The following is a 288358-nucleotide window of genomic DNA, read 5'->3' on the forward strand; positions in this document are numbered from 1 at the left end:
TTCGTCCCGGAGGACCGCGGTACTTACAGTGGCGACTTCACTGGGGAATGGTGGGCAAATGTCCACCCGAGGTCAAACTCTCTAAATAGGTGCTATCAATAAATGACAGAATGTTCTCTCTAAACTTTTATAAAAAGAAAAAAAAAATATGATAAAAAAAAATAAATGCAAAACAAAATACAAAAAAATAAATAAATGAATAAATAAATACCATAATATATTTGTCTGGCTAACCTTTGTGTGTACTAACCGCATCATGCATAGTGCTCGAAGTGAAATCAAACGGCGAGGGTACTCCCTGTCGTGCCTTTACCCCCGGGGAGGTGAGGCACGTCATACTAAGTACTCTGAGATCGGATGATAGCCGCTTCCTGTACCACTCTCTTGCACACATACACTGCATGGGAACTCCTCTTACCCTCGTAGTTAGTCGTTGGACCCCATGAGTAGTCATGGGTAATTCGCGGCGAAGCTACAGCCCTTGATATTTACTGTACGAGTTTAGAATCGCCAGCGAGGGTATTCACTAGTGTGCTGTGGAGTGCTCTGCCACTCAAAAAAGGCACTAGCTCGATTACTCTGAGTTTGTGTGACATATTCTCCAGGTATATCAAAAGAACCACGTGCCTACAATTCGCGACCACGAGCGATAGGTATATCGGTTCTGTCAAGGGTGGCCTTGTTCTGTCCTATGAAAGCCTACCCATTACATGCATCATGTAGGAAAATAGACCATATATGATTAGGGTACGACACAAACTAACCAAGACCGAGTTTAGGGTCATTTGACGATTAACCTGGTTTTGATATGAGATACCGCCAAAGATAAGGAATTCCATAGTCCCACGATGGTCCCTCAAAGAAAAATGGAACCTTACATGTCCCTCGAGAAAAAAAAAGAAGGCATCTCATCTTGACTCCAGACATAATCATCAATGACCCGGTAACTAGGATCTTTCTTTTGTTTGTTTTTTGTTGTGTTCGAAAATGCTTGGGCAATGACGGCATTCGAAGTCTGGTCTCAGAAGGAGTCTGCTGAAACTCTGATGACCACTCCGATTACTTGAGTCGAATAAAATAATAAAATGAAACAAATGTTATAAAATACGAAAAAAATCACAAACAAAAAAAAAAAGATAAATAAAATAAAATTCTTCTTTAGCCTTCTTAGGGTCTAAACTAGGTATTCTTCTCTCTTTTATAGAAGCACGATTCCGTCCTTATCCATCTGGGTCCGACGCGACGGAAGGTTGACTCGAGCCAACCCACCATTCTCCTCAAGATCCCTGATTCCTTCTCATTCTTCTAGTTCATCTTCTGAGATATCACTTGTGAGTAACATAAATCCTCCGGAGGATCATTTGTCTGAAAGTCACGTCGAAGATCTAGTGGATAGGCTGCAAGTAGACATGGCCAAAATGCGGCAACTCATGGCACGACTAGTTCAGTCGGTCAATGAACTATCTAGGGGCGGATCCATAGCTGGACCTGCAGAGCAAGAAGTTCGGAAAACTAACCCCGCAACCCTCAAGACTCCAATCATCATACCAGTGGAAGAAGGGGAAGATAGCCACCCTATGGACCCTCCTGAGACTGAAAGGGAGAAGAAAATGAGAGAAAAAGTAGCTGAGTTGGAAGTGGTTGTCAAGGGCAAAGTCAAAGAAAAAGATGAAGAAGACCTGGTGTTCTTTCCCGAAGGGAAAATCCCCGAAGATTTCAAATGGAAATTGGATAAGTTCGACGGATCGGGAGATCCTAGGGCTCATCTCAAGATTTTTGCCACCATTGCCAGATCATGGGGACTTTCTGAAAACCAAATGGGACAGGCGTTCTTATATTCTTTGGCCGGATCTGCTTTGAGATGGTTAACCCAGCTTGATCACACCCAAACCCAGTCATGGGCCTCTGTGGTTAAAGCCTTCACTAAGCAATATTCATACAACACTGAGATGGACATTACTCGAAGAGAATTGGAAACCTTGAGGCAAGAACCAAGTGAAGAGTTCTCAAACTACATCATGCGGTTCAGGGAGAAGGCCGCGAAAATTTGGAACCGCCCTACTGAGGAGGAGCAGGTCGAGATATTGTTAGAAAATCTATATGGGGAGTACCGTGAGAAGATATACTACCAGCACATCAAAACATTTGATGCTCTTATGATAATCGGGAAGAAGATTGAAGATAAGATCTTTAAAGAAAGACAGAATCAGGGTATGACCCGTGAAGCATCAGGAAGCTGTTCGGCAAGGAAAAGCCCAAGAGCCAAAGGAGGAAATCTTTGAGGGACAAGCAGCCAGCGGCGAAGTCCAGGTGGTAGCCACAGGATCCACCCCTCTCGTGATCCAAACTGAATATGAAGCACCCAGGAGGAATTTCAACTTTGAAGGAATGATGCCCTTGTTGTTATTCACCAAGCTCAAGAAACAGGGAATGATCAATTCCGTCCCTCCTAAGCCTGTGGATTTGAACAATCCACCTACCTGGTATAAGCCCAATCTGTACTATCATTACCACGACCAACAAGGCCATCATACGGATAGATGCCTAGCTCTTAAGCATGCGATCCAGGACTTGATTGACGAGGGTAAAATTGAACTTCAGAAGAAGCAGCCGCCAAATGTCACCACAAATCCTCTACCTAACCATGGAGTAAATATGCTTCAAGAGGGTGCCGAGCAAGCAGATCCTACTACCTTGATTCATCCAGTTGGGAAGAGGAAGCTAATGAAAGCACACGTCTAGATAGCAATGTTAACCAAGAAACTCAAGGAGGAAAAAGAACCACAGATTCGACAAGAGGTGTCTCAGGAAGTGGATCGGCCCGATTCCCCTTTCTATCATCCAAAGTCAGAAGGTGCCACATGGGTAGAATACCAGATACCTGCATGGAAAATCTCACAACCATTGGTGAAAGGGACCTATTCCCCAGAGTCGTCTACGGGATCAGTGAACATGCTGCAGGAAGAGACACCATTCCAAGATCCTACCACATCGATCCAGCCCATCCCGTGGTATTCAGGAAGAGACAAGCGGTCACGTCAAGCATGGGCAGAAAGGATGCAGATTTGCGTTTATTGCGCCCGAACCAACTGTGACGGGAACATCCGAACAGGCGGGCAACCATGTGACCAAGGTAGAGGTATAGCATCCATCAACCGGCTTCGAAAGTTGGATTTCTTGGAGTATGGATTAGAGGGTCTCGAGATGATGACACCATTGTGCAAGTATGGTTTCTCCTCATCCGAAATATCTCACCTGGTTCTTGAAGAAGAAGAAGGGACTAAAATCACCGAGTCACATCTCGGCTCCTTAAAGCGAGTCTCAGCATTAGCTATTGGACAAGCTCGACCAAAGAAGTCTCTCTTGCCCATATAAGGGGAGATATTGACAACAGCTCAGATGAGGAAGACGACCAAGATATCCACGAGGGATGGATAGAGTATGCCGAGCAAAGTCCGACGATGGAGGACGAAGGAGTAGAAGAGATGGATTGGGTAAATAACATCGGAAACGATGATGATAATGACCCTACCGACCTTATTCAACCTGTATCATCAGATGAGTATGAAAGCAGAGATGATGAGGAGATATCATCTCCAGAGGTTCCTAGAGGCGATTGGACGGTGTCCAGAGAAGATTTCGAGCGTTGGAACATGAGCGCCTTCTATCAGGTCGCAGATATACTCGAAGTTTCCACCCATACTCGAGAGATCCTGTATAAGGCTACTTCTCTATTTCCAGATCTGGTGTGTAGTAACTTTGCAGCACGTTGTGAGAGCTTGGTAATGCCAAATGAGAGCGATGAACTAGAAGAATATGACTTGGTTAGTCAATGCTTTGGCCTGTGATCTGTTCGAAACTCCTCCAGAAGACCTGGTCTTGTATTCAGATTCATTTCCTATCCCGATCCACCCCGAAGAAGTGAAACTTGGGACGCATGGATCAATGATATCAGCCTCGGGGAATTTCAGAATGACCCCACCAGAGGTATCTTTCCTATGGACATCGATGATGAAGGGGAAGAACCGTTGGAAGAAGAATAATCATCTGAAGAAGATGAAAGTGAGCAAGAATCCGCATCAGAGGAATCCAATGATGAAGTGTCCGAAGGGGAAGAAGAAACGGAGGATGAGGAACCTTGGCAACCAAGGACACGTCTGGAGAAGTATGAGAACACTTGTGGATCCGCACCATAGGAATTATCATTCCAGGTGAACAAGATCCACCGGGATGTAGATAAAATCCAGGAAACACTCATGAGGATGGTGGTCTTGGATGATAAGTACCAGGAGGAGCTTCAACAGCTGGAATCTGTTAGAGAACAGTGGGCGCTCCCTCAAGCAATTCGCCATTTGGAAAACTCTATAAAGTTAACTTTGGCCTTGACACAAGACCTGTGTGGGACTCCTCCCTCGTCTCCGTATCAGGGTAACAGAGAATACCGCGCATGGGCAAGAGCACATGATGATTTCTATATGTGTCATGTCAATGAGGGAGAAGCGGTAAATGACCCAACAGGGAATATCCACCTAGTTATGTCAACAAAGAGGTCCGAAATTTTAGTTTCTCAAGGAGAAAAGAAGGATCACAGCTTCTATAAGTCATTGGCGGAAGTAAGGAAGATGTACCAAGCGGCTTCGGAAGCCTTTCATGCCATTAGCCAATTGATACGAAGAACCCATACAGATCCAAGAGTTCTTTGAAAGCGAGAAACCCTCGCAGAATCCTAAATCAAGCCCGAAAGTCTATCGTGGCCTTGTCTAACGAAGGAGGTAAAACCGAATTTGTCCCAAGGGTCCTCTTATCATCACCGATAGTGACGAAGAAGATGGGGACTTTTGCCCGATCCGGTTGGTCACTAAAGAAAGAGAGTCGAGGTGGCGAGAAACCAGAGTGGCGAAACTTCAAGAATAAAGAGTTGCAGTGGAAAAATATCGGTCTAGCCAGTCCACGGCAGTTGTTGAGCCAAAAACCGAGTACTAGACCAATTGAAGAGAGCCCAAGCCAACATCTCAATCGGGTTTATTAATGGCGTCACCAACCCACCGAGAAGCGTTTCAAAGCTCTTACCAAGGTTCAAGTGCCCATAGAAATGGGGCCTGAAGAGTTATCTCACATAGTGGGAGCCACTTATGCCATTCGATCACTCTTTTTCTCGAAGAAGATTTACCCCAGGAGGAAAGAATCACAACCGGCACTTTACATTACGGTGGAATGTAACAAGAATCAGTCCCCAGTTCGATAGACAATGGGTCCACCCTCAATGTGATGCCCCTCAAAGCAGCGGATGCATGGGTTTATCTCTAGACAAAATGAAGTCGTCCAGTCAAACCATCAGGGCATACGACAATTCCAGAAGGGAGGTGATTGGGATTCTTACCACCAGTGTCAAGATTGGACCAGCCTGCTTTACCATAGACTTCCAAGTCATCGACATTCAAGCATCCTTCAATATGTTGCTTGGAAGACCATGGTTACATTCAACTGGAGCCCTAGCATCAAGTCTTCATCAAAAGCTGAAGTTCATATATGATCAGAAAGTGATTACCATTTTTGGAGACCCAGAAATGGTACACACTTTGGCCAACATTGAAGTAGGTGGTTCATCCTCGCAAGAAGTGTAGCTGGGTGGGTTTGAAATCGGCCACATTTGTACTACCTCTGCAAGAGAAGAAGACCAGAGTCTAGGGAAAATCCTGACAATGTGGAGCGAGGCCTCTGTAAAGATTATGAGAAAGATGAAATATTTCCCTGGATTGGGATTGGGTAAAAACCAACAAGGGGTACCGGCGTTCTCGGAGATACCAGCCAATGCCAACCGTTGTGGATTAGGGTTTAACCCGAAGAACCCAAGGAAGAAAACCACAAGACAGAAGAATAGTACGGCAAATGGTGAGCCATATTTCAAGACTCTGAACGGGTACTTCGTGAAAGAGGGAGAAGACTTCCCTTACTGTGGAAATCCAGAACCATGGTTCAATCAAGAACAGGGCGAACGTCTACCAGGACTTGAAATATTCTTTAAGAACGAAGTAGACTGGATAGCCATGGAATTGGATCAAGCCAGCAAGAAGGAAGTCACAGGGGATCAAGGGATCGGCAAACTGTTCGAAGTAGCAGTGATCATTGAAGAAGAAGAAGAAGGACCGGCACCGCATCTTCTCATACAACCTCTCCAAGGATCCATAGCGAATTGGGCCAGAATGATGGAAGATTTCCATATTAATGAATCTGAAGTTGTAACCAACTCTAGTATAGTCCTGTCTAAGTCTGTATCTGAGTCCGGTGGAAATGTCCAGTCCATTGGGCCTGTCTGTACTCTTCCCTTTATCATGAATGAAATTACTGATTCTGAGTATGTTTCTTCTTCTTCTTCCTATTCTTCTGATGATGATAATGTCTTAGAACATCGTAATCTGTTAGAACAATTGGAGCAAAGAAGAGCTCAACCCGTCCGAGAGGATACCCACCCCGTAAATATAGGGACCAATCAATGCCCTCGAATAATCAAAATTGGTGCTTCTCTCAACAATAACGAAACATCCCAAATGATCTCTCTCCTCAAGGAATTTGAGGAAGTCTTCGCCTGGTCCTACAAGGATATGCCTGGCATCGATCCAAAGATTGTGCAACACGAATTACCAACATATCCGGAGGCTCGCCCAGTCAAGCAGAAGTTAAGAAGGATGCGGCCGGAATGGAGTGAGAAGATCAGGGAAGAAGTAATCAAACAATGGAATGCAGGATTTCTTCAAGTAACTCAGTACCCTCAATGGTTGTCCAATATTGTCCTAGTCCCTAAGAAAGATGGGAAGGTCAGAATGTGTGTGGATTTTCGTGACCTAAACAGGGTCAGCCCGAAGGATGATTTTCCGTTACCCCACATTGACATTTTGGTAGACAACACTGCAGGCCATGCTCTACTGTCCTTCATGGATGGTTTCTCAGGATATAACCAAATTAGTATGTGCCCGGAGGACAGGGAGAAAACTGCCTTCACCACACCCTGGGGCACGTTTTGTTACAAAGTAATGCCTTTTGGGTTGAAAAATGCTGGGGCAACATATCAAAGAGCGGCCACGGCTATCCTACACGACATGATACACAAAGAAGTAGAGGTATATGTCGATGATATGATAGTCAAATCTATTGACCGACAAGGCCATGTTGCAGCTCTCAGAAAGTTCTTTGAAAGAATCAAAGAATACAAGCTGAGGCTGAACCCTCAGAAGTGTGTGTTTGGGGCCAAAGCAGGAAAATTACTGGGATTTCTTGTCAGCGAAAGAGGGATAGAAGTGGACCCTGACAAGATAAAAGCCATCACGGAAATGCCACCACCCCGGACAGAAAAAGAGGTACGAGGGTTTTTGGGCCGCATCCAGTACATCAGCAGATTCATATCTCGGTTGACATCCACTTGTGAACCTATCTTCAAACTCCTAAGGAAGAAAGAGCCGAAAGAATGGAACGAGAATTGTCAAGATGCCTTTATGAAAATCAAAGAGTATCTACTTTCTCCTCCTATACTTGTCCCTCCAGTGTTCGGTGAACCTTTGCTCCTATATTTGTCAGTAGGAGAAACAGCGGTTGGATCAATGATGGCCCAAGTTGGCAAGGCGGATGGAGAAGAGCATGCAATCTACTATGTGAGCAGGAAATTCATCAAGTATGAAACTCGATATGCCCCAGTAGAAAAGACATGTACATCTCTGGTTTGGGTAACTAAGCGCCTGAGGCACTATATGGTGTCACATCCCGTCAGGTTGATCTCTCGTATGGATCCCATTAAGTACCTCTTCGAGAAACCAGCATTGACAGGAAGGATGGCTAGGTGGTTGTTGCTATTATCAGAATTCGACATAACCTATGTCAGTCAAAAGTCTGTGAAAGGGCGAGCAATCTCTGACCATCTAGCAGCATTTCCCTCAGAGCATGATTCCCGAGCAACAGAGGACCTCTTCCCAGATGAAGATTTGTACTCCGTGGAAGCCGGACCAACTAAGGGGTGGCAACTGTACTTTGATGGAGCCGCCAATCAAAAAGGATTTGGCGCAGGGGTGTTATTGATAACCCCAGAAGACTTTTACTTGCCGATGGCCTTCAGATTGGAATTTAGTTGTACCAATAACATAGCAGAGTATGAAGCTTGTGCTATTGGGTTAGAAATGGCTCTGTCTGTAGGAGTTGACAAAATTAAAGTTTACGGGGATTCCTCTGTAGTGATCTGTCAAACACAAGGAAAGTGGAAGACTAAGGATGAGAAGTTGAAGCCCTACCAAGTCTATCTGGAACAACTGACGCAATGCTTCAAGGAAGTTTCTTTTGAGTATCTGCCCAGGGATAGCAATCGGTTCGCCGATGCTCTAGCCACTTTAGCGTCTATGGTAGAATGTGATACTCAAGACAAGGTCCAGCCCTTCCTAATAGAAAGAAGGACTTGCCCAGATATGGAGAACCAGTCAACACGCTCACCGAGGATGGAAGACCTTGGTATGCTCCAGGTGGTCGACTACATCGAGGAAAGGAGATATCTGAAGAGTTTTCGAGAAGAGAGAAGAGGCATTTATGAAAATATGCCACTCAGTTCATCCTCCAAGGAAACTTGTTGTATAAAAGGTCTTATGATGGTATCCAACTATTATGTGTGGATGAGGATCAGGCTCAAATCATCATGGAAGAAATCCATCAAGGAATATGTGGACCACACATGAATGCAAGGATGCTGGCCAAGAAAATTCTCAGGATGGGATACTATTGGGCCACTATGGAAGCTGAATGTGCTACCTTCGTAAGGCAATGTCATAAATGCCAGATATTTGCCAACATCATTCATATTCCTCCGACAGAGTTGCACTCATTAAATGCCCCTTGGCCATTTTCTACTTGGGGAATTGATGTGGTTGGAAAAATAACTCCAAAGGCTTCAAATGGACATCAATTCGTGTTAGTCGCCATCGACTATTTCACAAAATGGGTAGAGGCTCAATCTTATGCAGTCCTAACTTCTGCCAAGGTGGCAAAGTTCATAAAAGAGAATCTCATCTGCAGATACGGGGTGCCGCAACAATTGATTTCAGATCAAGGCCTGCATTTCAGGGGAAAAGTGGAAGAACTCTGCAACCAATTTGGCATTAAGAGGCATAAGTCTACTACTTACCGACCACAGACTAATGGAGCAGTAGAAGCAGCCAACAAGAATATGAAGGTCATATTGCAAAAGATGGCAGATACACACAATGACTGGGCAGAGAAACTTCCACTAGCTTTATGGGCATATCGGACATCTATCCGAACCTCTACCGGAGCTACCCCGTATTCTCTGGTATATGGGATGAAAGCCGTATTACCGGTGGAAATTCAGGTCCCTTCTCTTCGAGTCTTACTCGATAGTCAATTGCCAGAAGGAGAATGGGTAAGGGCCAGGTACGAAGAGCTCAATCTCCTGGATGAGAAAAGGATGAAGGCCATGGATAATCTCAAGAAATATCAGCAAAGAATGGCTAGGGCATTCAATAAAGGTGTCCGCACTCGAGCATTGAGGAAGGAGATTTGGTCCTTAGAGAGCAGCGAGCTCCGATCCACGACCCAAGAGGAAAATTCCGACCCAATTGGAGTGGACCCTACAAAGTCAAGACCATATTGCCAGGACAGGCGGTCCAACTCTCTGATCTTGACGGAGAAGATCTTCGGGGTCTGGTCAATATGGACCAACTAAAGAAGTATTTTGTCCGAGATATGTGAAGCAATTTGAACTACGTTAGACCTGATTCCTCCGAAGGGATACATAGGCAACTCGATGTATTCAGGTACGGTCTCAAAAAAAAAAAAAAAAAAAAAAAAAAAAAAAAGAAGGCATTGTATCGGTTTCCTCCCATAAATTCCGCCAGCCGGCGTCCCTTGCACATATGGGTAAATCTTGCCATTTGGCCTTCCATTCCTTGACCTAGCTTAGAAGTAAAAGTCATCTAGAGCTGGTTATTAACAAAGAATTTATTCATTTCGTGTCGCAAAATGCTAACCCCATCCTTGATACAGGTAGCATGAGAGGATCAAAGAAAGAAGGACTCGACGACGTTGCGTCGGTGGACTCTCCGGATGAATGTGGACGAGCCTACACTCCTAGAGGATCACCATCGATAGTATTGGGAAGGATCGGTTGTTTCAAGCTCCATCATGATTTACTAAGGGAAGTGTCGAAGTCTGGAACCCCCAATTGCATGCGTTTCACTTCGGAAAAGTCGGCTGGCTCCGACCATTGAAGAATTTTGGGCTTGCATGATGTCACCCCCTCGAGAAAAGTCGTTCCTCCCAACTATGAAGAAAGAGCAGCTCTTCAAAAATTTGGGAGATTTCTTTGCCATGAATAAGAAGGAGTTAAAGCAAGTTCTCAATTATGACAAGGTGGATGCGTTGAAAGTTGTGAAGATCTTCAACAACAATGGGTTTGAAGAAGAAAGACAGATCCGACGCAGAAAGTGGGCATACTTATTCTGTATGATTGGGAGGTACTTGTTAGCATCTCCAGGAAAAGGCATGCCATCAATAATTGCGAAGTGGTGAGGCAAATTGAAGAAGGATGCGACATCGCTCCTACCGTTTTAGCGAAACATTCAAAGGGTTTGATACCATGAGTCGAGTCCTCGGAAATACGGTCTGATTTCCTTCATGGATCTCCACGGTATTCCAAATGTGGTTGATGGAAAAACTAAAATTGGTCGCACCAATTCCGTGTCCTCATCTCCGGCCTATGCATTATCAAATACAAAGGGAAAAGTCAGAATTCCACAAGGTCCAAGACTGGAAGAAATATCTGGAGGAGAGAGATGTCCAAGAAATCCAGTGGAACTGCCCTTGGATGAAGGCCGAGAGAGAAAAATCAGAAACATCAGGGAACAATTATGTGAGATTCATGGGTTTAACTCACATCAATTTTTATATCACTTCCTTAGTATCTCCAAGGCAGGAACAACCTAAGATGGAAAATTTCAGAACCTCAGAGATGTGACACAAGAAGTGGTGATGCTATTATCCGAAAAATGTTACAAATAAGTGATATCAATTGGATGTTCCTATCTTTACTTGTCTGTCTTTCTTTTCTCAATTTCTCTGTCCTTGCTCATGTAATGGAACCATTTACCAATGGAATTTGTGCTTCTAAGGAAAGGGATGGAGTCTCATGTGCATTTCAAAGAAAGAAATATCCAATGAATTCATAGACAATTCGTTTGTGTACAAAAAAAAAAAAGAGAAGAAAAGTATACATAAAAATTACACCAGTATCCATACCAAAGTGTATAAACAAAAAAGAGAAGGGAAGGAAAATAAATGTACATAAGTGTAACAATATCTCCAAATAAAAAAATATAAAAGAAAAGTCATGACTCAGGGGAATAATCGTCAACGTCCAAGCCTCCCCCCTCTCCGCTTTGGGACGCTATCAAGGCATCCCTCTTGACCTCAGCCCGCGTAAGGTTGAACTGCAGCTGATCATTTGCAAGCCTGAGTCTCTCAATCTCTCTCCGACAATGGTCGAGCTCAACCCTCTAAAAAAGGAGAGAGAAAGAGAGAGAGAGGAAAATCAAAAGATAAGCAAGAAATAACAATAATAAAAATTGAAATAAAAAAAAAAAGAAAGAAAAAAAAAAAGAAAAGAAGAAAGGGGGGGAGAGACAAAGTATTACCATACTATGGCCTGCGTCCACACGCGAGATGATCATCTCATCCATGCTCGCCATCATGCGCCTCATATCGGCGTATCGGCTCGCATCCACCTAAACATGATAACCACCCAAGATATCAAGAGTTTGAAAAATAATGGATGAAGTTAGGAAAGTCGGATGTGCTTACCCCGTCATAAGGAAGAGGGAGGCCTAGGTCCGTATCCGCAGCCCGAGGGGGTGGTAAGATGACCTCAACCATCCCAGGCTCGTGGTGGCGAATGAACCACGAACGATACCCTGGAATGTGGTCGTCTGGACCAGCAATCCGCAGGGCTGGAACCTCTCTCCGAAGGCCCAACACCGACTCCACCTCCCTACTCGGGAGGCGCGAGAAGAACTCCCACCACCATAGACCCCCGGAATCATGGGGTGACACTCGAACTGTCAAGAGGAGAAAACACATCGGAATAAAAGATAGATTAACAATCGAGAAGAAGAGGGGAAAATGGAGAAGATCTTACCGAGGACCCTCGCGGGTGAGGGGGACGCAGATTGTCTCTCGAAGAAGGAAGTCGGTGTAGTCCGTCTCGGCTAGCACCAACCCAATCGCGGGCTCACCAACCCTCCAGTGCCTGATCTCATCTCGATCCATCAAGGCTGGCTGATGGACCCGAGCAGGAGGAGGGCAGGGCACCAAGCGAGCCTCAGACCACTGCAGGGACACTCGCTCTCCCAAGTAAAAAGCCAACCCCCATGGGCCCTCAAAAAGGACCCTGCGAGTGGAGAGAGCTGAGGCCCTGTCAAACATGTCCGGCTCTAAAATCACCTCCCCCAAATAAGGATGGAGAGAAGCCTGTCAAGAGAGACATCAGATCAATGCAAAAATAAAAAGGAAGAGGAGAAAAGAGAAAATAAGATAAACAATCACTTTAAATTTACCTCGGTCGGCTGCAGCTCGTTCAGGAGGCCGCGAATGGACCCAAGGTCCTTATGGCGACCGCTCCTGAGCAAGTGGGACTTACGCCATCGCGTAGTCTGAGGAAAGGTGGTCTCGGGGTCATCCCCAGGTCTGAAAGTAGGGACCCGAAACCGAAGGATCTCATAGCTCCACGTCTGCAATAGGCAATCATAAATGAGCTCAAAAAAGTAAGAATAAAATGAAAACAAAAAAAAAGAGAGGGAAAAGAGAAAAAGGCAAAGTTGAGAGAACTCACCCATAAGACATAGCAGCATCCGATCAGGTTCGGTGACCCCACAACCAGATAATCTAACATATCCAGGAAGTAGGCATACGCCGAGCCCCCCCAATCGTAGCCCGCGGCCACATCAAAATGCTCGAAGAAGCAAACATATGCGGCGTCGGCTGTCACCGTACCCGTCATATCGCTGAAGATCACCTCCGCCAGCAAGAATAGGAGGAAGCATCGAGCCTGCTGATCCTGAAGGACGGACGGCGACTGGTCTGTAACAACCCTCTCATCCCAGCTACCCCTCAGGACCGACGCGGGGATCTCTCTCCCTGTAACGGCAATCCCCAACTGCTGCCTGTAGTACTCCAGGCGCTCTGATGGCTCTACCGAGGCTATAATCCTCTCCTCCGGAGTCAGTGTCACGGGTAATCCACCAAAGGGGAGTCCCGTGATCATGTAGAAATCTAAGGGGGTGACCGTCGCCTCACCAAAGGGAAGGTGAAATGTATGGGTGCTCGGCCACCACCTCTCTATCAGAGCTCTCACAGTCGGACTGTCCAACTCGCGAGCCAGGGACGAGGCGATGTGCCCCAGCCCGGTCCGAACAACCCGCGACTGTACCGCTGGGCAAAGTGTGCGGTACCACTCTGAAACAGCCTCCAGCCCGTAATATTTCTTGGGCGAAGGAAGGGAGCTGCCCTGCAAAGAAAAATAAGGCAAATGGTTAGCCGAGATAGTGAGGACAACAATTAAACAATTAAATAAAAAAAAAAATAAAAAAAGAGAGAAAGAGGAGAGGCTGTAAAAGGTGGCGTCACCCAGATTTGCGTACCAAAGGACACTTAGGGTAGTGTCTGATGGCCTCGCTTTGATTTGTGTGCCACTAGGTGCCTAGGAGGGTATCTAGAGGCGTTATCTTGATTTGCATGCCAAAGGACACTTAAGGTGGTACTTGATGGCCTCGCTTTGATTTGCGTGCCACTAGGTGCCTAGGAGGGTATCTAGAGGCGTTACCTTGATTTGCATGCCAAAGGACACTTAAGGTAGTGTCTGATGACCTCGCTTTGATTTGCGTGCCACTAGGTGCCTAGGAGGATATCTAGAGGCGTTACCTAGATTTGCGTGCCAAAAGACACTTAGAATATTTGTCGATGGCCTCGCTTAAGTTTGTGTCTTTGCTAGGTGCCTAAGATGATATCTGGGGGCATTACCTACATTCGCGTGCCATTAGGAGCATTGGGGCAGAATCTAGGGGCATTACCTCTAATCTATGCGATGAAGTATGAAGCTAATATAAATAAATGCATAAATTGAAAGGAAAAGAGTAAGAATACTGACCTGGCCCCATATGGAGCGACAACCATGGTGGGCCGTGTCGACCAGGGTGACCCCTGAAAAATACCATGCAGCCCGTGCATCGCGATCAGTGGTACCGAGTAGTGGCTCCCGGTGAGGCTCGGCGTCCTCGTCGCGGAAAGACATGGTGTGAGCAAATAACGGGTTTGAAGTCGAAAATAAAAAAAGCAGAGAGCTTCACAGCAGAAATGGGAGTGAAGGAATGAGGGAGGGAACCCTCTATTTATAAATTCTCTATCGCGCCCACGCGCCGTGGAATTCTCCACGGTCCCGTGGAACAGCGGCACACGGCGCCGTGGAGGATTGCCCACGGAGCCGTGAAGTCTGGCACGGTGCCGTGCACACGGGGCCGTGGACCCAAAAAAACAAAAAAAAAACAAAATATATATATATATATATAAATAAAAAATAATAAAAAAAAAAAAAAAAAAAATATATATATATATATATATATATATATATATATATATATATATATATATAAAATATCCCTAGTGAAATCCCTCAATACTAACTTTCGATAAGTGGTGCCTTATCACCCTCCGGACTTGATGGTTTATCGAGTGGAACCTTATAACCATCCAAGTTTGACTTTTGGTCGAGTGGTGCCTTATCACCCTCAAATTGGATCTTCGGGCCGAGTGGTGCCTTATTTAGATCTTCGGTCGAGTGGTGCCTTATCACCCTCCGGACTTGATGGTTTCGACGAGTGGAACCTTATAACCATCCAAATTTGACTTTTGGTCGAGTGGTGCCTTATCACCCTCAAATTAGATCTTCGGGCCGAGTGGTGCCTTATCTAGATTTTCGGTCGAGTGGTGCCTTATCACCCTCCGGACTTGATGGTTTGGCCGAGTGGAACCTTATAACCATCCAAGTTTGACTTTTGGTCGAGTGGTACCTTATCACCCTCAAATTGGATCTTCGGGCGAGTGGTGCCTTATCTAGATTTTCGATCGAGTGGTGCCTTATCACCCTCCAGACTTGATGGTTTTGGTCGAGTGGAACCTTATAACCATCCAAGTTTGACTTTTGGTCGAGTGGTGCCTTATCACCCTCAAATTGGATCTTTGGGCGAGTGGTGCCTTATCTAGATCTTGGTCGAGTGGTGCCTTATCACCCTCAAATTGGATCTTCAGGCCGAGTGGTGCCTTATCTAGATCTTGGTCGAGTGGTGCCTTATCACCCTCAAATTGGATCTTCGGGCTGAGTGGTGCCTTATCTAGATTTTCGGTCAAGTGGTGCCTTATCACCCTCCGGACTTGATGGTTTCGGTAGAGTGGAACCTTATAACCATCCAAGTTTGACTTTTGGTCGAGTGGTGCCTTATCACCCTCAAATTGGATCTTCGGGCGAGTGGTGCCTTATCTAGATTTTCGATCGAGTGATGCCTTATCACCCTCCGGACTTGATGGTTTCGGTCGAGTGGAACCTTATAACCATCCAAGTCTGACTTTTGGTCGAGTGGTGCCTTATCTAGATCTTCGGTCGAGTGGTGCCTTATCACCCTCAAATTGGATCTTGGTCGAGTGGTGCCTTATTTAGATCGTCGGTTGAGTGGTGCCTTATCACCCTCAAAATTCTATCCCAGTGGAGTCCCTCATATTCGATTCGGTAGGACGAGTGGTGCCTTACCTAGGTCTTTGGTCGAGCGGTGCCTTATCACCCTCAAAAATTGTTTGATCAATAAAGATTTGGTTCTTCCGAGTTTTTCTTTTGAGGATTATCGAAAGATTTCATCGCGATTAACGCCTATTTTTAGCAACTCGCGCCTTTGAGCAAAGCGTCGTGATACATGCTCTTAGTGACAAAATTAGTTGGTCTTTTGTCTTTACCCTTCTTGTTGGCACAGGCCTCGGCCAAAGAGGGGCAAACTGTAGACACTGATTTTTGTCACCCCCTAATTGGCGATGATGACAACGGGACATGGACGATGGACGACGCACCCCCCCCTCTTTTCAGACCCAAAGATACCTGGCCCATAGGACCAAGAATCATGTTGAGCACAAAAGGACCCATTTTAGGCCCAAAAAAAAGGAAAAATGACACTGCGCGCCCACGGCGCCGTGGACGCCGTCCCACGGCACCGTGGGTACCTTCCCACGGCACTGTGGGGAGGTGTACTGGATTTCTATGGCGCCATGAGGGGGTGTGACATCAGCCTGCTGACGTCACCCACGGCGCCGTGGAGGACTTTTCGGCTAGGAGAGAGAAAAGGTCCCTCCCTATAAATAGGAGGGTCCCCTCCCACATTTCCCAAGGAATTTTGGGTAGAGAGACCCTCCCCAAGTGATTCCTTGCATCTTTTCCCCCTTTTCACCCTCATTTCTCCTCCTTCTCTCATGAGTGTGTGAGTATGTGAGGTTTCCCTGGGGTGGATAGATCCTTCGATTGTCCCTCTGAGTATAGAGTGCTTTGGCTCCTTAGCTTTGGTATCCCGTCTGTGCACGGATAACCATCAAAACTCCCTTGTTACAGACGTTATTCTGTCTGTTTACTCTTTTCCAAATCACTCGAAAGAGCCGTTACTCCGCCGAGAAAGAAGCAGCGTTAGTCCATTCGTCCATCTCCCCTGAGCCAGGGGCATACAACCATACAGGTATAATTATTGCATTTTGTCGATCCAATGTAGTCCTTTCATGTTTTACCGCTTTAATCTGCACTTTTTACATATATAATGTAGTTTATTGTACTTTAGTTTAATTCATAGCACCTGAATGTAGTTCATAATATCCCCCATCCCCGTAATAAGAGAGAAACAACATTCGTCCTTACTTAGCATCTAACACAGAGAGACGGCCGGCGGGAGGTGGGTGCCTAACACCTTCCCACACTCGTAACCTGACCCCTTACCCGAACCTTTGGTTGGACCATATGGAGTCACGTAGCCCGATTCCGCTCACCACGGGTAGGGCTACACTTAATGGGTCCTAGGCCCTAACCCTAGGTGGCGACTTCTCATTAGGTTAACATATTTTAATGCATGATCCCAATCCCCTATTTATCTTATATTGACAATGTTATCCACATCCATACACACACACATGTATCTCCCAAAATCCTATGTCACCAAGACACCAGAAAGAAGGGCTGAGGAAACCTTCGTCCCGGAGGACCGCGGTACTTACACAACCTCTCACAAAGCCAAACCTGTCGTAGAACAGAGTGAGGGTAACTCTAAGCACATGGCAAGGGAAAACAAAAAAAGAGAAAAAGGAAAGTACCTGCAACAAGTAAGGACTGCCGAAAAAATCCTCACTACGTGGAGAATGGCTCCCACTCAAGATATACAGTCTATAGACATTGAATTTTGTCACCACCCCCGGTGATGACGACAATTGGACACAGATGATTGATGACGTCCCCCCAAGGACTCTTGCCCCTGCACACAAGCCATATCACCCTCACATCTCTACAAATGATTTATAAGACCTTTTACCAAATGCTAAATGAGGTACTACTCACCGTCCCCGACCACGGCGGGCCGTGAAGGTTGTAGGGGGGCAGGCAACCCTCTTGCCAGGGGTAGGGGTGGAGCCCCTTAACAGAAAATTTTATGGAGTCAAAAGGGAAAAAACCCCAAAAAACGGAGATGTCGACTCGATAGGTCTATTTGGCACCACAGTGCCACGATAGGTCTATTTGGCATCACGAATGACCAGATTACCCTTATAAATAAGGGTGACCCCCACCATCATTTTTCATGCTAGAAAAGCCCCAAGGGTGGGTTCCACCTCCATTTTCTCCCATTCTTTGCTCCTTTTAAGCCCTCCAACATCCCTTTTAGTCCCCCTTCTGCTAGCTTCGATCATATTTCCCCATGGGTAGATCCTTCGATTACCCTACCTAAAGGTTGTTCTTATTCAAAATCTTGTTTTCCCTCAATTCTTGGCCCACATTTAACCCATATACAGTCGTTGCTCTGCTCGAGTCTAACTAGAGAAATCTCGTATACAGCCATTATTCTGTCCGAAGTTTGAGTAACGAAATCCCTTTTACATAGTCATTACTCTGTTCGACAAGAGAGAGGCAAGCCGATCATTCGTTTCCACCTAAGCTATGGGATATCGTATATTTCATATTTGGTACATTTTCCTTTATTTCTTTTGTTCCTTGACAGATATTTGTCTCTTTCTTTCTTATTATTTCTGGCACAATGTAGACCATTAAAGTGGTTAACTTTAATGTATATAGTATATGATTTTTTATGTTTGATATATCATAATATAGCCTTGCATGTTGGTATAAGTAGAGAGGCTACCACTTCATTTATAGTCTAACATTTTATTACAAACATGGAAGATAAATCTTAGCACAATCAACATGTGCAACATGTGCATAATGAACCTAGACACACTAGTGTATCTAGTTACATTACACAAGGAGAACCGGGTTGATGCAGGGCATCCACCAGCCAATAGGCCAGCACTCCTATTCTCCAAAAGTCACTTCCACAGACCCAAGCCCAAGTCCAAGACCAGAACCGCTGCCTAGCCTAGCTTGGTTCAGATCGAGCCATCCTCAGTCAAATCGTGGACTCCTAGAACAGTCAAATTCTGGGAGATTCTTTGTGCCTTTTCAAATTCCAAGGCAGTACAAAGTATCTCTTTGGTTCTCCTAGTTTCTAGTGCTTGACTTTTTGTATTCCAAGGCAAGTTTATGAGCCTTTTCTTATTCCTAGGACTATTTAGCCTTTTCAATTTCCTAAGTAGTAGTGCTTTAATGTTTTGCTCAGGTCATCTCAATTTGACTTGTTGGCAATTACCTTGTCTTGGAATCCCAAAAGTCCCTTTATTATATTTTTCTAGTTTCAAGAGGCATTTAGCCTCCATGCCTTGGGCTATATAAGAAAACCGTGGGAGCCTCTCTTGGGAACCATGAATTGAGAATCAAAAACTCTCTTTGAGAATTCTGCCTTGTTAACTCAAGTGGCCAAAAGTGAATCTCTTTTGGTGTGCCTAGGTGGGACTCCTACGGTGGGCAACTAGTGGGACTCTAGTTTGCCAAATTTATCTTTTGTTTTTATGATTAAAATACATCTTCTTTCTTCTTCCCTTCAAAGCTTCACCCCTCACCACCATTACCAACACCATCAACAGCCTTAAAGTCTTGTAACTTACCCTACTTTGGTCCTACACAACCTGATTTGAATCCAGAATTGATCCTGAAGTGCAGATCCCTTAGGATCCGCCACCACGGGTCAATTTCAAATTCTTCAACATGAACAACATAGATTGGACCATAAAGGGATCTTTGTCAAAGATTTGATTTTGTGCCTCAAACAGTAAATTTTTTTAGTGAAGCATTTGGCACTGAGTTCACAAGATGAATTTTCCTCTTAGTCCTCATACTTTATTTCTGTGAAGGATGTACATTTCCATTTTGTCAAGAGTTTTCTTAGCAGCCTAATATGGAATATCCAGGCAGCTATCTTGGGTTGTCCTTCACCAGTAATAAAATTGCTTTTAAAACACACACACAAAAAAAAAAAACTATTTCCACCCAGAAATTTCAACCCCTAGGAGACAAAACTTTACTCTTCCATAAATGCAAGATTTGAAGCTTGAAAACTTGGGGTTTCCTACCATGAGGGTAAATCCAGCACACCCATCTGATAATGTGTGTGATGCGACCACAGGGTTTGAAAACCTTAAATTTGGGTTGCAATGGGCCCACCCAAGTTTAACTAACCAAGGTTGAAAGATAATGACAAAACTGCAAATCAGCTGAAATTTTCAAAGGAGGGCGGCAATTTGGTAAACAAACGGAATCTTAAAGATAGCATGGTAGTTAAATAGGAGGGATATAAAGGTGAGTGAGTAATAATTAAGGACTAGGGATAAACTAGGAACTAAGGTATATAAAGGATAAGGGCTGAATTAGAAGTAAAAGGGATGGGCAATTATGGGATTAATGAAATAAGGAAATAAACATACCACGATATGTGGTTGTCTTTAATCTCTCGACAGCCACCACAAGACTGAACCAAGGTGAGTTCTATAGCTAGTACTTCCTCCACAAACCTCTGTGAAAATGCTGAAGTCCAACTTTTCCTAGAACTTACTGTGAAAGAGTCAGGATTTAACTTGCCGGTCCAAATCTTGTACATAATCTCTCTCTTGAGTGGAATTTCCATTTCTTCCTGAATATCAGAAAAGTCCATTTTTTTTTCTGAAAGTATCTTTGCTTCATTCCTACCAAGCACCATTCCCAGGTCTTCTTTCATTTTGCTACCAGTTTACTAGGGATAGTTTTCGAGTCGCCTATGGAGTAAGAGGGGGCTTGGGGCTTCGCAATCCAGAACTTCTCTTTCTCCTCGCTTGTCTGACCTAGCGACCCCTGTCCTCCTGTCTTTCTAAAATAGCAGAATCGTGGGACATCAAAAGTGGGAAGTTTCTTGTTGTGTTCCAAACCGGTGGTGAACTTGGTTCGTTCAATTCTTAGGAAGCGAAGAAAACCCCTAAACTGTAACCAGAGGCAGCGAAGCCAGCGAAGAAAGCTGGAGTGCCCTAGCACGCTCCTACTAGGTTCGGGGTTTTCTCGCTTGTTGCTCTAGTGCGCCCAACTGAAAAATTACAGCGCGCGCGTTAGCTCAACGGTGCTCTACGATCAGCTTTGCTCCACCCAAGTGCTTATTTTAAGGGCAAGCAAGTCGCCCTTAAAACAAGCACTTGGTCGCCTCGCCTTTACTCTAATAAGGGTGGTCTACGATCAGCAGCAAGATACGGCCAAAAAGCAAGCCGGGGGTGCTCAAGCAAACGGAGGGTGGTCTACGATCAGCTAGCTCATAGTTGCTTGGTTAATGCTATCTTCCTGCTGTGTTTAGCGGTGCTTTTATTCTGGTAGGTCAGTAACTCAAGTTGGTTAGGCTAGATTCGAACCCCCTCTTGGGTGTCTGACTTCTTTTCACTCTCTTTGTACTTGAATCGGGCAACCAAGTCTACCCTCAAAGTCCTTGCCCAAAGTCAGTCTCAGCATGAACCAGGAACGTTTTTATTATATATTAATTAGGTAGGGGGAAATGGCTCAAGCGGCAAAACCCTTCTTCGTCAAAACGGGGTTCTGCACTCTCATCCCCGAAAAGGAAGGTCAGTTGAGGAGCGTAGCTGTATCGATTCAACCAATGTTGCTTCTCCGAAGCCGAGATTAGGAATTGTCCCCCCCGAAGAGCAGTGGCTCAGTTGTGACACGCATGGTTCAAGATTTTGTGAAATTTCGGCGATATATCGGTTAATTTCGAAAATTTTGACATGTTTGAGATGAAATGGCTAGGCGAAATGAAAAAGTATACCCTACGTGACTCATTAAAGGCCCCCTATAAAAGCCACATTTCGCTGCTAACGGTCAAAATATTGACCAAGAGCTAGGCCGAGGCTCTTTTTGGGGGTTTTTTCTTGTTTTCCACTCTTCCAACTTGGATTCTAAGCATCTTCCAACTTATTCTTCCTCTTTTTCGACGGATCATCGCCGGAAACACGTCGGAAACACCTCCTAGCAAGATTGTGAAGGATTTTTCAATATCTTAGGATAGGTTACCTTCAGTATGTTGATGACTACATTTACATGGCAATTTTGGATGACTACACTCGTTTCTTCTCCGAAACTATACCGTGGTCCACGTATGTCCTTTAGACAGAGAGCAATGGATGTCGACTCCAGTGGAGCATGAGTGGGGTCGATCCAGGAAGGCATAGCAATTATTATTAAGATTTGTTTCATGACAGCTGTGAGTCTTGTGAGTTGTGAGTTATGACTTGTGAGTTTGTGAACTTGTGAGTTTGTGAACTTGTGACTTTGTGTATTGACTATTGAGTATTGAACTAAGGACTTTATGCACTTATGAATTTTTTAGTTTAAAGTTTAAACTAAAGGCTACATTTGACTTTATTTTTTATTCATTACTTTGTTTCAATTTGTTATTATGTCTTTGAGTACTTATACAATGGGGTATTTAACTATTTATACATCAGGGTCCGACCGTATACTGTCAATCAAGGGTGCAAACCCAAAACACCACTTTGAGTTTATTTTTTTGCAATATGAAGGTTTAAATGTGTTTATTTAGCTTAAATAAAGGTGTACATGAAGTATCAAGCCTTAATATGGCCAAAAACCCACCGAGATGGAGTGCCGAAATATGGCAGAAAAAATACCATATTTCGACGAAATTTCAGTATATTTCGGATGTCTCAACCAGCCTGAAATGGCGAGATATCGCAAGATTTTAAACTATGGACGCACGCCACCTGAGAGAGACTCCACAAGTATCAACACTCAATCGAAAGAAAGAGCAATCAATTAGATGCAACACACGTCCACGTATGGCTCCGTGAGAAGGGCGGTGGACGCTAACGTGCACCTTGTTGTACTTGTACCTCACTCCCGTCTTCAATGGGGTCTGCTCTTTCTTTTTTGGGAGAGTATGCCAATATGATCTAGTACTTCCTCCCTAGAGAAACAATCAGTTCGGAATTTTAGAATATTATTGATACAAACCTAAAAGGCTAGCACGCCAAGATTGATAACTGGTAGAGAATAGAGTTTTGATCTGAACTTGGTTTCATTAGGCTAGGGTTGATTAGGGTGGCTGGCCGCTGGTTCTAATGGAATATTAGTGACAAGTTCTTAAAATTAATCCTGGTTCTGTAATGATCAGATTAGGGAATGCTGCAGGGACTGGGAACGTGAACAGTTACAAAAAGGTGAAGTTGTAAGGGGTTGGATTGAAGCTAACCTGCAACAAAAAGTGCTGCTGTAACTTTGCTGATGGAAGCTTGAGGTTGAAAATGATGAAACAAAAAAAGATAAATTTAGCAAACTAGAGTCCCACTAGTTGCCCAGCCATAGGAGTCCCACCTGGGTTGCTGAATCTCACAGCTCTTGTTTCTCACAAGGGTTCTCACAAGAGGATTTTTGTTTACAAAATTCTGGGTTTGACTTTTGAGAGCAGCCAGGACTTGCATTATATAGAGATGAAAATCTTGATTACAGCACAATAACATTAAAGAGACTCTTAATTCCAAAACCCCTTTGGAATTCCCCATACATAGAAAACAAATCCTAGACATAGAAACTATAAGCAAGAAATAGAAAAATGTTCCCAAGACATAGGAACTACAAACAAAAATAATTGAAGAAAACATTTAAAACTGCCTAGGAACATGAAAAAGACACTTAACTAGAAACTAGTACAATTAAAAGACACTTTGTTGGAACTGAGGAGTCACTGCTGGGATAGAAAATTCACTAGACCATTGTTGGCTTGTGGTGCCAGACTTGGCAATCCCAAGGGTCCACGAATTTGCTGTGAGGGACAGAATTGAAATCAGTCCAGGTTGGACAGATCTGGGCTGGTCATTAACTCGGGCTGGGCCTTCTTTGATGGACCAGCTGCTAGTTTCATGAACTTGGGCTGGGCCTGGTAGGCTAGGCCTGGCGGGCTGGCTGAATGCCCTGCATCAATTATTCTCCACTGCAAACCCTCCCAAGAACAACAAATATCAAATGGAAAGGGAAAGCAACAAAGGAACTGGAGAGACCTCAGATCTGGCGATAAACTTCAGATAGATCTGAGCATGGTAAATCTCAGTTGAAACTGACCAAAATCTCCGAGTTGTTTCGGTTTCGGGCCTGGCCAAAACGAAACTCACGGTTGACACCCAAGTTTCAACACTGGGTTTCAACCCAGGGAGGCTCAGGATCGAAATCCAGTGTTGAAACCTCGAAACAAGAACCGGCAAATCTTGGTCTCGGGCCTGACTGAAACCAGGTCCAAAACAATATCTCGATCCTTGGATCTGAGTTTCACTTGGAACCTCACAACAGGTATGGTTATTGGGAGCGAGATTTTAGGGGTTTTGTCACACAAGAAAGGACTTCCTTCGAGCCAAAACCTAGGTTGAAAGGAAGAGGGAGGAGAGGAGAGGCATCGACAACCAACGTTACTGATCGTAGGTGTTGCTGGAACAGGGTAGGTTAACAAGAACAAAAAAGGAAGAAAAGGAGAATAAAGGAAGGAAACGAGAAGTAATGAAGGGATAAGGAGAAGAGAGGAACTGATCCATGAGAATGAATAATACCTGAGAGAAGTTATTTCAGAACGCAGTGGAGGGGGGAAGGGACGACAGCCAAGCTGCCCAAGCAACGTAGGCAACACTCAAATTAAAACTCAACTTTTTATTCTTCAATCTGTTTATTACATTGGGTTGCTTACATATATAAAGAAAAAAAATAAAGTTTCCTAACTAAACTCTAAAACTGAAATAGAAGTAAAATCAAATCTTATATCCTAGTTGTATTAACATATCTAACTTCCTACCAAAATAAAACAGAATAAAATAAAATAAAATATTACAATATCAACCTAATTTAATGCCTAAATATCCTACTGGACTCAAATCAGATTTGGACCCAGTTCTTGGTCTGGGCTTTCAAATGGGTTCAGCCTAGTCCACAGAAGCGATACTGCATCATTGAGGATTAGCAGCAAGTGTAGCACCCTCATCTACATCAAACCAGGTACCAACTTATACCAACAAATAACAACTTTAAAATTCTTTCAAAAAATTAGTTGAGGAAAAAATGAAAATGTGTGATCTTTTGCGAGGTGTGGTTGGATCTGGCCTCTATGTCATACACGTGTCTTAGGTCTTTCATGGTATCAAAAAATATGAGGTGAGAAATTGACCCCTTCTCCCATGTGGCAGAGGTCTATAGGAGTGAAATTTGGCACATTAAAAAAAGGTAAAACAAGGAAAAAAGAAAACAGGAGCCATCTTGAGCTTCCAACTCAGATGACATGTATAAAAATTGACTACATAATTCCAAGGCTGCTGTCCTTAAACAGGTGCCTAGAATTAGCATATCTTCCTAGATCATTTCAGCTACCCAATGATGCAAGTTTTAAAATTTCTGAATTCAAAATATTATCAAAAGGGAAGGTGGGGGGGGGGGGGGAATAATATAATTAACCCCACAGGCCTTAACACATTTTCTGCCACGTCAATGGCTGATTTGACAATTCTAATCAATGAACATGTAGGTTAGTCGTTGGATTGGCTTTGTATCAAATTTCATAGCACATATCAACATATGGCTCCCCATACAGTGAGCTTCCTCTTATATTTTCACCTATCCAATTGAAGTCAAAATTATGGACATTTTCCAGCTTCTCAAAGCTTTGTTCCTCCATGTGGCATTACCATTTGGACTAAACCTAAACCACGAGGCTACATATATGTGGACAAAACCAACACCCACTACTAGAGGCACTGAAATCTAAAATATGAGTATACACAGAGAAGACAAGAATGCCGAAATCACTCAGTGCCAATTGAGCTGCCTCATGGCACAAAAGCAAGACCCACTACTAGAGGCTATTTCCATGGCCATGGAAAGAATCCACTCACACAAAAATAACTTCATTTATTAAAAAAAGACAAAACTGCACTAAGGGTGGAAAATTTTCAAACAAAAAAAGTAAGGCCTTTTACCTGCATGAAAGATTTCAAAAATGGTGTAGCAATCCCAAAACTCGAGTTATCATCAAAATCAAGCTTTGGAGAGAGTTCTCCACTAGAAATTGTCTTCCAAGAGCTTCGAGAAGCAACATCAACAGAGGTCATTGGAAGAGATGATTTCGATGTCCCTCTTGAAGACAGTGCTGGTGCGCTGAACAACCATCATGAGGAAAACAGAGACAATTAGAAACCATTGAGCATCATGAAGATCTAAGGATTAGGAAGACATAAATATCAAAAGATAGCTCAGAATCTAGAAGACAAAGATGCCAAACTGATAAGCATTAAGTACCAGTCCAGCCAACATGGCTGAAAAAATAAGTATCAAATAACGGTAGCATCAGGAGATATCAAGAAATTAGAAAAGAAAATTATAATACCAAAAAATAGATGAAAGCAGGTGCAGAGTATCCATTGCCAAAAGCAAAGAAAAGATTATCCAGCAAATGATAGATTAGAAGGTCTAGGAAACAGAAAAGAAAGCAGCCAATATCTTTAAAATGTGAATAAGAAGCAGGAAGAGATATTGAGAAGAAAAAAGAACTCCTAGTGGAGGAGCAAAGAATCACCAATACTATCAAACAACTCTACCCTAGCGAAAACAGAAAACACGAATAGAGGGCAAAAACCAAGCATTGCACTTCAGGAGCTTGAGGGGTTCATTTGAACTCTTGCATGATTCAGCACAATGAGACAGAATTTTGGCACTCAATTAAAGGCAAAAAAGAGAGACAAAAAAAATAGGCAATGTTTGAAAGAGTAAATATGTAACAACAAATCCAATACCAAGTGCATCTGTATATCTCAATGAACAAAGACACTAACCTGATTGAAAGGTACTTGAAGCGTGGAACTGTAGAACATCTCATTATGTTTGACTCGGTGGAGGAAGACTTCTGCATTGTACCAGTATACACTCGATTAAGTTGTACAAAGAAAGGACAGCATGTCTCAGGTAAGACCGCTTCACATTCTCCCAAAGGTATGGCTCATACCTGCAGCATGTACAGTTCAGAAACTAAGGACGTACTAAATGAGATGAGATTAAAATTCACCAATGCAAAGGTTAGAACAATTATTAATAGAGACACAATGGGAATAGTTCCAGTCTTCCTACCCTCAAGCATACCCATTTGGAGGTGGCTCCACTGCTTGGTGGAAATTTTTTTTTTTTTTGGGGGTGAATAACTGCTTGGTGGATTATCACTAAATTAATCCGAAGCTATGATGAAAAGTACCCGTGAACAGTACTTTTAGAAGAAAATGAAGGGAGAGAGAAAGGAGAGGCACCAACTACCGCTTCAAAATAGAACTAAACCTTAACTCATTCCGTTATCAAATCAGCCCATTACATAGAATACCAAACCACTAATTTATAGATTAACAAACCACTCAAATTTCTATTCTTAACACAACTCATAAATTAAAAACATTCCTAAACTTCAGGCTCAAGGAATCTGAAATTATCAAGTTTTTAGAAATTTTGGAGTTTCTAAAATTAGATTTAGCAGTCCTTTAACAAAATAGAAACAATCCAAATAGTAACTCATTATGGACCCTATCTAACCTAAATCTTCTAGAAAATTGAAAATAGAAACTGTTCCAAAAAGGATGTTGCAAAAGGGAAACTGACTTCAACATTAAGAGACAAAATACTTAGCTAAAAAGGACTATTGCTAGACTAAATTAACATTACTTAATGGCACATGGGACCCACACAATCTTATTTATATACTTTATCCCGTGTAGGCGTGTACCCCCTTAAATCCTAACTTTTGGGCTTATAAAAGAGGCACATCAGATTAATAAACCCAAAAACAAAAGGTCCAATGCCCGTAGGACCCAACCATGGGCTAGAAAAAATCTCTCAAGGACCCATTGTGTCACACCCCGGCCCGGTGATAAGGGCCAAGTATGACTGGATGTGTCTCACATCCAACCAACCCACCAGGATCGCAAGTGCTGTAGTCTATTCGCAATCTCAAGCACAATAATCAGAATTAAATGCAGCGGAAGCAATATAATAAGACATAAGACAGTATTTAAGGGAAAACTAATGATAACAGTTTATATATTCATATATGAACATTTATGTACAGCAGGGTTACAATGCTGGTTCACAAAAGATGTAACACTAACTCAAAAAGATTATATATAATAGATACTACAAAAGTGATATAACAAAAAGGGGAGAAGAAGCCTGATCAGTCTGGGAGATCAGGAGAATGAGCAATCATCATAGGAGCACGAAGCATCGTGCTCCACCAGAACAGTAGTGTCAACTCCACAGTCAACAGGAGAACCCCGAACAGAAGGAGTCCCCACAGAAATACAAGCAGCAGCGACAGTAGCCTCATCTGTAAAATAAAGTGATCACGGGGGGTGAGCTCTCGACTGAGCCCAATAAGGGAATGCATGCAAAACAAACACATTACACATGATGCATGTTCTAGCCTAACATGCACCTATCATGGAAACTAAGTCTCATGAAGTTCAAGTACTACTGTGGTAAATGCTAACCTCGGTCCCGGAAACACATAACCAGACGTCGGTCACCCGAGCGAAACCATTCTACCACGGTGAGGACCCACCAGGAAAGCATATCACCAGGCAACTAACCCAACAGACCCCAATGACCAACGCTACTGTTTGTTCCCACAGCGGAACACACACGCTAACATGGGACAGTAAATGGCACCCCAGCATACCCTTCGGTTGTACCACGGGTTGTCCAACACCTTACCCCCTGTTGGTAAGGGACGTAGTACTGGGTTATGATATATCAGCCTAGCCCAGTGCAATCTATGCATGAAGAACATGTATGGATTGCAGAGTTGTAAGAATAAATAGTACTTCACTTTCATCAATTGAATAGTAACAATAATATCAATGCAAATGCAGCCTAATATCATATGCAGACTAGTGCAAAACAAAAGCAAGCTAACAAACTACATGCACAACTGTATTGTTTATGAAGTATGACATGGCACATAGAATAAATAACAATTAAATAATAAACACGCATAAAATAAGTCAAAATTCCCTTACCTATAGTGTTAGGCTAGCCTAGGCAATAAGATCCCAGCAGACTAGACAACAACAGAAGAAGAACAGCAAAAATAGTCCTAGAACAGAACGAAAACAGCAAGCATTAGGGTCTGGTATACGTCTAGGACAGTACCCTACCATTGGAGGGCAAAATGGGCATAAAAAAAAAATGAATCGGAAATAGGGGCAGAATTGGGGTTTTTGGCCCAGGTGCTCTGATCTTCACATACAGGTCACCAATTTCATGTTTCAGACCCAATTCAAGGTGGGTCAGTCCTCTTGTCTGTTGAAGTTCAAAATTACTTATTAAATTGGGGGTTTTGGTTATTTATTCCCAAATTAATGGGTTAGGGTTCATAAATCTGGTCTCTAGAACCAGATTTAGATGCAATTAAGTGGGCTGCCATGAAATTCAGGTGTAATTGAGTAAAAATTGATCCAAATCAGTCTCTAGGATGCTGAAATTCTATTATCACAGCTTGGTGTTAAGGTTTTAATGGCAACCATGGGGGTAGGGCTTGTTTAGGACAAAGAAATAGAGGAGAAATTACATTCCAATTTGGGGATTTTGGTTATTTAACCCAAATTGGAAAGTTAGGGTTCTATAATCTGGTTCATGGAATCAGATTTGGGGTCAATTTGGGAGTTTTGTCTAATTAACCCAAATTACCATCTTAAGGTCAATGAATTGTACAATTCAGCTGTGAATTGGAAGATAAAACAGAAGATCACAGGTTGTAGCAATACCTGAGTCATAAATTGGTCCAAATCAGGGTTTAAACTTAGGGTTTGGTCAATTAAACCTATCAATTCTATGGTTTAATGGCTGGAATGAGTTTAGGAACTATTTAGAGATAAGAGGATTGAGAGGAAGAATAAGAGAACAGCAGGATTCATGGCTTACCTATGTGTGCAGCAGTAAAGATGGAAGATGCAGCCTTAAATTCCTGCTCCAAGGTCTCTAATGGAGATTCCCAAATCAGCAAAACCAGGTGGAGAAGTAAAGCCCTAAGGTACGGCTCCTTCCCTTCTTCATCTCCTTCTCTTTTCTCCCTTCTTTTCTTCCTTCTATTTTTCTTCTCTAAGACAGATTCGTTGCTCTTAGCTTAGGAATGAATGAATAGTAAAGATGGGTTGTATATATATAACTTAAGCACTAAGGGGCATTTTGGTCTTTTGGGCATAAATTAGATTTAAAACTAATTTCTAAAACAGTTTATAACCTGAATTTTGTATTTATTGGTTTATTCTAACCATAAAGTGATGCCAGGCGACATTTGAGGTCATCCGAATACGGGTAATTACTGGGAATTGGATTCTCCTCTGGGGATGTGGGTCCCACAGGTGGAAATGACCATTCTGCCCTTATAAACTCTAATTGGTCGTACAATTGGCATATAAATACACATATAAATTCATACTTACAATGAGTTAGTTAAGGGAAAGGTTCTGCAAGCCCTCCAGGTAGCAGATCTGACACAGGTAGCTTAGATGCGAGACCCCGCTAGGGTCCTCTGACTCTAGAAGGGTTGGTTGAGAAGAAGACTCCCTGGAATCCTCCATAGGTGTGTCAGTGGTTTGATCTAATACCTCGACCGATGCAGCCCACAACATCGAAGCAAGCATCGACACAGAACTGGAACCTGAAATCACACAAATTTCAAAAATTTAAATTTATTGCGGATTTTACACTGGCTATCCATACTTGATATAGCCTAGCTTTCTTATAAGTTATAACAGCTCGGTTAATCACAGCATGGGTCATACTTTATTCGAGATCATACTGGAAATTCAACCTAAGTGGCCGAATGAGTGGTTCCCCTCCCTTCTCATGCAAGAGTTAGTATTGAGACTGACGAGTTTATCTGGCATATTACTGAGGTACACACTGATGTACACAGATGCATTGCTCTTAATAATGACACATATAAGGCTATGGCTAATTGTCATCATTGTTATGTTGAGTTCATAACCGGAGATATGGTAATGGTATAAATAACTCTGGAAAGGTTTGAAACTGGCGCCAACAAGAAGTTGGATCCTTGGAAGATGGTCCTTACAAAGTACTAAAGAAGATTGGCCCTCATGCTTATGTTCTAGAACTACCACCAGATAGGATCATCAGTAATGTCTTCAACATGGCATATTTGACTCTTTATGTGGTCACCATTCAGATGAGGGCGATATAGAGCATTCTATTCGGTTACCCCAATTTAATATTCCACTCAAGTACGAGATTGAAGATGTCGTCGATGATAGATACACTATGGTACGAAATGGCAGCAGCTTATGCTTTTCTCGTCAAATGGAAGGGGCTGCTGAGGACTGATTGCAGTTGGATCCATGCGGACAATTTCAAGAGACTCAACCGAGACCTCTACGAGCAGTACATGTCACTTTTACATTCGTTGAGGACGAATGCTTTCTAGCCGGGGAGAGTTGATGCCAAGGGAGTTCATAACATACTCCCGTAAGAACAATTAAATGGGCCTTAGTTGCCTTAGTGGCCTTAATTATGTTCTGCCAGCTTTGGGTCCACCAGCCCACATCGTAAGCTAGTTACTTTAGTTGTTTTTAGTTCTTTTTCTTATCTATTGTACTGGTAATTAGAAGACATTAGAACTCCCCCATGATGGAGAGTTCCCTTTTCCCATACTTTGGGGTATCAAGGACCACCCAAGAGGGTCCTTTGACCTGGCCTTGAGGCTGATCTGAGCCTCTGTTTTGCTGTGACAGAAATTCTCCTAAATTCTGGTTTTTCAAGTTTAGATTTTACTGTTTGGGTTGTTGTGTTCAATCTGACCATTGAATCATCGCAGTACTTTGGGGTTTTATTATCCTGACATCATTCCACCATTGACCAGAATCTGAGCCTTATCCATAAAGGTTGACTTTGACTTTATTAGTCCATCTAATTTCTGCTGTAGGGTTTTCTTGAGATCTTGTTACAGGGGCGTGTAATTCTGAACCTGGGGTTCATCCTATCTAGCTCCCCCACCAATTGGCTTATGTGGGTTCTATTAAATATAACCTTTTGGATCCTATTGAGTACATTGTCATTATCATTATCTTCTTCTTTCTCTTATATTATGCAGCAGAAGTACTCTCTTTTGAGATTTTATAGACAGAATTGTTACTTATCAAAGATGGGGGGGAGGAGGGGGGGGGGGGACTGTTACAAATAACATCAGGTAAGGAGAAAATTTAGTTTTGGGGAGTGGAACTGATGCAGTTAAGGGTGTCCTATCGGTTCAATGTGTAAAATCCGCAATAAATTTAAATTTTTGGAACTTGTGTGATGTCAGGTTCCAGTTCTGTGTCGATGCTTGCTTCGATGTTGTGGGCTGCATCGGTCGAGGTATTAGATCAAACCACTGACACACCTATGGAGGATTCCGGGGAGTCTTCTTCTCAACCAGCCCTTCTAGAGTCAGAGGACCCTAGCGGGGTCTCACATCTAAGCTACCTGTGTCAGATCTGCTACCTGGAGGGCTTGCAGAACCTTTCCCTTAACTAACTCATTGTAAGTATGAATTTATATGTGTATTTATATGCCGATTGTACGACCAATTAGAGTTTATAGGGGCAGAATGGTCATTTCCACCTGTGGGACCCACATCCCCAGAGGAGAATCCAATTCCTAGTAATTACCCGTGTTCGGATGACCTCAAATGTCGCCCAGTATCACTTTATGGTTAGAATAAACCAATAAATACAAAATTCAGGTTATAAACTATTTTAGAAATTAGTTTAAATCTAATTTATGCCCAAAAGACCAAAATGCCCCTTAGTGCTTAAGTTATATATATACAGCCCATCTTTACTATTCATTCATTCCTAAGCTAAGAGAAACGAATCTGCCTTAGAGAAGAAAAATAGAAGGAAGAAAAGAAGGGAGAAAAGAGAAGGAGAAGAAGAAGGGAAGGAGCCGTACCTTAGGCCTTTACTTCTCCACCTGGTTTTGCTAATTTGGGAATCTCCATTAGAGACCTTGGAGCAAGAATTTAAGGTTGCATCTTCCATCTTTACTGCTGCACACATAGGTAAGCCATGAATCCTGCTGTTCTCTTCTTCTTCCTCTCAATCCTCTTATCTCTAAATAGTTCCTAAACTCATTCCAGCCATTAAACCATAGAATTGATAGGTTTAATTGACCAAACCCTAAGTTTAAACCCTGATTTGGACCAATTTATGGTTCAGGTATTGCTACAACCTGTGATCTTCTGTTTTATCTTCCAATTCACAGGTGAATTGTACAATTCATTAACCTTAAGATGGTAATTTGGGTTAATTAGACAAAACTCCCAAATTGACCCCAAATCTGATTCCATGAACCAGATTATAGAACCCTAACTTTCCAATTTGGGTTAAATAACCAAAATCCCCAAATTGGAATGTAATTTCTCCTCTAGTTCTCAGTCCTAAACAAGCCCTACCCCCTTGGCTGCCATTAAAACCTTAACACCAAGCTGTGATAATAGAATTTCAGCATCCTAGGGATTGATTTGGATCAATTTTTACTCAATTACACCTGAATTTCATGGCAGCCCACTTAATTGCATCTAAATCTGGTTCTAGAGACCAGATTTATGAACCCTAACCCATTAATTTGGGAATAAATAACCAAAACCCCCAATTTAATAAGTAATTTTGAAATTCAATAGACAAGAGGACTGACCCACCTTGAATTGGGTCTGAAACATGAAATTGGTGGCCTGTATGTGAAGATCAGAGCACCTGGGCCAAAAACCCCAATTCTGCCCCTAAATCCGATTCTTTTTTTTTTATGCCCATTTTGCCCTCCAATGGTAGGGTACTGTCCTAGACCTATACCAGACCCTAATGCTTGCTGTTTTCCTTCTGTTCTAGGACCATCTCTGTTGTTCTTCTTCTGTTGTTGTTTAGTCTGCTGGGATCTTATTGCCTAGGCTAGCCTAACACTATAGGTAAGGAAATTTTGACTTATTTTATGCGTGTTTACTATTTAATTGTTATTTATTCTGTGTGCCATGTCATACTTCATAAACAATACAGTTGTGCATGTAGTTTGTTAGCTTGCTTTTGTTTTACACTAGTCTGCATATGATACTAGGCTGCATTTGCATTTGCATTGATATTATTGTTACTATTCAATTGATGAAAGTGAAGTACTATTTATTCTTACAACTCTGCAATCCATACATGTTCTTCATGCATAGATTGCACTGGGCAAGGCTAATATATCATAACCCAGTACTACGCCCCTTACCAACAGGGGGTAAGGTGTTGGACAACCCGTGGTACAGCCGAAGGGTATACCGGGGTGCCATTTACTGTCCCATGTTAGCGTGTGTGTTCCAGTAGGGTTGGTCGTTGGGGGTCTGTTGGGTTAGCTGCCTGGTGATATGCTTTCTTGGCGGGTCCTCACCGTGGTAGAATGGTTTCGCTCGGGTGACCGACGTCTGGTTATGTGTTTCCGGGACCGAGGTTAGCATCTACCACAGTAGTACTTGAACCTCATGAGACTTAGTTTCCATGATAGGTGTATGTTAGGCTAGAACATGCATCATGTGTAATGTGTTTGTTTTGCATGTATTCCCTTATTGGGCTCAGTCGAGAGCTCACTCCCCCGTGATCACTTTATTTTACAGATAAGGCTACTGTCGCTACTGCTTGTATTTCTGTGGAGACTCCTTCTGTTCAGGGTTCTCCTGTTGACCGTGGAGTTGACACTACTGTTCTGGTGGAGCACGATGCTTCGTGCTTGCTCATTCTCCTGATCTTCCAGACTGATCAGGCTTCTTCTCCCCTTTTTGTTATATCACTTTTGTAGTACCTATTGTATATAATCTTTTTGAGTTAGTGTTACATCTTTTGTGAACCAACATTGTAACCCTGCTGTACATAAATGTTCATATATGAATATATAAACTGTTATCACTAGTTTTCCCTTAAATACTATCTTATGTCTTATTATATTGCTTCCGCTGCATTTAATTCTAATTATTGTGATTGAGATTGCGAATAGACTACAGCACTTGCGAACTTGGTGGGTTGGTTGGATGTGAGACACATCCAGTCATACTTGGCCCTTATCACCGGGCTGGGGTGTGACAGCCAGGTCTTCTAATAATCCCTCATAAGACAGCTTAAGAGATTACCCGAGCTTCGGTTGACAACCTCTATCTGGCTGTCTATCTGTGGATGAGAGGCTGTAGAGAATTGCAACTTTGTATTTATCTTCAACCATAATGTCTTCCAGAAATAGCTCTTAAATTAAACATCTAAATCCAAAACGTTCGACTCTGGAAACCGTGTAAACGAACATCATCTTTGAAAAAGAGGGTTGTTATGTAACATCAAAGGTTCTCTGATAGGAATGAAGTGTGCCATCTTGGAAAACTTGTCAACTACCATGAATATAGAATTGTGATCTTCCCGAATAGTGGGTAGGCTAAGCACAAAATCCATGGTGTGTGAGGAACGAACAACGAAGAATATAAACCAGTATTCTGCTTCGTTCCTTTTATGAGTTGACCAACGTGACACTGGTTGATTACATGCTTAACATCCTTTTGAAGATGTGGTCAGTAGTAGTGGTCAGTCACCTAGAGGAGGGTTTTATCAAGTCCAAAAGGTACTCCCCAATCCTCCACGTGCAACTTCCGCATTACATGCCATCGTAAAGATGAAGGAGGGATGTACAATCAAGTACCCATGAAAGAAACCACCATGGAATGAATACCTAGGATCACTTTGCTGGGTTGTGCCTCCCTCTTTCACTTTCTTGCAATTTCCTTTGTTCATTTGTCATTTTTCATTTTCCATTTTTTCACCTTTATCCTCTTCTCACTCTTCTCAGTTGCAAATTTCAGTTGAAGTTTGGAAGAAAATATGGTCCTGTAATACTACTCCTAAAATTTGTAACTTCCTCTAGAGGGCCTGCACAAATAGTGTGGTAAGTGGAGAGGCACTGTTAAAGAGGAAGGCTCCTATTGACCCAACTTGTTTCAAATGTGGTTCTCACACAGAGTCCAGCCACCACATTCTTCTTGACTGTCCATTTGCCCGAGCAACTTGGTTCGGTTCTTCCCTCTCCTTCATTCCTCCTCCAAATCCCCATCTACCCTAGTTTATCCTTCATTGGAATCACATTCTTGCCTCTTTGAAAAAAGTGGGTCAAGAAGCTGTGGGCTTTGCAGCATTTATCTGTTGGAGTATTTGGAAAAGCAAAATGAGGCTCTATTCAATGGAAAAATCAAATCTCCAGAAGCAGTCATCAGAGAAGCTGAGAGATTAGCTGCTGAATTTCAGAAGTTGTAGCTCCCTCTAACATCTCTTGGTGCATCGGGTCCCCCAAAGTCTCCTTGCTGGTCTCCTGCTTCTACCCCAACAATGAAGCTGAACTAAGATGCCTCTCTGATTAATGGAAAAGGAGGGCTTGGTTTTATCATTAGGAACAGTCAGGGATTGTCAATCAAAGCTTGCTCAATTCCATCTTCCTTCAATTTGGCTTTGGAAGGTGAGGCCTTAGCTCTTCGGGAGGGTCTTCTTCACTGCATTGTTGAATGCATTGATGACTTAGTAGTAGAATCCGACTTTAAGGACCTTGTTTTCTTTCTCTCTAGTAATCCCACCTCACCTTCAATTGTTCTCATCAATGCTATCCAAGATATCAAACACTTGATGTCCTTCTTTAGGACATGTTCTGTCCTCCATGTCCCTAGGGAGATGAACAGTGTGGCTGACTCCCTGGCAAGGAATGCCACGTCTTTAGCGTAGACTACTTGACCACAATCCACTCCCTGGTTGCCTACTCTTTGTATCAAAGATAACTTGTGCTAGACATGCATCAATAAATAAGAATATTTCATAAAAAAAAACATATTCTTCATAAAGTTTGAAGCTTTAGAGATCCGTACTTTGAAGGACGCAACGCATGATCAGTATTCCTTGGATTTTCTTTTATTCTGTGTTGGTGCTGCTTCCGATTGCAGTAGCTCAATTGCATTAGCTACCAACTTTTCTCGTGGTCTCTCATCTCCGTTAAGGATTCTTCCATTCCAGAATCATTGGCTGCTGATGTACGAGATCCAAGTTTGTCAAATACATTGGTAAGTTTTTTCGTGGTTTGGGTAAGCTTCTTAATGATTTGTTGTTGTCCGTGTGAAGTGATCTCATGTAGCCTTCCAATTTCTCAACCCTTTGATCCATCTCTGGTTCTGATACCAATTTGTTACGTGCACGTAGGGAAGATGAGAGGAAATAAGAAAATAAAATAAAATTAGATGAAAATAGAAAAGATAGGAGATAAAATAGGGAAAAGGATAAAAAGCTTTATGGATCAAGCTTGGGGTCTTGGCTTATAAAGGAAGCCTACCTTAACTCAAAGGGTTTTGATTTGGTTCCAAGTCCCCTTCTTTATATTATCTTAAGGTATTTAAAGAAATACAAATTAGTTAAAATAACTTACCCTACTTAACACGTCTAACATAATTAACTTCATTTAGACTAATCTCACTCATCCATAGAATCCTACAGGATCCCATCATTCCCTTAATTCTCATGCAAAGATAACCCCATAATTAAATAACTAAGTAACTCCCTTAATACCACATCACCCATGCCATTGATAGAGTCAAAAATTTATTGGCTCCATGCCTACGTGGCATCTCTCCTTCGTCCATATATAACACTATGATAGTCAAACACGTCTTTATCATTATGAGAATTTTAAGAAATTAAAAATAGGTTATAACACTTTGGTAACCTAACTAAGGTGACAACCAACTCCCTCCTCATTGTTTATAGAATTCAATGACCTTCTGAATATCAACAGTACAAATTATTTTGTAACGCGTAAATTTGACTGCCAGCCAAAGCTTCGAACTCTTCAAATGTCCGCTATTTTTCTTGGTTTTGAGTTAACATTTTTCATGTCAATATCGAAGTCTAGGATAGAAGCTACATGAATCTCAAGCTCCATCAGAAGGATTGATTCGATTACTATCAAATTTTCATTATCGGGTAGAGCTTCAAAGTAATTTTTCAGAAGTCTCAAATAATGTTTGTCACTTCAATCATGAAGTATCCGCTACAAGTTTCTAACAAGAAAATCCATGGTAAATTAAAATTCTGCACAATTTTAGAGAATCTAGTTAATGTGAGCTAAATCTACATCTATAAATCAAAAGTGCAATGATCAATGAGTTGGCTCAATAGTTACCCAGTAATTCTAACTGCTAAATATTTTTTAAAGGGGAGCGTTCTCTGTGGGATAGCAAGGCCTCTGCATACACACAGGGCCAATGAGAGCTCATGCGGAAGCATCTTAGGGAGTGGGATTTTTGCCTTTCAAGGAGTTCTCTTAGAGTCATTTACCGGTTAAGTAGCTCTACAAGGAAAGTGGGATTTTGAGAAAGATACCAACGAGATGTGGACTGAGATGATGACTTGTATTAAGAAGGTTTCTAAAGAAGTCCTAGAGATTTTAAAAGGTAGGTGTCTGGCCCCTAGAGAGACTTCGTAGTGGGATGACGAGGTTGAAGCAACCATTAAGATTAAGAAAGCTCATTTTAAGACTTGGCAAAGGATTAATGAGACAGAGGATAAAGTGAGAAATTATGCGGCCATAAAAGAAGCTCAGAAGATTGTGGGGAAAGCAAGAGCGAAGAAATATGATGGCCTATATGAAAAACTTAATACAAAGGAAGGGAAAAATATAATTTATTGGATAGTCAAAATAAAAGAAAGGAATAGTAGAGATTTGGACCATGTTAGATGCATTAAGAGTGAGGATGGTAGAGTACTAATACGAGATGAGGAGATTATGGATAGATGTGGTGAATATTTCTACAACCTACTTAATGGAGCTATCTTGACTAATAGGATGGATTCGGAAGTGGAGAAGAATAGTCTTGCAGCCAATACACGTCACAGACATCCACAACGAGTTGGTGAGGCCGAAGTTAAAGAGGCCCTACGAAAGATGAAGGTAGGGAAATCACCAGGACCAGATGAGATCCCAATTGAAGTGTGGAAGAGCTTAGGAGCACGAGGGATATCTTGTCTAACCAAGCTGTTTAATAAAATTTTGAGTACAAAGAAAATGCCAGATGAGTGGAGGAGAAGCACTGTAGTCCCGATTTATAAGAATAAATGTGATATCTAGAATTGCAATAACTATAGAGGCATAAACTAATGAGTCATACCATGAAACTTTGGGAAAAAAAATCATTGAAGACCACTTAAGAAGAGAAACTGTTATGTCGGAGAACCAATTTGGTTTTATGCCAGGGAGATCCACCACAGAAGCTATTTACCTTTTAAGGAGACTAATGAAAATATTTAGAGCTTACAAAAGAAACCTCCATATGATCTTTATCGACCTAGAAAAGGCCTACGATAGAATCCCTAGAGAGCTCATTTGGCTTGTCCTAGAGAATAGAGGGAGCTCAAGTAACTATGTGGATATAATCAAGGACATGTATGAGGGCGTGGTGGCGAGTGTCAAAACTGCAGAGGACTAAAGTAGTGAATTCCCTATTACAATTGGATTACATCAAGGATCAGTTCTAAGCCCCTATTTGTTTGCACTCATAATGGATGATTTAACCAGACATATCTAAGATGAGGTCCCATGGTGTATGTATTTCGCTGATGATATTATTTTGATAGATGAGACAGTGGAAGAGATTAATGCAAAGTTGGAGTTATGGAGATCAAGCTTGGAATCACGAGATTTTAAGTTAAGCAGAACATAGACAGAGTATTTGATATGTAACTTCAGTCAAACCAGGAGAGGTGATGAAGTGGTGAAACTGAGGAGCGAGAGCTACCACAAAGTGAATGTTTTAGATACGTGGGGTCAACCATTAACAAAGAGGGTGATATAGAGGATTATATTTCGCACATAATTAAAGTAGGATGGATGAAGTGGAAAGGTGCATCGGGAGTGTTATGTGACAAACGCATGTTTGTTAAGCTTAAAGGGAAATTCTACAGGACAGTTATAAGACCAGTCATGACTTATGAAGCGGAATGTTGGACAGTTAAGAAGAGTAATATAGATAAGATGAGTGTAGCAGAGATGAGGATGTTGATGAGGATGTGTGGTAAGACTAGGAGAGATAGAGTAAGGAATGATTGTATTAGAATCGAATTGGGAATTGTACCAATCTAGGACAAGCTTCGTGAGAGCCGCTTGAGGTGGTATGGTCATATCCAACAAAGACCTATGGATGCACCGGTAAGGAAGAGTAACCAGATTCAATTTGACAAAGCTAAAAGAGGTAGGGGTAGACCTAAGATAACTATTGGAGAAGTGGTAAGAAAGGATATGCATGTGGTAGGGCTCGATCCTAGTATGACCGGAGATAGAGTTGTTTGGAGGACAAGGACCCGTGTAACCGATCCCTTGTAGGGGAATGTTCCTGGGATGCTGCTTTGACTTTTTTTCCCTTACTTATTTTCTATTCTTTTTCCTTTTACTTCTTGTACTTCTTTTTTACTTCTCTTCCTCTTCGGGCCCATGTAGCCAACCCCATTTAGTTGGGATAAGGTTATAGTTATTGTTATAGAGGGCGGGGCAGTTATTTTGCACCCCCCTCCCATGTGTCTAGGCATGGGCGGTCGAGAACTTTTCTCCATATTTTAAATCTTACAGTTTATAAGATGTCAAAGCTATGTTTGGTTATCTACAAATGAACAGTTTTTTAATGGAGAATGTGTTTGCGGCCCAAACCGCCTGGGTCTGGTTTGGTTGGGCTAGGCAAGGACCAAGAGCAGGCCATCAGCGTGGGGCCGAAGTCGTAAGAGAAGTGCAGAGACGTGGCTGAGCCCTGGCGCTTAGAGGGTGGCCCACGTGGCTGAGGTGCAGGCAGTGCCAGGCGCAGGTCTGCGTCTCACAGGGAACGAGGGTGATGGCAATATTGGTGGGGCCCGCCACTGCTGACAGTTGGAGTGAGAGCAGGGGTTAATGGCCTGCGTGGCAGCCTGTGATTGGAGCTCAAATGAGATGGGCTGAATGGAGTGGTTTTGGAGGGAACGGCTACGCAAGCTGATAACTTCCGAGGCTTATCTATATAAGGAGGAAGACTTATCCGTGCGAAGAACACACACAAACATCTAACAACCAGCACACTTCTTTATTTCGCTTACTCCATTTGTTTATTGCTTTGTTTGTTGCATTTCTTTATTGGTGCCTGTTATCGATTGAGATCAAAGAGATGTACGGTCACATACTAGGAGCCGCAAGAGTGAACTCGCGGAGCCCACACTTGTATCTGGTATGATTGATTGATATAATTTTCATTTTGTCTCATTATTGTTTGTGTCTCAAGTTACTTTTTGATTATTCTAAGATCTGTGGCATTTCGGGTTGTAGTCTGTAATCATTGGCTTAACCCAAAAGACCTTAGAGCTACTCAGGTAGGATGGAAACCTACTAGCCTGGTAAGGAGTTAGATTAGGTTGTTTTCGACCTCTTTTGAACCTGCACAAAGGTTCTGGCACGCCCGCATTATTCGCACTACGAGTGTAACCCCGCGTGTGAGTGCTTGGGAGTTTTATCACCAACAAAATGCTAGAAAAAAAAAAAAAGGGAATACTTTAGCTCCTTCATGGCAAAAGGTGGCTGGTTGGGCTACCCATCTTTTATCTTTTAATTATTATAAAAAAAAAAAAACCCCAAAATTGGTTCCAGAATTGATACCAGGTAGGTAGATTTCTGGCTGGTCCGATATTAGCGGATTTGTACGGATAAAAATAAAAAATGTTAAAAAAATTCTAAATTTTTTTAAGAAAACAGAGGTAAACCTGACCAATCCAAACCGAGACAGACCGATCTGAAATCGTTTCAGATCAGTATCAGTCGATACCGATTACTAAAACCCCTGTGATAGCTCTATAACATGTATACTGCAAAGTGATAATAAAACACGTGTTATATATAGGTGACGGATCCTCTAAGCATAGAATCCCATAGATCCCTTTTCAATGAGAACGAAAAGGGAAATAAGGGTTTTGCTATAGAGTAGCCGATCGTGAGCATTCAGTGCAGTGGACACACTAATGAACATTAAGGTTACACACAGTAAAAAGGTCATGGATTGTTTAGTTCCAAACCTTCCTTGAATATTTTTGTTATGGTTCCATTTAAAAAAAAAAACGAATTGCTATGTTTCCATTTGTTTCCAAGTAACAACCATTAATTTAGGTAACATAGTGATGTTTAATACAGGTTCCTAAAACTTTTTAGGGCAAGAGATCGCTGTATGTAATAGTAGGATCTTTCAATATCTGCGTCACCCGGACCTATAGACAATATTATCAGAAAATGGTCTACACAAAACTTCAGTTGAAATGAATACAGAAAATATATGAGCCTCTGAGGAATCTCATCATACTATACATATCTGCTAAATCAGTGTCGCCACACGAGTAAATCTTTCACCAGTTTTGGTAGTCAGGCAATCGGTGTTAACATGACACTGCACCTGCTTCTCGACATTCATGTGCTAACAACACCAATCACTGTATTCATCACAATCCTTCATAGCACCAAGCCAGTATAATAAATACATAGACAACTACATTCCACAGGAGGACAAGGGCAGGCGCAGGCTGAACTAGAAGGATGGATGAGATCCAGCAGCAACTGATAATCTTATTAGAAAATAATGGAACTTCATTGAATGCTCAAAAGAAAAACAGATTGATGGGTTATCAACATTTGGTAAACTAAACTAGAAGTTCACTTTGATGCTCCTTCAAACTGATCTCGTAGCTTTTCATATCTCTTAAGTTCAGCTGATGATAGGGAAGGAGACAGTTCACCCAAAACCTGTTGAAGACCAAAAAAGTAGTAATGTGATTTAAATTTTTTTTTTAATATCAAGACAATCATCCCAGGAACTAAACATGTTGCACTTGCTTTGAAAGAGTGTAAAAGTCTTGGCTAGGAATAGTATATTCCCAGTCAACTGAACAAGATGTGACCAAACTGGACTGATCAACCATCAATAATTGGACCCAAATGACCTGGTTCCAGGACAAGATTGTTTGTGGTCAAATAACCTTAATTGGGTACTGGACCGTCCATCTACTCTGACAATCAGACTATTCAAGACCATATGATCTGATCCAGCCTTTTGTTCTACAGTTTTGAATTTTGTATTTAATTGCCACAAAATGGTGTGGAGGGTTCACATTATTAGACCATCTAATCGACAAGCATAAAACGGTTCAATCTTGGGTCCGTTTTTTAGTGAACATTGACATAGAATTAAACACAAGTGCACATTATAATTTTATTATGAAATATTGAAAAAAAAAAAGAAAGAAAGAAAAAACAAGGGCTAACTTTACCAGCTCCAGATACCTAGAGCTATCAGCCATTTACTCAAGAAAAGTATGTTTTACTTGAGCTTCAATCAGTGTCACTTGAGCCCCGAGGTTTAAGACCCAAATATGACAATCTAATCCAATCATACATAAAAGAATTTAAAATTTGAAAATTATTATTCACATTTAAATTTTGAGTCTTATAAGAGAAACTCAGGAACAAAAAGAAAAAATAAATACTTACTCTGTCCCACAAGTGTCCCCTTTGAAAAGCCCAAAGTTTTAGTTAAAGCATTAACCCCTCCCCCTTTTACATTATTCAATACTGTCCTTCCATTATTTACCAAAACCCTATTCAAGTTGTGTAATAAACAAATATGCTAATCACTGCAAGAGAGAAAATAAAAATTTCTATACAACAAATTACTGAATTTGTGAGACGTTGAGATTTGGGAAGCATGGGAAGGAGTGTCTTTGCGGGACAAGAGTATAAGAAAGAGAAGAAAACAGAGAGCGACCAGAAAAACTACAAAGCATAGTATGAACCCGAACAAATACTACATCTCATGAGACCTGCTTAGCCAGCTCATTTTCCAGATAATTAGTCAATCATGGTCTGCAATGATTGAGCTCTTCACAAAGGGGTCAAGTGGAGGCCACGGCTAAGAAGATGACTGAACCCCCAAAGGCCACTATCCAGTTTCCATCCTACCAGCCACATTAGCCAAATAACCCTCCACCATCACATTATGGAAATCACAAGATAACACAAAACAGTTCTAAAACCGAAGACCTAGAACTGACTAGCAGAACCAGGATGACCAATATAGAGAAATAAAGGAGCTCAGGGAGAACAAAAAACTTGTAGCAGAGAGATCAGACAGGTCTGCAATTCTGGTCGAGTGGTCTTCTATAAGAGTAGAATCGGCCTTCAAAAGATTTCAGGAAACAGAGCTCTACACTGGGCTGCACAGACGAATCCTAGTTCCTAGGAAAACTAAGTGGCAGATTTAGAATTTGAATGTCAGCCAATAATTCTCAGAAATTAAAACCAGAATTCAAGAGATCAGATTATCAGAAACTAGTAGACCACATTTGAAGCAAAACTGACCAATATTCAAGAAGAAATAGAGTAGAAAGCATCCAGCGAACTTGAATGAAAAAAGGGACCCGGGGCTAATGTTTGGAGAAGAAATTTCTACCCTTTGTGTGATGGAATTAGAAGATAAAGAGGCCAGATATCCACCTGAAACCCCTTTGGAATCCACCACGTTGAACCTGCGAATCCACTCACAACAACAGAACTGAATCCACAGTAGTTGAAAAAACTGAAATCTCTTAATTCACAACATCATGGGATAGGCTGTCAGCCTTTACTTCTATTTATATGCTTTAGAATTAGAATAAGACTAACTCATGGACTGACTTGGACCCAAATTGTAGACCAATAATGTAAACAGAAACCAAAACTGGGACAACTGTCGACCAGCTAATGGAAACTCCTAATCCATCTGACTTTTACATATCTTTCAAACAACACAATTAACAAGAAAACACCAAAACAAGTGAAGCAACTCCAAACCAACCCCGCAACTAGGACTAGAGTGAATTCCTAAAGACCAAAGGAGTGAGCCATCATAAGGACCAAGCAGTGTTCCAAATGTCATCGAAATTACCGAAATATTTTGGTATCACAAGAATCCGAAATGGAAAAACTATCGAGATTTATATGCAAAATTTACCCAAAATTCACTGAAATATTTTGGTTTCAGAAGAGTAAGAAATGAGGGCAAAATCCAAAAGTTTGAACCTTAAGACCAAGTCAGGTCCTCCTAATTTTTTTCAAGACAGGGACAGTTGATGCAGTGCAAAAGAACAAGAAGGCCATCAATTGGGTCAAACTATGCCAAGAGTGGACCAATAAGCTTAATTTTGAGTGCCCAATGAGTTATATGGGTCATGGGCTTATTACTATTTTTGGGTTCACTGTGATGAAATCTTAGAAATTGGGAGAATAACTTGTGTCAGTGAGACACAGGCCAGCTTTATTTATAATGAAGAATAGAAAATTCTAGAATGAGTACAAGACCAAAATACCCCTATTGACAATTCTACCCTTGTACACGTATTACAACACTCCCTCTCAAGTTGGTGCATAGATATCAATCATGCCCAACTTGCTAACAATAGAACTAAACAACTTAGAACTTAGGCCTTTGGTAAGAACATCCACAAGCTGATCATCTGAAGGATGAAAGTAATGCACATTTGACCACTATCAAGTTTCTCTTTAATGAAATGACGGTCTATCTCCACGTGCTTTGTTCGATCATGATGAATAGGGTTGTGAGCAATGCTGATTACAGACTTACTGTCAGAGTACAAACGCATAGGCATATCAACCTCAATTCCAAGGTCTTGCAACAACACATGGAGCCAAAGAGCCTCACAAATACCTTGGGCCATAGCCCGAAACTCAGCCTCTACACTAGAACGAGTCACAACCGTTTGCTTCTTGCTCCTCCAAGTGACAAGATATCCTCCAACATAAGTACAGTAGCTAGAAGTGGAATGCCTATCATCAGGTGATCTAGCCCAATCTGCATCTGTATATGTTTCAACCTTCATGTGACCATAAGGAGAAACCGAAATTCCTTTCCCAGGGGAAGCTTTCAAATACCTCAAAATTCTATAGACTGCATCCAAATGTGTAGAATAGGGGGCATGCATATACTGGCTTACCAGACTCATTGCAAAGACAATATTTGGACGAGTATGGGACAAGTAAATCAGTCGTCCTACCAATATCTGGTACTGTTCTCTATTTACAGGTTTCCCCTGTTTTGACCGAAGGTGAAAATTAGGCTCTACAGGGGTGTCAGCTGGCTTACACCCCAATATACATGTCTCAGATAATAAATCCATGGTGTACTTTCTTTGAGATAAAGAGATTCCTTTGTTTGAATAGGCAACCTCAATACCTAAGAAGTACCTAAGCTTACCCAGATCTTTAATCTCAAACTCAGTACCCAGAAACTTTTCAGAGAATCAATCTCCTCCTGGCTACTCCTTGTGATGACTATGTCATCCATATACACTATCAACATTGTCACATATTTGGTAGTCCTTTTTATTAAAAGTGTGTGATCTGCATTGCTTTGCTTGAACCCAATGGAGACCACAGCTTTATGAAACCTATCAAACCACGCCCTAGGAGATAACTTCAACTCATACAGAGCTCGATTGAGCTTACATACCTTTCCCTGAGTCTTCTGAGAATCAAAACCTGGTAGAATATCCATGTAGACTTCTTCAGCCAATTCACCATGCAAGAACGCATTTTTTAGATCAAGCTGAAATAAGTTCTATCCCTGATTTACTGCATAAGACAGGAGAATTCTCACAGTGTTCATCTTAGCTACTGGAGCAAACGTCTCCTGGTAATCAATCCCATACGTATGGGTAAAGCCTCCAGCAACCAGCCTGGTTTTATATCTCTCAATACTTCCATCGGCCTTGTGTTTGACAGCAAAGACCCATTTACACCCTATAACTCTCTTTCCCGATGGAAGATGAACCAAATCCCATGTGTTATTTTTGCCAAGGCCTCTCATCTCTTCCTCCAGAGCTTCTATCCAATCCGAATGTGCCACTGCCTCCTGCCAGGAGTTGGAAAGCGAAACAGAGGACAAAGAAGTAAGAAAGGTCTGGAAACTAGGAGACAACGAGTCATATGAAAACACAATAGAAATTGGGTGATGGGCAACTATGTTTACCTTTCCTAACAGCAATAGGAAGATCTAAAGTAGGATCATAAGGAGGAACAGATGGAAGCTTACCAGAGGGCTCAGAGTTAGTAGAACTTGGAACCGTTTCAGTCAATTCTGTAGGAGAGATGGTAGTAGACCTGCTCTGGTCGTGCTTTCTCTTCCTGGCATATATCTGAAGTGACTTATCTCCCTGAACCATTTTTTTCCTTTCCTGGCTGAATGGTGGTTTCCATAGGCACAGGAGTCTCCCCCTGAACAGGAACTTCACTTTAGCTTTGCTCCTGTTCCTGACTAGTAACCCCATCCTCAAGAACATCCTCTTCTTACCACATGCAATCGTACTGCCGGTTTCCAAGTCCTGAAATACACAATGAGAAGGAAAGAAAGTCACTTTACAATTGAGCTCACGTGTAATACTACTAATGGATAACAGGTTAGTTGAAAAATTGGGGACATGAAGAACAGAAGATAAGGAAAGGGAAGGTGAATAATGGATAACACCCTTGCCAGATATAGGGGAAAAAGAACCATTAGCAACCCGGACTTTATGGTTACCAGCTAATGGAAAATACTGGGAAATTTTTTTAGGAGAACTCGTCATGCGATCAGTCTCTCCAGAGTCAATGATCCAAGAAAAAGATTTGATAGAGGAGCTATGACCACAAAACGAAATACCTGTGGTACCGTCAGAGGAAGGTGCAGTAGTGGCAAAGGCAATACTGGCATGGGCCGAAGGTGCTGAAGTAGAAGATTCCAGCCTAGACATCAAAATCCGCAGGTGAGTCATCTCATCGGTAGAGAGGGGTGTAGTAGAGGAAGCATCCTCAGTGATGGACTGGTGGGCAGCACTGCCTCCAGCCCTTGGCTGACCACGCCCACGAGGCTCAGGTGGACGACCATGGAGTTTCCAACAATGATCCTTGGTGTGACGTTCCTTCCCACAATAGTCACATTTCACAGGAGGGCGACCAGTTGGAGCAACAGGACCACAATTCTGGACCCCAAGTGAGCCAGCAGAGGAGGTCAGAGCCCCTTTGGAGGGAGCCGTATATAGGGCAGCACCCTCCATGGGTGGCACCGTAGCTTCACACCGGCTTTCTTCAGAGGCCACAATTGCATAGGCCTGTGGAAGGGAAGGAAAGGGATCCTTATTCAAGACATGGGAACGGATGGGATCATACTCCATATTCAGCCCCACCAAAAAATATACACCCGAAGCTTTTCCTCCCATTGGTGGTAGGCAATAGTGTCAGCCTGACATGCAGCAGTAAACTTCCCATAGAAATCAAAGGTTTGCCAAATACCCCGCATGGTATTATAATACTAGCTAAGAGTAAGATCCTTTTGTTCCATCTTATGAATCTTCTGACGGAGTTCGTAGCACTGGGCAGCATTACCAACCTTAGAATAGGTTTCTATAGCAACACTCCATACATCGGCAGCATTCTCCAACAGAAGATAACTCTGGGAAATAGTAGGATCAATCGAACTGCGAAGAAAAGACATCACAAGGCACTCATCGAGATCCCATTTATCTTGGGCCTTCCCTGCAGCAGTTGGACGAATAGAGGTACCCGTCAGATGGCCTTTCAAACCACGGGAACCAACAGCAAGTAAGACAGACCTCGACCACATGAGGTAATTATTGCTATCAAGTTTAACAGAGTTGGTCTGCAAGGTAGGGAAATCCTTCTCACGGTGCACAGAGGACCCTCCTTGACCAGAAGAGATGGCAGAATTTTCTTCGTCAGACATGGCCAAAGAGAAAGCTAAAAAAACACAAGGCTTCACTCAAAGAAACAGCACATAAAAAAAATCTCCAAGAGAAGCGAGAGATTTAGCACATAGTAGAAGGAAAGAGCCCTTGGTGGGATACACTCACCACCAAGGGAGGCCAAAAGAGAGAGGTAGGGAAGAGGAACCCTTGCGGCTGTGGCAGAGGTGGCGGAAAGATGGAAGGGAGGAGGGAAAAGGTGAAGGGAAAAAAAAAAAAAAAAAAAGTGGAAGGAAGGTGGGGCGGTAGGCTCGCGAGAAGAGAGAGAGAGAGAGAGAGGCGAGAAGGGAGAGAGGAGACGGAAGTGGTGGTGATGCTGCGATTTTGTGAGAGGCGGCTGCTATTGGTCTCTTATGCATGATACAAAACCCTAGGTTGATTGCTCTTGGCTCTGGATACCATGATGAATCTTAGAAATTGGGAGAATAACTTGTGTCAGTGAGACACAGGCCAGCTTTATTTATAATGAATAATAGAAAATTCTAGAATGAGTACAAGACCAAATACCCCTATTAACAATTCTACCCTTGTACCCATATTACAACGCACTGTCATAATGAACTATAAACCAAATATTAGGGATTTAAGACATATACAGGATTAAGTAGTTAGTTTCTATTTTGTAAAGGTTCTAGAATAGTTTCTGATGTAGATAAGCCACCTAGAGGGCTTATTTTATTGGAAATAAACCTTGGGTTGGGTAATGTAGGTGTTGGGCCTTTAATCCCATGGGTTTTCTTTGTATTGGGCCACTTTAATGGGGCCTAAAATATGGGTACAAAGTTGGAAAACGGGGATTTACTTTATTAGTTTAGTTAGAGTCATGGTTTTAATCAGTTTCTTTCATTACTTTAGTTTCCTAGCCAGTTTAAGTTACCTTATTAGTTAAGGATTGGATTAGGCTTTTCCTTTTACGTGTTTTGAGTCTTCTATATAAGTTTGCAAAGGACTACAGCCTTGTACACGAATTTGATTAATGAGATTGAGGATAGCTTTGTTCTTTGCTTTGTGAGAGAATATGGTGAGATGCCATTGGTGAGAGACCAAAATACGGTGAGAGGCTGTGGGTGAGAGACCTGAGTTTGAGAGAGACTATCTATCCTATCTTCTTCTTCTCTTCTTTGATTTCTTGTTTTTTGTTTTATTTTTTCTGAAATTTCCTGCAAATCTGAGATCCGGTCGAAGTATGAACTGTTGTTGGACTTGAAGTTTGCGATCCTATTGTGGACTAGTTATCACTTGTTACTGGCCTACATTAGTTTCTAATGTAAATCTAGATAGGAAAGGATCCAACTAGAAGCCAATAACCAGGATTTGCTATGAACTGGTAAGTTTGGCTAGGTCAAAAATAGGGTTGTTAGGTCAAATTAGGGTTAGGGTTTGATAGGACCTAGGGTTTGATGGTAGGGCATAGTTCAAAATCTCGCCGAGACCTCGGAAATCTCGGTAAACTCGAGATGAGATATGATACGAAACAACAAAATGTCAAATCTCGCAAAACTCGACCGAGATTTCGAATATTTCGAGAATCTTGGAGAAATCTCGGTGAAATCTCGAATATTTCGAGAATCTCGACCTCCTCAGTACTCATAGAGTCATAGTATTGTATTGTTGGGACCAAGGTTCGAGAACTCGGGTCTCGGTGGCATCTCGGCTAGGCCAGAAACCGAGTCGAGCCGAGATCTCGCCGAGATCTCGGCGAGTTGGTGCAATTGTTTTTTTTTGGACTCGGACCCCCAACTCGGTGGGTTGTACACATATTTTGGGTCTGAAACTTGGTATCCAGCCTATTTCAGGCCATTTAAACACAATGGCATGCCCAGATTTGCCAAAAAACAAGTCCAAATATGAGTTTCACTTTGGACCATAGGTTGGTAGGCGACGAGTCGTACTAAAAGTCTAAAACAACATAATCTATATATAATTTAGTAAAACATAGCAAATTAGCAATCAAAACATTCTAATTAGCACACATCAATCAAAACATTCAAATAAAATGTACATTACATCAATGTTCACTTAATTTGTTACATAAAATGAGATTGAACAAGAAATTCATCCCTATATCAATCCACATATAATTCCCATGTCATGGAATTGCTATAGTGTTGCAAATAGTGTGACACAGCTTCCATATAAGTCTTCTGATCAACATATACCAATCTCCCTATCTTAGGGTACATGGGAGGCTGTTGGTATGAGGTGTAAGATCCACTGCTACTGTCATATTGAGTTTGAGGCATGTATGACTGGTTTGGGACTAGGAATGTATGCCCACACGACTGACCTAGAGCTTTGATCGTCATACTCAGGCTGATCGCCCATCGACCATAGGCACTATAATCGAACCGGTGCTCTGCTGGCCATAGTCATAGCCATGATGATCTTGAGATGATTGCCATGCGATCGATGCTCACTAGTAGTATCTATACTCATGCTTCCGAAACTTGTAAGCATGGTGTTCATCTCTTGTTGTCCTCCTCTGAGCATATGACTGATGTGAGTGTTTGCGACCCTTCTTTCTATTGTATGTTTTAGGGTAGCCACCATGGTCTTGATCTTGAGTGGCATGCGTAAACTGAGACTCACCGGTGAAACGCACAGGGTCCTCCTGCGTTCCAACTTCTTGCTCGTACTGCTCGCGCATCCCCTCATGACGATCATCATAATAACCGCCACTCCGCATGCCACTAGCAGCAGCAGCTTCACCACCATCACCATCACCATCACCATCACCATCACCATCACTAGCATCACCAGTGTCATCACCACCACCATCATCATCATCAGCAGGACTTCCTACAGCAGGCTCAAAAGGTTTCGGTGACTCTGCATGTGCACGCCCCTCTTGCGTCGACATATATTCATCAACATCAGTGCCGGTTACAGACGCAATGGTGGGGTCGGGCCTACCCCCAGATTGATCCATATCAGGTGTACCACGATCCCTCACCCACTGGAATAGGGGATCCTCATCGTCATCAGAGTCCTCTTGAAAAATGTTGGACAGTTCAATGGGTTCTTTATCATTGGCCTCAATTCCTTCACGTATGTGCCTCATCCTTAATCTCATATTGTAGTGCACATACACAAGCTGCTCCAGTCGTTCGCTACCCAACCTATTCCGCCATATGTTGTACATAATTTTCCATAAGCAATAAGTATTTTTCCTTAATATTATATATATTTTTTTAATTTTTATAATATATTTATTAAATCTGAAAAATAAAATAATTTTTTTAATGGGTGAAAATAAAAAATTAATCCATGGGGCTGTAGAGCATCCCAAGTAGTTTAACATATATCAAAATCATTTTCAAACAATCACTATTCATCCTATTTTTTTCATTTTCTTTTTTCAAATAAATCATTTATTTTTCCAGAAATTATAATAAATAATTTATTAACTGAAAAAAAAATCCGACTCCATGAAGTGATAGATCGGGCAAAGATGTTCAACATATATTAAAACCACATGAATCTAACAAGGATTACAAAATTTTTTTTTGGAAAAAATAGATTTGGGGAAGAAATAGAAAACACCTTTGAAATCTTGCAAATAGGTGATGATGCTCCAAATTGGCACTTGAATCTTCACTTTGGCACTTCAATCTAACTCCAAACAGTGCATTCCATCCAACAATCGAAAGAAAGAAGAAGAAATTTGAAGGAGAGGTTTTTTCCCCTTGGTTTAGAGCCTAAGAACTTCGTTTCTGCTCTCTCTTATGTTGGAAATGGTTTTTGGGTGAAAATTGGGCTAAATACAACTAACTAGCATCTTTGGGCCCAACCGAGATCTCGCCGAGATCTCGCCGAGATCTCTGCGAGATATTGGTTTTTTTGTACTAAAAAACCATGATTTTCACCTTCGAGATATCACCGAGATCTCGGCGAGATCTCGAGATCTCGGCGAGATCTCGGTCGAGAAATTGTAGTTTTTGTACCGACTAGGAACTCGACTCGGTTTTGCCCAAAACCGAGAAACTCGGCGAGATCTCGGCGAGATCTCGCGAGTTCTCGAACCTTGGCTGGGACCGGGAGTTAAGACGTGGAAGACTAGGGTAGTAAGGTGTCTATGACTTATGTATCATTCATTGTACTTAGGTTGGGTGTTTATGGAATATGCATTGTGAACACTTCATTGTATCTTGTGGTTTGTAGTAGAAACTTTAAGTCTCACTATTTCTTAAAAAATTATTCAATATTATGTGAATAATTTACTTGTTTTACTTGCCAATTATGTCTCATATCATTCAAACAATGTGTAGAATAGGCAATATTACATTAAGGGTTTGGCCTTTACTGCCAACCAAGGGTGCAAATCCAAAACACCAAATTGGGTGTTTTTTTTTTTCTTCTCAATTTGAACCTTTAAATATGTTTATTAAGCCTAAAACAAGCTTACCTTAAAGTTTCGGAAACAACTATGGCCATATGCCCATCGAAACATAATTCTGAAACATTAAAAAAAATAAAAATACAGAGTCTTGGAAAACTCGACCTAGTCAAGACCATGGTCAAGACCGAGTTTTAGAACCTTGTGGTAGGGTTAGGTTATGTTGATGTAGGGGAGTCTATCAGTGAAGGTTACGTTAAGTTTTAATGTTGGAAAGTGTGCTGGAATTGAATTGGCAGTAAGTTAGGGTTAGGTTTCTGGGTTTTTGAAAAGAAGAAGATGAAGGAATCTAGGGTTTCTGAAGGTCAGAAAGGGCTGCTACTGCGTTGTTAAGGGAAGTAATCAGATTGATGGAAGGGGAGGGAAGAGAGATGAGATCAATCTTCTTGGGGGGAAGAAGAGAGAAGAAGAGAAGAGAAGAAATCAGGTTTGGGATGTCAATCCCGTATGCATTGCTCAACAGCACCAAAACTCTTGGAAAAAACTTATATTCTTTACTAAAATCATCTCTAATTGATGGGGGATGTATTACATATGTATAGACCCTTCTAAAATTCCTAATTTGACTCATACAAGGGCTCCTAATCATTCTAACACACTCAATAAAATAAATAGACTCAAAACAGAATTCTATCTTGCTATTAAGTATCCTAACCTAACTCAAACATTCAATTTAATTACTAATCCCGTGCACTAACATTACCCCCAATTTATGGGCATATATATTAGGCCCATTACATCAACAAACCCAAAAATAAGAAGCTTAAGGCCTATAGAACCCAACCATGGGCCAAAATAAAGTCTTTTGAGGCACAATTGATCCAATTGGACAATCTTAACTGCATCAGTTTCTATTTTAAAAAATACTTTCGTTGTAAGGGATTCTCCCTACCATACATATGGGTTTCCTATTTTCTTATTTCCATGAAGTTATAAATAAAGAGTAGGAGATCATACCCACAACCAATGATTTAACAATTTGTTAAGCTTATGCTTGCTGATTTCTGTGAGATTCAGAACTTTGTTGTTGTGAGATGAAGCCCTTGGTGGAAATGCCAAGTTGGACTGGTGAGATGCTAGTCAAGTTCCAGGTTGAAAGCCTAATTCATATCCTACATCTTCTTCTTCTCTTTTCGCTATTGATTCCTATCATTGATAGCAGTATTTGGCCATAGTTTGAATTTTGTGGCAACACCTGCCTTGTTTCTATTGGAAAAAAAAGGGGTACTGGGCAGCAGTAAAAGAAAAATGAAAGAAAAAGCCCCTTCGTTAGGAGTTAAAAAACCTGCTATTATGTTTGCACTACTTTCAATTCCTTTCTCTAGTTTCTATTTTGGTTCTAGTTGCAATTTGCAAATCTATGAGTTATTTACTGCTTCTCTCTAGTTTCTAATTCTGACTTGGAAGTTTCTATTTTGCTATATTCACTTTCCATGTTGGTTCTCTAGTTACTAAATCCATTCACTCACTTATTTTGGTTTCTCTTGCTATTCTACCTTCTAGTTGCAGTTACACTGATGTTTCTAAATCTGATTCCAAATTTTTAGCAAGTTTCTATTTTAGTAATCTCCTAATATGCTAAATCTGACCGTTGGTTCTAGTTCAAACTTTAGATTAATTAAATCCCAGTTGCTGGTTTTGGTTCATACTTCCTATGGTTCTTGATTTGCATGAGGTTTTTTAACCTTAATCCATCGGTGATTAAAATACCCCATTATTATGGATGCCCTTGCTTCAGTTTCCAAGATGATTAGATCCATCATATGACCAGAACCAACCATTTCTGAGATGATCTGGATACTGGTTTGGCTGAAGAACAACCCAGTTCTCGAAATTTAATCAACCAAATCTCCATATGATTGAAATGTCACTTTTAATCTCCATCCAACCTACTAAACCTCACTAATCCCCTCAGGCCTGAAAATTTTCCTCCTGAAGAACGTTGCCGGCACTCCTCTGTTGCTTACTTGAGTTCCTCACCCCAATAATGCCATGTTGGAGTGGGTAGAACATGGCTCAGGGTGGATGTGAGGTGGGAGAGGGCATGGGCCATGTCGTTGAGGTGGAAATGACCTAAGACTGGAGCTAAGGGGGTAATCGAAAAATCTCAGTGCAGAGTTTTCCATGAACAATGCCTTACTGGGTAGAGATGGTCTGACAGAGTATAGGGGACTGTGTGATGTCATTGCCCTGGATTCAGGTATGTTTTAGATACAAGTGCAGATGTGGATTCTCCAAACCAAAACTTAATCCAGAAGTGGATAAATGAACTATAAATAAACCACAAAGAGGCAAGGCCGTACCTTTATAAAATCATCGTATTCGACGACAACTAAATCAGCATGATCATCTTTATGTAAACAATCTGAATCTGTCCCCAAAACCTACAAAAAGAAAAATGATCAAAAAAGTAGAACTGAATTTCTATACTAAACAATAAACCAACTGAATCATTAGGAGCAGCATGCCATCTAAATTTCCTAAAGATTATGGGCCAGTTTACCAACCACTCCATTGAAGCCTGATTAGCTTCATGTTTAGGTGCATATATAAGAAATAGTTATTGCTGTTGAAAATTGAAATAGCTGAGAGAAGTGGCACAAATCAAGTGCCAAAAGTCTGTCTATGAAAAGAAAATAGAACAAATAGTTGTTGTGCAGCATCCCATTCTGTTTCCTGCCCATATAATCTGATGGTTTCCTTGGTTCTGATTCCAATATCTGGACCACAAACTTAAATTTCCTATAGAACCTGGTTTCTTTGTGGTATATTTCCACAGTCAATAAATTCAATGTCGGAATTTCTGTGTTCTATACCTGAGCTAGCATGTTAAATGCTATGTTACTAGGATGCAAGTGAGGGCATCATCGGCCACTGACAAAGCGTGTTAGACTCAGCAAATTTCAAAAAATAGGAAATGAAGACTGGGAATATATAATGTTATCGATATTTTAAAATACTACAAATGATTGGAAGGTTCAAATTTATATAGATCAGCCCAAATCGTAAAATATCTTATTACTTCCCCATTAGTAAGGAAAAATTTCTGGATTGGTTTGGGATGTGCTTTGGTTCCTGCTTCTGGATTGGGCGAAGCTGCTCCTACTTCTTTGAATGGAAATGGTAACCATCTCCTGTGGACTCTCTGCATGCTGCCAATACCCCCTCACTAGGTAAACGCTTTCAGCTTTTAGTGGATACCGCACATGATGACTCTTCTATCCCTGACCGAGACCCACCTCTTGACTCTATCCCTGATGGCTATGTAACCTCTTTGAACTCCAATATCCACTACTCCGTTCAGACTTTCCCCTCCAACCATTTACCTGTCATCCAATTTGGGAAATTGCCATCTGTTCTTAAACAGCCTTCTGTCCCAATTTCTATCTCCACATCTACTCCCTTTCTCAACCCACCTCAAACGCAACCCCAGCCCACGTCCCACCCTACATCAGCTCCTCATATTGGTCCCCACCCTTCTCTTGCCTTGCACCCTCCTCCCTTGAATAACATGACCTCTTCCATATCCTGGGTCCCACCAAGACTGCTGTGAGTGCTGTCCACCCATATGCCGAGTCACCTCACTCCTCCATTGTGACTGGGTTACTTGACCACTCAATTGTCCAGTCCCCTGGCCCCCCTTTTGCTGCTTCTAACCTTAAATCACACTCATCCTCCTTATGGCATGGGATCCTCTATGATTGATCACACGGGCCTCCACCCGCTGAGAACTGACCTCCCCTTGCTTTTCCCCCTGCCTTGTCCTCACCTTCGATTGATGCTACTGTTATTGGTCTTCAGATCCCATCTTCGGTTCGTGTTCGCTTGGCTGCTCTCGCTTCTACCAGTGGGGTTATTCCTCCTCCCCCTGTTCGGTGATCAACTAGATTCAAGTCCCCTCCCAAGATTCTTGATGGGACAGATTCCCCTCTCTTAAGTTTTGTTTTGCAGATGTCTGTCAATCTCCTTAATATTATTGTTTGGAATATTCGAGGGCTTAATCAGCCTTCAAAGCAAGCTTTTTTGAAACCTTATATTCAATCTTCTTTGTCTGGCATTTTCGTTCTTGTGGAGACTAAAGTAAGGGGGAGATCTTGCGGGGCCTATCTTCGATGCTATTGCTCCTGGGTGGTATTTGTTTAGCTCCAATGGCCGAATCTGGTTGTTCTGGAACAAAGCTATTGTTGATGTTTGAGTATTAGGGAGGAGGCTCAGCTTTTGCACACTGTCCTCAAGCACCAGTCTCTTCTTAATATATGCTTCTAATCTAGCTTCAGTTCATTGAGATCTCTGCACTTCTTCGGTTTCTATTTCTTCATTGGTTGGTGTTAGAACTGTTAGAACCGTAGGGGTATTTTGGACCCTCTTTCTGTTTCTTTTATTTTTTGTGTTATGTGGGCTTTAGTCCCACATTGCTTATTTGTATTTCTGTCCTCTGTTCTCAAGGATATAATTAAAGAGCTTGGGGTGATCATTAATCATCCAAGCCTTACTCTAATTCTAAATCTGTTAACATGGCATTAGAGCAGGTTTTGAATTAGGGTCCTCTACCTTCTATTTTCAGCTCCTTCTTTCTCTTCTCTCTCTCTCTCTCTCTCTCTCTCCTCTTCGCTTCTCTCTTTTCTTCTTTTGTTTTCTATTCTTCAATAGGGCAGCACTGATGAGGTGATCCATAGATCCAGCTGCTGCCCTTTCTCACCTCATTCCATGGTTAAATAAGTTTTTCGATATCAACAACACCTTGGCTGCGATATTTGAAGCTTCCCATATTTGATTGATTCCACCTCAACTGTAAGGAACCAACCTCCCTTATTGAAGATCAAGAACTGCAGCAGGTTCCTTTGTTGAAGTTTTTTTTCTATCTCAGATCTGGCTTGAAGACCCCTTAGATCGATTTCTCCAAAAACAGGGTTTTTTTCAAAACCCTGACAAATATCGATTTAGGGGCTGCTGTCCTCTGTTGGGGCTGATATTTGGAGGGGTGCTCAGTCTCTTCTAGACCCACACTCGAGCCAAGTTTCAGCTCAATCCAGTGTTTTTTTTGCAGGTTTCTCTCCCTACATCGATCTCAACAAAATCAGGGTTTTTTTTCAAAACCCTGAAAAAAACGATCTCAGGGTTTTGAGCCTTTGTTGGTGCTGCTTTTTTGAAGGCTGGTTCTCCACATGTAAAGACATATCTGCCCCAAATTTAAGCCTCAACAATTCAGTTTTTGGGCCTATTCTTCCCTATATCGATTTCAGCCTAACAGGGTTTTTTTTCAAAACCCTGAAAAAATCGATCTAGGGGCTACACTTGTCTGCTGCTTCTGATTTTTGGAGACACATCTTGTGACATTGAAAGGGGATTCTCCTCCAATTTTCAGCCTTTAATTTGTAGGATTTCTTGTGTTTCTTGTCACCACAGCCCTCCTTTGCGATTTGGTGTTTTTTGGCTGCATTATGGGTGACTCTAAAGTCTCTACTGGCACCTCTGCTGCCGATGGGCTTGGTAGGAATGACAACCGTGATCTCCTCCCTAATCCTATCAAACTGGATGGGAGCAATTTTTTGATCTGGTCCCGTTCGGCTTACTTTGCTATTGCTGGCCATGGGCTTACTAGCCATATTGATGGTACTATCACTATGCCAACTGCTCCTGGCACTCTCTTGACCAGATGGATCTCCAACAATGGTATACTTATGTCCTATTTGATTGGCTCAATGCAATCTAACCTTGCCAATGGTTTTCCTCTCCTTGATACAGCCCATCAGATTTGGTCTGCTTGCAAGGAGACATATGGCCAGCTTGGTAATGATGCATAGGTGTATGAACTTCGCAAGAAGTCCAAAAATACTACTCAGGGGGAGTTATCTGTCTCCACATACTATGCTACTTTGCGCAGTCTCTGGCAGCAACTGGACCATTTTTCTGATTACCAGGGTGTATGATTTTTTGGCTGGTATGAACACGGAGTATGACCATTCGTGTTCAAGTATTGGGTCATTCCCCTTTTCCCACACTTGAACAATCATATGCTTTGGTCTCCTCTAAAGAGAATCGTCGGGCTGCTATGCTTCATCCTTCTACTACTGACAGATCAGCCCTCCAGTCTGCTGCCCAGGCTACCCCTGCACTTGTCGGACATGTTTCTCTTGGTGATTCTACTACAAGGACTGTTACTTGTGAGCATTGTCACAAGCCTTATCACACTAAGAAGAAGTGTTGGAAGCTTCACGGGAAACCAACTGACTTTGAGGCTAAACGGGCTGCCAAGAAGAAGATAAAAAATAAGGCAAACCACTCTGAATCTGTTCCTACAGCCCCGACTACTAACACTAGTCTATCCCAGGATGATCTACAAGCTTTCCTACGAATGATAAGGTCTTCCGCTGCTGCTGCCTCTACTACATCAGCACCGACCACCTCTTCTGCTCCTTCAGGTTCACACTTTGCCCAGTCAGGTATTCCATTTGGTGGTCATTGTGCTTCTGTAGCTTCCCATCCCTGGATCATCGATTCTAGGGCTACCGATCACATGACCGGTTCCTCTAGCCTGTTCCATCGGTATTCTCCCACTTCTGGGAAAGACAAGGTTAAAGTAGCTGATGGTTCCCTTTCCTCCATATCTGGAAAAGGAATCATCAACTGCACTTCCTCCCTTACTTTGTCTTCGGTTTTGCATATTTCTAATTTACTACTAACCTTCTTTCCATTAGTAGTCTTACTTGTGATCTTAACTGTAAAGTGACTTTTTTTCCTTCCCACTGTGTGTTTCAAGATCTGGCCTCTGGGAAGACAATTGGATTGGGTAAAGTGCATGGTGACTTGTACCTGCTTGATGATGGTCGTCTTACTCCCCCCCCGTTACCATCTCCACATCATAACTCTTTAGTCTCTTCTGAAGTTTACCAGTGGCACTCTAGATTAGGTCATCCTCCATTAGGAATATTAGCATCTTTATTTCCTACTTTAGTCAAACCATGTGATAAGATCGGTTTTTTTTGTGAGGCTTGTGTTCTGGCCAAAGAGACACGTTCTACTTATTTGACTTCCAATAAAAGGAGTTCTTCACTTTATCACCTGGTGCATTCTGATGTTTAGGGCCCTAGTCGTAAAGCTTCCCTTTCTGGTCATCGTTGGTTTGTTTCTTTTATTGATTGTCATTTTAGGCATACATGAGTTTATCTTATGCACACAAAGAGTCTTGTTTTTTCCTGTTTTCAGCATTTCCATAAAATGATCCAAACTCCGTTCCAGGCTAATCTCAAGGCTTTGAGAAGTGATAATGGCACAGAGTATAAGGAAAACACTTTTCAGAAGTATTTGGCTGATAATGGGATTATTCACCAGACTAGTTGTGTCGATACCCCAGCCCAAAATGGTGTGGCTAAAAGGAAGAACCGACATTTGTTGGAAGTGACCAGGGCATTGATGTTCTCGTGCCACGAACCCTCCCAATGGGGGGATGCTATCCTCACTGCAACCTATCTCATTAATCGGTTGCCTTCTCGTGTTCTTGACTCCCGCAGTCCAGCCGAACTTTAACATGGGAACTCCACCTTTGTGGTTCCCCCAAGGTGTTTGGTTGTGTGTGCTATGCCAGAGACACGAAATCTCATGGTAAACTTGACCCTCGTGGGTTGCGGTGTATTTTCTTGGGTTACTCTCCAACCCAGAAAGGTTATAAGTGTTACCATGCCCCTTCCCGTCGTACTCTGGTCAGTATGGATGTCTTTTTTCATGAAAGTCTTTCCTACTATCCATCCCCAATCTTTAGGGGGAGAATTCTGGATCTAGTGAAGATGTGTTTGTGTTTCCTCCCCTTGAGGATCCTCCTCTCCCATCTACTTTGGAGCCTATTTTGGCTGGAGCCTATTTTGGCTGCTGTCCAGCCTACTTTTGTGAAACCCGCCTCTAATTTGAACTTTTTCGAACTTGTGTGACTACAGGTTCTGGGTCAGTGTCTATGCTTGCCTCTACGTTGTGGGCTGCATCGGTGGTGGATTTAGAGCAATCCTTTGACACACCTATGGAGGATTTCGATGAACCAGGACAGCTAGCTATCCTTGAGTCTGAAAATCCTGCCGGGTTCCAACATATCAGTTTCTTATGCTTGACTTGCTGGGTCGAGCATATGCGGAACCTCACCATATCCTAAGCTGGTAAATAGGTAAGAATCCAAATCTAAGTATATATGTATACTATTCCTGTTTAATTACTGTACTAGGGGAAGAATAGTAATTTTTACCTAATGGGACCCACATCCCTAGTGGGGAATCCTATTTCCAATAGTTACCCATACCCGGACTACCCCTGATGTCATATGACATCATTATATAATTAGAATAAGCTATTAGGTACGAAATTCTATTAAAAATCAGATTTAAGAACTAATTTCTAAAAACTTATTCTAGCTTTAATTAGGCAAACAGCCCTTCACTTAGGCACTATCTATATATAAGTTATTTCACTATTCATAAATCACAAATCTAAAGCTAAGAAATCAGAATCGATTCTAACTCTTAGAACCTTAGAGAAGAGAGAAGAAGAGAAGGAGAAAGGAGGAGAAGAAGAGGAAATTGGGAAATCTCATCTTAGGGCTTTGGTTCCATACCTGATCTTGGAGCTTCTAAGCCTCCTTTGGAGTCCTTGCTGCCCAAGGTTAAGCTGCCATCACTTCTTCTTGCTGCTGCATTCAGGTAGGTCATAAAAACCTGCTATATCCAACTTCAACTTCTCCATCTCTAATTGAGACTATAAAGAAATCTGCCATTAAACCTTATAGCTTATATAGGTTTAATTGACTAATGACCCATCTCTGACCTCTTAATTTGGGCCTAACTATGGTTCAGACCTGAACTTAGGCTGCTAATCCCTGCTGTTCCCATCTCTTCTATAATTTCACTCTAATCTCAGCCTAAAATATTGGCAGCCATTAAAGCTTACAAACCAAGCTTTGTTAATAAAAATTGTCATTTTAACCTTGAATTTATAGGTTTAAGAGACCAATTTCCATGCTTTAACCCCCAATTTCTGTAATTTATTGGTTCAGATGTGGCTGCAGCCTATATATTACATGCTACCTTCCATGTTACACCTGAACCATGTAATCTATTAAACCCTAAATGTGTAATTGAAATTAATTACCAAAAATCCCCAAATTGGAACCAAAATTCTGAAATTGATTCCCTAATTGGATGACCCACCTTAAATTAGACTCAAATTCTGAAATTGATTCACTAAATGGACATGACCCACCTTAGAATGGGTCTAAAACCTGAAATTGGCTGCTAATTTCTTGCTGTCCATCAAATTATAGCTGAACCCAATTAAATTAAGGAACCCTAAGTTAGAAATTCGGGGTTAATCTCTTTAAACCCTCAAATTAATTGTAATTTTTATAATTAAATCACAATCCCAGATTGACCCACCTTAGAACAGTGTGAAAATTGAAATTGGTGGCCTGCATGTGAAGATCAGAGCACCTGGGCCAAAAACCCCAATTCTGCCCTCTGAATCCGATCCAATATTTTTGGACAAAAATGCCCTTTGAACCTTGGTTGGACCTTAACCTGACTCCTGACCCTATTACTTGATGTTTGTCATTGTTTTAGGACTACTTTTGGTCTGTTCTTCACTATTCTTGCCTGGTTACTGGAGTTACACCACCCTAGGCTAGTCTGTCATTGCCAGGTAAGGGGATTTTGACTTAATTTCAGTGTGTTTGTTGTATTAATTTCTATTTGTTAATATTGCCATGTCATGCATCATAATAATACTTTGATCATATAGTTTTATAGTTTTTTCTTTCTTTGCATTAGATGATGCATGTTATTAGGACGCATTACATGATGCATATGCATGAAATTACTTATGTTCTTGAATTGATGTTGTTATTACTATTGCTGGACAGAATTACCTTACTATCTTATATTGATTCATATGCCATTATGCATATGGTTAAGATTATCATGAACCCAAATGCTACGACCCTTGCCAACAGGGGTAAAGGTGTTGGATAACCCGTGGCAAGTTTGAAGGGTTAATACTGAAATGTCATTCACTGTCCCTGGTCTGATGAGTACATACCGGAATGGGAACAACAGTAGGGTTATCACTGGGGGTTCGTCGGGGTCTGATGTGTATATCCCAAAACTGGCGGGTCCCCACCATAGTCGAGTGGTATTCTTGGGAAGACCGATGAGTTCATTTCGTGACTGGGAATATCATACCTACTACAGTAGCATTTATACTTTATGAGACCTAGACATTGATGTTAGTAGCATTCTTAGATGTAAGTTATGCATCATGGACTATGTGCTTGTGTTTGCATGTTTCCCTTGCTGGGCTCGGTGAAGCTCACCCCTGTGGTACCTCTTCTTTTTCAGATAGTGCTGCTGGTTTTGAGAAACCAGAAGATGTTGATATTATTAGTTCTGACTTTCACACCGAGGGAGACCGTGCGGTGCAGAAGTTTGAAGTTCATGAAGCCTTCTGTGGATGCAATGCATGCGCGTTCACTTGATCTGGCCTGATGGAGCAGGCTAATCTTTTGTGTTTATAAACTTTTTATTAAATATAATATGTAGTTACTGTTCTACTTTTGTACTTGTGGTGCCTTTTGAGAACTATACATTGTATCACAGGTTTCACTTAATATTAATACTCAATTATCATCTAACTCCTTTATTATTATTGTTATTATTACTGTTTATTCTCTTCCGCTGCAATGATTTACTGTGTTTATGAACTGTGATATGGAATACTGCACTAATTGATCCTGGGGGATCGATCGAATGCCAACTGGCATTCGGTAACTGGCATTCGATCACACCTTGCCCTTACTAACCGGACCGGGGTGTGACATTTTAGTGGTATCAGAGCAAACGGTGATCTACTCCTGTTTACAGCCTAAATCATAACACAGCAGCATCTTAGACTCATTAACCCGAAGGTGAGTCTACCTAATGTTGAATTAAAAGCTTCAAACTAAAAGAAACTTAATATGTTGAAGATACATAAATATTATGTTATGTAATTATATTTTGTGAAATATCATGTATTAAAGTTTGATTTTTATACTTATACAATTATAAAATGATAAATTGTTAATTTGTTATAACATTATGCCTTATATAAGGCACTGTAAATGTATGTCTTGTTTAACCTTAGTAGCTACTTTGTTGTTAATGCATATCAAACTATTATTGTAAATGCTAATAGTTTGATTCTTTCCTCAGCTGATCAACCATGGTTGGACAACATCCAAACACTTATCAGCGTGTGAATGCTTGAGGACGTGCTAATATGGCCTCTACTTCTAATCCCCCTAATGTTGACCAGTCCCAAAGGGAGGATATTCACAAAAATCCTCCAAATCTCACGGTCCGAGATGTTACTGCTATAGTAGATCATATGATGGATCGACAACAAGAACAAATGCAACAGTTTATGACTACTATGGCCACACAGATGCAAGATACTGTGAGGTCCATGCAGACCCCTCCTACTACTCCTACAACCCCTGCTACTTCTGCTGTTCCAGCTGCACAAAATGCTTCTGCAAATGATGCTACTGCCGCTTAATGGAGAGATTCTTAAAGATCCAGCCCCTTACTTTTGCTGGGATCTCTAAGGATTCCCTTCTACCAGTTAAGTGGATTAAAGAAATGGAGAAAGCCTTTGAGTTCTTAGGCTGCAATGAAGAACATAAAATTTTCTGTGCAAGACATAAACTATAGCAAGAAGCAGAAGCTTGGTGGCAGATCACTAAGCCTATTTTGGCTGCTGCCCACCCTGTTCTAACCTGGGAAATCTTCAAGGAAGCCTTCTTTGGCAACTATTTCCCTACTAGTGTGAGAAAGCAGAAGGAAGTTGAACTCATGGAGTTAGTTCAAGGCCCCAGATCAGTGTTAGAATATCAACAGAAGTTCGAAGAACTCTTTTTCTTCGCCCCTCCCCACTTGAACACTGATGAGGCTAAAGCACAAAAGTTTGAAGATGGATTGAGGCCATCTCTTGCCATAGTAATGATTACATATAAGGCTCAAGGTTACTCAGAAGTTGTACAAATGGCTAAGAGGATTGAAGACAAACAGAGAGACACCTATCTGACTAATATGGGGTCTGGCAAGTGATCAGTACCTTTTGCTGACAGGGAATACAGTAAATTTCCTAAGCCAGTTTACTACAGCTCAGCCTCTTATCAACTGCAAAAGGGAGCTATAGAGTCATCAGCTCCTAAGCCAGTGTATGCAAATCCCAACATCAAGGCTATAGAAGTTCCGACAAGTGTAGCCAGCCAGGAAGCCAAGTGCTATAATTGTGGTCAAACAGGCCACTATTCAAGGACCTGTACCAATCGAAGGCCTCCACTACCCCGTCGACAACAAGGCAACCAGCCTCAAGGTCGAGTTTATTCTGTCTCTGATGGGGAAGCTGAGGCAAGTCAGATTATAGTTACAGGTATAAACTCTACTTATATTTTTCTTATATTCATTGTTTGGTGACATACACATGCATTCATCAAATTTTGTCGAATAGGTACCATTTTTGTCTGTGCATCGCCAGCATATACACTGTTTGATACCGGAGCCACGCACTCCTTTATGTCTCTGTCTTTTGCGAAGAGGATGGGGATTACACCCAAGAGTCTAACAAGTGGTTTGGCGGTTAGCACACCCACAGGATTGACAATAGAGTTAGATACAGTGTATGAACCATGTCCTGCAAGGATTGCTGCCCGGGAAATGATAGCACATCTAATCCAACTTGATATGACTGACTTTGATGTCATATTGGGTATGGATTGGTTATCAGCATACAAAGCAAATGTGCTTTGTGCGGATAAAAAGATTGTTTTCCAGCCCAAGGGGGAACAAGGGTTTATATTTGTGGGAGACAAGAAGAAAAAGTCAGTGAAGACAGTGATTTCAGCACTTCAGATGAAGAAATTGCTTAGCAAAGGTTGCCAGGGATACCTTGTCTCAGTGATAGATACAAAGACTAAAGTTAGGCCTATGTCGGAAATTCCTATTGTGAGGGAGTTTCTTGATGTGTTCCCTGATGATTTGACAAGTCCACCTCCACCAAGGGAGACTGAGTTTATCGTTGATTTGCTTCCTGGAGCAGCACCAGTGTCCAAGGCACCGTATAGAATGGCGCCAAGTGAGTTGAAAGAATTGCAAGCTCAGCTGCAAGACTTACTAAAAAAGGGGTTTATCAGGCCAAGTGTCTCACCTTGGGGTGCACTGGTATTATTTGTGAAGAAGAAAGATGGGAGTATGCGCATGTGCATAGATTACCGGGAATTGAACAAGTTGACAATTAAGAATAGGTATCCTTTACCAAGGATTGATGACCTTTTTGATCAGCTACAAGGTGCAAGGGTGTTTTCGAAGATTGATCTCAGATCTGGATACCATCAACTTCGAGTCAGGGAAGGTGACATCAATAAAACAGCCTTTCGAACTCGATATGGGTATTATGAGTTCTTAGTGATGCCCTTTGGCCTTACCAATGTACCGGCAGCTTTTATGGAGCTAATGAATCGGGTTTTCCATGATGTCTTAGATAAATTTGTAATTGTATTCATAGATGACATCTTGGTTTACTCCAAGAATGAAGAAGAACATGCAGAACACTTGAGATTTGTAATGCAAAGGCTAAGGGAGAAACAATTGTATGCCAAATTCAGCAAATGTGAATTTTGGCAATCACAAGTTGGATTTCTGGGTCATATTGTTTCAGCAAAGGGAATTGAAGTAGATCCTGCTAAGATTGAAGCAATTGTGAAATGGGAGACTCCCAAGTCAGTGGCAGAAATAAAGAGTTTCTTGGGATTAGCTGGCTATTACAGAAAGTTCATAGAAAACTTTTCTAAGATAGCAGTGCCTATGACTCAGTTGACAAAAAAAGGTGCCAAGTATGAGTGGTCTGAGGCTTGTGAGAAAAGCTTTCAAGAACTGAAACAGAAGCTAATAACAACCCCTGTTCTGATTGTTCCAGATGGCACTGAAGGAATGGTTGTGTACACTGATGCTTCCAAAGTAGGACTTGGATGTGTATTGATGCAACATGGGAAAGTTGTTGCATATGCTTCTCGACAACTAAAGGAGTACGAGAAGAATTATCCTACACATGATCTAGAATTGGCCGCAGTGGTCTTTGCTTTGAAGATATGGAGGCATTACCTCTATGGAGAGAAGATAGAGATTTACACACATCATAAGAGTCTTAAAAATTTCTTCACTAGAAAAAATTGAACATGAGACAGAGAAGATGGCTAGAACTTGTAAAGGACTATGAATGTGAAATCCTTTAATACCCAGGCAAAGCCAATGTAGTGGTTGATGCTCTGAGCAGAAAGTTACCAGACTGGCCAACAGAAATGATACATTTGAACAAGCATCTAGTGAAAGAGTTCAAGGATCTGGACATGACCTTTGTGAGGGGAAATACCACTGAGGGTCTAGCTGCATTAACTATGGAGCCTTCACTTAGAGCACGGATCATTTCAGCCCAATCTTCCAATGAAGAATTTCAAAGAATAAGGGAAGAGATCAAGGAAGGTAGACAAAGGGACTTGGACTTCACCTTAACTCCAAGTGGTGTCCTCATGTTCAGAGGTAGGTTGTGTGTGCCTGCAGTTGATGACCTGAAAGACTTGGTGTTGAAAGAAGCACATCAATCTTTGGTGTCTATACATCCAGGGAGTACTAAAATGTACAAGGACCTGAAGCAATACTTGTGGTGGTATGGAATGAAGAATGATGTAGCAACTTTTGTGTCCAAGTGTTTGACCTGCCAACAAGTAAAGGCTATTAGACATCGACCTGGTAGATTGCTACAGCCATTGTCTATACCGGAATGGAAATGGGAATAGATTACAATGGACTTTGTCACAGGCCTCCCTCGCACTAGAAAGGGTATGGATACCATTTGGGTGGTTGTAGACAGACTAACAAAAACAGCCCATTTCATTCCTATGAAGATCACTTATTCCATGGATAAGTTGGCAAAACTGTATGTTGATAACATTGTTCGACTACATGGAGTGCCAGTGGATATTGTGTCAGACAGGGATTCCAGATTTACATCAAGATTTTGGAAGAGTCTGCAGAGTGTAATGGGTACCAAGTTGAACCATAGCTCATCACATCACCCTGAAACAGATGGCCAATCAGAAAGAAGAATTCAGACCTTGGAAGACATGCTTAGGGCATGTGCACTAGAGATGAGTGGCAGCTGGGATGAGCATCTATCCCTAGTTGAGTTTGCCTATAATAATAGCTACCAAGCATCTATTGAAATGACTCTTTTCAAGGCATTGTATGGAAGAACTTGTCGCACCCCATTGTATTGGGATGAAGTTGGTGAGCGACGCATTCTGGGTCCAGAATTGGTTCAATCTACTTGTGAGAAAGTTGATCTTATTAAAGATAAGATCAGGGCTACCCAGTCTCGACAGAAAAGCTATGCTGATAAGAGAAGACAACACATACAGTTTAATGTTGGAGAGAAGGCTTTCCAGAAAGTATCTCCAACTAAAGGAGTTGTACGCTTTGGTAAAAGAGGGAAGCTCAATCCAAGGTACATTGGTCCTTTCAAGATTCTAGCCAGAGTTGGAGCAGTGGCCTACAAGTTAGCACTACCTCCATTACTTGCAGGTGTGCATGATGTCTTCCATGTCTCTACGTTGAGGCAATATATACCGCATTCTACGCATCTCTTACCGTAGCAACCTGCTGAGGTAGTTGCTGATTTGACATATGAGGAGGTACCAGAAGAAATCCTTGATAGGAAAGAACATAATCTAAGGAACCATACCATCTCTTTTGTTAAAGTCAAATGGAGTAATCACTCTCCTGGTGAGGCATCTTGGAAGCGGGAAGACGTGATGCGACAAAGATATCCCTATCTTTTTGACTTACTAGGTACGTGAAATTTCGAGGACGAAATTTATTATAAGGTTGGGGGAGTGTGAAACCCGCCTCTAATTTGAACTTTTTCAAACTTGTGTGACTACAGGTTCTGGGTCTGTGTCTATGCTTGCCTCTACGTTGTGGGTTGCATCGGTGGTGGATTCAGAGCAATCCTTTGACACACCTATGGAGGATTATGAGGAGCCAGGACAGCTAGATATCCTTGAGTCTGAAAATCCCACCGGGTTTCAACATATCAGTTTCTTATGCCAGACTTGCTGGGACGAGCATATACGGAACCTCACCATATCCTAGGCTGGTAAATAGGTTAGAATCCAAATCAATGTATATATGTATACTATTCTTGTTTAATTACTGTACTAGGGGCAGAATAGTAATTTTTACCTAGTGGGACCCACATCCCCAGTGGGGAATCCTATTTCCAACAGTTACCCGTACCCGGACTACCCCTGATGTCATATGACATCATTATATAATTAGAATAAGCTATTAGGTACGAAATTCTATTAAAAATCAGATTTAAGAACTAATTTCTAAAAACTTATTCTAGCTTTAATTAGGCAAACAGCCCTTCACTTAGGCACTATCTATATATAAGTTATTTCACTATTCATAAATCACAAATCTAAAGCTAAGAAATCAGAATCGATTCTAACTCTTAGAACCTTAGAGAAGAGAGAAGAAGAGAAGGAGAAAGGAGGAGAAGCAGAGGAAATTGGGAAATCTCATCTTAGGACTTTGGTTCTATACCTGATCTTGGAGCTTCTAAGCCTCCTTTGGAGTCCTTGCTGCCCAAGGTTAAGCTGCCATCACTTCTTCTTTCTGCTGCATTCAGGTAGGTCATAAAAACCTGTTGTATCCAACTTCAACTTCTCCGATCTCCATCTCTAATTGAGACTATAAAGAAATCTGCCATTAAACCTTATAGCTTATATAGGTTTAATTGACTAATGACCCTTCTTTGACCTCTTAATTTGGGCCTAACTATGGTTCAGACCTGAACTTAGGCTGCTAATCCTTGCTGTTTCCATCTCTTTCTTCTCTAATTTCTCTCTAATCTCAGCCTAAAATATTGACAGCCATTAAAGCTTACAAACCAAGCTTTGTTAATAAAAATTCTGCCATTTTAACCTTGAATTTATAGGTTTAAGAGACCAATTTCCATGCTTTAACCCCCAATTTCTGTAATTTATTGGTTCAGATGTGGCTGCAGCCTATATATTACATGCTACCTTCCATGTTACACCTGAACCATGTAATCTATTAAACCCTAAATGTGTAATTGGAATTAATTAACAAAAATCCCCAAATTGGAACCAAAATTCTGAAATTGATTCCCTAATTGGATGACCCACCTTAAATTAGACTCAAATTCTGAAATTGATTCACTAAATGGACATGACCCACCTTAGAATGGGTCTAAAACCTGAAATTGGCTGCTAATTTCTTGCTGTCCATCAAATTATAGTTGAACCCAATTAAATTAAGGAACCCTAAGTTAGAAATTTGGGGTTAATCTCTTTAAACCCTCAAATTAATTGCAATTTTTATAATTAAATCACAATCCCAGATTGACCCACGTTAGAACAGTGTGAAAATTGAAATTGGTGGCCTGCATGTGAAGATCAGAGCACCTGGGCCAAAAACTCCAATTCTGCCCTGTGAATCCGATCCAATATTTTTGGACAAAAATGCCCCTTGAACCTTGGTTGGACCTTAACCTGACTCTATTACTTGATTTTTGTCATTGTTTTAGGACTATTTTTGGCCTGTTCTTGCCTGGTTACACCACCCTAGGCTAGTCTATCATCGCCAGGTAAGGGGATTTTGACTTAATTTCAGTGTGTTTGTTGTATTAATTTCTATTTGTTAATATTGCCATGTCATGCATCATAATAATACTTTGATCATATAGTTTTATAGCTTTTTCCTTCTTTGCATTAGATGATGCATGTTATTAGGACGCATTACATGATGCATATGCATGAAATTACTTATATTCTTGAATTGATGTTGTTGGACAGAATTACCTTACTATCTTATATTGATTCATATGCCATTATGCATATGGTTAGGATTATCATGAACCCAAATGCTACGACCCTTGCCAACAGGGGTAAAGGTGTTGGATAACCGGTGGCAGGTCTGAAGGGTTAATTCCGGGATGTCATTCACTGTCCCAGGTCTGATGAGTACATACCGAAATGGGAACAACAGTAGGGTTATCACTGGGGGTTCGTCGGGGTCTGATGTGTATATCCCGGAACTGGCGGGTCCCCACCTTAGTAGAGTGGTATTCTTGGGAAGACCGATGAGTTCATTCCGTGACTGGGAATATCATATCTACTACAGTAGCATTTATACCTCATGAGACCTAAACATTGATGTTAGTAGCATTCTTAGATGTAAGTCATGCATCATGGACTATGTGCTTGTATTTGCATGTTTCCCTTACTGGGCTCGGTGGAGCTCACCCCTATGGTACCTCTTCTTTTTCAGATAGTGCTGCTGGTTTTGAGAAACCAGATGATGTTGATATTACAACTTCTGACTTCCACACCAAGGGAGACCGTGCGGTGCAGAAGTTTGAAGTTCATGAAGCCTTCTGTGGATGCGATGCATGCGCGTTTACTTGATCTGGCCTGATGGAGTAGGCTAATCTTTTGTGTTTATAAACTTTTTGTTAAATATAATATGTAGTTACTGTTCTACTTTTGTACTTGTGGTGCCTTTTGAGAACTATACATTGTATCACAGGTTTCACTTAATATTAATACTCAGTTATCATCTAACTCCTTTATTACTATTGTTATTATTACTGTTTATTCTCTTTCGCTGCAATGATTTACTGTGTTTACGAACTGTGATATGGAATACTGCACTAATTGATCCTGGGGGATCGATCGAATGCCATTCGGCATTGTCACACCCCGACCCGATTAGTAAGGGCAAGGTGTGACCGAATGCCAACTAGCATTCGATCGATCCCCCAGGATCAATTAGTGCAGTACTCCATATCACAGTTCATAAACACAGTAAATCATTGCAGCGGAAGAGAATAAACAGTAATAATAACAATAGTAATAAAGGAGTGAGATGATAACTGAGTATTAATATTAAGTGAAACCTGTGATACAATGTATAGTTCTCAAAAGGCACCACAAGTACAAAAGTTGAACAGTAACTACATATTATATTTAACAAAAAGTTTATAAACACAAAAGATTAGCCTGCTCCATCAGGCCAGATCAAGTGAATGCGCATGCATCGCATCCACAGAAGGCTTCATGAACTTCATACTTCTGCACCGCACGGTCTCCATCGGTGTGGAAGTCAGAAGTTGTAATATCAACATCATCTGGTTTCTCAAAACCAGCAGCACTATTTGAAAAAGAAGAGGTACCACAGGGGTGAGCTCCACCGAGCCCAGCAAGGGAAACATGCAAACACAAGCACATAGTCAATGATGCATGACTTACATCTAAGAATGCGACTAACATCAATGTCTAGATCTCATGAGGTATAAATGCTACTGTAATAGGTATGATATTCCCAGTCACGGAATGAACTCATCGGTCTTCCCAAGAATACCACTCTACTACGGTGGGGACCCGCCAGTTCCGGGATATACACATCAAACCCTGACGAACCCCCAGTGATAACCCTATTGTTGTTCCCATTCCGGTATGTACTCATCAGACCTGAGACAGTGAATGATATTTCAGTATTAACCCTTCAGACCTGCCACGGGTTATCCAACACCTTTACCCCTGTTGGCAAGGGTCGTAGCATTTGGGTTCATGATAATCCTAACCATATGCATAATGGCATATAAATCAATATAAAATAGTAAGGTAATTCTGTCCAGCAATAGTAATAACAACATCAATTCAAGAACATAAGTAATTTCATGCATATGCAGCATGTAATGCGTCCTAATAATATGCATCATCTAATACAAAGAAGGAAAAAGCTATAAAACTATATGATCAAAGTATTATTATGATGCATGACATGGCAATATTAACAAATAGAAATTAATACAACAAACACACTGAAATTAAGTCAAAATCCCCTTACCTGAAGTTATAGACTAGACTAAGTCAGTTACCCTCCAAAGATCCCAGTAATACAGACAAGAACAGAGTACACAGCCCAAACACAGTCCTAAAACATTAGAAAAGATCAAGTGTTAGGGTTAGAAGGCAGTCTAAGGTCTAACCAAAGGTTCAGAGGCATTTCTGTCCCAAAATATTGGACCAGATTCAGAGGGCAGAATTGGGGTTTTGTTCCAATTGCATGGATCTTCACATGCAAGGACCCAATTTCAATTTTCACACTGTTCTAAGGTGGGTCAACCAATTAGGGAATCAATTTCAAAATTGTGATTCCAATTTGGGGATTTTTGTTAATTAATTCCATTCACACATTTAGGGTTTAATAGATTACATGGTTCAGGTGTAACATGGAAGGTAGCATGTAATATATAGGCTGAAGCTACATCTGAACCAATAAATTACAGAAATTGAGGGTTAAAGCATGGAAATTGCTCTCTTAAACCTATAAATTCAATGTTAAAATGGCAGAATTTCTATTAACAAAGCCTTGGTTTGTAAGCTTTAATGGCTGCCAATATTTTAGGCTGAGATTAGAGTGAAATTAGAGAAGAAAGAGATGGGAACAGCAGGGATTAGCAACCTAAGTTCAAGTCTGAACCATAGGCCCAAATTAAGAGGTCAGAGATGGGTCATTAGTCAATTAAACCTATATAAGCTAAGGTTCAATGGCAGATTTGGGGATTGGGCATGGTTAGGGCTTAGGATTAGAGAAAGAGAAGGTGGGTAGGGATGAAATTAGGGCTGGATAGGGCTTACCTGAATCCAGATCTGATTTCAGTTGCAGGCAGCTTGATGGAGGCAGCAAGGACTCCAAAGGAGGCTTAGAAGCTCCAAGATCGGGTATGGAACCAAAGCCCTAAGATGAGATTTCCCAATTTCCTCTTCTTCTCCTCTTTTCTCCTTCTAGCTTCTTCTCTTAAGGCTGAATCGTTTTTCTCAAGTCTTTAGATTAATGAATAGTGGGAAATAGCTTTTGTTTATATAGATAGTGCTTAAGTGAAGGGCTGTTTGCTTTGAAAAGTAAAAATCAGTTTCTAGAATTAATTCCTAAATCTCATTTTTATCGGAATTTCGTACCTAATAGCTTATTCTAATTATATAATGATGTCATATGACATCAGGGGTAGTCCGAGTACGGGTAACTGTTGGAAATAGGATTCTCCACTGGGGATGTGGGTCCCACTAGGTAAAAATTACTATTCTGCCCCTAGTACAGTAATTAAACAAGAATAGTATATATATATATATATATATATATACATAGATTGGGATTCTTACCTATATACCAGCCTAGGATATGGTGAGGTTCCGCATATGCTCGACCCAGCAAGTCAGGCATAAGAAACTGATATACTGGAACCCGGCAGGATTTTCAGACTCAAGGATAGCTAGTTGTCCTGGCTCCTCGGAATCCTCCATAGGTGTGACAAAGGATTGCTCTGAATCCACCACTAATGCAGCCCCATAACGTAGAGGCTAGCATAGACACAGACCCAGAACCTGGCATCACATAAGTTCGAAAAAGTTCAAATTAGAGGCGGGTTTCACAGGCATTCGGCCACACCTTGCCATTACAAACCGGGCCGGGGTGTGACAACTTTGGAGCCCACTTTGGCTGCTGCCCCTTCTTCTGTAGGGATCCCTTTACAAGGGGAGCATGTAGAAAATAATGATGGTCATATTCCTAGTAAGGGGGAGTTGACTCCAATCCAGAAGACCATCAGTGAATTTCAGAAGAGAATTGACAACTTGAATGTTATCACCTACCAAAAGAGGGCAGCATCAATCCACTCTGGCACCAATACCTATCCAATTGCCGGCTCAGGATCCAGATCCTCATCATCCTCCTCCTCTTGGTGAGACTTCTCCTTCCGAACTACCGATTGCTCATCGCAAAGGTACTAGGACTTGCACCTTACATCCCATTTCTCGCTTTGTTTCTTATAGTTCTCTTTCTCCGTCTTTTCGTGCATTTGTGTCTTCTCTTTCTTCTGTTTCTGTTCCTAAAAATTGGCAAGCTTATGCAGATGGAAAGTGGAAGACAGCTATGTTGGAAGAAATGAGAGCCTTGAAAAAAAATAATACTTGGGATCTTGTAGATCTTCCTCCAGGAAAAAACCAGTGGGATGTAAATGGGTGTTTGTGGTCAAACAGAAGGTTGATAGCACTGTGGATCGATATAAGGCACGTCTGGTTGCAAAAGGTTTTACTCAGATATATGGGATTGACTACCAGGAGACCTTTGCTCCTATTGCAAAGTTGAATATAGTTCGGGTTTTGCTATCTTGTGCAGTCAATCTTGGATGGGATCTACAACAGCTAGATGTGAAAAATGCCTTCCTAAATGGAGAACTTGGTGAGGAGGTGTACATGGATATTCCACCAGGGTTTTGTTGTGAAAGTAATCAAGGTAAAGTGTGCAAATTAAAGCGAGCACCTTATGAGCTGAAGCAGTCACCTAGAGCTTGGTTTGGTCGGTTGCACAAGGCTATGATTTCTGTGGGCTATAAGCTGAGCAATGCTGATCACACTCTCTTTATAAAGAGGGCTGAAAAAAACCACACTGTTCCTATAGTCTATGTGGATGACATTGTGGTTACTGGCAACAATGGTGATGAGGTCAACCGGTTGAAGAAGTTTCTTGGTCAGGAGTTTGAGATTAAAGATCTAGGGAAGCTACGGTACTTTCTAGGGATTGAGGTTGCCAGGTCTTCTAAATGCATCTTTCTCTCCCAAAAGAAGTATGTCCTAGACTTGTTGTCTGAAACTGGTTTATTAGGATGTCACCCTTTTGATACTCCTATGGAGGCTACTGTTCGTCTCAAAGAAAAGGAGGTGAACCTGTTGATAAAGGCCAGTACCAAAGACTAGTGGGGAAGCTGATTTATCTCTCACACACACGTCCAGATATTGCTGTTGCTGTGAGTACTGTGAGTCAGTTTATGCATGACCCCTATTCTTCTCATATGAAGGCTGTCCTTCGGATTCTTCACTACTTGAAGTCAGCTCCTGGAAAAGGCATTTTTCTGTCTCCTCATGGTCACCTACGAGTAGAGGCATATACCGATGCTGATTGGGCTGGTTCTGCAAATCGGAAATCTATCTCTGGGTATTGTTATTTTGTAGGGGGCAATCTTGTCACTTGGCGTAGCAAGAAGCAGAATGTGGTGGCTCGTTCTAGTACTGAAGCAGAGTTTCGTGCTATGGCACAAGGCATTTGTGAGTTACTTTGGCTGAAAGGCTTGCTATAAGACCTTGGTATTCCTATTCATCTTCCTATGATGTTGTACTGTGACAACAAAGCTGTAATCAGCATTGCTCACAATCCAATACAGTATGATCGCACCAAGCATGTTAAAGTGGACAGGCATTTTATCAAGGAGAAGTTGGAAGAAGGATTGATTTGTGTTCCTTTTGTGAAGTCTATTGATCAGGTTGCTGATATTTTCACCAAAGGATTGTCTGGGAAATTGTTCCATCCTAATCTAGTCAAGTTGGGCATGATTGACATATTTGCTCCTACTTGAGGGGGAGTATTAGAACTGTTAGAACCATAGGGGTATTTTGGACCCTCTTTTTGTTTCTTTTATTTTTTGTGTTATGTGGGCTTTAGTCCCACATTGCTTATTTTTATTTCTGTCCTCTATTCTCAAGGATATAAATAAAGAGCTTGGGGTGATCATTAATCATCCAAGCCTTACTCTAATTCTAAATCTGTTAACAGTTGGTAATCAACTTGGTGTGTTGGAGGAGATTTTAATTCCATTCTTTGTCATATGAGAAGATGGAAGGTATTCCTTCAAATAAATCTGGTATTCTGGTATGGGGGGTTTCAATGATTGTTTGGACTTGGCTGGCATCTCTGACCTCTCTTGGACAGGCTTCAAATACACCGTCAAATTGGCGAAGTCGGGTTAATAGGGTGCTCATTAATCCTGGATGGTTGTCTCGCTTTCCAGCTTCTTGTGTTAGTTTGGGCCAGCAGTGATGGTTATTCTGAGATTGTATGTCAAGCTTGGGGTGTGAATCCTACGGACCGTAGTCTCCCTCCTCTGGTTGCCTTTTCCCACAAGCTCAAGGTGGTTAAATGTTCCTTGAAGGATTGGGATAAGATTACTCTCAATTGTATTTCTTCCAAAGTAGAGGAATGTAAGAGGTTGCTTTCAGACATTCAGGCTAGGCCTCAGTTGGATGGTCACAATATCCAATTGGCTTTGGAAGAGAAAAGTGTTGCTGAATCTCTTCTGCAACAAGAAAGTTTTTATAAGAAGAAATCCAGGGTGAACTGGTTAACTCTTGGAGATTTAAATACCGCTTTCTTCCACCGTTCTATGAAGACTAGGCACAGTTTCAACTTTCAACTCCATCCTTAGGCTTGTAAATGAGTTGTGGGACATTCTAGATGAGCCTATGACTATTAAGAATGAAGTCCTTTCTTATTTCAGGAACCTCTATTGTCCTCCCTCCAGTAATCCAAATGTTAAAATTCCTTATTTTCTTCACTTTGGGGAGATTTCTCATGAGAGGAGTTGTTTGCTTGCCTCCATTCCTTCGGATGATGAGATTTTAGTTGCTTTCAGGCCCATAAAGTGCATAGGGTCCCCAGTTAGTTACTTTTCTCTTAATTTGGGTATTCGTCAGAGCTGCCCTCTTTCTCCTTTGCTATTTTCCTTGGTTATGGAGGGTCTCTCCAGTTGTCTTAGGTGGAAGTTAGAGCAGAAGTTATTAGTTCTTCTGCCTAAATGCAAAGCTCTTCAACTGACTCACTTGGCCTATGCGGATGATTTATTTATTTTCTCTAAAGCCTCTTCCATTTCCATTACTGCTGTTATAGATGTTTCAAGTTATTTTTGACATGTCCGGTCTTGCTATCAACCCCCTCAAATCTCTAATCTTCATCACTGGGGTCCCTGTTGATGTCAAAAAAGCTCTTAAGGATATTGTGGGTAGTTGGTACCTTGCCTATCTCCTATTTGGGTCTTCCTTTGGTCCCTTCTAGGCTCTTTGTGCATCATTGTTCCCCCATTTTGGACAGATTGAAGAAAAGGCTTCAGCTTTGGAAGAGTAGGATGCTTTCCTATGCTGGTAGGCTTGAGCTTATTAGGGCTGCAATGCAAGCATCTTATCTTTACTGGGCTGGATCTTTTGGGATTCTGGTGTCAGTCATCAACAGAATTGAATCTTTGATGAGTTCTTTTCTATGGAAGGGGAGTGACAAAAATAAATTTCTTCATACTGCTAGCTGGGCTTCTGTTTGCCTCCCAAAGAATGAAGGGGGTTTGGGTTTGAGAAGGGTGAAAGATGTGAAGAAGGTTGGCCTCCTGAAGCTCATATGGAAAATTGCTGACAGGAATGATAGCATTTGGGTCAAGTGGATTTATGCTAGATATCTTAAATCTGACTCCATGTGGACTGTCTCATGTTCTTCAGATGTTAGTTAGACTTGGAGGAAGCTTCTTAAGCTGAGACCTTTAGCTCTGGGACTCATCAAAATTAAGATTGATGATGGTTTATCTACAAAGTTATGGGTAGATAACTGGCACCCTTGTGGAGTTCTCATCTCTGTTTTTGGGGAAAGGATTAGATATGATGTAGGTTCAGACAGGTTGACCTTGGTGTCCTCCATTATTTCCAATGGTGTTTGGTCCCCAGGCCCTCCTCTCTCTTCAGATCTTGTGCTTGTTTGGGATCATTTGCAGGCTATTCCTTGAAGGCCTTTAAGTAGTGGTGATGCAGTCCAGTGGATCACTTCCTCCTCTTCGCGCTTTTCTGTTGCATCTGCTTGGGAGGCTAAACACTCTAGAGGCAGTACTGTTCCTTGGTGGAATGTAGTATGGTTCAAGCACAGTATTCCAAGGCATAGTTTTATCACTTGGCAAGCTATGAACCTTTCCCTCCCAACTCAAGATTTCCTTGCTCATAGGAATATCATCATCCCAAACTGTTGTGTTTGTTGGAATACGGTAGAAGATATTGACCATATTTTCTTCGGTTACCCTTTCTCCTTGCGTGTTTGGAAAGGTATTCTTCATAAATGTCGGCCTTCCCATTCCCCTCTTCCTTCTTTTGATGGTGAATGGAGATGGTTAAAAAATGAGCTCAAAGGTAATACAGCCTGTGACCTTGTTGTCAAGCTGGATTTATGTGCCACTATTTATCATCTTTAGTGGGAAAGGAACAAGCAGAGATGGACTAATACTTCGCGTAATTGGAGTCATAGTTCAAAAACTCGGTGAGATCTCGAATATCTCGAGAATCTCAAGCTTCTCGAGAAGAGATGACATACAAGACACAAAATCTGCACAGTTTTAAATAACTCGACCGAAATCTTGGATATTCCGAGAATCTCGACCTCCTTAGTACCCATAGTATTGTATTGTTGGGCCTTGGGAGTTGAGACATGGAAGACTAGCGTAGTAAGGTGTCTATGACTTATCTATTATTCATTGTACTTGGGTTGGGTGTCTATGTAATATGCATTGTGAACACTTCACTTATCTTGTAGATTGTAGTAGAAACTTTTAAGTCTTTTAACTATTTCTTAAATAATTATTCAATATTATGTGTCTTCATCCATTATTGCATAATTTACTTGTTTTACTTGCCAATTATGTGTCATATCATTCAAACAATGTGTAAAATAGGCAATATTACATTAAGGGTTCGGCCTTTACTGCCAACCAAGGGTGCAAATCCAAAACACCAAATTTGGTTTTTTTGTATTCAATTTGAAGATTTAAATATGTTTATTAAGCCTAAAACAAGCTTCCCTTAAAGTTTCGGAGCCAACTATGACCAACCAAGGATGCAAATCCAAAACACCAAATTTGGTGTTTTTATTTTTAATTTGAAGATTTAAATATGTTTATTAAGCCTAAAACAAGCTTCCCTTAAAGTTTCAAAGCCAACTATGACCAAATACCCACCGAAACATCATTCTGAAACCCAAAAAAAATGCATTGGTTGAGACGAGTTTTCGAAACACGATTGGAGCCAGATATGGAGTTCAATAAAATTTGATATCAAAACTAGATGTAAATATGTAATCACTTTCAGTTGACTGATTCTGACTGTGCTAAGAATCAGCATATTGTCTCTAGTTGGGGACTTCAGATTAGGCTTATCTAGGTAGCTTTTGCTCCCCTTTCGGGGTTTTGTTTTCCCTTTTTTCCCCCTCATTGGGTGTCTTTGTATATATTTTCCTCCTTTAATACATTTACATTCACCAAAAAAAAGGAAGAAGTTCTGACCCATAGGAAAAAAAAAAAGAATATTCTAAAACAGAGTTTCCTAATTGGGGCATATAGTTCTAGCTCTGGACCTTGGGTTCAATATTTTGTTTAAATCAAGTTTTCAGTAAGGGTCCATAACTTTAGTTGTAGATCCTAGGCCTTTTATATCACTAAGGTCCATGGGTGTTAATGGGGTCCCTAGAAGATGGCTTATTTCCTTCATGAGAGAGAGAGAGAGAGAGAATAGGGAGCAATTTGTGAAGCTCTGAGACGGAGAGGAAGTAGTGACAACCCAGGTACACCTCTACACCACACCTTCCTCAGTCATCATTATCATCATATTCTTCTTCTCCTCTCTTGCCACTCCAACTCATGTTTCCCTTTTTATTTAGTATGTTTTTAAAATATTCGAAATGAGGATTGTTATTTTCCCCATCAATTCAATTAACTTTTCACAACACAATAATAATATGAAAAAAATAAGAATCAGAAATTTTTTTCTTATCCAAATGGTTAACTTTGTCGATAAATCTTTTACATTCCAATTTGAGAAACTCTGTGGATTGGTTGTGAGTTTGTGACAAATGCAATATATTAAAAAAAAAAAAAAAAAACCTTTTATTCAGAATTACAATGACATAAGGCTCAAATAACCCAAACCATAGTCTAAGTATATACTCTAGGTTAATGTAGAAAGAAACAAAAACAAATTTAACATCCTAAAATTTTTTACCAAAATAAACTAAATAACAAGTAGCACCTATGCCCCCCACAAGTCCAAAGAAATGTTGATCACCATAGTACTAAATCTCGGTCGAAAAAGTATAGTCGAAATGAAAAAATACCAAATTTCGGCTGTTTGTAGCATCTCGCCAAAATTTCGCCGAGATGTTACAAAGCCCAAGTATAAAAAAGCAAGGTCTCGTGACTCGGTTGAAATTTCGACAAGAGCTCTCCAAAAAGACTCCCATTTTGACTTTTTAACCTGGTTTTTTTTGTTTTGTGCTTTCTTCTTCGAATTTTTGCCACATCAACACGGGAAACACATGGGAAAACATCATTGAAGCTTCCTAGTACATCATTGAAGGACTATACTCGTTTCTTCTCCGAGACTATGATGTGGGATTCATTTGTCCTACAATTAGAGGACAATTCATGTTGGCTCCATCAGACCATGAGTGGGATCAATCTTGGACGGCGCAATAATTATTATTAGTAGACACTTGTATTAGGCAAGTGTATTGACATCCAAATTATGTACTTAATTCTATGACTCATTGACTATATGTTTGTATGATTTACTTGTTTAACTTGCTTATTATATCTTCTAGTACTTAGACAATGTGTAAGTATACATTAGGATTCGACCGTATACTGTCAATCAAGCTTACAAATCCAAAACACCAATTTGGGTGACTATTTTAGCATTATGAACATTTACAGCCTAAAATAGGGTTTCCATGAAGTATCAGGCCTTAATTTGGCCTAAAACCCACCAAAATGGCCAACAAAAATATCGCGCGAAAAAGGCCAAGTTTTGGCAAAATTTCGCCGAAATCTCGATATCTCAGATATTTCGGTCAGGCCGAAATGGCCTACGGAAAAGAGAGTTTAAACTATGCTGATCACATAGGAACCTACCTCTGAACACAAGGGAAGTGCCTTCAGCAAAGTGAATCTAGCGACTAACATACAAGTACCACCCATTTAAACATAGACTCAAACTCTCTGTAATATATATATTTGAGAAAATATCATCCCTCTCCCCTCCAAGTATCCATAATATCAAACCCCTCCCCCAGATTTGAATAATGATAATGCCCTCCCTTACTTTTGAAAGATTCTATCAACCGTACCCTAATCATTAAAAAACGCCATTAAGTGGTGACATGGGCATTAACAAATTTTCTAAGACCCCATATTACCCTTAATATAATTTTATTTCAATTTTACCCTCTTCAACCCCAAAACCCCTTTTCCCTCTTCTTCCCCCAAAAACCCCTTTGCGAGACGTTCTTCTTCTTCTCTTCTGTGAAACCCCTCTGCGAGACGTTCTGCTTGCTTTAATTCAATCGTTCACCCAAAATAAAATAACTTTAAAGTTCAAAAAAAAATCTCATAATGACGGGAGAGTCCTGTCTTCAACTTCAAGAAAAAACGGAAACACCCGATGGTGCTCCAGTTTTTGAAAACCACGGCAAACAACAATGAAACTTCAGCAACCTTTATGCCGGTGTCCATTCACCGGAAAAACAACCAAAAAAATACCCTTTCTTCCTCATTCGGTTACCTAATCCACCTTGTGACTTGCAGATTTTTTATTTTTTTTTTAATCTACAGGTCACCGGAGAGGCCGGCGACCGCAACAAAACTGGTAAAGGGTAAGTCCGGTGGGGCTGGCCCATGAGAGCATCATGGTTATGGCAGCCTCGGCTGCCGATTGATGGCACCCCGTGACTTGCAGATTTTTTTTGTTTTAATCTAAATAGTTACAGGTTACTTGCAGATATATATATATATATATTTTTTTGAATCTGTAGGTCACCGGAGAGGCCGGCGACCGCAACAAAACTAGTAAAGGGGAAGGAAGTCTGGCTGGGGCTGGCTCATGAGAGCATCACGGTTATGGCAGATTGTGAAAGAGAAAGAGAGGCAGATCGTAAAAAAGAGCAAGAAAGAAAAGAAGAAGAGAAGGAAAAAAAAAATTAGAGGAAGGACAGCAGGAGAAAGAAGGGAAGGACTGCTACCCCTTCAAGTATGGTTTTCATCCAAGGGAGGGAGGTCTTCCACCTTTAAAGCACCTTCAAGTTTCATCCAAGGGAGGAGGTCTTCCACCATTAAAGCACCTTCAAGCTTTATCTTTAGAAATTCGAATTTCAGCAAACCAATGAATTAACATCTATTACTTTGTGCTTATTTTGTATTTAAAATATTCTCCTCTTGTTCTAAAATTTTGATTTTTCAAGCATGTGTTAAATGATTTATTTGAGAAAACTATGTTGAAAAATTCATTGATTTAAGTCCATAGTAGCATGAGATATAGTGAGAAGGATGTTATGATGATGTTCTTCATGATTTTGGAAGCATGGCAACTCCTTGCGTGGTTATGGATGTATGGATGTTTTTGATTATTTAATTGTGATTGAGAAGGTGAGCCCGTAGTACGGTATGGGGCATACTTCTTGTCCTCATCTTTGGTGAGTGAGCTGAACTTGTAATACGGTGCAAGGCAGGTGTTTGTGGTTTACATTGATGTGTATGCTCATGATTAAATTCGGATATCGTGATTATGCTTTTGGCCAGAAGCATGATGTTTGTACTTGATTATGAATATGTTATGTTGCTGTTTTTGTGAAATTTGCTATAAGGATGAATAACCCTAATTTTATGTATATATTTTTCCGACTCTGTTATGGTGTATTTTTTTTTAAAATATTCATATGAGATTTGGATGTTATCTCGCTAAGTTTCTTCCTGAAGCTTACCCCTATTATGTTTCAGATGAGGAGACCATAGATATTGATCAGACCTCTGTGGAGAATCAAGAGAACGGAGCTTATGGTTGTGACAGAGACATACATTAGGATTGAATCTTGAAGTTTATTTAAATTCTGCTTTAGACTTGAATTTAAAGGACATGTAACTTTGATTAATTTGAGTTTTGAGACAATGTAATAGTTGTTAAATTTTCAGTACTATTGGAAACTTGAATTTAATCATATTAATTGAATGGTAATGGATGGAGACTTCCGCTGCAATTATGTTTTGAGGTTACATGATGACTTATAGTCGAGTTCATTCCGGTTCATTTTCCCTAAGACGTATGATCTTGTGGACAGTTAATGACCAAACTCCTGGATGGATTTGGGGGTGTTACAGCCTTGGTTGCCCAGAATTTTATTTTTTTTATCTAAACAGTTACAGGTTAATGGAGAGTGAGTGACTTCACTCCGGCGACCAACTCTGTCGCTGCCCTTTAACCAGTCACCCTGCTGTCCGTTAATGGCAGCCTTGGCTGCCTCTGCAGGGTTGTTTTTTTTTTTAAGTGATCACAGGGTACGGCGAACTGCTGTTTTAAAGGGTAATATCGTCTTTTGAACTGCTGTTTTAACACCGTTAGCCACTTAGGGTACGGTTGATAGAATCTTTCAAAAGTAGGGGAGGGCATTATCATTATTCAAAACCTGGGGTAAGGGTTTGATATGGATACTTAGAGGGGAGGGGGATGATATTTATTCTATTTATTTTTATTTTAAATAAAAATTAAATAAAAAAAGCCAGTCCACTAAGTTTTCCTCATGTCTAACCATATCTAATGCTACTATGGTCCAGCCAAAGTGCCAAGCTAACTAAAAAAAGCAACCATCAAATTTTGAAGAGATTTGATAAATCTATAACTCACCTTACGCTGTGCGGCATGAAACCAAGCATCTGCACATAATGCATACATGTCTGCACCAGTGAAATTGGGGGGACATTTCTTTGCTATAGAGTACAGAGACACATTCTCATGCAGTTTAAACTTTCGTGTAAGTGCAGCCAAGACTCTACAAGAGAGAGAGAGAGAGAGGTGTGGAGGCATAAGAAAAAACTACAAAACTATGATGAAGTAAACTCAAACGAGAATTAAAAACAAACCTCTCCCTGTAGGATGCGTCAGAATTAACTCCAACATAGAGCAACTTGTCAAACCGACCAGGCCGCAGAAGTGCCGGATCAATGAGATCAGGTCTGTTGCTTGCACCTATTATAAACAAATCCTGGAAATCCAGACACATGACTCACAGTTCAATGATACAAAACACAAGGAAATGAGCAAGAGAAAAGAAAAAAAGAAAGAGGAACACATAAAATCATATAAAGCAGACCTGTGTGGAATCATTTAGGCCATCAATCTCTGCAAGCATCTAGAACCAGGAAAACAATTCACAACCAATCAACAGTGAAGCAAAAGGTAGAAATTAACAAACAGGTATCATCATAAAAGTATTGTCACCTGAGAGACCACTCTGTCCATTACACCACCAGAATCTCCAGAGGCTCCACGAGCTGGAGCAAGAGAATCAAGTTCATCAAAGAAAATAACACATGGACGTGCCAATCTTGCCTGTAAAGGATCAGAGTCACAATTATAAAAATCTGGAAGAGAAACTTGTGTTTTCAACTCCACTAGCTTTCCAATCACGCCAAAAAAAAGGGTCCAAGAACTTTCCCTGCTCTTCAAATAAAATTTATACCTTCTGAAAAATGTCTCGAATATTTTTTTCAGATTCTCCTATGTACATATTGATCAGCTCTGGGCCTTTTACACTGAGAAAATTCAAGGAGCACTCTGTTGCAACAGCCTTCGCTAATAGAGTCTGAAGAATCAGAACAACAACTACCAATCAGAATCATAAAGCAGATTCATAGTCAAAACTATAAAAAAGAAATGTCAGAGAAACATTTGTAGATACTCGCCCTGCAAGGGTCATGGAAACTACCTTCCCTGTCCCAGGAGGACCATAAAGGAGGACACCAGAGCGCTTACGCAATCCAGACGAAAATAAATCCTTGTGCAAAAGAGGTAACTGCAACCATCATAAACAGACATAAGTAACCAAACACAGATATTCAGTTTTTGATTATCATGTTCTATTAGGTCACATGCATTACTGAAATAGGCAAGCTAAACGAATATGATAATTCCTGGGAACAAGCTTAAAAGATGGAGACATTTTCAGTTCATTCATGGCATGGATGAGTGGCTGACAAGGATTTTCATTTCAAAGTTCATCTGAAGCTCCCCTATGCCAGAGAAAAATAATTTCCCTCAGTTGAAGACTAAACGTTTTCCAAACCTCTACATATTTTTCTTAATCTTTCGTTGCACCCAAGATATCCCTTTCTTTCTCATCTCATTTTCATTAGCTTACGAATGCAATCATTTATAGACATGCTACATCCTGATGCAATAAAAGAAAAGAAGATATTGGCCATATGCACCTCATGCACTAGAGGACCTCCAAAACCAATTGACCCACTATAAGTAGCAGTACCCATAAGTGAGCAAATGGACCATTATTTTGTTATCTACATTTGTCTCCATGGCGGCACTCCTGCGATTGTGCATATTCCAGAAGGGTTGTTTAGGAGTGAATTATGTTCTGAATTGTGTTTGTTCTGTAAATGGGATGAAAAAGTCATATTTCATAGAGAAGGCACCAGCCATCTGAAAACCTAAGGTTAAGTTTGGTTGCGTAAATCAACAGAATGCTATTCTATTGGATCGCAATTCTAAAAAAATTAAACTGTTTGGTTGCCTAATTCCATTGGATTACCAGAATTACATAATTCTGATTTTATAACTAAACACAATCCATATATGAGTTCACCTCTATAGGTAAACTCAGATATGGATGATGATTCAAAGCTTAAATATAAATAGTGTGATCCAACTTTGAACAGCCATATGGGCTTCCCTAATTCGAAAAACGCAAGAACACTCGAGTAATTTTCCAAAAATGCGAAGAACACTCGACAACAAAGAAGACCTACAAATCGGGAAGGAGGTGCTTGCGTCTTCTCTGTCTCTCTATCTCCCTCTCTATCTGATCTCTCTCCCTCTCTCTACATTAAGATGGTAGGGTTTTCTTCAAGATTTCAATTTTTGGATTTCAGGGCTGCCCTAATTCGAAATCGTGAGAAGAGATTTCTGGGAAAAACACTCGATCCTTCAGCCTTTGTCGCTCCTTGGAAACTTGCAAATCATTGAACAAGGTATGGCTTCTTCTCTGTCCCTCTATCTCTCTCGTCATCTGGTCTCTCTCCCTCTCTCTACAATTTAGGGTTTTTGGTTTTTAGGTTTTCAATTTTTGGATTGCAGGGTTTTTTGGAGCAGAGATTTGTGGGTTTAGGGCTTTGTTGATCAGGTCACAGGTATGCACGCTGGTGTCTCTCTCTGGCACTTCATTCTTCTCTTTTCTATTTCCTTTTTTTTTTTTTTTTTTTTTTTTTTTTTTTTTTGCTTCTCTGTTTCCATGTTGCTGTTCTCAGCACGCACTTAAATCAATTTGAGATTCTTCATCCTGAGTTATTGTATTAGATTAGAAATTAATGGTGTCTCTTTTTTATTTTTTTCCTTGTTCTTTCTATATCATGAACAACAATTGCCGAAGTTAGGGATGAGCATGATCACTTCACTGGCATGTGAGGCTCTAGTCTAACACAGAACTGTTAGGTGATATTGTGTAGGGCACCTGTAGAACCACCACCCATAACTGTTTTCTTTATTAGTTGGGTGTAGGTATTCTCCAAACAGTAAAAATTCAGAGAACTGCAGTGGGTCTGTGTCATTATCCATCTCTCTGCAAGCTATAAAACAGAGTTTATTTTATCCCCTCTTCAAGAGACTACTTGGACGCTACTGTCTCTTGTGAAACCAAAAGCTGAATGAAATTCACATCCACCTAAATTAGTGGATTTTAAACTCTAACGAAGTTCGTGAGTTATCAATATGGTTGGAATCTAAATTGACAACTAAGGCCAATGTTATCATTATTTAGCAAACATCTTAAGATTCAAATCTAGCCTTAGAGTAAATTACAAAACTAATTTGATGATCAGCATTGTCTCATGATCTTATGTATATTGGTATCAGCATGTGGGTAATGGTCACAATTAATGGGAAATAGAGAGAATAGAAGGAGAAAAAAGGATTTTGTAGGGACTAGGGAGAGGAAGAAGCCATCATAGTGAAGAGAGAAGAAATATGGCTGGTAAAAAATATAGGATCTCACATTTGATGTTGGATAAAGAAAGAGAAAAAAAAATAGGATCTCAGATTTTAATTCTAAAATTGATGTTGGATCTGTGGGTTGGCTTTAAATGTGTTTTTCGTTCTTCTTCAGTTGCTATATGTTTTTATGACATGGTTTATGTAGGTAGGTGAGTCTTTAGCTCAAAAGGAAGAGCACCTGGGTTTGTTCCCAGGAGATGATGGTTCGACTCCATCACGACTCTCATGTAGCAGTGGCTTCTTATTTAATTTCTTATCTTGAAGTGAACTGATTTACCCATCAGAATAGGGTGAGGCTTGGGGGAATCTGAACTTTTGTTTTACTTAAATGAAAGCTATTGAGTCATACTGAGTCATACCCTCTATGTTGTCATACCTTAGCACACACTCACCCCCCCCCCCCCCTTGCTACCCTTACACTTGAACACAACACTGACACAGTCACCCTCACCCCTTGCTGCCCCTACACCTGAGCATACACTCACCCCCACCCCTTGCTGCCTCCACACCTAAGCTCACACTCACACATAGCAATGGCATATTAATAATTTTAGGTTATATAAGGTTGGGTGGTAATTGGATTTAATTAATTATTTGAGAACATTAATATGGTAATCGTATTTTTTGTTGGTTAATGTGTCTTATACTTTTAAATGTAAGGTTTAGTAACTGACAGACTTAGGGTAACCAAACAGTTATTCAGGTAGATTCAGGGTAAATCCAACTGACAGACTCAGGGTAACCAAACAGTTTTTCAAATAGATTCAGGGTTAATCCAACTGACAGACTCAGGATAACCAAATAGTTTTTCAGGAAGAATCACGTCACAGAATCATGATAACCAAACAATTTATTTTATGGAATAACGATTCAGCAGATGGTAACTCAAGTGGATGACCATCCACAGTCAGACCACATCCAAAAGATTTACGCAACCAAACTCAACCTAAGGTTTCTAGTGTGAAAACCGCAACAAATTTAAACTTTTGGAACTTGTGTGATTTCAGGTTCCAACTCTGAGTCTATGGTGGCTTCGATGCTATGGGCTGCATCGGTCGAGGATACAGATGAATCGCTTGACACGCCTATGGAAGATTCCAGGGATTCTTCCCAACTTGCTCTTCTGGAGTCAGAGGACCCCGATGGAACCCCGCACCTGAGTTACCTGTGCCTGGTCTGCTGCCTGGATGCTATGCAGAACCTCTCCCTTAATTAAACTCATTGTAAGTATAATTTAAATATATTTTATAGTATTTTGTATGATCAATTAGAGTTATAGGGGTATTTTGATCAATTTACCTCTGTGGGACCCACGTCTCCAGTGGGGAATCCTATTTCCAACAATTACCCGTACTCGGATTACCCCTGATGTCACATGACATCATTCTATGGTTAGAATAAGATAATAAGTACAAAATTCTAATTGAAATCAGTTTTAGGAATTAGTTTTAGAAAACTGATTTTAGCCTCATTAAGACAAATAGCCCTTAGTAACCACTATATATATAGATCTCATTTTACTATTCCATATCTAAACCTAAGGGGAACGAAATCTGACTTGAGCTTGGAGAAAAAATAGAGAAAAGAGAAGGAGAGAAGGGAGAAGAAGGACCTACCTTGGGAATTCGACCTTGCCTTTGATTTGGAAGTTTGAAAACCTCCATTTGAGATCTTGGAACACATATCCAAGGCTGCATCTCCTATCTCTACTGCTGCAAATATTGGTAAGCCTCAAATCCTTGCTGCCCCATCTATTTCTTCCCTAGTCTCTTCTCTAAATTCTCTCTAATTGCAACCTAAGCTATTGGCTGCCATTAATGCTTGTAAACCAAGCTTTAATAATGAAAATTGACCCAATTAGTTACTGTTTTGAATCAGACTTGGGTTCAGACATGGTTGTAACATACAGGTAGCCCCTTAGAGACCCTAATTCCTAGCTGAATTATCCAAATTTAGAACCCTAAATTGCTGATTTGGGATTTAATGGAAAAATCCCTAAATTAAAGTTAAACTTTGAAATTAAACTACTAATTAGGCATGACCCACCTTAGATTAGGATTAATTTATGAAATTGGGGCCATGCATGCAAAGATCCAGGCCCTGGGAGTAAAACCCCCAATTCTGGAATTTAAATCGGATGCAGAACCAGCCCTTGAACCGGTAGACCGGTTCACCTGGGGCCTGAATTCGATTCACCCTTTTTGTGCCCAAAATGCCCTTCAATGGTTGGGTACTGACCTGAACCCGTTCCAGACACTAACACTTGCTGTTTCCTACTGTTCTAGGACTTTTTTTGCTGTTTTCTACTGTTCTTGTCTGGTCTGCCGGAGTCTTGTTACCTAGGCTAGCCCAAACACTGCAGGTAAGGGAATTTGACTTAATTTCTGTGTGTTTGTTATCTTAATTGTTATTTGTTAAGTATGCCATGTCATGCATCATTAATATTGTACATCTTATATAGTTTAATAGCTTTATATTCTTTGCATTAGACTGCATGTGATTTAGGTTGCATCGGCATACTGCATTGCAGTGATATTTATTTGATACTGTACAATTGATGATTATGAAGCACTGTTTACTTTACAATTGGTCTGAACTTACATGTGCCATCATGATTAGATTGCACTGGGCTAGGTTGTATATTTCATTACCCAGTACTACGTCCCTTACCAACAGGGGAAGAGGTGTTGGACAACCCGTGGTATAGCCGAAGGGTATGTCGGGATACCATTCACTGTCCTATGTTAGCGTGTGTACTCCGCTGTGGGAACAAACAGTAGGGTTGGTCATTGGGGGTCTGCTAGAGTCAGATGTATGATGCCTGAACTGGCGGGGACTCACCGTAATAGAATGGTTTCGCTCGGGTGACCGACGTCTGGTTATGTGTTTCCGGGACCGAGGTTAGCATCTACTACAGTAGTACTTATACCCCATATGACTTAGTTTCCATGATAAGAGCATGCTAGATTGGAACATTCATCATGGATTATTGTGTTGTGCTTGTATGCATTTCCTTACTGGGCTTGGTGGAGCTCACCCCCATGGATCCTCATATTTTTCAGATGAGACTACTCTCGGTGTTGCTGGTATTTCTGTGGGGACTCCTTCTGCTCCGGATCTTCCTACTGCTCATGGAGTTGATCCTCCTCTACTGGTGGAGCATGAAGCTTCGTGCTCATGTGACCACTGCGCCTTCGCCTGATCTTCCTGATTGATCAGGCTATCTCTACCCCTTTTTGATATAACACTTTTGTAAAGAGTATTGTATATAAGTCTTGTGGGTTTTTGGGTTACTTTTGAGAACTTACCTTGTAACCTCAAAGTTTCTTTTGAATATATATACATATCACTGTTTAGTTTAGATCTTCTTTATTACAGTCTTATTCTTATATTACATTGCTTCCGCTGCATTTAATTCTGTTATCTATGAATAAGACTTGCAAATATAGTATTGCACTTGCGATCCTGGTGGGTTGGTTGGATGTGAGATGCATCCAGTCACACTTGGCCCTTATAAACCGGGCCGGGGTGTGACATCTAGATATCCTTCTATCTTGTTCCACTTTTTCTTTTTCTCTTCTCCCTTTCTTTCAGTTATTATCTTCTCTTCTTCACTAACTTTTCTATCATATCTTTTTCTCTGTTCTAATTCTCTTATCACTGTTTATTATGTTTTCTATCAATTCTTCCTAATCTGATGGTATTTTCTTAGCTAAACCCTACTTTTAAGCTTTCCTCTTTCTGTTTCCAAACCATAAATCCAATTTGAACCCAAAACCAGAACCGCGTCCCATCTCTAGCTAGATGGCCAAGCACTTTTCTTCTCCCCTTCAAATTGCATCCTCTGGTTCTCCCCGTTCTTAATTCCTTTTGTCATCTCAATATTTCATCTTAGTTTTCCCACTTCTAACCCCCCCCCCAAAAGTTCACACTTTTAACGCCCAACTTCCTAACCATTTTCAGAAGCTGCAACTAAATTTCGCTTCAGCCCACTTGAATAGCATTTTAAACCCTAAATTTCTATAGAAAAATATGTTAGTTTACCATATATCATTCTTTAGCAGCCCTTAAACTAAATATGCTTTACAAGCTCTGTGCCTAAATATACTGTGGAGACCCCTCTGAAAAATGGAGAGAACCAAAAAGTGAAGCTTTACTCAACGATTAATTACAGATAGATAATAAACTTTGCACCACAAAATAAGAGAACCATAGAGAGGGTATATTCTGGATGAATAATGTAGAACCAGCTCCCAACTAGGAACCAGTCCACAATAGGATCACTAGTATTAGCCTGGAATTTTCAGAGCTTGAATTCTTGTTGCAGAAAACATCAACATGCAGTAGCCGCAGGGAATGATATTGAGTATTCAACCAGCACTTGATGTAATGAACATTCAGGAGGACAGTTTCTGTAGAATTCCGCGAATACTGGCTTGTCAAGGAGACAGTGGCCATGCCTTTATTTATAATCTTAGAATATTACAAAGATGGAAAACTTGTTTAACACTCAACTAGCACATTTAACATGTGCATACTGAACCTAGACACTATAGGTACAAGGACGATATTACCCCTGAACCCATATTACAAAACTCACCCTCAAGTTGGAGCATACATATCAAACATGCCCAACTTGCTAATTATAGGAAAAAATAACTTATTACTGATTCCTTTGGTAAGGATATCAGCCAATTGTTCACTAGACTGTATAAACGGAATACAAATTATTCCCTGTTCTAATTTCTCTTTGATAAAGTGCCGGTCAATCTCAACATGTTTGGTACGATCATGTTGGACCGGGTTGTGAGCAATGTTGATTGCTGACTTGCTGTTGCAATAGAGCCGCATTGGAAGATCAGCTTTTATCCCCAAATCTTGAAGAAATCCCTTGAGCCACAGTAGTTCACAAATACCTTGTGCCATAGCTCGGAATTCAGCTTCAGCACTAGACCGAGCCACAACAGCTTGCTTTTTGCTTCTCCAAGTAGTTAGGTTTCCTCCAACAAACGTGCAATACCCGGATGCAGACTTCCTATCATCAGGACTGCCAGCCCAATCTGCATCAATGTACGCTTCTACCCGGAGATGGTTGTGGAGAAAACAAGACTCCTTTTCCAGGAGATGACTTGAGGTAACGGAGTATTCAATATGCTGCTTCCAAGTGAGAAGAGTGAGGGTCATGCATGTATTGACTAACAAGACTCACAACAAATGTGATATCTGGCCGAGTGTGTGAGAGGTAGATCAATTGGCCAACTAACCTCTGATAACTGCTCTTGTCCACTGGGTCACCTTCCTTACTCTTCAAATGCGTGTTGGGCTCAAGAGGGGTATCTGCTGGTTTACACCCAAGCATCCCTGTTTCACTCAATAAATCCAAGGTAAATTTCCTTTGAGACAGAGATATGCCCTTAGCTGAATAGGCAACCTCAATCCCTAAGAAGTACCTTAATCTGTCCAAATCTTTGACTTGAAACTCGGTGCCCAAATAAGTCTTCAACTTCTGGATTTCCTGTGCATCACTGTCTGTGGATCACTATGTCATCTACATAGATAATTAACATTGTCACTTGCTGTCCCATCCTCTTAACAAACAGTATATGATCAGCATTGCTCTGCTTATATCCATAAGCAATCTTAACCTTATGGAATCGGCCAAACAAAGCCCTTGGTGACTGCTTCAGACCATATAGGGCCTTTTCAACTTACATACCTTTCCCTGAGTTTTTGAAGAAGTAAAACCAAGAGATATTTCCATGTAAACATCTTCTTCCAAGTCTCCATGCAAGAAGGCATTCTTCACAAGAAGCTGTTGGAGTTCCCATCCTTGATTCACAGCACAAGAAATAATAACCCGAACTGTATTCATCTTTGCTACAGGAGCAAAGGTCTCTTGATAGTCTATTCCTTGGATTTGAGTAAACCCTTTGGCAACTAGTCTCACTTTGTACCTTTCCACTGAGCCATTAGCCTTGTGCTTCACAACAAAGACCCATTAGCCTTGGCATCGAATTGTGTCTCGACCATTTTATGAAACAAAGTGAAATAGGTGAAGACGTCACTTTTATTATGCATAAAATACACCCAAGTCGTCCGGCTGAAATAGTCAATGAAAGTAACAAACCATCTAAACCCAGAGGTAGAGACACAACGGGCAGGGCCCCACACATCAGAATGTATCAAACCAAAAGGATGTAAGCTTCTATTATCAGAAATTGGAAAAATGCTTCTAGTTTGCTTCGCCAAAGTGCAAACATCACAAGAAAAATTATGTTTATTACACCTTTTTACTAAACTAGGAAATAAATCCGACAAAACACCAATCGGAGGATGGCCCAAACGACGATGCCAATTATTCAATTCAAAAAGTGCAGAATCAAAATCATAAGATGCAGGCTCAGATGTCAAAGCTGCCTGGGAACTGTCAAGCACGTATAGACCACCAACCACCTTACCACATGCAATCGTATTGTCCGTTGCCAAATCCTGAAATAAACAATGAGTGGGAAAAAATGTTACTTTGCAGTTTAGATCCTTAGTTATGCTACTAATGGAAATTCGTAGTGAACTTCGGAACATGTAACACAGATGAAAGGCTAAGAGAGGAAGAGCACTGCACAGATCCCTTTCTCGAGATATAAGAAAGAGCCCCATTAGCGACACGAACCTTACTATGACCAGATAGAGGAAAATATGTGGAATAAAAAGAAGAAGAACCGGTCATATAGTCGGTTTCCCCTGAGTCAATTACCCAAGAATCGCGCATGACCGAGGTGCAGTTCCCACCAAATGAAATACCTGCGGAAGAAGGTATATTGGGATTGGTAGGCAGAGAAAGAGCCGAAGCAGCCATGGAAGGAGATACAACTGCCGAAGAAGATGTGTCCAAGCGATTCACCATATCCCGTAAATTTTGCAAATCCGCCATAACTTGGGAAAGATCACGCTGATCCTCAGTAGTTGCCTGATGAGCACGGGTGCTATTGGGCCGATTGGAACCACCCCTCGCACGCCCCCGAGTATCGGCAGGGCGACCATGAAGCTTCCAACATCGATCCTTTGTATACCATTCTTTCCCACGGTGATCGCATTTAATGGGAGGGCGATCACTAGATGGTTGATCAATACTAGCAGAACGGGATGAGCCCCCACGGGAAGATTGCAAACCAGAAATAAGAGCCAAGTGCTCCTAAGTAACAGGATGAACCATGGTTGTACATCAACTGTCCTCAGCCAAAAGAATCGCATAGGCCTGTTCAAGAGTTGGGAGAGGATCCCGATTCAAAATATTAGCCTGAATATGATCAAAACTCAATATTCAGGCCGGCCAAAAAATCAAAGACGCGTAAATCTTGCGGTAGGCTGTAGCGTCAACATCAGTGGTTGCAGTGAAAGTGCCAAAAAAATCCAACTGCTGCCACATTGTACACATGGAATGTAATACTGAGAAAGGGTCAACTCCATTTGTTTGGTAGAATGGATTATTTGATGGAGTTCATAGCATTGGGCAGCATTCCCAACCTAAGAATAAGTATCCTTGGTTGTCTTCCATATCTTTGCAGCCGAATCAAGAAGAACATAACACCCAGCAATATCTTGGTCCATGGAATTAACCAGATACGACATGACCAAGAAATTAAAATTCATCCAGCGATCTTGCGCAGAACCAGCCTCAGTAGGCCTGACCGTAGTACCCCGTGATGTAGCCAGATAGCCCACGGGAACCAATAGCAAACAAACAGGAAAGAGACCACATAAGATAATTGTTACCATTTAACTTGATGGTGTTCACCGGAAATGGAACAAAGTCACGTTGCGACTCACCATCAGAACCAGAGGAAGCAAAGGTGATCTCCGAATTGTCAGGCATAGTGGCTGGTTAAAAAACAAAAGGGGAAATATCACCCCCCTCCCCTCTAAGTTTCCTTATTATCAATCCAATCCCCAAGTTTTGAAAAATGATAGTGCCCTCCCCTATTTTTTAAAGATTCTATCAACCGTACCCTAACCATTCAAAAATGCCATTAAGTGATGACGTGGGCATGTCCAATTTTTCTAAAACCCCAGATTACCCCTAATATAATTTAATTCCAATTTTACCCTCTTCAATCCCAAAACCGTTTTTCATCTTTTTTCCCCCAAAAACCCCCTTTTCATTTCTGCATTTTCTTCTTCTTCTTCCTCGCACGCCCCACACCTGCAACATCAAAAAGATCTCCTGGTCACTGGTCAATCTCCATTGATTCCGATTGGAATCAGTCGGCAAGAGCTCAAACTTTCTAGTGCTTCTTATTCTTCAAGAAGAAGTGAAGGTTCGAAACACAAAAAATTTTTGGCTCTGGTTTGCTTAGTTTTGTTGTTATGGCAAACTTAATCCCTCTGGTTTGCTTAGTAACACAGCCGAAACCCTTCTTTTGCTATCCTTTTTTCCCCACAAATCAAAAGAGAGATGAAAAGGAAATACAGAGCGATTCGGGGCTGTAAATCTTTCCCCAATCTCAATTTGGTGCAGCTGGAGATTATTCACCGCTTCAATATCCTTAGTGCTTGTCAGTAATGGTTAAGGGTTTCAGACTCGTCTCCCCCTTCAAACGCAGACCAACCTGTCCTTAGCGATACCATCAGCGTCGGCATCTAACAGCAAGTCACCGCTGTATGGGGCCGCACTCCACCTTGTGTCACAACTTCCAATCGAAGGCTTGGAGAAAAATCAAAGAGAGATTGAGAGGGTTAATTGGGGCAGAGGAGACAGAAGATGAGTCGGAGAGTTATATGGAGAAAAATCAGGAGAGAGATTGAGAGGGTTAATTAATTGGCAGAGTAGATAGAATATGAGTGAGAGTTATACGGTAAAGGAGAGAAGACCGCAGAAATCAGAGAGATTGAAAGGAAAAGAAAAGGGCTTCAATTTCTGTTCAAATTTTTGAAATTTTTGCTTTTGCTGAACAAATTACTACCCATCACAGCTGCAGATGCAACAACAGATGGGTATTAGCGGGGGAGGAGGTGGTGTTGGCGCCGGTGGCTTTGAACCCGCCACAAGGCTCTCTCGGTTCCGGTCAGCTCCTGCGGCTTGGTTCGACTTTGCGTTTCAAGATGACGAGCTTCTTCCACAGACCCAATGCCTCTCTCAAGCTCCTGTTGCTTATTCTCAATCTGGGCTGGATTTTGATGAATCTATGGCTTTTGTTGCTTATTCTGATGGGAGGGCGGCAGTGGTTATGGACATCGTGCAGGCGGTAGTGGTGAATACAGCCGTGGTGCCGGCAGTGGTGGTGGATACAGCCGTGGTGGTGACCGTGGCTACTGGAAGAAGAAAGAATTGAGGTTAGAGACGAGGGTAATATCATCTTTTCATATGCTGTTTTAACAAAGTTAGTCACTTAGGGTACGGTTGATAGAATCATTAAAAAGTAGGGGAGGGCATTATCATTTTTCAAAACTTGGGGATTGGGTTAATATTAAGGAAACTTAGAGGGGAGGGGGATGATATTTCCCCCAAAAAATTATGAAATAAAGCCCCCAAAAATTCAGAACATGTGGAAGATAAAAAAAACCCTCAGTGGGAGTCAACTCACTACCAAGGGTGGGTAAAAAGGAACAACAAGGAACGGAAAGCCCCTTGTGAGAGAAAAAAAGAAGGGCGAGAGGCCTGCGGACTGGGTAAAGTAGCCGAAGGGTGGTGGAGTGGCTGGCGGAAGCTGGCAGAGGTGGTGGAGGGGCTGGCGGAGCCTTGCAGGGTTGGTGGAAGGTGGTGGAGGGGCCGGGTAGACCTGGCGGAGGTTGCGGTAGGTGGTGGAGGGGCTGCGGTAGGTGGTGGAGGGGCTGTGGTGGTGGCTGCCTTAGGGCAGAATCACGATAGAGAAGAGAGAGAGAAAGAAAAAAGAAAAAAAAAAATTCAATTCCCATATCCCCGGAATATTTTTGGCTCTGATGCCATGTAGAATTCCGTGAATACTGGTTTGCTAATGAGACAGTGGCCATGCCTTTATTTATAATCTTAGGATATTACAAAGATGGAAAACTTGCTTAAAACTCAACTAGCACATTTAACCACGGTATAAAATCTCGCGAAATTTCGGCGATATATCGCCACATTTCGTATATCTCGACATGTCCGAGATACGAAACACATCCGAAACCAAAAAATACAATATCTCGTCGATATATCGTGAGATATCGACGAAATATCGTGGACCTCACGATATATCGCAAGATATTGAAAAAGTGACAAATAGTGTGACACTAGGGGCCATTTTATACCATATTTCGAAGCTCTTGGTCGATATTTCAACCGAGAGCTACTGAATCTCTATTTTTCTCTCTTCTTCCTTATTTTTTGCTCTTCTTCCTCCTTTCCAAGCCTCATCCAAGCATTGTTGAAGCTCCTTGTCACCGGGAAGACGTCGGAGGGTCATCTAAGCTCATCATCCAAGCCTATTTTCATTATTTAAGGTAAATTCTATTTCTCTAAAACTATTTTTTTAAAAATACTTTGTACAAATGTTGTTGGATGTTGATGATATTAATATATGTTAGACATCGGAGGCCGATCTACTGACCTCACGGTGTCAAAATTTTTTCCCATATGTATTTTTTATTTTTTTCTGGTTTTAAAATTCATTTTCCTACAACTAAAATAGGAAATAATTAGGGGTAATATGACTTAGATGGTAATGAATTAAATATATGTTAGACACCAATGGCCGATCTACGGCTTCACAGTGTCGGATTTATTTTTCTGCTCTTAACTAATTATTTTAATTTTCGGAAATTAACAAAAATATATAAAAAATTAAAAAAACAGAAATAAATAAGGAAAAATATGAGTTTTAACTTAAAAAAATAATGAAAAAATATGAAAGTTATTTCTATATGTTTTGAGATGCATTACATGTATATTATGTTTACTAATTTTTGTTTTGTTGTGTTAGGTCAATACTTATATTAACATTATATATAAAAATTGGTTTTAATTATGTGAAAAATATAAGGGTTAGGGGAAAAATATTAAATAACTATACAAGTATTTTAGTAATCGAAAAGTGTCAATTGAAGTGCATCTACATTAAGTTTTTTAATTATTTGTGTTACTTACATTGCAGTAAACAAGTATCATTATGGCGGATCGTGATAGACAACGTGCGAAGGGCTAGCAAAAGGTGGGGGAAAGTAGTCAACAAAGGGGGCGGAGGGAACAAGAGAGACCAGCCAGCCAGCCAGCATAGGGGTGACATTGCATGCTTACATGGTACTCCCATTGATGGGGATAAGAGAAAATCTATATGTAACTATTGTCACATGCAATTTATGGGAGGTGGGTCCAGAGACTTAAACAACATCGATTGGAGGATCTAAAGATGTTGTAGGTTGTCATATGGTCCCCTCGAAGTAGCCAGGAGATTGGTGATAGTTTGAGGGGAAGAAAGAAGAGGAAGGCCGACAAGCAAAGGATAAGAGAACAACTTCAGGATACAAGTGAGGAGTTCGATGGGAGGAGGAAGACGATACAATGATGATGATGATGATGATGATGATGATGATGATGATGATATTGCAGACCGATGACATACAAACAGCAGAGGAGGCTAGGGATTTTAGGCGGACTGTTTCAAGGAGTAGAGTAAGTTTTCAAGATGATCAGCAGAGACAGAGTAGGGGGCAGTGGAGGAGCTGGCAGTTCTGGAGGTCCTAGAACTTTGAATCCTTTTAAAAGATCACAAAGTGTGAGGGCAGCCCCAACACCTCTACCAGTACCAGTACCACCATCAACATCTGATCCTAAATTGCATAAGAAGAAAGGAAGCAGTCAACCCAGAATCAAAGGAGCATGGAAGGGGATGAAGGGATTGGTTAAAGAATCAATAGCTAAGTAGATGTTATACCATACCATCCCAGTAAACACTGCACAAGGCCCCCATTATGATACCATGACAGATACCATTGCAAAGGCTGGCCCAGGATTCAAGGGCCCCACCCCATATGAGGTAATGAATGTTTATCTACCTCAACAAAAGAGTGAGATTGATGAGTACATTAGTGAGATGAGGAATATGTGGGAGACATATGGGGTGACTATAATGGCAGATGGATGGACTGGGCCTACAAGAAAGTCCATCATCAATTTCTTGGTTTATTGTGATGGGAGGACAGTGTTCCTCAAATCTGTGGATGCATCCAAAGAGATAAAGGATGCAAAATATATTTACAGATTGTTAAGGAAGTAGTGGAAAAAGATGTGGGTATTGAGAATGTTGTCCAGATTGTAACGGACAATGGAAGTAACTTCAAGCTGGCCGGTGAGAAGATGATGAACAATAGTAAGTACCGGCTCTTCTGGACTCCTTGTGCAGCCCATTGCATTGACTTAATACTAAAAGATATGGGAAAGTTAAAGTTGGTGAAGACTGTGGTTGAAAGTGCAAGACAAGTCACCAACTTTGTATACAACCACTCCTATGTACTCAATCTATTGAGGGAAAAATGTGGGGGTGACTTGGTTAGGCCTGGCATCACAAGATTTGCCACCAACTACATTGCCCTCAAAAACATTGAGACAAAGAAGGCCTGGCTGAGAAGCATGTTTGCTTCTGAGGAGTGGTTTGAATGGAAGGGTTCCAAGATTGCAAATGGGAGGGAAGCACAAGCAACGATGTCATCCGAGGACTTCTAGACCAAACTAAGCAAAGTGGTGAAAGTTTTGGAGCCGGTAGTTAAAGTTCTACATTTTGCCGACTCCGCTCTGAAGGGCCCAACCATGCCGGTCCTATATGCCTGCAATAGACTTGATGAAAGATAGTGCCTATAGTGTGGCTCCTCGCAGTAGCAAACACTTCTTAGATATCATAAATGCTCATTGGGAGAATCAACTTATGCATCCACCGCATAAGGTCAAGGTGAGTAAATTTGTTTTATGTTTACTAATTCATAGTATTATTATTTATTAATTACCTATGCATTTGACAATACCTCTATTCTATATGTCATATTTCAGCATACTACTTGAACCCTAAGTATCAATATAACAATAGGCTTGGGTTGGAAACTCAATTTATTGATCTTTGTGAAACAAGTAGTGAAGAAGTTGGAGCGGATGGTGCGACTACAAGCAATTTGCAACAATGAGGTGAATTCATTTGGAAACTCAACTTATTGATGCTTTCAAATAAGTAGTGAAGAAGTACTTACTAATTTTCCACGTGGGTGTAGATCAAGGTATTTAGGGATGCATTGGGAAGTTTTGAACCGAGGCTCGCGTCTGGAGAGCACGTGGTGATCTTGGTAATTCTTTTAAGTTTTAAATTACATTTGTATTGAAATTTGAAAGTTGAAAGTTGAAACAACATTGACACATGTCTTTTTGTTGTAAACTTGTAATGCAATTGAATGGTGGGTGTTGTATGGGGAATCGGCTGAAAACTTAAGAAGAATAGCAATTAAAGTCCCGCCCAAACATGTTCGCATCCTGGTTGTGAGAGGCTGGAGTACCTTTGCACTCATCCACTCCAAGAGGCGCAACACATTGGGGTCTCAACGTTTATCCGACATGGTGTATATGCGCTCTACAACTCGAGGCTGAAACCGCAACACATATGCATGGGACATGAGGGACGAGGGGCACCATTGATCAGCGACATCTTTCAAGTTGACTCAGACGATGAGGACCCTATTGTGGATTGGGTGAGGATAGAGGTGAGCCATGTTGGATGAGGAGGGAGGTAGGCCCGACCCCATGATAGCTTCCGAGATTGGTGCGATGTGGAGGAGTATATGGGCGACGAGGGTCGATACATGCGAGGAAGCCTCACCCATACCATTCCAGCCCATTGGTGGCAATGTTCTTGATGATGAAGAAGGGTCTAAGTCCTCGAATGATGATGATGGTGATGATGATGATCTTGGTGGTGGTGATGGTGATCTTGGTGGTGGTAATCTTGGTGGTGGTGATGTTGGTGGTGGTGATCTTTGGTGAAGAATTTGACGGCATGCGAGAGCGTTATGTGGTAGGCCAGGAGGCCCAGGATACGGCACTTGTAGAGCCACTCCGATTCACTGGAGAGACAGTTTGATCATGCCACATAAGATACGGACCACGGAGCACGTGCCCCCGCACCCCCACCCTCAAGAGGCCCCCTACATACATACAACAGGAAGCGTAAGGGTCGACAAACATAGTTGCAACCTGATCACATGGACATTGATAACCTATCTAGCTCTATTGGTGGTTTGAGTATGGGTGATAGGGAGGGAGGACCGACTGGACATTGGCGTTCCCCATCTTTTGACGCACATACCACTCCATTGGCATCGGATTATGGTGCATCACAACCTTACGGTGGATATGGATATGGATCATCATCATATGGGCAGTTTAGTGGGGTAGGGGACTATGACTACCAATCCCAGTCCCAGGGACATACTGGATCATCTTTTGTAGATAACATCTTTGCATACCCTAGCGGACCTAGCTACCAACCTCACCAGCCATACATGCAGCCAATGCCATCGCCTCTTGCGCCGGCGCCAACATCATATCACAGTGGATCATCTTCTTCACGGACTGGATCGATTGGTAACCCTAGTTTATATCCTAGGATAGGTTACCTACAGTATGTTGATGATTCCATTTACGTGACACTTGTGGATGACTACACTCGTTTCTTATCCGATTCTATACCGTGGTCCACATATATCCTTCAAACAGAGAGCAATGGACGTCGACTCCAGCGAGGCATGAGTGGGATTGATCGTGGGAGGCACAACAACTACTATTAGCAGTTTAGCAGTTGTAATTTGTAACTTAAGTTGTGATTTCATTGATCTATGAACTTGTGAGTTGTGACTTGCGAGTTGCGAGTCTTGTGACTTACTAACTTTGACACTTAGTGTATTGCCTTTAAGGCTTTAAGCGAGTTATTGAATATTATGGAGTTTATGAGAATCATGGTACTCATCAATGTGTATTGGCTTTAACTTGATATGTGATGAAGTTAAATACTATTATTAAATATTAACTGCCTAATCTATGTGTATTTAACTATTTATACATTAGGGTCGGCGACCGTATGTCAATCAAGGGTGCAAGCCCAAAACACCAATTTGAATTCACATTTTTACAATTTTATGGTTTAAATGTGTTTATTAAGCTTAAATAAGGTTGTCCATGAAGTTTCAGGCCTAGATATGGCCAAATACCCCCCGAGATAGACCCCCGAAATATTGCAGAAAAAATACAATATTTCGGTCATATTTCGCGATATTTCGGGTATCTTGGATATCTCGGTAGGCCCGAGATACCGAGATATCGCGAAATATTAAACCTTGCATTTAACATGTGCATAATGAACCTAGACACTATAGGTACAAGGACAATATTACCCCTGAACCCATATTACAACAGTTTCTAATGACCAGCAGTTTCAATGAATTAGTAGAATAGTCCTTTAAATCCTCTCCTACATCAGGTATATCGCAGCACAATGAAAGTAGGAACAAAGGGGAAAAAGTAAGAAGAAGAAGTCTCACTCTTCCCTTTGGGCATCTCACCCACGAGGTCTCTCACCTCACTGTATCTCACAATATGGAAGGTGTTTCACCTCACGCTCACGGTTAACAACCAGCTTTCTCATTCATCAAATCGTTGGAGGTTGAATAAGCCCCTTCTTTAATTTATAACATTGCAAGTACAAGTTGATATAGAGGATGATGTTTCACAGATAATTAAAATAGGATAGATGAAGTGGAGGGGTGCGTCCGGAGTGTTGTGTTATCGGCATATTCTTTTAAAAATTAAAGGAAAAATTTATAGGAAGTCATACAACTGGTTATGATGTATGGTGTGGAATGTGGGCAGTTAAGAAGCATCATATAGATAAACTTAGTGTAGCGGAGATGAGGCTGTTGAAATGGATGAATGACAAAACTAGGAAGGATAAAGTAAGGAATGATCATATTAGAGCTGATTTGGGAGTAGTTCCGATATACAATAAGCTACGAGAAAGTCGTTTGAGGTGGCATGGCCATGTTCAAAGAAGGCCTTTGGATGCCCTCAGTATGGAGGAGTGAATTGATTCAGATTGAAGAAACTAAAAGAGTCAGGGGCAGACCTAAAATGACCTTAGGAGAAGTGGTGAGGAAAGACACGCATAGCTTAGGCCTTGTATCAAGTATGACCTTGAATAGAGGTGATTGAAGGGCAAGGATCCATGTAGCAAACCCCATTTAGTTGGGATAAGGCTGAGTTTTTGTTGTTGTTGTTGGAAGTACAAGGAATTACATGTGTAGACTAAAGAGGCCTGCTCAAATCGTGATTAGACTATTTTCCCTTCTGACTTAGTAACCCAATAAAATAAAACACTTCAGTTCTAGTTACAATTAAATAGGAAACTAAATATTTGCTTAACTAAATAAACTAAAACCGAAATCTACTTAATCTCCGTGCCAAGCTGTCCATGGGCTCCTATAATACCTCTCAAAGCCTTCTATGCAATATTTTAAAATATTGCATAGAAGGCTTAAAATCTAGGATTAAGCAGTCAATTCTCTTCCATATCCTCCTTCACACGAGGTAACCATGGGGCCCACAATCTGAGGAATATCTTCTCTTAGACAGCTGGCCGATAGCTATGGCCGATAACTAATGTTTCTCCCAAAATATGCTGACATAATGGGGGGGATGAACCTGGACAAGTTATGGTTGGTTGCTCTCAACCAAATCTCCAACAAATAAGGAAGATCATAGCTTTCCCTGGCTCCTATGATATCTGTTAAAATCCCCCTACAAATCAGCAACTTCAATGACCAATAACTTCACCAAATATGCTGCTCGATCTCATGTTGTAGGGGCAGAACTGGCTGACTGGATATGGGCTTGCATAGACCCAGAATATGGGCCAGATATTGGCCTGCTATACAGCCCATTCGATGTGCCACTACTACATCAATGAGTGTGTCAAATTTCATATTCAAATTCAATCAAATGCCCTCCTATGTATGTCCATCCATCCATCCTCATGTATATCCATACACGCAACACGCCTACAGTAATCCAACCACCAGTATGCACTCTCCCAGAGTCTTGGATTTTAAAGCTCTATTTTGGCAAACTCCTTTTGGGATGAAACTTGACATGTGAGCAGGGGACCTACAGATAAAATTGTCAACAAAATCTGGAGCACATCTGATTTGCCACATGGAAGATTTTTAAGGATGTTTAGGAAAACCTCCTAAACAGACTGTACGAAAACTGTCCATAAGTCCATAACAGTTTAATATTTATTTCTGGTTGCATGTACAAGTAATGTTTATGCACTGAAGCTACAAAATTCAGAACTAAAAAAAAAGGGATATAGGTTTGACAGAGGATACAGCTATAAACAAAGATTGAGAAGGAAAAAAACAGCATTTACAGAAGCATTACAAATGACATTAGAGTAATAAACTTAAAGGAAACTTTTTTTTTTGTGGTGAATATAATGTATTACCGAACCCCAGGAGGGGGCAGGGAAAAAAGGGGGGAAGGGAATATACAAAGAGGAAAGGGGGAGAGCGAGAGAGGGGGGGAGCCGAGAGCCAACCTACGCAGAGGTGGGGGCCTGCAAAATAGAAAGATCAAGACCCCAGGATACAACAATATTCCTGTTCTTTGGGGTATCAATAATGGATCTATGAGGGATAAAACTGATCTTGGATGAGACATCGAAAGAGATGGCTTTCCAAATCATATCAAAAGATCTAGAGTTGGAAGTCCATCTCCTAAGATTCCTTTCCATCCAAATTTGGTAGATAGCAGAGCCAAAAACAAGCTTTCAGACAGTGTCACATATAGTGTCTCCGGTAAAGGTCATATCCAACCAGAGCCATTCCCTATCAAAGGCGAGGGGTCTCCTGCTACACGTTCAAATGGATGTGAGGGCTTTTTTCCAGATGGTGGAGGTAAATGGGCAAGCAAAGAAGAGATGGGCTAAGTCCTCGGAGCCATTCCAACAAAAGATGTAGGAGGGGGAGACAGGGATGTGACGGTGGAGGAGGAATGCTTGGGTAAGGAGGCAAAGGCTAAGGGATATCCAAACAGTGAAGCTATGGCGAGGTATATGGCCTTTGAACCAGACTACCTTGTGCCAAGGGACAGGGGGACCAAGGTTCCTAAAAAAATTCCAAGCCAAGCCGGAGCTAAAGAGGCTGTTGGAGGAGGGAAGCCAAATAACCTTATCCGCATGAGCCGGGACGGAGGGGAAGAGGGGGGGGAGGGACGGCCAGATCTGAGAAAAGGATGGTGGGGAGAGAGGAGGGAGGGGGCCAAGAGCCTTGAGTAATAATGACTGAAAGAGGGGCAGATTTAGGAATGCCAGAGGGGTAGATCGACCTCGGCCCAAAAACGTTGAAAAGGACTCCGAGAGGGTGCCAAGGATCAAGCCAAAGGGAGGTAGAGGATCCGTTGACAATGGAGGTGGAGATGGCTCTAAGGGCGAGGGGGTGAAGGAGGAGAATCTCGCGCCAAATCCAAGACGAGTCAGAGGGGATGGGGACAATCCAGAAGGAGTCCTTTTTAGAAGATGGGAGTGAACCCAGTTAACCCAGATGGAGTCATGCTTGGAGGAAATTTTCCAAATGAGCTTAAGGATACCCGCGGTATTGGAGTCACGGATAAGGCGAATGCCCAAGCCTCCTTCAGCTTTATGAAGGCAAATGGATTTCCAACTGATTGGCTGGAGAAATTTAGAAGTTTCTTTTCCTTTCTAGGGGAAGGCACAAAGAAGGTGTTCCATAGCCTTGATGGTGGCTTTAGGGATACCATAGATACCACACCAGTAAATGTAAGAAGCTTGGAGGACAGATCTAGAGCACTCAAGTCTACCAGCATAGGATAGAAGTTTGCCTTTCCAGAGCTGGAGACGCTTACGGATGTTGTCGAGCATGGGAATGCAATGATGACTGGAAAGCCCAACAAGGATAAGAGGAAGGTCGAGGTATTTGACAGGGAGGGCTCCAATAGAGAAGCCAGTCAGACTCGGGGATACCAAAGAGAAAGATTTTGGATTTGAAGAGATTTATTCGGAGACCAGAGAGAGTCTTGAAGAGATGGAGCGAAGACATTATGGCAGAGATGGAGGAGTGAGAGGCCTTTGAGAAAATCATCAGATCGTCAGCGAAGGCAAGATGGGTGAGGTTGAGGAGTTTGCATTTGGGGATGGGGGAGATGAGGTGAAGGTCCGTTTTGGTTTGGAGACTCCTAGAGAGGACTTCCAAAGCCAAAGAGAAGAGAAAGGGGGAGAGAGGACATCCTTGACGAATGCCGACTTTGGAATTGAAGAAACCGGCGGGGGAGCCATTGACAAGAACCGAGAAGGAAGGAGAGGAGATACAGGCGTAAGTCCAGTGGACGAAAGCAGGGAGAAAGCCCATTTGGGAAAGAATTGTCACACCTAACATAGCAGGAGTTTGGCAAGTATGGAAGCATAATTCTTTTAAATGTGCCAACAAGTTCTTGTAACTCAAGATAAAAAACAAAAAATAAAAAAAAATCGATTTCAAGTGTACAAATAATCCTTATGAAATTAAAAATTTTGAAAAGAATAAAATCTATTGAATTGAACTATAGAAAATCATTCAAAAGGCTTAAGCTAATAGAACCAGCCTTTTCAAATTGACAAAGATATATAAACTCTCCAAGACTTTAAGAACATAAATATTTGAAAAGCTGGAATACAAGGGGAAAAACCAGCAAATGGTGAACGCTTCAGGGGGCAACAGATTTTATAAGCACCCAATCTGAAGGAGACCCTATCCAATGTTTTTAAAAGCGGACTAGACATGAAATCATTCGGGCTGAGCGGTTGGCAATACAATATCATTGCATAGCCTTTCCATAAAAAAAAAATATCATTGCACAGCCCAAAGGTCTGACCAGGAACAAAGAATTGGTAGTCAAGAGCATTGACCATTGGGCATTTTCAGTTGATGGTCCAAACAGTTGGACCCTGATCTGTCACCCAGTACAATGGTCCACTAAAACACTCCCTTGATCTATCCAATGCTCAGAATTGCCACATTATCCTTCCACGCAGTTCAAACAGGTGTCACCCACCAGAGTTAGGCAGGTGGATGAAAGAAATGCATTTGTAACTCTAGTCACACAATTATGGAGAAACTAATAGATCATGTAATTATGGAGAAACTAGTAGCCATACCTGAACCGTGTCCAGGATTGATTTCTTCACATCCTCAAGTCCACCAACATCTTCCCATTTTACATTAGGCACCTATCACAAATATTTTAGTGTCAAACATCCCCTATACAGGCTGCGGAAAAAATTTCTGCAGAAAATGAATTCAATGTCCACTCATAGAACTTAAAGTCCAACAGAGAGCATTAAAAAGATCCTTTAGAGCAAATTTACCCAAAATGCACCCCAGAATATCATTTGGTGAATTTTAATACTGTCACCAATAACAATAGCACATCAGGAAGTAAAACTGATTCTACACTAAATTTAACAACTTATATCACCTTTGGAGTACCCAATGCTGATGCATTCCTTTTCTTCGATCGTTCCAGAGCTTTAGTCAAGTCTTCTTTCCCCAGATCCTGAGTTGCATGTTCCCGAATCAGCTTAAACTGGGCGGAAATATTACCAGAATTGTCTCTGGGCTCAGCATTATCAATTATACCATTGAGTCTAGAAATTAGATTTGCACCAGCATCAGCAATTAAAGCACGAATATCCCTTGGCATGAAACCAGATGTCTGTCCAGCAATGTCCTTAATAAGGTCCTTTTTATCAGTCTGCAACGAACAATTGTATGACATGTCAAAGTCAATGGCAACTGGAGCCTAGAACTTTACTTGAAGAGATCTGGGCTCTCAACATTTCACGCAGTCTACTCCCAACAAGGAATTTATTATGACGCAAACTAACTTGGTAACATTATTAAGCACTCAACCAAAAAGGGGCATGAATGGTATGGAAAAGGTCTATAAAATGGTTCATCATAATCTTGCATCCAAAGAAATATCTGGTGTATCAATTTCCAAGGTCAGAACTCAGAACTACTTAAGAGTGTCATGTACATCAGAATTCATTCTGATTTATATTTGAAAGTAGTAAAGCTTAAATTTCATTAGTAGATTACAAAAACAGAAAGGGTAGGTTCTGTTTACATACATGAGGAAGGCGTTCCAAAAGACTTCGCATAGATTCGGAGAGCATTTCAACCCTCTGCTCCTCATTCAGAGGGCCCATGCTTACTTCATGGCTGAAGCAACGTCTAATACCTGGTGGTAAACCGTCACAACTATCAGCACCAACAATAAGCAGCACTTTGTGGCCAGTTGTCATTTGAGAATGCTCCACATGCTGATTCAGGAAGATGTCAGAGTAAGCACATTATCATCTCTAATAATCCTACAGCACAGAAGTTTTACTCGGGACTTTTCATAAAATACTTTTCACTTAGTTATCTTTTGAATTGAAAAAAAAAATCCAGGAGAAATAAGAAATGGACTAAGATCTAAAAGAATGTGCTAAAAAATTCTGTTGTATTATTCATAACCAGGGCATTTTTGCCAAGACTGTAGAAGTTTATTTCTAGCAACTTGCATGATGCATATCATCTAGAGACTGTTGCCAAGAAACAAGCAGGAATCAAATTCATGAGCCACTAAACTGGAAACTTGAGACAGATTTAAGTCATTTACTTTCCATGCAACCTATCAATCACTACCACAAACCCCTTGACATTTTTTTATTAGAAAGCTAAGCTACCAACTTAAGAAGCCAAGTTCTTATCTGTTAGACGCAATTTAAGCATAATAGGACAAAGTTAAGGGTTGATACAAGTCTGTGATAGCAATCTTCTTTTTTTTTTTTCTTTTTTTTTTTGGGGGGGGGGGGGAGGATTTTAGTGTTTAGTTGTTTTAATATACTTTTAGTTTGTTTTAGAGAGTTCTTTCTTAGGGTTTCCTGACTAATGCTAGACAACTGCTCAATCAATTAAGCAGCTGACAACCCTATAAGAAGTTCCCACTGATGAATTATGATGGGGAAACGAGACACCAATTAACCTTCTCTACTAATATGAAAAATAAAATGAACATGAAAAAGTGTTGTAATATGGGTATAAGGGTAGTCTTGTCCTTAAGGGCATTCCTTTACTTGTACTCATTCTATCCTATTATAAATAAGGAATGGCTTCTGTCACATTGACATAAGTCGTTATTCCCTACATTCCATCATGGTATCAAAGCGAGGATCCACCTTGGGATCCAAAACCTAGTACCATAGTGACACCGCTATCTCCTTAGCGCCTCTCTCTCTCTCTCTCTCTCTCTCTCTCTCTCTCTCGCCTCTTTTTTCCCATTATGCCACCTTACCACCACAGCTCTCAGTGGTGGCCTTGCCTCTGTTTGTGCTCTCTGGCCTTGAGGTATATGGCCTGAGAGAACTTGTTATCGTGGTGTTTGTTCATTGAGAAGATTCATCGCAGCACCTTTAACATCAGAGGCTTTTAGGACTTTGTCCAGTTTCTGCCCTTGTTGTAGCATGTGTTAGAGATATCTTCTTTCTCAGTTTGTTGTTAATCTTGGATCAGAAGAGATGTCGGACGTTACTACTGCATCAACTGGAATTAATGGAGTGAATCGTGGAACACATGGTGACTTTCCTCCGTTCCCTATTAGCTCTATCAAGTTGGATGGGAGCAATTATTTGATGTGGTCTTGATCATATTTCTTGTCTATCGATTTCCGTGGGTATTCCAGGTATCTTATAGGTGAATCTGAGAAACCTACCACTGCTGGTCCATCTCAGAAAAAATGGAGTTTCGATAACTCCCCGGTTATGTCATTTCTGATCAATCCCATGCAACCTAATATTGCACGGGGTTACCTTTTGTTGTATACTGCTGCAAAATCTGGAAGGCTGCTAAAGATATGTATTCTCAGGTTGGGAATGATGCTCAAGTCTCTGAGTTGCAAAAGAAAACTCATGAAACCAAACAGAAAGGGATGACGTTGTTCCAATATTATTCTGAGTTACGTGGTCTGTGGTAGGAGTTGGATTTTTATGAGGACTTTCAAACTACTTGTTCCACAGATGCCACGAACTTTAAGAAGCTTTAAGACAAGCTCCGGTGTATGATTTCTTGGCTGGTCTTAATGTTGAGTATGATCAGATCAGTACACATTTACTTAGCCGTGATCCCTTTTCCTCTCTAGAGCAATCTTATTTTCTGGTCCACTTAGAAGATAGTCGTCGTACCACGATGTTGCAACCCGTCCCCCAAGAGCAATCAGCCCTATACTCTGGGTCTGGTTCCCAGTCTCCAGGTGGTTTTACACACTCAAGTGATTGTTCCTCTTCTGAAACCTGTCAAGTGTGATTATTGTGGTAAAAAGCGCCATACGAAGGAACATTGCTGGAAACCTCATGGAAGTCCAACTACTTCATGTGGACGTGGTCACGGTCGATCCAACCAGGTTCATGCACACCACACTGAGGCATCTGATGTTGCACTCATGGGTGCCGCTTTATCAAAGCATGAATTGCTGATTCTCAGGCATCTAATGACAAAGTTAGAGCCTTCATCTTCCATTTCATTGACTACTGCCTCAGTCCCAGTCACATCAGATTCCAACTTTTCTCATTCAAGTATTTCTTTTGGTGGTTACTGTGCCTCAGTTGCATCCATTCTTTGGATAATCAACTCAGGTGCCACTGACCATATGACTGGGCCTCCAAGTCAATTTTTTAAGTATTCTCCATGTTTAGGTAAAGACAGGGTCCATGTCGCAGATGGTTCCCTCTCCATTGTATCTGGAAAGGGCTCTATTCAGTGTTCCCCATGGTTATCCTTATCCTCTGTGTTACATGTTCCCAATTTCTCTACTAATCTTCTCTCCATTAGTAGTCTTACTAAGGATTTGAACTGTGAAGTCACGAATATTTCCTTCCCATTGAGTCTTTCAGGACTTGGCGATGGGGAAAACGATTGAAAATGATAGAGTGCATGGTTGTTTATACCTAGAAGATGGTCTTCCTTCAGCATTAGCAATCACCTCTCAGGCACATCAAACGGATTCTACTCAATTCGCATTATCTGAGTTACATCAGTGGCATCGCCATTTGGGACACCCACCACTTGGAACTTTAGCTTAAGTTTTTCCTAGTTTATCTCAGCAGTATAATCTGAATAATTTTCTCTGTGATGCTTGTGTCTTTGCCAAGCAAACTCGTAGATTTATCCCAGCTCAGATAATAAAAGAACTGCTCCATTTATTTTGATACATTCTGATGTGTGGGGCCCTACCCACTGTGTCTCTGTTTCTGGTAATTGCTGGTTTGTCACCTTTATTGACTTTCATACACAGACTAGCTGGGTATATTTGCTGCACCATAAAAGTGAAGATTTCACTGTTTCAGATGTCTCACCGCATGGTTCAGACCCAATTTGATGCCAAAATTAAGATCCTTTGAAGTGACAATGAGAAAGAATACATGGAAGGACCCTTCCAATCATATCTTGCAGATCAGGGTATCCTACACCAAACGAGTTGTGTTGATACCCCTGCTAAAAATGGTGTGGCGGAACACAAGAATCGTCACCTATTAGAAGCAGCTCGTACCCTCACATTTGAGATGAATGTCTCTGCTCTGTATTGTAGTGAGGCCATCCTTATTGCTGCCTACCTCATCAACCAGATGCCTTCGTGGGTTTTAGATTTTCGTTCTCCCCTTGATGTGCTTCAAGGATCTTCTTCCTTCATAGCCCCTCCAAAAATCTTTGGTTGTGTTTGACTGTTTGCTTTGCCAAGAATCATCGTCTTCATCCCAGGGGTCTCAAGTGCATTTTTATTAGTTACTCCGCTACCCAAAAGGATATGCGTGTTACCATCCTCCCTCTCATCATGTGTAGGTAACCATGGACGTGGTTTTTCATGAGTCTGAGGCCTATTATTCACTGTCGGCACCTCTTCAGGGAGAGAGTGCTATACCTGGGGAAGATGTGTCGGTGGTCTTAGCTTTTGACAGTTCAGTGTTTTTGGAGGATCTTCCAGTTCAGGGGGAGACAAAACAAGTGCTAGACCACTATAGGTTTATGACTTTATGTTCGTTCTCGGAGACAACAAGTAGATACCACCACTGTGCCTACTCTACCCAGCCAACTGCCATCCTCTGATCCAGGATCCACTCCGTCTGGTAATTTTTTTCATCCTAGTGATATTAATCCTTCTCTTGATTTACCTATTGCAGTCTAAAAAGGAGAGAGGACTTGTACTCAACACCCTATTTTTCATTTTTCATACAATTCTCTCTCTCCTTCCTACCGTGTTTTTGTGTCTTCCTGGTCTTCTATTCCCATTCCTCTGAATTGGCAAGAGGCTATAATAGATTCACGATGGAAACATGCTACGATTGAAGAGATGAAGGCACTTGGGATAAATGACTCATGGGAATTGGAATCTCTTCCTTTAAACAAGAAACTTGTGGGTTGTAAATGGGTTTTCACACTTAAACAGAAAATGGATGGAACGGTGGATAGATATAAAGCCAAGCTTGTTTCCAAAGGATACACATAGACCTATAGGATTGATTACCAAGAGACCTTTGCTCCAGTTCCGAAAATGAATACTGTTCGGGTTATCCTTTCGTGTAGAGTTAACTTGGGATGGGAAATGCAACAACTTGATGTCAAGAACGACTTCCTTCATGGCAAACTTGAGGACGAGGTATATATGGAGATTCCCCCTAGTTTTTCCAATAAGGAAACTCAAAGGGAAGTTTGCAAACTGAAATGAGCACGATATGGGCTGAAGCAATCAACCCGAGCGAGCTATAAACAGATTAATGTTGATCACACATTGTTCACCAAGTGGTCAGGTGATCATATTACAATTCTTATAGAATATGTTGATGACATTGTTGTCACTGGAAGTGATTCAGCTGAAATATCTCAACTAAAAGCCTATATGGAAATGAGTTTGAGATTAAGAATCTGGGAAAGCTACGATACTTCCTTGGCATTGAAGTTGCTCGTTCAACACAAGACATTTTCCTCTCTCAAAGGAAGTATAACTTTAATCTCTCATCTGAGACTGAGATGCTAGGATGCAAACCTATAGATAGACCTATCGAGGCTAATGCTCAGCCCAAGAGCAAGGATGGTAAACGGATTGTTAGAGGTAGATATCAGAGGTTGGTTGGGAGATTGATTAATCTCTCGCATACTCGGCCAGACATAGCCTATGTTGCGAGCCTGCGAGTCTGGTTAGTCAGTACATGCATGATCCCTATTCCACACACTTAGAAGCTGTGTTTCATATCTTGTGGCACTTAAAGTCTGCTCCAAGAAAATGTGTACTTTTCTCTCCTTATGATCACATGCGTATTGAGGATTTTACTGATGCGGATTGGGCAGGTAGACCTTGAAGATAGGAGGTCCACAACTGATTATTGTACCTTCGTTGGTGGCAATCTAGTCACTTGGTGAAGCAAGAAACAAGTTGTGGTTGCTCAGTCTAGTGCAAAAGCAGAGTTCCGTGCTATGGCCATGGTAGTTGTGAATTATTGTGGCTTCCAAGTCTTCTACAGGACCTCAATGTTCCCATCCAGCTACCAATGATGCTATACTGCGACTAAAAATCAGCCATTAGCATTGCTCATAATTAGGGATGTAAACGGATCGGATACGGATCGGAGCCGGATATTCCCTGGTCGAATACGGATACCTCTAAACGGATTCGGATGCGGATCAGATTCGGATTTTCGACCATCCGTTTACATCTCTGCCTTGTGTAACCCGGACCTTCCTCCCCCTAGCGGATACAATTCACTCTCAATCCATATCTCTTAGATCATGATTCTCTTTTCATCATATTCTAGAACCTGTTGAATCTTCAAAAACCCTCAAAATCATTATTTACTTAATTTTTTATTATTAAAGTATTCGGATATTTTTTACGGATTTTAATCGGAGTATTCGGATTATTTTCCAGATATCTCTAAACGAATACAAATGTCCCTAAACGGATACGGATGCGGATTCGGATTTCGGTTATCCATTTACATCCCTAGTCATAATCAGGTTTAGCATGATAGAAGTGGAAATTGATTGTCACTTCATCAAGGAGAAGTTGGATCAAGGTGTTATTTGTGTTCCCTTAGTTAAGTTTGGCGACCAGTTAGCCAATGTTTTCACTAAGGGTCTTAGTAGTAAGGTATTTCATCCTATTGTGTGCAAGTTAGGCATGTGTGATATCTATGCACCAACTTGAGGGGGAGTGTTGTAATATGTGTATAAGGGTAGTCTTGTCCTTGAGGGCATTCCTATACTTGTACTCATTCTATTCTATTATAAATAAAGCATGGTTGTTGTCACATTGACATAAGCCATTATTCCATAAATTCCATTAAAACAAATAAAAAGATTATGTCCACACCCCACATTATCACCAATTTTTTCGTATTGTATACTAGGGCATTTTCACCTTTTCACGTGTATTAGGGCTTCCATTTATGAATGTATAAATAGGAGGCATGTGGATCTATTCCGGCCTAATCACGACTCTCCCTTTCTCTCAATCTCTTGCAATCTCTCTTCTCTCTTTTCTTAAAGGTTTGAGAGTCTCTCTGTCTCGTTCTTTCATCATAGCCAACCCTCCTTATTAGCCCATAAAAAGAGGGGCTGAAGCACTAATGCAAGCCCAACAACCAAACCATAGAACTGTCTTGGGAGTCCAGGATCTGCAAAGTAAAACTCCAGGGACAACAGAATAGGAGTATGGAAGTAACCATAGTTGTCAAAGCGTCACCTAGGTGCTGCTTATGCGTCCAGGATGAAAATCTGGGTCAAAGCAAGCTGTCACCTTATTGTCCAAGGCGCTTTGGTGTCGGCAGCACATACTCACCCTTGCAACTCAATTCCCCCCACCCCCGATAAGGAGGAAACAACATTAGAAACACTGCTGCTGCGTAATAAGTAGAAGAAGATGAAGATGGAAGGAGTGGGCGGAGGAAGAATAAGAAAATTGAAGAAGCAGTAGCAGAGGCAGCCACAACAATTGTCTACCGATGAAGAGAAGTTACAGGCTTACAGCGGCTACCGCCACAATATCAATGCTACCATAAAAGGAAAAAAAGAGAGAGGAGGGAGCATACCTGTTTGAGTTCCAGAGCCGCTGCCACTCCCTTCAATGTTCTCGCAGCCTCATCGAGAACAAACAGCCACAGAGTTGCGATTCTTTCAACGTTGTGCACAGAGCAGTTTCTAGGAGAACGAGTAGTTTTTGCTCCGCTATTCCCCGCTTCTAGAATTCATCAACATGGAGAATGCCCTCAACTCCCCCTTCTTTAATAAGAAATTTATTTACCTTATTTTATATATTAATTCCCTCAACCCACCTCCTTCTTTAATTACTATTCGAGCCAGAATCCATCAAGAATGCCCTCAACCCCCTTTCTTTAATAAGATATTTGTTTATCTTATTTTAACATAATATTCTATTTTATTATAACCAAAAGAAACAGGAGTAACAAATTAATGTATAATTAAGGATTCCAAAGTCTTTCTGAACATTTTAAGATTGACCAAGGCGACCAAGGAGCCTGAACGCCTAGGTGACGCCTTGATAACTACGATCTTACGAGAATACATAAATAAATTCTAAAAGAGAAGCCTAGGCAAGCACCATGTCGCAAAGCACTTAGCTGGCCCTCGAATGCCTGGGATCGCCCATCGCTTTGACAACTATGGAAATAACAATAACAATAATATGAAAGTTAAGGACAGATAAGATAATGAACCTCTAGAACAGTAGGACAGCATTATATGCAGGTAAATAAATTGAAAACAAAAAAATAGAAGGATAACCAACAAGGGCAGCACATGGGAATGTTAGGAGATCCATCAGCTCCCAAACCATAAGTATGATTCACACCAAACTCACATATCTCTAGGGAAATGATGGCTGAGATTGGGTTGTTATGGTTGAACTTTGAAGACAGGGAAGAGGTAATGGATTAGCTAATATGGAAGGATAAATTAGGGACTAAAAGCAGAATATAAGAGGCATCAATCAGAAACTAACACATAAAATTTGAAGTTAAGACTAAGCAATATTCTAACAGATATGAGATTTAAAAATGGACAACAACCAACTGGAAAACAGGAATACCTCTTACGTGAATAATTGGACAGAAGAACTGGCCTCATTATAAAAAGAATGAAACTGAAATCAAAGAAATAGAGGAATAAGAGAGGGAGAAGTCCACCTAGGAAGCCTTGAGATTCCAGCAAGTTAACCACTGAATGTAGTTCGAAATTTCAACTGAAATGTCAAAATTTCGACAGCATAGATCGATTTCGACACTTGTCAAAATGAAATGGCATGCGAATCGAGGGGTCTTCAATGTTTCAGTTTTTTCACCAAAATGGACCCTCTTTTGGGTGCCATTTAGGTGCCTTATTTTGGTGTCTTCTCGGCCATTTAGGTGCATTATTTCGGTTTCGACCAGGGTCAAAATTCCAGTCAATACCGAAATCTTGAACCTTACTACTAAATCCACGGCAGCTAAAGAAAAACTTGAATACTTTATTACATAAAATTGGGAGGGGGACTTGAGGCCTTTACATAGATGGCTGGACAGACTCAATAAAACTCCTAATTTATTTTGGAAATTGAATGTACAAAGGAAAAAAAATTAAAAAATACATACCCTAGAAGAAAACTGAACTACTTAGCAATTGGACAAGATTACAAAAGTTGATCATTCAAACTTTCATTTGTACAATTCCGTAAATCAAGCATAAAAGTTAAGCCAAAATTAGGAATTGTCTTCCCTGACAATACATGCATGCAGTGGTGAAAGTCCTCAAGAAGTTAAAGGAGGGAACGATACCGAATCAAAACTTTTCCAATCCGATACAAAGGATCGGTCCTCACGCAATAATAGAGTATTCAAAACAAACGATACAATACGGGTTTAGGGTCACCTCTTGATTGCCGCAAGCAAAGCACCTCTAATGGTTCACAACACTTGAACACCGAACCCGCAAAGGTAAGAATCGATCTCCACCAAACGCTTTGATGGAGAAGAAAGCAGCGGAATCCATCCTCTAACAATGGCATCACCAACGCTTGGAGACATAGAGAGAAGAAGAAGAGAGAGAGAGTGAAAGTTTTTCTGAGAAACTCTCTCAAAAATTTATGAACTAATGAATTGTACAACTTATCTCTTCTTTAAGGCTATATTTATAGTCAAACCCTGATTCCTTTCCTTATTAGGATTAGTAGAAAACATTATGTGTAGGTCCCTCCACTTTACAACATCTCACAATGAACCTCAGGGCATGAAATTAAATTACTGTCACTACCTATGTCCATTGAACAACTAGTATAAAGCATCCAATCACTGATTGGACAACAAAACAACACGATTAAACATTTATAAAATATTAATAAATACTCATAATTTACAAATTCTATTGTAAACACTTTACAAATAAAACACCAAGTCGGATTTCCGTCCAGACTTCCAATCAAGTTCAGGATTCTCTCACAAGATATTCTCCCAACATGGGAAGTGGATTCCTTATTAAGTGTCACTTTTGTCCACAGCCAAACGCAGTGGACCCAGCATAGTGACGTATAGCGAGTTGTATGTAGACATCAACGTTATGTTCACTAACAACACAATGCCAATCTGCAACAATAAAGACCTCTCAGGTCAGGGACTTAGGGGACCACACAACTATCACAAGAACCCATGTGCACTAAACATCCGACAGTAGACCATGTCGGGTTCTCAAATGATCGCGTCTGATACATACACTAAAGTGTACCCACATCTGTGTCTGGAATCTCCATTCCCAAGAACACACAATGCAACAACCATGTAAACAGAGAGCCCAATTCCATCCCGAGTTGCGAACACTCTAAGGTCCATAGTACTAAATCTTGTCTCGAAAAGACATTTTGGGCAGACCAAAATCTCCGAGATATCGAAATTTCGAAATTTCACCGAAACATTGTATTTTTTCTATGGGTTTTGCTTAACCATTTTGGGGTGCAAAATGCCGAAATGAGTGAAATACCGAAACAAAATGAACGAAATTTCAACGAAACGATGCATTTTTTAGACCGCAATTTCCGAAACGAGATGACCGAAATTTCCGAAATATTGCATTTTTTCATTTCAACCTATCATCTCGTCTCAGACCCACTGAAATTTCGGCAAAATTTCAATGAGATTTTGAACTATGCTGAGGTCATACCTCATGACACACAATCACTACTATAAAAGTAAATGTGAATTAATTAAAATAAACCATTTATTTGGATTTTTTGGGGTGAATAAAGAATTCAATACCAAAGAGAAGAGGACTACATTTATTTGGATTTGATGGACACTATATCCAACAATTAAAGGAGCGTAATGGGTTGTAAGCGAAGTTAAGGCCATTAGAAAAAACAAAAAAAAAAAGGATAGATGGTAGGTAACATGCATCCAGTCAATCTGGAATTCGTTGTTCGTGAAGGAGTTGAGCAAAAAGTGGTCAAATTTTACTCAATTTACAGAATCCCAAGGAAGTTTTTCAAACTGAACTATAACTCCTATGTCGCATACCAAATTTTCAGAAAATCTAAAAGAAAGTAATAAAACATTCAGGTAAAATATTTGTAGTCATAGTTGGTATAGTGCCAAGGCAAGCCATGATGGTGGCCACCCACCTTGACACATGATCATATGCTACATTAGTGGTGTCTATTAGTCGGGCCCAGTCGGTTTCGATCACGCCTAATCAGTCCCCACCAATTTAAGGCCCCGAATCGTTTAGGTCATTGGGCCTCGTAAGCTAGGGCATGGACACACTTCTATTGGCTAGACCCGGCACCAGACCATTTACTAACCTGTCGGTCTGGTGTTGAGCTTTATTGGGGGCTAGCATTGACACCCCTATGTTACATACTTACATCCCAGGCCATATTTTTAGGTTTTTGACATCTTAAAAGTATACGTATAATGTAGTGTTACAAAAGTCAAAATATAGATGGGGGGGGGGGGAGTAAAAGGAAATTATATAAAAATATAAGAGTAGAAACAAGAAATAATTAAAATCTGTAGTATTTGGAAGGCAAGAATATTAGGTTTTGGATCTGGGCACCTAAACACATGGACCTCAAGGGGCTCCCAGTGACCTTCACCTAGGCAGCACCTTGATAACTAAGACAACTATGATCTTACTTGTCATGGCACCAAGGCAGTGGAGCAGCGCCATGAAGCAGAGGTCAGCTCTATGTTCCAGGCATATTTGCTATATCCCATATGCATTACCTTCATCTTCTAGATCTGGATGCTTGATTCATAAGGCAACTGGTTGCTTGAGCATAAAAGCTTTCTTGTTGCATAGGAAAGGCTGACTTACTGACATTCAATCCAAGGCCTAGTAGATTTCAGAATCCTACCCACAACAGAATTGGATGACTTGTAACCAGCAGGTTAAATACCACATATAACCCCCAATCTAAAGGTCATTACCTCCAAATTCAGACCAGTTGTAAGTAACTATCAGTTCTTCAATCCCTCAAAGTAGGATGAAAATTCAATGGATAGTTTCCAAGTTATTTACAAGGAATGAAAATAGAAAGTAAATTCCAGAATTAGAAACAACTGTTTATCTCCAAAACCACATGGCTGATTGACAAAAGAACATGAACAAATTCAACACTCCATGAACTGAACATCATAATTAAAAATTAACTCGTTCCAATTGTTATATGCTCCAAATCAGCACAAAAATAGCAACTTATAATCAAACTTGGTAACTAGCAGGATAAACTAATCCTCCCATATTGTAGTCGATGTAAGGGACATATATGATGGAACAATACTTCAAAAACGCTAAATGATCCGATGGCTGGATGAATTAATAACAGTAGCTTCACTACCACAGATCAGAAAGTAGAAACTGTAGGCTGGTTTCAGTCGGTACAGATGTTACAGCAGCATATGGGATTACATCCGCAGGCTTCAATAAACCAACACAATAATAATCAACTTGGAACAAAGATGCTAATACCTCAGTCTCAGAACCAGAAAAGAGATTGGAGAAGAAGAAAAGGAGTGATAAGACCTGGGTTTGTCACCCAAGGCCTCAACCAGTATCTCACCAGTCTCTCCAGCTTCTCACCAGATCACCTACACAGCATCTGTGTCTCAGAGGTTGCAGCAGAAACAGAGTTCTGTTTTCTCAAATAAAATTATGGCCTTCTCCAGCCTCTTCTCTTAATTAATTAATAAAGCAACTAATACAAGAATAGAAACTTTAAGAAAAGAAACTATTTTGTGGCTTAACAGCAACATACTTAAAGCCTTAAAGGAAAGGTAAAACACCTAACTTCCTACGCAAGACTCAAGTTAAGAGGTTCTTAATGGGCCTAACATAAAACATAACAAGACTTTAACTACTGAGCCTGATGGGCCTTTGAAGGCTGGAGCTTGATCGGCCCTTTGCTGCTTGTCCTCAAGGCTAAAGCTGGGCTGGAAAGCTGGGCTTATGGGGCTTAAAATCTAGCTGTCTTGATGGTGTTTTAAGGGCTGGCTGCTGAACAATGCTGCTGGTCCTTCTCTTCCACCTCATCTACGTCACTGACACCTTGAAATTTTGGATATAATGCATTCCATTAACTTATAAAAGCTTAATTAAGGTTTGTGAGGATTGTAAGATGATTTATGGTATCTGATGTCAAATAAATGCATAGATCTTTATAAATTCATGCTTCTCAAACATAGAAATATACATTAAAATGTATGAGGCACAGAAAGAACTGATTATGAACGCAAGAACAACATGGGGCAGTGAGACACAGGTCGGTATTTTTAATGAGTTTTTGCAACATGATGCTTCATTCTCAAAATATAAGACCATAGTTGTTTTATCGTTATTATGATATGCCATCTAAAAGCATTTTGTTTCCCATAACCTAGTACATTGTTACCCATGTAATGTTTTCTTTCCCAACACACACACACACTCACAGACAACAAAATAATAAGAGAGAGAGAAGGTAGGGAAGTTTTTGCTCATTCACAAAGGTGAAGAAACTTGAACAACCACCAAATTTTGATTTTCTTGCATCTATTTGATCCACCTTGTACGTAAAAATTTATTATGAAAGAGAAAGATGGAGTTGAATTCTTTCACACATTGACTGAGACTTCTCAAAACTTAAGGAAAAGTGGTTTAGGAGTAGAGGGTCCCAAATCCTCAAATCTCTCTTTTGAGATGACAAATCCAAAAGGAATGTCAGGAAAAAAAAAAAAAAACAAAAGACCTTTTGGGTTTAGACATGTTTCAGGACTGAAAAGATTTTTTTATTTTTTATTTTTTGAAAAAAAAGAGGGAGTAAGGAACAAACGCTGACCAAGTTGGGCCAATCTGTGGCTAGTTGGCTTGGTATATCGAATCCCATTCATATGAAAGATTGTAAAAATTCTATGATTCTTGAATCGATTAGTAGATTCCAACTAAGATGCCCACACAAATATGATTTTTTTTCTTTTTTTTAATCTTTGAATCCTTCGATCAAATCGTAACTGAAACAAAGTACGTTAAAAATTGGGCTCTGGAGGCGCAAGTTAGCTAGGGTTTTTGTGGTTCCTTGTTATGGTGATTCCTCTTTCTCGGGAGGATCGCCCCCCTGATCCACGCCTTGGATCTTCTGTAGCTGGGGTGGGGCCTGCTTCTTTTGCTTCTGTGGTCTCTCATTCTCTTGCCATACCACCTGGTGAGGTGGAATTAAAAAGGCCATCATCATTTTTTGGAGAACCTGCAGTTTTTTTCTCCAGGGAAGAGGTGGAGCTTTTGGAACGTGCCTTTGCTTCTTCTTTGATTGCTAAGTGCAGCTCTGGTAGGCCTTCGCTTTTTTCGATCAAGGAGTGCTTGCAGAAAACTCTTTTCCTACAATGGCATGTCGTCGTTTCGACTTTGGATCAGAGGCATGTGCTACTCAGGTTTGCTGTCCAGGCGAACTTTGTTAAGGTTTGGTTGAAGGAACATATTCACATTCAGGGGTTTCTTCTGCGGTTCATGAAGTGGACCTCTGATTTTGTGTCGGGATGGGAATCGCCCATCGCCCCAGTTTGGGTTTCCTTACCAGGTCTGCCAGTTAACTTCTATCAAGGCAATTCCCTGGTTTCAATTGCCGGCGCGATTGGAAGAGTTTTGAAAATTGACAGTGTTACAACCAATTGTACGCGCACTGTGGCGGCTCGTGCGTGTGTTGAAGTCGACTTTCGTTCTTCACTCCCTTTGAAGGTTTGGATTGGGTGTGGTGTTGATGGTTTTTATCAGAAGATAGTTTATGAGCGTCTGCCCTTTTACTACGATTTGCTCAGCTTGGGCACTCCAGAGAGAGTTGCAGAAAACCTTCTTTGATTAAAAGGTCGAGGTGTTGTTACAGCGCAAGGCGAGAAGGAGGGTGCTCACGGGGCTGAGAATACCAGTGCTTTGGCTGTCGGTGAGGTCGATGCTAGCCGGAATGAGGATGGGGTTTTTATTCCAAGGGGTGAGGGGCCTTCGCGAGGTGCTGCCGAGGTGCCTGGGGGTGTTCTGCCTAAGCTGGGGAACTCTCTGACTGGGCTGAATGCTAAGAGAAGAGGTGGTCGTTGGCGACCTACTGCCCAGAGGGCGTCTGAGCTTAGAGTTCCTTTGGCTGCTGGCTCTGATGGAGGTGTTGTCCCTGGCGTTCCTGGTTGTGGTGTTGTGGATGCTGTTGGGGTTGCGCTTTGGTTGGGAATACTGTGGTGGGTCCTGTGGTGGCTCTCGAAGTTGTGAAGGAGGGTGAGATCCCTTGCGAGGGTGCTGTTGTGGCCTCTCAGGTGGAGACGGCTTCTCTTAATGCACAAGTGGTGACGGCATCTCTTGAAGCCGAGGTGGAAAATGAAGATGAGGTTGTTTGCGAGACGGAAATAGATGATGAGGTTGATTGTGTCTTGTTGGCGGCAGGTTCGCAATCCTCATCGCCGTATCTCAGTGACAAGGTTGGACTTCCCTGTGTTTGTGATGATTCTAGGACTGCAGACTTGGAGCCTGCTGTTTTGGATCGTGGTGTACTTCTGGACAGTTTCAAAGCTTTTAATGCCTCTCTTGAGGAGAGGCTTCGAAGAACTTTTGCAAGGTTGGGTGAAGAGGGTAGGGGAGCTGTGCCGGTGGATCTTCCCTTGGCAAAGCGGTTGTCTGCTAGGTCTGCTACTTTCAGTGCTGCCCATGTTTACAAGAGAAAGAAATTGAAGCGCAAACGCCCTTCCAAGGGGGGGATCGAGAGGTGAATAACAAGGTCAATGGGACCGGTGGATGTTAGCTTTAATGGTTCCAAATGAATTGCTTATTTTGGAATGCTCGAGGAATTGGAAATAAGCCTACCTCTAGGTGGCTGAAAGCTATGTTTAAGTTGCATAAGCTGGAAGTTGTGGCGATTGCGGAGCAAAAAGAGCAGCCTTCTAAGGCGCTTGTGGTGATGAGAAGGATTGGCTTGGATGCGGTTTTTACAATAGATTTGGATTTTTTGGAGGGATACTTTGCAGGTAAATGTGGTGGAGGAGCATTGCCAGTAAATCACATTGGAATGCCTGGCAGCCAATGGGATTAAGTTCCATATTTCTTTTGTCCACGGGCTTTGCTCGGTGGTTGAGAGGAAGGATTTGTGGGAGGCGTTAGTTCGTTTCTCTGGATCTTCCTCTCTTCCCTGGGCACTAGGGGGTGATTTTAATGCTGTTTTGTCCCCCTTGGAGAAAATAGGTGGCAGGCCGGCTTGCACGCTATCCATGCATGAGTTAGGTAACTTTGTGAACTTTGCTGGCCTAATTGATGCGGGGTATGTAGGCAATATTTTCTCCTGGTCAAATAATCAGAATGGTGCGGGAAAGGTCATGGCTAGGCTGGTTCGGTTTCTGGTCAACCCTGCCTGGGTTGCTGCTTTTCCCAGGTTTGAGGCGACACATTTAAATAGAACATGCTCGGATCATGCGCCAATCTTGTTCACTATTTCAGACTTTGGCAGCAGGCCCGGCTCAGCATTTAAGTTCCAGCAGATGTGGTTATTGCACCCTAATTTTCAAGGCTTTATTAAGAGTCAGTGGGAAATGCCTCTCGTCAGTTCGCCTCTCTTTGTGTTGTTTATGAAGCTTAAACGTCTTCGGAGTGCACTCCGAAAATGGAATAGAGAAGTTTTTGGCAATATACTCTAGAAAGTCAGAGATGCAGAGGACGCCGTAAGTAAGGCGGAGGCAGATTATGACCAGCTTGCCAGTACTAAGTCTTTGGGGAATCTAGTAGAGGCCAGGAAAATGCTACAGGGGGTGCTATTGCAAGAGGAAATTTTCTGGAGACAAAAATCCAGAGTTACCTGGCTAAAGGAGGGGGATCGGAACACAAAATTCTTTAACTCCATGGTTAAAGTCCGACATAAGCAGAGTGGTATTCACAGAATAAAGTCTGAGGAGGGGGAGTGGATTTCTAACCAGGTTGGGGTGCAGGCAACGGCAGTGAAATATTTCTCGGATATTTTCGCCTCTCAAGGGTGTTTAGTTGATAAGGATCTGCTGGCTCATATTCCCCATGTTGTGACGGATTAAATTAATGTTTCGCTCTTGGCTCCTCCTTCTTTGGAGGCAGTGAAAGAGGCGGTTTTCTCCTTGTCCTGTGACAGTGCTCTGGGCCCTGATGGCTTCTCTGGGTCTTTTTTCACGGCTTGCTGGGAGATTATGGGGGGTGATGTCTAAGCGGTTGTTAAAGACTTCTTTAGAGGGGGTCTTCTTCCAAGGAGCTTCACCTCTGCAAACCTGGTGCTAATTCCAAACAAGGACAACCCCGAGGTAATGCCTGATTTTCATCCCATTAGCCTCTATAACTTTGCCTATAAAATTATTGTTTCTAGGCTGGGCTGGCTGGGCTGCTCCCTCCCTTGATAGCAGAAGAGCAGGGTGCCTTTGTTCAGGGCAGGTGTATCCATGACAATATTTATGTTCTTTAAGAGGTCACTCAGGATTTAAACAGGAAGACAAGAGGAGGCAATGTGATCCTCAAGTTGGACATGACAAAGGGTTATGATCGCTTGGAATGGAGGTTCCTCTACTTGGTCCTTTCAAAGTTTGGTTTGTTGATTCTTGGACTAACTTAATCAGGAAAACTACAGAGAATTGCTGGTTCTCTATTGTATTGGGAGGCAGTTCTTCAAGTTTCTTCAAATCTACTAGGGGATTGAGACAAGGGGACCCCTTATCTCCTGCTCTGTTTATTTTGGCAGAAGAAGTCCTGAGCAGGGGTATTAAAAATCTTTTTGTGGAAGGGCGTGCAGCTTACTTTCAACTTCCCAGAGGGTGTCCTGGTATCTCCCAGTGTTTGTTTGCAGATGACACCATTATTTTTACAAAGGGGCTGAAGCGCTCTCTGAAACAGATTTTGGGTTTCCTAAGCAGATATCAAAGCTTCTCAGGTCAATTGGTCAACAACAAAAAAGTTGCTTTCGGTTGGGTGACAAGGTCTTTGCGGCTAGAGCTTGAATGGTGGGAACCGTTACAGGTTCACTAGAAAGACTCTCCCATTTACTTATCTAGGGGCCCCTCTCCATTCTGGAAGACTTAGAATTTGTTTCCTTGATGATTTAGTTGGAAAAATAAGAAACAAGGCGGCGGAATGGAAAGGTAAGCCCTTGTCTTCTGGGGGACGTGTTACGCTTTTGAAACATGTGCTAGCATCTATCCCCATCAATTTGATTGCTACTTTGGATCCACCTAAGGCAGTCCTCAGAAGGATATATGGAATTTTTGCTGATTTCCTTTGGCGAAGCTCGGAGTGGGGGAAGCGCAAACACTGGGTGAATTGGCAGAACGTTTGTAGGCCTTCAAAAGAAGGGGGGTTGGGAATTAGGCTTCTTGAAGAATTCGGCCTCTCCTCAAGGCTTAAAGGATTATGGAGGATCCTGCCTGATCATTCTCTATGGAGTGAGTTCTTCAAGGCTAAGTTCTTTAAAAACAATCATATTGTTTTGGCTGATCCGAGCGGGATAGGCTCGAAGTCTTGGAGAAACACTCTGGCACATAAGGACCTCGTTCTTGCCAAGTTAAGATGGTTGATTGGCTTTGGCAATATTTATTTCAGGTTGGATAATTAGGTAAAGTTTGGCCAGTTGATTGACTATGTGGACAATGCCCTACAAGTTGACACAGCTTTGTGAGTCATGGATGCTTTTGAGGAGGATGGATCGTGGAAACAGTCCGTTCGGGATCAGATTGACTCGGATGGGGTTAGGCATAGCATCATATGTGGTAATTTCGCCATTGGTGAAAAGGATGATGTTCTGGTTTGGACTCCCTCTAGTGACGGTCAGTTCACAACTAAATCAGACTAGAATGAAGTGCGGAGCAGATCTTCTGAGGTTTCCTATGCTAGATGGATCTGGAACCAATCCCTGCCCACAAAGATAGCCTTTTTTACTTGGCAACTCCTCAATGGAAAAATTCCCACAGATGATTCCTTGATGGCTGTTCGGATTCCACTAGCATCCAAGTGTAACTGTTGCAGGAACCCCAGGAGAGATACAACAAATCACTGCCTGATAGCTGGATGCACTGCGATGAAGGTTTGGAATTTCTTTTCACAGGTCTTTGATACTAATGTGATCCCTTCACAAGATGCCAGGAGTCTAATCTTTCTTTGGAAAGAGGTGGTGAGTGGTAAAAGCCTATGTGCCTACATTACAGGGCTGATTCCTTCCCTGGTGGTTTGGGAGCTCTGGAAGGAAAGGAAGAACAGAAGGCACAGAGAAAAAAGGCGAGCTGCTAGTTCTGTTATTGAGAGCATTAAAGCCTGGGTGAAAGACATACCTTATTCTCCCAAGTTTAGGTGCTCAGGTTCTCATAGGGAAGTGTTAATTCTTCAATGTTTGGGCTTATCGGTTCCTCCTTCCAGATTGAAGCGTCCTCTCCCCGTTTATTGGTGTCCCCCCTTCGCCACGGTTAAGCTCAATGTGGATGGTGCTTGTAGGGGTAATCCTGGTACAGGAGGGGGTGGAGGGGTTATCAGAGACAAGGAGGGTGTGGTTTTGGCAGCCTTATCCAGCTTTTATGGTGAGTACACTAACTCGGTTGCTGAGTTGAAGGCTTTGAGAGATGGCTTGAAGTTGTGCCATGATTTAGGCCTTACAGATTTTGTGGTCAACTCAGATTCTGTTATCACAGTAAGAATGATTAATCAAAAGAGGTGTAACCTATGGAGGGGATGGTACTGGTTCTAGGAGTCGATGGTATTGTTGCATTCTACTCGGCCTCTAATATCCTTTGCTTATAGGGAAAGTAAAAGGGCAGCCGATTGGCTAGCCAACTTAGCTTGCGATACAAGGGCTTCTATTGTTGTTCACTATGGCAGCCAGCCACCAAGAGATCTGCAGCGTATTCTTCGGGAAGACAGTGCTGGTTTGCCCGTTCTTGGAAAGGAGTCTTTTTTTTCCTATCTTAATTGTATGGGTTTGGGCCTAGTGTTTACTGAGAGTTATGCTCCTTGTGTTGGGGTAAGGCGGTACGTCCACCCCTTGTATTGTCTTTCCAAATTTTGATTTTAATAAAATTCTAGGGGTTGGCCCAGGTCCCAGGTAATATTCGGGTTAAAAAAATTCGTAACTGAAACAATATCAAGCAGAAGTAATCAGTATCTGCAACACAAGAGAACAAGAAGAAAGAAGAAAAAGAGAGACAGAGAAAGAGAGACGCAAGCCTTGGAGAGAAAACTAGGCTTACGGTTTTGAACAGAATGACAAAACCATGAGCTCTATGATGCTTATATAATATAATAGAGGAGCAATTACAAGTATACCCTTAACACCTAAACAATACTACTAAACAATACATACACAAATATAAAAGCATTATCTTCCCAAAATACCCCTATAGTAATACTAATACAACACCCACAACACTCCCCCTCAAGCTGGAGCATATAAATCACCCATGCCCGGCTTGGAACGACCTTCCAAGTAAGCAAGACTAAACAAAGGCATATCACTCAACTGATCTGCAGAACAAATAAAAGGAGCATCAATCAACTTCCTCATTACTACATTCCTCACAAAGTGACAATCAACTTCAATGTGTTTGATCCTTTCACAAAACACCAGGTTACTGATAATATAGATAGTAACTTGATTATCATAGAACATCTTCATAAGTTTAGTAACCGGAAACCCCGACTCTTGAAGTAATGATTTTAACCACATTAACTCAGTTGCAATATGAGTCATAGCCCTATACTCAGCCTCAGCACGGGATCTAGGCACAATTGTTTGCTTCTTGCTTCTTTATGTGATAAGATTGCTACCAATAAACGTATAGTAACCTGTGGTAGATCTCCTATCACCTTAAACACCAGCCCAATCTGCATCAGAATATCCAACCAAATCAATATGCTGATGAGGTCGATAAATGAGCCCCTTTCCTGGAGCCCCCTTAAGATTCAACATGTTGCCTCCCAGTGAATCCTCTTGGATGACTCCATAAACTGATTAATAACTTCAACAGCAAATATATGTCAAGTTTAGTAACAATAAGGTAAATGAGTTTCCCTACTAATCTCCTGTACTTGTGCTTGTCATCAAATTACTCACCATCATCTGTCCCACACTTCTGGTGTAGATCCATAGGAGTATCAACTGGTTTAGAACCAAGCATACTAGTCTCAAACAAAAGATCAAACACATATTTTCTCTGTAACAAATTAATCCTTTTTCTACTTGAAGCACTTTAATACCAAGAAAATACCTTAGGGCATCCAAGTCTTTCATCTGAATATGCTGTTGTAGATAAGATTTCATCTTTGTAATTCCAGATACATCATCCCCACATATTTTCAGAATAACACTACTATAATCCACACCGAGTAACAATCGAACTGAACTTAAGAGTTTGCAGTAAATAGTTCTTGTGATCCAGAATAAATAAAAAAAAAAGAGTTTGCAGCATTGAATAGCTTGTATCCATGGAACATCTGAAGTGATACAAATAATGAATAAATAGCAATTAACTATTGTGGCTAGTCTTTCTTGTCCTTACCTTTTATATTCTTTATCTACTCAGAACCATCTCCCTAGAATATAAATTTGCCTCATGTTTTCATTCACTAATAAAAATTTTCTATTAGTTTGAAAACCATATACTATCTGTCCCGCAGCTGCAAGAATTAATAACTTGGCACTTTTTAAGACTTTAATAAAATATAACAAAGAGTAAAAATATTAACTTTTCAACCACTACTTTTGTTTCACTATCCATGAAGCATGAAGAATGAATCTTACAAAGCCACTGTTTATGTTCTCTCCATCATAAGAGTATTCATCTTCAGTCACTGGGTCGGTATATTTTCTTATAACAGATGCAACTTCAGAGATGACGCCAACTTGATCAGAACCATCCTGAGAGGATATATTCCGGAACACGTCAAAATGGTGTAGAAGAAGTATTGTCGGAGCGTATCTGTTTCCAAAAACATGTTTCAGCAACAAAAAATAACTTCAAAATAAGACTAAAACACACCCAAAAGAAAAAAACAAACAAATAGAAAGGCACCACTATCAAAATTCATGCTATGTCGACTGCAAGAGAAGGATCTTATATTAAGAAGCCAATTTTAGTGATAGTTAGATATAAATTCTAGTGTCATATGTTACCTTCACCTCAGTAGATTCTCAAGATTTAAAACCTGTAAAGCACATAAAGCAGGACAAAGACACTATATGACAGAAAGCATTCAAAGTAATGTAATAGATTGGTTGTGCACTAACTCAGTTGCGGAGTTAAGAGCATTGAGGGATGGTTTGGCTCTTTGCCAAGAGTTAGGTCTGATGGACCTGGTGGTTATCTCGGATTCTGAGGCTACGGTCAGAATGGTGAACAGAAAGAGGTGTGAGATGTGGAAGGGCTGGTACTGGTTCCAGGAGATCATGGTTCTTATGTCTTCTACCAGGGCCTTGCTGTCCTTTGCTTTTCGTGAAAGTAACAGGGCAGCTCTATCTGTGATGTGGTCGGTAGGATGACCTTTGGAGGCTCTTCTCTCTGTGATGTGGTCGGTAGGATGGCTTTTGTGCCACGATCAATCATATTTGGATGGAGCGTAATCTTCGGAAATGGACTACCAAATCTCGCACTATAAGCCAGATTTGGAACTCCATCTCCTTTGAAATTACTTCTAAACTCAGTTCGGTGGCCCCCTCTTCTTGTAAGGACACCCCAAGGAACAGGCTCATTGTTGTCTCCTGGGGTCTCTCCTCTATCTCCCTCCTAGCCGTGGGCTCTTCTGTTTGAGTATTTTGGTTTTTTGCTCTCTGTTTGTTCTCCTTCCCTCCTATTTGAGGGTTGTTGTTCTTTTTCTTCAGTAATGAAATTTTTATTCATCCAAAAAAAACAGGGCGGTGGATTGGCTGGCAAATCTTGCTTGTGAGTTTGGTTCGTATGCGAAGTTCCAGCATTGTTCTCTCCCTTTGGGGGTTTTCCAGGGGATTCTTAGGGAGGATAAGGCTGGGCTGCCCATCCTTAGGCAATAGCACACGTCGTGTTGATACTTTTTGTAGGGCTTGGAGTTGTGGAGAGGTAATGAGTGTTATTCCACTTTGGGTTGGTGTAAGGTGGTATGTCCCCCCCAGGTATTCTTTAGTATTTCATTTGATTATTAATAAGATGCTAGGGGCTGGCCCGGGTCGAAGGCATTGTACTAAAACTCGCAAAATTTCGGTCAAGATATCGAATATTTCGAGTATCTCGACCTGTCCGAAACAAAACGCAAGTCCGATATAAAAAAATGCAATATTTCGGAAATTTCGATCATCTCGTTTCGGAAATTTCGGATATCTCGGTAATTTCGATCATCTCGTTTCGAAAATTTCGGAAATCTCGGTCATTTTTGGCATTTTACACCCACAGAAAAATACCATATTTCGTCGAAATTTCGGTATCTCAGAAATTTCGGTTAGACCGAAACACCGAAACGAAACGAGATTTAGTACCATGGTCCCATGTAATATTCGGGTTAAAAAAAAAAAAGTTTGTTAAGTCACCCAATCCAAGTATATTTCAAAATAGAAGATCTCTTAGAAACCATCAAACCTTTGACCAGATTATTATCGAATTGAATTATTTTCATTTGGTAGGGAACTAATAATGTTTTACTCTATCTTCTTCTCAATCCCCACAATATTTTTTATTTTTTTTTTGGATGAATAAAAAATTCATTAACCGAAGGAAAGAAAAGGGGGGGGAGGGAAATACAAGCACGAGCCAAAGCCAAAGCCTTGCCTAATCAAGACAAGGACAAACAAAAAAAAAGGGAAAGAACCCCAATAAAGAAAGCGCACTAAAGAAAGGGGAGAAACCAGAACAAAATGATCCAAAGCCAACCAATGCGAAGAACTATCCGGGGTCCATTGGCTCACAACAGAGAGCATGATCCCTGATAACCGAGGTTAGAGGCATAATACTCTCCAGGCAGGCCAAGGAATAGGCAATGTATGGACGATTCTTAGGAAAAGGAGGGGAGCTAGGGTTACGGCGGCGAAAAACTCGAAGGGATGAGGGGGGCAAAAGATTGGGGCACAGGGTGGGGGGACCCACTATTGGAGATTAGGCCCAAATGAGGATGAGCTGGGAGATAAGGGTTAGAGCAATGAGTCAAATTGCAAGAAGGAGCTGGCCCATTAAGGCTAGCAGGCCCATTAAGATCTGCAGGGTCAGACAAAGAGGAGAGGGTGGTGGGCTGAGCCAGAGAAGGAATGGCCAAAGAAGGGGTAGGGACCACATTGGATTGAGGGATTAAAAAGGGTTTGACAAGCATTTTGAGGAATGGGGTAATCCTCAGGCTCAAAGGGTCATGCCTAGGGGAAAACGACGAAGGATGGTAGCTGGGGAGAGAGACGTCAAGGATAGGGAGAGGGAAAGGTCCCCAGACTACAAAAAGGTTACAGGCTTTGGGGCCAAGGTAATATCAATCGCTAGAAAAGGAGATCCAGACGCAGAGGTCTCCTTTTCAAGATCAACTGCAGGGTTCTCCCTTAGATCGCGACTGGACAAGGCACAGTGATCAAAAGGAGACACAAGGGAAGCAGAGGGCTCAACATCACCGTCAGAGCCTGAGGCTAAAGCTGCAAAGCTGTTTCAACCAAGAGACAAAACAGAGTTTGGGTTTTGCCCAGCGGACAAACCAAAAGGAGAAGTCGAAGACGGAGATTCTCTCGGCCGATAGTGATTCCGGCGATGCCTGGTTCTGGTTCTTCCTCAGGAAGCTGCCGATTCTGAACAAGAGAGACTTCCGATACAGCGGTACCTTCAATGGTGGCTTCATCCCCAGCAACAAAGGCCTTTGGTTGGCAGAGAGAGGAGGCATGGCCGAAAGTTTTGCCGATCAGACAGTAGGGTGGAGACCAATCGTAGGCAACATGTTGCACAAAAGAGTGACCATCTTCTTCAACAACGGTGATGGTTGAAGAGAGAGCTTCATCTGTAGAAACTTCAACGCAAATACGGGCGAAAGCAAGCCTATCCTTCCTACTAGTTCTGGCATCAGAATGCAGGGGGTACCAAGGACACACCCAACCAAACTTAGGCTTTCGGTGCACCAGTAATGGAAGGGAAGCTCAGGGAAGGAGATCCAGAGTGGGATAAAGGAGAGGTCAACACGTTGGAGCTGGATATGTCGAGTCCATTGGCGCAAAAAAATTGGTTTTCGACCCACCAGCCAAGGCCCTACTTCCAGGATACGATTCTTATCCATGGAGTTAGAGAACTTGAAAATGAACAAACCATTCCCCAACAGGAAAGTTTTGAAAGACCCTAGAGGTCTCCATTGTTTGGAAAGAGAGCTTTACAATGTGGAAAGGAGGGAGGGTATCAATGAAATGACCAACGATAGCATTTTCCTACAAGGAGGCTTCATCAAGGAGACCTGAAGGGCAGAGGGCAATCTTGGAGCCATCGGCAAAGGAAGGGGAGACAAAGTGCAAAGGGAGACCCACAGAAGAAGAAGAGGGAGCTGGACCGAAAAGGGACTTCCAATCGGGGCGAAGAAGGGAGGTAGGAGGGGCGTGGGATGGCTGCAGAGGGTGGGAAGAGGAGAGAAGAGAGGAGGAGTAAGAGCCTTAGCCAGAGGGGCCAGTCATAGAGGCTGGAAAAAGCAAGGGTCACATGACGGAAAGAGAGAGAACTCGATGTCTTCAGGCTGCCCTTAGACGATGATCAATCCCCACAATATTCAATCAACAAGGATTCACTATTCACTGTTTCAGAGTCTGTTTTCTATTAACCCTACTTTCAGCTTAGCCCATTACCGGCAGGTCCATAAATCTTCCTGCATCACCTAGAAGAACTGATATTGGCCCATGGGCCACATCACCAACCCTATGATCTCCCACTTCTCCCTAAATATCATTCCTCTTTAAAGCATCACTAAGAGCCCTAGCCCCTCCTTATTGTAGGACCTTCAGTTAGGAATTATCTCACATGAAAGCATGTTTTGTGACTTCATAATGCATGTAAGAATGTAAGATTAAAACATGGTCATGCTGATCAAATTTCTTTTTAAATAATTAAATTTGAACATTAATGAAAATGTTAAAGAAAATAAAATAAAATTATATCTGACATAAGAAGGCAGAAGAATGTTTATCTTCACTGAATGTATGCAAAATGCACATGACTGGTGGGAAAACAGTTGACCATCTAACTGTGGTCGTCTACATGGATCCTTGCTCATCTCAAATCTCACAGCCCACTTCTTCCACTGCTACTTTAGTTAAGACAGGTAATACCACAACATGTCTTTCTGCTATATCTCGTCCCTAGATTATTGATTCAGGGGCATTTGATCACATGTCAGAAATGTTAGGTATCTTTTCTTCCTTGTCCCCATCATCTTCTAGTGTTAATTTAGCCGATGGGTCCTTAGGAAAGGTTAAAGGCACTGGTACTGTTTACCCTAGTTCATCTATGTCCTTTCCTTCTGTTCTCTACCTTCCCAATTTTCCATTTAATCTCATGTTTGTTAGTAAGTTAACCAAAGCTTTAAATTGTTCAGTGACCTTTTACCCTGATTCATGTGTTTTTCATGATCTTGCTACGAAGAAGACGATTGTTAGAGGACGGGAGTCAGGGGGGCTGTATTTACTTGAAGGTCCGGATTGGGGTTCGGGTTCGGTTGCTTGTTCCAGTGTTGCTTCTCACCTTCAAATTCACTGGCGGTTTGGTCATCCATCGTTGGAGAGTCTTAAAAAAATTAGATCCTAGTTTTACTTCTATTTCTAGTCTTGAATGTGAGTCGTGTCAGTTTGGGAAACTCCATCGTGTGAGCTATCCCCCTAGAGTCTATAAGCGTTCAGCTTTTCCTTTTGCTTTAGTCCATTCTGATGTATGGGGTATGTGTCCTATTACTTCCAACTTGGGATTTTAATATTTTGTTACATTTATTGATGACCATTCAAGGGCCACTTGGTTATATTTAATGCAAAATCTTCTCAGTTGTTTTCTATTTTTTGTGCCTTTGTTTCTGAAGTTCGTACTCAATTTGGTGTTTGTATTAAAATTTTGCGTAGTGACAACGTTAGAAAGTATTTTGCTGCATCCTTTTCTGCTTTCATGGTTCAGCATGGTATGATTCACCAATCTTCCTGTTCTGACACGCCTCAACAAAATGGTGTAGCAGAAAGGAAGAACCGACATTTACTTGAAGTTACCCATTCCATGTTATTTGAGATGCAAGTTCCAAAATTTTTTTGGGCTGATGCGATGATGACAGCCAATTATCTTATTAACCGTATGCCCTCCTCAGTTTTGAAGGGTAGCATTCCTCAATCCTTGTTGTTTCCTAAAGAGCCATTATTTGCATTACCTCCTCGTATTTTTTGGTGTGTTTACTTTACTCATGACCATCAGCCTGGTTTGTCAAAGCTTGATCCTAAGCTCTTAAATGTATTTTTCTTAGCTACTCTCGTACCCAGAAAGGGTATTTGTTGTTATTCCCTTGTTTTGCGTAAGTATTTTGTTACGGCTGATGTGTCATTTTTTGAGTCCACCCCCTATCATGCTGAACCAGTCCATGCTTTTGAGTTGGATAATGATGTGTCTATTTATGTTATCCAGACCTCTTTGCCATAGGGTTCTGCTTCCACAGCTGCTGTTCACCGTCCTCCTATTATTAATGTTTACACCCAGCATCCGAAGGTAGCTGCTGCCCCCCTGTGCTCACGGACTCGATCCCGTCTCCTTCTGCTGCAGATCCTGATGACAGCCCGCCTATAGCTGATCCTATTACTTCTGATCTTGATATTCCCATTGCTAAACGAAAAGGTACTCGTAGCCATACTCAACACTCTATTTCCAACTTTGTATCCTATTCTGGTTTGTCTTCTCCTTTTCGTTCCTTTTTGTCTACTATTGAGGCTCATCCCTTGCCCAAGTCTATAACAGAGGCCTTATCTAGTCCTGGCTGGAGGACAGCTATGGAGGAAGAATTGTTGGCTTTAGAGATGAATAAAACTTGGGAACTCGTTCCGCAGCCCCCCGGGTAAGACTGCAATTGGTTGTAGATGGGTGTATGCCATGAAGGTGAACCCTAATGGTTCTCTTGCTCGTTTAAACGCGAGACTTGTGGTGAAAGGTTATGCTCAGGTGTATGGTGTAGATTATTTAGATATCTTCTCCCCCGTGACCAAACTTACTTCAGTTCGTATTTTGATATCTCTTGTTGCATCCAATCACTGTCCTTTGTTTCAGCTGGATGTCGCATTTTTTGCATGGTACTTTGCAGGAAGAGGTGTATATGGAGCAACCTCCAAGATTTGTTGCTCAGGGGGAGTCTGGTATGGTTTGTAGATTAAAAAAGTTTTTGTATGGGCTGAAACAGTCTCCTCGTGCATGGTTTGGTCGCTTTACTAAGGTTGTTCTTGAATTTGGTCTATCTCGGTGTGGAGGTAACCACTCTTTCTTCTATAGACACTCAAGTGTGGGGAAGATTTTTCTGATAGCATAAGTCGATGACATTATTATTATTGGTGATGATTCAGCAGGTATTATGAAGTTAAAATCATACCTGCAACAAAAAATTCAGACTAAGGATTTGGGGAAGTTGAAGTATTTTTTGGGAATTGACGTGGCTCAATCCAAGAAGGGAGTTTTTCTATCACAGAGAGTATGTTTTGGATTTACTTACTGAGACAGGTATGCTTGGGTCCAAGCCTATTGACTCTCCTATGGATCACAATATGAAGCTTACCGCTGAAGGGGGAGATGTTCTTGATGATCCTAAGAGGTATAGAAGACTGGTGGGTAAGTTAAACTATTTAACTGTTACCCGACCAGATATTGCGTTTCCTGTTAGTATGGTGAGCCAGTTTCTTTCTTCTCCTCGGACTACTCATTGGGATGCTGTTATATGTGGTTTATGATATCTCAAGAAGGCTCCGGGTAGAGGAGTAGTATATCAAGATCATGGCCATAACAGAGTTGAGGGATTCAGATGCTGACTGGGCAGGTTCTCCAGTGGATAGGAGATCAACAATAAAATTGTACGTTTGTTGGAGGAAATCATGGTTCTTGGAAAAGCAAGAAACAAAGTATTGTAGCCTGTTCAAGTGCTGAATCAGAATATAGAGTTATGGCACAATTAACTTGTGAGTTGATGTGGATACAACAATTGTTATCTTAGTTAGGTTTTAAAACCTTGGTTCCCATGCAACTGTTGTGTGATAATCAAGCGACCGTTCATATTGCTGTTTTTTTTTTTAACCTGAACATTACCTGGGACCCGGGCCAGCCCCTGGAAATTTATTGATAATCAAAATTGAATAAAGAATACAAGGTGGGGACATGCCACCTAACCCCAACCCAGAGGAGCAAACACTCTAAACTAAAAACTGAACCCAAAAAATACGACAAAGACAATTTAAGTAGGTAACCAAACCTATTTCCTTAGGACTGGTAAACCAGCCGTGTCTTCCCGGAGCATGCGAAGCACCTCCCTTGGCAAATGGATGGCAACGTGGAACATGGAGGACGAACAAGAATCACAAGCAAGATTCGCCATCCAATCTACCACCCTGTTACTTTCCCTGTACGCAAAAGAAACCGAAGCTCGAGTAGTGTCTACTAAGGCCATGACTTCTTGAAAACAATACCACCCCCTCCACAGATTACACCTTTCTTGACTAATCATCCTAACCGTGGAAGCCGAGTCCGAATCAACCACAACATCAGAAAGGCCCAACTCATGGCACAACTTCAACCCATCTTTCGGAGCCCTCCGTTATGCCAATGAGTTCGTGCAATCACCATAGAAGTTGGAGAAAGCTGCTAGCACAAAACCTTCCTTGTCCCTGATAACCCCACCTCCCCCACCAATACCCGGATTACCTCTACAAGCCCCATCAACATTAAGCTTCACCGAGAAAAAAGGCGGGCACCAGTAAACTGGGAGGGGACACCTCGGCCTGGCCTGCGCAACCACTAAGTCAAACAACTGCAAAATTAAGCCCTCTCTAGAGGAAGACGAGCGCCTAATTTTGGCAGGTAAAGGAAGCTCTGTTACCCAATGCAAAATACTATCAATAACAGCAGCAGCAGCTCGCATCCTTTCTCCATGTCTTCTGTTATTTCTTTCCTTCCAGAGCTCCCAAACAATCAGAGAAGGTAGGATACCTGTAATATAAGCACATAGGCTGCTGCTGCCCGCCAACCCATGCCAATAACCAAGCCGACCTCTTATGTCTTGAGATGGCAGTAGGGCAACATCAAAGACACGATAAAAGAAGCTCCAAACCTTCACCGCCGTACTCCCAGTAAGAAGGCAGTGATCAGTGGACTCCAGCATGGGACACCTACAACAATTGCACTTCGAAGCCAGGGGAATGCCAATAGACATCAAGGACACCTCCGTTGGGATTCCTCCATTTAGAAGCTGCCAAGAAAAGAAACCCATCTTTGTGGGCAAAGTTTGGTTCCAGATCCATCTAGCATAGGGAACTTCAGGCGACCTACACCTCACCTTATTTCAGGCCGATCATATTGCTTCAAATCCTGTGTTTCATTAGAGGACGAAGCATATTGAGATTGATTGTTATTTTGTTCGTGAGAAGATGCAAAGTGGAGTGATTCTTCCAAGTCAAGTCAAAAGTCAAAACCGGAGAGCAGCTTGCAGATGTATTAACTAAGCCTTTGGGTAGTGGGCAAATCGATTATATTTGTAACAAGCTAGGCATGATTGATATATATGCTCCAGCTTGAGGGGGAGTGTTAGAAGTGTCGAGTGGGGCCCATCTATAGGTCTCGGGATTAGCGCCTGGCGCTAATACCAAGATCCCTTATTGGTCTCGATTTATGTTCCTTTTTATTTGTAAACTATAAGAGAAAAAGAAGAAGAAGAAGAAGAAGGGAAATCGAGAGAGAGAGGAGAAGACGAGATGTGCAACTTGGGAGTTACACGATAAGTGTAATCTCCCTTAATTCTTCATTATATATTCACTCAAGGGTAAAACAGGAAATGCAGAAAAGAAAAAGAATAAATAACCTAGACATAAATACCCTCCTCACATATCCCGGTATTAGTATAGGCACTAATACCGAGCCTTATACACTTCGATAACACTCCCCCTCAAGCTGGAGCATAGATGTTAATCATGCCCACCTTGTTACAAATATAATCCACTCTTGCACTCCCCCCAAAGACTTTGTGAACACATCTGCAAGTTGTTCTCCTATACGGACATGACCAGGAGAAATTAACCCTCCTTGTAGCTTCTCTCGAACAAAATGACAATCAACTTCAATGTGTTTTGTCCTTTCATGAAACACCGGATTTGAAGTTGTGGAATTCCTTGAATGTGGCTTGTGTACAATGTGTCCACAGCCTCTTATTTATAACTAGATGAGGAACATTCCAGAATGGATACAAATGGCAATAATACCCCTAGGACAAAATTACCCTTGTACCCATTACATTACAACACTCCCCCTCAAGTTGATGCATATATATCAACCATGTCCAACTTGCTAACTATAGAAGAAAAAGACTTAGAACAAAGGCTTTTAGTAAGAACATCAGCCAGTTGATCACTGGACTCAACAAAAGGGACACACACAACTCCTTGCTCCAGCTTCTCTTTAATGAAGTGCCTATCAACCTCCACATGCTTGGTAAGGTCATGTTGAACACGGTTGTGTGCTATACTAATGGCAGATTTACTGGCACAGTAGAGATGCAAAGGTAGAGTTATTGGAAGGTGTAAATCCTGTAGAAGGCCTTGTAACCATAGCAACTCACAAACTCCATGTGCCATAGCTCGGAATTCAGCACTTGATCGAGCAACAACGGACTGCTTCTTGCTCCTCCAAGTAACTAAGTTAGCTCCAACAAAGGTACAGTATCCTGAAGTAGATCTCCTATCATCAGGGCAACCAGCCCAGTCAGCATCTATGTATGCTTCAACTAGAGTATGGCCGTGAAGAGAGTATAAGATTCCCTTTCCAGGAGAAGACTTCAAGCATCTCAAAATCCTGTAGGCAGCTTCCAAATGAGAAGAATGAGGGTCATGCATGTGTTGACTGACCAAGCTCACGACAAAGGCTATATCAGGCCGGGTATGTGAAAAAGTATATCAAGCGGCCAACAAGTCTCTGGTAACTGCCTTTATCAACAAGATCTCCTTCCTTGCTCTTCAAATGAGTATTAGGCTCCAGAGGTGTGTCTGCAGGTTTACACCCTAACATTCCAATTTCACTGAGAAGATCAAGGGTATATTTTCGTTGGGACAGAGAGATGCCATGAGCTGAGTGGGCAACCTCAATTCCCAAGAAATATCTAAGTTTCCCTATATCCTTCACTTCAAATTCAGTACCCAAGTACTTCTTCAACTTCTTTTTTTCTTCAATGTCACCTCCAGTAATCGTAATGCCGTCGACATAGACAATTAGCATTGTGATATGCTGCCTTGCTTTCTTGATGAATAATGTGTGATCGGCATTACCCTGGTTGTAGCCATTTGACACCATGGCTTTATAAAACCGCCCAACCCAGGTTCTTGGAGACTGCTTCAACCCATACAAAGCTTTCTTCAGATGTCATACCTTTCCCCCAGTCTTTAAAGTGGTAAATCCTGGTGGAATTTTCATGTAAACTTCCTCCTCTAGATCACCATGGAGGAAGGCATTCTTTACCATCAAGTTGTTGAAGTTCCCAACCCTGATTAATAGCACAGGAGATAATTACTCTGACGGTGTTCATCTTCGCAACAGGGGCAAATGTTTCCTGATAATCAATGCCATGGGTTTGGGTAAATTCCTTTGCAACTAATCTGGCCTTATATCTTTCAACAGACCCATCTGGTTTTTGTTTGATGGCGAAGACCCATTCGCAGTCAACTGGTTTCTTTCCAAGAGGAAGAGTTATCAACTCCCAAGTCTTATTCTTCTCCAGAGCACTCATCTTCTCATTCATTGCTTCTTTCCACTTCTGTTCGGCAATAGCCTCCTACCAAGAGTTAGGAATTACAAACAGAGGATAGAGAGGTAACAAAGGCTTGGAAGGAAGAGGAAAGTGAGTCATAAAACACAAAAATTAGAAATAGGATGTTGAGTGCAACTCCTTTTAAGTTTCCTAATAGCAATAGGCAAATCAAGACTAGGATCATAGGCAAGCTTACCAGGAGAGGAACTCGAAGGAGGTAGAGTAGAAGTTGGAGCCGGAAGTACAGGTGGAGATGATTCAGTGGTGGTAGTCTTTTTGTACCATGTTCCTCTGGCAAACGTCTCATCATAATGGGGATATTTTCTAGTCTCCCCCTGGACAATAGGCTGCTCAACAACTCCTTGTATCAGGGGCTGGTCCTGGTCCTGTCCGATAATCCCATCTTGAATCTTTATTTCCGTCGATGGTTCTTCCACAGTAGAAATCTCAACTTCCAACGACTCAGTGAGAGGAGACACCTCTTCACTCCGAAGCTCCCCCTGAAGAGGTGTAGTAGGTGAAAAATAAGCCTCAAACCCACGGAACACAACGTCCAAAGTGATCAAAAAGCGTCGTGTGGGAGGATGGTAACATTTGTAGCCTTTTTTAGTGGCAGAGTACCCCAAGAACATACGCCGATGACCCCGAGGATCAAGCTTCCCAATATGGTGGTGATTGCGGGCAAACACAACACACCCAAACACCTTCAGAGAGACAACAAAGGATGAACTTCCCACAAGAACCTCTAGAGGGCAGCGAGCATCCAAGACCCGAGATGGCAGCCGATTAAGGAGATAGGAGGCAGCAAGCACTGCATCCCCCCAAAACCGGGCAAGGACATTCATAGTGAACATAAGGGAGCGAGCAACCTCCAAAAGATGCCTGTTCTTTCGCTCGGCAACACCATTCCGGGCAGGCGTGTCGACACAGGAGGTCTGGTGGATAATCCCGTGTGAGTCAAAGTAAGTGCGAAAGTGGCTGTCCATGTACTCCTTCCCATTGTCAGTGCGCACAATCTTCACAACGGCATCGAATTGAGTATGAAGCATCTTATGGAATGACTAGAAAAAACTAAAGACATCACTAATCTGATTCATCAAGTATACTCAGGTAGTCCGGCTAAAGCAATCAATAAAAGTAACAAACCAACGAAACCCAGAATTGGACACACACCGGGCAGGGCCCCACACATCCGAATGGATCAAAGTAAAAGGAACCAAACTTCTATTATCAAAAACAGGATAAATAGCTCTAGTTTGTTTAGCAAAGATGCAAGCATCACAACTAATATTATTCGGATTACATCTCTTGATCAAAGGTGGAAATAAAGTAGATAAAACCCCAAGGGAAGGATGACCAAGACGTCTGTGCCATGTATAAAGCTTAGTAAGGGCAGAATCTAAGGTGCCAGTAGGAGAACCAAGAGAAGCCAAAGCAGAATTTGCAGACAAACAGCCGTCGAGCACATAGAGACCACAGACCACCTTACCACTACTAATCGTACAACCCGTGTCCAAGTCCTGAAACAAACAGTGAGATGGAAAAAAAGTGACTTTGCATTTCAAATCCCTAGTAAGACTACTAATAGACAAGAGATTAGTAGAAAATTTGGGAACAAGCAAGATAGAGGAAATACGCATAGACGGCAAACACTGTACAGTTCCCTTTCCAGAGATGGGGGAGAGGGAACTATCAGCAACACGAACTTTGGAATTACCAGCTAAAGGAGAATAATTCAAAAAATGAGAAGGAGAACCTGTCATGTGATCAGTTGCGCCAAAGTCAATTACCCATGTGGAGGAATCAACAGAGGAGCAACTACCACTAAAAGAAATACCTGAACCAGAATTTTCGGGCAAGGAAACGACAGAGGCAGAGGAAGCAGTAGTGTCCAGCCAAGACATCAAAGTACGGAGATGTTGCATCTAATCACTGGAAAGAGGGCCAGTCGAATCAGAAAAATGGCCATCAGATACAGCCTGATTAGCCCGGGAAGGACGACCCGAACCACGTCCCCGGGTATCTGCAAGACGGCCGTGAAGCTTCCAATAGCGATCCTTTGTGTGCCATTCCCAGCCACAATAATCACACTTGATGGGAGGTCAATCATTGCCCGTACGATCAGCCCCACTACCACGGGCAGAATTTCCACGGGTACTAGACTGAGAACCAGAGAGAAGGGCAGTTCGTTCCTATGTAGCGGGCCGAATCATAGTAGTCCGGCGATCATCCTCAGCAGCAACAAGAGAATATGCCTGTTCAAGGTAGGGAAGAGGATCACGATGGAGGACGGCAGCCCGAATCTGATCAAACTCAATATTGAGTCCAGCAAGAAAGTCAAACACACGCAAGTCCTCTTCCCACTTCTGAAACCCAGTAGTATCGGCCTCACAGGAAGCAGTAAAAGTCCCAAAAAAATCCAATTGTTGCCGCATGGTACACAACTTGGAGTAATACTGGGAAAGGGACAACTCCAGTTTCTTGGTCTGAAGAAATTTTTGGTGAAGCTCATACCGAGCAGCAGCATTGCCAACTTTAGAGTAAGTATCCTTGGTTGTTTTCCAAATTTTTGCAGCCATGTCAAGAAGAAGATAACGCCCGGCAATTTGTTGTTCCATAGAGTTGACAAGGTAGGACATTACAAGAAAATTGGAAGTCACCCACTTTTCAAGAGCAGAACCTGCATCAGATGGTTTGGCGACCGTTCCCGTGATATAGCCAGAATCTCCAAGGGAACAAATAGCAAAGAGGCAGGAGCGACACCACAGCAAATAATTGCTTCCATTCAGTTTAATGGAGCTAGTCTGGAACGGAAGGAAATCACGCTGATTCAAGCCTTCGGGGCCAGAGATGGTTGTGGTAATGTCGGAATCTCCTGGCATGGTGGCTGGTTATAAAAAAAATCACCATGAAGATAGGAAAAAAATTCTGCGGAATGGACTTAAGTCATCAAGAGCCCAAAAGCCCCTTGGTGGGAGTCAACTCACCACCAAGAGTGGAGAAGGGAGTCGGGGAACAAGAAGAAGGCAGAAACCCTTCCGCAAAAAAATAAAGGGAGTGGCGGAAGGGTCTAGGGAGGCTAAAAAATTGGAGAAGGGGGGTGGTGGAAAGAGGGGCTGGCGAAAGTTGTGGTGGTGGATGAAAGTGTGGGGAGGCGAGAAAGGGGCTAGCGGAAGTGGTGGAAGGAAGCGGTCGGGAGTGGTGGGGTTAGGGCTCGATCGCAAGAGAGAAGGAGAAACAAAATCGAGAAGAAATCATCTCCAGGATCTTCGGATTGATTCCCACTCTGATGCCATGTGGAATTCCTTGAATGTGGCTTGTGTACAATGTGTCCACAGCCTCTTTATTTATAACTAAATGAGGAACATTCCAGAATGGATACAAATGACAATAATACCCCAAGGACAGAATTACCCATGTACCCATTACATTACAACAGAAGCAATATGAACAACAGCTTGGTTGTCACACCATAATTTCATTGGAGAATCATCAACAAAGCCAAGTTCAGCTAGTAACTATTTCACCCACATTAACTCACAAGTAACATGTGTCATAGCCCTGTACTCTGACTCTGCACTGGAACGAGCAACTACTGTCTGTTTCTTGCTCTTCCAGAACACCAAATTCCCTCCAACAAACACACAATAACCTGTAGTAGACCTCCTATCAACTGGAGACCCTTCCCAATCAACATCTGAAAAACCCTCTATCCGCCCATGGCCATGATCACTGTAGAGAAGACCACGTCCATGGACCTTTTTAAGATAGCGTAAAATATACATAATAGCCTCTCAGTGAGATGTCCTAGGATCAAACAAGAACTGACTCACCACACTAACAGGAAAGGCTATATCAGGCCTAGTTACTGTTAGGTAACAATAAGCCTCCGATACTTCTCAAGATCAGACAAGACATCACCATCATCAGCAGTAAGCTTCATATTGGGATCCATAGGAGTATCTAGAGGTTTAGAACCCAACATTCCTGTCTTTGAAAGAAGATCAAGGACATATTTTTGTTGCGAGAGCAAAATTCCTTCTTCAACTGAGCAACTTCCACACCCAAAAAATATTTCAATCTTCCCAGATCCTTGGTCTGAAATTATTGCTGCAAGTGTACCTTCAAGCCTTCAATACCAGAAACATCATCTCCTGAAATGACTACATCGTCTACATAAACCACAAGAAATATTTTTCCCGCACCAGAGTGACGGAAAAACACAGAATGGTTACTATCACACCTTGTAAGCCCAAACTCTAGCACAACTTCAACAAACCTGCCGAACCACGCCCTAGGGGACTATTTCAGCCCATACAGAGACTTCTTCAATTTACACACCAAGCCAAACTCCCTCTAAGCAACAAACCTAGGAGGTTGCTCCATATAAACCTCTTCATTCAAATCCCCATGCAAAAACGCATTCTTGACATGCAGTTGATACAAAGACCAACGGTAAGTGGCAGCAAGAGAAATCAAAATGCGAACAGAAGTAAGCTTGGCCACAGGGTAAAACATATCCAAGTAATCAACACCATATACTTGGGCATAGCCCTTCGCCACAAGACGGGCCTTCAAACAAGCCAAGGATCCATCAGGATTAACTTTCAACACAAACACCCACCGACATCCAATAGCAGATTTACCTGAGGATAAGGGAACAAGATCCCAAGTCTGATTTTCCTCCAATGCCAACAATTCATCATTCATAGCAGCCTTCCAACCAGGACTGGACAATGCCTCTGCAATAGACTTAGGAACAGGATGATTTTCAACAATTTGTAAATAAGAATGAAAGATGGAAGATAAACCAGCATAGAAAACAAAGTTAGAAATGGGGTGTTGGGTACAAGCCCGAACACCCTTACGATGAGCAATAGGAATATCAAGATCAGAAGGAGGTTCCAAAGGAGAAGGATTATTACCAATTGCAGAATTTGCCGACGAAGAAGTAGATGGGGCAGAAATTGCAGGAGCGGGGAGAGCCCATACTTTCCATTGGTGACGTTGAAACACAACAGGTAGAGGTGTCGGTGATGAGGCATCCTGCAGAACATGGTGAACAATAGACTGAATAACAGAAACGGGAAGATCATCATCCAAGTCAGACACAGTAAAAGATGAACCAACATACGGAGTAGACTCAAAGCAAAAAATATCAGCAATAACAAAAATTTTCGCAACCCAAAAGAATAACAACAATAACCTTTTTGAGTGCGAGAATAACCAACAAACATACACTTGACTACTTGAGAGACTTAGGATCCAACTTGGAAACACTCGGACGATGATCTCGAATAAAACAAACACTTCCAAATACTCGTGGTGGTAAAACAAACAATGGCAGAGAAGGAAACAACAAAGAAAAGGGAATACCACCACCCAAAACAGAGGAAGGCATGTGATTAATGAGGTAACTGGAAGTCAAAACAACATCAGCCCAAAAGGATTTAGCTACTTTCATCTCAAATAAAAGAGAACGAGAGACTTCCATTAAATGTCTATTCTTCCTCTCAGCTACACCATTTTGTTGTGGGGTGTAAGTGCAAGAGGATTGATGAATAATGCCACGTTGAACCATAAATTCAGCAAAAGGGGCAGAAAAATATTCCTTAGCGTTATCGCTACGAAGAATACGCAAAGGAGTCTGAAATTGATTATTTACTTCATTCACAAAAGCACAAAAATGAGAAAATAACTCTGAACGATCTTTCATTAAATAAAGCCAGCTTACCCAGGAGTAGTCATCAACAAAAGTAACAAAGTAACAAAAACCCAAAGTAGAAGTGACAAGACATGGACCCCATACATCTGAATGAATTAAAGAAAAAGATTGGTCAGACCGTTTATTGACTCTAGGTGGGTAACTCACCCGATGAAGTTTCCTAAACTGACAGGACTCACAATTTAAACTAGAAAGTGACCAAAAACGACTATCCAAAAGCTTTAAACTCGCTAACAAAGGATGACCCAAAAGACAATGAATCTGGTAGGGTGACGCTATACCGGTACACGCCATAGATGAAGGGTCCTCAAGTATGTAAAGCCCCCCCCGACTCACGAGTAATGACCTCTACCAATCATCTTCTTCGTCGTAAGATCCTGAAATACACAAGAATCCAAAAAAAAAAAGGTTATAGAACAATTATGGGATTTGGTAAACCGAGTAACAGAGAAAAAATTGAAAGGGAAATCAAGCAAATAGAGAACGGAAAACAAAGATACAGAAGGTGTAACATGAACAGTACCAGTCACGTTAGCTAAGGAACCATTACCTAAAATAACACTAGATGAAGATTTTTTTAAGGAAGAAAGAATACTTGAAACACCAGTCATGTGATCTGAAACCCCTGAATCAATGATCCAGGGACGAGGAGTAGCGGTTGAAATACAGGCAGTAGCATTACCTGTCTGAACAAAGGTGGCGGTTAGAGGCTGGGCTAACTGAGAAATCTGAAATTGGGTGAAACAGGCATATTCCTCATCAGACATTTTCACAGTCTTACCCTCAGGCTGTGGAGATGAAGAAACCGTAGACTCAATAGTGGTAGCAAAATTGGCAAACTATTGTTGAGATGGTTTGCCATGGGGTTTTAGTCCCACATCGCCTAGCTTCTATTATTTGTAACTTCCCCTCTATTATAAATAGAGGGGCCTTTCTCTCATTAAAGCAAGCAATTCAATTATTTCATTCCCTCTCTATGACCCACGATTCAACCAACAGTTTCCAACAAAAACGTTGGATATGTCCTAGGCAACCACAATGGTGACAAGTCCTCACCAAAATTCGAACCATCAGAAGCACCTTGAGTACCCACAGTAGGTGGTTTACCAGAACCAGCCCCACATCCACGACCACCACCATTATTACCACCAGTACCAGCCCCACTATTAGGCCCACGGTTGGGTGGAAAAGATGCCAGAGCTGATGTATCAATAGCAGTAGAAGTCTCACGAGAAACACGCAAAACTCTAGAAAAAGTTTTAGATAACGTGGCAACCTTGTCACCACCAAGAATTTGGGAACGGACTGAATCAAACTCTTTCCCAAGTCCTCCCAAAATTCCCATAACAGCAAGCTGCTCCCGCTGACTTTGCATTTCTTCCACATTAGAAGTAATAGGAAGAAGTGAATTAAGCTCCTCATACATCCTTTTAAAATCAGCAAAGTATTGGGTCAAAGGACGACCCTTTCGATCAACCCTATAAAACTCCTAGGACAACTCATAAATGCGGGAAAGATTGTTTTGTCCAGAGTACAAAACATTAAGGTATTCCCACAACTCCTTAACAGTATCAATGTGTGTCACCAAATCGACAATCTGATGTTCCATAGAATTCAGCATCTGGCCCAAGATTCTAGCATCCACAGTATCCCATAAGGGGTCATCATCTGATTTAGTCTTAAATAAATGATCATGCTGATCACGTCCCGTCAAAACCAACTTAATAATTTTCCTCCATTGTTGAAAGTTGATGATCTCCTCCAATTTCTTTTCAGTAATACGATTGGAGGAGAAAGAGAACACTTCGGTCATCAGTGACTTCGAACAATCACCCATTATGTGAGATCAAACCGATGGAGTAAAGATGTAACAAGAAGAGATAAAATTCAGGAAAAAATTCCGAACCTCAAAACCCTGTAAAAATCGATTTTTGTTTCTCCTTGAAAAATTGATTTCAAAAACCCTGACCAATGGCTGTTGATTTTAATCTTCAGCTTCCAATGCACACTTTACTCCATCAAACTCCATACAATACCTCCACAAACAGAAAAGGAGACCTAGTTCTTAATTTATACCATGAACTAGGCTCTAAACAGTCCCAAAATACAGCATAGGGTGCTGCACCCCTTCAAACAAAGAGAAGAAGAAACCGCAAGCCTTCAAGTTTTCTCACACTTCAATCTTCAATTGTAGACTGTGGAAAGGAGGAGAAGAATCCCACCAAGAGCTGTAACAGTGCCTATAGCTCTGATACCACGTAAACTATAAGAGAAAAAGAAGAAGAAGAAGAAGGGAAATCGAGAGAGAGAGAGAGGAGAAGACGAGATGTGCAACTTGGGAGTTACACGATATGTGGTCTCCCTCAATTCTTCATTATATATTCACTCAAGGGTAAAACAGGGAATACAGAAAATAAAAAGAATAAATAACCTAGACATAAATACCCTCCTCACATATCTCGGTATTAGTATAGGCACTAATACCTAGCCTTATACACTTCACGATAACATTATTCTGGTCTTTTCCAGATTTGACCCTATCCCTATTTATATTGTATTCTTTTCATTATGAGATCAATAGAAAGTTGCAGCTGCTGTTCCATTCTCTTCTTCTCTTCTCTTCTTCCTCTTCTCTGATTTTATATATTACAGAGGTAAAGCACAAGAAACCCTGGTTGCACTAATAAAAGGGATGTTTCAGATCTTAAGGAGAGCGTCTATTTGGATGTGACTAAGGGTGTCAATCCGGTACGGTACCGGTATTCGGTACGGTGTCAGTATGGTACATAAGTCAAATACCCCCTACCATTACTGTACCGTACCGGATAAATGGTGAATTTCCCATACCAATACCGTACCAACTCAGTATGGTTTTCATGCAGTAAGATATTCGGTACGATATTCAGTATTATACCTACATATGGTATTCAATATGTTATATTTTATATATAAATTAATAAAATTATTACATATAATATGAAATATATTATATTTAAGGGGAAAGTTTTCATACACAGCTGTGTAAGCCGTGTATGTGAGAGGGTGGGAGTTTCAAGGCATTAATTAATGGGTGGGGTTTATGACTTTTCCAACTCTTTGTGAGAGGGGACACGACCGTGCATGCTCACACATCCGTGTAAACTTTCCCCTATATTTAATATGTTATATTGTATATATAAATTATTATATTTATGAAATACATATATACTGATATATATATCATAGTTGTCACGGCGTCACGGCGATCCAAGTCGGTGGAGGGGTGTCACGTCGATATATCAACATGTCAATGCCATGGCGAGCATGTCGACCATGTTTTATTTTTTTATTTTCTCTATTTTTAATGTTTTAATAGATGTGTACTCGAGCCATGTTTTATTTTTTCTCTATTGTTTCTCAAGTTTTAAGAAGAAAATTCAGAAATTGAGGAAGAAATCGAAGAGGGAAAGAAGAAATCGAAAGAAATCGAAGAGGGAAAGACGAAATCGAAGAGGGAAGAAGAAATCGAAGACAGGAAGAAGAAATCGAAGAGGGAAAGAGAGACAGGAAGAAGAAATCAAAGAGGGACGCCATGGCATAGGTCGCCATGCAACCTTCTCCAGCGCCAAGACGCCATGGCGACGCCATGACAACTATGATATATATAGACATATAATTGTATATATATAGCTTTAAATTCGGTACGGTACCGGTATTCGGTAAAAAGGTACGGTATCGATATTTACCGACAGTTTTAACCTTCCTGCCGATACCGTACTGTACGGTACCATTTTTCCATGCCAGTACCACACCGAATTGTATTCGGTACGGTACAGTACGGTAATATGGTATGGTATCGGTTTCGGTACCGGATTGACACCCTTAGATGTGACTCAACCAGTATTGTTCGTGTATTTCTGCAACACCTTGGACGCGCATCTTCTTGGCAGAATGGTAGCAACATCTTCATCAACACTTTGGTTTTAATTACTTGGCAACATCATCACTCTTATTTGAGGTTTTCAAACAGATAAGTCTATTACTCTGAATTATATTTCCATCAAAAACAAAACTTATCTTCCTTCTTCTCCTAACAAGAGGAGAATGAGTTTGATTACTGTATACATATTTTTTCCCATCATCTGAAGGGAAAAAACTCATTACTATGTTCAGAAACCTCTATGAAGATATTTTTCTGTACTCATAAGCATATGAGATCATTCATTGAATGAATGTAGTTCTACACTTCGTTGGAGGAATGAAATTCTATACTCCCTTGAATGGAGTTTTATATGTGCAAAAAGTTAGTTAATGCACCATCCACAGCTGATGAATTAACCATATCAATTGGAGAGGCATGATAACATGGTTCGATGAAGATACGATAAACCAAACTACAAAGAAAGTCTAAAGTTGGTGCACAGATCTTAAAAGAACAACATTTGCTGATTCCTCACAATGGGCTCTAATGCTTCAAGAATACCTTTCAGCTGTCTTGAAAGCTTGAGCTAGTGCTTCAGAAGTCTTTCTTTCAGAGGATGCCAAAAGATCATGACAGCTATATTCAACCACATGCAGGCCCAAGTGACGAGCAACATACCTAACAACAGTCCGCTTCCCACAACCTATAGAACATTAATAGATCAGATTTCCCAACAAAGCTTGTATTCTGTGTAATAGTTGTTCTTCCACAGCTGACTAGAAAAGATTAAAAAAATATTTATCATATTGAGGTAGTCAAAGTGACACATAAGACACATTTCACTGAGCCAGAGGTTAACTAAATTTTAGCTTGTCATCTAACCCCACCCCCACCCCCAAAATAAATAACTAAATAAAAGTGAGGTTGAGGATCTGATCATAGATATACAATAATGTCACACCAAGCCTAGCTGGGTTAAAATGGCTCAGTGGATTTGTGATTGGTAAAATTGGTGGCTTGGGTTTTGAATTTTGTGTTATATGTTTTTTCGAGTGATATTTTATGTCCATATTACTCCCTGGCAGTCTATTTTGGTCTCTTCAGGTTCTATTGTTGTACTCCTAAGTCCTAAATGCTAATTAAGTTTGAGTTGAAGTTGGAGAGTTTCAAGGGAAGTTACAAAGTCACTAATAGTGATTCTTGTTCTTTAAAAAAATGGATTTTTTTCTCTCTCCAGACCTGTAAGATTAGTATTGACTTTATTCATAATTCATCTACCCTTTTGTTTTGCTTCCCCCATACCAAACTCTTCTTACACTTGTTTCAATCATAAACTACTGGCCCTTGGTTGACATCTCACTAACCTCCCCTTATTCTTGTTGGGGATGGCATCAAAAACCAGAAGTTAAATGCATTAGAAAAAGATATAAAATGAATACAGGAAAATTAAAAGAAAAAGATAAAATAAAGGAGGGCTCTCACACAGCTGCCAGAAAATGACCTTATTCCATAAAAGCAACAAGAACCACTAACACACATACCAATTCCACAACCCTTCCCAGCCAAACATACAATACCAGCATGCACAACCTACACAACCAAACTAAGAACATGGAACTGCAACCAATAGCAGACCAAGTAGTATCTCAGCATTATAGTCAAAAACAAGAAAAGAATGAAAGGATATTAAGCAAAGGTATTTCCCTTGCAGCTTCACGCATCACAACTTCCAATATCATATGAAAACAAAGGCCCATCCTTATTATTCCAAACAAGCCAGTGAAGCTATTCCTCTTGCCTCTGCATATAGGAAGTGAAGCATCATCACATGGATTTAGCAATAAAGAATCAAGCCATCCCCTATTTCTGATCTTTTATACCTTGCATGCTCATCTCCACCAGGGAAGTAAAGACCAAGCTTCTTACCCAGTTACACCGTTACACTGACACTTTGGCAGAGTGACATGAATTCCGCCGAAATTAACAAAATATTTTGGATTTGTGAGAAATTGAAATGAAATGACTGTTGGGTGAAACGGCCTGAAAAAACAAAATCCCCAACCTTGCTTAGGCCAATTCCTCCATGCTCAACCATCAAAATTGTCCTCCAAACATCTGTCAGAAGCAGTCCTACCACTGTCGATGGAGAAACCAAATTGATAATTTTTTAGACAATGATTGGAGATACACAACTTCTGAATCCATTAAAAGCCCTACATCGCACAAAAACCAGGACCTGGATCCAGTCAATTTACCGCAGGGCCTTTTTGTCACTACCAAAATAGCAGTTGAAAGGCTTGTTCCATTTATATGAGTAATGAACAAGGATTTAAATATCCATCTGAGAACCCATATCCTTCCCAGGGTACAAAAATTCAGCTGATCGGCCTGATGCAATAAGGAATACGCTCATATTGTTACTGGAATGGCACATCCAATTTATATGATAGATCAAACTGGTCCGGTCCAATACCAATACAGATCAGACACTCCAAACCATCCGATATTGATCATCAGAACCATCTCGATGATGGCTTTCGACCAAGCACTGTCAGAAGTTTTGCAGGAAATTGCTTCTCCACCTATAGTGGACCCACAACTGTCAAGATGTCAGCAAGATTCAAGTGGGAACTGCTCTCAAAAGCAAGAGATGTTACCAAGATTAGTGAGGCTTGAAGGTTGTTACTAGAATCACCTCCACCATGTCATCAGCAAACTGGTATTGAAAGAGAGTCCCCATCCACCCAGCATAAAGAATCACCATTCAAATATTCAATGCACAGGACAGACCTCCAAATTACCGACCTTTGAACCAGGAGCTTCTCTGAAAACCAATTGCATATAATCCATTTAAATTTGAGAACCCACAGCATGTGATTTACCATGGGGCCGCTCACACATATGCCACATTGCCACCAAATAGCTAACACGGACCTTGTGCTGACCTTCAACAGCAACTGAGCCTCTCCAGCAAAAGGTGTCAAGTAACCTTTTACATCATCCATCGATCAATCAATGGCATAAGAAATTGAGGCCATTGGCTGTTCCATTCCCCAACCTCATCCTTCACCACCTTCCCAATGCTCCCGTGAGCATAGTTTCCAAGGCAACGCCTTGGTCACCTAGGCATCTTGTTAGTGTCACCTTGTGTCCAGGCCCCTCTTAACGCCTTGGGTCGCCTAGATGCCGTGACAACTATGCCCTTGAGATTACTAAATATATATTTATTTATAAAAATAAATATATGTTCTGTACATTTTCTATAAAAGCATTGGCATATGAGAGACAGTGGTAGTGCAATAGGTAGTCATGTAAATTTTCACGTGGCAAATTAATTAATTGTGCATAGCTGTAGACTTCCATCATAAGACAAAATATAACGAAGGTTATACTTAAGGTTAAATGTAGATTAAGAATAAGCACAAATTCGACAAATGTTTGCAGTGCATTACCAAATGGTTCTAATTTACCATAAAATATACTGTAATGTTTTTAGTATGCATTAAGGTAGGTTTTTACTCCCCTAGCTCTACGGATTTGTGCTCTATTTACACCCATTATGTTGGCAATTAAACTGTTTGGGTTGCATGCATGAACGATCTAAACGTTTATTCATTTTCTAAAACACTTTCACCTAAGACAGTGCTCTCGCCACCCCCACCCCCACCCCCTTAGAATGAAAATCTGAGCTCTACCCCTGTGGCCATAACAGGCAAAATCAAAGTAACGAAGTAGAAAAATGCATGGTTCGAGGTCTCGTGAGAACTTGGTGATTTTCTCGGTTTCAACAAGTCTCGAGTCGAAACTGCATGCGATACATGGTTTCGGCCGAGATTTCGGTATCTCGCCAAAATGTCACAAAGTCAATTATATAAATACCATGTTTTGACTTTTCTCAGTCGAAATTTCGACCTATTCTAGGTAAACTCAACTGGTTTTCTCGATCAAAATTTTGACCTATTCTAGGTAAACTCGACTGGTTTTGCCAGTTTGTGAAGAAAACAGCTCCAAATCACTTATTTGCTCCAAATCTTACCAGAAAAAGCTTGGAACACTTGGATTTGATGCTCAAAAACAACATTTGGAGGAGATTTTCTGCCCAACAACCTTCCTTGGAGGAGATTTGAACTTGAAGGCCCAACACTCGTTCAATATTAGGATGAGCATATAGGGATAAAGGTGGTTTGGTACTTAGTTGTTGGCTTGCATTGTTAAATGCATGGTATAAAATCTCGCGAAATATCGGCGATATATCGCCATATTTCGTGAATCTCGATATGTCCGAGATACGAAACACTTCCGAAACATAAAAATACAATATCTCGTCGATATATCGTGATATATCGACAATATATCGTGGATCTCACGATATATCGCGAGATCTCACGATATATCGCGAGATATTGTAAAAGTGACAAATAGTGTCACATTAAGAGCCTTATAATTCCATATTTCGCAGCTCTTGGTCGATATTTCACCGAGAGCTGCTGAAATTCAAATTTTCTCTCTTCTTCCTCCCTTCCAAGCCTCATCCAAGCATTGTTGAAGCTCCTTGTGCACGGAAGACGTCGGAGGGTCATCTAAGCTCATCATCCAAGCCTATTTTCATTATTTAAGGTAAATTCTATTTCTCTAAAACTATTTTTTTTAAAAAAATTTGTACAAATGTTGTTGGATGTTGATGATATTAATATATGTTAAGACACCGAGGCCGATCTCTGACCTCACGGTGTCGAAATTTTTTCCCATATGTATTTTTTTTATTTTTTTCTGGTTTTAAAAATTCATTTTCCTACAACTAAAATAGGAAATAATTAGGGGTAATATGACTTAGATGGTAATGAATTAAATATATGTTAGACACCAATGGCCGATCTACGGCTTCACGTGTCGGATTTATTTTTCTGCTCTTAAATAATTCTTTTAATTTTCGAAAATTAAGAAAAATATATAAAAAAAAAAAACAGAAATAAATAAGGAAAAATATGAGTTTTAAGTTTAAAAATAATGAAAAAATATGAAAGTTATTTCTATATGTTTTGAGATGCATTACATGTATATTATGTTTACTAATTTTTGGTTTTGTTGTGTTAGGTCAATACTTATATTAACATTATATATAAAAATTGGTTTTAATTATGTGAAAAATATAAGGGTTAGGGAAAAATATTAAATAACTATACAAGTGTATTAGTAATCTAAAAGTGTCAATTGAAGTGCATCTACATTAAGTTTTTTAATTATTTGTGTTACTTACATTGCAAGAAACAAGTATCATTATGGCGTATCGTGATAGACAACGTGCGAAGGGCAAGCAAAAGGTGGGGAAAGTAGTCAACAAAAGGGGCGGAGGGAACAAAGAGAACAGAGGGAACAAGAGAGACCAGCCAGCCAAGATAGGGGACATTGCATGGTTACATGGTACTCCCATTGATGGGGATAAGAGAAAATCTATATGTAACTATTGTCACATGCAATTTATGGGAGGTGGGTCCAAGAGACTTAAACAACATCGATGGAGGATCTAAAGATGTTGTAGGTTGTCATATAGTCCCCATCAAGTAGCCGGGAGATTGGTGATAGTTTGAGGGGAAGAAAGAAGAGGAAGGCCGACAAGCAAAGGATAGAGAACAACTTGAGGATACAGTGAGGAGTTCGATGGGAGGAGGAAGACGATACAATGATGATGATGATGATGATGATGATGACTCCTCCGATGATGATGACATGCAGACCGATGACATACAAACAAAGCAGAGGAGGCTAGGGATTTTAGGCGGACTGCTTCAAGGAGCAGAGTAAGTTTTCAAGATGATCAGCAGAGACAAAGAGTAGGGGTAGTGGAGGAGTGGCGGTTCTAGAGGTCCTAGAACTTTGAATCCTTTTAAAAGATCACAAAGTGTGAGGGCAACCCCAACACCTCTACCATGCATCAGTACCACCATCAACATCCGATCCTAAATTGCATAAGAAGAAAGGAAGCGATCAACCCGGAATCAAAGGAGCATGGAAGGGGATGAAGGGATTGGTTAAAGAATCAATAGCTAAGTGGATGCTATACCATACCATCCCAAAAACACGCACAAGGCCCCCATTATGATACCATGATAGATACCATGCAGAGGCCTGGCCCAGATTCAAGGGCCCCACCCCATATGAGGTAATGAATGTTTATCTACCTCAACAAAAGAGTGAGATTGATGAGTACATTAGTGAGATGAGGAATATGTGGGAGACATATGAGGTGACTATAATGGCAGATGGATGGACTGGGCCTACAGAAAGTCCATCATCAATTTCATGGTTTATTGTGATGGGAGGACAGTGTTCCTCAATCGTGGATGCATCCAAAGAGATAAAGGATGCAAAATATATTTACTGATTGTTAAAGGAAGTAGTGGAAAAGATGTGGGTATTGAGAATGTTGTCCAGATTGAATCGACAATGGAAGTAACTTCAAGTCGACGGTGAGAAGATGATGAACAATAGTAAGTACCGGCTCTTCAGGACTCCTTTGCAGCCCATTGCATTGACTTAATGCTAAAAGATATGGGAAAGTTAAAGTTGGTGAAGACTCGGTTGAAAGTGCAAGACAAGTCACCAACTTTGTATACAACCACTCCTATGCACTCAATCTATTGAGGGAAAAATGTGGGGAGTGACTTGGTTAGGCCTGGCATCACAAGATTTGCCACCAACTACATTGCTCTCAAAAGCATTGAGACAAAGACGGCCGGGTTGAGAAGCATGTTTCGCTTCGAGGAGTGGTTTGAATGGAAGGGTTCCAAGACGCAAATGGGAGGGAAGCACAAACAACAATGTCATCTCGAGGACTTGGACCAAACTAAGCAAAGTGGTGAAAGTTTTAGAGCCGTAGTTAAAGTTCTACACGTTGCGACTCCGCTCAAGGGCCCAACCATGCGTCCTATATGCCGCAATAGACTTGATGAAAGATATTTGCTATAGTGTGGCTCCTCGCAGAGCAAACACTTCTTAGATATCATAAATGCTCATTGGGAGAATCAACTTATGCATCCACCGCATAAGGTGGAGTAAATTTGTTTTATGTTTACTAATTCATAGTATTATTATTTACTAATTACCTATGCATTTGACAATACCTCTATTCTATATGTCATATTTCAAGCATACTACTTGAACCCAAGTATCAATATAACAATAGGCTTGGGTTGGAAACTCAACTTATTGATCTTGTGAAACAAGTAGTGAAGAAGTTGGAGCCGGATGGTGCACTACAAGCAAGTTGCAACAATGAAGTGAGTTCATTTGGAAACTCAACTTATTCATGCTTTCAAATAAGTAGTGAAGAAGTACTTACTAATTTTCCACATGGGTGTAGATCAAGGTATTTAGGGATGCATTGGGAAGTTTTGGAACTAACGCATGCGATACAAGGCAAAGCACGTGGTGATCTTTGGTAATTCTTTTAAGTTTTAAATTACATATGTATTGAAATTTGAAAGTTGAAAGTTGAAACAACATTTGACACATGTCTTTTTGTTGTAAACTTGTAATGCAAATGAATGGTGGGTGTTGTATGGGAATCGCTGAAAACTTAAGAAGAATAGCAATTAAAGTCCTGCCCAAACATGTTCTCGCATCCGGTTGTGAGAGGAACCTGAGTACCTTTGCACTCATCCACTCAAGAGGCGCAGCAGTTGGGGTCTCAACGTTTATCCGACATGGTGTATGTGCACTACAACTTGAGGCGAAACCGCAACACATACGCATGGGACATGTGGGACGGAGGGGCACCATTGATCTAGCCGACATCTTTCAAGTTGACTCGACGATGAGGACCCTATTGTGGATTGGGTGAGGGATAGAGGTGAGCCAGTGTTGGATGAGGAGGGAGGTAGGCCCGACCCCATGATAGCTTCCGAGATTGGTGCGATGTGGGCGAGTATATGGTCGACGAGGGATACATGCAGAGGAAGCCTCACCCATACCATTCCCACACTGGTGGCAATGTTCTGATGATGAAGACTAGTCTAAGTCCTCAAATGATGATGATGATGATGGTGATGATGGTGATCTTGGTGGTGGTGATGGTGATCTTGGTGGTGGTAATCTTGGTGGTGGTGATGTTGGTGGTGGTGATCTTGGTGAAGAATTTGCACGCGAGAGCGTTATGTGGTAGGCCAGGAGGCCCAGGATACGGCACTGTAGAGCCACTCCGATTCACCGGAGAGACACGCGTTTGATCATGCCACACAAGATACGGACCATGGAGCACGTACCCCGCACCCCCCCCTCGAGAGGCCCCTACATACATACAACGAGAAGCGTAGGGGTCTAATAAACACGATTGCAACTGATCACATGGACATTGATAACCTATCTAGCTCTCTGTTGGTGGTTTGAGTATGGGTGATAGGGAGGGAGGACCGAGTGGACATTGGCGTGCCCCATCTTTTGACGCACATACGCCACTCCATTGGCATCGGATTATGGTGCATCAGCAACCTTACGGTGGATATGGATATGGATCATCATCACCGGGTTTAGTGGGGTAGGGGACTATGACTACCCACCAGTCCCGGGACATCTGGATCATCTTTTGTAGATAACATCTTTGCATACCCTGGCGGACCTAGCTACCAACCTCACCACCATACATGCAGCCAATGCCATCGCTCTCTGCGGCACCAACATCATATCATAGTGGATCATCTTCTTCACAGATGGATCGATTGGTAACCCTAGTTTATATCCTAGGATAGGTTACCCTAGTATGTTGATGATTCCATTTACTCAACACTTGTGGATGACTACACTCGTTTCTTCTCCGATTCTATACCGTGGTCCACATATGTCCTTCAAAGAGAGCAATGGACGTCGACTCGTGAGGCATGAGTGGGATTGATCCAGGGAGGCACAAGAACTACTATTAGCGATTTAGCACTTGTAATTTGTAACTTAAGTTGTGATTTCATTAATCCATGTGTATTTAACTATTTATACATTAGTGGTCGGCGACCGTATGTCAATCAAGTGCAAGCCCAAAACACCAATTTGAATTCACATTTTTACAATTTTATGGTTTAAATGTGTTTATTAAGCTTAAATAAGGCTGTCCATGAAGTTTCAGGCCTAGATATGGCCAAATACCCCCCGAGATGGACCCTCGAAATATTGCAGAAAAAATGCAATATCTCGGGCATATTTCGCGATATCTCGGATATTTCGGATATCTCGGTAGGCCCGAGATACCGATATATCGCGAGATATAGTACTATGGTTAAATGTTGACTCAATATCATTACTACTTTTAAAAGTTCAAACTCAATTTTGTTCTCGTATACTTTTTAGATTGACAAAAATACCCCTCTTCTTCAAACAGTCACGCCTCTTCTTCCTATTTCCTCTCAAGGTTCTCTCTCTCCAATGACGATATTTCCTCTCAATTCTCTCTATCCCCAAGACAACAATCTCCAACGATTGCACTACAATCCCTGTGTCATTTCTTCAACTTCGATTCTGCAACTGAGGCAGCAAAACCACCGGAAAAAGGTAAGAAATCTGAAACATCTGGCGTGGTTGGAGATCTATATTGGATTCCCTTCCCTCTTAAATCGTTTCTTTCTTTTTCATCCTTTTTATTTTTTCGTTTCGCTTGGTTGTATTTTAATCATAACTTCCAGGGTGTTCAAATGCTGCATCTTATTGAGAATGTTTGGGTGGCCAGGGTGTTCAGAGATCTCGGTAATCATTCTTGGTCACTTTCTTTGGCCCTCTCTTTTGTTTCATAGTCTCTGTTTGTTCCGATATGGTTTGAGCTTGATTACTTGTTCCCCCGTCCAGATCATTGAAACTCGGGAGAAATAAAGGTCAGATTTCTCTCTTTGCCCCAAACCCAGATCGTGTTCTTCATTTAATTGATCCCTACTATTTTGATGCACGTGTGTGCCTGTAAAATTACTTATGGGTTTGCTTCCTCGTCTTCTCTCTCTGATATAGGCAGTGTTTTGAAGGATTTTGGTTCAATGGGAAATGCTCTTTGCTCTTACTGTTTGATTTACCACAAAGACCATCGTGTTGTTCAGGTTTGTTTTTTTTCTTTGATCTTTAAGATGGGTTTTTGTTCTTTTCTCTCAATTTCATTGAAATTTGGGAATTAGAAAGTTAACAGAATCTAATGACCTTTGGATTTGGGTGGGGTTTGTGTGGTGGGGGATGAACTTTGTCGGTAACTAATGATACAGATACGGAGCAGGTCTTCGTACCACAACGTGATAAGGGTTAACAAGGTTCAGAAATACATCGACATATCGGCCATCCAAACCTACATTATCAACAATCCCAAGATCGTCTTCCTTAACGAGCGTCCACAGCCAAGGCCTGGAAAGGGAGTCACTAATACCTGTGAAATCTGTGGTCGAAGCCTTCTTGACTCCTTCAGGTTTTGCTCCCTGCTGGGTTGTAAGGTCACCTTCTAATCCAGATATATACCCACTCCGTATTTAGTATTATTTACATGTGTTTGTTTACTTGATTCTCTCTCTCGATTTGTTATTTAAGTCTCATCTAATCTAATTCTCTACTGGTAAATAAAATTTTCTTGCTATTTTTAAAGTTTTAAACCCAAATCTTCCTGTTATTACTATGGCCACATACCAGATAATGGGAGGATGCGCTTTTCCTTCTTCCTTTTTCTCTCTCCAAGGATATTATGAATCTTGGTTCTTCCTGGTATTCTTCGCTCACTTGGTATGAAACTAATTGGATCTTTCATACTGTTCATTTTGTTACAGAGAGTGGTGTTGAAGCTAGACTTTACATGATGTTAAAGGCAAGCAAAAGGCCATGAAGGTAAGCTGGCATTAATCATCCATTAAAACTTCTCCATTCGAGGCAGTCTATGGCCGTTCCCCACCAACTCTCCTTTCCTATATTCCTGGTACAACCTTGGTGCAATCCGTGGAGCAACAATTACTGACTCGTGATGAGAGAATCAAGGAACTACGTGGCATTCTCAAGCTGGCACAAGAAAGAATGAAGAAGGTTTATGATAGACACCATCGTGAGAAGGAATTCAACGAAGGAGAATGGGTTCATCTGAAACTCCAACCTTATCGGTTATCACTTCTTGTGAAGTCGGCTAGGGTTCCACTATTGTATATATATCTCCTTTTAGAGAATATCAAACCTAAACATAAATCCTAACTTAACACTAACAAACAAAATATATTAAGCGTCCTTTGCATGGAGATTGGAAACATAACATGGTGGACAGGTAACAAAACAAAATTTAGTATCTATGAGCTTAATGATTTTGACTCCCATATGTTTCATAAATCTTCTAATCAAACCCTATTTGTTTCGGCCAGAAAATGTTGTTTTAGCCATAGTACTATATCTCGCGATATATCGGTATCTCGGGCCTACCGAGATATCCGAAATATCCTAAATTTGGCGAAATTTCGCCGAAATATTGCATTTTTTCTGCAATATTTCAGGAGTCCATCTCGGTGGGTATTTGGCCATATCTAGGCCTGATACTTCATGGGCACCCTTATTTAAGCTAAATAAACACATTTAAACCTTCATATTGCAAAAAAAATGAACTCAAAGTGGTGTTTATGGTTTGCACCCTTAATTGACTGTATACGGTCGGACCCTATTGTATAAAATAGTTAAATACATATTGTTTAGGTACTAAAAGACATAATAAGAAATTTAAACAAAGTATTAAAACAAAAATAAAGTCAAATGTAGCCTTTAGTTTAAACTCATAAAGTCATAAGTGCATAAGTCATAACTCATAAACTTCATAATAGTCAATAGTTCAATACTCAATACACAAAGTGTTTCTACGAAATTTACAATATACCGAATTGTACCAAAATTTACCGAAATATGCTGCTCAATACACAGTATTTCTACGAAATATACCGAAATTTCGCCGAAATTTGAACTTTTTCATTTCGGAAGCCCATCTCGTCTTGGTAGTGTCGAAATTACCGAAATTTCGAAATTTTGTACCATGGTTTTAGCTAGCCATACCATATAGACTTGAACAGATAGTTGAGGAGTTATCTGGTTCTTGTGAAACTGTTGATCTCTTTGGGGTTATGCTACACTTGAAAAAAGAATTCTTAATGCATGCAAGTAAGAAGACTAAAACAGGAATGGGACGCAGACCACTAACTACTGCAGCAACCATGCTATTGGCATCATTAATGTGACATTTAATGGGACGCAGATACACATTATATTACTTAGTTGAATTTAGACCATTGGACAGGGTGCTAAGATTTCCAAACTGCCGGCTAAAAGGCCAGCACATTGTCGAGCATCTTCTCAGTTTTTTAAAAAAAATTGAGGACCAAAAAACTTCAATATTTGTTATTGTATAAGCATTATTATTTAGACCATTGGACAAGGTGCTAAGATTTCCTAACTGCCAGTAAATGGCCAGCATTGTCGAGCATTATATTTCTTATTGTATAACCATTATTATATACAACGTCTGAATCATGTAACATTTCCTATCTCCAGAATGAAAAACAAAACCCCGCGTGCATCTGCGCGTGAAAGTTTATATATATATATAACACTAAGCGTTCGCCATGGTTATAGGGCCTAAAATAGGCTGTCCTGCAAGTTTCATGATCTAATTAGGTCATATAGCCACTGAAACAAAGGGCTGAAATTTGGCATAAAAAATGCACCAACTCGGCCTAGATTTTGCCGAGTTACTGAAACAACTGGGTTTTTTGGCTGACCAAAACCAGCCAAGATACCGAGACCTCGAACCCTGGAAAGATGTCTAGCCCTGCAATTAGATAACTCCTCCCACTCAACAGAATATACGAAGATTCACCACAAGAGATACTCCATCTGGTTGGGTGTCGGAGAAAAAGGCCAGAATCGACTAGAGGATTGTCCGAGAGTTGGAGGAAACAGTGAAGATGACACAAAAGGGGACCTCCCCCGGGACTGACAGTCAGCAAAGTCCCCGAAGTAATCCAAATCCTCTTTATACATCACACCATCACCTTCAACAATGATCCAAGACCAATCACAACAAAGAAAACATAGGAGTAGGCACGTAAATAAATTTCAAAGACGATGACCCATTTTCTGCTAAACAATCCTCCTTTCATTATCTGGTCACCAGAGAAAGGCACAAGCATCGACAAGAAATTCCATATCATTAACCCTTCCAATTCCCCATTTAAGGACCCCGAGAGCATTTGACTCAAACAATAGAGTGAAAAGAAGAGACCACTTTCTATTTTCCCAACAGAATCCTCAAATCAGGATCCATTTTAAGGGAACACATTTTTCAACTTGCCAGTCAATAAATAGAATCAGAAGATAGTTGCAGGGGAATGATTCATGTTCTATCACTCCTTCAGCACCAACCCAATAGAAGCATTTCTTCCTGAAACCTCAGTGAAAGCTTCACCCATCTTCGTTAATCTTAAAAATCTTCATTCAACCTTCTCTTCCCCTGTTTTCTCAAACCAAGCTCGTCAGATGTCATGAAACAAGGAATTCCCTCAAAACCAGAATCTTTTTATTCAAATCTCAAATAAGAGAGAGAGAGAGAGAGAGAGAGATGCTAGAAATACGAGAGATGGAAGAAAAGGCAGAAGAACTGTAAGGGGAGAAGGTAGGGCTCAAGGTTGGAGACTCTAGTTACCCTAATGGTGAGCACTCTAATAGATAAGTATAATTTATAAATGAGTGAAATTACAAGTAAGCCCATAATAATAAAGCACCATGACCAATTTACCCCTTATGGTAGAACTAGAACTTAAACAACAAACCCACACATAATAAACACCACCATGAATAGTTAACCCACACAAAATAAATACCACCATGAATACTGTCACCACAGATACCAAACAGCACCACCACCACCACCACAACTTCAATACTCCCCTCAAACTGGAGCATAAACATCACTCATGCCCAGCTTGGAACAACCACCAAGGAAAGGCGGACGAAAATAATGTCTTAGTGAGCATATCAACAAGCTAACTCCCAAAACCAACAAATGGTGTAGTAGTCAACTTTTTCATCATAGCATCTCACAAAATGACAGTCAACCTGGATGTGCTTAATTGGCACTGGTGATTGTGATTTCTGGCGGTATAATTGGGTTAATGGGACTCCACTTCTGTTATACTCAATGGACGAGGTAGTAGTAGATCCAGCCATTACTATCAAAGCTATTGGACATCAATGGTATCGGAGTGCGCCTCTTCACGAGGGTGATTTAAGTGCGACGAGGCGCTCTAGCGCGCTCCGGCTTTCTTCGCATGCTTGGAGAGGACAGCAAGTGAGGCGAGCGGAGTGAGGCTGCTGCTTCAGCAATCCACACTTGCCTTTCAGCTCTTTCTCCGGAAGCTCCATAAGGTTGCTCGCAATGTAAATGGCTGCCTGGTTATCACAAAATTATCAATAGGCTTGGTAATAGGAAACCAAGCTCTTGAAGAAGAGACTTCACCCAAATTAACTCAGCTGCACTATGAATCATAGCACTATACTCGGCTTCAGCACTAGATCTTGCCAATGTTTCTTACTTCTCCAAGTCACTAAATTTCACCAACAAAAGTACAATAGCCAGCAGTAGATTTCCAATCACCTTAAACGCCCGCCCAATCAACATCAAAAGATCAATATTTTTATTAGGTCAGTATATGAGACCCTTTCCTAAAGAACGTTTGAGATAATGCAAAACTCAACAAACTTCCTTCCAATGAGCCCTTTTGAGCATCTCCATACACTTTTTTTTGCTAAAAGGTCAACAAAAGTATATATTAATAATATAATGCACGGGATTAACGTATGGGCATACCCAGATGAAAAAAGTATTAAAACGATTTGGACTCCACCTTCGGCATTGCCATTAGCAGAGAACAAACAAATCAAATCAAAAACTAAAGCTACTTGACCTAAGAATCCACCTTCGGCATGGGCATCAGCAGAAAACTCAAGGCAAAAAAACTTTTAAAAATCCTGATATGATAAATAAGATGACTTGGCAAATCAGAAATGGGGCCTTTCCTAGAAATCCCAACTAATATCATTATGAGCAAACAGAGGAAACAAAATCCAAGATAAAAGTTCTTGCGAAACCCTTCTTAGCAATCAGATCCGCCACTGTATTTGCTTCTCGTTAACAATGAGAAATCTCCCACGATATTGATGATAAGTAGTACCCTTTAGGTAAGACCACCTTTGCTGAAAATACCATGGGATGGAATTTCTCTTGGAATAAATCACAACCGCATTTGAGTCTGATTCTACCCACAGCCGCTGGATTCCTTTCTCTCTAGAGATCTCTAGACCATATATAAAAGCAGATAATTCAGCATAATAGTTCATTTAAATCCCCAAATGTATGGAGCAGCAAATTGGCAAACCATCCGACTTCCTGAAGATCCCCCCTGCAAAAGCATGGCCCAGATTCCCAACGAGCAGCCATCTATATTTAGTTTATCCAGTCCGTTTCAGGTTTTGCCATTTTACTTCGACAACTTAAAATCACTAAGTCTTCCACTGATATAATAGAGCATTTCATCCTTGGTCCAGCATCACAGATATCACACATAATAGAAGACATTACTTGATGCAGGTGCACTGCCTGGGACCAACCCAAACCCATTTGGGTATCCATGTGAAGATGAACAGGGTTGGGTTTTTGGGTTCAGTAAGATATTTAATTTATTTATTTATTTATTAGGTTTTTAATTAGCTGGGATTTTATCTTGTAATCTTGTAATTTCAATGGGCTACTTAGTGGTAGAGTCCTTTCCATACTTTAGTTTTAATAGGCTAATTAATAGTAGAGCGGATTTAGGAATTTAATTTTCAGTTTTAGATTACAATTAAGAGTTCTAATTTCTTTAAATACCAGTTTGTAACCACGCAAGTGCAAATTTTATGAATAGAATTTTGAGTTTCGTTTATTGCTACTGGTGAGGTACAATGCCTTAGCAATGGTTGTGCAACCATCTTCTTCTTCTCCCCCCTTCTTCTTATGCGATTCTTCTTCTCTCCCCCTGCAACTCTGTTTTTTTTTTCCAGATTCCCTTCTCCCCTACCAGACCTCCACCAACTTGGTATCAGAGTCGAAAGATCTACACCTTACCCTAGGTCCCCGTCGGCAACCAAATAAAAATTAAAAAAAAAAAAAAACCTCCTGAATCCCACAGTTTTCTTTCCCCCCTTCTTGTGAACCAATCGAACCTCCCCCACCGTCTTCCCTTTCACTGTTACATCTTCACCGAGTGGAAGAAAAAAAAAAAAGAAGCAAGAGAAGAAGAGAACAGAGTGAGAGCTAGCAAAAAAAAAAACACACATACCTGGTTCTTGAAGCTCCAGCCTCGAGTCACCCTCCTTTGAAGTCGAACTCCTCCTCGGCGTTGAACTTCCCAGCCTGGTCTGACTCGAACTCCTGTCCCGAGATCTCCGCCATTTTCTCCACAAGCTTCTCTGGAGTAGTACACTCTTATAGAAAGACCACCACTGTCGGTAACTCGTACACCCCTTTCCCTTTTGTTTTGTTTTTTTTTAAAAGACCCCAATACCACTCCCCATGTGCGACTTGACTCCACTACCTCTTTTTCTTGTTTTTCTGTTTTATTTCCTTATAAGTCCCATAATACCCTTGCCCTCCTTTATTCCTTTTAAACTCCTATTATATTGTTCTTCCAAGTACGCCCCTCCCTCTCACGGTTCCATTATGTTCCTTATTTTGTTTTTTTTTTTAGTTTCCCATAATACCCCTGTCATTGTCTCTTATCACCTCATCCCCTTTAATTTTATTTTTTTCCAAGTTGATCCCTATTTATGATGGCATTCGACCCTCAAATTATTACTCTTTTTTTGCGTTTCGCAAAGGAATATCGGGATGGATTGTCCGATATCAGATCGGATTTTCAGGATCTACAATTGGATTTTCGAATGTGTTTTTGAGAGCTTAAAGATAATACCAACCGCTTCTGTGATAAAGTGTGCATCGTGCTCGAAGCCTTAGAGGGCGAGTTAGTGGTGATAGACAAAGAGGACAATGCAAATGCCAATCAAGCATAAGTGAACGGTTCGATCAAAGTTGCAGTTGAAGACTTGATCGACAGTCCGATTTCAGTTGTGAAACCCCACGATCAGATTCCCATCGAAGAGATGCCGTTTGCTACTGGCCATCAAAAGATCGTCACAATTGCTTGTGAGATGCACTGGATCATCACTCCATCAAAATCGATGTTTGTGAATGCCGATCGAGTGGTGCTGATTCTCTCATTTTATAAAACTAGTGGTCAAGTTTTTCTCAACACCGGAAAAGTTGATGCAGGTACACTGCCTTGGACTGACCCAAACCCATTTGGGTATCCATGTGAAGATGAACTGGGTCGAATTGGATTTTTGGGTTCAGTAAGATATTTAATTTATTTATTTATTAAGGCTTTAATTAGTTGGGATTTTATCTTGTAATCTTTTATTTTAAATGGGCTACTTAGTGGTAGAGTCCTTTCCATACTTTAGTTTCAATAGCCTAATTAATAGTAGAGTTGATTTAGGAATTTAATTTTCAGTTTTAGATTACAATTAGGAGTTTTAATTTTCTTTAAATACCAGTTTGTAACCACGCAAGTGGCAGATTTTATGAATAGAATTTTGAGTTTTGTTTATTGCTACTGGTGAGGTACAATGCCTTAGCAATGGTTGTGCGACCATCTTCTTCTTCTCCCCCCTTCTTCCGATGCGATCACTTCTCTCTCCCCCTGCAACTCTGTTTTTTTTGGGGTTAAATACGCGTACCCCCCTAGAATGCACCCAATATTCCTCGTACCCCCCTAAGGTTCTGAAAAGTCCACGTACCACCCCTGAAAATTCCACATACCACCCCTACTTTACCCCCTTAAAGCCATTTAAGTCCACACAAGGCATTAAATGCTATAAAATTACCAAACTACCCTTTCTTCTATTTTTCTAGAAAGTGAAAAGACCTAATTGCCCTGACCTATCTTTTAAAATTTGAAAAGACCAAAATGCCCTCATCTTCACCAAATCATCATCTTCTTTCACAATGTAGATACCCAATACTACCACCACCGCCACCGCCACCCACCATTAACACCATCACCACCGTAAAGCCCCACCTCCGACTCCTCCACCTTTCTGCTCAAAATTTAAAAAGAATAGAAAGAAGAGAGAGAGAGAGAGAGAGGAAACAGCGTTATACAGAATTTTTTTCCTTTCAGAAATAAAATGTTCCATTTTCTTCAAAATTTGAAAGAAAAAGAAAAGAGAGATCTTTTGCAGTACTGCCTGAGATGCTTATGCTCAGACAGTTAGGCATGTAAATGATGAGTGCAGAGTGGTTTTTTTTTTTTTTTTTTAAATTACTGTTTCGCCAGGCAGAGTTGCAATTAGCGGTTTAGGCAGCAGGTGATGGGGGGAGGAAACTGGAAAGATAAGCTTCGAATATGCTATAATATCAGGTGGGTGAGAATCAATTCGATGTCGCGCTATACCTAAACAACCATCGAAAGTGACACGTTGGCTGCGATCAAAGCCATTTAGGGGATAATCTCTGGTTAATTAGTTAGGTTTTGAGTCTTGATGAAGAGATAAGACGCAATACCTAACTGGAGATGCTGAGATGCTCGGTTCAAAACAGGGACGTGGGTGGTGTTAGTTGTTAAATTCACTCGATCCCACTTGAAAAGTCTAGCGCCGAGGCCATTCTGATGGTGTTTATCCAGTCTGTGCATTGGTTGCTCTCTATTCGGATTTCGAAGGAAGAATACACAGTGAGGTGAGGGTTTCTCCCCTTTTGAGTAATTTTTTCCCTGATCCTGGTAATCAAGCTGATCTGGGTTAAGTAGCAAATGATTCAGTTTTCGTTAAGAAAAAAAAAACGGTTCTTTGCCGAGCATGATCAAGAGATTGTGGGGTTCGAAAGACGAAAAATCTGGAGGGGATTGAGGAAGTAAAGGAATTGAACCCGTGAAGGAGTGGATTCCGGCAATTTTCTCAGTTACGGACTATGGTGGGTGACACAGATCGGCACCTATGAGAGTTGAGAAGGTTGAGCCATTGAGGGAGGGGAGGGAGGTGCGATTAAGAAGTTGAGAACTTGGGGTGGGTTTAAAGTGAGGGAGGTGCTGCCATCACTAAGTAAATGGATTAGAAAACCTTTTTCAGAGATGATGATGCCAAACACGATTCCACCGCTGAAGACGATTGCAGGCTGGAAGGAAGAAGTCGAACCAAGAAATTAATTGGGATGATAATGCAGTGATGGGGTTCTGAGGTTCTCCATTCGTATTTTCTGATCAAAACGTTAGAGCTTCCGATCTCTGCCCCTCTCAAGGTTAAGAGGAAGCGGTGCTGGAGTTGGAGGTGGGGCTTTACGGTGGTGATGGTGTTAATGGTGGGGGGTGGTGGTGGTGGTATTGGGTATCTACATTGTAAAAGAAGATGGACGATTTGGGGAAGATGAGGGTATTTTGGTCTTTTCAAATTTTAACAAATAGATCAGGGCAATTAAGTCTTTTCAAATTTTAGAAAAGATAGAAGAAAGGGTAGTTTGGTCATTTTTTAGCATTTAATGCTTTGTGTGGACTTAAATGGCTTTAAGGGGGTGAAGTAGGGGTGGTACGTGGACTTGTCAGAACCTTAGGGGGGTACGAGGAATATTGGGTGCATTTTAGGGGGGTATGCGTATTTAACCCCTTTTTTTTTACAAATTCCCTTCTCCCCTACCAGCCCTCCACCATTACTGCCTTATAATGCTTTGCTTTACCTTCAAACCTTCTTGAATTCCGCTCATGAAAAATGTGCATTGGGACTAAGATAAAACCTGCAAACCAAAGAGACTTGTGATGCACCACTCTTGATTTTCGATTCCACCATGTGAAGAGCTCTTTAATACTGGCTCTATTCGGCCATGGGATCTTGAACACATCTACAAACAGCCACCAAATCCTCAAGGAAAATGGGCACTCCATGAGTAAATGGTTGAAACTTTCAATGTGCTGCAAACAGAGATCACACCCAGAAGCCATATAGAAACTCTTTTGCGATAAACTGCATCATCCGTTGGAAGCCATTGGTGCATCATCCTCCAAGCAAAACATGAATGACACAGACGAAAGTAGGGAGCCCAAACTACAGAACTCCAAGCAACTTTAGTTTTGAATGACCAGCATGGTTTACAAAGTAAAGCCTTGTTAACATCTCTTAGTCTTCCAATACCTAGGCCTCCCTCTTCCTTTGACTTACATACCAAGTCCCATTTAACAGTGGCGCTCTTTTGCTCGACTGGATCACCACTCCATATAAAATTGCGCATCCACCTTTCCATTATTGTAATCAGTGAAGAGGGCCACCAATAAAAAAAAAATTATGGACCAGTATACTGGAAAGCATTGATCCCACCACAAGCTGAATTCCCCCTTGCAAAGGAGATGAGCTTCCCTTTCCACCCTGCTAGCCTTGCTTTGAATTTATCAACAAGAAGGAGAACATGATCTTTCTTCACACAGCCTCTAAAGATATCCACACCAAGATACCTCGTTGGGAACTTGCTTTCAGAAATACCAAAGACCTCCACAAGTCATGCTTTCCTGGCACAAGGAGTTCTTGGTCACAAAACTGGCTTATAACTCCCACTACAAAAGAAATATCTGGCTTGGTCAGAGTAAGATAAATAAGTTTATCAACCAACCTCTTGGACCGATGCTTATCTGTAAGCTCCTCACCATCATTAGCACACCAAACTTCAGATGTGGATCCATAGGCATATCAACAGGTTTGAATGCTAGCATTCCAGTCTCAGACAGGAGATCAAGCACATACTTCCTCTGAAAGAGACTAATGCCTTAAAACTCCTAACAACCTCAATCCCTAGAAAATAACTAAGGGTACCCAGATCTTTCAACTGGAAATGTTGTCGTAAATAAGATTTAACCACATCAATACTGGAAGAATCACTACCAACAATAATAATATCATCAACATATACAACCAGCACTACCACCTTGGAATCAGACGACAAACAAATGCTGAATAATAACAATGAGTAAATCCACATCCAATATCAACCAAGCTTGAGGAGACTGCTTCAAACCATAAATTGTTTATGAAGTTTGCATACTTTACCAGCACTCTGCCCCTGAGCAGCATGTTGAGTTAGGGTTGTCACTGTTATCAACAATATCAATTGAAGTTGTGTACAGAGTACAGAGGCAAATTTTGCTGAAAATAGCAGTGGCAAAATGTGTCAACTTTGCAAGCAACCTGAGCTGGCCAAACGGCAGTTTTTGAAGGTGGCATGAAATGTTTGGGCTTTATTAAAAATATAATAAAATATTTTTGTGAGGTGGCATCTCAAGTGCAGGCCACGGACCAGGCTCATTCACATAGGGCCATGGGCCAGCCTCATAGGCAGCCAGACATGCAGCCCATGCTGCATATTAGGGCCCCAGTAGCACAGCCGAGCCACATCTATGCAGCCTCAGCTGCACAGCAAGGGGCAGTGCGTACAGCACCAGGCTGCACAGTAGGCCAGGCCGCATGCAAGCCCCGCACAGCAATGTCGCACATCGCGGGCCACAGTCCCACGCATGCTGCACATCGCGAGCCGTGAGCCGTGCATCCCCACACACAAGCCCTGTGCGAAGTTTGTGTTTCAAATTTTTGTAAGTGTTGTTGACCCCGTCACCTGTTCGACCAAATGCCACAACAAACAGCTGGACTAGGGTGTTCTTGGGAAGCAAGACCCTGAGTATACGATTACTCACAATGGGTTCTCGTGACATAACCATGGTACTAAATCTCGTTTCGTTTCGGTGTTTCGGTCTGACCGAAATTTCCAAGATACCGAAATTTCGTCGAAATATGGTATTTTTCTGTGGGTGTAAAATGCCAAAAATGACCGAGATTTCCGAAATTTTTGAAACGAGATTACCGAAATTACCGAGATTTCCAAAATTTCCGAAACGAGATGACCGAAATTTTTGAAATTTCATCGAAATATTCGAAATATTGCATTTTTTTCATATCGGACTTGCGTTTCGTTTCGGACAGGTCGAGATACTCGAAATATTCGATATCTCGACCGAAATTTCGTGAGTTTTAGTACTATGGACATAACGGAACGTCACGATGCCGATCCGGTAGCCAATATGGTGCCATGTATCACTAATCCCTATCAGATGGTCAAAGGAAGAATGCGCTCGAGGCGCGAAAGCCTGACGTGACCAATTCCATCATGAAGCTTATCATTCATCAGGCACAGGTGTGGTAGTGCATCGCGAAGCACAGTAGTGACGCACAAATCCTGTGATGCGTGCACACATTATACCTTAATCGAAGATTCCATTTGGCTCGACCAAATGTATTACGCTCTGCAACGACACGATATCCGCGATCCAACGTCCGAAATTGAACCCCCCCCCTTTAAGAAGCCAATCTAACGACTATAATCCAAGTCATTGGCCCGTGATGTCTCATTCTGTCATGAGATTTCCTCTAAAGGCCATCCAGGCCTTCCCCCCTTTGCCGATCGGACAGTCAATCTTCAATCTGGGTTTGTGAAGCCATTTTAGGGGCTTTTGAGCTCTAGTTTTGCATTGGTCATCTAATGAGTCCAAGAAACAAAAATATGCTAAGGGGGAAAGAAAAATAGGAGAAAAGGCACTAGAAGGTGAGGAAAAAGAAGAGGAAGGAGAAAGGGAAGAAGGGTGTAGCAATAGACCACTTCACCTACCATTCTTGAGTGCCTTAATGCTCCATTGATGGCTAGAGAAGGGCAGCCAAGCATTTGTGAAGACCTAGAGAGTGTTTTGCAAAGGAAGAGAACAAAGAGAAGAAGGAAGGGGTCCCACTAGCAAGGATTCACTTGAAGATTCAAGTTTCTCCATCAAGAGGGTTAGTTGAAGATTCTAGTGAGCATTGAAGCTGAGATTGGTGACTCATAACTCCTCCGGGTACCAAGAATCGAAATAGAGCAAGGGTTGTAAGGGTTTCTACCTATAGCTTGTTTCATTTGCATTCTTGTACTTTATTTGTGCTAGACCTAGGTTTTTTATTGTTGAATACCTAAACTAGTCTATGCTGCATTGCAGTGTAAATCATATAAGCCCATTTGCTTTTTGTACTGGGGTGTTCAGTGGATGTTGAACAAGGGAGTTGCAGCACCCTGGTAGTTGGAGCTACCTTACCTTTGGTGTTGTAGCACCCTCCTAGTTGTATACTGGGTAAATGAAGGGTAGGTGCTCCTTGTCGTATATTGAGCATATACGAAGCCCACTTGAGGCATTCCTTCGTGGATGTAAGCTTGTGCTGAACCACATAAAAACCTTGTATCGTGGATGCCTATTGTGGATTGCTTGATTGGAAATATGGAGTGCTTTGTTTGCAGTATGGGTGTGCACACCAGGCAAACCTAGCCACAGGGTTATGTGTGTCTACGGTTGAGAGGCAAATTGTGTCACACGACTGAGTGAGAGTTTGCAGGTTGGTTTGTGATTCAGTGTGTCAAGGCCGAACTGTTGAGTCAGTTAAGCAACAAAAGGGAAAAAGTTTTAATTGCCGATTCAACCCCAATCTTAGTGACAGCCATTGTCCAACACAGCAAACCCAGGAAGTTGCTCCATATACATCTCCTCAAGCAAGTCACCACAGAGAAAATCATTTTTATGTTGAACTGATACAACAGCCAATCAAGATTAACGGCAAGGGAAATAAGCGCCCTTACAGAGTTTAACCGAGCAACAGGCGAAAAGATCTCAAAATAATCAGTCATAAGTTTGAGTAAACCATTTTGCCACCAACTGGGCTTTGAGGTGCTCAACAGATACATTCAGGGTGTACTTGATAGTAGACACCCAATGACACCTTACTTTGACAACCTGTGCCCAAAGAAGATAATTGGAGGCACCATTCAACTTGATAGAGTTGATTTGGCCATTGACAGAGTCCACAAAAGGCTTAGTATCAGCCATAATAAATACAGAAAAGTAACCAATAGAGTAGAAAAAATTCCAGCACCAATGTTGTGGAGCAAACCAGAACAGATGATATCAAAGTCAAGCTAATAATGTATATATGCAATCACCAACATAACCAGAAACAGCATAAGAAAAAGAACAGATCAGAAACAATAGCTGTTGATCAAGGAAGCACACTTAACAGAATCGCAGGTCAAAAGAAAGGAACAAGCCATAGGGTAGATAATCTAGCCTGCAAGGAGAAGATAAACCGCATGGGGCAGACTTGATCTGATTGCCCTAATAACCAGATCTAGGGTACCGTGAAAGAGCATGATAAGCATTCGAAAATTCCAAGAGATCCAACAGTCGGTTGTTGAGTAATGGATCTGGTTCCAAAATAGAAACCAAAATCCTAAAATATTGCAACTGAGATATCTCACAATCAGCCTGTCTGGTCAGATTGAAACTTGGATCAAATGTAGTTGATGATGAATAGAGGACACTGTCAAAAACGTACTTTCCTCCAATGGTAACCAGCAACTAGAGAAATACGAGAGAAGGATGAAAGGAAGAAATGAAGAAGAAGAAAAAGAACCGTAAAGGGAGAAAGTAAGGCTTACGGTTGGAGACTCTAGGCTCTGTATGGTACCGTTCTTTTTTAGTGTTTCTGGTGTTTTTCTGCTTTTTTGGAACAGAAACACGCTAAAAACTGTATGGCAAGTCTGGTTCATTTTTTTGTTTTCTTTTTAAACGAACTGGGCACTTGGCACACTTTTAGCACACATTTGCAAAACACCAAATTGGTGTTTCTCACCTGAGAGAAGCACTTCTTCAAATTTTCGGAGAAACATGTGCCCACTTAAGTTAACAAGGGGCAATACTGGTATTTACCCGAAAAACATAACAGTTGGTGAAATCTTGAAATGTATCCTAAAATCTCACAACTCTCATCTTCTTCGCGCTCGACCGCTGCTCCTCCCAATCGGCCTACTGCAACTCGATCGACCTGCAACCCTCCCTGCGATCGATCTGCTCTCATCTTGTTCACGCTTGACCCATGTAAACCCGATCGACCTGCTCTCATCTTCTTCGCACTCGGCCTATTGCAACTCTTCTTCAAGTTCGACCTCTGCTACTCTTCGTCGCAGTCCACCTCTGCTCCTCGTCCCAAGGTATGAAGTATAACCCATTCAAGAAAACGAATAGGTTTACATCGATTAAGGGTTTTCAACTTCAATTTGTGATGTTTTTAGTTTTAGGGTTTCATTTCCGCAATCTCAGTTAATCATTTCTTTTCACAGTTCCGAAGTTTCACCCTCTCTTCTTTGTTCACTGATTCTCTCCCAAGTACTACGACTAAATCTTTCAAGCCACCGTCAAGCCTTCAACCTGCTTTGCAAGTTCCGGCAAAACCCTTCAAGCCAACGTCAAGCCTTCAACCTGCTCTGCAAGTTCTGGCAAAACCCTTCAAGCCAACGTCAAGCCTTCAACCTGCTCTGCAAGTTCCGGCAAAACCCTTCAAGCCAACGTCAAGCCTTCAACCTGCTCTATACGTTCCGGCAACATAGGTGCTCTCTCTCTCTCAAGTCTAAACACCCTGGGTGGAGAATTCCATTTCGTTAAGAAGAAATTCTGTCTATCTGTAGCTTATTCTGGAAAGTATATACCCTTTTCTTCATTTTTGTTTGGCATTCTATGGTTCTATGGTTTACAGATTTGAAGTTTTTCCTTCAAAGTATTGGGTCTGTTACTTTGTCTCCCCCACCCCTTTTGTTGCTCGGGCTTCTTCTTTAATAATCATGGGCATTGGATGTTTTCTTTTGTTTTTGCTCGTTCTTTGTTTGTTTTTTTTTTTTTTTTAATTCTAATTGGGCTTTTGATTAAGCTTGTATGATGAAAGTGTTGAATTTAGTTAGACAAATTCTTTGATTTTGGAGGATATTCTCAAATCACATTTCTTAAATCTAAATTGGTTAGCTTGTATTGATGGGTAGGGTTCTTAATAGTTCAGATAGTTATGGGAAATGTGAAATTATTGGAACCAGCTAGTTGGGTTGTAACTCCACGAGATTCCAATACTTTAGAATGATTGGGCTTTTTAAACCTTTACTCTTTCTGTTTTTCAGCTATTGAAGAAATTGGTTTATTAAGATCTCTTCAGCAGAGTATTCTTTTCATTATATTTTAAATTTTTAATGGAATTTCCAAATTTGTTTGGATGGTTGAGCATTATGGTTGTAGTTCTTGAATTGAGAATTTCAGAATCCTAGAATCTATTCTGAGAACGCATATCAAACACAATCTGAAGTCCCTTTTTGTGGCTTTAATGTATGATCCTCTGCAAATTAATCTCGTGGAAGACTCAAATGTATCCATTCGGTTCTCCAAGCAACCTACCTCTACTGGACCAGCATCTTCTACATCCCTAGCTCCACCATCCAAACTATTGAGCGCATTTTTTGCACCTTTCTCTGGAAGGGAAGTGACACCACGAGATTTCTCCACCCTGTCAATTGGAAGTCTATTTGCCTCCCCAAATCTGAGGGCGGCCTGGGCCTCCGTCGTATCCGAGACTCCAACACTGCGGGCATTCTTAAGCTCATTTGGAGACTCTCTTCTTGTCAGGATTCTATCTGGGTCTCCTGGGTCTACTCCCACCTCCTTAAATCTGACTCCATCTAGACTGTCCCCATCCACTCTAACTCCTCGTGGATTTGGCGCAAGATCCTTTCCCTCCATCCTCTTGCCCTCCACGGTATCTCCTCTACCATCTCAAATGGCACCTCCACCTCTCTCTGGTTGGATCCTTGGCACCCCCTAGGTATCCTCTTTACCTATCTGGGCCCCAGGGCCATCTATTCCTCCGGCCTCCCCAAGGATGCCCCTGTCTCCTCCCTCATTTCCTCTGGTTCTTGGACCCCTCACCCAGGCCTCAACCCTGTCATCCTGTCTCAGATCTGGGTAACCCTTCCCTCTTTACCCCTTAACCTCTCCCCTCGTGCGGATAAGGTCACCTGGCTCCCCTCGCCCACTGGCTTCTTCACCTCCTTTTCTGCCTGGAATCTCTCCAGAGACCCTGGTACCTCTATCCCCTGGCACAATCTAGTCTGGTTCAAAGGCCACATCCCTCGCCATAGCCTTACTGTTTGGAGAGCCCTAAGACTTTGCCTTCCCACCCAAGCCTTCCTAATCCACCGCACCATCTCAGCTTCCCCCTCTTGCAACCTTTGTTGGACTGGCCTTGAAGACACCCCTCATCTCTTTTTTGACTGCTCCTTTACCTCCACCATTTGGAAAAAGGCTTTATCCTCCATTTGGCTTCGTACCAGAAGGATCAGAAGTTTCGATCGTGAATGGCAATGGTTGCTCCAAACCTTTTCTGGAAACTCCATTTGTGACACTATAGGGAAGGAAGTTTGTTTTCGGCGCCGCTATCCATCATATCTGGATGGAAAGGAATCTCAGGAGATGGACTTCCAACTCTAGATCTTTTGATGTGATTTGGAAAGCCATCTCCTTCGATGTGTCAACCAAGCTCAGCATTATTCGTCAGAGGCCTTTCTTGGATAGCCACAGAAATAGGCACATCTTGACTTTTTGGGGCCTTGATTATGCCCTCTTGCGGTCCGCCTCCGCTGTGTAGGCTGGCTGACCGCCCCCCCCCCCCCTCCTCTCTCTCTCTCCCCCCCCCCTCTTCTCCATCTTGTACATTGGCTCTTTGGTTCTCTTTTCCCTGCCCCCTCTTGGGTTTCGGTAATATATTTATTTACCAAAAAAAAATACTGGAGTGGTGAAGTTCTTGACAGTTTGAGTTAATGGAGCAGAGCCGATTTTGTTGGGGATATCAGAAGCTTAGATTAAAATGTTCTTTTGATAACTCAAAAGGCTGAAAAGAGGAACAACAGAGAAAGAAAGAAAGTTATAGGCCAACTCTAATTGATTTGGTCAGGTTATGGTAGGAGGGTTGGGTTTATGCCTTTATCGGATTCCCTAAATCAGAGCTTTATTGCTTATATCAGGGAGGCGGATCTCAATGATAAGAATGCTTTATGGGTTAGAATTTTACAAGTTAAATGCTTTTTTGATAAATCTATTATTGATAAAGTTGGTATGGCAAAATGGGGTCATCCATTTGTGGGTGTTGTTGCTTCATTTGTCTAGTCTTCCTTTGATGAATTAATATGATTTCCTTAACAAATGTGTATGATTTTGCAACTGTGAATGCATGGATTGTTGGGTTATTATCTTCTTGTTTGCTTTTGTCTTTAGTTTGATGAATTAATATGATTTCCTTAACAAAGGTTTATTATCTTCTTGTTTGCTTTTGTCTTTGTTGGATTATAGGATTAGGTTGTCTAAGGTAATAGGGAGCTGCATTCATCTCCAAGGCACAGTATTAGTTGGGTTTAGGGTTTTAAATGAGAAGAATTTTTGGGTTTCAAAAGGGGGTTTTGCTGAGAAATTGAAGGAGTAGTAGGAAGAGGAAATGTAGAAGGGAGATGGAGTAGAGATTGATAGATGAGGGTTGGCATGGTGCAGGCTGCAGCTGCTGTCCGCACCAACAGCAGGTGCAGCCAGCAGCAGGGACTGGCTGGGCCTGGTCTGCGCTCTGTGTGTGTGTGTGTGTGTTGCCTCTTTAATTGTTTTCTTGTTTTATCTTTCTTTTACATTATTATCTTTCTTTAACAGCTGCATGAGTTCTTTGGATTAAGAAATGCAGGATTTCAAGTAAGCAAGTATTTGCCCTTTGGGCCCGTAGGAATGGTCATGCCTTACCTTCTCAAGAGAGCTGAAGAGAATAGACGGCTTCTATCTACTTCAACATTAGACAGACAACAGATGAGGAAAGAGTTAGAGAGGAGATTCAGGACTGCAATTGCGGGAAATGAGACAGACAAGATGATGACTTCAGTCAGCCATTAGCCATCAAGCTTCTTGTTCATCTAAATTATGAATTAACTTAGAATGCTTTGTTAAGCCAATGACACTGAAATTTGTGAGATCTGTTCTCATGTTTGAACCGATTGCTCTTCTTCGGACTTATGTAAATGTAGTACCTAAAATGTTAATGCTTTGTTAAGCCAATGACAATGAAATTTGTGGACAAAAAAAATGCTGCATGAGTTCTTTTTTGTATTTTTTTTCCTATTGCCTTATTTTTCTACACAAGTGAACTCATATTTTTTTTGGGTGAATAAAAAATATATTACCAAGGCCCAGAGGGGGCGAGGAAAAAGAGGGGGGGGGGATATACAAAGGGGGGAAAAGGGGGGGGAGGGGAAGGAGACAGCCCCAAACCCAGCTAAGGGTGGGAAGGGGACTCCAAAAGAGCACTGTCTAAGCCCCAGAAAATAACAATGTGCCTGTTTCTTGGGGAGTCAATGAGCTTCTTGTGAGGAGGAAACTGAATTTTAGAGGAGACATCTGAAGAGATGGCTTTCCACATCAGGTCAAAGGATCTAGATTTGGAGGTCCATTTCCTGAAGTTCCTCTGCATCCAGATGTGATACAGGGAAGCACCAAATACAAGTTTGCTTATGATGTCACAGATAGAGCTTCTGGAGAAATTCATGACCAGCCAAAGCCACTCTCTGGCGAAGGGGAGGGGGGATCTGCTGCGAGGCCAGATGGATGAAAGGGAATTTTTCCAGATGGTAGAGGTGAAGGGGCACTCGAAGAAAAGGTGGCCAATGTCTTCGGAACCGTTCCAACAAAAGATGCAAGAGGGAGGGACATGGATTCGCCGGTGAAGGAGGAAAGCTTGGGTCGGGAGGCAAAGGTTAAAGGCTCTCCAAGCCAGGAAGCTGTGGCGAGGGATGTGGCCTTTGAACCAAACAAGTTGATGCCAAATAACGGTCAGGGCGAGAGGCCTAACAAGGTTCCAGGCTGAGTTAAAGGTAGAAAGGCCATTCGATGAAGGGAGCCAAATGACCTTGTCCGCAAGAGTCGATGGGGGGGGGGGGGAGGGGGGAGGGAGTGCTAGATCTGGGAGAGGATGGGAGGAAAAGGGGAGGGCGGGGACCAAGAACCAAGAGAGATAATGGAAGAGAGGGGGGTAGACTTGCAGATGCCAGAAGAGTAGATAGATCGAGCCCCAAAAGAATTGCAGACTCCCATGGGGTGCCAGGGATCGAGCCAGAGGGAGATGGAGGAGCCGTCAGCGATAGAGGAAGAAATAGCACTGAGGGCTAAGGGGCGAAGAGAAAGAATCTTGCGCCAGACTCAAGAACAGTCCGAGGGGGTGGGGACAATCCAAATGAAGTCTGATTTGAGAAGATGGGAGTAAACCCACTTAACCCAAATGGAGTCCTGTTTGAAAGAGACCTTCCAAATGAGCTTCAGAATACCCGCAGTATTGGAGTCTCAGATTCGGCGGATACCAAGACCTCCTTCAGATTTGGGAAGGCAGATGGTTTTCCAACTGATGGGGTGGAGGAATTTAGCGATTTCTTTCCCTTTCCAAAGGAAGGCACAAAAGATGGTTTCCATAGCCTTGATGGTAGCTTTTGGGAGACCGAAGATGCCAGAGTAGTAGATGTAGGAAGATTGGAGGACCAATCTGATACATTCGAGCCTACCCACATAGGAAAGAAGCTTGCCCTTCCAGAGCTGCAGCCGCTTGCGAATGATGTCAAGAATGGGAGTGCAGTGGTGGCTCGAAAGCCTAGTAGGGATGAGGGGAAGACCGAGGTATTTTACAGGGAGGGAACCGAGAGAAAACCCCGTGAGGCGAAGGAGGGTGTCACTGTCAGAATCAGAGACATCGGAGAGAAAGAGCTTGGATTTGAGAAGGTTGATGCGGAGGCCAGAGACTCTCAAAGAGGTGGAGGGAGGACATGAGAGCCGAAATGGAGGAGGGGGAGGCTTTTGAAAAAATCATAAGGTCATCGACAAAAGGCAAGGTGGGTGAGGTTAAGTTGCTTGCATTTGGGGATAGGGGAGATGAGGTGGAGATCAGATTTGGCTTGTATACTCCTGGAGAGGACTTCCAAGGCCAGAGAGAAGAGGAAGGGGGAGAGGGGGCAGCCTTGGCGAATTCCAACTTTGGAATTGAAGAAGCCAGCAGGGGAGCCATTCACGATGACGGAATAAGAGGGGGAGGAGATGCAAGCAAAAATCCAGCGGATGAAGGCGGGGGGGAAGCCCATTTGAGATAACACATCACAGATGAAGTCCCACCTAAGGGAGTCAAAAGCTTTGTGAAGGTCGATCTTCATAAGGGCAGCTGGCGAGTGGGATTTTCTGTCAAAACCACGCACAATTTCAGAGCAGACGATGATGTTATCCGCAATGCTTCTACCTGAGATGAAGGCAGATTGATTGGGACTGACTAGGGAAGGGATGACAAGCTGGATTCTGTTAGCAAGGATTTTTGCAATGAACTTATAAAGGAGGTTGCAAAGAGAGGTAGGTCTGAAGTCAGACAAACAAGAGGCTCCATCTTTTTTAGGGATGAGGCAAAGGAACATCTAATTGACCTGGGCAAGCTGGCTAGGGTTAAAGAAGAAGCTGCGAATAGCTTTAATAAGGTCCACTTTGATGTGGTCCCAACAACTAAGGAAGAAACCCATGCTGAAACCATCTGGGCCAGGGGCCTTGTTGGATTTGTGGGACAAGATGGCTTTAGTGATTTCATCATCAGAAGGAATGGCTAGGAGGGAACTAACCAAGGAAGGGGGGATAAATTTGTTGATGAGTTGGGGGGGCAGGGGGAGGAGGGAGCATAGTACTAAAACTCGCGAAATTTCGGTCGAGATATTGAATATTTCGAGTATTTCAACCTGTCCGAAACGAAATGCAAGTCTGATATGAAAAAATGCAATATTTCGAATATTTCGGAAATTTTGGTCATCTTGGTAATTTCGGTAATCTCGTTTCAAAAATTTCGGAAATCTCGGTCATTTTTGGCATTTTACACCCACAGAAAAATACCATATTTCGACGAAATTTCGGTATCTCGGAAATTTCGGTCAGACCGAAACACCAAAACGAAACGAGATTTAGTACCATGGGAGGGAGGAAGGGAGGGGCTGAAGAGGGAGGAGAAGTAAGAGACAGCAGCGGATTTGATATCATGGACTCAGGTGAGGGGGGAACCATCCTGAGCAATGAGCAAAGTGATGGAGTTGGAGCTAAGCCTGGCTTTAAGAGAGCGGTGGAAGAAAGCGGTGTTAGAGTCACCGAGCTCCAGCCATTTAATGCGAGATTTCTGGCGGAGGAAACTTTCTTCATTAGAGGCCAGGGAGGAGAATTCCAAGGAGAGCTTTCGCTCTTCCTCAGCCAACGCGGGGTTGTGCAGATCAGATTGGAGGCAAGATTGCACGCTGGCTAGATCAGACCTGCAAGCAGAGATGGTAGAGGAGATATTACCAAAGGTGGAGGAGTTCCAGGATTTGAGGGCTGATTTGGTGATCCAGAGCTTCTTGGCAAAAGCAATGAGAGAAAGGGAAGGGCAGCAAATGGGAGAGCTCCACGCTTGGAGAATGGTTGGAAGGTAGAGATGGTGAGAAGTCCACATGTCAAAGAATTTGAAAGGTTTTGGTCCGAAGGAGGAATATTGCTGAATAAGAAGGTGGCAAGGGCTGTGGTCAGAAAGACTTTGGGTAAGGAAATTGGCAATGGAGTGGGGGAAGGAGGTGAGCCAAGCTTCATTAATGAGGAGCCGGTCGAGCTTGCAAGCAATCCTGTCGGTTCCCCCTCTACGGTTGTGCCAAGTAAGGGGGCAACCCGACCAGCGAAGATCATCGATGCCAATGTCATCAACGCATTCATTAAACGCATTGACAGAATGGGTGTCAAGAGGGCGGCCGCCAAATTTCTCAGATTGGAATCTGACAACGTTAAAGTCACCGCCCACTCCCCAAGGGAGGGAACCAGTCCTAGCTTTGAGAAGAGCGAGGTCGTCCCAAAGAGAGGACCGGTCGGCAGCCCAGTTAAAGGCACAGACAACAGTAAGGTAGAACGAAAGGGAGGAGTTAGGGATAGAAATGAGGAGATGAATGTATTGAGGGGAGGAGTTAGATAAGGAGACATGGAGTTTGGAGGAGTCCCAAAGGAACCAAATCCTCCCATTCGGGGAATGGGAGTAGTTGGAAATAAAGGACCAAGAAGGGGCGATGGAGGCAGCAATGCGAGAGGCGTTCTCAGGGCGGACGCGGGTTTCCAAGAGGGCGCAAAAGGAAGAATGGGAGGACTTAATGAGGGCACGAATGTCATGGTGTTTGTCTAGGGAGTTGGGTCCCCTGACATTCCATAAGAGGCCTGCAGACATAGAGAACTAGGAGGGAAAGGGCAACAAGTGAACTCATATTTATTGTGCCTTTTTTGTTAATTTCTGATCATCATGGCTTTTGTGTTTTTTTTATTCAATAACCAAAGAATGGAATGGGAAAAATAATCTCTTTATTGTTGTTGACCCTGATGAAAATATCAGCTTGTACAAAGAATATACTTAAAAATGTCCAGTTCATTACTATATTGATTTGGTTCAGTTTTTTTTTTTTTTTTTTTACCAAAAAAAGAAGATTCTGTTAAGTGAGACCCATTACTAAAAAAAATGTGCTTTTTTTTTTTGCTTAAAAAACCATAAGTATAAAAGCCATAGTGTAGGTGGCAATTATGTAATTTTTGGTAAACAATAGAAACGATTCTGTTAAGTGCGACCCATACAGATTTCTGTTTCTTCCAAGTTTTAGAAACGTTTTTTTTTTTCAGGGTAACCATACAGCATTTCAGGACCCAGAAACGCTCAAAAAGCACAGAAACACAAAAAAGTGTGCCAGACCCAAAAACACTAAAAAAAAAACAGAAGCGTTACCATACAGAGCCATAACCGTGAGCACTCTAATATATATATATATACCGTAACCTTGAGCACTCTAATATATATATACATAACTTATAAATGAATGCAATTACGGAGTAAGCCCATCATAATAAAGCATTATGACCACCACCACCCCCCACTAGAACTTAAACAACAAACCCACACATAATAAACTCAGCCATGAATATTTAACTATCACCACAGTTACTAAATAGCACCACTACTACAACTTCAACAACATCAATTCTTCTTATTCATCAAAAGGGAAAATAATATGTAAAGAATAAACTGCTTAAAGACTAATAGAAGCTCATCAAGAAACAAAATCCATATATTTACAAGGCTGAATAATAAATCATAAAACATAATTACCTGCCAAACCATATAAAAGAACAGCAACTCTGAATTTTGAAGAAAGTGCTGATGGGCATAAAGGCGGGGTAAGTATGGATGCCAAACTCTTCACAGTATCCCCCTGCAAAGGCACAAAGCCTTTTGAACCACAAACCAATAAATCAGGGGGGACAGCTGCAGGTATACTCCCTCCAAGCACCAGTGCTGTTTGATTACAATTTACACGAAGAATGGGTACATCAACTGGCTCCATAGCCATGACCTATGAATAAGAATTCATACCAATAAGTACCCGTTGAGTTAGCAAATCTCCTGTTGTGTACTATGTCTAGTGGTGCTAAGCATAGTTATCAAGGCGTTGCCTTGGCGGGCGCCTTGCCGCCTTGTTGGTGTCGCCTTGATTTTAGACCCTCTGCAACGCCATGGTCACCTTGCCGCCTTGATAACTATGGTGCTAAGGAAACCATTTTAAGGAAAACTAACCTTGAAGTAGATAACATTGTCCTTGGCATTCTCACACGTCCTTTGGCTACATGGAATGCACAACTCTGAATTGCAATTCCAATTTATGCGAATGCAGAAAATGTCACCTCTAGCAAGATATCTATCGACTGTGAAGTAATTGTGCAATGCAGAATCGATCATTTCTTGACGCTCTTCAGCTTCAAGAGAAGAACTTGCCCTGAAAGATTTTAGGACACCACATTCTGGTATTTTCACAAAAGAAATCCTCAGATGCGAAGCCAATCTAGGGAAATGAGACCAGGGAGCAACTTCTACACCAACAAAGGAGTTCTCACCCAACTTCAGCTCTGTTTCATCCTCTTTGACCAGAAACATAGAAGTTAAAATTTCATGTCCCATGTGAACAAGAAATTTCAGGCATGATAAGTGCAAGCCAAGGTTAAATGCAAGGAGAGGAGAGAGATAAGCAGCTTCTCTATCCAAGGGGACGTGTTGGTTTGGAGGAAACTTATAAGAAGGAAAAACAACCATTGCGTGGGAAGAAGGTTGATTAATCTCAGATTGGCATTCTTGGGCCACTGTGTCAGGTGGGTCTAGGACGACAACTCTACCAATCCTCTGTGTGCTTGTCCCAATGTTCTTGATTATCACCTTACATATCAAAATAAAGGAGACTGTCAAATATTAGGAGAACGAATAAAATACCACAAGAAAGAAATCAGAACTATGAACAAATAATGGTAAGAGTCACAGAGGTAATGCGAAAATCTCTGTACTAATATAACCAATTCTGAGTGACAAGGTCAAGGAGACATAATTGACAGGTTTCAGATGGAAATCCATACGACCGATGTAATCCCAGCCAAACTGAAACAATGAATTCAAAAAGAAAGATTTTTTCAAGTGTTATTAGTCAAAAGATAACCTGAAATCCTCTTTTCATTAGCCTTTCTTTCAAAGGAAACAGTTGAAATTCTTCGAAGGGAAATCAGATACGTAAGCTCACTACCAAATCATGGCATTCAGATCCTCTCCCAAAGCCTTCTCTCAATTTCATTAATGCTATGTTTACGTTGTGTGCTTTTAGATTTTCCTCAGTCTACAATTATTCTTAATAATTCAAAATAATCTCTAATATAAACTCACTAATCAGATTCTTACCACAGGTTTCTTTGCTTTATTAGAATTTGAACATCGCATTTTTAGGTTGAGATACGAATTGCCATTTTGGGAATTAGATCATAAAGATAATCTTGTAAGTCCTCTTATGCCTGACTGAACATAAATCATGTACCTCATAGCAGTTTCTAATCTTAAGAATCCAAACAGACGCAAATTCTTTTTACCTAATAGGCCAATCTATAATGACAGGTTAAATATATTTGCAAGTTCCCAAGGAAACCTTGCCCTTGCCATCAAAAGATTTTCAATTCCTTTCCTTCCATAGTCCGCACCACTCAAAAAGGACACCAAGCTGTCATAGACCAAAACATTTTACTCCAAAAGGAATGTATGGCCATATGGTGAATATTCCCTTCCATCAAGCGCAATTGCTTAAAGCAACCCCAATCATCCAAAAAGTACCAAATATACAAGGAAATAGTGACACAACGAGAGTGCAGGCTGTCTCCTGTTTTCAAGATAACAAGTGAACTCCTCAACTTTGAGGATTATGACATATTAGCAACTTATCTAACACTAACATCAAGACAAAGGCCTCTACCCTTGTAGGGACAGGCTTACCTCAACTTCAATTGATAGCAGAGACAGCTCTCCTTTCAATGTGAAGCATGTTTGTTTGCTACGCACTGTCATTCTTCTAATCCTTATCATGGTAATCAGTCTTCTCCCTTTCCTATTGTGCATCTTATGTTTAGGGGCCTTCTCCCACCACTTCTTATTTGGTTATCGCTATTTTACTTCATTTGTTGATGAATGTTCCCGCATCACGTGGATTTTTTTATTTTTTTTGGTTGAAACACAAAAGCAATGTTTATTATGCTTTCAAAACTTCTACCAGTTGATTTGCACTCATTTGATACTAGACTCAAAATCGTTTGCTCTGATAGAGGTGGAGAGTATGTATGGTGAGCTCCAAAACTTTTTACTGATAATGGCATTGTCCATCAGCTTGCAAGTGTTGACGCACCCCAACAGAATAGGGTAGCTGAGCAGAAAAATCGTCATTTATTGGAAGTCACTAAGAGCCTACTATTTGGTATGCATGTCCCTAAGACTTTTTGGTCTAATGCTCTCCTTACTACTGTCTTCTTGATGAATCATATGCCTTCTAGTATCCTTGATTAGCAATCTCCTTAAAAAATTCTACCCCCTCGTGTTTCTGCCTTCTCTCTCCATCCAAAGTGTTTGGGTGTGTATGTTATGTGCATGTTAATAAGTCTGCTCGGAATAAACTTGAACCTAAAGCTTTTAAATGTATTTTACTTGATTATGCCCCTTCGAAGAAAGGTTATAAGTGATATCATCCATCCTCTAGGAGGTGGCTTCTCTCCAAAGATGTCACCTTCTTTGAATTTGTGCCCTTTTTTGCTCCTCCTCATCTGCAACCTCTTCAAGGGGAGAGTAGTGGAAGTGAAGAGGTTGTTGCTGTTGTCCATCCCTTTCAACCCTTGCCTATTCCTCCCTTTCTATTGATGTGGGGAACATAGGGGTGTGGATGTTGTTGATGTTTTGGTTCATTCAAAGGGAGCTGGTACTGAAAGGGAACCTAGCATTGAAAAGGTTAACAACGAGGACCTACTTTTATATAAAAGAAGGGAAAGGAAGACCTGCCAAGAATCCTCTTTGGGTCCTCATCCTGAGCCCCATCTTTTTGAGTAAGGTAATACTTCTTCCCTTCCTCCTTCTGAGTTAAACCATCCTATTATTGTTTGAAAAGGAACAAGAGCTTGTACTAATCCTATAGCCAAGTATGTTTCCGATGATGCAATCTCTCCTACAGGTGTTGTTTTCTCTGTTTCTCTTTCCTCAACCCCTATTCCCAAAAATGTCACTAAGGCCATGTCTGACCCAAAGTGGAAGGAAGTTATGAGTGAGGAAATGATAGACCTTGAGAAGAATTGTACTTGGGAGCTTGTTGATCTTCCAAAGGGGAGAAATCCGTTTGGATGTAGATGGTTAATCAGATGCACTATTGAGAGGTATAAGGCCAGATTGGTCGCCAAAGTATATAATCAAGTGTAAGAAATTGCCTATCAGAAGACATTTGCCCCCGTGGCAAAGCACAATTCGATAAGAGTTCTTTTATCATTGGCAAACAATAGAAACTGGCCATTATATCAGTTGGATGTGAAGAATGCATTCCTCCATGGTAACTTGAAAGAGGAAGCGAATATGCAAACCTAATGGCGTCCAATCCAAAAGCCCAAGCTTCAGGGTGGAGAGGCCCTTCCAAGGTCATAAGCCAAACTGTCGCACACTATCCGACCGATGTTGGACTAAACTCCCCTCCCATTCATGGCCATGGAGCGTATTCACTGCATCAACTCCCCCCAACTTTGGGCCATAGGCCCCCACATAGCCGGTGCACGGACAACCCGCTCTGATACCACTTAATGGTGTCAAACCCAAAAGCCCGAGCTTCAGGGTGGAGAGGCCCTTCTAAGGTCATAAGCCAAATTGCCGCACACTACCCAACGATGTGGGACTAAACTTGTGAAACCCGCAATAAATTTGAACTTTTGGAACCTATGTGATTTCAGGTTCTGGTTCAATATTACCCATGCTAGCCTCTAGGTTGTGGGCCGTCTCGATTAAGAAATTTAGACTAATCTTACGACTCGTCTATTAAGGCATTTCGAAATCGCCAACTACCTTAGCCTTAAATGAGTCTAAGGTGTCTAACGGAAGGCAACACATAAGCTTGGCAAGTTGGATTGATAGCCTGCAGAACCTCACGCTGTCTTTGGCCTATTGATGGGTAAGAATTCCCTCTTGTATGTATAATTATAGTATTATTACTTAAATAGTATAGTTGTGGGCAGAATGGTAATTTCCTCTTGTGGGACCCACATCCCTAGTGTGGAATCCAACTTCCTGTAGATAACCTCAGCTGGATTCCCACTTGTGTCATATGACATCATCCTTATGACTGGAATATACTTAATTAGGTACTTATTACTATATAAAATTAGTTTAAAGAAATAAATTTCACAAACTGTTTTTAGTCTCAGCTATACCAAACAAGCCTTAGTTGGCCTTATTTATATAAGAAAACACTTAGCTTTAGATTTCATTTCCTACCAAACAAAACCAAAGAAAACCGATACTGCTCTAGAGAAGAAAAAGAAGAAGGGAGAAGAAGACCTAGAGCTTTGGAATTGCTTGAACTTGGAGCTAAAGCTTTGGGAAAGCTTGGATTGTGACTGCTAGCCTCTTCTCCATCTCAAACCTTGGTAGGCCTTCCAATCAGATTCTGATTTTGCCCAAAATCTCTTCCTCTTTGGTGTTCTTGCTGAGTTCTTAGTTCATCTCAGCCCATGCTCAAGAATTTAAGCAATTGTTGTAATGATCTTGAACAAACCATGCAAATGGGTTGTTAATGACCTTAAACCCTAACCTAATTAGACCAATCTACCATTCTAGGGCAAACCCCAACCCATTAAAACCCTAATCCTTTTAATTTTATACATATCTGCCCAATTAATTACAAAACTCAAAAATTCCTTTTAATCCTTTCTAGGGTTTCAATCCTTGCATGGATGATACATACAATTGGGTCATTTTAGACCCAAGACTATACCCTAGTATAGCCCTAAGCCAATTTGGGGAAATAGACTCCATGCATGGCAAGATCCATGAAATTGGAACTCAAAAATAGGCACTGTATGACCAACCGGATTCAGAGCCCGTGACCCCTACGGTCAACCGGATTCAGGACTGGTTTGAATCCGGTTCACCCCTATTGTCTCTGCTTTGGTCCTAGTTGGTTTAGGCTTTAACCTAGGCTTATATAAGGCCTAATACATGCTATTTACTACTATTTAGGACTGTAATTTCCTATTGGTGAGGTTTGTTTGAGAGTTGGATTCATCTACGGACTTGTACAAACATCCAACTCTAGGTAAGGGGATTTTGACTTTAATTTCGGCGTGTTTGTGATAATTAATTTTGGTTTGTTATGGTTGCCATGTCATGCATCATATTAATAACATTGATCATGTATTTTTGTTAGCTTTAACTTCTTTGCACTAGATGTGCATGATTTTAGGTCGCATTTCCATATTGCATTTGCATTTATTACTTAATTCTTGGAATTTATTATGATGATGATGTTGTTGGACAGAATTGCTGTATTATCTATTATGATTCATATGTCATTATGATAGTATGCATATGGTTAGGATTGGCATGAACCCAGTGCTACGACCCTTACCAACAAGGGTTGAGGTGTTGGATAACCCGTGGTAGGTCCGAAGGGTAAATTCCAGAATGCCATTCATTGTCCCATGTTAGCGTGTGTACTCTGTTGTGGGAACAAACAGTAGGATTAATCATTGGGGGTCTGCTGCGGTCCGATGTGTTCATTCCGGAACTGGCGGGTTTCCACCGTAGTAGAATGGTTTCGCTCGGGTAACCGACGTCAGGTTATGTGTTTCCAGGACCGAGGCTAGCATTCTATTACAGTAGCACTTATACCTCATAAGACTTAGTACTGTGGTTAAAAGCATTCTTAGTTCTAGGACATTCATCATGGACTATTTGCACTTGCTTGTGTGTTTCCCTTACTGGGCTCAGTGGAGCTCACCCCTGTGGATATCCTTATTTTTCAGATGACTTGGTTACTTCTGGAGGTGGATTTGCGGCGCTGGAGTTTGAAGTGCACGATGCTTTGTGCGCATGTGATGATTGCACATTCTCTTGATCTTGGCCTGACAGTCCAGGCTATCTCCCCACTCTTTTGTGTTTATAACACTTTTTGTATAGTTATAATATAGTTCTTGTTCAGTTATACCTTGTGATACTTTTGAGAACTGTATAACTGTAACACAAGTTAAATCCTTTATATAAATGAAATATCACTTAGACTTCTTTTATTACTGATGTTACCTCTATTATTTAAATTGTTTCTGCTGCGTCTGATTACTGTATTTGTGAGATATGTTTGTAAATGGAGTACTGCACTCGCAATCCTTGGGATTGGTTGGATGTCAGAGACATCCAGTCACACTTGGCCCTTATGAACCAGGCCGGGGTGTGACATTTAAGAAAATCCCCTTACCAAGAGTTGGATGTTTGTACAAGTCCGTCAATGAATCCAACTCCTAAACAAACCTCACCAATAGGAAATTACAGTCCTAAACAGTAGTAAATAGCATGTATTAGGCCCTATATAAGTCTAGGTTAAAGCCTAAACCAACTAGGACCAAAGCAGAGACACTAGGGGTGAACCGGATTCAAACCAGTCCTGAATCCAGTCGACCGTAGGGGTCACGGGCTCTGAATCCGGTTGGTCATACAGTGCCTATTTTTTAGTTCCAATTTCATGGATCTTGCCATGGATGGAGTCTATTTCCCTAAATTGGCTTAGGGCTATACTAGGGTATAGTCTTGGGTCTAAAATGACCCAATTGCATGTATCATCCATGCAAGGATTGAAACCCTAGAAAGGATTAAAAGGAATTTCTGAGTTTTGTAATTAATTGGGCAGATATGTATAAAATTAAAAGGATTAGGGTTTTAATGGGTTGGGGTTTGCCCTAGAATGGTAGATTGGTCTAATTAGGTTAGGGTTTAAGGTCATTAACAACCCATTTGCATGGTTTGTTCAAGATCATTACAGCAATTGCTTAAATTCTTGAGCATGGGCTGAGATGAACTAAGAACTCAGCAAGAACACCAAAAAGGAAGAGATTTTGGGTAAAATCAGAATCTGATTGGAAGGCCTACCAAGGTTTGAGATGGAGAAGAGGCTAGCAGTCACAATCCAAGCTTTCCCAAAGCTTAAGCTCCAAGTTCAAGCAATTCCAAAACTCTAGGTCTTCTTCTCCCTTCTTCTTTTTCTTTCTTTTTCTTCTTCTTTTTCTTCTCTAGAGCAGAATCGGTTTTCCTTGGTTTTGTTTGGTAGGAAATGAAATCTAGAGCTAAGTGTTTTCTTATATAACTAAGGCTTGTTTGGTATAGCTTAGACTAAAAACAGTTTGTGAAATTTATTTCTTTAAACTAATTTTATATAGTAATAAGTACCTAATTAAGTATATTCCAGTGATAAGGATGATGTCATATGACACAAGCGGGAATCCAGCGGAGGTTATCTACGGGAAGTTGGATTCCACACTAGGGATGTGGGTCCCACAAGAGGAAATTACCATTCTGCCCCCAACTATACTATTTAAGTAATAATACTATAATTATACATACAAGAGGGAATTCTTACCCATCAATAGGCCAAAGACAGCATGAGGCTCCGCAGGCTATCAATCCAACATTCCAAGCTTATGTGTTGCCTTCCGTTAGACACCTTAGACTCATTTAAGGCCAAGGTAATTGGCGATTTCGAAATGCCTTAATAGACGAGTCATGAGATTAGTCTAAATTTCTTAATCGAGACAGCCCACAACCTAGAGGCTAGCATGGGCAATATTGAACCAGAACCTGAAATCACACACATTCCAAAAGTTCAAATTTATTGCGGGTTTCACAGTCCCCCAACCTTATAAGAATTTCGCCCTCGAAATTGATGCACCTGGTAATCCGAACAGTTAAGGTTACTTCAACTGCATCATGACTTACATTCTTAAGTTGTCTCATGTTTTGGGTACCGTACGATCTACTGGTCGATGGCTTTGTTGACCGGTTTCGGGTCAGACAGCATTTTACTCTGACCAAAGACAGTACTCTCATTTCTAAACTCTCCTATTCTTTCTCTAAACACACAATAATGTTCAAGAGGGGGGTTCTAGAGTATCTAAAGTAACTTGGGAACAATCCATTACAAGGCTCACTCACCATATCTTTCTCTAAACACACAATTATTCCTTAGTGTTCGAATCTGTTCTTCTTTTATTTAAATTCTATTCTGTTCATGATATTTTCATATAATTCGATCATTATACCTTTATCTATATTTCCGAGGTTTGGGTTATAGTGTATAAGTATGTACAGCTTATAGGGTTTCCATTATGAAGACTTTCACTTCTGGTTATGCAATACCTAACTCAACTGTAGGATGAATTGGAATATTGATGGGATCCCTGGTGTTCACTCCCAAACGGGGGGGGACATTCGGTGACCCATTACTCCACTCATACCTATTATTGAGTAAAGTATTGTCAAATCTTTCAGTTTCAGTCCTTTTCTGTTCTCAGTTGTTCTTGGCTTGATTGCATTATGTTTAAAGTGAAGGAATTCAATAATTTTGGGAAGAGCTTGTTATTCTAATGCCTACAAGGTGTTTGACAGGATGCCTAAACTAGCATTCCTAGGTCTTTCGTTACAAAATCCCTAAATTTTCTTATACCTTTCAATACTTGGATTGTTCATAAGCTCTTCTTTCTTTCTTTTTTTTCTTTTTTTTTTTGGTGAGATTTCTTCTTATCTAGGAAGTTCTCCTTCTAATACTTTAGGTTACTTTAAATTTGATTGGGGTTTTAATGGATCCTAGGCCTTAGGTAAGCCTAGCCCAATGATATCAAATGTTATTTGTTCGCTTCGACACATCTCCTATGGCTTCTTGGGTTACTTTCATAAGGGATTCAGTCACCTATTGTGCTGTACTTTCTTTGGTCTAATTCCAATGCACTTTTCATGAGATTAGGTTAGTTTCGTATGGTTTGTATTAGAGATTTTATTGTGCTTTACTTGGCAGTTCCATTTGATCTTTGTTAAAGTCTATATATGTTTTTCATCATTACTAAACCCCTTGTATTAGTTGCGGGATGAGTCCCCATTTGTCAAGCTTTCTCTTATCCTTTTTCTTTCATTTACTTAATCTAAGCAATGTAGCATTATTCTTCTCTCCTCCTTTTTTTTTTTTTTTTTTTTATTTATTTATTTTTTTAAGAGTATATTATTTGACTTATCTCTTGGTAGATATTTCTACCTAGTAGCTAACTATTCTTTCATTATTTAATAAATCTATCTCTTATTAGTCTACAGCCATATTATTATCATTCTTCCCTAAGTCCTCCTAATGAGTTGCTGTCCTAATCTCTATTTCCTATTGATCCTCCTCATCTATAAACTTCCATTTAGTAATGCACAACTGCGCATACCAAGTGTTTATGGGAATGCTTGAATGGGATCTTTTAGCTATACACTTGTTTGTTTTGAAGTCTAAAGCATTCTAAACCTTTCTTATATGTAAATAGTTATATCTCCATTCATTTTACCAATGATAAGAAGAATGAAGTTTTAGTATATATTACCCCATTACTTATCAGATTTTTTTTTTTTTTTAAATTGGGAATTTGCATCCACATGTAATCCATTATTGAGTTAAGGTGACGTATCGAACCGTAATTCCCGACTCCTATAAGTACAATACATTACAATATAATACACATAATACATTCCTAACATAAATACAATACATAGATCATGCATTTATATATATATATAAGCACATACAACTTAATAAATTTTATGTATTTATGCCTCTCTTAAATATATATTTTATTTTATTTTATATATTGCATACTTATTTTATTCTATTATTATTATTATTAGTATTTATTTATTTTTTTTATTTTTTTTTATGCACATTATTACTATTACTACTACTATATTATATCATACATATAGTATGTAGGTATATGTATTTATTATAAATATATACATACATATTATTTTTTTTTATTTAATTATACTGATTTACCCAACCGGATTCAAACCTGGAATCCAATCGGATTCAGGGTCTGAGTCCATCGGTCGACCGTAGGCACTTACAGTAGCCTATCTGAAAGTTGATGGCCATCCAATCGGATTCAAGGCTGGAATCCAATCGGATTCAGCCCTCTAGTTCAACCGGTCGACCGGTTTGGCTGCGTAGTTACTTTATGAAAGTAAGTCGATTTTCACTTAAACCCATTCTATCTTTTAACCACTACGTCCTCTAACTCTCTATCCTTCTCAAGAGCTTACCTAGAGGTCTCTAACATACTTGGGAGGCATTCAAACTCAAGATCTACGCTCCTAACTACATGTAAGTGCTAACCATGCCTTTAGTCTTTATCCTTGGAATGCAGCAAATGTGCACACCAAGTGCTTTAAAATTTTCCAAATGACATCTTTTAGCTTCATACTTGTTTGTTTTGAACACCAACATTCCTCTAATGTGTGTAATAAGTTATGCATATCAGATGTTTGTATAAATGTTTGTATGGTTCTTCTTAGAAATTTTCCTACCAATTTCGAATTTCTTGGACTCCATTAGGTTTACTAAGACTCCTTACATTGCGTTTGGTTGCATAAATTTCTGGACGCCTGCATTGAATCAGATGTAACATCCATAGATGAGAGTATCTGTGGATTTGAAATTCTGACCGAATAACTGTTTGGTTACCCTGATTCTGAAACCTGAATCTACCAGAATAACTGTTTGTTACCATGATTCTGAATCCTGAATCTACCAGAATAACTGTTTGGTTACCCTAATTCTGAAACCTGAATCTATCCAAAATGTGATAAAATGCAATATCAAATAAAATTAAATATACTAATTATTTTATTATTTAATAATAATAAAATATACTCACAATTAGAATCTAAGTATTTAAAAGTTTTAGTATTTTTAATTAGTAATTTAATTATGTGTGCACACTGCCTTCCATGCAACCTTTGCCCTTTAATATTATACATGCACAACCATAGTCCTCACAACTTGCCAAAACGAATCTGAGAGAGATAGAGAGAGACAGAGAGCAGAGAGAGCGAGAGAGAGAGAGACTGACAGAGAGAGACGGACACAGAGAGAGAGAGAGAGAGAGAGTGAGAGCGAGAGAGATGAAGGAAGAACCTGCAGATTTTTTGCTCTGCTTGTCCAGAATCTTCGAACAATTGCTGTTCAGGTAGATTTCAAGTCTTGCTTGCAGATCTTCAAACGCTTGATCTTCGAGCAAAGAGAGCAAGAGCTAGTAAGAGAACGGTAGATTTTTAGATCTCAAGAGCAAGCGTTTGAAAATTCTACTTCAATTTCAGAAATTTTTTGCTCGATAATTTCTGAATCTACAGATACATAGACCTTTTATACCTACCCCTTAAGTTGTGCATCGATTTGGATTTCACCTATTGAGGTGGAATCTCAAGATTCTAATTTATACACTAAAATGATGCATCTCAAGATTTCGTGTATCTCCGGATGCAAATCCATTTTTCCAACCAAACAGGAAAAAAAATTGAGATTCATACATCTGTGGATGTAACACCCACAGATTTACGCAACCAAACGCAATGTTAGTGTTTCATTATGTGTATTTATCCATTCTATCCTAAGCCCTACACTCCCTAAGTTATCAACTCTCTTGTTTACTATGCAAGCATGCTGTCCTACATTACTTGTCTACACATAGGGCTGTCGTCTTATATGTATTCCAAGTCTCTTATTATTAAGTACTTATATTTATTTCCTTTTCCTATATGCAGCATTTACTTATAAATGGCTGCAGCCCGAGGTAAAGGTGGTCGAGGGAGGAGTGGTAGGGGAAGAGGGGCTGCTAACATAGAAGCTGATTTTGAGCCACTGTTCTTTCAAAATGTACAAGAGGAAATCAGATACGGAGAACATTTTCTGGGCAGATCTGCGGAGGAAGAGCGCGGGGTGGTTCTTGCGGACTTGATTCCTTTCAAGGTCCAAGAAAGGTTCGAGAACCAAGGTTGGCTACCAACGATTCAGCCGAAGCGTCATTGTTATCCTCGCCAGTTCCTTCTACAGTAACCTTGCTTATAGGCACGAGGGGGGTGACTTCATTGTGAGCAGCTATGTGAAAGGCAGGGAAATTTCTTTCAATACCGGGCAGCTGGCCCAACTGTCAGAGATATCCAATGAAGGGGAATGGAGGTACTGCTCTCCAAGGACTGAGACAATGGAGTTCCTCTCTCTTGTGGAGATATGGTGGTTGTTTTCCGTGCTCACCAACGGAACTTCTTAAGAGAGAGTGATGTACGTATGGAGATGCCCGGTGACCTCCCTACCGGTATTCAGCCTACAGCACCACTCGGACATCCGGGTGCTTCTTCTTCTTTTGCTGTCCCACACATTCCAGGCGATGGTACTACATGGGGACAGCTCTTCAGTTGCCTTGATAGCTTGGAGAGGGCCATGGCACAAGGGTTTACAGGAGTGAGACATGTTGTTCTCACATTTAGCTTAGTTTAGCTTTCTACTTTCTTTCTTTGTAAGGACCATATCCTCCTTTCCGTGTTTAGCTAACCTAATGTAACCCAACCAACATTTAATGCTGACATTTTGTACTAACAACTCGGTTATATATAAAGTTTTAGTTTTTTTTTTATTTTTATTTTTAATTTCACATCACTTGTGTTTTACAATCAAATTTTTATCTCAGTTTGTAGCTTTTTATTTCACCCTAAACTGGACTCACCTTCAGATCAATGAGTCCAAAGAGCTGTTGTACTGTGAATTTTAATTGTAAATAGGAGTAGAGCACGATCGCTCTGATACCACTTAAATGTCACACTTGGCCCTTATTGACAGGGCCGGGGTGTAACAAAACTCCCCTCCCATTCCAAGGCATGGAGCACATTCACTGCATCAAAACTCCACTAGGCTTCAAGTTTCCCTCAGCTGAAGGGAAAGTGTATCATCTTAAGAAAGGTCTATATAACCTCAAACAGTCCTCGAAGGCTTGGTTTGAGAGGTTTAGGCAAACTATTCTGAAGAATGGGATATACCCATAATCAAGTTGACCATACTCTATTTACCCACAAGGTAATGGTACCATCACATCTCTAATAGTCTATGTGGATGACCTTGTGGTGCTTGGAAATGACCGGGAGTAGATAAAAAGACTTAAGTCTTACTTAGCTCAAAATTTTGAAATTAAGGACCTTGGACTCGTGAAATATATCTCCTCCCCCCTGCTTTCCGAATTTTGGAATGGCTTGTCATCTATTCCTAGAAAGCCTCAAGGTAGGGGAGACAATATAATCTGGGCTCTTGTTACCATGGGTCTTTTCAGCTCCAAAGCGGTCTGGGACCTCATCAGAACTCGTAGCTCCCTTGCTCCTTGGCGTAGCTCCATGTGGTTCAAAAACAACATTTCTTGCCATTGCTTCACTGTCCGTCAAGACCTATCTAATTGTCTCCCAACGCAATCTTTCCTCATCCACTACCACATCATTGTCTCCCCCTCTTGTTGTCTTTGTTGGAATGTTGTGGAAGACATTGATCATCTCTTCCTTGCTTGCCCCATTTCCGCTACCATTTGGAAAGGGGTGTTAGCCAAATGTTGGCCAAGAAATCATAAGATCCTCTCTTTCCAGAAGGAGTGGATTTCGGTTGACAAGTCTTTTGCCGGTTTTTCAGTATGTTATATGGTGGGCAAGCTAGCTTCAATGCTACTATCAAACATATTTGGATGGAGCAAAATCTAAAGAAATGGTCCTCCTCCTCTAGATCCTTCCAGAAGATTTGAGACGCCATCTCCTTTGAAATAAGAAGCAAGCTTTCTTCTGTCTCCTCTCGTTGTATTGATTCCCCAAGGAACAGGCATATTTGCTGTCTCTCGGGGTCTCCTGCTTTTCGTTATGCAGGTCTCCTCTTCCGTTCCTAGAGGATTGTGGATCAGCCTTGTTGGATTTGTTTTGTTGTTGTTTTTTCTTCCCCTCTTTAGGGGCCCCTTGTATCTCCGTTCTCCTTGGTAATGAATCCTTTATGCACCCCCACCAACCCCCCCCCCCCCAAAAAAAAAAAAAAGATTTACCATGAATTATTTCAGGTTTGATACTTCTCCACAGAATTGGAAACAGAATGACATGCCAAAAAACCAACAAGGTTAAAGCACCACCCAGAAAGCTGATAAAGACCATGGCACGCTGATGCCAGGCCATGGGATCAAGTCCCACCATCATCTTCCCCTGATGTCAAATTCAAAAAATAAAAAACCGGTAGCCAGATACCTATAGAAAGTGCTTCAGGTTATTCCTCTCACCCCCCCCCGGGTGTACCCCCAAAAAATGAACAAAAAGAAGGTGGAGTAAGAGCTGTAGATTGGGAAGTTAGCCATGAAAGAGTAACACTTGCTCCTTGGAGCAAAGCAGAAGAACAGGCTCCATCCCTGCATTTGTCAAATGCACTTTGCTGACAGTGAATCAACAGAACAGCTCTTCATCCAAAGTATATTTGCAAAGGAAGTTTGCACCTATAGCTATCATCTCCTTGGCCTTCTTGGATTCTGCCATAACAACAATAATCCCAACTTAATGGGGTCGGCTACATGGTTCCAAACAAACAGAATAGAGAAAACATATATATACTCAAAAAAATGGAAGAAAAGATTGGGGAAGAGGGGTGGGGAAAGAGATGAGAAAAGACAAAGGAAAAGGACAAATGGAAGATTGGAAATAAATAGAAAGATGAAAGATAGTAAGAGGCAAAAGGCACAGCCCAACACATCGGGATAATCGCAGCTAAATGGGGTCTGCAACATGGATCCTTACCCTCCAATAGGCTCTATCCGAGGTAATACTTGGGACCAGACCTAGACTATGAATGTCCTTCCTCACCACTTCTCCTATAGTCATTTTGGATTCTATAAATTTCTCGGATATTGGAATTCCATGTATTTTGGTTAGGAGTAACCAGCCAACCACCGTACTTTGGTTCTCACATCAATGTGTAGCAGCTAGCTAAAATGTTATGTCGCTTGTACTACTAGCCTCCTCATAAGGAGCACTCTATTTCGTTTCTCCACTGCGTTGTTATCCCTCTTCATTCTAACAAAATAAATAGTCAATTCCCCAGCTTTTCAAGCAATTTGTTCATTATCATCCGTTTGCAATCAGGATGGTGTTTTTATCTTTCACAGAAATTTGTCCATCTTCATCCTGTCTAAAAACCAGATAGTTTTGGCAAAATTACACCAATCTCTCCAAGTAGGTTCTCCGTATATATTGAGCAAAACTTTCCACTAAAGTTGAAATTTTCTCTCAAACAACCAAAAGAAAGCATTTCTGCTCTCTAGGAATTCATACGAATGATTAATTCAAATTAAGTTCTATTTCCATAATCGAATTTGTGAAACTTATCATTTTAATAGCAATTCCAACCAAAATAAAATACTCAAAGGGCTTCAATTACACCAATGAAACCGGCAAAAAAAAGGAAAAATGAGAAAGACAAATTCAAGCAAGATGGAGAATCTACCAGTGAACCGGAAGTAACAGAAAGACATTTCAGGGTCGACGCAGAAAGTCCGACCAAAGTGGAATCATCAAGAGAATCCTCCTTGGGGCCCCGACCCTCAGTTTGGTCCATCGAGCAACGGAGAATCCCTGCGTGTAACCGCAGAGACTGCAAGTTACCATTGTCAGAGACTCGGTTTCCTTCAACTCCATCTCCATCAGTGATCTTCGATGAATTGAGTACAGAGTGAAGAAGGTTTTTGGTCGAACAAAGTATCAGAGGCCTCCTTCTCTCCACCATTGATGGTTAATTAACAACAGAATGGAACTACTGCGTGTCGCCCTAGACTAGCTCACCTCCAAACCCACGACTTACCTCCCCAATCTCGAGTCTCCCATAAGGCTGATAACACCTACACCATTATCTCTTAACCATGATTCTGTCTCAACCCCACGCTCGATTATCGCCATCAAACCTAAGCGCCACTTCTCCATTCTAGTTTATCTCTCAAAAGCCTTGATTCCTATCCCTGAGCTCGGTATTTTCCATCTGGTTTCTTCAACTCTGATTCCGTCGAACAGATTATCTCTCTGATTTCTGCTACCTCACACCCAAGCGCACCTCCCGGATTATCCCACAACCATCCATCGCTCCTGAGGATCCCTCTTTCTCCTCCACCACTCACTTAAACGTGATTTCTTGATTTCTCAATTTCCGCTGTGTTCTTCCCAAGCCCTGATTTCTTCTTCTCTCAGCCACTACAGCGTTTTTCTCAACCCACCAACCTTTAGCTGAAGTGCCTCAGAATTCCCTACAGTACACTACGACGCTGTAGTGTTTAGTCTGATTTTTAAATTGTGGCTTGAATTTCCGGCAAACCTGGTTGAACTCTGATAAATGTTGGCCCTGTTACAGCTGTGAAGGGTCTTTGTTACGTTACCCTGTTTTGCTGTATATTAATATATATTGTCTTTGTCCTTGCTAACATAAAAGGATTTTACAAGTATTTTTTGGTATAATTTACAAGGAAATGACATTATTGTAATTAATATCAAATAGAGAAGAACAGGTTTTACCAAACACCATTTACGTTTTGAACGATGTTCTTGAGATCGTTACCAAACGGTCATTTTCGGTCTCAGAATGCCGTTCCAGACCAGAAAATCAAGAATGGGCGTTCTTTGTTCAGACATTTACCAAACGTAACCTTATTCTATTATCCTGTTCTATTACATATTTTGCTGTACATTATTTTTACATTGTTGATATATATTATTCTTTCTATTGTTTTACCAAAAAAATTCTTTTTATTGTTGTTTCTAATTCCACCTGTGTGCTTTATATTATTCTAACACCTTGGTTGTTGTTTACTGTTTATTGCTTCTATTACCCTGTTTTAGTACATATTTTACTATACATTGTTTCTACATTATTGCCATATACTATTCTTTCCATTGTTGCTTCTAAATCCCCCTGTGTGCTTTATATTATTCTAACACCCTATTTATTGTTTACTGTTTACCCCTCATATTTGTTTTTTTTTATTTAATTCATTCTTGGGCTTATGCCCTGCTTATCTCACTTTGCTATGATTTATCACTTTACCCTATTAACCATATTTCTTTTTAAATTATACCTTTATATTATATAGTAGTTATCCTATGCTAGTGCGTCAGATAGGCAGTCGACACTATATTCTATACAGCCAATCCCTTTTGCATGGATCTTACTATCTTTTGATTATCCCTTATCTTGTTTTATATCATGTCTTTCAGTACTAATCGTGTTCATAAGCGTAGGATTAGATTTGCATCCTGGAACATCGGATCTTTGACGGGTAAGAGTATGGAGCTGATTGATGCTATGCGGCGAGGAAGGATTAATGTTGCATGCATTCAAGAAACAAGATGGAAGGGTCACAAAGCTAAGGCATTAGATGACTTCAAACCATAGTACTTGAGAGACGAAAGTGGGAGAGGTGGAGTGGGCATAGTTGTGGACAAAGACCTTAAGAACGAAGTAGTGGATGTTAAAAGATTTAAAGATAGGATCATATCTATCAAGCTGGTGCTAAACAACGAAGTTATCAACATTGTTAGCGTGTACGCACCCCAGGCAGGTTTGGATGAGAGTGTTAAAATACAATTCTGGGAGCACATGGATGGATTAGTACAAAGTTTTGGTTCGGGAGAGAAAATTATTATCAAAGGGGATCTTAATGGACATGTGGGCAGGGATCGTAGAGGCTTTGAAGAGGTTCACGGAAGATATGGAGTTGGAGAGAGGAATGAAGAGGGGATCTCAGTGTTAGACTTTGAGATAGCGTTTGACCTGTGCATTGCAAATATCTTTTTTAAAAAGAGAGATAAACATTTAGTTACCTACAAGAGTGGGCATCATGCAAGCCAAATATATTTTTCCCTAACAAGAAGGTCTGACAGACTTTTATGTAAGGACTGTAAGATTATACCAGGAGAGAGCTTGTCCGCCCAACATAGACTGATGGTCTTGGATATGTACCTCAGTACGAGGCAACGTAAGAAGGCGAAACAAGTTTGCCCTAAGATAAGATGGGGGCGACTCTAAGGAGTTCTCTTAGAGTCATTTTTCGGTAAAGTAGCTCTACAAGAAAAGTGGGATTTTAAGGGAAATACCAACGAGATGTGGACTGAAATGACGACTTGCATTAAGATGGTTGCTAAAGAAGTCCTAGGGATTTCAAAAGGTATGTGTTTGGCCCCTAAAGAGACTTGGTGGTGGGATGATGAAGTTCAACCAGCCATTAAGACTAAGAAAGCTCATTTTAAGACTTAGCAAATGACTAACGAGACAAAGGATAAGGTGAGATATTATGCAGCCAGAAAAGAAGCTCGGAAGATTGTGGGGAAAGTAAGAGCGAAGAAATATGATGACTTCTATGAAAAACTTAATAAAAAAGAAGGGAAAAATACAATTTATCGAATAGCCAAAATAAGAGAAAAGAAGAGCAGATATTTGAATCATGCTAGATGCATTAAGAGTGAGGAAGGTGGAGTACTAATACGAGATGAGGACATTATGGAGAGATGGGGTGAATATTTTTACAACCTACTCAATGGAGCTACCTTGACTGATAAGATGGATTCAGAAGTGAAGAGGAACAGTCTTTAAGCCAACACACGTCATGGACATCTACAACGAGTTGGTGAGGCCGAAGTTAAAGAGGCCATACGAAAGATGAAGGTTAGGAAATCATCAGGACCGAATGAGATTCCCAATTGAAGTGTGGAAGAGCTTAGGAGCACGGGGGATACCTTGGCTAGCCAAGTTGTTTAACAAGATTTTGAGTACAAAGAAAATGCCAGATGAGTGGAGGAGAAGCACTATAGTCCCAATTTATAAGAATAAAAGTGATATCCAGAACTACAATTACTATAGTGGCATAAAACTAATGAGTCATACCATGAAACTTTGGGAAAAAATCATTGAAGTTCACTTAAGAAGAGAACTTGTTATATCGGAGAACCAATTTGGTTTTATGCCAGGGAGATCCATGACAGAAGCTATTTACCTTTTAAGGAGACTTATGGAAATATTTAGAGCTTACAAAAGGAACCTCCATATGATCTTTATTGACCTAGAAAATGCCTATGATAGAATCCCTAGAGAGCTCATTTGGCATGTCCTAGAGAAGATAAAGAGCTCAAGTAACTATGTAGATATAATCAAGGGTGATGAGTGTCAAAACTGCAGAGGGCCAAAGTAGTGAATTTTCTATTACAATTGGGTAACATCAAGGATCAGCTCTAAGCTCCTATTTGTTTGCACTCATAATGGATGATTTAACCAGGCACATTCAAGATGAGGTCCCTTGGTGTATGCTTTTTGCTGATGATATTGTTTTGATAGATGAGGCAATGGAAGGGATTAATGCAAAGCTGGAGTTATGGAGATCAAGCTTGGAATCACGAGGCTTTAGGTTAAGTAGAACAAAGACAGAGTATTTGATGTGTAACTTCAGTCAAACCAGGAGAGGTGATGAAGTGGTGAAACTTGAGGAGCGAGAGATATCACAAAGTGAATGTTTTAGATACTTGGGGTCAACCATTAACAAAGAGGGTGTTATCAAGGATGATGTTTCCCATAGAATTTAAGTGGTATGGATGAAGTGGAGAGGTGCATCAGGAGTGTTATGTGACAAACGCATGCTTATTAAGCATAAAGGGAAATTCTGTAAGACTGTTATAAGACCAGCCATGACTTATGGAGCGAAATGTTGGACAGTTAAGAGGAGTAATATAGAGAAGATGAGTGTAGCGGAGATGAGGATGTTGAGGAGGATGTGTGGCAAGACCAGGAGAGATAGAGTAAGCAATGATTATATTAGAACCAAATTGGGAGTTGCACCAATCCAGGATAAGCTTCGTGAAAGTCGCTTGAGGTGGTATGGTCATGTCCAACGGAGACATATTTTTTACATCGCTTGCTGACTATTGGAGAAGTGGTAAGAAAGGATATGCATGTGGTAGGTCTCGATCCTAATATGACCGCAGATAGAGTTGTTTGGACTAGGACCCGTGTAGCCGATCCCTTGTAGGGGAATATTTCTAGGATGCTGTTTGACTTTTTTCCTTTACTTATTTTCTATTTTTCTTTCTTTTACTTCTTGTACTTCTTTTTACTTCTCTTATTTCTTTTACTGTCATAGCCTCTTTGGATCCATGTAGCCGACTCCATTTAGTTGGGATAAGGTTATGGTTGTTGTTGTTGTTGTTGTTAAGAAGAAATAGAGTGTTGTTAGCATTCTCCATAAAGTACATGCATATCCTCTCTACAACTTTTGAGGAACATTTACATACTCAGGAAAGCATCTTCTCCAGTCACTGGAAGGTCCAGAGTGAGAAAGCAGAGGAGGGTAGGGGAGTAGGTTGTGGAGTCTGCTAAAAAAACTGCGATCTCTCCTTGCTGTTCTTTCATTGGACCTACCACTTACTACAGTTCCTCTAAGTTTGACAAAAAAAATTAATAAAACACTCAGGTATAGCTTCTAGTTTGGCATGTTTAGTTAGACCAATGCTCTTCTCCCCTTTTCCTTTTATTTCTTCGACCTTTATTCTGTTCTCCAACAACAAATTTTAAGTAACAGATAGAATTGATTTTTAAAATATTGTTGTCCTTTATTTTGTTTTAACACTTAGGTTTCCTTGGTTGTTTCTATTTGTCTTATTCATGCATATAGAGGAACATGTAGATTCCATTAAAATTGTCTGCACAATTCTCTAATAAACTACAATTGTCTATTTTTTTTATGTTACTTTATTTTTGATAAATATGTCTGAATACTTGTCTATAGTATGGCACACTATGTTATTTCCTACATGTATTATGGCCGTAGGGAAGAAAGAATGATGGATACAGATAAGTACAATTACATTGAAATGTTGTATGACATATACAACTCAGTCTTGAGGCATATACCAGAAGGAAATACATTAAGGTTATGTGTGAAGTGTGTCCTTTAGTGAAGAAGATAATATGGAATTGAAGTCAGATAAAGCTGTGATGAATGTGGTTGCTAGACATAAAGCAGCATCCATTATTGAACTGGATGTCTACAAGGTGGAAGTGGTTGATCATCCCACCAGTATTTACACTATAAATGGATACCCAAATTCAATAATTTATAGAGATGATCTAAGTTGTAGGCGATGGCTTACTACACCTGAAGTTCAGTTCAGTCCTTTAGATGCTGGTATTGGTGGAGGTAGTAATGTGAAGTCTACAAGCAATAGCACTGTACACATTGGAGAGGGTAATAGGGGTAGGATTCCAAAGATGGGAGTGAGGAGGGGTGGTGGTATTGGTATGGTGTCCAATATGAGGGATACTAATTGCAAAAAGTGCCAATCAGACTGAATGCAATGTTGTGGGTGGTAGTCCAAGGAGAAGTGCAAGGGCTGCAAATAATAGCAATGTGCAAATTAAGGGAAGTAGTTTGATGAGGGCTTCTAGTATGAGTGAAGCAACAATTGGTGAAAGTTCTTCTAAGAGTGCAAGGGGTATTGCAATTAAAACAATTGTGGATGATGAATCATTCAAGTTTGATGATGAGTCAGATGATAGTGAGTGGAAGGATGTTTCTGATTAAGGAACTGATAATTCAAGCGATGAGGACCATGAAGAAGAAGAAGACATGCATGAAGAATTAGTCCGAGGAAATGGGAATAACAATGATGAATTGTCAGATTACCAATCCGAGGATGAAGAAATGCAAGAGAAAGACAATAATAACAACAAAGTGAAATTGGAGAAAGGATTGAGTTATGCTGATGTTAATCAATTTAGGGTTGCATTGAAGGAGTACAACATTCAACAAGGGTTTGATCTATTGAGGTTGAAAAATGAGAGAACTAGAGTGAGCAGTTTGTGCTTCAGAAGGATGCACGTGGAGGATGCATGCTTATAACGTTGATGATGGAGGGACTTACATGATTAAGTCATACACCCCTGTACATAAGTGTGAGAGGGTAAAGAAGCCCGCCAAGGTTAATGCAGTTTGGATAGCACAGAAATTTGATGCCCACCTCAGAGCAGACCCAAATATGAGCAGAGAGGCTATAAGGTCTATCCTCACATAGGATTATTCAATTGAAAAAATTGGAGATATGCAATTGTATAGGGCAAAAAGGCATCCAAAGGATTTGAATGAGGGTAACTATGGGTTATCATATGCACAGCTGCCCAGGTATGGTGATATGGTGTTGCAAAAGAATCCAGTTAGTATCTTTACATTGCAATATCAAGAAAGGATTGACTTGACAATGAGTCCAGAGTTCAAGAGACTCTTTATTTGTTTTGATGCATGTAAGAAGGGTTTTATCAAGGGTTGTAGACCCTTTATTGGGCTAGATGGCTGTTATTTGAAGGGGAGATATGGAGGTATAATGCTATCCATTATTGCATTTGATGGGAATAATGGACCGTTCCCATTGGCATTTGGTGTTGTAAAATCTGAATGCAAAGATAGTTGATCCTATTTCTTAAACTATTTATATGGAGTCATTTGCACAATAAATGGAAGGTCTTTGACATTCATGTCAGATAGACAGAAGGTAAGGACACTTTTTTTTTTAATAACCTGCAATAGTAAAATGGTGTTTTCATTGTAGAAATGTTGAATAAAACAAACACTAATGATATGTATGTTTTACATTCTTGTAGGGCCTATCCGATGCCATCTCTACCATATTCCTAGATGCACATCATAGGTATTGCAACAGACATTTATACAACTTCAAGGTAAAATTTTCAGGCATAGGGCTGAGAAACTATTTATGGCAAGCATCAAAGACCTATACAAAGATTTATTCGAGAGGTCAATGAAAGGTATGGAGAGAGAGAATAAGGAAGCACATAATTGGTTAATGAAGACACCACCCTCTATATGGTGCAGACATGCATTCGATCATAGCTGTAAGAGTGAGCACATTACAAATAATATGACTGAGTCATCTAACAGTTGGATCAACCCTTATAGGAACAAGCCCGTTCTGACTTTAGTTTACTAGATAAGAGTTAAATTGATGGCTAAATTATAAAGAAGATATGAGAAGGATTGTAATGATGGATTAGTTGATTTCTTCTTCTTCTTTTTTATTTGTTATCGTCCACCAAATAATACCATGTTATTAATAAGCCTTTCAAGAAGCTTGGAACCAAGTCTATAACTCTTCGCTTCCTTCTCCAGTCTTGTATGTTCCCACTGATAAGACATTTTTGCTATATCCATTGGTCCTTGAAGGCCCATATAGATCAAATAATGCTAATGTCGAGGTAATTAATTGTTACAACTTATCTCATGTGTGGAACAAACTAAAAATCATGCATATATGGAAAGAATATTAACACAATGATCGATCTATTCTCCATTATGTTCTCTTGGATATAAATTAGGGAACATGTTGGCACCAAGTGATCCTCCATCAGAATGGTAATGTGATTATTATGAAAGTAGTTACAATTGCCCTTCATGGCTTACCTTTGAACATGTGAATAACCTTTACATTATTGGCGGCGAAGAAGATTTCACCATCGATGGTTAAGGTCACAATCAGTGGGATTTTTCATGCCACAAAACTGTGAGTACTACTAACATTATGTTCTATTCAGATATTAATAGATGACAATAATAATATTTCTTAGAGTTATAAATTATTTCAACATATATATATATAGCCTTTAATATCTGATCTCACTCTTTTACTTCTTTTTTCCTTTTAAAGTACTTGTGGCCAATTACCAATGGTGAGTTGATACTCTATGTAAAATCTTCTATAATCATATGTTGTATGGGTTTATCATTGTATATGTGCAATATCTCTGTAAAACTAATTGTTAATTTATTATTAAGGAGTAGGTTCCCTCCAAAACCCGCGTGTAGTTTCGGACGAATGAGGAGGTAGAACAGAAAAACTTAACCAATAGGGGTATTTAGGATATTTCCTAAAAAAGGATACAATGTTTAGAGTGGGGGCATGCAGTTTCTGTTTTAAGCAGGTGTCATGGGAAACATTAATCTTTATTAATAATAAGAGTTTTTAGGGAGCCCAATCCCTACAAACCTGTGGAAGGAAACATTTTTATATGTCCAACTACCACTAGCCGATCAAATCAGGCCAGGATTTTATGGATTAGTTGACCCATAAGTCCCTTGCTGATATGTCAAGTTTCAGCTCTACAAGTGTTTGCCACGTGACAAACAAAGCTTTGAAAATCAACGACAATGGGATAGTGCATAGTAGTGGTCGGAGTGTGCATGGACAAACATGGGATGATGCCAATACATAAAAGGGTATTGATCAAATTCAGCTTTGAAATTGACACATAGTTAGATCTAGATAATGATCTCTCTATCCAATTGTAAAAATAACAACATTAGCTGTCCATTTGGCAAAAAAATATTGGACTTATTTTTTATATTCTTGTAATACTTAGAAACAATAGTTAATACGTAATATTTCATAAAAAAATACATTTTCGTTATAACTTTTACTATTATGTATTAAATTTGATATTATTAATAGTTTTATATTCATTATATACCGTATTTTTAGTTACATAAAAGATTTCCTAGTATGCTAGGTAATTATGCTATGGAATGGTGATGTGACAATGTTGACTTTCTTTGATAGAAAATTTTGACCATTTGATATATAGAAAAAGGATAAGGCTCTTTGAGCCTAAGGTGTATAGTGTGCCTCATCACATGTATTATTTTATTGATTTAGAGAGAAATAATAATTTTAAAAAATGTGAGATGGTGTAGAGTACCCTGACTGCACACACTAACTAGTCACAGGGAAGTAAATGTGTGCAAATCATATATCTTTTACCTTGTTTGCACATATACTAGAAACCATTTTCTATGATTTCATTATATGAACCAAGTTTTCCTTATGCCACAGTGAATGAAAATTCATTTACCATGAGACTTTAAGTGCGTGGAAGGGTATTAGGAAGTTATTTCGGGGAACATAATAAAATCCTATAAGGGTTTGTGAACCCTAGAATGGTATGATGAATCTTCACCGTGTGAAGTAGAACTTTTTTCTTATTATATTGTCATCAAAACTTACAAAAGCAAGCAGTAGACTTCGTCTTTATTAAGTTGAATTTGGGCAAAGTGGTTGTCTAATTAGAGCATGATGCGTACAAAACCATAAAACAATGGTAGTGAATAGTGAAGTCCCTATTTCTAAAAGATGTGATTATGATTGTGATTCCAATTGATTTTGAATGCGTTCTACATGGATGAACATACTTAGACATTGCTCCAATGTATACATAAAAAACATAAATATTATGAACGGCTCTAATATGCATATGTTCATTCAAGCCTCAATGTGGATTTATGTTTATAATTTCAACATATTTGCTTCTACAATTGATGGCATATACACTCAATACTCCCATAATGTCTTTGTACATGATAGTAATATCGGCACAGGTATTTTGTGAAACTCTCTTATCTTGAAATGCATGACGTCATAATTTAAAATAAGCTCAATACTTGTAATTAATTCTTGAGATTCGGGATAGTTTTAGTTGCATATCATAGAAAATGAAACACATTGATTAATTTACCTAAAATTCAGATGACGATTGTATTTCTATTTGATATATTTCATCCTATCTTAACGTTAGTAAAATCACATGTGGCACGAGTCATGAAATTAGATAACATATGTGTGTGTGTGTGTGTAAAGTTGATTAGTTGTTAATTGTTTGGATAGATGCGGTTATATTGATTTGTTCTCAATGATCTTTAGCTTGCGAGTCATTAAGGGCAGACCTTAATATATCATATTAAAATGCAAAGTAGCAAGTTATAAGTGTCTTAAACCCTTTTAGGATTCTTAACTCAAGGAGGCATGATAAGAACATTTTCATTAGTTGTGTTCAAAGTTTTCTACATTTACTTATAAATCCTCACTTGTTCTATGGACATTTCGACGAGGACTTGCTCTTCTTTAAACAAAGCTTCCTCTCCTCCTCCTTTATTATTGTTGTTGTTTCATTCTTCAAAGCTAGCCATTAACAAGAGGGTGCTTAAGTACTTATTAAGTATCCACATCGGGTTATTCACATCTAATGTGAGATTATTAATTATGTTTTTTGTATGGAACCCCAACATTAAATATATTATGATAATTTATGTCTTGATTTTGATATAATAGTATTGAAAGCCTCGATAGAGATGGACAGACTACGATGGTAGAATATGTTCATATAAGCGACATACAATTTTTAGGAACTTCAAATAGAATTAGGATTAAGATCTTGTAGACAATCCCATCTTTATTTCTCGTCGTTATTCTTAAATGAAAACTTTAAATTTTTTTATGGATTTAAAAATTGATAACTTGAATAACGAAACGATTTTGTAGATTTCATGTAATATTGGTTAATAATTTCATACGTAATAATCGAACAGGATGATCAAACTAATTAAATTAATGATATTTTCTTTTATCAATTTAACTAGGGAGAAAAAAGCTATGCTATAAATATTGTTTTTGAGAAAATTCAATCTCATGATTCCGTATTCTGTTTACTCCATTGTCATTGATCATTGCTATTGTGACCCTTGTTTTAAAGGTTTCTGCTAAAATTCAAATGAGGTCAATGACTCTAATTTAGCTTTACAAATTTATTAAATTCAATTATAGCTTGAGTCAAGGATAATAGAATTTAGCAATGTAGCATACAATCAAATATATGGGACTTCATAGATACCAACAACAATAAAATTTGATTGCAGTGAGACAGTTCCTTATAGAGACATTGTTGTGAACAACATTAAACATTCAAAAAACTAAAAAGGATAAAAAGACATCAACTTATTATCAATGTTTATGAAAGAATTCAAGGTTAATTTATTCTTTGGGTACAATGTCTGAACTATATATATATAACTGATGTTACGCTTATTAAGTATTGCAAGAGAATAAGTAATATGTGTTCAAGTTTAGAATCCACTAAATGTAAAGATTTTAATTTTAGTTATAGGAACCATTAAGTGTCGATAGTTGAGTACTCAAATTTGGATATTTTATTTCTGTGGTAGTTAGAAAATGAATAACATTGTTATCATTTTTTTTAATATTTGGTTTATCATTTATTTTTCTTTTTCCAAATCTTAGTGGGATGTATAGAGATTGAAATAAAAAATTCAGCAAATATGATTATATAGTTTTATTCAAATATATCATACTATATTATGAAAGTAGGAACTCAAAAGTCATGGCAAATCTTTTCATACCAAAAATACCCTTCAACAATATCAATAAACTCAAAAAAAAATACCCTTCATTAATCGTTCTCTTTTTTAGTAGATAAGGTATTTCCCTATCCACTCCCTCATTCTCTCCAAAAAAAATAGGCTTCATTAATCGTGTCCCCCATTTTCTCCCAAAAAATAGCTTTCATTAATCGTGAGTAGTTTATATTGAAAATTTTCTTTTTTTAAGGAAATGGATTTAAATTATTTAAGAAGTTAAAAATGAGTAGTAATAGTTATACGACTATCAGAAAACAAATTTAATTATTAATTATTACTTCTTGAAATAAGTTTACAATAAAATTTTCCTTTTTTTAGGTAAGTGGAGCTTAAAATGAGTTTATACTGAAATTTGTGATCCCACCAGAGGTTGCAAGCACAGTCGATGAGGCTTAGTTAGTTTCGTCGTGTTTTCCAATATTTTTTATTATTTTGATTGATATAAATACGACTAAAATCACGAAAAAACAAGATTGTGGTGATCTCACTGGTTCTTAAAAATGAAACGTCGCTCTACATCGTCACCAATAGACAAATAGTAATAGCTAGCTCACTCCAAATTCCAATTTATATTTTTTTGATTTGAAATTTCAATCTCGGTGGTGAATTGAAACGTGTTCCCAGATCGAACTCAATAGATCGATTTCGAAAGCACCCACTCCAAAATCTATCTGTTTTGTTCACTTCACTTTCAATCTTTCCGGTGAGTTAGCGCTGACCACTGGTGATGTCACATTACAGTCTCCTTTATCCATAAGTTTTTTCACCTCATTTTCTATCTTATTGCTACTTTTAATGGTATTCTTGAGGCTTTATTTGATAGATTTATAGGTCTGTATGGGCCATGGCCGAACTTCCATTACCTGTTGAGAACAAGAACAAGTTGTGGAAGTGTGTCTTCGTTGTCATTGGGGTCATAACAACCCTTGTTATCTATAGTGTCTTATAGGCACAATTCTTCTCTCATTTCCTCGTAATCTTAATTATCACCATTTATATTATGGAACATAATCAAGAAAAGGTTCAATCTAGATTCCCTAGATTTGTAGATTTTGTTTTTACAATTTGTATTTGTATGCTTACGAATTCAAGATTTTCCTTTGTTTGAAAAACATGAATCTGTGTTACTATAAGGGAAATATTGGATTCACTGTATCAATCGTGGGATTTCGAAAATATACTTGCCCTTCTATTTTGAAATTGTTCTAAATTCAAGTGTGATCTATGTCTACCAATTGTGTCCCCACATCGTTTAGTTGCCTTTGTCTCCTAGCTAGCCAAGTTTGAACTTTTTTATTCATATTTATCTATTTATGTGTTTATTTTACTTCTGCTACTTGATCTTTAGCATGTGTTTTCTCTTTTTATTTGTCGAAAATGATCCAAAATGTCTCCACGAAGTGTTCTTCTATGAAGAGATGCCCAGATGCAATGGATTTTCGCATTTTGGGTTTCCCCTAACATGGTCTCTTCTCTCATGTTTTCTCTGTTATTGCAACACGAGAGAATAATAGCAATGGTGGTGCACCCAACCCTAAAAACCTCCCACTTGTCGGCTCGATATAACAGCGTTTTGAAAAAAATCTCATGCAAAGAAAGTAATTAGTCAAATTGGGAGAAATTTCTTAAATAGAAAGAGATTGGTTTCCATTTCCAGTCTACAGTTTCAGAAAATGTTCTCCTTCTGCTGAAGCTATTCAAAATTAGGGTCCTTAAATCACTGTGTTAGATGATTTTGGATCTTCCAAGTTACTAGGGCTGATGGTTTTTGATATTTTGGCTAAGGAATAACCACAAGATCTGGTCTCTTTATTTTTTCCATTAAATAAAAAATGGCTGATCCCTTTTTTTACATATATATATATATATATATATATATATAGAGAGAGAGAGAGAGAGAGAGAGAGAGAGAGAGAGAGAGAGAAGGCGTCGACTGAATTTTGTCCTATGCTTGTATAATGACTATTCCAACAGATGCAACATAGGTCAAAGGGTTGTAAACGTAAGCTTGACACTGTTTTGAGTGGTTTGTAATATCCAAATTCAATCTGGGTAATTGGGTGACTTTGAAACATGGATCCGTATGTAGGAAAGGTCAAACATTATTTTATGTTATAAGGTAATTTTCCTTTTTACCTTAAATGAATCTGATTAAAAAATTTGTTAAGATTTTGTATTGAACTTTTGCTGACCAGTATTGGTTGACAGATTGTTGGTTTCTGCCTAACTGCCTAGAAGGTTACTTTCAATTGGATTGTCTACAAGAATGTTTACTTTTCTTGTCCATTGCTCATCTCTTAACATCAGTATTGTGTTCTACTTTCCTCAGTTTTGAAGATGTACTAATCACTCTAAAGTAATTTCCATCCCTCTCCCATGTAATGGACATCTGACATGCATTGCATTCTATTCCACAGAAGGTACTTATCAGTGTAGTGAGTGAAAGCATACCTTGGCAAAGTGACTGAAATTGCCAGCACGTGTATTGGGGACCTGACGCTTTCATATGCTCATTGAATGTTCATTTTCAGAAATTGCATAGAAAATGGTCAAAAAAATTATTTGAAACCATAAGGAATAGTACTAGTTAAGGATTTGAAGATTTTGTGGATAATATTCCTTCTAGAGTTTGTCTACTTCCTCGTTTTAAATCTTATACTAGATCTTCTATCCTATTTGATAATAACTGGCAAGGCACTATCTTACTTATACTATATCTTTTGTGCTATTTGATAATAGTACGGTGGGCGTTTTGATCGCCATTCTCCCCTTCGGTTTCCCGTGTCTTTGACAGTGCTTTTGAATTGACAGAAAAAAATGCTAAAGATATTATCAACAACATTTATAAAGTGTTATTGCTACATCTGGATGAAACAATTGTTTTAAGCTAGAATTATAGTTTAAAGAAAAAAAAGAAAAAATAGATTACTATAATGTTTGTTTATATAAACAATTTTACTATTTAAGTAAAACATCTAAAATGTTGGGTGTTCATTTCGGTTATTCATATATGAAAAAAAGCAAACATATATATATATATAGATTGAATGCATATAAAGAACCATACAAAATTGAATAGCAATGTTCTCAACCCCCTTCACATTTTTTTTGGGGAGGGGGTGTTATTTCTTTTTAATACAAATAGAACATCTATTTTTTTAATCGTATGTCAAGGTTGTATATAAATACTGCCGCATGGCATGTAATACGAGGTTGAAATTTTATTGATAGTCAGACAGCAAGATCCCCTACTCATGTCAAGCTTCCACCCTAATGGAGTGGACAAAGTGTCAAAGCAAAGTATTGAAAAATCCGATTGAAATGTGAATGCAAATTATTTTTTTAGATATCTAATGATGCCACATCACCCTATCATGTGGCACAATGAAGTGTACAACCTAGAGAGACCCTCTAGATCATGCAAGCTACAAAATCTTTTGCCTCAACCCTTCAAAATGTATAATGTCTTACCCCTAAATTTACTTAAATTGATTTTACTAAAAAAAATAAATAAAATTCAAACCAATTGAAAAGGACTTGAAATAGTGGGAATCATGTGTCTTTTTATGTCAATTCCATTTTTGTATTATACGAATATTATTTCTTGAATGCTTTAGTGAAATCTTCCCATGTACGAGTATGGGAAAAATCCAATGACATAAGTCAACAGTGTGCTAGCCTAGTCAAGGCCCAGATATTGCATCATGTGAAAGCAACGCTAAAAAATCGATAAGGCCTACGCTCTCTTTGGAAGCATCTTTTCTGTAAGCAGAAGACCGGCCTGTGAAAGCAATCAAATATAAGGAACAAGACAACGGCTACCGTAAGTCAGTGACAGAGCCTCGCTTTGGAGAATTCCTTAAGTTCAGGACTCGCGCTTTAGTAGAGAAGATAATAGGTTCGTCGAACTGCATAGATTGGGAGCGCAGGCAAGCCCGCCTTTGTTTTAGATCTAAAGGCAAACAAAAGCAGGTGTTTCCAAAAAACACAACGTAAAGCTATCTTTATCATATTCACTCGGAAGAGTTTAGGTAATACTTTAAAAGTGACTCTCGATGGGAGAATCCAGGCTATTCAGGAAGAATCACAGCAATTCCCCAATCCTAACGAAGTAGTTCCTCCAAAAATATTGAACAGCTTGACCAAGTTATTCATCGATAAAACTTTGGACCCTTAACTATTTACGAAGGATCGAAGATTGGCTTTAGGATGTTCCGTTCTATTAAATATTTTTATTTTCATGTAAACCTTGGACCTTATGATTTGTTCTTTTATCGACTTAACATTTCTAAGGGTTTGTTCAAGTTTCTTAACCTTCTCACGAAGAACCTTATTTTCATGGGACTCCACACTACTAGTTGGTAGAAGACTAGAATTGATGACAATTTCATGATCGGGAACTCCTACATTTGGTTCAGTTCCTCGGATAGGTTAGACTGGAGATTGTTGTAAAACCACTTATGGTAACAAGCCTCTAATGGCGAGATTATGTTATTCTCAAATCAGACATTTTAGACCAACGATGGACCATATTGTTGGATGATTCCTCATTGATGCTCATGGCTAAAGGTGTCGTAAATGAAAATGAGGTTCTTACTGGTGAGGGTTCCGAGACTCAGACTAATCTCTGACTGTCACGGCTCCACACCCATGACGGATGACTTAGTGCATCGCGAAATGGTGCATAAAAGGACAAGGGACTTATTAGGTTTAGACTAAGACCTAACTCTAGTCCCACGATGTCATAGATAGAATGGTTTCATACAAGCATGATGAATAAACAATAGTCAATCAAATTGAACTCCCCAATTTTTATGAATAATCCAAAGCAATAATTGCGGTTAGTTGTCCATCCTAGGTATATGATTTCTATGTCCTTACATGATGCATGAATAATTCTGAAATAGGATATAAGGTTTCGTTACTATAGTAAGGAGTATCGGATGTACCTAACATCCAGTCTATGACATGAAGATCAAACAATACAATGATGCGCCCCTTTTATATACATGAAGATATTGGGCTTAAGGGTGTGAATTTGCCATGGGGGCCTTGCGAGTTTGCACTCCGTCCCATCACTAGCTTTCATAGTTTAACATGCATCCGTGAAGTGAGTGTGAAAATGTGTATGCATATTAGTACATACAAATGCTAACAAACATATTTGAAATCAAAGGCCCAAACAAATACAAAGCATAGGTATGGTGAAGTTTGACATTAAAATCCTCCATGGAGTTGCCATTGTGAGGACAAAGGGCTTTCGTATGCCCGGGGAAAAAATTTTCCCCTCCTCTTTATGGAAAAGGAGTGACAGAATCTCTAATAACAAGGAGTCATCACTTAGATTAGCGTCTACGATCAAATTAAAAATAAATAAAAATGACTCCATCCAATTGATCTAACCCAAAAGTTAAGGTCCGTGTTAGATTGCGATCGGGGAAGGTGTTAGGCATCTCGGTCCACCCGATCAAAACCTAATTTTTACCCTAGGTCATTGTATAGGCCAAGTAATAAAAAAGAAGAAGAATACATTAAACATTGCACATTCACAGAGGAAAGGAAAAGAAAGGGATGATGACATACCTTAATCCAACTTTGACTACATGGTTAGAATACTAGAATTTAAAGTAAATATGGCATAGACATAACATGAACAAAGGAAAAATCCTAAGTTAAACATGTTTGATATGTTCTATACACATGCTAAATTACAGTTTTGTCATTCACCTCCATTTTATCACATATAGCATGCAAATATGACCAGTAACATCAAGAATCATAGGAACCATGACAATCATAGCATACATGGATATTAAATGATCTAAGCATGATAAAAAAATATATTATATCAGAAAATTGGAGAAATAAAGATATAATTCGTGCATGAATAATTATCAAAATACTCCTATACTCTAAGCACATCCAAGAAGAGAAAAATATGAAAAATGGGATGGGGGATGAATTTAAAACCCGAAATAAAAAAAAACCTAGATACAATTATGACAAAAACACCTAAATATTCCTATATAACCATGAAACCAAGAAATAAAATATGAGACAAGGGATTAAAACAATGACAGTTATGACTAACCAAAAAGAGAACTGAACATGTCTTAGGCAAAGAGAAAAATCCAAGAAAAATGGAAAAACTCGTAGTAAAGGCCACAAGCGAAACACTGTGGAATGATAAGAGACTAAGGAAGATAATGATGTAAAAAAGTCTCATACAAAATGCTATTGAAAATTCATGTTAGTGTGCACAACACCATTGCCCTACTAAGGGCAGCAATGACGCATGGTTAGTAGAAGGATAAAAAATCATAAAAATATCAAAATAGAATGAAATGAAATCTAAATTAAAGTAGACTTACCTGTCTACAACTTTTGTAAAGGAAAAATGATGGTTAAAGTGGCCTAGACTCATGTTTGAGAGGCTTCAAACCGAACTAGACGCAATTGGTCTAACTCAAGCTCCAAATGATGCTCCAATGCGTAATAATACATATCACATGTATGTTTAATCATTATAATCCCCCTAAAATATACAATGGGTCACTTATTTATAGCCTTAGGGTCCCAAAATCGTGCAATGCATGTGTTCTTAGTTTTCATTTTGAAGGGATTTTCTTTCTTTAAGAAAAGGGGTTAATCTTGGCTTTGGATGAAAGGAGCTCGCTTACACCAGCCAAAGGAAGATTTCTAGGGTCTTTTTGCATGTATTTTAGGTCCTAAAATGTGTCCAAGGTGAGCTAAGGTTGCAAAGCACGAAGTCGAATCAAATCCCGAGTTGGGATAAACAAGATCTCTGGAATGTCATCAAAACGACACAAGTGGGAAAAAATAACGCCGTTTGATGACAAATAACGTTGTTTCATATGTAGGTGGTGTCGATTCACGTGCAACTAATGTCATTTTTTATCATCATGAATTTAGTCCAAAATAACTCAAAGGGGAGAATTTTAGTTTTTTAACCGAGGTTTAACCCTACTTTGGTTATGGTTTTGGTCATTGGGGCCAGTGTGGGATTGTCTAAACATGTCAAAAACATTAACCATCATTTGAAAAATCATTTAGTAAGATTTTAACCACCTATACCATCGTGGGATGTAAGAAAATTGCCCAAGGCATAGGGGACACTATTGAGTATAACCAAGGGATCATATAATACCCCACACTTAGAACGGTCAACCTAATAATTATTTTATTTGTAGACTAGTCAAATGATCGGATTGGACAAGCGGAAGCCAGTGTACCAGCTCGATGCCTAAGTATCTAAGGTATATTTCAATGTGTTTATGATTATTCATGATTTTTTATGATTTATGATGTTGATTTGGGCATATGTATGATTGAGGTTCTAATATAGACATTTATGTTGATTTATGGTCCATGATTTTATTTTATACACTATGGTTCATGATACATATATGTATTAATGTGTTTTTTTTTAATAAAAAATTCAATTACCAAAGGAAAAAAAAGGGGGGGGGGAGGGAGCAAACAAGCATGGGTCAGCACAAAGCCCTACCTAAAGATAAGGACAAGACAAAGGGGAACAAGGTCCCAAACAAAATAATGCACTAAACCTGGTTTTCCAAAGGCGACCAAGCTAGGCATAACAAAGACCCTCTATCCCAGGTCTCTAATCTCGTTACAAAGGGCGTGATCTCTGATATACAAGCTGAGAGGTGAGTTCATCTCCGGGCCGGGTAGGGAGTAGGACAATAAAGGGACGTTTCTTAGAGAAAGGAGGGGAGCGGGGATTACAATGACAAAAAACAAGAAGAGACGAGGGGTTCAACTCAAAATTGGAGTTAAGACCAAAACTAGGGTGGGTAAGGCCGAAAGAGTTAGAGCGGTGCGTTAAGAGGTAAGAGGGATCTGGCACATTTGACTTAGTTGGGTCAGCCAAGTCAGCTGAAGAAGGGAGAGAGTAGGGCCAGGTTAGAGAGGGAATGGGCAAAGGAGCCAAAGGGGGCCCACAACAAGGTTAGGAAAAGTCAGGAGAGAGAGGGTCGAGGGGACAAAAACGCTTTGGTCTGGTCTTTTGGAAACGAGGTGATCCCCAGGTTCGGGGGGAGAGTCTTTGGAGAGATCGACATAAGGGGAGAGGGCGACAGATCGACAAGTATAGGGGCAGAGGGTTAGAGGAATCTAAAGGGGGATGGTGACAGGTCATTTGGCTAGGAGGAGAAGGAATATAGGTCAGCTCCTCGGAGAAAGGGAAGGCTTCATCGTCAGAGAGGATGGCAGACTGGAGAATTGCAAATTGGTTTGGACCAGTGGTAGCTAGAAGGGAAACCAACAGCCCAAAGAGAAGAAGACGATATAGAGAGCCTGAAATTGGGGGTTCCTTGCGGTTAGATCCTTGTTGATGGCTTCTTCTCCGACCACGGCTAGGATCACGAAGAGCAGAGGCTGCCGGAAGAGAAGAGCTAGGGCCGTTCACCGCAACTAGGGAACTTGTGAGGGCTTCTTCTCCGACCACAATAGTTTCATCGCTAGTGACGGCAAGGAAGCTTTTTTGCTCTCTGCAAGAGTCGACTACTACAACATCGTCAGTGGGATCACTCACAGCAGCTTCAGGGATCTTGAGAGACGAGTCTACGTCACCCAGCGGTGGCAGCTTCAGGGGTCTTGGGTTTGCAAGCATGAGTGGGATGGCCAAAGGACTTGCAAACAACGCACATGGGACGGAAGTCTTTCGAAGAGGATCTTCTGTTGGAAGGTGAAGCCTTCTTCATCTAAGATAGTGACAAATTGTGGAGAGAGAGCATCAGCAAAGACAAGGACACAGATCCGAGCGAACGACAGCCTATCCATTTTTTTTGTTCTATATGTAATAATGTTACCAAGGTAGATATGACATATTTTGTGTTCAATTATGACAATGATTCAATGTTGGTTCATGTTGGTCCAATGAATTGGTTCAATTTAAGTGATCTTGGTCTAGTTCATTAATAGGCTAAGAATCCAAAAGCATAATAGGAAAGACATGGACTAGATACCCTATAGTGGATTACTATTGGTTGAGAGATTTAAAGTAATGATTATTGACATAGTTTTATAGGCATTTCTTTGAGAAGTCATTAATATTATAAGAATGCCATTGGGTATAAATATTTCTTGCGTTGAGGCTATTCTCCAACAAAGGATTTTCGCAATTTTACCAAATTAGGGTAAGAGAGTGAGAAGAGAGGAAAATGGGGCATTGGTTCTGTGAGCCATTGATTCACCCCTCTTAGTGGGCCATTGTATTCAACATGGGTTGTATAGGGGCAGGGTGGTAGTTGTTGGGGGGGTAGGTGGGAGTTGCAAAGGGGGTGGGTGGGAGTTGCAGGAGGGGGTGGGGCGGGGGTATGGGACAGGGTTGGGGTGGGGAGGAGGAATAGAGGGCGAGGGAGGGAGAGGGATGTTGGGGTTGTAGGTATGCTTAAATGGGGGAAGGGGATCATAGGTGTCGCCGCGATGAGAGAGATATGCAAAAGGAAAGCTTGGGTGGGGCTCAAAGGCATGAGTTGCATAGGGTGTAGTGACGGGCGAATGGGCGATGCAACGACAATGGATCATGAGTGAGGTAGGACAGTGATAACGAATGATTGAGATGCCTCTCACACCATTTGATAGTTAATGAGGTGTCGATGTGTGAGATTCCATTACACCTCGTTGGTGTACATGATTCTTCCAAAAATTAATTTGAGAAAACATCCTCCATGCCTTTACACCATCTCACGTGATTTTTTTTTTCCTAACTCTTCCATCCCCCTTGTGGCCTTGCCCCTTATTCGAAGAGCTATCATTGCCCCTCTCATCAAGGGTGAAAAATTGGATCGGCCCGAATATGTGGGAACTAGGGTGTAGGGGTATTTTAACCGATTTCCACTTATTCCATACCAGTTCTAACCGTTCATGATTCCTGGTTTTTTAAATCTCTCATTGGTTTGCTTTGGGATTCTTTTCCAAACTGGCAATGCAATGATCCATCCACCCATTCCAACCCCAGTCACATTATTCTTGCACCTAGACACAAACGAATGCCTTTATGCACGAAAAGACCGTTGAACCCTAGTGATATCGAAAATCACATCCAAATCAATGCCTCTGTTTGCACTTTCATTGATTAACGCATTGGTGCATGGGCTACACGACCGGTTAGTGTTTTTTTGCCCAAAATAAAAATAAATGAGAAAATTACATGCACCCTTAGTGTTTGAAACAGTAACAAATCACCCCCTAGGTTCACCTTTTACGTGCACCCTCTGGATGATTGGGAGGCTTACAAATAAGCCCTTACCATTATGTTTAAACCGTTAGGTGTAGTTAAACATTTGAAAATGACTATATTACCCTTCTATTTTTACCATGGATAATTTTACCCTTATAGAACATAACCATAGCCCAAACCCATCTCCTCCAAAACCAATGTTCCAAACCCATCCCCCACTATCCCTTTCTTCTCCGACAAACTACGAAGTATCTTTATCATCGCAATATATCTAACATTTGATTTTATACAAGGTAATCTTGCAAGTTAACAGCATGTTGACAACTTAAATACTTAATTCTTGAATGCCTAGTATACTAGATGTTTGAGAGTTCCAAATGTCTACACCATTGAAAGTTGATGACGATGACAAAACAATTTCTGAATGAAGAACTCAAGGTATATGTATATGTATGTTTAAGTGTTTAGAAAGAATTCTAAAATCTACAACAATACCTTTCCCTCAACACAACCCCAAAACCTTGCATCTCGCTAGTGCGATCGACCTTCAATAAATTTATAAGACCGTTCGATTTGCGCCACAATGGCAAAAAATAGGCTTCCTAAATCAATTTATTTTAAGAATTGAATAAAAGGAAGAGATGGTCATCGGCTTGAACCGCGTCCGTTTGAACTTCAAAATTTAGAAAGAGGGTGGGGACTAACCTTCACCGAGGGTGGGGGATGTCCGCCAGATGGTTTGCTCTCTTTGAGATGGTGTAGGATTTTTTTTAGTTTTGGAGGAGAAGAAGGTAAATAAGGGTAAAACTAACCTTAAATTAAGTCACTGAAGTATAAAGGAGGGTAAAGCTATCTTTTTACTTTCAACATTGACAGTGTACTAACACTGTGAGCCATTAGGGGGTTATTTGTAAAAGGTAAAACTAGGGAAGGTGTTTTATTATTGTTTCAAACACCAGGGGGTGCATGTAATTTTCTCAAAATAAATTTATGAGATGGGCAGAAAGTTTTCTTCCTTTCATGGTAAAATCATCCACCATAATCCTCTCAGCCTGTATTTACCTAGTCAGGTGACTCAGGTACAAGTATGCTACAACCTGGGACTCCTCTAGGGTTCATCTGTGCCATCCAATGGTGAAAATCATAAGGACTACAAATCATCAAATTCTACCAAAAAAAAGGGTTTTTGATAAATGTTCCCCTTGAAAATGCCCATTTGTCCAAATGCATCCCTATAACTTTTTGAATTGTAAACTCCCCCCTACTTTCAAAACATTGTAGCACTTTAGTCCAAGCCGTTAGTATGGAACATTGAACGTTAATTTAAGGGAATTTAATGACCAAAATACCCTTATGATAAAAACCTACCAAAATTAAAGAGTAAAGTGACCGAATTGCCCTCCATCTTTCCCAAATAGTTTAGGTTTGAAACTGAAAATAAAAAAAACCCTAGAAAGAAAAGGAGTCTCAGTACTCCAACTCATCTTCCCCAAATGCCCTTGCTTGCAAAAAAAAAAAAAACAAAAACCTGCAACTCATCTTCCCCAAATCCCAAATCCATTTGGGGAAGATGAGTTGTTGGTTTTTTACATCCAAAAACCTATTAACCATCAAAGACAAAGTTGCCAACTAAAAGGTCTTCTCTTCTTTGCACATTAACTAGACAAACATAAAAAAGAGAGCTAAAGAAGTAATAAGAAAAACAAAAGGGAAAATAGAAGAAAGACTAAAAATGAATTTCTTGATCCTCTATTGTGAAGATCCAAAATCTTTATGCATTTCGTTGGTGAGGGCCTGAACTTTGGCTGCAGATGAAAGGGAGAGTCTTTGTTGGTGATAGGTTCACTCAGGTACTAGAGGAGGGAGATCAGGGAAGAGGAAGAAGAGACAGGAGAGAAAGAGAGAAGAAGAGTTAGAGAAGAGATTTGTCTTAATTCTTTTATGCCTTTCTTACCTTCCTTTTTTGATATATATATGGAATCAACCAAAACCTATTCCGTTACAGATATTTCCCCAATTGAGTTATTTACAGTTTACCCTTAACAGCTGGGCTGAGAATCTTAAAAGTAGTGGCCATGTTGGCGATGCAGTTGTAACGGGCTGGCCTACGTGTGGCCCTTTTGGGTCTACTAGTGCTGGGTGTGACCCCCACTGCTATTTGGCTATCATTCCCTATTCCATCCAGTGTAACCTTGTCCTCAAGGTTAAAAGTGGGATATGCTTGCTGGAAGCGTTGTTTGTCAACCCAAGTAGCATCGTCAAGAGGTTGACCTGTCCACTGAACTAAAAGCTGGGTTACTGTGCCCCCTGGTGAACGAGCTCTCTGTGACCACCAATGGCAACTGGCTGCAGAAGTGGGTGGTCATCCAAAAACTGAAGGGGAAGCGGGGCTGCCTGGGCAGTAGGGTCGTCGTGGCACAGCTTGAGGAGGGAGACATGGCAACGGGATGGACCTTAGCAGTAGCAGGGAGGTCCAACTGATAAGCATTGGGACCGACACGCTTGGTGATACAGAAAGGCCCATAATAACCCTTAGAGAGCTTGTGGGAGGGACGGTGAGCCACCGAAAGCTGCCTGTAGGGCTGTAATTTCACAAACACCCAATTTCCCATAGTAAACACTTTATCTCGACGGTGTTTGTCAGCCTGGTTTTTCATTCGGACTTGGGCCCGAAGCAAGTGGTCTTTCAAGGACGCAAGAATAAGCTGTCGACGGGAAAGCGCATCGTCCAACGATGCCACAGAGGTGGAAACCTATAGATAAGAAATAATGTTTGGGGGTGGGCGCCAGTATAAGGCTTCAAATGGGGTCATGCGAATGGAACCATGCCAAGTGGTGTTATACAACCACTCTGCCAAATACAGGAAATTAACCCATTCTTTGGGTTCATCACTAACAAAACTTCAAAGATATGTTTCAAGGCAACGATTTAAGACCTCGGATTGGCCATCAGTCTGAGGGTGATAGGTCGTGCTCATGCGAAGCGTAGTACCATGCAGACGAAACAGCTCCTGCCAAAAGCGATTGACAAACAACCTATCTCTGTCACTGACAATTGATTTAGGAAAGCCATGGAGACGGCAGATTTCCTGTGCGAAAACTGTTGCTAATTTTGATGTTGTGATGCCAGATGAAAGTGCAACAAAATGCCCGTACTTAGAGAGGCGATCCATGACCATTAATACGGTTGATATGCCAGAGGTCGGGGGGAGTCCAGTGATGAAATCTATAGCGATATCATCCCAGATTTGTTGAGGAACCGGAAGGGGCTGAAGCAACCCTTGGGGTGGGTTGGTGTCATACTTCACCTGCTGACAAACCTGACTTTGGGCAACATACTCGTGGATGTGTTTGCGCATGTGAGGCTAATAAAAGGCTGCGGAGAGGCGAATTAAGGTACGTTGCACCCCGGAATGGCCCCCCAGTGGTGAGGCATGAAACTCGAGCAAAAGAGCCTGTCAGAACCTATTGAGATCAGGTACCACCACCTTGCCACGAAAGAAATCAAGGCCATCACGCTGAACATAATCGCCTGAGTGTTTATGGGCATGGAGTAGGGCAGACCTGGTAGGGGCTTGCCAACAAGCACGAAGGTCATCTAGTATGGAGAAAACGGGGGAAGAAGTGGCAAGTAAGGCCAGACAACTGGTGGCTTCCCTGCGATATAAGGCATCAGCAGCAACATTGACGGTGCCTGGCTTATAAAAAATTTCAAAATCAAACCCAAGAAGCTTCGTCAACCATTTCTGTTACTCCAGGGTTTACAGGTTCTGCTGAATGAGGAAGCAAGGCTTTACTGATCCATATAAATGGAAAAGCGGCATCCCAACAAATATTGCCTCCATTTCTTGATGGCTTCAGTAATAGCGAACATCTCTCGAGCGTAAGTAGAGGCCTGCTGCATTCGCGGACAAAGCCGTTTGCTAAAGAAGGCGATGGGATGGCACTCTTAGGAGAGGATGGCACCAACGCCAATAGCGGAAGCATCAGTAGTGATGACAAATGGCAAGGTGAGTTAGGGAGAGATAGCACTGGAACTGTAGTCATTGCCACTTTCAAAGCTGTAAAAGCCTCGGCTGCCTGAGAAGACCAAGTGAAACCATCCTTGCGTAGTAGGTCCGTAAGGGGAGCAGCAATGGAGGCATAATTGCGAACAAAACGATGGTAATAACCCGTCAGACTGAGAAACCCTCAGAGGTGACTGACGGTGGGGGGTATTGGCCAAGATACCATTGCCTCAACCTTAGAGGGGTCCGCTGCTACCCCATAAGCCGAGATGGGGTGGCCTAAATAATCAATTGAGGGCTGGCCGAAGGAGCACTTACTCGGTTTAGCAAAGAATTGATTGCTTTGGAGTGTAGTGAGTACCTGAGACAGGTGGTGTAAGTGATCTGTCCAAGAGGAACTATACACCAGAATGTCATCGAAGAAAACAAGCACAAAGCGACTGCGAAATGGCCGAAAAAGATCATTCATGGAGGCCTGGAATGTGGATGGGGCATTTGTCAGCCCGAAGGGCATAACCAAGAATTCAAAGTGACCGTCATGTGTACGAAATGCCATCTTCGGAATGTCCGATGGGTGAAGGCAGATTTGATGATACCCTTCTCGAAGATCGAGTTTGGAGAAAATGGTGGCACCGTGGAGTTCATCAAGTAACTCATCCACAGTGGGGATCGGAAAGTGATCCTTGACGGTAATGGTGTTAAGGGCCCTATAATCAACACAGAAATGCCACGACCCATCGCGCTTCTTAGCCAATAACACCGGGAAGGAGAAGGGACTGTGACTCGACCGGATCACCCCATCACAGAGCATTTCCGCAATCAATTTTTCCATCTCAGCCTTCTGGAAGTGTGGATAACGGTGGGGCTTTAGATTGACCGGGTTGGCAGACGGGTCAAGGTGAATACGATGGTCATTGGGGCGAGGGGGTGGAAGAGTGTGTGGAGTCTAAAAAACAGGGGCCTGAAGATCCAGGAGAGTCTGTAAATCTAGTGGAAGGGCAGTTTGGGTAGGGGGTGGTAGGAGTGGAGGTAACAGAGAGATGAAAAAGGGTGGCAATGGATTTAGTTTGAAGGGAGCGTCGGAGTTGGTAGTAGGAAAGTTGGGCTGGCTTGGGGGAAGAGTCACCGTGAAGTCGAACGATGCTGCCGGCAAGCTGGAACTCCATATACAGGCACTTATAATCAAAGAGAATAGGACCTAAATGAGCCAGCCACTGGACTCCTAAGACCACATCGGCACCATAAATAGGCAGCAGATGTAAATCCATCAGAATGGAGTGGCCATTCAAAACCAAGGGCACCCGAGAACAGAGACCGGAGCAAAATGCAATTCCTCACCGTTGCCTACCATCACCCTTAGATGAGGAGAGGGCTGGACTAGAAGAGACAAGAAGTGGGCAAGACGATCCTGGAGAAAATTGTGCGTGATGCCCCTGTTGATAAGGACAGTAAGGGGGTGGCCATGGATAGTGCCGTGTAAACGAAGGGTCTGTGGGGCCAAATGGCCGAAGAAAGCCATCAGGGAAATGGCAGGGGTAAGGAAATCAAGAGGGTCGTCCAACGGAGGGTCATCCTTATTATCAGAATTAGAGGAAGAAGGGTGATCTTCCGCTGTAAGGAGTAAGAGAACCTGATTGTGTTTGTAGCGATGGCCGGGAATGAATTGATCATCGCAGTTGAAACAAAGCCCTTTCTCACGGCGGGCTTGCATTTCAGCGACAAACAATCGGCGAATAGGAAGGGGGGTAGAGCGGGCTGAACCTGAAGTGGGCAGGGGTTTCTGGGAAGGGGAGGAAGACGGAGAGTGGGAGGGGGCGGAGAAATGAGAGGAACGAGTGGCAGGCGATGGAGTTGGTCCCATTTTGTCCTCGACGAGGCGAGCAAGAGCAAGAGCAAGAGCGTCCAAGATCGTCGGAGGTTGAAGGAGGAAGAGCTCTCATTGAATGTCTAGCCGGAGGCCGGAGATAAAGCAATTAAGGATGTTGGCATCGGAGAGACCCTGAATGCGGTTGCAGAGGGTTTCAAATTCTTGCTGGTAAGCGGAGACCGTGCCAGTCTATTGGAGCTTAAGTAGCAAAGTCTCATGATTCACAAAAGAAGATGGACCAAAACACTGCTCGATGGCCTAAGCGAGTGCCTCCCACGATTGTAACTGGTGGTTTCGGAACATCCACTGGAACCATCCTAGCGCCGAACCCGTCATATAAAAGGATGCAATGTCCACTTGTTGGTCGACCAGGGTTTGGTAGAAGGCAAAGTAACAATCAGCCTGAAAGATCCAATTCAGGGGGTTGGAACCATCAAAGAAGGAGAATTTGACGCACGACAGACAGGGGCCAACCGGATCTGTAGGGATCGCCGCCCCGAGTGCTGCAGGAGGCAACTACGGCGTCAGCAAGAGAGGGGGAAGCCTTTCTGGGACCTTTTCCAAACTCGCAAGCTTGCCCAAAATCTCATGAACCATCATGGTTTAAGAGGTCTGAAATTCCTCCTGTTGGGTCGAGATAGTCTCGAGAGCTGCAGCGTGCTGTTGGACAGTGCCTTGACGCTGGGAGAGGAGATCATCAAGAGCCCTGGAGCGAGTGATCACACCATCAGCCATGAAGGAATTGACGAAGGGAGGTGAGGAGCAATGAAAGCACCAATTGATAGGTTCACTCAGGTACTGGAGGAGGGAGATCAGGGAAGAGGAAGAAGAGTCAGGAGAGAAAGAGAGAAGAAGAGTTAGAGAAGAGATTTGTCTTAATTCTTTTATGCCTTTCTTACCTTCCTTTTTTGATATATATATGGAATCAACCAAAACCTATTCCGTTACAGATATTTCCCCAATTGAGTTATTTATAGTTTACCCTTAACAGCTGGGCTGAGAATCTTAAAAGTAGTGGCCATGTTGGCGATGAAGTTGTAACGAGCTGGCCTACATGTGGCCCTTTTGGGTCTTCCAGTGCTGGGTGTGACCCCCACTGCTAGTTGGCTATCGGTTGGTAGGACTCCAATGTCTCAGAATCTTTCCCACTCACGGAGACAATTCGTAGTTGTAGAGAGAGAGAGAGAGAGAGAGAGAGAGAGAGAGAGAGAGAGGAGCAGAGAAATGTATTGTTACCCATCAATGGCAATGGGCCTGTGCTTTTGGTGCCAATATGCCATCCTTTGCTCCACTCTTCCTTTTTCGAATACCCTACCCTTTTCAAATCTCTCTCTCTTCATTGGGATCCTCGACTAAAACTTGCCCTAGTCTTGTTCTCCGATTAATAAATCTTTCTCTCTACATCTCTGTTTCTGATTCAGTCATTCAGTGGTGGTGACTTCTCTAATGCGCACACAACCCCTCTCTCCTTCTCCACCTCTTTCGTGACCTCTTCAACAAACTAAAGAAGAATAAAAAAAGCTACTAAGCTTCCCTCCTTTACGAAGATCTCAGGGCTTCCATGGTCTCTTTCGTTGATCTCGTTCACAAAAACCTCCTGAACTTTGGCTGCAGATGAAACAATTTGAGAATTACTACAACTCAAAAAACCTAAAGGAACAATTAGGAAACAAAATACATTTTCCATTCGACCATTGGGGGGGTTAGGAAACGCAAAATCAGATTACCTCAATAAAACCAATGATAGTTCAAACAACGATCGGTCTTAATAACTGAACATTCCAACAATAGTCCAACATAATATAAATTAGCACCCAAATCGGTTCCTTGAAACGATTGGAAATCACATAAATGAGAGAACACTAAACGATTTGGGGAAATCATTGAAGAAGATTGGATTTCAAAGAGGTCTGGAAATCGTTTAGGGTCTCTCGATTTTCAGTTTCAAACCTAAACGATTTGGGGAAGATGGGGGTAATTTGGTCACTTCACTCTAATGGTCATATGTGGTTAGTGAGACCTAGTTTGGTCATTCTACCCTATCAAGGGCAGAATGGTAAGAAAAGTCCAGGCATTTGCACTTAACATTCCATACTAACGGATTGGACCAAAGTGCTACAATGTTTTACATATAGGGGGAGTTTACAATTCTAAAAGTTGTAGGGGTGCATTTCGACAAATGGGCATTTTTAGGGGGGCATTTGTCAAAAACCCAAAAAAAAATTAAAATTGGATCATCAAACAGATTTTCCGTAAATTATAGTGAATTACCAAAACAAAAAACAAAAACAATGGATCATCAAACAGGTTTTCCGTAAATAATAGTGAATTACCAGAAAAAAAAAAACAAACAACAGAGCCTGCAGATTTCCTGTCCCGCCCTTATAAAACGACCCACAAAACACATTCTTTTCCGTATAAAATGGCTAACCACTGTCCTTAGCGCCGCCGCCGCTCACATTTAGAGGAACCAAACCAAACAAAACCCCTTGGCACTGTGCGTAGGGTTTTGCTCCTCTTCGTCTTCTCCATCTGCTAGTGTTTTTCGAATCACAGAGAGAGAGAGAGAGAGAGAGAGAGAGAGAGAGAGATGGCTCAGTCGCTAGAGTTGCTTCTGATTCAGTTCTTGATGCCTGACAACGATGCCCGAAGACAGGCTGAAGAACAGATAAAGCGGTTGGCGAAGGATCCTCAGGTAATTCCGGCTTTAGTTCACCATCTCCGCACCGCTAAGACCCCTAATGTCAGGCAGCTTTCCGCTGTGCTTCTACGCAAGAAGATCACTGGTCACTGGGCAAAGCTTTCACCCCAAATGAGGCAGTTGGTCAAGTCTTCCCTTGTAGAAAGCATCACCGTCGAACATAGGTATATCTGACTCACTCAATTGTTGATTCAATTCAGTTATTTTTTTGCAGATATGTTTTCCTATATCGACAATCGATGCCATTACTCAACTATCATCGCCTTTTGTGCCGTTTTTGTTCTTCATTCGATCATCTTCACAGCCCAGTTCAAGAGAATTTGAATTCTGACCATTACCGATCTTTCTTGATTGAGATTTTACAAGTTAACCCTTACCATGCTGCATATGCACCCTTTCAACCAATAAACGCTTCTGTACTAATGAAGTAATCAACATACCGCGTAAACCAAATTAATGTTGCACATGTGCTTTACTTTTATCACTGGTGTGCCACATTTTTAGAGAATTGCAAGTTTGATGAGTTTGATCTTTCATGATGGAGATCTTACTAGTCAGTCCTTACACCCTGTTGAATTTTACGTCATATTGGCTGACTATGTGTTTGATGACTTCCTTTTGGGATGATTAAGCTTATGAGCTGGATAATATTATTGCAATATGTATGATGTTGATGTTTTGTTTGCTGAAGTTGTGAGCTTTAACGAATTAGTGTGGTCCACTGATTGTAGTGTGGGTTTTGAAATGGAGTTGGAATGCATTCTGTTTTTGCAGTCCTCCTGTTAGACGAGCAAGTGCAAATGTGGTGAGTATTATTGCCAAGTATGCTGTTCCAGCAGGAGAGTGGCCTGATTTGTTGCCCTTTCTGTTCCAATGCAGTCAGAGTGCTCAAGAAGACCATAGGGAAGTAAGTATGACAGTAGAAGGAGCCTTTTCCTTTAGTCTTTGCTTGCTTTTATCTGTATTATGTTTTGTTTGTTCTGTTGGGTTTCTTTGCCAACTATGAGCACTAGTGAGGAGATTTTAATTTTTCTAAATAACCAAACAATGCAAATGGTTCATGATGCTATGGAGATAGCTTTAAAAACACTTTGTTATAACTTCACTTAACTCTTGCTGTTGAGAATATGCTCTAATGCAGATGTTGATCACATAAAAATATGAGGCAATCCTAATGATTGGAATGGAGCGAAATAATCATCACCACTGTCATTTTTAAATTTGAAGCTTGAAAGGAAAAAGTGTTGAAGTTGCAACAATATTGCATCTTAAGCATTTAAAACATAGATATCTGATTTAATTTCCTTATTATTACTATGTTTGCTAAAAAAATCTTCTTTCTTTGGTTTTGTTTCTTTGATCAATGATAGAAAATTTTATCAGAAGCAAAGGTACATGCCCTAAGATTTAACAACAATAGACCAAAGCACACACCTCAAGGGAGGGACTAAGCAATATAATAGGGGCCTATCTACAAATTATTCCTATTGACACCCCTAAGCCAGCACATCTGCTATGGAACTAGCAGAACTCAACCTCCAAGAAAATGAGTAACTCCCCCTTGGAGACACAATGCTAGATTTGCTAATAAGATAAAGATAATGCCATGGTCACACTGAATGGTTCTGCAGTCAATCACTGACTAGCTCTGAATCACTCTGCACGATCATGTGCTGCCACCCATCAACAAAGGATACTTCAAGACTTTGGTGCGAATCTGGGGTTCCGATAACCATTATTGGATCGTTTGTGGGCCCTCTCAAACAATTAAAATCCCAATATAAAAGAGAGGTACGATTCTGTAGATAAATTGAAGTTTTACAAATAGGATGGTACTTTCGTAAATAAGCAAAATCTTAAAGGGGAAACCTGGTAGGTGAATAAGGATAAGGATTTAGGATGAATTATAAATTAATAAGGGGGAAAATCTGGGATTGAAAACAACCTAAGGACCTAACCAGAATTAAAGGTGGAAGGGAAGGGTATTTATGGCCTAACAAACAAAACCCATTTTAATAAATATCCCATTGAGGTTGTCTTCTTCAACCTCCAGAACTAAGCAGTGTGTATGTCTCTCAGTTTCAACTGAGGAAACTCAAATATCAAGCATCCAACCAGGCTGGTCCTTGGAGATTAAATTCGCAACTCAGGTCCCAACTAGATGCAAGCATTAATCATAACAGAAAATCAGATGTACGACTATGAGAAATTCTGCAACTGACCCTGGCGGTAGTCACTGGAGAAGTCTCAGTTGAAAAGCTATAACTCCCTGTGGAAGGAGAAATCTGGGACTGAAACTCCAGGATGTGAATCGCCCTAAGGTGTATTACCTTAGACTCAAATTTCAGGTGGAACAGTAAGGTAGGGATAGAGTTCGTTTCAGATCTGGTTGGTTGCAGGCACTTCCCAGAACAGATATCAAAGAAGAGAGAAGGAGGGTAGGGAATATTAATAAGAAGAAGTAGAAAGAGGGATTACCTGAGAAGAATTCAGAGACGCAGAGGAAAGAGAAGGCAGCCAGCGGTATCAATTATTCAACTCAAACTTCTTTTTTGTCATTCCAAAACTCTCAATAGCATGATGGTTACACGAGTATATAAAGACCCAATAATCATAACCCTTGTCGAAGTCCAAATCAGAATCCGACTCTATCTTGGACTCTACCGTAACAAACTCTAATTCTATCGTAATCTAAAGCAGAAATCAAATTCAAATAAAAGTGGACTCCTATGATTCTAATAACATGAATAAAATAAGAAAAAAATAAAAAAAATACAAAGAATCCCTATTTAACCCTTCGTGTAACTGCATTACTCTGATGATTGCTCTCAATTCAGTGGTTACCCTGTTTACTCTCCTAATACTAATGTAGTCCTAGGTTTGAATAGTCAAACTAGGAGCCAAATAACTAGGATCTGATTTGAACAGTAATTCATCTAGGTCAAAATAGGTGATTTTGGTCAAATTAGGGTTAGGGTTAGTTGATGTAGGGGATCTTCTAGTGAAGGTCTTGTTGAGGTTTAATGGATCTAGGACTGTTAACTAGAATCGACAGCAAGGTAGAAGTCTATGGTTAGGGTTTTGGGAGAGAGATGTGAGTGGGGTTTCTAGGGTTAGATTGGTCAGTTGGGGCTGCAACTTGGATCGAGTTCTCCAAGGGGGCAGAGGAGCATTCGATCCAAATATGGGGCTGTCGTGATGGCTGGAATGGTTTGTGGTGATTCAAGGGTTTGGGGAAAAACAAGATAACAAAGGGGGATTTAGGGTTTGGGATGTTTAGAGGATTAGAAGAAGAATGGATGGGGTTTGGGATGATTCAAACTTACTGTTGTTGAAGAAGATCTTGGACAGTAGCTTGTTTGATTGAAGATTCTTGAAGAAAAATCAGAACTTGAACTAGAACTTGAATGTGAGCTTCAAAAGAACCACCTAAGCTTCACACCGCAAGGTGTCAATTGGATCAAACACAAGACAATCTCCTTTGGAGAAGCCAAGTTGCAGCAGCAGCAGCTTTAGAGCAGAATTTTCAAAATAATGAGAGGTAAAGAGGAGCCTCCCATCATGCCTTTATTTATATTGGGCTTAACAACATTTTCCTATTCAGCCTAGGAGAGGGGAATCCCTTGGTCGACTATTACTTTGTCAACAGAAATTAAAAAGTCTAGCTGATTCTAGGTTGTCATGTGAATACTTAAAAAAGTCACATGACTTCTAGAAAAACAAATAACTAATTGAAAAATAAAAGAGGGGTCATGTGACCACTTAAGTAGTCACATGACTTATTACATCAAAATAAAACTAAGTAAATAACAACTGTACTACTTGGACAGCTTTGACTTCCTTCTTCTTTTGAATATAAGTCTTCATATCTGCATCAAATAGAACTCAACTCAACTCATCTCATTATTTTTCCAGCTAAATGGATTTGCTACATGGATCTTCTTTCTTCAATCAGCACTATTCAAAGACATACTCGTTACTAGTCCTAAGCTATGCACGTCTTTCCTCACTTCTTCTCCTAGGGTCATTTTAGTCCTACTCCTAGCTCTTTTAACTCCTATAATCTGAATCATATGAGTGCTCCTTATTGGAGCATTCAAAGGCCTCCGTTGTACGTGTCCGTGCACCTCATACGATATTCTCTCTACTTATCATTTATTGAAGCTACTCTTAAATTAGGCCTAATTTGTTCATTTCTTATTTTATCTTTTCTAGTTTTACCACCTTCTATCGCAACGTTCTCAATTCAGCTACACTAGTATGTTTATATGTCGTTTCTTCGTTGTCCAACATTCAACTCCATACATCATTGTTGGTCATGTAACTGTCCTATAAAAATTTCCTTTGAGGTTTTAAAGGAATACATCGATCACACAACACTCTGGACGCACCTCTCCATGTCATTAACCCTTTACTAATTCTTTGTGCAACAACATCCTCTATTTCTCCTCCGTTATTTATGATTGAACCTATGTACCTAAACTAAAATTATCACATTTCAGTACCTCCCTATCATCAAGGTTCAAAATCTTGGCAAAATTACCGAAATATTTTGATTTCGCAAGAAACCAAAATGAAATAACTATTGAAAATAATATGCAAAATTTACCGAAATTTATCGAAATATCACCAATATTTTGATTTTGGCAGTTGTAATCCGAAATTTCTGATTTTGCCTACCATCAATTTTCACTACCCCACTTTCTGTCCTACTGTTGTTAAAGTTACCTCGTAGTTCGTTTTTGTTCTGCTTATCATGGAACCTTTAGATTCCAAGGTGAATCTCCATAATTCCAACTTGGTATTTATCCCTGCTTTTGTTTCATCCACCATGACTATCATCAGCAAAACACATAGACCAACTTTGTATTTGCTCTCCCAATAGGACTTGCTAATGCCTAGAAAACCACAACCTCAATACCTCATGATTCCTAAAAACTCAACAAATGCCAACTGGCCACAGGTTGCCCACAGGATTCCCATACATGTTGAATTTGATGCTGTACATTGGTGGAGGAACCCTATCATGGTGGACAGGGTCCTGCACCACCGCAGAAGAATCCGAGCCACCCTAGACAATGACTTGCTGGCGCCAGTGATAGATTTTTAATAAATATATGAAATATTGGTAACAACAAAGATTACATGTGTATTACAGAACACATGAGACTTTAAAAAGTTGATTCAGAAAGTTCTACAATCTGATACCCTGCTAATTAGGCCTAGGAAAACAATTAAAAGCAGAATTTTTTGAAGGAAAATATGAATAGGTTCAATATGGCATGTAGGTCATGAGGCTACATCAAAGAAACACTGCTAAATTTATCTCAAATATGTCATAATTCAAAATACGAATCCTAGGAGCCTAGAAAATCCAATACACCATGCGCCTATGGTGAGAGAGTCTTGCAGTGGTTGGTCAGTATGGTTAACTAAACCAGGGGAAAAATCCACTCTTGATGGTGAATACCAATCATTACAAATAAATAAAAATCAACATAGATTGATTGGTGTTATTACTAGCAAATGTTGAAAAGAGGATTGGAATCTGAAGTAAGGAGAATTAAGAAACAAGAACAAGCCTTGCACAGGGTCAGGCTTAAAGAAATTGATATAGTCTGACAAAATTAGAAGTGACCTGATGAATAATTGACCAAAACAGCAAATTGATTTGACTAGAAAAGAAAAGCAAATTGATTTGACAAGAAAAGAAAGCAGACCTTGTGATCTAAAGTATCTCATCTAATTTGCAGGAGGACGCATAAGCAGCAGCAAATATAATTGACTGTAGCAGCTGTACAAACATAAACACCACCGAAAATATAATTGATTTTTACCAGCTGTGCAAGCATAAACATCATAATGGATTTCCATTGCAACCTAGCCATGGTTTAGGTTGTGATTTATCCCCAGATAACTGGATTCATAACAGAACTAAAACCTGTGTATATATGCTAATAGTAATACTCCTTTTATTATAGAAATTGCACCCAAATTAGGACTCTCATTGAGCTGTTTATTGATGCCTTAATGCAACAAATTTAAGTAAAAGAGAAAAAGATGATCTGAAAGTGCGTGGAGTTAATTACCACTATCGGGTTTCATAAATAATTCCATTACAACTAACCTCGTTGTAATTAAAGCCAAAAGTCCAATAATCTCTGAAATTACCGGTCTTTATAAACTCTTCTAATTTTCACCTGCATGCTGGGCCTTGGTGACACCTGTGAGAACTAAGAAGGGATATATATCCTACATGGCCTATTAGGATTTCGTACATTTGTTGATTTGCATCAGCATTACAGGATATGAAGACAAAATGCAACATTAGAGTGTCAAAGTAGTGACTGCTAAAAGAGAGTGTGAACATTAACGACCATATGTCTTGGTGAGCTCGGAGAAGGAAGAGATAAGAGGGCCCTATAGTGAATGTGGTCAGAAATCCATAGTAGAGTCCGTCCTTATGAATGAATTCAGTATTCTACATTAGTATACTTCTCTCAGCTGCCAGCTGGCAAAGGAAGAATGTGGGGCTGTTAATTTCGTTTAGAAGAAATAATATGGATTGAATCTCGGAAGCATAAAACTCCTTCCTTGTTTGTGGTGCCCTCTTTTTTCCAAGAAAAGTGTCAAAGATTTAGAGGGAGATTTTCTCCGAAACTCTAATTCCCACTCATGGAGCTCGTTGTGCTTTCTTAAATTGCATACATATACAAGGGTTCAACTTTCAATCGATATTTGTGGAGTTGATCATCCCTCTTGAAAATGAAGATTTGAAGTGGTCCATAATTTATTGAGTACTTGGTATAGCTCACGAATTTGTGTACAAACCCTCCAAACCCGCCAAGATAAATTATATATTTGAACAAATGCTCTTTTTTGTTTCCTTACAAAATGGCCGGAAGTAAACTAAAGTTGGACTGTTGGAGAATGTCTTACTTCCCCTTTTTCATTTTACAATCTTTGTGCATAAAATAGTGGGCTCTAAGGTAGAAATTTATATGTACTCTTGGTACTTTTGATGAAGCAAACTCTGTAGTTAAATTTTTTTCTTTTCCTTTTTCACTTGCATCCATTTTGCATTGAAACAAACAGAGCCATTAACAAATGTAATAGCCCCGAATGGTAAAATACTAAAATATTTATTGTTCCCATTAAACTTTTTTTAATTGGCTAGTTATCCATGTAACAATGGAAGGTGATGTTTCCAAAAATCACAAAACAAATCTGAGCCATCTATTCTTTAATGTAAATCGTCTGTTCCCAGTTCCCACTCAGAGTTGGGAGAGTGCACAGTACTGTCTAGAGTACTGGTACACATGCATGGACATACACGGGATGTGTGCTAATACAAAAGGGGGTATTTGACTGAATTAGACTCTTAAATTTGACACGTAGCTATCGCCTTCTGACGGAGAGATGTTAGCCTTTCGCTACCGGTTGTTATGCCAATAGCAGCGCCGGGCAGCTAAGTTGGTATGGAAGAACTGCTGTACCGAGGGAAATCCTTCTCTATACAAGTTCTCGTACGAGGTAGTGGATCAAACTCTGGCTCACCTGGAAAGGCATTCTTATTGGCCCAGGATAGAAGCAGATGTCCAACTGTGATGGGTTGTGTATGCTCTATGCAGCACGTCGAAGCTGTCCAGCATGAAGTTGGAAAAGGAATAATCATGCTCTTGGCTCGACATAGTTTCATCTGTTCCACTAGAACCCCCTACTTTGTTGGGTTGTAATCTAGACCATGCCCTGTCAATCCAACGGTTGGAATGGACTTATCATCTGTCCACGTGGCAGTATAGATGTTTTGTGACATTTGAAAAAATAACAGACCTTTGTGACAATAATAAATCACATTTTTAATTTTATGATAATCATAAACTTACTTTTGTCCTTTCCGACATGCACATCTGATCAAGATTATTGAATAAATTATATTGGTTTTCTTTTTTGGTAAGATGCTAAACAATAAAGTTTGGCAAAATTTTTTCTAGACTGGTCGGTCTAGAGGGTATCTTTATACTAAAAGGGCGTACCTAGTGCACGAGGCTTCCGCCACTGCGGGGTCTGGGGAGGGTCATAATGTATACAGCCTTACCCCTCCTTTCACAGAGAGACTGTTTCCAGACTCGAACCTGTGACCATTTGGTTACAATGGAGCAACCTTACTGTTGCACCAAGGCCTGCCCTCAGGGTATCTTTATACTGACACCCAAAATTTTGCCATGTGGAAGGGGATGTGGAAATTTCAATTGTATGGATATCTAGGTAATAGCCTGGATAGGCCCATAGTATTAAATCTTGTTTCGGAAGGCCATTTCGGCCAGACCGAAATTTCGGAGATTCCAAAATTTCGCTGAAATATTGTATTTTTTCTATGAGTTTTGCTTGGCCATTCCTGGGTGTAAAATGCCGAAATGAATGAAATACCGAAACGAAATGACCGGAATAACCAAAATCTCGACGAAATGGTGCTTTTTTAGACCGAAATTTCCGAAATATTGCATTTTTTTTCCATTTCGACATAGCATCTCGTTTTGGCCTGGCCGAAATATCCAGATTTTGAACTGTGGATAGGCCACATGTCAAATTTTGGACTTAGATTCAATCATATACCCTCCCATGTATGTCCATGCATTTTCTCGCACCCTCTTAGTAGGCTTGAATTTTCACTTGTTTTGTTTTGCTGCTTGCAACCTCCATCTAGGATAAAACTTGACATGTGAGCAGGAAACTATGTGATTCCTGTCCACAAAACTTCAGCCCTATCAAAACTGCCACTTGGCAGAACTTGGATGCTGATCTAGAGATACCCTCTAGACCTGCTGGAGTAGAAAAACTTCTCCCCTTCATGATTTTTTTACAGAGATGTGATGCTGAGAGAATTAAAGAATATGCCTGACATTTATTCACTGTACGCTAATCAAGTCATCTGGGAACTTGACTGCCGCTTGGCAGCCTCCATCTAGGATAAAACTTGACATGTGAGCAGGAAACTATGCGATTCCTGCCCACAAAATTTCAGCCCTATCTTAACTTTTTTATGTTATTTCTGTCATTAGTTTCTAATTAGTGTCCTTGTTTGCATCTACAAACATGTTTGTATGTGACTGATTATTCAGATTACATGTATGATCTTCACTGAAGGTACAACTGCACTAACATCCGTGCCTATTTTGTGTTGGTGATACAAGGTGGCTCTGATTCTCTTCAGCTCCTTGACTGAAACAATTGGGAATACATTTCAGCCATATTTTGCAGATTTACAATCTCTTCTACTCAAGTGCCTTCAGGATGAGACCAGTACCCGTGTCAGAGTTGCTGCCCTAAAGTAATTGATTATTTGTGTTTTGCTTATGTGTCAATGTATATCTACAATAATGTATATATATGTATATGTATACATATTACATACAGTGGTGAAAGAGCATTATGTTTTGTTGTTGATTGACCTTGTTCTATTTTTCCCCCCTTTTCATTTAATCAGGGCAGTTGGTTCTTTTCTAGAATTCACTCATGATGGGGCTGAAGTGGTAAGTTCATAGTTTGCTTCCAGTTTTAATAATTGCAGTGTATTGATTGCTTTTTATTTTTTTTTGGATGAATAGATCTTGATTTCTATTGGTCTTCTCCTTTTTCCCATCCATCAACAAGAACAACAACAACTCAGCCTTATCCCAACTAAATGGGGTCGGCTACATGGATCCTTGCCCTCCTATCAGCTCTATTTGAGGTCATTTTTGTCCCCTTTTCCCCATCCATCAAAGGGGGATGGGGGGCAGAAATGAGCGAGTGTATTTGACTATGCATTCCTGAAAGCACTTTCTATTTGCTTCTCTTGTTTAAGGAGGTAATTAAGACAATTGCTTCACAAAGCTTCTTGCGTTATGGCTCCCTGTTGGTCTATTGCGTAAGCCTATAAAAAAAACTCTATTGCTTAAACCTATAAAAAAATGTTCTTTTGCTTAAATGTTAAATGCTTTGATTGATATTGCCCTCACACTGGGGCCTTTTTGGCTATTAATCAGTGTCTGTAGGGATCATACGACAGTCACCAGATAAGTGGTTGGACTGTTCAGAATGTCAGTTGCTTAGCACAGACAATCTGCCCCATGTTCTTGACAATTCATTTCTTGATTACTGTTGAATTATCAACAATTCTCCAGTTTGATTGGCTGGATGCTGCAAACTTTGTAGATTGAATTACTGCACTCTGTGAACGGGTTTATAAATATTAATGTATTATACATTTTCTTTAAAAACATGAAACTTTCATTGTAGGAATTGTGTGCTACATAGGGAACACGTCAATTATTGCACACATGCTTATTTATGCTGAAAACAATGAAAGATCCAGATCACATTCCGACTTGTGATTGGACTGCCTGTCATGAACAACTCAGTAGCCATTGTTTATTTATTTTGATATTTTAATTAGGAAAATTTAGGTATATGTACTGTATTGGAACTGCACTTTGTAAGTTTGTTCTTCACTCTGATGTAAGCAATAAATGAACAGAAGAGTAATCATTTATGAAGTAGTGTCAACCATATTCAGAAACGGAAGACACCCTTCTGTTGGAATTGCTTTTAGAAATTCATTAGTTATGGCCTTCCCTCATGAACTAATGACATGCCTAAATCAGAGCTGTTTTTCATTGTACATTTCTTCCATGCATAGTCTAGGGCTTATACCAAGTATGAACTCGGATAGAGCCTATTGGAAGGCAAGGATCCATGTAGCAGACTCCATTTAGCTGAGATTTTCCTGACTTACAGGGTGATCCTCTTTCCTCTTTCAATTGAGCATACTTTTTTTTTACCCCTGTTTTCCCTACTTTGTTCTATTTGGATCCATGTCGGCCCCATTAAATTGGGATAAGGCTGAGTTTGTTATTGTTTGTTTGTATTTCTTCCATTTATAATGGTAACTATAAAGAAGCAAACTCTAGATTTTTTCCTTAGGGTTGGAAGTATTATTTGAAATTTTATGTGCACATTCTTTGATGAGTAATGATTCTCCGGAAAAAGGCAACCTGCAACTAGAATCCAACATAAAACATATTTGTCTAGGCGACTCAAGGTGTTGGAGGGGCGCCTAGGCGACAAGGCGCCCTAGGCCTGCAATATAATATGTTAGAAGATGAGAGAATAATGTAGAGTTGAAAATAGGAGAATGGCTTGAGTGAATTGTTTGTTCACTCAACCCCTTCATATATATCATTCAATAATAAGGCAAAATTACAATACTGTCCCTGTACAGTTGAACATGCTAATAACAGGGAATAAACAAAGAAAAAGACCAAAAGTACCCTTATCGGGTTACATAACTCAACACTCCCCCTCAAGTTGGGACATAGATATCACACATGCCCTACTTGACTAGACTAGGATGAAATAACTTTCCACTTAGCCCTTTAGTGAATACATCAGCAAGTTGATCATCAAACTTCCCAAAAGGTATACAAATCTGCCCTCTTTCTAACTTCTCCTTGATAAAGTGTCTGTCAATTTCCACATGCTTGGTACGATCATGTTGCACTGAATTGTGGGCAACGTTGATTGCTGCTTTGTTGTCACAGTACAACATCATTGGACGATGAACAAAACCACTAATGTCTTGGAGTAAACTCTGAAGCCACAATAACTCACTTATGCCCTGGGCCATGGCACGGAATTCAACTTCAACATTGGACCTTGCCACTACATTTTGCTTCTTACTTCGCCATGTGACAAAGTTACCTCCTACAAATGTACAATAGCCTGAAGTGGATTTCCTGTCAGGGTTACCACCCTAGTCAACATCTGTGTAAGCCTCAATGCGAAGATGATCATGCGGAGACAGGAGAATCCCTTTTCCGGGAGCTGACTTCAAGTAATGGAGAATACGAAGAACAACAGTCGTATGAGTGGAGTAGAGATCATGCATGAACCAACCGACCAAGCTTACTGCAAATGCAATGTCCGGTCTAGTATGGGAGAGATAAATTAGTTTTCCCACCAACCGTTGATATTGTCCCTTATCAACTGGATCACCATCCTTCTCTTGCAAATGAGTAGTAGCTTCCAGAGGAGTGTCACATGGATGACATTCGAACAAACCAGTCTCGGAGAGTAGGTCTAGACCATACTTCCTTTGGGAGAGAAAAATGCCTTTGGGAGAACGGGCAACTTCAATCACAAAGAAGTACTTGAGCTGTCCTAGATCTTTAATTTCAAATTCTCGTCCCAAGAAGGTCTTCAGGTGGGAAACTTCCTCTGAATCATTACTAGTCACAACTATGTCATCAACATAGACTATAAGAAGAGTGATTCTATCCCCATTTTGCTTGATGAACAAGGTGTGATCCGTATTACTCTGTTTGTATCCTACAGAGATCATTGCTTTATGAAACCTGGCAAACCAAGCTCTAGGAGATTGTTTCAGCCCATATAATACCCTCTTCAGCTTACAAACTTTCCCATGAGTCTTATCACAAGAAAAACCTTGAGGAACCTCCATATATACCTCCTCCTCCAGCTCTCCATGAAGGAATGTGTTTTTCACATCCAATTGCTGCAAATCCCATCCTAGATTGACAGCATATGACAACAAAACTCGAGCAGTGTTCAACTTTGCAACTGGGGCAAACGTCTCCTGATAGTCAATCCCATAGGTTTGAGTAGAGCCCTTGGCCACAAGACTGGACTTATATCTGACCACTGTTCTATCCGGCTTCTGCTTGACAACAAACACCCATTTGCAACCTATTGCTTTCTTGCCCGAAGGAAGAACCACCAGCTTCCACGTCTCATTTTTGGATAAGGCTGTCATCTCTTCCATCATGGCTGCTTTCCACTTTGGATCTGCAATTGCCTCCTGCCATTTTTGAGGAATAGAAGCAGAGGAAAGAGAGGACACAAGTACACGATAGGAAGGAGACGAAGCATCATAGGAAACAAAATTGGAGATGGGATGTTGGGTGCAAGACCTAATCCCTTTGCGGACAGCAATAGGTAAATCAAGAGAGGGATTCTTACCATGTAATGTACCAGAGTTTGGATCTGGATCAAGTTTTGACGGTTGGAGAAGTGGTACAGCAGTGGTAGTCTCAACTTGCTATTTGTGCACCCGGGTATAGACTTTATCAACAAGAATCTAACTCACAGGTCTATGCTCCCCCTGAATAGGAATGGGGCTGACTTTGGAGGTTCTGTAGGTGAAGGCTCCCCCTGAATAGGAGCCGGTAGAAGAGTAGACACATCTTCAAACATTGGATCATGCTCCCCCTGAAGAGGTGGTTGAGAATGATATGCAGGGACTCATGGAAGACAATGTCCATGGTAACAAATGTACGCCGAGAGGGTGGATGATAACACTTGTATCTTTTCTGGGTAGTGGAGTAGCCCAAAAAGATACACCAAACACTCCGAGGATCGAGCTTGCCATGAAGATGATGGTTGCGAGCATAGCAAACACAACCAAATATTTTTTGGGGGACCACAAAAGAAGAACCCTGGAGAAGGTCAACAGGGGCACGGCCATCAAGAACAGGGGTAGGCATACAATTGATGAGGTAGGCAGCAGTGAGGATAGCAACACTCCAATATGGAGAAGGAACCTGCCGTGCAAACATAATTGCCCGAGCCACTTCCAAAAGGTGCTGATTTTTTCTTTTAGCCACTCCATTCTGGGTTGGGGTATCTACTCAGTTGGTCTGATGAAGGATGCCATTTTCAGCCATGTAATTTTGAAACTGGCTTTCCATGTACTCCCTGCCATTATCACTCCGCAGAATTTTTAAGATGGCATTGAATTGAGTCTGAACCACACGATGAAATAGCTGAAAACATCGAAAAACCTCACTCTTGTGCTGCATCATATACACCCAAGTGGTCCTAGTAAAGCAGTCGATAAAGGAAACAAAACAACTAAAGTTCGAAGAGGAGGGTGACCAAACCGACAATGAAAAGACCAAAAGTACCCTTATCGGGTTACATAACTCAACATAATATAATATAGAAATGATAATTTTATGTAATTATGATGATATGCAACATGGATATATCAGTGTAGTATGATATAATTATTCTAGTAATGACTTAATATGAAAAATATAATAAGCAATGTATAGGATTTATTATACGCATATTTATAAAAAAAAATAGAGCAATAAACATAAATCGATGTAAACTCTTGAAGTGTCAAAAATTCTTATAATTCAAGGCATGCTGTCACAAGGCCACAATATGATGTGTAGGCGTTCAAGGCGTCTGTCTTTTTTGCATCAAACAAGGCGTGCTGTCACCTGGGACCCAAGAAGGGCCTGGATGCCTCGACAACTATGCCATAAAACATACAAAGTAACCTTCCTTACAATGACCAATAACTCACAATGGAAAAGTATTGAAAAAGAGTGTTTGGGATAGACAGCCCCCTTTTATGCCAAATCATTGGCTAGTCCATAGCTGTGCTCAAGATTCACAGGGACTTAGAAGCTAGGTGTTGAATGAATCTGATGAGGCTTGCAAATCGCATATTTTATTTACTGCCCTCAGAGATACAACTATACAAGTCATGTTGAATGAATTCAATTGTACTTATCTGCAATATTTTCATTGTATACTTCTCTGAACCTGCTTCATGTTTTGCTAATTCATTATCCTACTCTGATGTTCTGAAATGTTGTTGGCTCGTGAGTCGTGACAGCAAATAGTTTTGTATTTTTTTAACTTCATTCTTTACTATTTCTTTGAAGGTGAAATTCCGAGAGTTCATTCCCAGCATTTTGAATGTATCACGACAATGCCTTGCCAATGGTGAAGAGGATGTTGCTACAATCGCTTTTGAAATTTTTGATGAGCTAATTGAGTCTCCTGCACCTCTTCTTGGGGAATCTGTAAAATCTATCGTACAATTTTCTCTTGAAGTTTGCTCAAGTCAAAATTTGGAATCAAATACTCGTCACCAGGTTAGCTGGGATTCCTTTGCATGATTTATTTTACTGTGTTCTTTTTATCCTGGATCTGTAGATCACTTTCTCTGCCATATTCTGTATCAGGCTATTCAGATAATTTCATGGCTTGCCAAATACAAATCCAACTCCCTGAAAAAGCACAAGCTGGTCATCCCTATCCTGCAAGTCATGTGCCCTTTGCTTGCAGAAACTACTGATGGAGATGAAGATGATGATCTTGCAGCAGATAGAGCTGCTGCGGAAGTTATTGATACAATGGCTACAAACCTTCCAAAACATGTTTTTCCACCAGTTTTTGAATTTTCTTCATTGAGCTTTCAGAGCCTAAATCCAAAGTATCGGGAAGCATCCGTGACTGCCTTGGGTGTTGTTTCAGAAGGTTGTTTTGAGTTGATGAAACATAAGTTGGAGCACATTCTTCATATTGTCTTAGGAGCTTTGAAGGATCCAGAGCATATGGTAAGAGGTGCTGCATCGTTTGCTGTGGGCCAATTTGCGGAGCACTTGCAGCCTGAGATTGTAGCACACTATGAAAGTGTTCTTCCCTGTATTTTAAATGCCCTGGACGATGCATCTGATGAAGTGAAGGTAAAATAGGCAAGATTTTGGTCTTGGATAATTAGTGTTTCTGCAACTTCTTGAGCCATAAATCGATTCTCTTTTACAGGAAAAATCCTACTATGCTTTGGCAGCTTTCTGTGAGAACATGGGTGAGGAAATACTTCCTTACCTTGATCCCCTGATGGGCAGGTTACTTGGAGCACTTCAAAATAGCCCACGTAATTTGCAAGAGACATGCATGGTATACATTAATTCTTAATGAGCTGAAACTTGATGTTTAGGTCTAATCCAACTGCTGAGTTCCTGTGATGTATTGGTCTAACTTTTTTTTTGTTGGTCTGGTGATTTTCTTGCAGTCTGCTATTGGTTCTGTGGCAGCTGCTGCAGAACAAGCTTTTATTCCATATGCTGAGAGAGTTCTGGAGTTGATGAAAATTTTCATGGTTCTTACCAATGACGAGGACCTATGCTCACGAGCAAGGGCAACTGAGCTAGTTGGCATTGTTGCGATGGCTGTTGGAAGAACAAGGATGGAACCGATATTACCTCCATTCATTGAAGCTGCTATATCTGTAATTAATAACTAAAGCTTTTCTCTACTTGGAAGTTGGAAGGCATATAACCTATTTCAGTGGTTTATTCTGTTAATTTTCTTTGCAGGGATTTGGTTTGGAATTCAGTGAACTTAGAGAGTACACCCATGGATTTTTCAGTAATGTTGCCGAAATTTTGGATGAGGGTTTTGTGCAGGTACAAATACTCGTCGTTGATTAATCTGGTCACTAAAGTATATTTGCCTATTTTCTTTGTAATGGATGATATCTTTGTAATGAAAGTCTGTTTTGGTGAACAGTACCTTCCACATGTTGTTCCCCTAGCTTTTTCATCATGCAATCTTGATGATGGCTCCGCAGTGGACATTGATGAGTCTGATGGCGATGACAGTGTCAATGGATTTGGAGGTGTGTCTTCGGATGAGGATGCTCATGATGAACGAAGAATCCGCAATATTAGCATCAGAACAGGAGTCCTGGATGAAAAGGCTGCAGCAACTCAGGCCATTGGCTTATTTGCGTTGCACACAAAGAGTTCATATGCACCGTATCCTTTCCCTCTACTCTTTTGGCTTCTAAAAAAGTTCAATAAACACCAAGTTTTGTGTTCTTTAATTGCATGAAGCTATTTGGAGGAGTCGTTGAGGATTTTGGTTAGACATTCTGGGTACTTCCATGAAGATGTTCGTCTTCAGGCTGCTATTTCCTTGAAACGTGAGTGTCAATTAAATCCACCTGCTTAGGGCATTGTCCTGTTAATATAATCAATAGTTTGGTGTTTCTTTTAAGTTGTTTTTTCTGATTTCTTACTATAATTTGCTTGCTATTTACATATAGTACTTCTAGTATTATGCTTTTGGATTGGCTGTGTAGAACAGAATCATTTCATACCCAGAATCATTTCATGGTGAATCTTATTCTCTGGTATTTTGTCTTACCGGAAGGGTTATGTTAGGGTTGGGCTATCCCCCTCCAGTAATTCATTGGGTACAAAATCAGGTTGGGTATCTGGCAACCTACCACAACTACTATTATCTAGTTCTAGTAGGTGTATAATTACCTTTTCCCGAGAGCATGTATGGAACTATTGTCTGTAGTGACTGGTAGCTACTTAGGGCTTCTCTTTGGTTGATTTGGCATCCCAAGGAGCAAGTTACCCACACAAATAGGAAACGCTGGATTTATTACTTGTCTCCAAATGGAATCATTCCATTATGCCATGAAATTTCTGCTAGCAAACTTCCTTTTTTTGGTAATGATATGGAAAGGAATTATGTAGCATATCTTCCTTCCATGGACATCTTCAAGTTTTGTTTTTGGTTTGATTACTATGGAAATTAAAGGTAAGATGGGAGTATTTCTAAACCTGATGGTGATGTAGATCCAAGCCTCCTCGAGTTGAAGAAGCCACCCTAAGCATAGGGTCATAGTAGGAGCCGTAGTATAATCTTATACTTAGTTTGTTTCAGCCTGAGATTAGTTCTATACTTTGCTTTTTTTTATGTTTTTAATTGAACCGGTTCAAATTGGTTGCATCCAATTGGTTCAATTTATGTTGGTCTAATTTAAGTGGTGTCTTTTATTTTAAGTTATTAGGGGTAGATAGGTCTTTTAACCCCTTTAATCTTTTAAGTTGTTTTAATTAGGTCCACCCCTCCACGATTTAGTGAGGGAGTGTTTTGTTTATATTAGGATTTGGCCTATGGCCACCTATTATTAATATTGAAATCGTGGGAGGCTCCCCCACAGTTTACTTTTGAAAAAATATTTGTTTTGCTGCTGCCATTGCTGCTGCTATTGAGCTCTACATGAGTTTGCCTTGTGAGTAACATCAAGGTGAAGGGCTGGTGGATCTCCAGTGACTCCTTGCATCTTGTAGATCGGGAGGTCCTCTTTTAGTTCTTCTCAGGCTGCTGTTGCTGCAGATCTTCAAATCAGTAAGGTATCCACTGTTTCAGCATTCCTCTCTTCTTCTTGATCCTCCAACCCAAGCCTCACCTGCCCTAATCGATCCACATTGTCTCCTCCATTAAAAACCCATCGATCCCCATAAACCCTAATGGTTCTAAAATCTTTCCAGCCTTATTCCTCCATCACAGCCCCCTCTCATCTCCTCCTCCACTCGACCTAACTTGCAGCCCCATCCAACCACTCAAACCCTATTTTACATTGTCTCTGTAAAACCCCAAATTCCTGTGTAGACCTAACCAGCCATCAGAATTGCACCATATTACAATGAACATCCCTCTCATTGCCCTTAGCACTCGACCTTAGCCCCTTCCCTAATTCCAAGTTTAAACCCTAGTTTCAACCTAAATTCTAAAACCCAAAACCCGAAATCCTAACCCTAATTTCTGAAATTTTAAATTTTGTTTAAACCTTGTTCAAATCTACACTATTAGCTTCTCCTAGACCTGCCCATCAAAATCATATAAGATTTAACCCCATTCTCATAAACTTAACCCTAGATTTGACCTAAAATACCCCAATCTACCCCAATCGGCCAGCACCTTTGTGAGGGTCTGATCTACCTGGCTCCTAGTAGGTCTCCTACCTCTCTAGGACTACATTAAGTGGTATCAGAGCCATGGATCACCATGGCAATCCAGTGCTAAATCCAAATCTGCCACCCCAACCTGATCCCCTTGCTACAATCATGGAGATGCTCCAGAAGCTTTCGGCAGATCAAAAATCTGTTAATAATGGCAGACTACACCTCGTAGGTACAACAACATTCCCTTTGAAGTGGACAGATTCCAAGTCAATTCCGAAATACATGGAACCCTGGGAAGGACCATAAATCACAGAAATAGATCTAGGGAATACAGAGATCACTCCAGGAATCACAGAGAATATAGAGACCATAGAGATAGGCGCAGACATGACAGAGATGGATACAGAGAAGACAGGGACAGAACTAGAAAAGACCCTCAAAGACCTAATTTTGAGGAGTATTTGAGATCCTACTTCATTTCAGATGAAGCTTCCAGTCGAAGATATGACACACAGAAGGTGAAGCTTGAGCTAAAGGTGTTTAATGGGAACCATGATCCTCATGTATTCTATGAGTGGCTTGCTGCCCTTGATGATTATTTTGATTGGTATGATTTGCTTGAAGATAGAAAGATGAGATTGTCACATACCAAGCTGGTTGGCCCTGCCCGAGAATGGTGGCGCATTGCAGAGAGGGACATAGAACTTGATGGCCATGCACCTATTACCTGGGAAGACATGAGGTATGACTTGAAGGAGAAATATCTACCCAGGCACTTCAGAGCTCAGCTCTAGGATCAATTCAACTCCCTACGCCAAGGGACTATGACTGTAGAAGAGTACATGCAGCAGTTTGATGCTCTTACTTCTCGTATTGGCACTAGAGAAGGAGTCACTCAGATGTTATCTTGGTTTCGACTGGGATTGAGGGCAGACATTGTTAGGGCTATTGGAGTGGCTGATGTTAGAGACATCAAAGACTGTTTTGAGAAACCCCTGAAGGCTGAGGAATTATTGGGTTTGATCCAACAAAGCATTTCCCGCATTCAAATCTTCTACCGATGGCCACACTCGAGCAGGAAATTCTGCTGCTGGTTCTACCCGATACTGTTGGTAGTTCTTCCCGCCCTAAAGCTCCTCCACATGCTGATCATAAAGGTAAAAACCCCATGGACAATAGTGATCCTCACAAGTGTTTCCATTGCAATGAGATTGGATACTATGCCAGGGAGTGCCCACAAAAGCATAAATCTGTCCATGTGGCTAAGACAGAAGATGAAACCCCTGATAATGACAATGACCCTGGTTTCCATACATATCCCCCAAATGATGATGATGACTTAGCTAATTACTTTGAAGATTTGGGTGGTGATGCTCGAGGTGTTAATGTTATTACCCAAGTCTTAATGGATGAAGTGGCTGATGATGAAGAGGTGGTTGAGAGCATTCTATAAGAAGGGAATGGCATTCAAGATGCTGTTCTTGAAGAGGTGGAGCTCGATGAGAAGGCTATTAGCATTGAAGACCCTATAGAGATTGACCATATAGAGTTTGTGATGCCACCTTGGTTCTTTGAAGAGAAGGCTCCACGACCTAAAGATTTTATTCTTACTGTCCCAGCCTCACCAAAATTCTGCCAGGGATGTGTTAGAGCTACTGCCCACATGTTGCTTCCCCCTCATCATCACAAAATTTGTGGACGGGTTTCTTCCATACAACATTGCACTTGGACTCCTACTAATGCTGTCAAGAAGCTTAGCCCCCAGCTGCAAGAGTGTCTCATGGATTTCACCTGTTCATCGGAGATGAATGTTTCTAAGTCGGGGAGAGTTGATGTAGATCCAAGCCTCCTCGAGTTGAAGAAGCCACCCTAAGCATAGGGTCTTAGTAGGAGCCATAGTATAATCTTATACTTAGTTTATTTCAGCCTTAGATTAGTTCTATACTTAGTTTTATTTTTATGTTTTTAATTGAACCGGTTCAAATTGGTTGCATCCAATTGGTTCAATTTAAGTTGGTCGAATTTAAGTGGTGTCTTTTATTTTAAGTTATTAGAGGTAGATAGGTCTTTTAACCCCTTTAATCTTTTAAGTTGTTTTAATTAGTTCCACCCCTCCATGATTTAGTGAAGGAGTATTTTGTTTAGATTAGGATTTGGCCTATCGCCTCCTATTATTAATATTGAAATCGTGGGAGGCTCCCCCACAATTTAGTTTTGAAAAAATATTTGTTTTGCTGCTACCATTGAGCTCTACATGAGTTTGCCTTGTGAGTAACATCAAGGTGAAGGGCTGGTGGATCTCCAGTGATTCCTTGCATCTTGTAGATCGGGAGGTCCTCTTTTAGTTCTTCTCAAGCTGCTGTTGCTGCAGATCTTCAAATCAGTAAGTTATCTACTGTTTCAGCATTCCTCTCTTCTTAATCCTCCAACCCAAGCCTCACCTGCCCTAATCGATCCACATTGTCTCCTCCATTAAAAACCCATCAATCCCCATAAACCCTAATGGTTCTAAAATCTTTCCAGCCTTATTCCTCCATCCAACCTCAACCAAATTTCAACCACAGCCGCCTCTCATCTCCTCCACTCGACCTGACTTGCAGCCCCATCCAACCACTCAAACCCTATTTTACATTGTTTGTGTAAAACCCCGAAAACCCCAAATTCCTGTGTAGACCTAACCAACCATCAGAATTGCACCATATTACAACGAACATCCCTCTCATTGCCCTTAGCACTCGACCTTAGCCTGTTGCCCTAATTCCAAGTTTAAACCCTAGTTTCAACCTAAATTCTAAAACCCAAAACCTGAAACCCTAATTTCTGAAATTTTAAATTTTGTTTAAACCTTATTCAAACCTACACTATTAGCTTCTCCTAGATCTGCCCATTAAAACCATATAAGATTTAACCCCATTCTCATAAATTTAACCCTAGATTTGACCTAAAGTACCCCAATCTGCCCCAATCGTCCATCACCTTTGCGAGGTTCTGATCTACCTGGCTCCTAGTAGGTCTCCTTCCTATCTAGGACTACGGTATATGGTCTTTTACAGGCTTACATTGCTAGGCACCGTCCCCTTCCATTTCAGGGAAGAAGAAAAAGGTACATGGGGTTGAAAAAGGGGAGAAGAAAAAGGTACCTGGAGTTTAATCATCTTTGGAGTGTGTGTCTAGTGAGTTGATGACCCATCAATTACTAACTTATGAAGCTTAGACAAATTGATAATTCTTGTTTCTAATTGGCATGACTATGTTGACGTAATGTTGAAGCTTTCATTCATGATAAAAATGGTAAAAGACTAAGAAAGATGAGGTCCAAGCAGCCATTAAGACCAAGAAAGATTGTTTTAAGACATGGCAAAAGACTAAAGAGACGGAGGATAAAAAGAGGTATTTTGAGGCCAGAAATGAAGCTAGGAAGACTCTGGGAATGGCTAGGGCGAAGAAATTTGTGGATCTCTATATCAGTCTAAACACAAAAGAAGGGAAAAAGCTATATATAAGATAGCTAAGATGAGAGAAAGGAAGAGTAGAGATTTCGACCAAGTGAGGTGTATCAAGGGCGAGGATGGAAGAGTGTTGGTTAGGGATGAGGACATTGTGAAGAGATGGGACGAGTATATCTATAACCTACTTAATGGAGTTGGGCCGAGTAGTAATGAACCAATTGAGTACTCTAGTCAACATGATACCACCCACCATAGTTATGTAAGAAAGGTTAGTGTGGCAGAAGTTAAAGAAGCTTTAAGAAAGATGAAAGCTGGCAAGACTCCAGGCCCTGATGAGATTCCAATAGAAGTGTGGAAAGCCTTAGGTGATTGTAGGATTGATTTGTTAACCAAGCTTTTTAACAGGATTATGAACACAAAGAGGATGCCAGATGATTGGAGGAGAAGCATTGTAGTCCCAGTTTACAAAAATAAAGGTTATATCCAGAGCTGCAATAACTATAGAAGTATAAAGCTAATGAGGCACACTATGAAACTTTGGGAGAAGGTTATTGAAGCCCGTTTGAGAAGGGAGACTCTTATCTCGGTGAACCAGTTTTGTTTCATGCCAGGTAGATCCACAACAGAGGCTATCTACTTATTGAGTAGGCTCATGGAAAGATATAGAGATAGCAAAAAGGATCTCCATATGGTCTTCATTGACCTGGAAAAAGCCTATGACCGAGTCCCTAGAGATTTAAACCACCATACTCTAGTGAAGATAGGAGTGCCAAGTAAATATGTGCAGGTAATTTAAGATATGTATGAAGGCGTAGTAACTAGTGTTAGATCAGTGAGAGGGCAAGGCAAGGAATTCCCAATTACGATTGGGTTACATCACGGATCCGCCTTAAGCCCTTATCTATTTGCGCTTATCATGGATGAACTAACCAAGAGCATTCAAGACGGGGTCCCGTGGTGTATGCTCTTCGCCGATGATATCATTTTAGTAGATGAGACAAAAGAAGGGATTACCGCTAAGTTAGAGCTTTGGATATCAACCTTGGAAATAAGAGGCCTTAAGATTAGTAGAACGAAGACGGAATATATGATGTGTAATTTTAGTCACACTATGATGGATACTGATATGGTGCGAATTGAGGATAGAGAAAGTGACTATTTTAGATATCTGGGGTCTATCATAATTAAACAAGGTGACATAGAGGATGATGTTTCACAGAGAATTAAAGTGGGATGGATGAAGTGGAGAGGCGCGTCTGGAGTGTTGTGTGACCGGCGTATTCCTTTAAAGCTTAAAGGAAAATTCTATAGGACTGTTGTTCGACCGGCCATGATGTATGGGGCAGAATGTTGGGCTGTTAAGAAGTGTCATATTGATAAGCTTTGTGTAGCAGAGATGAGGATGTTAAGATGGATGTGTGGAAAAATAAGAAAGGATAAAGTACAAAATGAACATATTAGATCGGACTTGGGAGTAGCCCCGATCGATGACAAACTACAAGAGAGTCGTTTAAGGTGGTATGATCATATTCAACGGAGGCCTAGTGATGCCCCAGTAAGGAGGGGTGATATGATTCCGATTGAAGGAGCTAAAAGAGCTAGGAGCAGACCTAAAATGACCATAGGGAGAAGTGGTGAGGAAGGACATGCATAGGCTAGGGCTAGTTCCAAGTATGACCTCAGACAGAGCCTACTGGAGGTCAAAGATCCATGTTGCAGACCCCATTTAGCAGAGATTCTCCTAACGTAACGGCTATGCCTCTTTCCTCTTACTAGCTTACATTTTTTTTTGTTTTTTTTAAAACTATGTTTTCCATACTTTGTTTTGTTTGGATCCATGTAGCCGACCCCATTAAGTTGGGATAAGGCTAAGTTTGTTGTTGTTGTTGTATGCTTTTCTATGTGACAATGATGAAAGTGATCTGAAACTGGAAAGGAGTTTGGATGGATGAATGATCAAAAGATTTTATTTGCAGGAAAAGCATTTATCATGACATCCATTATCGACAAGGGACAAGGATAATCACACTCATGCCACAACAACTATGTCCCTGATCATGCTGCATGGTGCTATAATCATAACTTTTCAAGGCAGCCCAAGGCGGTGGAGAGGCGCCTTATTGTTACACCCCACCCTTTTTTTTCTTTCTATCCCATGATCCCATCAATTAGTATGCTATAACATATAACTTATACAAGTGTGCTTATATCATACATAAAAAATCAATATTAAACCACAGCAACTCATCAAGTATCAAACATAGAAGCCATATCAATGCAATTTGATTTAATAACTAAATAAGTACTAAAAAATTAAGTAAATGGAAATGAATAATAACTTAATCAATAGTTCTATTGTTCCTGTAATAATTCAATTAATAGTCTTATTGTTCCTCAATAGCAGAACCGGACTAAAATTACTCAAGGATAGAACTTTTGTATATTGTGTATTGAGGTTAGCAAAAGTTTATTAAATAAATCCAAGTTTTCATGCATTTGTATCTTAAATCTTAAGAGTATAAGGAACCTGTTTAGGTACCTGGCATTAAGGTTCGAGATTTCTGTTTCGACCTTGTTTTTTGACCCTGGTTGAAGCTGAAATATTTCTGGTTTCTACCAAAATCCGATCGAAACTCTGCATGTTTTGGATGGCCATTTCGGTGGTTAAATGGCCATAGTTTGGTCCAAAACTTCAGAGAAAACCTAATTAAACATCTTTAAAAATATTGGAGCCTTTTTATTGTAAAATGGCACACCCAAAATGGTAGTTGGGTTTCATACCCTGGGTTGGTAGTGTATGCCAAACCCTGCTGTATACCTTCTCAAATATAGTTTGTTTTACTCATAAACTATTAGAGCACACTAAATTCAATGAAAACAATTAAATTATACATTAGGAATGAAGAAAAGCATTTAATATTACACAATGTCAAAGTGTTACATTTGCCTATTTCAACCTGTTGGTTGCAGGTTCAAAACTTGGAAACAGCCTCTCCTGCGAAGCAGGGGGTAAGGCTGTGTATATTTGACCCTCCCAGACCCTGTAGTAGCGGGATCCTTGTGCACTGGGACGCTCTTTTTTTTTTTTTTTAACAATGTCAATGTGTTACAAGTAGTCAAGTACAAGTGTACAACTAAGTTTAAAACACCGATACAAACCATTCCTTCAGCTCTATGTCAGTACCTCATAGAGTTCTTAGAATGTTTGAAACCTTTGAGGAAAAAAGGTATACCTCTAAGTTTGAATCTTGCACAAATCTTGCTCAAATGTGGCAAATTGTTGCTGTAGATGTGTTGTAGTAGTCCCAACACTTTGTTCCATGAAGAAATGTAGGTGATTTGGCTAAAAACACCAAATCTGGTTTTTTTTTTTTTTGAGTTTTCTCCCCTCAAACAGGCGGAACTTCTTGAAACACCAATGCTTTTATATGCATTGTTTTGTATCATTTCGGTTGAAATGATACTGAAACAGAGTTGAAACCGAAATTTCGGTTGAAATTCTGCATACCTAGTGAGTTGATTTGCGGTATTTGTTGGTGGTCCATATCCAACTTTCTTATACATAAAAAACCATAGATGGATTTAACAAAGATTGTAGAAAAGATCATGGAACTTTATAGGAAATGGAGGTGGGAAACTGAAGGAAGTATGTGTACTTCAGCAGAAGCAGAGATGAATGAATGAGGGTGAAGGTTGAAGGGTTGATTTGTGATTATGCAATTCCCTTAACATTGTTCTGATTCATTGTCTGCATTTGTAACTTTCTTTTTAATGTTTTGAAGCCCCTGATAAGCATCTTGAAGAAGTTTAACAGTGGTATTAAAATACCTAGGCAGCTGCATAGTGCACTAGCTTTGTTCTGTTTTTTCCCCAATTACTCCCCTCTAGTTTAGTACATATATGATCCAGGGCCAAGGGAAAAAATAGATAAAATACATGTTAACAGGAAAATGCAAGGGTGTCTTAGCTCAATTGGGATGATATGTATTAACTTATTTTAAACAAAATTACAAGCATAGTTGTCATGGCGTCGCCATGGCGCCGCCATGCGTCTGGCGTTGGGAGAGGGGCATATCGAGCTACGCCATGGTGGATGTCAATATATCGTTCGATATGGCTTCCATGGCGACGCCATGGCGTCGCCATGGCGCCATACACGATATGTTGGCATATCGTCGATATTTGTACATATAAAGTTAGATTAAAATTTTTTTTTAAACCATTTAATAGCTTAGATGCTTTGCTCCAAATCACATACACTAAAGAAAGACTATTGCTATCAAGCTAAACAGTTAGCCTATCATTTGATTTTACTATTGCTTTCAATTATTTGATAGGTTAATCTATATTTTCAATTTTCATACTTTCATATACACTAATGGATATTAGTTACACTTTCATGAATTAAACCATAGTGGCATAGTATATTAGTAGTAGTGTAGTACACTTTCATGTTGATTTTTGATGTTATAGGACATATATTATAGCATACTAAATGACATTAAAAATACAGAAAATAAAAAATTAAACATGGTCGACATGCTCGCCATGGCACGCCATGGCGGGCGACATGTCGATATATCGACGTGACACCCTTCCACCGACTTGGATCGCCGTGACGCCGTGACAACTATGATTACAAGTGATTATCTTGCCAAAAACCATCCCTAGGCTGTCACCAAGTTGCCTACGTCCGAGCAAGGTTCCAAATTTTGGTTTTGACCCTGATTGAAACCGAAACATACTGTTGAATTCTGTGAAATGGGCTCGAAATTTGGTCCATTTCCCATGTCAGCTCAAAATGGCCATTTTGGTGGCCAAATGATGAAATTTTGACTTGAAACTTCTTGTAATGCCTATTTAAGCATGCTTACACATGTTTGAATCAGTAGATTGGGGGGGGGTAATTTGGCTTTGACCCTAGGTTGTTAGTGTACGCCGTAGCCGATTGTTTCCTCTCCCTTACATAGCCTAATCTGTAGTCTATGTATAATTTACTCCTATTACATACAATATTCAATAAAAATAAGTGAACTTAGCAATAGGAATGAAGAGCCATAAAATTGGAAAGCAATACACAATTATGACCATTTTCGAGTGAGATTTCTACCGTTTCAGTCATTTCTTCGAAATTTCAACTGAAACCTTGTAAGCCTGTCAAGTCGCTGGTGGTTTTGTTTTGACCAGGTTCGAAATTGATAAACTGCTGAAATTTTGATCGACTGAAATTTTGAACTATGCGTGCAAGTGTGGTATTGCCTAGATGTTCCTAGACCACCAAGTTACCTACGTCAAGCCCAGATATACACGCCAAGTCTGGTATTGCTTGGATGCTCTTAGACTACCAAGTTGCTGACGCCAAACCTTGCTTATGCTTCACAAATCTCTCGATCAATTTCTCTCTGGAGGATTTTATTTAATCTATTTCTTCTTATGTTCTGAATTTAGTGATGTTTCACATGTCTGGTATTTTTAGTTTCCTCAAAATTGCTTTGCTTTTTCATTTCTTAAAATTATGGGTGGGAAGTGATACAGACCACAAGTTTGACTGATGATCCTCCCTGCTCAATAAGCTGATACTGTTGGAAGTCCTGTTTCAACCAAGTCCTCAAAATATGTTGATATATATTTTTGCAGATATTCTAACAGCTGCACAGGAAGTCTTCCAAGGGCACAATGTGAGACATTCATTTTGATCCGACAGTATTTGCGTTTTTGCTTTTTTCCATTTGTGACTGAGAGGTGTTATTAAAATTAGAGAGTTGTTGAATTATGTGAGAGCTACTAATGGGTCACATGGTATTGCTTCTTTTCATGCAGGATGGGTCCCTAAAGGTGAAGGAAGTTCTTGGTAAGAACAAAGCTATGTAATTTTTATTCTAGTAGCTTATATTTATTACTGGTAATTCCTGCTCCTTTTTAGCGTTTTTCTAAACTAATTCAGAATTTTACTATTTGAAGATACTGTGATGAATATCTTTATGAAGACAATGACCGAAGATGGTGACAAGGAAGTTGTTGCACAAGCATGCATGAATGTGGCAGACATCATCAAGGATTGTGAATACATGTTAGTTGAGCCCTGTAAGTATGAATGTGTTTGCCCATGTCTTCTAAAATGCCTCTTGCTTAGATATCACTCATCAGTTGGAAAGTTTGCTCATCTTGTGATCTGATTACAGATATGCCACGGCTGCTTGAGTCAACTTTAGTACTACTGCGAGAGCAATCAGCTTGTCAGCAAATGGAATCTGATAGTGAGATTGATGATGATGATGCTGAGCATGATGAAATACTTATGGATGCAGTTTCAGATCTCCTTCCTGCATTCGCAAAGTCCATGGGATCTAACTTTGGCCCCAACTTCTCAAAGCTGTTTGAACCTTTAATGAAATTTGCGGTAGGTTGCAACTAGTACCTGTAGCATTATACACACATATATCCTTGTAATCTTTGTATGTTTCATCTACCACCTGTGTGATCATTGGCAATTGCAGAGAGCTTCACGCCCTCCACAAGATAGGACCATGGTAGTTGCATGCCTTGCAGAAGTTGCTCAGGAAATGGGTGCCCCAATTGCAGGATATGTTGATGTAAGAGTTTAATTTGAGATTCAAGATTACTGTTTCTATTCCTATTTCCATATATATGGAACATATAATCGGCAATCAACTTTGTGGTTCAGACTGTAATGCCCTTGGTATTGAAAGAAATGGCATCGTCAGAGGCGACTAATAGGAGGAATGCTGCATTTTGTGTTGGCGAATTGTGCAAAAATGGTGGTGAGCCAACCCTCAAGTATCCTTTTAAAAAAGGCGATTACCATGGGTGTTATACAGTGGATTTTTTTTGTTGCAGTTTTTCTGTTTAAAATGCATATCAATCTGTGCTTGAATTTCATGTCTAAATTTTTAGCTGCCTTTTACCTGGGGTTGGGTTTTCAGTTGATTTTCATATTTTTTCCCCTAGACTTTGCATGAGCCCTACCGCCCATATAAACTGCCTTGTTTGGTGCATATTTTACGTTGTATGGTTTACTTGGTCTGATCCTCTCAGACATTTTTCCTTTCATCTAGACCAGATATTATGCAGACATTCTTCGTGTGCTTTACCCATTATTTGGGGAATCTGAGCCAGATGATGCTGTAAGAGATAATGCTGCTGGTGCTGTTGCAAGGATGATCATGGTGCATCCTGAGGCTATCCCTCTGAACCAGGTTAATTTTCTTTTTAACTTTTTGCTACTAATGCTAAAATGCTAAAACCCAATAGGTATTGCTAATGATTTTCATTTTAATTTCCCAGGTTCTTCCTGTTTTTCTGAAAGTTTTGCCATTGAAAGAAGATCATGAAGAGTCTTTGGCTGTTTATACTTGTGTCTGTAATCTAGTACTAGCCTCTAATCCCCAGGTATTGCTATATTCTGTCTTACATAAACCAGTGCTTTACCAAAATTAGATTCCATAGATCAGTATTTTTGGTCGTATTACATATCACATTATTTGTGAAAATCCAAACAGATACTATCTCTAGTCCCTGAGTTGGTGAATATATGCGCACATGTGGTAGTTTCTCCTGCTGAGACTCCTGAGGTTAAAGCTCAAGTCGGCATAGCTTTCTCTCATCTAATTTCTCTATATGGCCATCAAATGCAACCCATCTTGAGCAACCTTCCACCTGCACATGCCAATGCACTTGCAGCATTTGCACCCAAAAATTGATGCCTGAATATGCCAGTGAATCACACTTCTGCACATTGCAGTCTGGGGGATTAGATGTCACTTCCAAGTTCGTTGTTTGTGAGAACAGTTTGTTTCACCCATTTGTGAGTGAGAAATGGTTGAATCTTGCATGATGGTACCTGTCACACCTGGGTATGTAAACATGTTAGTATTCCACGGCCTTTTCAAAATTTCTTTGTTTGTGTTATTACCTGTAATGCTACCTTCTCTTCGGGGCCTTTATGTTGGATTTGCTGCCTCTCAAGCTGTCTCCATTTTTCCCTCATGGAGGCATGGTGCCGTTTCATCCATATTTTCTACATTTTTTTGGTTTTTTTCATAATTATTTTTTGAATTAATTGTGTATAGGGAGCCTGTAAGTTTTATCATTTATTTTAATTTTTTTTGTTTTTGTTTTAACAGCAGAGTTGTGAATTGCGTGATTATTATACTGTCTTAGTAAATAAGATAATTTGGCATTGTCCGAGTAACAAGTATGGTTTTGTATCATTCCATGTGTAATATATAAGATTTTGTGATTTGATTACATTGTTGAAAATGTTCCTATTCTCTAATCTATTAGGTAACGAGCAAGTTTATATATTTCACCTAGGGTGAGGCTCATCTCTGAGGGGTCGTAATCAGGCATGCCTTTCAATTGTAAATGATGATTTTTATACTGTAGCGTGCAATAAGTTCGATTGTAATATTGGAAATGAAACTCTACGTCCGGTTCAGATTAAAGGTATTGGTAAGAACACTTGGGATATCCACGGACTTGGAACTGATAGTAATACCAATTGTAGTAGATACTTGGCTTGTGGCACCTGAATACTATGTATACCCTTCTCTTCGTATATTCACAATCCATTAATGAATCATCTAATCCTCCTAATGTCATAGTTGACGGTGAAAAACATTGCAACAAATTCCCAATTCAACACCTCAACATTCTACTAGTTTGCAAGTCACAAGTTGAGGGAAAAGTAGGAGAAATTAGAGTATGCCCTAAAAAATGTGATAGATGTGAAGAATCAGATGTCAGATACTGAAGGTATTTGCTTTTTGTCAGAGTATGATGGAACTAGAGACCCATGAGCACACCTTTGTGACTATAAAGGCCAAATTTAGATTAAAAGGGTATACAGAGCAGCAAATGGGACAAGCTTTCCAGCGTACCCTCATTGCAGCAGCCCTCCAACAATGGCTTATTTATTTAGACTTCTTCCTAGATTTGTACAAAGGAAGTCATGGTGAAGATAATCAGAAAGCAATATTTGTATAACACTGGGATTGAGTGCGAGAAGGTTTTTTAAATCCTGGCCTGGCCTTCTTATGAGTAAATAATGAATACTAATGTTATTAGTTTAATAGACCATCGTGTCGATGGGAGATGAAGAAGATGTTGACCACCGTTGCAGGCAAAGATGCCGAGATTTGCATTGGATTTGGATGGTTATACTTTTTGAAATCATCGTGTTGTAGTGTTTATGAGGTTCTGGGAGTCTAGGACAGCTCATGTCTCGTTTGTTTTTTTCTGTATCTTTTTATATTTTTGGGTGAAACTTTCGTTCCCTTTGCCAGTAGATTGATCAGATTCTTTTGTTAGTTTCAATTCTACTCTATTTTCGATTACTAATTATACTTTTGTATTGGATAGTTTGATATTTTGGCTCTCTAAAGTGCATAGTTTAAGGTGGTTAGTTTTCTCTCCTCCTCGTGTGTTGTTCCTATCTTTTTTGCGACTGAATCAAACCATTGCAAGTCCTTCAAATGGAGACGATGACGATGACGAGTTCGTGGTAGGGGTGAACATGAGGTGGGTGGCCATTTTTTTTCTCCGTTTTAGCATGCATGAAAGAGAGATGACGGCCAATGGGAATTCTGTTTTATGGACTTTTGGGTTCAATTACATGACGTTTTCCTTGGAGTTTGCACTTCAAGATCAAACTTCAGATCTGAAAGCTAGAGTTCAGTTTCGTTCTCCCTGGAGTTTGTATTTGTTCTCTTCGGAGTTCTGGTTGAACTCGTTATCAAATATGAGAGGCTGCCTATGTACTAAGGCTAGTAATTAGAACTATTGCCCGATGAGGTGGGTCTAAGTTAATATGGACAAGTGCACAAGCACAATATCGGACACTGGCGCTGAATTGTTTGGCTGTGGCAGTGGTTGTCAGAGAAGATGATACTACTGGTTTTCAAGTTTCAATTGTGAGCAGCTGGTGCAATGTACACGTAGCGCCCCTGCGGTTACCAGAGATCACACCATTGCTGCCGCTTACGAGTCCCATTCATCTGCTGTCGTTACTATGTGTCTAACCGTTGCTGCCGCATCCATGTTTCCCTCGTCTAAGTCAATTCCCAAGCCTCAATCCTCTACTACCGTTACGATTAGTGGCTCCCCACCTAATTATTACAAATCTGCTTGCACATTCTTAATCCTCAATCCCAATTCATCAATCTTCGACTATAGTTACGTATAGTAGCTCTTTGTGCTACAAACCCACATGCGCATCCATCTACTAATTCAGTTATGACTCATCAAGCGACCATGGGAATTGTTTTGGGGGGAAGGGGGGGGGGGGCTCCTGGTGAGCATGGGCATGAAGCACACCACTTGCTCACCATGAAGCACACCACGGCTCACCAATTGAGCTAGGCAGTTGTTGGTAACCATGTGAATTATTTATGCAGTTATGGCTCATCAAGCGGTTATCGGATTTATTTATTCAATTGTGGCTCATCAAACAACCCCATTGCTTCAAGGGTTTCAAACTTGAATACTCACGGTAGTGAGCATCTCTATCCAGGTGGGATTTTTAATGACCATCAACTTATAATGGATGGACTTTGTTTGATGTGGGGGAATCGATGCTTATGGCATCTGCATGCGATGGGGTATCTTAGCTGATTTGTGATGCATCCCTCCAATCCAATAGCACGAATGGAGGCCTTGGGTTCATTGTTTGAGACCATAGAAAATTACTATTTAGGGGCACAGATCTTGACGGTTTCAAAGAAGTTATCTTTTAACTCTCTATCGTGGGAGAGGCTCTTGCGGTAAGGGCGGCGCTCAAGGCAGCAGTGGAGGAAGGTCTTTTGCGGATTCAAGTGAAATCAGACGGTGCAACTCTAATTCACTGGATTACAAATCGGGGGTCGTCCTTGTACCTTTTTCCACTTCTCAAAGACATTAGATATCTTTCCTCCTTTTTAAATGAATGTAATTTTCTTTTCTTCTAAGGGGAGTAAATGATGTAGCTCATTCTCTTGCCAGGAAGGCCCTAACATTAATGCGTATGACGGTTTGGCTAAATTCACTCCTTGGCTTCATGATTTGTGTGTAAATGAAGCCTTGTACTACACACTCTTCTCTTCAATAGACTTCTGATTTATAAAAAAGAAATATACTTTTGTAAATCCCAAGTCAGATCATTAGAGGAAAAGTACGAGTATTCTTAATTCTTACATTTCATAATGATTTTATTGTTGTTTGATTTCGTTTCTCTCTCTCCCCAATCAAGTGAGGGAGCGGATTTGTACTATTTTGTAAATTCCTTGTTTCCATGAACAGAGCACTGAGCAAAGATTTAGTCATCTGTATTGGGATATATTGTTGGTCCTTCATTCGTAGTGGTCATTGTATAGTGAGAAAGCTCAGCCGTGTTTGCGAGATGAGAAAGCCCTCTTTTATGAAATACAACAACCAATTGTTCTTTTGACGATTAATCACTCTAGTACCGACTATATGGAATCAATTTTGAGAAAGTGAACAGTCAGTATTGTACTTCAAATTCCTAACTGTGGTATGTGAAAACAGTCATTCCCTTGGTTTGAAGCCTTAATTCTTAAGGTCCGTTAAGCTCAGGAATGCTAATGTGGAACCCAAACTAGCAGAGCACTATATATATGCAATTTTTTAAAACACTAATATAAAAAATAAACGATTTATTTTTAGAAATTTTTATTATTCAGTTTATTATTCATTAATGGACCCAGATTGGTCTGTGTTGGTCTGGATAGGACAAATTTATCCCTATTTTCCTTCAAAAGTTTGGATTTTTTTATTATTATTTTTTATTGTTTTACCTTTGTTCCATACTAATCCACTGATACGGGATCGGTCAATAATTGGTATTGGTCTTTGCAAATACCTATATGAATCGGCAATCTGACCAATCCAATACCAATTCCTTAAATCATGGCACCTAAGCACTCTACGCGAAGCACTCAACGATGTAGCTTAATGCAAAGACAACAGTGTAGTTCGCTGTAGTAAGCTATTCAATGCAAACAAAGTAGCTCGGTGTAACATGTGTTAGAATATTTTGTTAATATTCTTTCCTTTTGGTGGGCTTTATTAATTGTGGCAACTTCTATTTCTAAGAGGTTGGTCTAATAAGGAAGAGATGCAGTATCTAGAGGATCTAATATGGACTGGCTAGTGTGGGCTCACAGATCACCGTTAGATCTGTAATGGGAAGATCTATGGAAATCTGTATAAAAAGGAATCTAGGTCCCTCCTCTAACTCTAATCACAATATTGCAACATCATTATGAAGAAATGGTGTTTCTAGGGTTTTACCATTGAGCCAGTGCTAAAGGGGAGTCTAGAGGAGAAGATCCTTGCTTCAAGGGAGATTGAACATTCATTCCGCTGCGTTTTTCGTCGTCTCCAATGGATCCCAAAGAAGGTACGCTCCCATGAACAACTTTGTCACATGTTTATTGTGTTCTTGATCTGTCTATATGATCCTGGTTATTATTTAATCTTACATGTGGCATCAGAGCCAGTATAGATTAGATTAAGGACCTATATGGTTTGATATGTGACCTTTGTTCGTCTGTGTTGAACAAATCCATTGGAATTTTTTTGGGTTTCTGTGGATTTTTGAGTGAAAAGTGAAATAAATTGCTTGTAGGGCTCGGGATTACGAGAGTTTCGGTGGGTGGATCACCGCCGGACGCGCCCTCACGCGTCGGCAAGTGATCTCACTCACCGTTTGGGTTTTTTTTCGGGTCAACCCGTTGGCTCCAGGTTGGCGTTGACCAGTCCGGTTCATATGGGTGAAACGATCTGGACCGAACCGAGCCAAACCATCGATAACCGGGTTTGATTCGTTTGTTTTTTTGGAATCTTTGGCCATGCGTGTGAGCTCACGCGCCAACTTTCACCGGCACATGAAGGAGCGTGGGAGTTCCGATTGGGGCGTTGCAGGTGTCGTTGGATTCGTCTCGGAATTCCCTACATTTTGATATGTAATTTGAGTATATTTTATACCTCGGGACTTGTGAAAATTGCAAAATAGTGGTTTTTTGTTTACTTTTCCACCCTTTTGCATAGTTTCTGGAATTTTTATTATAATTCTAGAATTTTCTGCTATAATTTTGTATTTTATGCATATTCTATATTGTATGTTCATTTTTATAATATAGCAATTTTGGTTAATTAAGTTTGATTACTTTTTGCAATCCTGAATCTTTTCTAAATGATGTGATTAGCATGTGTTGTAACTTTTGGACAATTCAGCTCCTTGTCGTTTAGTTTAAAATTACATAAAATATGGTTTGTGTGAGTAACATAAAGTATGTCCCTATGTAAGAGAGTTTCATGGATCTGATTGAGTGGTGACCACCAAAATGGTACTCTTGATTAGGTTTATGGAATATCGGTTTCATATGGTAAAGGGATGTCTCTGGTTCTAATGCATAGTCATACACCCAAATGTGGTGATTGTATATTAATGCTTAGGGGGTCACATATACAGCATATGGTTGGGGATTGACCAACCCAAGAGGTCTATACACCCAAAGGTGGTAGATTATCAAGGATTAGAATATATTCTCATGGCCGCTGGTGTGTGAAAGGGTATTACAACTGTATATCATGAATTCTGCCCAAAGGTGTTTACATGGTAATGCTTGTGAACTCTCAAGAGGTGTACTTATATGGGTTTCAAGTTACACATTGCTCACATTGTGCTAATAATTTACATTATTTGCTTTTCAGTCACTTTTTCTGTCAACAATAATATGGTTACCATTGAGATTCTTACAGGGACAAACTTCAAGAAATGGAAAGAGGATCTATTGTTTGCTATGGATTTGGCAGATGTTCATGCATTCCTTGTTATGGACAAACCAGCAGATTTAAATGACAATAGTTCTGATGATGATAAGTTGGTGCATGCTACATGGACAAAGAGTAATCGTCTTTGTTTATTGTCCTTGAAGAGAACAATTAGGGAGCACCTCAAAAGTGGCTTTCCTTCTGATTGCACTGTTAAGGAGTTATTGGCTGCAGTGGCACAAAGGTACCGAATCTCATCCAATGCTGAAATAGGAACCCTTCTGCAGGAACTCTTCAACATGACTTATAATGGTTCTGGAGGAGTTAGAGATTATATCATTAGGATGGTTGACTACCAAACCAAACTCACAGCCCTGAATGTTTCACTTCCTGATGCTTGTATTGTTCATCAAGCCTTGAACACCCTTCCACCTGAATTTGAAATTATCAAAACCAATTACAGATCCGCTGATGAATCCTGGCCTATTAATGACTTGATCTCTAGAGTTGTTGCTGAGGAAGAGAAACTGAAGAAAGACAAAGCCCATGTAGCCTTGTTTGCCTCTGAATCCAATACCCCTAAAGGTAAGAAGTCCAAGTACCCTACCAAAAAGGATGCTCAGGGAAATAACAAAGAGTCCGATCATACTAACAATTTGGGTCCAAAGAAAGCTCCTTTCAAGAAAAGAGATAACCGTTGTTTCTTTTGTAAAAAGAAAGGTCACATAAAGCAGGACTGTGCTAAATACAAGACTTAGTTAGCCAATCGTGAGAGTAAAGGTAATGATTCCTTGCCTTTTGTTTGTGAATCCAATCTATCTAAAGTCCCATCTCGTGAGAGTAAAGGTAATGATTCTTTAGCTCTTGTTTGTGAATCCAGTCTATTTGAAGCCCCATCCAGTACGTGGTGGCTAGATAGTGGTGCAACTAATCATGTTGCTTTTACCATACAGGGGTTCAGAAACAGGAGGAAACCAAATAAGGATGAGTCAAAGCTCTTCGTGGGGAATAATGAACAAGTTGACGTGGAGTTTGTGGGAGATGTCATTTTAATTCTAGACAGTGGTTTTAATTTGATGTTAAAATACATTTTTTATATACCTTCCTTTAGACGGAATTTAATTTATGTTTCTAGTTTCGACATGTGTGGCTACTCTTTTGAAATAAAGAACAATATGGTTACAATGTTTTTTAATTCAAGTAAGGTTGGTTGTTACACTATGTCTAATGGATTGTATAAATTGTTTTTATCTGCCAATGAAATATATGTCTCTTATAATGTTAAGAAAATTATTTTCAAAAGACCCTTGCCTAAGGAACAGTCTTACACTTTATGGCATAAAAGGCTTAGGCACATCTTTAAAGAAAGAGTAGAAAGGCTGATAAAGTCTGACATCCTTCCTACTTTTGAAGGTGAGCCTGAGACTTGTGTAGACTGTTGTAGGGATAAAATGATCAAGACAAAGAAGAAATTGGTAGTCTGTAGTTCTGACCTGTTGGAGGTCATTCACACTGACATCAGGGGACCCTATTCAGTCTTGTGTAGAAATTATTATTTCATCATATTTATTGATGACTATTCCCGATATGGCTACTTGTACTTAATTAAGGAAAAGTCTGAATCTTTTGAGAAATTCAAGATTTTTAGGACTGAGGTTGAGAAACAGTTAGGGAAAGTCATAAAAATTGTTAGATCTGATCGGGGAGGAGAGTATTATGGCAGGCATGGCGATGCTGGACAGCTTAAGGGCCCGTTTGCCATGTACTTGGAGGATTCTGGGATAGTAGGTCAGTTTACTATGCCTAGGAGTCCAGAACAAAATGGGGTGGGCGAAAGGAGTAATCGCATCCTTATGGATATGGTGAGGAGTATGGTTAATAGGATAAATTTACCCGAGTTTTTGTGGGGTGAAGCTTTGAGAACAACCCTTTATATCCTTAACCATGTTCCTTCCAAATCTGTTCCATTGACTCCTTTCGAGTTGTGGACGCCGGGGTTGTCCTAAAGAAGTTTCGATTGTATAATCCAGCATTGAGCAAGTTGAAATCTAGAACTACTCGTTGCTTTTTTGTTTCCTATCTAGATCATTCGAAGGGTTATCATTTTTATAACCCTTGTGGAGGTACTAAAATTGTGGATTCTCAGACAGCCAAGTTTTTTGAATTTGATGTGGCCAAGAAGAGTAATACTTGTTCTTAGACTGAATAGGAAAGTAGTAGGGTTGGGACGACTGTATTTTTTCTTCTACCCATTCAGACAGATACAAAGCCTGTTGCACCAGAGGTTGTACCTATTAAGGTTCAAGAACCTATTATTGATCCTGTTCTTGCTGAAGCTCCTCAGTTTCAGGATATAGTTGTGGAGGCTCCACTTAGGAGATCCATTAGGGAGAGGAGGTTAGTCATATCATCCGACTATGTGGTCTATCTGGGAGAGCATGACTATGACATTGGTCCTGTGGTTGATCCAGTTGCTTTTTTGGAAGTTGTTTCTGTCCCTCAGTCAGATTTATGGTTAGAAGCAATGAGAGATGAAATGCAATCGATGAGACATAATGGTGTGTGGGAGCTTGTTGAGTTACCTAAAGGTTTCAAGCGCATTAGATGTAAATGGGTGTACAAGACCAATAAGGATTCCGAAGGGAAGATTGACAGGTTTAAAACCAGAATAGTAGCTAAGGAATTTACTCAGAAAGAGGGAGTTGACTATAATGAGACTTTCTCACCAATTTCTTTGAAGGACCCTTTTAGGGTAATTATGGCAGTAGTAGCTCATTTCGACATGGAGTTACACCAAATGGATGTGAAGATTGCCTTTCTGAATGGAAACCTTGATGAGGAGGTCTATATAGTTCAACCTAAAGGTTTTTCTAAAGATGGTTCTGATCATCTTGTGTGTAAACTTAAGAAGTCTATCTATGGCCTCAAGCAAGCCTCCAGACAGTGGTACATAAAGTTTGATAGTGTTGTGACTTCATTTGGTTTTGTTGAGAAACGCATAGAATCAATGTATATACTGCAAGGTGAGTGGGAGGAAATTTATCTTCCTGGTACTTTATGTGGATGGCATCTTGCTTGTAAGTAGTGACATTGGATTGCTATATGAGACAAAGCAGTTGTTATCTAAGGAGTTTGACATGAAGGACCTTGGTGATGTATCTTTTGTTCTAGGCATTGAGATCCACAGAGATCGTTCATGCACCTATTAGGTCTTTCTCAGAGGGGTGACATCAATCGTATCTTGAAGAGATTCAGTATGTAGGATTTTAAACCTGGGAATGTTCTAGTTCTCAAGGGAGACAAACTGAGCTTATCACAGTGTCCTAAAAATGATGTTGAGAGAGAACAAATGAAGTTTGTACCCTATGCTAGTGCACTTGGAAGTATCATGCATGCTCAAGTTTGTACTAGACCAGATATTGCTTTTGCAATAGGACTTCTAGGCAGATATCAGTCCAACCCTGTTCACGATCACTAGGCTGCTGCCAAGAAGGTTTTGAGGTACTTGAAGAGGATAGGAGATTATATGTTGATCTACAGACATGTTCAAGACCTGCAGCTAGTAGGGTATTCAGATTCTGACTTTGCTGGCTGTCAGGATGACAGGAAGTCCACATCAGGTTATATTTTCTTAATGGAAAAAGGGGCAGTGTCATGGAAAAGCACGAGGCTTTTCATGTCATTCCCATTTAGGTCCGATTCGGATCCCTCCATTGTTTCAGGGAATGATTACTTCTTCAACTATGCAAGCAGAGTTTATAGCATGCTATGGAGCAGCTACTCAGGCAGTTTGGCTAAGGAATCTCATAAGGGAGTTGATAGTGTTTGATTTGTGGATAGACCTATCTAGTTGTATTGTGATAACAATTCTACAGTGTTGGTTATTAACAACAATAAAGGTATCACAGGGTTTAAACATATGGAGGTCAAATGTTTGACTATTAAAGAAAAGGTTAAAGAAGGTGACATCACAGTGGAGCATATTGGTACAGATGATATGGTTGTCGATCCTCTAACTAAAGGCCTTCATCCTAATGTTTTTGAGAGACATATTGTTAGTATGGGCTTGGGAGCATCATTAGATGCGGCTGTTTAGTGGGAGTCATTTTATTTTTGCTTTATTGTGTAATAAAGTTTGCATTTGTACTTTATCTTTTGATAAATTTTGGTATTCGTATATCAACTATCTATGACATGAATTTTCTATTCAATAAAGTGCAGTTTTATTATGACTATTATGTTTAACACATGGGTGTTTTGTATGTTGGCATGTTGTATATGTATCTATTTTAAAGTTTTGAGGTATGTGATAACCTTAAGCAAAGGTCGGGGCACTTATTTATTGGCCTTAAGGTATGTCTTGTATCACATAAAGTAAAACTCGAGTTGTTAAATGTAAGACATACAGGTTCATTGGAGCCATAAAGATTTCTCTAGTGTGTCCTTGCGTCACTTAAGGAAAGAGAAATTTGGACTGACAAAAGGTATGACACTTAAAGGTTATTTATAAAGTGTTATCTAGTTGTCTCACTAGCATATTGCATCCATTTCAGTAGAGTTAAGAACATTCGTGACCATGGATGGTCTTGTGTCGCTTATAAGATGCAGTTACCATCATGATTCGATGTTTAAGACTCTATGTGAGGGGATTGATATTTTAGAATTATCTCTAGACCAATATAAATGCGCGCACATGTTTTCAAGAATGATTTTGAACTGTTTTGGACAAAAACCAAAATTTTGTTTTCACTTTGGTTACAATTAATTTAGCCCAAGTGGGAGAATGTTAGAATATTTTGTTAATATTCTTTCCTTTTGGTGGGCTCTATTAATTGTGGTAACTTCTATTTCTAAGAGGTTGGTCTAATAAGGAAGATATGCAGTATCTAGAGGATCTAGTATGGACTAGCTAGTGTGGTCTCACAGATCACCGTTAGATCTGTAATGGGAAGATCTATAAAAATCTGTATAAAAGGGAAGCTAGATCCCTCCTCTAACTCTAATCACCATATTGCAACACAATTCTGAAGAAACGGTGTCTCTAAGGTTTTACCATTGAGCCAGTGCTAAAGGGGAGTCTAGAGGAGAAGATCCTTGCTTCAAGGGAGATCGAACATTCATTCCGCTGCGTTCTTCATCGTATCCAATGGATCCCAAAGAAGGTACGCTCCCATGAACGACTTTGTCACATGTTTATTGTGTTCTTGATCTGTCTATATGATCCTGGTTATTATTTAATCTTACAACATGGCCCCGAGGCAAAACAACAAAGGCAGAAAGAGATGGCATCTCACTAAAAAAGAGAACTAATATTTTATTACGTGGAATGAGGAACACCCTTAGTTTGTTACATACAAAGAGTGGGAGAAAATCCCATAAAATCTTATAAAGAGAGGAAACAGAGCCACTGGGCAAGGCATCCCTATTGAAGCGATGTTCATAACGGATCTTGTACATCCATTTTCTCACAACAAAGGAGAGATGAAGTCGCAACTCTCTACGAACGAACTACAAAGCGATGCATCTCTCCTGAAGTGACCCCGAAGGCATCATAAGCAACAGGTGGCACTTTGGGTCCATTACAAAGGAAGTTAGGGAAAGACATTTTTGAACAACACCGAGGAGAGGTCTACAAAACACCAAGCTCCATGGGAGCAAAGCACAAGACAGAGGTGCAAGGTCTAACAAATCCAGGTTCCCAATTGGAAAATCTGGGCTATAGGATTAAGGAATCCTTGCAACACCCTGATTCCCTCAGCTCCACTGGGTGAACCTCCCCTAACAGTCGAGCATTCCCCCTCCATCTAAAACTGAAGAGAATGTCCGTAGCAGGGGCAGAAGAGAAGCCAATTCACCCAACTCATTCTGCTTCTCAAACCAATCGATGATTGCAGGAGTAATAGGCTTTGTAACAACATAACCACTGTCTAAGAGAAGGAGAAAACCCCTGGGTGAACCTCTAACGAAAAACAATCGTGTTGTTTGAGGAACACACCAGAGATAACCACGTTGTTCGAAGAACACCCCAGGAGGACAATGACCAGCAGAAAGGACTGGGAGTCCAAACTTACCGATGCGATGATTGGACTACATAGCCTCAATGACGATTTCAAACTCAGAAGAATAAGGAGAAGAAAGAGTGACTAAGGCTATTCCAAAAAAGGAAATGCTTCACAACCAAAAGCCCCTTAGAAAAGATGAACAGTTAGATAGAGTACAACGAAGAAGAAATAAGAATCACGCCAGGAACCCTTGCCTAAAGGGAAACAAGGCGGGAACCCTTATATAGCTGAGCCAAGGGTCTAGATCGCCCCAGTTGCACCCCCAAGATTATAATTATTTGTTCCCAAGGAAACTGTCTAGTTCCCAAGAACGTGGGCCACACGACATTGCCCCAAAGGTGGGAACTGAACGGACGCGACGTTGGAAAGACACTCCTTGGGCTCAGTAAGAAGGGGCTATCTAAGGGTAGCGAATCTTCACAATGACATTCAAAGCAATCAAACCTGACTTCAACTGCCCAAGTCGTACCTTGGGAACGAACACCTAAGGTACAAAGCAAGGAGCACCAACCCACAGGCTTGGAGTGTGCTCGGCTGTGCCAAGGTACATAAGGGGACGTAACACCGACCAACAAGCTCAAAACATGGTCAGTTGCACTCGAGATACGCAGTGAGTAAGAATATGATCAAAATCGAGCCAATGAGCATGAAAAGTATTCATTAACAAGTGATATAATTACAAGGATCGCACAGGACATCATCTTTAGCCCCTACAAAATAGTTATAAAAAGGAGGGGGGAGGGAGAAGAAAAAGAGAAAGACATTCGTTCAGAGGGATGACCATGAGTTAGAGAAAAAGGGCTAGTGAAAAGAATATAGTGTGGGCAGGAAAAAGGTGAAGAAGACTAGAAGGGGGAAAGTCATTTTGTTGCACTTGGGGCAGATTCTATTTTGGCTTCAAGGGTCCTACCCTCTCGGAGCACTTGGTCAACCTCGGTGTCACCACTTGCGTGTCTTCCACACCGACCTCTGTACCTTCAAAGGAAGCCCCCTCTTCATAGGTGTCAATGATATAACAAAGTTCTTCTAGCTTGAAAAAGTCAAAGGATGAATTGCGCACCAAGATGTAGTTGCGAACCAATTTAAGTCCCAACACGATGGACACACTCCCAGCCTCAGCCATGTCTAGGATATACTACTCAGAGGCCTTATAGTCCGAGACCTCCTCCATGACCTGAGTCCTCGTGTTCCGCAACATAGTGTTCAGTTTCCTATTGGCAACCCTAAGCTTCTCGTTAATCTTCTCTTTCTCATCCTTGGGGTGCGCCTTTGATCTCTGGAGGCCGCCGAAGTGATCTAGGAACTCCTCCACCTTCTTCTTCCTAGCCTCAAACCTCCTCATCGGAACAGTACACCTCCCCATCATTATGTGTGATTGTGGCCTCCAATGACTTCCTGAGCTCGATTAGCTTGTCCTTCTCCACCTTAAGGACCACAATCCTATCTTTGGCCTCTTTGGTCTCCTCCATGCACTTCTTCAATTTAACCTTGAGCTCGGTGCTCATTTCGCGTTGATGCCACCTGCACACTCAGTTCGACACTGTAGATGTTAACCTGCACCCAAGAGAAGTTGGGGAAAGATTAGGAACACAACATGTACCCTGGAGATCTAGGAGAAAAATAGGTCCCACAACATCTCATCTAATAGCCCGACGGCATTAGCATTGTCCCTGGGCAGAGCACTGTACACCATCACCTACTTGGCCACCTCAACCAGCTCCAACACAGAGTCACTAATCGTGAGTTCCCACTAGGGTTAGTATAGGAATCTTCCTCCCTAGTAGCAACAGGTTGCCTCTCAAAGGAATCGCCTCTGACAAGAGGGGCCGAGAAAGGCATGTCAAATGTCCTCGTGGTAGCATTCGCCATTGGTATAGAGCCCTCAGGCACTAAGAGGCTAGTGGGAGGAAAGCCCTCTGAGATGCCCTTCTCTTTCCTCACGTCTTCTTCTCGATGCTTCTTCTCTTGTCCCTCCACCCGAGCTCCCTCCTCAATAAACCGCTTCTTTCGCTCAACCTTTGCCCGAGCCGCTTCCTCCACCAAACTTTCTTTTGATTGGTGCTAAGCTGAGCTCCTTCGACCTTTTGGTCGACTGCCCGGCTCTCCTCCACTCTCCTCTGGTTAGACCTAAGGGGCGGCTTCTTGGCAAGCAAGCAAATAAGGTCCTCTCGACTAAGATTCACTGCGTGAAGATGAAGGAACCGTATTAGGTAGGAAAATTAGAAAGAGAGTCTCTGGGAAGCGTTGTTATGATCATAAATAGTCATAGATAGATGGATTATTGTGTTGGGTTAATCATGTAGAGGTAGATGGGTAATTTGTATTGGGTTAGTCTACTAGGGGCAGTTGGGTAATTAGAGGATAAATGGTTGTTATAAATGGAGGAATGAAGGTCATGTAGAGGTATCCAAGAATTAATCAAAATCTCTTCTCTTATCAATGTTCTAGGAGGTCACCACCCTCGAAGTGGTATTTTTCCCTTCCCCTTCTCCTTCTTCAACTTAATTTCTTTCCTTCCCAGATCTAGGTTCATTACAAGCGTCAACAAAGCTCACCAGGGCTCAACCCATGCTTAAGCTAGGACCCTCTTGTCCTCCAGCTTCTCCTGCCAAATAAGAATTGGATACCTCAAAATCATCTTAAGGGTCTCCAAATCCTAGTTGTCGAGGTCGAGCACCCTGTTATCAGGTTTCTTATTCATCCAAGCCTTACCAAACTTGAATGGCTTTGCATCTCTGATCCATAGAAACTTAGATTTTAAATCATGAATGGAAGACGACATCTTCTCCAAGACTACCTCGGAATCACACTAACAAAAATAAAAACACACCTGATGCCAAGGGTGGCCAGTCAACAAAAAGCAGTAGACAAAAGTGCTAGGGAATCACGATTCTGTAATCAGAAACACCTAACTAAAAAACCTAAAACACACTTCAATGCGTTAGGGACAAGCTGAGCAGGTGTGTTATAGTGGCATAGGAGGCTACGTATGAAATCATTAATAAGGAATTTGAACCCAACCTTAAATGCCTATTCATAAAGATAGACCTCTCATTCTCTCACCGAGCAAGCTCTCTCGTCATTAGAAGGAACCCTAAGCTCTATAGACGAAAGAATGGGGTATATCTCCCTCAGAAAATGTAGGACATATTTGTCTAGGCAAGATGGAATCTCCTCAACCCCCTTCCCTGAAGTCGGGTCCCTCCTAGCCACGGTACCATGACCCACAGAGCATCTCTCGGTGACGGTTTTGCCATTACTGGGGAAGCGGAGACACCAGAAGACCCATGGCCCCGGAAGGCACTGTTTGAGTTCCACCTCACGACGAAGGAGGCAACAGAAGCACCTGAGCTCTCAGGGTCATGTGATGATGATTTGGAAGTAGAACCAGGGAAGGCGACGTGATTGGGAATAGAGGAGCCCCCACTGGTAGCACGACTCCGACTCAACATTGTAAAATTAAGGAGAGAATACTTACTGTTGTCATTGGCAAAGATTACAAAATGAAGGGAGGAAGGATGCAAATAGCTTTGAATGGACAAAGGAGACATGTTCTCACAGTTTGCAGGCAAAAAATGGCAAAAGTGCAAGACGAAACCCTAAGGATTGATGATCCAAACACTTTAGATTTTGGGATCCTTGGGACCCACACACAACCTTTGGAAAGGGAATACATGCCCTCGTAGCACACATTCCAAAATGACGTTCCATATTCCAGAGAGCAAACTGGCTGGAGCAAAAAGCCCTTTCGTTGCCTTTGCAACCCCTAGCAGTCGTTAGTTTTCCTAGACACACATCCCAATTGTGGGGACACACTGCCACACTACTTGATGGGTCTAAAGGCTCTGGATTCGCACATTATGACAAGGATCTTGAGAATTGAGACCATTGGCCACATCCCATCAACTGAAAAACTCACAACCGAGCCCCGAGCATAATCCAAACCACCCAAAAATAGGGGTGTCAAATGGTCGGTTAGGCTCAGTTTCGGTCAGGCTGAATCGATTTCGATCTCGGAATGATCGAGACCAAAACCAAACCGTTAAGAAACTTTGTTTTCAGTCGATTTCGGTCCGATGTGGTTTTGGTTTTTTAATATAGGGTTAATATCGGTTTTGAGATCGGTTTGTTTTCGGATTTGAACCACAATGAAATCTTACATTCATAACTTGTAGCTCCCCAAGTCAAATAAGTAAACCATCATGAGTAGAAAAAGTGATTTGATGTGTTCATGTTGTAATCCGAACAAAGAGGAATAAATTGCAAGGGAAAATAACTAATATTGAAATCAATGGATAAATAGAGTTTGTAACGAAATCGTTCTTACAAATCATATCATTATTTATCATTATTTGTATGGGAAGATAAAAATCAATGAATAACTAGTAACTGAGAAGATAACTAATATTGAAATCATAAAATGAATCTGACTATCAAATCATTCATTTACTATCCAACTAATATAGTGAACAAGGAGATCAATAGAAGCATTGTTACAGATCAATTTCCCTATTCATAACCTCATACTCATTGATTTGTAATAATTCCCCTTAGAACCAATTTCTCACTAGAGAAATCAATGGATAATCAATTCACTTATTCATAACCTTATATTCAATGATTTTTTTTTTGTTTGTCAATTTTAGTTGGTTCGATTTCGATTTGGATATAGATCGGGTCAGTGCGGTCTGGTTTTCAGTCGATCCCATCATACCCTAGTCAAAATCAATCCGATAAGGATCAGTTCGGTCTGGGTTTTCTTGGTCGGTCTCGATCGGTCTTATCGGTTCGAGCTAGGTTTTGACACCCTTACCCCAAAAGACCCAAACTGGGACAAAACCTCTACCGCAAAGCCCAGAGCTCGGGTATGATAAGCTACTCCCTCAGTCTCATTCGACACCAAGGGAGTGGGGGGCATCTGATACGGGTAAATTCTGACCCCCAATGAGAGACCTCCACGAGGCATGAGAACGACAACCGAGTATCCCCCATGACATGTGGAGTACCATTACATTCCATGTTATATAAGGATTCTTCTTATTAGAGGCTTGAGATTCCCCGATATAGCGGGACCCCCTTTGGAGGACTCTCCAAAATGATCTCTTACCATAGTAGTAGGATGTAAAATAGTTGGTTCGACCTGATTTTGGTCGGGCTGAATCGGCTTCGGTCTTAGAGTGAGTGAGACCAAAACCAAGCCATTAAAAAACTTTGGTTTTTAGTTTGTTTCGGTTTCGGTCCGGTGCAGTTAAGGTTTATTTCGGTTTTTCAATATCGGGTTAATATCAGTTTAGATCGATTTGTTTTTTCGGATTTGAACCACAATGAAATCTTACATTCATAACTTGTAGTTCCCCAAGTCAAACAAGTAAACAACCATAAATAGGATAATTGATTTGATGTGTTCTTCACGATGTGTACTTTGCATCGAAGTATGTTGGAGATGATTTCAATGCAGTTCTTCACAATCTTCTTGTCTCTGGTTTTAGATCTTCCACAATACACCTCAGACCTCCTTTTTTGCTCTGTCTCTTTTTTAGTAAAAGTGGAGAAAAATAAAATGGGGGTTGCAGGGACTCAAAACATAGTATATATAATATTGTCCTGACCTTAAACCCTAAATCACAATTGGTTGGGCCAATATATCCCTAAGATCGGTGAATTAAATGAACCGATTTATGCAATTTAATTCTCACTAACTAATCAACCTAAATAATTAATTAAACTTATAATCTTCCACTTGGGTTACATTAATTATAAATATCTTTTTTAATTGGTATGGTCATAGAATCTCATTACATTAACCACTTTATTTTGATTCAGTTGAAAAATCCATTAATGTCGAACAATAACAGAAGGTACACCTTAACATACAACATACAATTTTCTGTCATTACAAACATTAACGAATTTATCAACATGAACCCCTTGGGATATAATATGGAAATAGTGATATATCTTGTAATTAACCTGTGCTTTGGCAAACCGTCTTTAATCTTGGATTAATACCTAATTGTGGTTTAGTGCCTATAAATTATGGTAAATACCACCTACAAACTGTGGTAAAACCACTTAAAAATTGTGGTTAAATGAAACGATAAAAGGATCAACAAATGAATGAATGATGGAATGCCTATAAATTATGGTTAAATAAAATCGTAAAAGGATCAACAAATAAATGAATGATGGAATAACTTTGCATATGATAAATGCAGAAATCAAATAAAGGAAACAATATCCATCAACCTGTGCCTAAACATACGAGCAAAGTTTCAAACATAAATGAATAATCAACAAGAAGCAGAACTCCCACTAACCAAGCATATCAAACTACTCAATAATATCCATGTTAGAAACATGGCCTTTGAACACTCCAACGGGCAAGTCCTTCGTAAGAGGATTTTCCAACATGCCATTAGTCCTCAAGTGTTCTATAGAAATTTGTCATTCATTGATTTTCTCCCTCACCAGAAGATACTTGATCTCGATGTGCTTGGAACTACTAGACTTCTTGTTATTTAAAATGAAAACAACAAAATTGTTATCACAATATATCATAAAAGGTCTTGAGATGAAATCCAATATCTTCAATTCATAAATGAAACTCTTCAACCACATAGTTTGTTTAGTAGCTTCATAGAGCGCTACAATCTCTACCTGCATGGTGATTGAAGCCAAAATGGTTTGCTTTGCACTCCTCCAAAAAATAGCACCTCCCACCATCATAAAAATGTAACCTAATATAGACTTTCGATCATCAGTGCACTCACTGAAATCAGAATCTGAATATCCAACTACCTCAAGTTGATCACCCTTCCTGTAAACAAGCTTAGAATCTTTGATCTTTTGCAATTACGGCATGACCTTCTTGGCAACCGTCTAGTGAGCCAAGCCGACATTGGATTGGAATCTACCAAGTACGCTTATTGCAATGCTATGTTGAGATGAGTACAAACCTGTGCATACATCAAACTTCCTACTACAAAAGCAAAGGGTATGTTCGCCATGGAACTTTTCTCAACTTTATTTTTGGAACATTACTGCTTGTTCAAGTTATCACTTTTGCTGATAGGCACATTTCTTGTTGAACACTTGGACATATTGAACCTGTTGAGAACTCGATCAATATATACTTTCTGAGATAATCCATGAAGTCCTTGCTTTTTGTCACGAACAATTTCAATGCTAAAGACAAATTTACTTTCACTCATGTCCTTCATCTCAAATTTCTCAGACATAAAATGCTTTGTTTCGAGAAGCAAAACCATGTCACTGTTACCCAGAAGAATATCATCAACATAAAGCTCTTGAAATATGAATCTACTACCACTGATATTCAGATAAATACAATGATCCATGCCATTTTCAACAAAGCTAAAAGATGTAACAACTTCATCGAACTTTAAGTACCACTGCCTGAATCTGGCTTCAAACCATATACGACTTCTTGAGCTTGCAAACCATCCTCTCTCTACCCTTTGATTCAAAGCCCTCTGGTTGGAGCATGTAGACATCCACATCCATATTCCCGTTTAGGAAAGCCGTTTTAACATCCATCTGATGCAACTCCAAGTCATAATGCACCATAAGTGCCATTACAATTCTGAAAGAATCTTTTGATGATATTGGATAAAAGGTTTCTTTAAAGTCCATTCCTTCCTTCTGTGTAAATCCCTTTGCGGCCAATCTATCCTTGTGGCGATGAACATTGCCTTTTGTGGGTATCGCGGCCCTCCAGATGCGGATTTCTCCACCTTGTGGGCGGGATCCGTTTGGCTTTCAGGGTTCCTTGGCGATAGGGATTATGGTTTTACTATTGAGATTTATTATTAAAATGAGGGTTCGGGATCATGCCACATATATACTAAAACAAAAGGACTCGCCACCTAGGAAGCATGCCTAGGATCCAATGAGTGGTAGCCCTTTCCAGGATGAGTGAAAAGGGCTACTTGATTCCATATGGTCTGGTTAGAGATTCTATGTAAGTGGTCAGGTTACGAGAATGAGAAGGTGTTAGCACCCGATCTCGCTCGGTTAAACCGATTTTTCTACTAGATGGTAGATTTTGAACATTCTCCCATAATGACATATCCTATGCCAACATGCAAGGCTAACTTGAAATGCATTAATCATAAAACGAAAAGTAAACATGTTGTTCTTGTACCAAAAAAATACTGTGTACATTAAAACAAGTTACTTTAATGGTCTACATTTTATCAACAGTAAGGAAAAAAATAGAGATGTATGTTTGCGATTAAAACCAACAAAATAAAAAACAATGCCAAAAGATGTAAAATGGATATTGTCTCCCGTCTCAGGTGGAGTCGGGCAAATGGCTTGCATCTCTCTCTTGTCAGACCGAGTAACGACTTTGCGATATGGGTTCGGGTTTCTCAGACTTCGGGTAGAGTAACCGTAGTAAAGAGGATTTTTGTTAATCAAACTTTGGACAGAGTAACAATATTACATGGAATTAAAGAGGGTTACCTGAAAAGGGTGAGGGTGGCAAAGTGGAAAATAGGCTAAAATAGGTAAGATTGTAAATGGAAGTCGGACAGAGTTGCGATCACGTGAATATGGGTATGACATGATAAAGGGGAATCAAAATAAACGAAATTGGGATATGGCAAGGCTCAAAAAGGGGGAAAAGAGGCTGAAAACTTAAAAGTCGGAGCAAAAGCATGCTTTCCAAGGCACTAAATGGCACACCATCCAATGGAAGGGGTATCTCCTATTTATACGAGGTGTATGTAATTTCCTAGGTGTTGGAAGGAATATGTGATTTTGTTAGGTGCTGGGAGGTTTTTCGATAAAAGAGGCGCCGACATTCATTCGTGTCCGATTACCGTCATCATCGGTAGGGGCAACAAATTCAGTGTCTACAAAATGTCCCTCTTTAGCCAAGGTCTATGCCACAGCCGAAGGGCAAAGACAAAAGAGCATATGATTTTGTCACCCAAGAGCATGTAATGATGACACCCTGCTCAGAGGTAACGAAGGTGCAATGCAAAAAAACATGACCGATAAAACCAAACCTAGTGAAATTGATCAATAAATCATAAGGGTCGAAAACATATAGATTGCTTACCATGCAAAATCAATTATCAAACCATGATCCTATGAACTAATCTATGACCAATGCCATTATGAATTTCGTTTAATTGGTGTATGATTATTACATGTTTAAGCATCTTGTAGTCGACCATAGGGCAATATGATACCACTTGTCTATCGGTGTTAGAATCGTTATCTGCTTCGCCTCATAAAAGGCTATGTCAGTCTTAGAATCATGATCCGCTTTGCCTCACAAAACTCAAATAATCAAAAATCACCCCCTTCATCTTTCATAAGACTCAGACGGTCAAAAATCACCTGTTTTATATTTCATAAGACTCAAATGGTTAGAAATCATCCACTTCATCTTTCATAAGACTTGAAGGCCAGAAATCATCCGCTTCATCTTTAATAAGACTCAGACGGTCAGAAATCACGTATTTCATCTTTCACAAGACTCAGACTATTTCAAAAGATACTCTCCATTGGTAGTCTAAATGGCGTTTTGAGGGCGAGGTGGCTTCACTCGGTTGATTGCATATGCATTAGGGTGAAATGGCGCCATTCACCTGATGGTGATAAAGCACCATTCAGCCGATCACAGAAGTATGAGGGTAATAGGGCACCACTCAACCGAGAACAAATGTGTGAGGGTGATAAGACACCACTCTATTGATCGTAAATGTGTGCGGGTGATGAGGCACCATTGAACCAAGAATGAATATATGAGGGTGATATAGCACCACTCAATCGAGAACAAATGTATGAAGGTGATAAGGCACCACCCGACTGATCACAGTGTGTGAGGGTTCCATTGATGATGCAGGAGCAATGCCATGGCTCACATAACACTCCAGGAGTGAGTTGACATGTCTCAACTAGACATAAAACAATTAGCAATGAAAAAAGGAGACATGAGCAGCAGGGTACTTTCAGGATTTTCCTAGGTGTTGGGAAGGTTTTTTGATAAATGAGGCACCGACATTCCTCCGTGTCCAGTTATCGTCATCGCGGGAGGGGCAACAAAATTTAGCGTCTACACCTTTAGAATCTTTATTGGTTTTGTAGACCCATTTGCAGCCTATGGCTTTACAACCCTTAGGGATTTCAACCAACTCCCAAACATCATTGTTACTCATGGATAACAATTCATCCTCTTATTCACACACACAAAAAAAGTTCATCTTCCATAGCTTCTATCCAATTAGGAGAATTTTTGCTGCTAGTGGCCTACTCATACTGACCAGATCCTCTTCTTCTATATAAAAAAAATACATCCATTCATATAAACAATGTCGTCTGAAGAAATGGCTGACTTTCGAGCCCTAGCTGGTCTCGCTGGTTTTCTAGTGGTAATGCAACATTAATTGCAGGTACATCCAGTACAACTGTGTCAATAATCAAATCATCACCAATAGCCTCAACTACAGATTTTGGCAAAACATCTCTAGTCGTCAAGGGCAGCTCACCAGAATGAACTGTCTCTATTGGAATCTCAACTCTTTCTTCCTCAAATACAAGAATGTGTGCCTTAGAAGTCTCAACATTATTTTCAATGAATTTAGTAACCCTAGTCTCAACAAGTCTGTTACCTGAGTTGGGGTAATAAAATCTGAAGCCTTTTGACTTCTCAGGATATCCCATAAAATAACAACTGACAGTCTTAGGATCAAACACCTTCTTGTTTGGATTGTACAATTTTGCTTCCACCCTACAACTCTAAACATGCAAATGCCTGAGGCTGGGCTTCCTGCCAGTCCAAAGCTCATAAGGGGTCTGGGGCACCGATTTGCTTAGTACATTGTTAAGTATATAAGCAACAGTCTTAAGCGCCTCACCCCATAACGATTTTGGTAGACCAGTGTTACTAATCATACTCCTTACCATGTCCTTCAAGGTACGATTTCTTCTTTTTGTAACATTATCCTGCTGTGGGATCCCAGGAATAGAATATTGATGAGATATCCCATGTTTTTGTAGATATTTGGCAAACAGTCCAAGGTATTGATCTGTATCACCATGTCTTCCATAGTACTCACCACCTCTGTCAGACCTGACAACCTTAATTTTCTTGGAAAGATAATTTTCCAATTTTGCTTTAAAGACTATAAAACATCTAGGGCATTGGATTTTTTAGAATTAATATACATATATCCATAACGGTAAAAATCATCGATAAAGGGAATGAAGTATCGATGACCTTCGAGGGTGGGTGTAGAAAAAGTACCACAAATATCTACGTGAATAAGCTCCAACAATTCTTTGTTTCAAACTGCCTTCATCTTTCTAGATTTTCTCATTTTTTATTTTAACCCGAATATTCTCTGGGACTCGGGCTGCCCCCTAGCAATTTATTAAAAATCAATCAACCAATAAAACAAAATACAAGGGGGGGGGGAAATACCCGCCTTACCCCAACCCAAGATGAGAACATTATCATTAACACACTCTAACAGACCATACCTGTCACGCCCGCAACCCACCCCCTAGGAGGATTCGGTTAGTGACCCAGATACCCACAGTATCCAACCACCTCTAGGATCTCAGAAGCAGTAAATACAACTCACAAACCACACATCCATAATTGAAAATGAATAAAGTTATAAAGCGCAGCGGGAAGCTAAAAGATTATCCACGTGGAAATTCAAATATTTATATATTTCGGTCTTTATTTCTACACCTTGTCTCATACTGTAGTTTGTTTTCCTAATCTCTTTAGTTGTACATGTTATATACAATAGAAAACTTATTTAACCTATCTAATCCATCAGGTCATTAACAAGGGAGCATAAATCACATCCATAAGAGGGATCATGTCCCTTGGGCTCCATCTTTGCATAGACACAGTCGGTACCATCTTCTGGTACAACATCATCCTCCCGCATAGGGATATCTCTACATGCAAGATCATCTAAAAAGAAAGATGCCATGAGTGTGAGCTCTATCGAGCCCCTTGAATGAAGAATAAACCATGCATACAGATGCAACACAAAACATGATCCTGTATGCATGAGGTTTAGTTTTATTATTAATCCTCCTAACAACAAAACTAAGTCCAGGTAAAAAGTACTACTACAATCCCCAATACATGTATCCCTGGTGTTCTAACCCCTTCTCGCGATACACCCATTGAGTTTTAGGAAAAAATAGTCGGCTCCAACATCCCTTCCCAAGGTCAGCCCGACTAGCCTTCAATGTTACCACTGTGCTACCACCAGTCCTATTGATTGATGGGACAACCGACACCAGCTGTCCTAATGACTCGATGAGTCTACTGATCGACCAATGCTCTTTTAGGACATTGACCTTACACAATTGTGGTATCCAACACCTTAATCCCTGTTGGTAAGGGTTCGTAGAACAGGTGTTGGTAATCTCTAGCCACATGCAATTCTAAATGGCATAATACGAGGTTTACAATGCTCCTGCATCCCATATTACGGCACACCATACCTCTCATTTTCAAGTCGACTACAGTATCTATTCTAATAATCGTATGCAAGCATGCCAACAATAATATCATATCTCAACAATTTTCATTTAAATCTCATAACAATAATAAGAAATAAGAATGACAAATAACGTAATCAATCACCATATTATGGCACAACAGTTGTATTACACCTACATGTATGGCATATTCTCACTCACCTTGTTATGGTTGTGTTTGCGAAGCCGGATTGGTTTTCGAGTTGGTTGTCGATAGGTTCGATGGCCAAAAAGCAATGTCCTATTATTAATCAACCAAACATATGTGTTAGGAGGTGTCCTAATTTTACAGGAGTCCTAGGGTTGGTTAGGGTTAAGTTAGAATAGGTTTGGAGTCAAGATCACTCTTGACAGCAAGACTGGTCTGTGTAAGAGGTCGATTGCTGGCACAGACCAGTGGGTGACAACATCTGAAAATTAAAAGAAAACAAGATTTTAGATGGGGTTTTGGTTGGATTTAATCCAATTGATCTTAGAGGTGTTAACTATATACGAAATGGGGTTGCCAAGACTCAATTTGGGGTAGGGAAATGGGTAATTTGATGAATTGGTGTTGGGATTGGGTGCATGCAATGGGTTTGGGTTCCAACTTCATGGATTCAACTATGCATGGCAAAATCAAGCTTTCAAATGGTTTAATTTGGTATAAAGGATGAGAATTGATCATCAATTATAATCAAAACAGAATTGGGGTTAAGTTAGTGATCGTGGATCAAACATGCATGGAGTCATTTAAGTTTTAATTGAATCAAACTAACTATACATGGCTGGAATTAAATTATAAAACCATGATCAAGCATATTAAGGTGATAATTGTTAGTAATACATCCAAACTAGAACCAAAGTGAAGTCTCCTAACCAAATTTGAGCATGCATGAAGAAGGTTTGATCAAATTTAGTAATCTTCCAAGTAAATTCACATGCGTGCAAACTGGGTATTTAGATTCCCAAATCAGAGACGGGTTTAGCATTAGGATTTTGGTAAAGAAGGAAAATCAAGAAAGAGATTAAAGGAAAGGGTAAGACTTACCTTCACAGATGTTGAGTGGAAATAATTGGATGGATTTTACTCTTGAACTATACACATACAAGTTGGACAGATTTTTTTTTTTTTGGTAATTAAGTTGGACAGATTTACAATTAGATTTCAGAGAAGGTTTAGTGGAAAGATCAGCTAGGATGGAATGGAGTAATGAGAGGATGATGGATTGCTTACCAATTCCAGAATTTTAATTCCCAAGGATTCCTTCTTCTCTTTTTCTTTTTCTGCTTCTAACGTTTGAATAGTGTAAATTAAATGAGTTTTAGAGTTTAGGTGGGTTTATATAGTAGTGGGTTCTTAGGGTCTGTTTGGCAATGCTCTAATTGGTTCAAAACTGATTAATTGACCAAATTTGTGTATGCGGGTTAATTACGTGGATCCCACATACCAACATTGTTGGGGAAACATATCCACAAGATAATTGGGATGCGGCAACGAGATCCTTGACTTAACACGTACTCCCGAGATAGAGAAAGGCAGTGATAGCAACACTGGTCTGTATGAGAGGTCGACCAGTGCCATCGACCAGTGGATCATTTTATGCTGTCCAAGTGTCAGGCCGCTCCAAGCATTGATGTTTTCACGCTTTTACACATTCCCAATATTATTTAAATGCCTGAAATACCCAATACGTAATTATTGTTGCTTACCATGAACGGTACATTTGATGGTGAACCATGCAATTGCACGGAAAATGTACGCATCATTTTATCGACAGGTGATGTATTGACACAAGGGTTCCATCTTCCTCGTCGACTTGTTCGAACACAAAATCAACACTCCATAATGCATACAAGGCTACAACTTCGCATTCCAGACTTATAATCGGATTCGGGTTAGGGTTTGGGTTCGGGACTTACAACCAAAGTTCAAGTTAGTTCGAGTTTTTGGGCACGGGTGTAACAATACCTCACTCTCATTCCAAAACCCACAAAAATAACTAACAAGTTCTCAACACAGGAACATTCTAGATTTTGTCATTTTCCGTCATGCAATCCACACACACATGCATGCCATGTGAATCAAGTTCATTCAATATACCATCCTTCACAAGTCTGTTTATCCTCTCCTTAGAAATGTGCCTCAAATGTTTGTACCA

At 40.6% G+C, this 288358-nt stretch overlaps 3 protein-coding genes across 4 annotated transcripts; 1 reads left to right on the plus strand and 2 right to left on the minus strand.

Annotated features, from left to right (window-relative positions):
• Window positions 1-25288: 25288 nt before the first annotated feature.
• Window positions 25289-201520, minus strand: LOC122668084 (peroxisome biogenesis protein 6). Of its 2 annotated transcripts, XM_043864638.1 has the most exons (17): window positions 201210-201520; window positions 185885-186517; window positions 185420-185663; window positions 151799-151940; window positions 130432-130609; window positions 109256-109447; window positions 108601-108876; window positions 108281-108352; window positions 85795-85881; window positions 85549-85671; window positions 85308-85418; window positions 85180-85218; window positions 84950-85071; window positions 84714-84858; window positions 55339-55419; window positions 42494-42595; window positions 25289-25301 (listed from the first exon to the last, which is right to left on the minus strand). In XM_043864638.1, the coding sequence occupies exons 1-16, from the start codon at window positions 201486-201488 to the stop codon at window positions 42506-42508; spliced, it is 2814 nt and encodes a 937-aa protein (XP_043720573.1). In that variant the 5' UTR covers window positions 201489-201520; the 3' UTR covers window positions 25289-25301; window positions 42494-42505. The 2 variants fall into 2 exon arrangements, with proteins under 2 accessions (XP_043720573.1, XP_043720572.1); XM_043864637.1 differs by lacking the exon at window positions 25289-25301 and having other exon boundaries at window positions 42372-42595.
• On the minus strand, window positions 25672-26658 carry LOC122668651 (conserved oligomeric Golgi complex subunit 1-like). Its single transcript, XM_043865189.1, has 2 exons — window positions 26551-26658; window positions 25672-25876 (listed from the first exon to the last, which is right to left on the minus strand). The coding sequence occupies exons 1-2, from the start codon at window positions 26625-26627 to the stop codon at window positions 25672-25674; spliced, it is 282 nt and encodes a 93-aa protein (XP_043721124.1). The 5' UTR covers window positions 26628-26658.
• Window positions 201521-231687: 30167 nt separating the features above from the next.
• LOC122668046 (importin-4) lies at window positions 231688-262094 on the plus strand. The gene is made up of 20 exons (XM_043864581.1): window positions 231688-231970; window positions 232581-232713; window positions 241001-241137; window positions 241294-241339; window positions 246545-246757; window positions 246848-247351; window positions 247431-247565; window positions 247681-247896; window positions 247985-248074; window positions 248178-248425; window positions 248504-248592; window positions 259459-259499; window positions 259642-259672; window positions 259783-259905; window positions 260004-260221; window positions 260319-260414; window positions 260507-260619; window positions 260903-261038; window positions 261127-261231; window positions 261342-262094. Exons 1-20 carry the CDS (start codon window positions 231696-231698, stop codon window positions 261540-261542), a joined length of 3150 nt encoding a protein of 1049 aa, XP_043720516.1. The 5' UTR covers window positions 231688-231695; the 3' UTR covers window positions 261543-262094.
• The last annotated feature ends 26264 nt before the right edge of the window (window positions 262095-288358 follow it).

This window comes from Telopea speciosissima, chromosome 7, assembly GCF_018873765.1.
Source record: "Telopea speciosissima isolate NSW1024214 ecotype Mountain lineage chromosome 7, Tspe_v1, whole genome shotgun sequence".
Lineage (NCBI taxonomy): Eukaryota > Viridiplantae > Streptophyta > Magnoliopsida > Proteales > Proteaceae > Telopea > Telopea speciosissima.

Bases quoted from the DNA above. Each gene is read 5' to 3' on its own strand.
- LOC122668046 (XM_043864581.1), top strand. From the start codon at position 231,696: ATGGCTCAGTCGCTAGAGTTGCTTCTGATTCAGTTCTTGATGCCTGAC. The intron at 241,138-241,293 runs GTAATTGATTAT...TCATTTAATCAG, and splicing joins GTCAGAGTTGCTGCCCTAAA to GGCAGTTGGTTCTTTTCTAG. The intron at 241,340-246,544 runs GTAAGTTCATAG...ATTTCTTTGAAG, and splicing joins CTCATGATGGGGCTGAAGTG to GTGAAATTCCGAGAGTTCAT.
- LOC122668651 (XM_043865189.1), bottom strand. From the start codon at position 26,627: ATGCAGAAGTCTTCCTCCACCGAGTCAAACATAATGAGATGTTCTACA. The intron at 25,877-26,550 runs GTTAGTGTCTTT...ATGGTTGTTCAG, and splicing joins TTCAAGTACCTTTCAATCAG to CGCACCAGCACTGTCTTCAA.
- LOC122668084 (XM_043864638.1), bottom strand. From the start codon at position 201,488: ATGGTGGAGAGAAGGAGGCCTCTGATACTTTGTTCGACCAAAAACCTT. The intron at 108,877-109,255 runs GTATGTAAACAG...TGTTCGTTGCAG, and splicing joins TTTTGGAACGCCTTCCTCAT to ACTGATAAAAAGGACCTTAT. The intron at 42,596-55,338 runs GTACGGCCTTGC...GGTCTTCAACAG, and splicing joins AATACGATGATTTTATAAAG to GTTTTGGGTGAACTGTCTCC.